The 262,624-nt window shown below is 46.3% G+C and overlaps 9 protein-coding genes, 1 long non-coding RNA gene and 2 other non-coding genes across 16 annotated transcripts; 4 read left to right on the top strand and 8 right to left on the bottom strand.

Annotated features, from left to right (window-relative positions):
- Positions 1 to 11,348: 11,348 nt before the first annotated feature.
- On the bottom strand, positions 11,349 to 12,723 carry IL31 (interleukin 31). The gene is made up of 2 exons (XM_075534637.1): positions 12,682 to 12,723; positions 11,349 to 11,681 (listed from the first exon to the last, which is right to left on the bottom strand). Exons 1-2 carry the CDS (start codon positions 12,721 to 12,723, stop codon positions 11,349 to 11,351), a joined length of 375 nt encoding a protein of 124 aa, XP_075390752.1.
- A 13,496-nt stretch (positions 12,724 to 26,219) lies between these two features.
- LRRC43 (leucine rich repeat containing 43) lies at positions 26,220 to 33,751 on the top strand. The gene is made up of 9 exons (XM_075533538.1): positions 26,220 to 26,326; positions 28,221 to 28,459; positions 29,558 to 29,751; positions 30,110 to 30,339; positions 30,630 to 30,771; positions 30,853 to 30,984; positions 31,079 to 31,258; positions 31,605 to 31,650; positions 33,515 to 33,751. The coding sequence occupies exons 1-9, from the start codon at positions 26,220 to 26,222 to the stop codon at positions 33,637 to 33,639; spliced, it is 1,395 nt and encodes a 464-aa protein (XP_075389653.1). The 3' UTR covers positions 33,640 to 33,751.
- Positions 33,752 to 33,900: 149 nt separating this feature from the next.
- Positions 33,901 to 46,460, top strand: B3GNT4 (UDP-GlcNAc:betaGal beta-1,3-N-acetylglucosaminyltransferase 4). 2 transcript variants are annotated; one of them, XM_075533540.1, is made up of 3 exons: positions 33,901 to 37,637; positions 42,177 to 42,281; positions 43,446 to 46,460. In XM_075533540.1, exon 1 carries the CDS (start codon positions 35,293 to 35,295, stop codon positions 36,361 to 36,363), a length of 1,071 nt encoding a protein of 356 aa, XP_075389655.1. In that variant the 5' UTR covers positions 33,901 to 35,292; the 3' UTR covers positions 36,364 to 37,637; positions 42,177 to 42,281; positions 43,446 to 46,460. The 2 variants fall into 2 exon arrangements, with proteins under 2 accessions (XP_075389655.1, XP_075389654.1); XM_075533539.1 differs by having other exon boundaries at positions 33,901 to 42,281.
- On the bottom strand, positions 36,592 to 53,245 carry DIABLO (diablo IAP-binding mitochondrial protein). The gene is made up of 6 exons (XM_075533541.1): positions 53,124 to 53,245; positions 52,433 to 52,559; positions 46,034 to 46,165; positions 45,368 to 45,478; positions 45,180 to 45,276; positions 36,592 to 37,194 (listed from the first exon to the last, which is right to left on the bottom strand). Exons 1-6 carry the CDS (start codon positions 53,171 to 53,173, stop codon positions 36,995 to 36,997), a joined length of 717 nt encoding a protein of 238 aa, XP_075389656.1. The 5' UTR covers positions 53,174 to 53,245; the 3' UTR covers positions 36,592 to 36,994.
- Positions 53,246 to 53,498: 253 nt separating this feature from the next.
- Positions 53,499 to 53,633, bottom strand: LOC142429567 (uncharacterized). Its single transcript, XM_075534616.1, has one exon. It carries the CDS (start codon positions 53,631 to 53,633, stop codon positions 53,499 to 53,501), a length of 135 nt encoding a protein of 44 aa, XP_075390731.1.
- A 5,739-nt stretch (positions 53,634 to 59,372) lies between these two features.
- On the bottom strand, positions 59,373 to 81,848 carry VPS33A (VPS33A core subunit of CORVET and HOPS complexes). Of its 2 annotated transcripts, none has more exons than XM_075534023.1 (13): positions 81,655 to 81,848; positions 78,130 to 78,195; positions 77,670 to 77,797; positions 75,386 to 75,572; positions 70,000 to 70,116; positions 69,554 to 69,728; positions 67,186 to 67,379; positions 65,819 to 65,984; positions 65,072 to 65,139; positions 64,141 to 64,278; positions 62,533 to 62,670; positions 60,524 to 60,692; positions 59,373 to 60,153 (listed from the first exon to the last, which is right to left on the bottom strand). In XM_075534023.1, the coding sequence occupies exons 1-13, from the start codon at positions 81,754 to 81,756 to the stop codon at positions 59,972 to 59,974; spliced, it is 1,830 nt and encodes a 609-aa protein (XP_075390138.1). In that variant the 5' UTR covers positions 81,757 to 81,848; the 3' UTR covers positions 59,373 to 59,971. The 2 variants fall into 2 exon arrangements, with proteins under 2 accessions (XP_075390138.1, XP_075390139.1); XM_075534024.1 differs by having other exon boundaries at positions 65,858 to 65,984.
- Positions 81,849 to 83,706: 1,858 nt separating this feature from the next.
- On the bottom strand, positions 83,707 to 211,832 carry CLIP1 (CAP-Gly domain containing linker protein 1). 3 transcript variants are annotated; one of them, XM_075533841.1, is made up of 26 exons: positions 211,678 to 211,832; positions 174,045 to 174,239; positions 166,675 to 167,246; positions 154,984 to 155,108; positions 152,785 to 153,007; positions 147,307 to 147,504; positions 146,612 to 146,715; positions 144,275 to 144,335; positions 142,553 to 142,585; positions 139,339 to 139,443; positions 133,681 to 134,625; positions 132,113 to 132,229; positions 130,035 to 130,092; positions 127,404 to 127,487; positions 125,034 to 125,190; positions 123,534 to 123,699; positions 123,233 to 123,448; positions 117,339 to 117,455; positions 115,364 to 115,470; positions 112,192 to 112,312; positions 95,962 to 96,014; positions 90,191 to 90,308; positions 89,948 to 90,098; positions 89,382 to 89,428; positions 86,165 to 86,289; positions 83,707 to 85,392 (listed from the first exon to the last, which is right to left on the bottom strand). In XM_075533841.1, exons 2-26 carry the CDS (start codon positions 174,127 to 174,129, stop codon positions 85,167 to 85,169), a joined length of 4,314 nt encoding a protein of 1,437 aa, XP_075389956.1. In that variant the 5' UTR covers positions 174,130 to 174,239; positions 211,678 to 211,832; the 3' UTR covers positions 83,707 to 85,166. The 3 variants fall into 3 exon arrangements, with proteins under 3 accessions (XP_075389956.1, XP_075389958.1, XP_075389957.1); XM_075533843.1 differs by lacking the exons at positions 139,339 to 139,443; positions 142,553 to 142,585 and adding an exon at positions 118,736 to 121,003; XM_075533842.1 differs by lacking the exons at positions 139,339 to 139,443; positions 142,553 to 142,585.
- LOC142429704 (dolichyl-diphosphooligosaccharide--protein glycosyltransferase subunit 4-like) lies at positions 153,879 to 154,015 on the bottom strand. Its single transcript, XM_075534756.1, has one exon. The coding sequence runs from the start codon at positions 154,013 to 154,015 to the stop codon at positions 153,905 to 153,907; it is 111 nt and encodes a 36-aa protein (XP_075390871.1). The 3' UTR covers positions 153,879 to 153,904.
- Positions 189,194 to 189,323, top strand: LOC142430130 (small nucleolar RNA SNORA76). The gene has a single exon (XR_012780600.1). It is a non-coding gene; the product is annotated as a small nucleolar RNA SNORA76 (small nucleolar RNA).
- An 83-nt stretch (positions 211,833 to 211,915) lies between the features above and the next one.
- Positions 211,916 to 220,146, top strand: LOC142428928 (uncharacterized). Its single transcript, XR_012780407.1, has 3 exons — positions 211,916 to 212,106; positions 214,195 to 214,355; positions 218,430 to 220,146. It is a non-coding gene; the product is annotated as an uncharacterized LOC142428928 (long non-coding RNA).
- Positions 220,147 to 235,527: 15,381 nt separating this feature from the next.
- On the bottom strand, positions 235,528 to 261,334 carry ZCCHC8 (zinc finger CCHC-type containing 8). Its single transcript, XM_075534991.1, has 14 exons — positions 260,986 to 261,334; positions 259,470 to 259,512; positions 256,755 to 256,829; positions 254,400 to 254,505; positions 253,311 to 253,388; positions 250,464 to 250,567; positions 250,280 to 250,345; positions 249,668 to 249,728; positions 249,105 to 249,247; positions 248,462 to 248,604; positions 247,137 to 247,258; positions 245,312 to 245,398; positions 245,010 to 245,127; positions 235,528 to 240,741 (listed from the first exon to the last, which is right to left on the bottom strand). The coding sequence occupies exons 1-14, from the start codon at positions 261,170 to 261,172 to the stop codon at positions 239,966 to 239,968; spliced, it is 2,109 nt and encodes a 702-aa protein (XP_075391106.1). The 5' UTR covers positions 261,173 to 261,334; the 3' UTR covers positions 235,528 to 239,965.
- On the bottom strand, positions 260,037 to 260,201 carry LOC142430168 (U1 spliceosomal RNA). Its single transcript, XR_012780626.1, has one exon. It is a non-coding gene; the product is annotated as a U1 spliceosomal RNA (small nuclear RNA).
- Positions 261,335 to 262,624: the final 1,290 nt, after the last annotated feature.

Here is a 262,624-nt window from a genome sequence, read left to right as displayed (position 1 = left end):
CTGTCCATTGGGGTTGTGATGGATCAGTGGCCATGATGAGGAAGGTGTTGTGCTCAAATGGGGGCAAACTGACATGAGAGGGCAAGAGCCAACTGTCCGATGTCTGATGCTTGTAGTTAATCACCCCGGGACCGACTGTGCGGTAGTTACTTAATCTGATGTCAATTTGGGACTTGAGAGGTTTAAGAGTAAAGGCGTGGAGTCTAGTCTGTCAATCAGGTCATAGCCAATGAGGCCTCTGTGTGAGCATTGCATTCCCCTGAGGATTCTGGGAACTATGGTATTCCCTCCTTGGAGGCAGGAGACACACTCTCTCGGCTCACTCTCTGGGAGACATTGCTGCTGACAAGACACATGGAACTATGCTAGTGCCCTGAGCTGGAGGAGCCACACGGACCTACCATGATGCAACCAAACCTCTGGAGCCTGGGGAGCCACATAGAGACACCTGCCAGTGCTGAGATGCTTACAACACCACTGGATCCACAAGACTTCCAACTCACTGGCCCGTGATCCTCCTGCATTCAGCATCATTGCATGTATTTCTTGAGTCTGAAGAGGACTTTATAGATTGGTTATTGGACATATGGGCTAATATTGAACTTATGGACTTGATCTGGATTGGCCTGGGATGTTTTCTCAATATTCAATTGCTCTTGTATATAAACCTTTTATTTTTTAAAATCATTTTATTGGAGGTTCATACAACTCTTTTTTTTTTAATTTTAACAATTTATTAGGGACTCATACAATTCTTATCACAGTTCATACATATACATACATCAATTGTATAAAGCACATCTGTACAGTCTTTGCCCTAATCATTTTTTTTCTCCTCTTTTCTTTTTTTACATTTTATTAGGGACTCATACAACTCTTATCACCATCCATACATATACATACATCAATTGTATAAAGCACATCCATACATTCCCTGCCCCAATCATTCTCAAGGCATTTGCTCTCCACTTAAGCCCCTTTGCATCAGGTCCTCTTTTTTTTTTCCCTCCCTCCCCTCTCCCCCCTCCCTCATGTGCCCTTGGTAATTTATACATTGTTATTTTGTCATATCTTGCCCTATCCGGAGTCTCCTTTCCCCCCTTCTCTGCTGTCCCTCTCCCAGGGAAGAGGTCACATGTGGATCCTTGTAATCAGTTCCCCCTTTCCAACCCACTCACCCTCCACTCTCCCAGCATCGTCCCTCACATCCTTGGTCCTGAAGGTATCATCCACCCTGGATTCCCTGTACCTCCAGCCCTCATATGTACCAGTGTACAACCTCTGTCCTATCCAGCCCTGCAAGGTAGAATTCGGATCAGGCTCATACAACTCTTATCACAATTCATACATACCTCCATGTGCAAAGAACATCTGTACATTTGTTGCCCTCATCATTCTCAAAACATTTGCTTTCTACTTGAGCCCTTGTTATCAGCTCATTTTCCCCTCCCTCCCCATTCCCCACTCCCTTGATAATTTATAAATTATTTTATATCTTACTGCCCAACATCTCCCTTCACGCACTTTTCTGTTGTCCATCCCCCAGGGAGGAGGTTATATGTAGATCCTTGTAATCGGCCCCCTTTCCTACCCCACCTTCTCTCCACCCTCCCAGTATTACCACTCTCACCACTGGTCCTGAAAGGATCATCTGTCCTGGATTTCCTGTGTTTCCAGTTCCTATCTGTACCAGTGTACATCCTCTGGTCTAGCCAGGTTTGTAAGGTAGAATTGGGATCATGATAGTGGGGGAGGAGGAAGCATTTAAGAACTAGAGGAAAGTTGTGTGTTTCATCAATGCTACACTGCACCTTGACTGGCTCGTCTCCTCCCTGCAACCCCTCTGCAAAGGAATGTCCAGTTGCCTACAGATGGGCTTTGGGTCCCCACTCTGCACTCCCACTCATTCACAATGATACGATTTTTTGTTCTTTGATGCCTGATTCCTGATCCCTTTGGCACCTCGTGTCCACACAGCCAAGTGTGCTTCTTCCATGTGGGATTTGCTGCTTCTCAGCTAGATGGCCCCTTGTTTACCTTCAAGCCTTTAAGACCCCAGATGCTATAGCTTTTGATAGCCAGACACCATCAGCTTTCTTTACCACATTTGCTGTTGCACCCACTTTGTATTCAGCAATCCATCATGTCAAGGAGGTGAGTATCATGGAATGCCAGTTTAATAAAGTGTTCTTGCATTGAGGGAGTACTTGAGTTGAGGCCCAATGTTTATCTGCTACCTTAGTAGTAAACCTGTAAACATGCACATAGATCTATTTTCCCATCGTCATATAAATATGTTTACATATGTACATCCCTGTATTTAGGCCTCTATAAATGCCCTTTGCTTCCTAGTACTTTCCTCTATTTCCTTTTACTTTCCTCTTGTCACACTATCATGCTCAGTCTTCATTTGGGTTTCAGTAATTCCTCTCAGTTACGTTGCCCATGATCAATCCCTATCAGGCCTCCCACATCCTCCTTGCCCCTGGTTTTGAATCACTTGTTGTTCCCTTGTCCCTGGGTTGGTTAACATCACTTCCCTTCCCTCACCTTCTCCTCTCCCATGGCCCGCAGGAACCATTGGTCCGTTGTTGTTTTCTTCTCCCCACTGTTTATCCAGCCTCTCCTATCTAGATAGACCTGCAGAGATAACAATGTGCACATAAAAACAAGACAACTCCAAACAAAGCGACACAGAAAAAAAAGAAAACACCGACAGCAACAAAAACCCAATGACAAACAAAATAAAAAACTACCAAAAAAAGAAATCTTGTAAATAGTTCAAGGTCTGTTTGCTGACTTTTAGCAGTGTTTTCTGGTCAAGTCTAATGGGGTGCCACGCCTAAGCCCCAAAGTCAATTTTTGGTATTCCTTGGGGACTTCCTTGCTCTGTTCCACTTGCTGTTCTGTTGCACACCCATAATATTTTGCCTTGGTGTGGTGGGGTCAGATGAGGCTCAATTTCGACACTGTCTCCAGTGTTGTCCCCCGTGTGGGTCAGTGAGGGATGCTGTGTCTTATAGTGGGGCCAGCCATATGGTTCTCTCTGTGCATTGGCTGCTCTGAGCGGAGCTATTGTCCTCTGAGGTTGGTAGGCCAGGTGTGCGCCACTCTCTTCCTCCCCCTTCATTTACTTCCACTTCCGTCTGGGTTTGGTAGGTTGGTTCCTTTCCCCCACCAGAACGTCTAGTGTCGTTCTCTGCGGCACACACTTACAGGGTGGGGGTCAGGCTAGTTCTGGTTGGGGCTGGCCCTCTAGTGCAGTCTTTTCATGGATTCCTCCAAGTGTTGCGTTGCCCTCCTGGTTTGGCGTGCCATGGTGGGGTCTGTGTGCATGTTCCAATTCTGTGGGGACACAACCAGTACCCTCCTCCTGGCTGGGTTAGTGCCCTGTTCCCCCCATGTCATCATCTCAGTTTCTCCCCACCCCATTTCCCTTCCTCCTTCCCCCTGTCCCCTTCTTTATGTTGGACTCGCATGTCCTCCCTGGGTTTGGTCTGATCTTCCCCTGCCCCCCTACTACCTATGCTTCCACCTGTGTATTGTGCTGATTGTATTTACCTCAGGGGACTCGTGTTATACCTGTCCTTTTGAGATTGGTTTACCTCGCTTGACATGATTCATTCCAACTCTTCCTATGAAACGACGTGTTTCATGTGATCGTCAGTGCTTTTCAGTGCTGCATAGTACTCCATTGTGTGTATGTGCCAGAGTTTACTAATCCACTCGTCTATCCATGGAAACTTAGGCTCTTTCCAAGTCTTTGCGATTGTGAATTGCGCCACAATAAACATTGGAGCACAGAAGCCTGGTCGTGTTTTATTTGTTCCCTCCTCTGAGTATGTGTCCAGTAGAGGGATGACTGGGTCATAAGGTAGATCAATTTCCATTTTCTTTAAGTGTTGCCAGATTGCTTTCCACAGTGGCTGTACAAATCTACATGACCACCAGCAGTGGAGGAGGGTTCCTAATTCACCACAGCCCCTCCAACACTTGTTGCTCTCTGATATTCTGATCTGGGATAGCCTCAGGGGTGTTAGGTGGTATCTCATGGTTGTTTTGATTTGCACTTCTCTTATGGCTAGTGACCTGGAACACTTTCTCATATGCTTATTGGCCATATGGGTCTCCTCCCTAGTGAAAGTTCTTTTCAGTCCTTTTGTCCACTTCCTTAGGGGGTTAACTGTTTTCCTCTTTTTTTGCAGGCCAGGAGGATGTTGTAGATTTTAGTAATAAGCCCTTTGTCCATTGTGTCATTACTAAAAATCTTCTCCCAGTCTGTGGGTTGTCTTCTCACCCTCTTGGTAAAGTCTTTCGAAGTGCACAGGTGTTTTATTCTTATTTGATCCCATTTGTCAATTTCCAGGTCACCTGTGTGTGTACCCTTCCCTGTTGCAGTGAGCCTCTGAGTTCCCTGGGCCAGTGCTCTGAGGTTAGTCCCAATCCCCTCCTCAATGGTCCTGATGGTTTGGGGTTTAACTTCTAGGTCTGTGATCCACCTTGAGTTTATTCTTGTACACGGGCTGAAGTAAACGCCCTGTTTCATCTTTCTGCATGTGAATATCCATGGTTTCCAGCACCACTTGTTACAAAGGGCATCTGCTTCCCAGTTGATGGTTTTGGGACCCTTGTTGAAGATCAGATGTCTATATGCTGATGGTTTTATTCCTGGGCTTTCTATTCTTTTCCACTCGTCTGAGTGTTTGTCGTTGTGCCAGTACCACGCTGTTTTGACCACTGTAGCTGTGTAATAGGCATTAAAATTGGGTAGGGCGAGTCCTCCAACTGTGTCCTTCTTCTTGAGGAGTTCTCTGGTAATTCTGGGTTTCTTCCTTCTCCATATGAAATTGGGCATCAGTTTTTCCAATTCTTTGAAGAAGGTTGTTGGTATTTGAATCGGCATAGCATTGAACTTGTACATTGCTTTGGGTAAGATTGTCATCTTTACTATGTTGCGCCTTCCAATACATGAGCATAGGATGTTCTTCCATTTGTGGAAGTCGCTTTTGGTTTCCTGTAGTGTGGGGTCTTGTAGTTTTCCTTGTATAGGTCTTTAGTTTTTTTAGTTAAATATATTCCTCGGCATTTCAGTTTGTTCTTGGCTACTGTGAAGGGTGCTGCCTTCTTTATCTCCTCCTCTATGGCTCTGTCTGACGTGTATAGCAAACCTACCGACTTGTGTTTGTTGATCTTGTATCCTGCCACTCTTCCGTATTCCTCTATCGCTGTAAGTACTCCCACTGTGGAGCTTTGGGGGCTTTCAATGTACAAGATCATGTCGTCTGCAAATAGCGATAGTTTCACCTCCTCCTCTCCCATTTGGATCCCTTTGAAGTCCTTCCGCTGCCTTATGTGGTTAGCTAGAACCTCCAGAACAGTGTTGAATAGAAGTGGGACAAGGGGCGTCCTTGTCTTGTACCCTTTTTCAGTGGGATTGTTTTTGTCTTTTCTCCATTGACTATGATGTTGGCTGTTGGCCTTTCATAGATAGCTTGTATCAGTTTGAGGAATGTACCTTCCATCAACCCTGCAGGGAGGTTAATTTGAGGACTAAAGTGAGCCTGCCCCAAGCCGTGGTATTTTCAATTGCTTCATCTGCATGTGCAAGTGGGGCACTGAATAAGGAAGATGGAAGAAAAAATGATGTGTATGAACTACCCTGTTTCTCTGAAAATAAGACAGTGTCTTATATTAATTTTTGCCCCTAAAGATGCACTAGGTCTTATTTTCCCATGAAGAAGAATATGGTACACATTTATTGTTTGTTGTTTTGTTAAAAGAGGCCTCACACTTCCTTTGTTTTAATAAAACTATTATTTTATTAAAAGAGCCCTCGTAGCTCCAGCTGTGCTGCGGCCAACAGTGAGCTGCGCAGGGGTGCCCACTGCTACGGTCCAGAGTCCAGAGTTACGGTAGCTTCAGGGGGGATGTCTTATATTTCAGTGAGAAACAAAATTGCGAGTAGGTCTTATTTTTGGGGGTGTCTTACTTTCGGGGAAAGTAAGTCTTATTTTCAGGGGTGTATTACTTTCGGGGAAACAGGCCACTCTCTGGAGAAAGGGCTTTCTAGTCCCTTAAATACCAACAGGGTTGTACTCCCATAAACAGTGACCACCTTGGAAACTCACAAGGACAGTCCTGCCCTGTCCTACAGGGTCACTAGCATCCTATAGCATCGACTCGATGGCAGTACGTTTGTTCTTTGGTTTGGTTGGTGAAGAATATTGAAAGTACCATGGACTGCCAGAACAAATGTGTCTTAGAAGACGTACAGGCAGAATACTCTTCAAAGCAAGAAGGGTAAGGCTTCGTTTACATACTGTGGACATGCTGTCAGAAGAGACCAGTTCCTGGTGAGAGACATGCTTAGGACGGGCGGGCCCAGTGGCAGCCAACAACGGCTCAAACATGAGGACAGTGTCGAGGACGGCCCAGGCCTGGGCGCTGTTTCCTTCTGCCTGCTCTGTGAGTGGGAACTCACTGGACAGTGTGAAACAGCGTCACGGTCTGAGTCACGCAGTCAGTCGTTCGTTCTCCCCCTCCTTTTCTGAGTTGTTCCTCCCCCGGTCCCAAAGATTCCAACGAACTTGGAGTTTCTGGTGTCCATGTGATCCCTGCACAGACAATCCTCAAATGGGCCTCCTGCTCGGGGAGACACTGTTGACTCATGTAGCTAGACTTTTATTGGTGAGACCTCAAGGTACCTTCTGGGTTGAAAGCCTAAGGATTAGCGGGGCGATCGTTTCAGGAGTTCATCCAGCCTTCTTGTCTCCGGGATGTCTGGAGTCCAGGATCATTTGAAATTGTTTCCTGCATTTCCTCCCTTTGGATTAGGACTTCTCTGTGCCTTCTTGGAGCAAAATGTTCTGTGAGGGTGGCCAGGCACCAGCCAGTTCCTCTGGCCTCGGGGCAAAGGAGGAGGCAGCTGCTCCTGGGACTTCTTCTGTTGCTCCAGGTGATGAGAGACCTGGTGTTGGACATTGAATGACCGCTTGGAAGTTGTCAAGCCCCCGGGCACTACCCCATGAACCACGAGGTAGAACAGAAGCACTAAACATATTGGTTCCCTGGGGTGGCCCCTGACTATAAGCCTCTACACGGAGAAACCCAACACCGAGAGCAGCCTCAGCAGCTAAACTATGTGTGTCTGCTGTTAATATACACTCTATCACACAACTTTTGCCACTTCAATGTCGTACAGGTCTACAACTTGACAATTAGCAGCAGCAGCAGTACATTCCTGTCCTTAATTAATGAGCTTTCCCCCTCACTGCTAACTCTCCCTCTCCTCCTCCTTCCCACCCCCTGGGAAGCACTTTGAGAGGGGTCTGGTCTCTCTCTGTTGGCTGCTGTCTTTTTATCTAAGTGAGCTCAGACCGTCTTGGTCCTTTGCTGACTAGCTCATCTCACTCAGCTCCATCCACGCTGTAGCACGTACCACGAGTCCATGGCTTCGACTAGCTGAGTTGGTCTCTGATTCCATTGTATGTATGGACCGGCCTTTGTCCTTTGTCTGTTGATGGGCACTGGGGTGGTGCCTGCCTGTTGGCTATCGTCAATAGTCCTGCGGTGAACGTTGCTGGCAAGCACCTGTTTGAGTCTCTGTGTTCAAGTCTTGTGGGTCCCTTCCAAGGAGGGGGATTGTGGAGTCCGGCGGTGGTTCGAGGAGGGCTGATAGGCAGCATTGGGTAAGCGTTGGACTACTAATGGCAAGGTCAAGGGTTGAAACCCATCAGCCTCTCCATTTGAGAAAGAGGAGGCTGTCTGCTCCCAGAAAGCATTCCAATCTTGGAAACCCCATTCAGGGCCATTAGGAGCCTAAAAGAACCGGATGGCAGTGGGCTTTGTGGCAGTTCTGTGCTTAAGTTTCCTGAAGACCCACACCGCGTGTGCTGCAAAGGCAGAACCAGTTTGCCATCCCACTAGCAACGGATAAAATCGCCCCGCGTTCCACTGCCGTTTGTAATTTTCCTTCCTCCTTCCTCTTCACCACTCCAGTGGGGAATGGAATGAACTGTGGTTCTGTTAGATCTCTCGGGCGAGAGATGGACCTCAGTCCTTCACGCTGAAATCTGGTTTGTGATCCAAGTGAGTTTTATGAGAGTTAGGAGAAGTTTCAGGTTCACGAAGGCACCCACAGGGCTCCTCACCCCGTGCAGCCTCCCTAGAAGCTGGTGGCAAAGTCACCGGGAGATGTGGTGGACGACCCTGGTCGACCCCATTGGCTGAATTGAAATTCCGCTGGCTTAGATGGGCCAATCCAGGTGTAATACCCACTAGGTGTTCCTCCCTTTCCTGGCCAGAGCTTGAACCTCTGAGCACGAGCAGCGAACCACTCCTCCTTGGCTGGTAGCTCAGACCTCTGAGCATGCGTACTGGACGCCCCAGTCCCTAGGCTAGCTACCTAACAGTTTGGATTTGCCTCTGTCTGATGGCGTTCTTTTTTCATGCATTTGGTGGTCACTTGCATGTCCTCTCTAGTGAAATGTCTACGCAAGCATTGTGTTCCTTCAGGAACAGAGTTGTCTTTTGGTTGCGGTCCTTTTGGTAGACAATGGTCTATCCAAGACAAGCCCCCAATAAAATGATTTTTTAAAAAGTTGCTTCTCCGTGGAGAGCTCTGCGGTGGTGGTTCCCAGAGGTCTGTGGGTCCCCAGCCAGCAGCTGGTTCATCCTCAGCCTCGCTCTGGTCGGCAGGAGATTCTGGCCCGTCCATTGGTCAGGGCAGTACTGACGGACAAACGGAGGCCTTGAGCTAATTTGAGCAAAAGAAGGGTACCACATGGCCCACAGGGCTGGGGACCCGTCTGGGAGGCTGGACAGCCAGTGGCCATTCTGCCTAGTGTTCCCAAGACTGGTTCTTGCTGGGCTTGTGAGAACAGACTCCACCATCCATCACTACTCCCCCTACTCAAAGTCCGATGATGGAGCCACAGTTCCAACCAGCAAAGGAAGCAGGAACCCTGGGGACCCAACCTGCCCATTGCAAACCCACCCAGCAGTCAGTCCCGAGAGAGAGAGAAGACCCTGGAATCCGGGCCCAGAAGAATCACAGGTGGAAACCCCCCGCCCCAGGCTGTTGGTTCTCTGTCACCTGAGTGGCTCAGAGTCCAAAGTGAGGCTTGACGGCCCCAAACAACAGCTGGCTTTGTGACACCGAAACGTGATTCTCCTGCAAACGCACTGTGGGCACCAGCCTGGGTCTGACTTGCCCCCTGAAAGAGGAAGTCAGCTCGACAACACACTGATTCAGAGGAGGATATGAGAACCTGCTATCTAGATTAACGGGCTCCTCTAGCCCTCGTCAGCCCAGGGAGTGGCTGCTAGAATAAAATTGTTTAGAGTCGGATGCTCCACTGGTCAGCCCTGCAGTCAGTCACACCGTTGTCTTTGGGAGTCCCTCTCTCACCGGTGGCAGGGCATTTCTCTAATCTAGAGAAATCATCGTAGAGGTGTTTGGCTACAGGAGAGCCAGCAAGAATGATGGAATGGGGCTGGGGGTTCATGTGTAATCCTACTGAGGGGATTGCAACCTGAGCCCCGAATCCCCAGGTGTGTACACTGTTGAAGGGGAATCCAGTGTGCTCTCCACTTTCACTGCAAACAGAGCACATCCAAACCCACAGCCATCATGCCTCAACCTTGATTGGGTTTCTGGGACTGTCAGTCTTTGCAGGAGCAGATAGCCTTGTCTTTCTCCCAAGGAGGCATGGGGAGGTTTGAACTTCTGGTCTTGTGGTGAGCAGTGCACACCCTCCCCCATATCTTTAACTATAGGTAAATAAATAATGATGGATCTGTCGTGCTGCGGTGTTTTTAGAAGGAAAGCATCCCCCCAGAACCTCCTTGGAGACATGGGTAGTTAGGGCTAAAGCATCAGGGGCAGGAGTAGGTGCAGCGGAAAGACCCAAGAGAGTAGGGAGGAGGTGAAACCCAAGGCTGAGCTGCACATCAGAGCCTACAAACTCGGCACCCACAGTATGCCAGCTCCTGCTGGGGTCCCCGGTTTCCCTGGGGAATAAGGGACTGACTGGTCAACTCTGCATGCCTTTGTGTGCCTCAGAACCTCCTGCAGGGCTTGTTGACCAATGATTGCTGGTGCCCCCACCAGGGTCTGACTGAGCAGGTCAGGGCTAGAGACCACAGCACTGGTCTTTCTAACAGGCTCCCAGGGGTGCCCATGCTCCTGGTCCAGGGACCACATCTGAGAACCAGCAGCCTGAGCCAGTGTTTCCCAGTGAGGTGCTGGTACAATTTAGGGGGGCTGCCAAAGCAGATACCTCCGCTTTATTCTCGATGTTGGGCTGTCTTACAAAAGCTTTTTAATCTGTGGGGGGAAGGGGTGCTGAGTTAAGGTGGGGTTTTTTTTCTGAAGGAGAGAGTGGTAGACCAAATAAGATTGGGAACGGATGGTCTAGGTGATGTCTTAGGACCCTTGGCTTTGACCTCAAGGGTCCGTTCAGTAATAACGTTTGACCCTGACGGTGTCTGACGGGCGATGGCATTGCAAGGGCAGACCCAGTAGTGGCATCTCGGTCCCCTGAGACCCAGAAGGAGGAGCCCTGATGACAGCGGTGATGTCCCCCCAGCAGCCTTTGTGGGAGGGGGGAAAGATGTGCGATAGAGATGACCGCCCAGGAAACCCTCTGAGGCCCCTGTCCTCCGCCCCGCACGGCCACTCTGGTGCAGAAGCACCGCCGGCAGTGAGGCCCAGTCCCTGCCCAGGCAGTGGGGGCGACAGGTGGGTCGAGTGGTTTAAAGGAAGCTTGAATCTGGTGCTTGGGCAAATGACTAAAACCTTTTTGCCTCAGTTGACTTACCCGTAAAAGGGGGGGAACCGTATTGAGGGTCACGCTCCGTCAATGGCTGTTGCTGGTAGTCTTATCACAGGCTATGGAGTGTGTGCTCTGTGTGTGTGTTGTCCGGGGTGGGGGTGGGGGGCAGGGTAGAGGTGGGGACAGAAACATTGCCTGTTTTCGTAGCCATACACCACCCAGCCCGCATTCCCGTCCACAAAATCCAAGGTGGTTCATGAGAGAAAGTGAATATAATTTATTAAATAAGAACATAAATAACTTTTAGAACAATAAATATCAATAAATTAACCAATAAATCAATAAATTAAATAGATGCCACCTCCAGTCCTGGCTCAGACACAGGGAGAATAAATATGATTGAAATCCGCAGCAGGAAAGCATCCTGGAAATAACTAAGAGCCTAACACAGACCTTAGTGGCCTCCCAGGACTGGCCTGCCTGGGGATTCACTGGCATAATCAGTAGAGCAGCGTTCGGTTCTCAGGCTGACCCATAGTTGGTTCCGAAAGGGACGGGTTCAGCCTGAGGGCCTTAGCTGGCCTTTTGTCCCAAGAGTTCATGAATTTTTTCCATGCATTTTGAAAACTGCTGGAAGACAGTCAGGACGAAGCATTTACGTTCAAAGGCATCTGCAGGCACGGAGACCTGTGTTTCTGAGGAGTTTCGTGGCTTGATCTTCTCCAGCTGCTGGATGACCTCTTTGATGTTGTCTGTGTGATGTGGTAGCGTCATTCCGGCCGTCTGGATCTCCCGGAAGTAGGGCAAGATGGCTGAGCTATTGATGTTGTTTGGGGGCTGGGGGTCAGAGGTCAGACAAGGCAGCGTGTAACGGGTGCTGGCTGGCAGGCCTTTCTCTTCCTTCTGCTGTGGGCCGAGGAAGGAGAGGAGGGAGGTCACATTCAAGTCACATTTGTAGTGTCCGCTGGAAGCCTCACAACGGGCACCTGAGTGCTCAGCCCGAGGCCAGCCTGAGTTGAGTTTGTCACCCCTGTTGTCCCCTCCTTGCTCAGCCACCCTGTGGGGCTGTGACCCGCTAGCTTTAGAGAGCTAACCCAACTCGCCAACTGCCCCTAGGGAGACAGGGAAAGCGGGCAGTCTGCTTTTCTGTCCAGGTTCACAGCCCCCGGCAGCCTACAGTGCCGTCCACTCGGTGCTGTGCTGCTGCTCAGAGTCCAGGGAGCTTGGTTTGGGGGGAGGTTGACAGGATCGCTCTGGGAGTGACACCAGGGAGCCCAGCTCGGCAAAGCTGAGACATGGTTGACAGCAGCGGTTCTCAACCTGGGGTCACGACCCCTTTGTGGGTCAAACAACTCTTTCACTGGGGTCGCCTAATTCTTAACAGGAGCAAAATGACAGTGATGAAGTAACCATGAAAATAATGTTATGGTTAGGGGTCCCCATCGCCTGAGGAGCTGTGTGAAAGGTCGCGGTGAGGAAGGTGGAGAAGGCTGTTTGGCAGCGTGCCCCAGTTTTCATCCCTCCCAGTCCCCTCTGCATCTCTGCTTCAGGCCGGAAAACCCACATCAGTATGACCAGGGATCCAATATTTGGGGAGCAAGTCTATTCAAGTTAGCCCTAAGCCCTCACTGACACCCCCTGCCAACATCCCCACTCCCCACTGCCATCAAGTTGATTCCAACTCGGAATCTGCTGGATCAGTCGTCTATGTGAAACAGCTTCCCAATGGCCGTCTGCCCGTGACCACCTACAGGCTCCCCACAAACTGTCTGCATGTCCATCTGCTGTGGCCCAGGTATGGCTCTAACTATAGATGTGGAGAGCCAGGCCTCCCTGGGGGCCATGGAGAGCATGCTCTGCTTCACATTTGTTCCTCAGGTTAGCTGAAGAAACCCCTGTCACTTACATAGTCCTGCCACAGATTATTCGCCGTGTCCTTCAACTCCATGATGATACTCTGCAGATCCCTTGAGCTTTTCCAATCGATGGGTGACATCCAGACTGACAGCCAGGTTCCCGCCCAGCAGAGCAGAAACAGAGCCAACCTCTTGGGTCCTGGATAAAGAGAAGGAGGAGGTGAGTCACCTGGATCAGACACCCCTTGGCCCTCCTCAGCCACTCGACACTGTGGACCACTGGGCCGAGTCCCTTTGGGGTCTTCGTCTCTGCCTGATGAGACGTGATGATGCCCGAGAAACAGTGGTACCTGTGTGGGAGACCATGGCAAGTAGGAACCAGGCTGCCTTGGCACCAGCTTCAACCAGATGAATGGGCCCTGTGGTCATCTGGCTCTATATAAAGGGCCACTTGTGGGGAGGTAGCGCCACCGGGGTTCCACCCAGGGCAAAATCATTGCTCAGCGTTTCCCCAGAAAACACTTGCCAAAGTGTGACACCCCAGGTTGGGTGAAATCAGTGCTAGGGGAAGGAAGTGCTGAGGTTACCCTCAAGGTAGGCAGATGCCTGACTCAGTGCAGATAGAGGAGGGCCCACACATCTTTGCCATGGCTTCTTGGAAAGAGCTGGTCGATCTGGCCAGAGAAATGCGAAGGCCCGGGGTTGAACGGCATGACCACAGGGCACCGCTGACTTCCAGGAGCGGAGGCCAGCGACGCACAGGGACTTTCTGGGGAGGGTCCCAGGGCATGTGCATAGGCGTGTGACGCCAGGTTGGCAAAACGGATTGTCATCTTGGGAAATGTCTGAGGTGCGGGAGGCTCGGCGATGGCTCCGACAACCCCTAGGAATGTGGGGAGGGGGGCCCAGGCTTTGTCTCCACTCTGCTTGACCATGACCACCGCTGGACACTTAACGGTGTCTTGGTAACCCCCAGGTCTAGGGGCCAGAGTGGTGCTAGAACTCTTTATTGCGATCGCCTCTTCATGTGTCAGGTCATGCTTTTGGTCTGACACCGGGGTAGGGGGTAAGCAGACCTGGACAGTCTAGTGGGCAAGAAAGCATCAGGCAGTGACACGAGCTGATCTTCTCAGAAGATAAAACGGGGTGAGGGGGTAGGAAGTGACCGGTGAGAGCCTTCAGGCCAGCCTCTCTGCGGTGACATCGAAGCGGAGAGCTGAAAGGTGGGAAGGAATGGGCCGGGAGGAGATCTGGGGAAAGAGAATTCCCAGGAGAAGGGCACTAGTCCACAAACCCTCGGAATCGCAGGGTCCCCGGGGCGGATTCAGCCTCTGGGGAATGGCCTCTGGCTGCAGGGGCCAGAGAGGGAAAAGGCCTGGTGAGAACACAGAGGACGTGGGCAGGGCAGCTCGCTGTCGATTTTAGATCAAAATAACCTCCCCTGACCCAGGGTAGGACTGCTCCAGCTTTCAGCAGCTTCTGCTTTGTTCTCGGTGGAGATTTTTCTTCGTTGTCTTCGTCATCGTTGTTGGGCCGTTTGTGTTCTGTCTTGATTTTGGATGATGTTCTCTCTATGAAACCCCATTAGCTAAAACCATAGCGACAACCACTAGACCAACAGATTCAAAGGGATGCACCCAGGGCAGCTGGGAAGGCAATGGGGAGCTCCCCACAGGGAGGACAGGGGAAAAGGCGTGTCCTGGAATTGATTGTGGCGATGGGCGCACAGCTGCTTTGATTGAGTGTGACCAGATTATTGACAGGAATGAGACGTGAACTGTTTATGTTGATGAAATTGTTAAAAATAAATAGGTAAACAAGCAACCATCTAGCTGAGAAACAACAAAGACCACATGGAAGAAGTGCAACAGCCTGTGTGATCACGAGGTGTCGAAGGGATTAGGTTTCGGGCATCAAAGAACAAAACATCATATCATTGTGAATAGGGGCAGTACAGCGGAGTGGGGATTCAAAGCCCATCTGTAGGCAACTAGATATCCCCTTACAGAAGGGTCACAGGAAGGAGACGAGCCAGTCAGGGTGCAATGTAGCAACAATGAAACATACAACTTTCCTCTAGTTCCTAAATGCTTCCAACACTCCCCACTATCATGATCCCAATTCTACCTTACAAATCTGGCTAGACCAGAGGATGTACACTGGTACAGATAGGAACTGGAAACACAGGGAATCCAGAGTGAATGATCCCTTCAGGACCAGTGGTGAGAGTGGTGATACTGGGAGGGGGGAGGGAAGGAGGGGTAGAAAGGGGGAACCGATTATAGGGATCTATATATAACCTCCCTGGGGGACGGACAACAGAAAAATGGGTGAAGGGAGATGTCGGACAGTGTAAGATATGACAAAATAATTTTAAAATTATCAAGGGTTCATGGGGGGTGGTCAGAAGGGAGGAGAAAAAATGAGCTGATGCCAGGGGCTTACGTGGAGAGCAAATATTTTTAGAATGAGGTTAATGAATGTACAACTGTGCTTCACACAATTGATGTATGTATGAATTGTGATAAGAGTTGTATGAGCCCCCAATGAAATTATTTTAAAAATAAATTAGTTTAAAATAACGAAAATCCTCAGGGGACTTGAGCTCGATGTGCCCAGGGAACAGGAAGAAGGTCAAGAGGCCGCCGGGAGAGAGGAGAAGTAGGCAGGGGCCAGATAGTGGGAGGTCCCGTAGATCTTGAGAGCCGGCTCAGGTTTTATTTCAGTGTGATGAGATACCGCAGGGGGACTTGAGGCAGAGAAGTCTAGGATCTGGTATACTTGAAAAAGCGGAGGGGGCGGGGGGGAGATGGGATGTTGATTGGAGAGTGGATTCTGGAAATACAAGCTGGAAGCAAGAGCCTCTGGAAACTGTCCTCATGGGAAATAGTGATGACAGCTTGGACCTAGGTGAAAGTGGATGGAGATGGGATGTACAGAGCTGGCTGATGCACTGGACATGGGATCAGTTCGATCAAGGGTGACTCCTGCCTCTTGATGAAGCCACATCATGAGTTGATGAGAGGGGAAAACAAGAGTTTTGCTTTGAATATGTTAAGTTTAAGATGATCATGGCCTCCTGGCAGATGTGAGGTCAACGGTCGAATAGGAGCCAAGAGCTCAGGAATGAACTCAAGATGTACAAGAGCAGACACGATGTCCTTCCAACCTTCGTCTCGAGCCTCTCCTGCTGCTGCTGGGTGTCTGTCCACATGCAGGCTGCCTGACAAAGCGGCTGCACTCACACGTCCCTCACTTTCACAGCCACCACCATACGGTGATTCACACCAAAACGGTGGGCTGAAGTGACCGACCCCATTCTAGCGTTCCATCTCTCAAATCTGAGAGTTGACTGGGCTCAGCTGGGCGGTTGTCTCCAGGTCTCGCCTGGCTGCTGTCACTGGTGACTGAGGCTAGAGTCATCTGACAGCTCCTCATCCCCATGTCTGGCTGCCAGGTTGGGAGGACTCAGATAGTCCAGGGAGGCCCACGTGGGGTTCCTCAGCCCTGTTCTTCAACTCTCCCCTTCCCGAGCTCGCTCGCTCTCTCCTGATCCTCTCTCGCAGTACAATCTAAACTTCTCACATGGAATATATGTCCCAAGAGAGCAATTTGATTGCTGTCCAAGTCTGGAACTGCAAATTCCCCAGGCTAGTCCTTGTTTTCTGGACTCACTGGGCAGCAGGTACCTTGAAGGTGGAGTCTCCGGTATTTTTTACTTCTCCGTTGGCACTGGACTCGCAGCGGATATTTATTGTCTTTAATGTTTGCCGCAGGAGCCCTGATGCCGTAGTAGGTGACGTGTGGGGCTGCTGATTTCAAGGTCAGCTGTTCAGAACCCCCAGTGACTCCAGGGGAGAAAGTAGAGGCTGTCCACTCTTAAAAGTGCTCAGGCTTGACAAGCCTCCAGAGTCACCATGAGTCGGAATCAACTGGGCAGCAGTGAGTGTGAGGGGGTTTTATTTGCTTGCTTGCTTGCTTTCTGGTTTAATATCTGCAGTGCTGTTTTAACCAAGCAACCTCAGTGCTGCCCCCAGATCTACTCTGTAGGTAGTCTGGGTAGAACTGGTACTGTAAACCACACCTGTAACAGCCCCGGGAACACTCTGACAGAGCCTCAGAATGATCATCTAATCTAGCATTTTCTCTATCTTTATGGGAGCAGAGTTGCACTTTTTTCCCCCGGTCAGAGCAACTAGTGGGTCTGGCAGCCGGTGCCTCGCCGCCCACGGAGCCTTTTACAACGTGGGTGGGCCTTGAAATTATACTGAGGGTACAACCATAACAAAAGCCAAACTCAACTACTATGGACCTTCAAGGAAAAGGCAGAACCGCCCCTGTGAGTTTCCCAGACTGTCACTCTGAGCAAGTACAAAGCCCAGACTTTCTCCTTCCAAGCCGGTGGTTGCTCTGAACTGCTGAACCACTACGCACCCGGGCCTCCTGGAAAGAGGAAGGAGTCCGTCACAAAACAATCTGACGGGCTTATCTGAGATGCCTGGGGTAGATTTGTTATGAGAAAGTAAATTAGTGCCCCCCCCCCCCGGGGGTGGGGGAAGACAGGAGAGGAAACGGAAACGAGGGTAACTGCGAATGGGTTTCTTTTGGGGAGGGATGAGAATGTTCCAGAATTTGTTGTGCGAGTTGCACTGTGACTATATTGGAAACCAAGGATTTGTAGACTTTGAAGGAGTGAATTTTACGAGTTAGGTAGATTTTATTGCATTAAGTAAGATGCTGCGTTTCCAATTTCGGGGACCCAGAGCCATCCGTGTAGCCCATGAATTTCGCAGACCAGTGCGCAGGAGTCGCTCCTTGCTGCGGTGGGTTTGAAGCGATGCTGGTGGGGGGTGGGGGGGCAGGTGGACAGGGAGAGAGATGGATGAGGCTGAAGGAGGAGGAGGAGGTGGCTACGGTGGCTGCGCACGCGCATTTGCGTGGTGGATCCGCCAGCGTCTCCCGCTGCCTAGCAACGGGCTCTGAAGCTACCTGGAGGACATGCAGGCAGCCCTGGGGACCGTGAGCGCTGCGGTTGGGGAGCACCTGCGGCAGCTGTGTCTGCGGGAGTTCCCGTGCGGCGCTGGCAGCTGGGTGTGGAAGGCGAGGGACGTGGACGTGGGGTGGGGGGGGGGGGCGCGCGCGCCGGTTCCGCGCTGGCCTGGGATCCGAGGGCGCGCTCTGATCCCGGAGAAGCAAGCGAGGAGGTTTGCATCTGGACGTTAGGGGCCGGCCTCAGAAGGGGCTGTTTTGGAGTCTGTGAGATTCTCAGGTGCCAGCAGGGCTGAGATGCAGGAATCTTTCCCGGAGTCTCACCTTTTTTTCCCTAGGGAGCGCCTCAGGGCTTGGAAGGCTGGCCCTTTGCTGGTCAGCAGCTGAGTGCTTACCAGGGCCCCTTCCTTTTTAGGGTGGTTCTGAATTTACCTTTTTAGCTTTGCTCCCTCTTCCTCAATAAACCGTCCTTCAGTCATCGTAGCCCACCTGTGGCCTTTTGCGCTACCTTTGCACCTCTTTACACGCTGCCCCAGGATCCCTGGGGGCGCTGTTGGATCAACGCTGGTCCGCTCGTGGCGAGGTCTGCGGTTCAAACCCAGCAGCCACTCTGTGGGAGAAAGATGAGGCTGTCTGCGCTGTCAAGATTGGCAGAAACCCGATGATGTCACGTTGCTGTGATTCAGAGCGGACTCGCTGGCATTGGGTTTGGATCAGCAGGTGCTGTTGAGTCGGTCTGCCCACGGCAGCCTCTCTGGATCAGGGTGGCACTGTGCTTCATGGGTTTCTCAGTGCTTGTTTTTGGATCTCCAGCCCCTTCTTCTGAGACACCTCTGTGTGGACAGGAAGCTCCAGCCACTTGGTTAGCAGCTGAGCTCGATTCCAACCCAGAAACCCTGTAGAACAGGGTAGAACAGGGTTTCGGAGACTAAGTTTTCCCTGAGTAGAAAGCCACCTCTCTCTGGCATGAGCAGCTGGCGGTTTCCAAGTGCTGCCCTCGCAGCTAGCTACCCAGCTCTTAGCCCACCAAGCCACCGCCTCCCTGTGCATGTTCCAGCGTCCCCAGTGCAGAGTCGGCTGCTCAAGGCAGGACCTGGACCTTTATCCCTCATCTGTGGTGGTTTTATCCATAGTTGATAATGGGTCAGAAGTGTCCATTTCCTATGGTCTAGCTTTTTTTTCTTTTAAATCATTTTATTGGGGGCTCATACAACTCTGATCACAATCCATACATCCTTCCATCGTGTCAAGCACATTGATACATTTGTTGCCATCATCATTCTCAAAACATTCTCTTTCTACTTGAGCCCTTGGTATCAGCTCCTCATTTCCCCCTTCCCTCCCCACCCCCTCCCTCACAAACCCTTGATACTTTATAAATTATTATTATTTTGTCATGTCTTACACTGTCTGACTTCTCCCTTCACCCATTTTTCTGTTATTCATCCCCCAGGGAGGAGGTTATATGTAGATCCCTGTAATCGGTTCCCCCTCTCTACCCCACCCTCCCGGTATCACCACTCTCACCAATGGCACTGAAGGGATCATCCGCCCTGGATTCCCTGTGTTTCCAGCTCTTATATATATCAGTGTACATCCTCTGGTCTAGCCGGATTTGTAAGGTAGAATTGGGATCATGATAGTGGGGGAGGAGGAAGCATTAAAGAACTAGAGGAAAGTTGTATGTTTCATCATTGCTATACTGTACCCTGACTGGTTTGTCTCCTCCCCACAACCCTTCTATAAGGGGATATCCAGTTGCCTACAGATGGGCTTTGGATCTCCACTCCGCTGTATTGCCTCTCATTCACAATGATATGATTTGTTTGTTCTTTGATACCTGATCCCATCGACACCTCGTGATCGATCACACAGGCTGGTGTGCTTCTTCCATGTGGGCTTTGTTGCTTCTCAGCTAGATGGCCGCTTATTTGTCTTCAAGACTTTAAGACCCCAGATGCTATATCTTTTGATAGCCGGGCACCATCAGCTTTTACCACCACACTTGCTTATGCATACATTTGTCTTCAGCGATCGTGTCAGAAGGTGAGCATCATGGAATGCCAGTTTAATAGAACAAAGGGTTCATGCATTGAGGGAGTATTTGAGTAGAGGCCCAATGTCCATCTGCTACCTTAATACTAAACCTATACATATATACACGTAGATTTATTTCTCCATCGTCATATATAAATATATTTACATATGTACATGCCTGTATATATGCCTCTATAAATGCCCTTTGCCTCCTAGTTCTTTCCTCTATTTCCTTTTACTTTCCTCTTGTCCTACTATCATGCTCAGCCTTCATTTGAGTTTCAGTAATTCCTCTCAGTTGCATTGCCCTTGATCAAGCCCTACCAGGCCTCCTCCACCACCGATTTTGGATAATTTGTTGTTCCCTTGTCCCTGGGTTTGTTAACACCCAGTTCCCTTACCCTGCCTCCCCTTCTCCCATGTCCTCCTGGAACTGTGGGTCCTGTTGTTTTCTCCTCCAGATTGTTTATCCAGCCTATCTTATTTAGATAGACCTGCAGAGATAATAATGTGCACACAGAAAACAAGACAGAGCAAAACAAAGCAACAAAAGAAAACAAAACAATGACAAAAAAAGAAAAGCCTGTAAATAGTACAAAGTCTGTTGACCTTTAGGAGTGTTTTCCCGTCAAATCTGATGGGGTGCCACGCTGGCCCCAAAGTCTATTTTTTGTGTTCCCTGGGGACTTGTTTGCTCTGTTCCCCTTGCTGTTCTGTTCCACGCCCTTAGTGTTTTTCCTCGGTGTGGTGGGGTCAGATCGGGCACAATTCCCACTGTGTCTCCAGTGTTGTCCCCTGTGGGGCTATGGGTCAGTGAGGGATGTCGTGTCTCATAGTGGGGCCAGCCATGTGGTCATCTCTGTGTATTAGCTGCTCTGAGCGGGAATCTCGTCCTCAAGGCTTGGTGGGCCAGAATGTGTTCCACTCTCTCTGCCTCCCCTTCATTTGCTCCCGTGTGCTCTGTTCAGACCTGTCTCTCTCACCGAGCTGTAGCTTCAGTGCTGTCCTCTGTGGGGTAGCATAGCTTTTTAACTCTCAGTGACCCTATAGGACAGAGTAGAACTGCCCCCATGGGTTTTTGAGACTGACTCGTTGTGGGAATGTGAGGTGGCTATGCCTTAGAATCGGCTCAATGGCAGTGTTTTTGTTTTGTTTTTGAGGTTAGTAACTCTCTCTCTCCAGAGGTCTTATTTGATCATCTGTTTCATGGGGAAGTTTCCAGAGAGCCACATTATTGGCAGGACCGCAAGAGCAGCACTGGATCAGGGTGGCCCCTGGCCACCCTCCAGCAGGCACCACGATTACCCCTCTGCAGGTCAGAATGCCAAGGGGATGTTTGGCTTCTCTGTGGGGTGTCTGTGGCCCTTATTTATGGGAGGCAATTATTATTATTTTTATTATTTAATCATTTTATTGGGGCTTCTTACAGATAACATTCCACCACTCATTCACACCCAGCAGTATTCTACAATTACTACCACAGTTTCAAAAACATTTTCTTTCTTCTTCAACTCCTTGATGACAGTTCCCCTTTATCCCCTCTATACCCCACCTTACTCCCCAGAAACCCTTATTTTTTCCCTTTAAGAGTTGTTCTGTTTTGCCATATCTTACACAATCCTATCTGTCCATTCACATACAGTTACGTTATACAGTCACCCGTGCTGTCAGCTCCCCATTCTCTACCTTCCCCTCTTCCCGTGCCCTCAGGGAACCATTACTCCTGTTACTGCTTCTGAAGGGTTAAGTGTCTTGGCTCTCATGTACCTAGCAATCTTAACTCTACAGATGAACATATGCAAATCTAACATGCTTAATGAGGTAAAAATAAGGAGGACAGTTACATGGTTCATCAGGGCCATACTGCACCCTGGATTTAGGGGCTGTCCACTTATCTGACAGGTGGGTTTGGTCTCCACTATATCCACGCCCTTTCACATCCATTTGGTTGCTTGGTTTTGAACTTCTGACACCTCTTCCGTGGACACCTCATGATCACACTGGCTGGTGTGCTTCTGATGAACCATTTTGAATCAGTGTGAAGCTCTGCTTAAAACAAGAGAAATTGATGTTCTCGGGATTCTAGAAGCCAGAAGTCTGGAATCGGAGTGTTTGAAGGGTCTAGGGCAGTGGTTCTCAACCTTCTTAATGCCGTGACCCTTTCATACAGTTCCTCATGTGGTGGTGACCCCCCAACCAGAAAATTATTTTTGTTGCTACTTCATCACTGTCATTTTTGCTACTGTTATGAATCAGGTGACCCCTGTGAAAGGGTCGTTGGACCCCCCCAAAGGTGTTGCGACCCACAGGTTGAGAACCACCGGTCTAGGGGGGGAATCTACTATTGCTGGCATGGTCTGCACTCTTTCGCATATGCTGACTTGGAGGTGTAGCCCTTCAATCTCTGCCTCCCTCACCGTTTTGTCTTTCCCCGTTTTCATAAGGACACTAGTCAAAGTGGGGAGTCGGGGTGGGGGTGGTTCAGTACCACTGAGTTGGACCTGACTCAGAGAGACCCCATGTGCCACAACAGAACCCTGTCTGGTCCTGCACCACCCTCATGGTCTCTGGGTGAGCCTAACATTGCAGCGTTTAGGTGACTCCACCTCTGCTTGCTGACCGTGCACTTGACCAAGCATGAGAGCCTTTCCCAGGGACTGGCCCTTCTTGGTAATGTGTGCAGAGTATGTGAGACCGAGCCTCGCCCTCCTCACTTCTTTGTAAGTTTATCATCTATTGGGAGTTCATACATAGATCATTTCATTGTTCAGTCGCGTCAAGCAGAATCATACCGTTGCTACCACAGTCAGTTTCTGAACATTCTTTTTCTTCCTGGACTCTCTGATATCATCTCGCTTTCACCCTACCATCACCACTGTACCCCGCACCACCCCTTCCTCACTTCTAAGCAGCATTCTGGCCTGTGTCAGTCTGGGTTGACTAGAGAAACAAATTCAGAGACACTCATGTGTATAAGAAATAGTTTTATATAAAAGAACAATTGTATATTGAGAAAACAGACCAACCCATTAGATCCAGCCCATTAGTCCTGTATTAGCCCACATGCCTGATACCAATCTATAAATTCTTCAGTCTCATACAACGCTTGCAATGATGCCGAAAGCAGGAAGATCACAGGCCAGTGGATGGACAGTCTTGTGGATCCAGTGGCAGTGGAAACATCTCAGCACTGGCAGGGGTCTCCACGTGGCTCCTCCAGTTACAGGGCGCTAGTGTAGCTCCATGTGTCTTGTCTGCAGGAAGATGAAGCAGAGACTCTGTGTGGGTCTGGCCCCCAGTGAACTATTGATCTCTGTGGTGCCTCCAAATGAGGTCATCAAGCTGCGACCTGATTGACAGGCTAGATTCCACCCCTCTGCAAGGCGACACCAGATTATGTGACTACCACATAGCCATACTTCCTCCACAACAGATTTGTTGTTGTTTCCTGGATTAGCTCACCCTCATGACCCCCTCTTACCTGTGGATGTCTGCAAGGAGCCTGTTTCCAAATAAGGTCACCCTCCAAGATGCAGGAGGGAGGACTCAGCACGTCTTTCGTTGGTGGGTGCTTTCAGGTCAGTTCTGACACATAGTGACTGCGCAGCAGGTGCACCCACAGCCTGGCCCCCAGCCACCCTTGGGTTGCCAAGGTTGAGCCCATGGCTGCAGCATATCATTTGTGGGGGCCGGAGGGGGGTAGATACAATTCAACCCATCCCCAAACCTCAGTGCCGTTGACTCTATCCTAACTCCTAGCTACACTCCGGGACAAGGTCACACTGTCGTCTCATAGGGTTTCTGCAGCAGTAAGTCTCTGTGGAAGCTGCCACCTATCTCTCCCTCAGAGGGGCTGGTGGGTTTGAACCACCAATCTTGCAGTGAGCAGCCCCATGCTTTCAACCACTGTACCATGCCACAGCCAAGGCCAGGTCTCACAGAGAAATGCTCCCCCACTCCCACTTCTGCAGAATAAGTCTCGCTTCCTTCCTCAACCCTGTCGGACATGGCGGGGGCTGGTCCCCAGAGAAGAGGAGACGCTGAGCACCGAGGAGGAGCCGGTGGAGGCCCTGCTGGGGCTCGTCCGCAGCCCCGAGTCGCCCTGGGCCACGCCGCCGTACGCCAGCGCGGAGGACAGCTTCCTGAGGGAGTTGGCGATTCAGAACCCACTGAAGCTCAAAGACTCTTTCTTCTACTCCTACTTCCGCTCCCTGCGCGTGGTGGATAAGGAGGTGAGAGTGGGGCTGGCCACCAGGGCATCGGGCCCCCACTCAGCTGCTGTGTTCCAGGACTGGGTTTTCAATGCTGTTGAACGTGACTTGTGATATGGCCTGGGCCTCCGTGGACGGTGTCGGTGGCCAGGTCTCCACAGGAGAACAGGCCCTGGCCACCACTGTTTCCCAGAATAATTACAGTGATTTCCTTCCGAAGAAGGTTGAGGGCAAAATGTGCACCAGGGGCAGCTCCCTCTCTGGACCCCTGGGCCCTCCTCGCCTTGGTTTATAGGATGGACTAAGGAGCCCTGGTGGCTCAGTGGTTAAGGCTGAGCTGCCAACCAAAACGGTTGGCCAGCCGGTGGAGCCCCCCAGCACCCTCCCCCACAGGAGAAGAACGTGGCAGCGGCTCTGTAAAGGGGACAGCCTCGGGGACCGGAACCCTGTGGGGCAGCCAGGCTCCGTCCTATGGAGTTGTTCCAATTTGGGACTTGACCCAAGGCAGTGGGTTAGGATGCAGCAAAGGGAGACAGCACTCAGTAGAAGACATGAGAAATTAATAATTTATAAATTATCAAGGGTTCATGGGGGGGGGGAGAAATGAGAAGCTGATATCAAGGGCTCAAGTAGAAAGAAAATATTTAGAGAATGATGATGGCAACAAGTGTACAAATGTGCTCAACCCAATGGATGAATGGATTGTGATGAGTTGTATGAGCCCCCAATAAAATGATTAAAAAATCATTTTATTGGGGGCTCATACAACTCTTATCATAATCCATCCATCCATTGGGTAGAGCACATTTGTACACTCATGGCCCTCATCATTCTCAAAACATTTGCTCTCCACTTAAGCCCCTACCAATAAACTGATTTTAAAAAGAAAAGGGCCTGTCCTTCAGCGGAGGTGCAGTGCCAATGTCCTGCGTGCTGCCCAGCCCGGCTGGTGCTGCAGTGTGGCTGTGGCCCTGGCTGGAAGGACCCTCCCAGGGACCCAGAGCTCTGGTGTCTGGGAGACACCGGGGCAGCCCAGATGGCACTGGGAGAAAGGTCCCAGACAGCCGCCACTGCCACCGCCCAGTGACTTCTACTCCCGGCAGCCGGCCTGCGTGGGCCAGGAGAGTGCTTCCTTCTCTGCAGAGGTAGTTTTGATTGTTGAGACATCCTGACATCTGTCCACGCTCAGCTCCGTGTCTCCGAGGACATTCTGTGGGGCGTACAGCCCTCCCCACCTGCCTTTGCCCTGTGTCCCGCCTTCCTCCCAGTGGCATGAGCCTGCTGTGCCCCCGTGGTGTGGTTCCTGCCCAGGCTTTCTCCTGTAGTGATGGATGGGAAGCGAGGGGGGAGGGTGTCTTGCCCGTCCCTCCCTGTCTCAGCAGCTTGTCTACCAAGCAGAAGCACAGCCACGTGACTCCTGGTTGGGCACCTGGTTGGCCTCCCGGCCACCATGTTGCTTCTGTCCATTGAAACCGTGGAGGCAGGGGGCTTGCTGCGGGGTGGGCAGTTAGCATATAGCACTGCTGGAATTTCTGAGACCACAGGGCCTTCTGCACTGGTACTGGGGGTGGGGGTGTTCTTGCCCACAGGAGTGCTTCCCTCTCCCCCCCCCCCCCCACCTTGCAGGTGAGCGAGGTGGACAAAGACATCCTGAAGTTCCAGAAGCTTGAAGAGCTGGTGCTGAGTGCCAACCGAATCCGGGTGATCAATGCCGTCAACCTGCCCCCGACTCTCAAGGTGAGGGCCCGCGCCCTTCACCAGTGCCTGCTGACAGCAGAGCAGGGCCCCTGGGGTTTCAGTGGGTTGCTGTTGTGGGGGACGACCGCCCAGCCTTCCTTCTGAAGGGCCGCTGGGGTGACTGGAAGCTTCCAGAGTTCCTCTTAAAAGTCCCGAGAGCCGAGACCTACGGCCATGCCACCATCTCTGGGCACTCAGACGCGTGGGACAGCGCACTGCTCTCTGAGGTCATGAATCTTGGCAGGAGCAGACAGCGTCCTAGCTCTCCCAAAGGGCGCGGCAGCAGGTGGGTCTCCACTGGGTCCCTCCTCCAGGAGAGGCCAGCTTTGTGGCAGCCGCGGCTCCCTTTGAATGTGCATTGACAAGAGGTGACTTGGGGGCACATGGGACACAAGGCTCGTCCCATCCTCACAAAAGGACCCAGAGCTCGGCCACCCTCGGCGTCTGCTCCTTGTTGCCTCAAGAGTACGTGGGTGGCCCCCAGTGTTGTGATTCCCGTCCCAGGTCTCCAGGACTCGGGGGAGGGCACCCCCAGTGTGGCCCCTGTGCCCACTCAGGTCACGGCCCCCTGTCACCCTCAGGTGCTGGAGCTCTACGGCAACGAGATTGCCAGCATGGACTGTCTGTGCGCCCACCCGCCCCCGGCCCTCCAGCACCTGGGCTTGGGCCACAACAAGCTCCTGGGCTCCTTAGAGAGTCTCTATGTCACGGCTCACCACTGGTATGTAACTCGGGGGGGTGGGGGGCACCAGGCGGGGCTGTGCGGGGCTTTAAAAGCTCTCTGCTAACAGCTCGTTGTTAGGAAGCTCGCAGAGCACGTGTGTCTCCCATTCAAGACCACACGCGTTGTGTTTCTTGACCCTGGCCGGGTCTCTTCCCCGTCCTGCCTGCTCGGGCAGGCCTGAGCTGCCCGCTCCTCTCTGCTCTGTACTCGCCACTGGCAGGTGGGCCGGTGCCCTTTGTATTGGGCACATGCAGCCCTCTGAGCATCCTGCGGCCCATTGGTCAGGAGCGTGGTCCCCAGAGGTGTTACGGTTCACTTTATTAGGCCCGTCTGTTGCCGGACTGAAAGGTAACTTCGGAGTGGTGGGCTCAGCTCCAGGTTTGAAGGGTGTCTAAGGACCGCAGCCTCTATGCATTGGCATTTTGTTATTAATTTTTCTCCCATTCTGCCCAAACTGGTCCCTGAGAACCCGGATCAGAGCAGCCAGTAAGGGCAGTGGGGCACCATCTAGCTCTTCTGGTCTTGGCTGGTGGAGGCTGTGATTCACGTGGCCCATTCGTCCTGTGGACGAAGTGCTCCTTTAGTCTCTGATTCTCTCTACTAGGGATGGCCAGAGACATGAACACAAGCTTACGAGTCAGACGTGGGGGGTAGAACATGGTCTCTGGGGGCTGTATGGTGCCAGGTGACCTCCATGTGCCGAGACTATAATGCTGGCAGCGTGAAGAACGCAGTTCTGCCCATCTCAGTCATAACCACGGACTGGTTGGAGCCCCGGTGGTGGTGGTGTTGGCATGGGACCTCCAAGGTCAACAGTTTGAGACCATCAGCCGCTCCTCGGGAGAGAGACGAGGCTTCCTTCTCCCACAGTCTTGGAAACTCGCCGGCACAGTTGCACCTGAGTCGGCATTGACTCAATGGCAGCGAGTTTGCTCGTTTGTTTGTTGCTCTCAGAACTTAGGCTTTATTTCTGGGGCGCACGCAGTATAGATATCCCACCGCCCCCCCAGGAAGGATGTCTGGTGGTGGGAGTGGTCAGACCCTGGCTCTGAGGGCCCTATTCGGCATGCTGTCTCCAGCCCTCGGCGCTATCACCATTTGGGGCCGTGTGGGTCTTTGTGGTGGGGGCTTGCCCTGTCCGTCAAAGGATGTCTCCACTCACTGGGGGCCCCAGCACCTCCCCCTCACCTGGGACGGCCCAGAATGTCTCAGACAGCTCCAAGTTGTAACTTCCCGAGACATCTCCCTGTTTTGCCTGCACATGTGGCGGCCCCTGAGACTCCAGCATCCTGTGGGGTGTTGACTTGGCCCCCTCGGCAGGCAGGGGTTGTGTTGGAGTGGACCCCATCCGCCGTGCACAGCAGGATGGAACACAGTTGCTGGTCAGAAACGCAAACCCTCTAAGTACTTTGAATATCTGCCAGCCAAGGGGGTTCGTGCCCCGGCACATGCAGCATTCTCTAAGGATCCAGGTTTTTCATTGGCTAGTTTTCTGGGGGAAGGAGATCGCCAGGCCTTTCTCCCTAGTCTGCCTTGGTCTAGAAGCTCTCCTGAAGCCTGTCCACCCTGTGGGTGTCTGACATGCGAATGGCATAGTGTCCGGCATCCCAGCAACACGCCAGCCTCCACAGGACAGCGAACTGACAGGTGGTGGCCATGCTGGGTTAACAGTGGCTCTGAGAGAGGTACAGCAGCATCCAGGACACCCAACCCCCCATCCCTGCTCCCCAGTGAAAATCTATCAAGGATGGCCTCTCAAAGCATGCTGGGTAAGATGAGCAAGGAGAACCTTTCACAGGCACCAAGATGTGTGAGGGTGGGGAGGATCTGGCCGATCTGGAGAAGCCAGGGCACTGAGCCATGGGGCACCTGCCCCGGCCGTACCCCACAGGCCCAACCTCGTCTCCCTGGACCTGAGCTTCAACAACCTGACAGACCTGCAGAGCCTGGTAGGCAGCCTGCGCTCCCTCCGGCAGCTGCGGCTCCTGGTGCTGCAGGGGAACCCGCTGGCCCTGGTGCCCTACTACCGTGGCCTCACCATTGACACGCTGTCTCGGCTCTGCGTTCTCGACGACACCACCGTGTCCCCCAACGAGAAGCATGTCTTCCGGGGACTCAACGTCAACGCAGGTGAGCATGCTGGGAAGGTGTGCTGTCCGTTCAAGGTCACCACCCTGCCCTTCCCCAGTCCCAGACCCCATGCAGGTGTAGCCTGTCGCCCCCATGTCTTACTTTTGATGCCTGTGGTGGGAGTTGGGCTAAGAAGCCCACCCCACCCCACCTCCACTCCCCACCTACTCAGAATGGGCCTTGGGGTCCATTCTGATTCCAGTGCCCCAATGGCTTGAGATCACCCCCTGGTGGACAGTGCCATGCACTGCGCAGGGCCTGGGGCTTGCCTGGAGATGATTGGCCCTCTCTGCACAGCCTGTGTCCAATGGCAGCTCTGATGATTCTGTTTCCATGGTTTCCTCTGCGCCTGTCCCCATCCTCCGGGCAGGGAGAGGGCTGCAGGGTATGTTAGCCACATGTGCTCACAGCGGAGGGGGGGGTGGCGCACAGACACATACCTCACGTGACCATGTGGGGTAGGTGCCCCACTCCCTTGGCCTGCACGACTCCCCAGGGCAGGAATTAACTGTCCAGGCCATCAGGTAGGGAGTGTGGTGTGGCCAGGGCCCCGACCCGGGAAGCATGCAGACAGGGTATGAGAACATCCTGAGGTCAGGGGTCACGGCCACGCGTGATCATGTTCAGAGCCTGTGCTAATGGCGAGCAGACCAGGCTGTCCATTCCATGGCTCTTGCGTGTTTTGCCATGTGATGCTGATGGCACGCGTGAGCGCAGCCTCCCTTGGCTTCCCTGCCTCCTCGCCACCCCCTTCCTGCTTCCGTGGCACCACCTGGGCCTCCTGGGGGTGCTTGCACGAGGGATTCAGACTCCCCTGGCAAGACTGTCCCCTCAGGCCGAAGGATGAGTCCAGGCTGAACCGAAGGGGGATAAGGGGCCCGGGTCTCACACATGCTAGGACCCTGAGCCCTGGCCCACACGTCGCCTGCACAGGCTGGAAAAATGGGGGTGAAGAGGGCTCACTCCGCTTGCCCTCGGCAGAGCTGGGCCTTAAAGCCCCGGAGTTGGGTGAGCTCGGCAGAGGGGGGACTATTAGAACACACTGCGCCCCCTCACTGTTGTCTGCATCTTGTCCCCACGGCCTCTGGCCCCTGACAGATCTGCTAGTGCACGAGGCTCAGCTGGTGGTGACCATTGGGAATGTCACAGGCGTGCTGGACTCTTCCGTCTTGGACCCGGAACCAGGACCGGAGGGGCCTTTCATCACTTACAGCTACTACGTGACCTACGACTTTGTGGAGGACGAGGAACTGCAGGAGGGGAGCAACTACGCGGCCGGGGTGCTGGCGGAGGTGCGTGTCCCACCGGCCTCTCCCAGAGCAGGCTCAGCTGCACCCTCCCCCCTCCCCCATTCCCTCAGGATCTGGTCTCTCACAGAAGCCACCCAGCCCCTCAGGGTCAGGCCACCGTGCCCTCCCCACCCTATCCTGCACCTCCATCCTCATGACTCAAGGGCACCCACCTCACCTCCAAGTTGGGGGCTCCATCTTGACGGGGGGCTCTCAGAAGCACTGCGAAGGGCCTGTGTGGGACCTTCCTGCCCAGGTCCACACGCTGGCCCTGGTGTCTATTCATCCGGCTGCCCTGCTGGCTGTCTCCAGCCACCAGGGTGGCCCCTCTGGGCGTGTGTGCCCCCCCTGCCCCCAACAGATTGTCAAGCCCATGTCCATCGCTGAGGTCATTCCTGAGGAGACCCCGGAGGATGTGAAGGAGGCCGACGGCTCCACAGAGTCGGGTGCCATGACCGAGTCGGGGGAGATGGATGGGGACTCCACCTCCGGGGCCGCCTCGGCCGCCCTGGCCCCGTCCAATGACTCCGCTACAGAGGAGCTGGCCAAACTGCGGCCTCATGTAGATCCCCGGCTCTGGCCTTCCCCAGGGTACGGGCTCCTGGGGCAGGGGGTGTTGTGGGAGAGGGGCAGGGGCCGGCAGGCATTTGGGTTCAGTGCTCCTCCTTCCTGCTGGGACACAGGTGAGACTGCCTCGCTCCCCACCAGGCTTCCTTGCCACCTCTGCACAGGATCAGGCCTGGGTAGTGGGCAGTAAGAGGTGAATTGTGGGAAGCGGGTGGTCTGCAGAGGTCACTCTATCTATGGACCAGTGTGGTAGGCTTCGGAGCTCTGGCCTGGGGTCGACACCCATCCCTGTTCGCCCCCTCCCTTCCCCCTAGGACGGTTCTCTTCAGCACAATGCGGAAACCATGGAGCAACGTGATCCCCTGCCACTACGAGATGCTGCACACACTGCGGGACCTGGTACCGCTCAAGGCCTTCCTGCTGGCAGGGACCACGGTGACCATCGTGGAGGAGAAGGTGGGCTGCGGCTAGCCCTGGGGCCCTCACTTCCTCCCGCTGGGGGTGGGCTGGGGCTGCTGACACTGCCACTCTGCCTAGATTCTGTCCTGGCCGCTGGTCCCACCCTCTGTGGAGACCCCCTTGACAGGCAAGAAAGGAAAGCAAGACAAGGACAAGAAGGGCCAGGACAACAAGGACAAGAAGGGCCAGGACAAGAAGGGGGCTAGCAAGGTACCTGCCTGGCCCCGTGTAGGAGGTGGTGAGGGACGGGCTCCCTGGCTTGGGTCCGCCTACCTGCCTGCTCACCGCCCTCCTTGACCCACAGGAACAGAAGGGGCCCAGGAAGCCCCCTAAGGAGCTTCGCCAAGACCCACCTATCTTGACAGTGCTAGGCAGCGGCATTGTGGTCCTGGAGCCCCTGCTGGCTGGGGAGCCTCTCGTGTCCACCGTGTGCAACTTTGGGGTGGTCCGCACCGTGGAGTCAGACAAGTTGACGTTTGCCAGGGTGTGCCCACTCCCCTCAGCCCTCACCCTCATCCTTACCCAACCCCAGAAGCCTTGGCTCAGCAGGGGAGGGCAGTGGGCTGGGCCACAGGAGAGACTGGACAGACACACCCACAGGTATGCAAATGCACAGGCTCCATGCCCTGCAGCTAAGCAGGGGGCCCCTGGCTTCAGACCCACATCTGTCCTCAGATGTGAGGTTTCAGGTGAAGTAGAGTCCAAGGTCAAGGGCAGCCTTATTGGCAAGGGGTAACCCTATCCCTGGCCCCCCTCCCTCCCTCAGCATCAGCTGCCCCCCCCTTCCCCAGCACCCCAGTGAGCAGGTCCCTCTGTGGTTCTTTCTCCAGGACATGAAAAGTAAAAAGAATAAGAAACTAGGGAAAAAAGGTAAGAGTCAATGATGGGTGTTGGGGGCGCCACTGAGGGTCCGTGCTGACTGGGGACAAGGGATAAAAGGAGGGACCAGGCCCAGCTAGAGGCCCCACCTTTACATCGGCTGGAGCCCCCAGTGGGCACAGCAACCTGCGTGGGTTTGACGAGACAGAAGGTGGTCCAGGTGTTGGATGCTCAGGGCTGAGGCAGGATAGGGTCTTCTGGACATTGCTTTCTGACCCAGGAGCTTTTCTCAGCCCTGGTGGTCGTGTGAAGAGTGGACGCCGGTCAGTGGGCAGGTGAGCCACCTCGGAAGCACCTGGAACAGGTGTGTTTCAGATTCTCGCTTTCGAGTGGGCTCTCTAGTTTGGGAGCAGAGGTGGGAGATGGGATATGAGTCCTAAGCTGAGGTCACATTAGCACCACTCACAGTGATCCAAAAGGGCTGGCCCCCAGATACCTGGTAGAGGATGTCACCCTGGTAACCAAGTGTGGTCTGCCCACCCAGTGGAATATTACTCTGCCCTGAAGAGAGACCACGTTCTGATACATGTGCCCACAGGAGGACTGGTAGAGTTCACATTCAAGTATACTGACCACCATGAAAAATTAACACAATGGACAAGAGACCATGAAGCTTCAAACTAGAGAAGGTATTTGCAGTACACTGTGATAAGTAGCAGTGACGGGCTCAGCTCTCACACGTGTAAAGAACCTCTGGAAACCACAAAGCACAAGCCCTTACAGAATCTGTTGAGTCGCTCCCCACCAAGGGATGCTTTTGTAGAGGATGATACACATAGGAAAATGTGTTGCACCTCATTCAAAATCGGGGAGTACAAGCTCCAGCCACAATGAGATGCCAGGGTAGGCCCACCCGTGCCCAGGCACATGGGGAGTGTGTCAGAACTGTGGTTCCTACGGGCCTGAGATGCTGGTTTTGCAATTGGGTCACCAGGCCTTCCTTGGCGCTTCTGGGTAGATGCCAACTGCCAGCCTCTCGGCAGAGTGTGTTAGCCATCTGCACCCCCCCAGAAGGGCTGTGATGAAACAGAATGCCAAACTTGGAGTAGCTGCCCTCTCCCAGCCTGCTCGTGGGAGTGGACGCTGGGTCAGTCGTTTGGACAGGTCGAGATCCCTGTAGGTGTTGCTCATAACCGAAGGCTGGATGGGCCTTTCTATGTCTGTAGAGTCGCAGCCTCAGAATCCCACGAGGGCAGTTCTCCCTTGACCCAGAGGACCACTGAGTCGGGGAGTTGTTTTAGTGGTGCACTGCATAAAACATTGGCCTGCTAACTGGAAGGTCGGCTGGAACCGGCCAGCCACTAGGCGGGCACAGATGAAGCAGTCTGCCTCTTGGTAAGATTAGTCTTTTCAAAAGCCCTGTGGATGCTCTCTGGACTGCAGGGTGCTGTGAGTCAGACTGGCTGGCAGTGGGTTTGAGTTTTATGAGTGCCTATCTGTGATGGGATGAATAAACAGCGTTCAAACATGGGATATTAATGAGCAATACGGATCGTCCAACTACAGCAAACTAAGTGCATGAAACTAAATGAGACGGCCCAGCCAGGCAAGGATTCCACTCGAGGGGCGAGCGTGGGGCTGCAGATACTGGGGTGCAGACAGCATGACAGCTCCTGACCTGGGGAGTGGTCAAGTGACTGACCACCAGGGGCCCTGCAGCTGTGCATTACTCGGCGGTGGCGGCGCCTTTGGACAGCTCCTTTTCTTGGCCTTGGAGAAACCCGTGGTTGGAAGTAGAGGATGTTTGTTGTGGCTTTTTAAATCAAGACCCAGCGACTTACAGGTGCACCCAAGTGCGCGGGACAGGTGGGGCGGAGCCGGGGTAGTGCGGGCTCAGGATCCGGCTCCATGTCTCCCGCAGAATCCAAGAAGGTCGACCCGGCCCTTGGCGACAACCACATCCCCGAGCCGCTCACAGTGGAGGTGCATGTGCAGCTGAACCAGTGCCGCACGGCCGACGAGGCGCTCAAGGGCTTCTCCATTTAGCTCCTTAAAGGCTGTTCCCAGAGCGGCTCTCGGCGTCTGTTTGGCGGCCGCGCGGGGCGCTCCCAGGGAGAAGCGGCTGCTGCGGGGTGGACTCGGGCTGACTGCAGTGGGGGAGCTGCCCCTCTGGAGCCCCGCCGATGGGGAGCCCCTCCCCTCTGGCCCCCAGGGGCCCGCTCCGGGGCGGGGCTTCTCGGGGGCGGGGCGGGGCCGGCCCTGCCCAGCTCCGCCTGGTGGAGGCTGCGCGCGGCCGCGGGGCCCTCTCCGCTGCACGACTCTGGCCTCGGCCGGTCTGGCGTTTCGGCTCAGGTAGGCCCAGGAGCACCGGTCTGGGGCTCGAGGGGGCTAGTGACTCTCTCTCACGTGAGGGCTTGCACAGGCAGGGGTCGCCTGCACCTTGCCGTGGCCCCCTGGGGTGCCGCGTACACCTGTGTGCACGGTCTCTGGCTTTGCTTGCCCCCCGTAGGCTGCGTGTTCCCTAGTCGCTGCGCTAGCTGCGCTGTGCGGGTCCTTAGGGCGTCCCCGCCGTGGCCCTCAGCCACCCACCTTGTGGACCGTCCAGAGAAGGGATGTCGCCGTCTCCACCCTCTTCTAGGGCATGGAGGACTCCCCTAGGAGGGGTGCTTGCGGGTGGACTCGGCTCACGGGGGAGGATGGTGGTGGTACCGAGGGATGGACCGGGCTCCGGAAGGCTGGGTTCCAAGCGCCTGTGGCAGGGACTTGCGGGGTCTGGGGACCGGACCATTTGCACCCGCATAGCTGTCCTTCTTGGCTCCACTCATCTGAACCACCAGCTGTCGGTGCGTGTTGGCAAATGGCACCTGCCCCTCCCTGCCCCCATCCAAGCCACAGGCCTCCCCTCAGCCTCCCACTTCAACCTCAGCAGTCAAACTCGTGCTTTCCTTGTTGAGCCCTCCAGTGAAACCAACATCCCCCCCACCCCACCCCACCAATGCCCTTCCTTCAGGCTCTTGCCCTGCTGGTGCCTCCACCTCACCTTCCTGTACCCTCTTCCACCTCGCCCACTGTGCTTGTCGCCTGTCCCATTGGACTGGGTCATGAGGCAACCAACCAGTCTGACAACTCGCAGTCTAAAGGACACCCTCAGTCCAACAGATGGATCCACTGCCCTTCTCACTCACTGGTTTCTCCCCAAGTGATTGTGTGGGTCACTCCCTCCCTCCAGCCCTGGCCCACAAGTCATCCAGGCCACCTTCCTTGCCCCCTCATGCTGCTGTAATATCTCGACTCCTTAGCTGGGCAGTTGCTTGAGGGTATTGTTTCTTTGGGGCTACCTCATCTCTGTGGGCAGGGGCCCTGTCAGTCTCATAAACCGCCCACTGGGTGTAAACTGGGTAGTCTGGCCTGCAAGGGGGTCCCAGGGTAGGAGCACAGAAATGACAAAATGGGGTCTTAAAGGTTGGCTTTGTTATGGTGGACCTTGGGCTGTTTACGCTGGCCATTGTGGCCTCGTATTGGTCTGAGTGTGACTTTAGACTTCAGAGCCAAGCAGACGGCAGGTTTCATGCTTAGAGGGAGGCCCAAAGCAGCTGGGGCACATGGCTGGCACAGCAGGTGTTCCAGGACCCCCACCCCGGAACAGCACTTTGGAAGGCAGGCTCGGGGCACTCACCACTCTTTCCCTGCAGGACAGCCATGCTGCGCTTGCTGGGCTGGCTGGCACTCTACAGCCTGGCTGTGCTGCTGCTTAGCCGCCTGCTCTTCCGCAAGGTGGCCATGCCAGTGGGGGGCCCTGTGGTTCACCAGCCTTTCTGGGCTTCACCTGGGCCCCGCCACAGCCAGTGTCTGCCCAATCACATGGTGGCCAACGCCTCCCTGACCCTACCCAGCCGCCACCGCCTCTTCTTGACCTATCGCCACTGCCGCAACTTCTCCATCCTGCTGGAGCCCCCAGGCTGTGCGGAGGACACGTTCCTGCTGCTCGCCATCAAATCACAGCCAGGCCACGTGGAGCGGCGAGCAGCCATCCGGGCCACATGGGGCCGGGTGCGAGGCCTACGGCTGAAGCTGGTGTTTCTCCTTGGGGTAGCGGGACCCCCACCCCCTGCCCAGCTGCTAGCCTACGAGAGCCGGGAGTTTGGTGACATCCTGCAGTGGGGCTTTGCGGAGGACTTCTTCAACCTGACGCTCAAGGAGCTGCACCTGCAGCGCTGGCTGGCCCAGGCCTGCCCCCAGGCCCAGTTTGTGCTCAAGGGAGATGACGATGTCTTTGTCCACGTCCCCAACGTGCTCGAGTTTCTGGAAGGCCAGGACCCAGGCCAGGACCTCCTGGTAGGAGATGTCATCTGCCAGGCCCTGCCCAATAGGAACACAAAGGTCAAATACTTCATCCCCCAGTCCATGTACAGGGCCCGCCACTACCCACCCTATGCCGGGGGTGGCGGCTACGTCATGTCCAGAGCCACAGCGCGTCGCCTGCACATGGCCGCTGAGGCGGCAGAGCTCTTCCCCATTGATGACGTCTTCGTGGGCATGTGCCTACAGCAGCTGGGCATCAGCCCCACACACCATGCAGGCTTCAAGACGTTCGGGATTCGGAGGCCCCTGGACCCCCTGGACCCCTGCCTGTACCGAGGGCTCCTGCTGGTGCACCGCCTCAGCCCCGTGGAGATGTGGTCCATGTGGGCACTGGTGACCGACGAGGGCCTCCAGTGTGCTGCTCCCCAGCCTCGAGGGACAGGCTTAGCAGCATCTGGTGGACACTGACGATGGACCACCACTATGGGAGGCAGGGCCCTTTGCTGGCCTGCAGGCACCAGCTCTGTTCTGTACACCCTCCAATTAAAATCCCTGGGTTGGCGGACTACACTGCCATGTGTTCGTGGGGCTCCCATGGCCAGGAACCTGGGGTTCTGCCATTCTGGGAGGTAGAGGAGAGAAACCCAGAGATACACGTACGTACGTACGTACACACACACACACACACACACACTGTCAAATGCAAAAAAATTCTTTCCCTTGGATACAACAGACTTGAAAGAAAAGGCATGTGGTGGCCTGGGTCCACAGTACAGGCCACTGTTGGCCTGAACTGTCCTTGGGGCAGTGGGGCCCAATCAGAGGTGGCCTTAGAAACACTTCACTTCCCCCATTCACAGCCCTTTGGAGGAGCAGCAACTAACTCATATTTGAAAACGCAAATAAGATTGAAAACTGAGGTTAAACGGCTACTAAACTGGTGGCCAGGTTGGCGAGATGCTATCGGGGCCAGGGCAGTTGAATGGGGCAAAATGTGAACCAGGGGCAGATGGGCTGGAGACCCCAGGGGAGGGGCTGGCACGGAGGCTTCGCCCTGTGCTCCAACAGCAGATGCGCTGCAGCGGTGTCGGGAGGGCCCTCAGTCCTCACGCAGGTAGGCCTCAGGCTCCGGCTCTGCCACCTCATCGCCCCCTGCCTCCTGGCCTTTTTGCCGGAGCTCCTCAGTCTGCGCCTCCGCCAGCTTGGTCTCTGCCTTCTGGGAGAGCTGGCGCACCTCCTGCACCTGCGACTTCACCAGCTGGATGTGGTTCCGGGCAGTGATGGAGGCCTGGTCAGCGCCTGCCAGAGAGGACGCCCCGAGAGCAGATCAGTTGAAGGGCCCAGGTGGCTCCGGCTCCTTCCCACTGAGCAGAGCAGCCAGGGCCCTGCTAAACTGCAGTCACCACCCCGTCTACCTGCCCCACAGCCTTCTCCCTGCACACGTGCCCTCCCACCTTCAGAGCCCGAGAATGGAGCTGGACTACTAAGGAAATACTTAGACATTCCCGTAATGGCACAAAAGTTCCTCACTGAACACACTCTGCTTTTACCTCCCCCCATTATTCAAAAATGTGCTACCTTACTTCATTCTCCGCTGCTCACCATGAGGAAGAGCCTGCCAGCACACCCATAGGTCCGGCCTGCTCTCCCTGCCCTCCGTCCTTCAGCAGTGCTGCCTCTAGTCGGGATACCCCCACCTCCCCAACTCCTGACCCAGAGGAAATGGTTCCTGTGGCTCATCAGTAAGTAGATTTTATCTCCATCCTGTCCAGAGAATCCCTCTTATTCAGTTGTACTTAGGTAATTGCTTTTCTGGTGGCTTTGGACTGCTGGGTTTGCCTCCTCCCACGGCCCCGGCAGCAGTGCGTAGTCTGAGTGCTCTCTCCCAATTTCCACCGTCCACTGCTGGCAGGTGACGCACACCTATGTGTATGGGGGCTGTGGGGCAAGCGACACCTGAAGCCCGGCTGCTGCTCAGGAGAAAGACCAGAAAGTGTTCACGGTCTCCTCCGTGGGGCAGTTCTACCCTGCTCTCAAGGGTCTCCCGGGTCAGAATTGACTGGCAGAGAGTCTGGTTTTGGTTTCTGTGTCATGCCAGGTCATTCGGGGATGTTATGTTGGTTTTCAAAAATGTTTAACAGTTGGGAAACATCATTTTCTACAAACCCCAGTATATATGTTCTGTAACATGGCAGTTGTGTTTCTGAAGATATACTAAGACTCCATCCCCCCACACCACCCTACCCAACACAGCCTGAGCCTGGTGTATTTTGGGGGCGCAAACTCTCAGAAATACCATTTCATTATCTGTATATACTTCCCACCTAGTATGGACCTATTTCAGGTTTAAAGGAAGTTCATAATATTCTCCTAGAATTAAAACACAGTTCTACATCTAAAACTCCTTTCTTGCTGTCACTTTCATGCTGTCTCACAAGTTGTAACCAGCTCAGGTCTTGGCCTCATCCATCCAGGTGTCAAACGTGTTCTGCTTTCTTGGACCGAGTTTGCTCTTGCTTCGTGTGAATGGTCTTCACCTGTCTGGTCGTCGCCACTGTTACTCTTGGTATTTACCTCACATCCTTTTTATGAACTTGTAAGGTGGAGGCTGTTACCCTCCCCACCATCTGTGTTCAAGGTAAAACAATTTCCCCTAACCTTCCAATCACTCGCCTGCCCCTGCCCCTCCTCCTTCCCCTTGTGTGCCCAGGCAACACCTGGCTCCCTCTGGCTTGCTGCTGCCCTCTCCCCACCCCCCAGTAACCATCAGAACCTGTTTCTTTTGGTGTGAACTTTTTTTCATTTCTGTGTATCACAAATTATTTGCCCTTTTGTGACTAATTTCACTCAGCATAACATTGTCCAAATCTATTCATGTCAATGAAGTGTTTCATCTCAATGTTTTCAAATGTATCAAGGCTTGCTGTGTAGCTTAACATACGGTGTATTTGCAGGATGTTTCAGGCGTGCTGGAAAGGAACGTATGTTGCGATACTGTTGGGTGAAGTGTTCTGCATGTCTAAGAGGTTCTTGGTTCTCCTGTGTCTTCCTTTTTGTCCAGTTGCCCTTCCTTGAGAGTGGTGGATTGAAGACTCCTTTTATTAGTGTCGTGTCCGCTCTCTCCAGCTTGCTATTGCTCCTCAGTCATTCTGTATGCCCAAGTGCTTCTCGAGGCTTGCTGTTGGCATATTTTCTCTGAGATAAATATTGCCACCCTTGCACCCGGCCTTCTTTTAGATTGCCCCTAGCTTGACGTATTTTATCCCAACCATTGATTTGTTGTCTAAGGTATATTTCTTATTCATTCTGCTTCTGTCTTTTGACTGGTATACTATCATTTAATCAATTGATACTCAGGTGTCGTTGCTGACAGTTACCCATTTTCTGCCACCATTTTGGGGTGTGTGATAGTGGTTTCTTTGCTCCTACCAGGCAGTTTGTCATCACAGTTGTACCATTTTTATTTTAGAATACCTGCAAATTTCTACTTGTTTGGTTTTTTTTAGCCTGTGGGTTTCTACCAACATGTCAGAAAATGATATCTAGGAAAGGCATTTCTTTGGTAGGGAGCCAGTGAAGGTAGTATGTCAGCATGTTCATGCAATTTGTTGAACATTCCCTTGTCATGTGGGATAAAATGAAGTTTTATGCAGTTTGATTTTGCAAAGCATGGATTTTCTTTGGGATAAGGGGGTTCCAGGGTTCATAAGAAAGGGGAGTGTTTCTGTGACTATTCTGAAGCCCCATCATATGCACAGCGTCACACACAGGCTGGATTTCGTATGTGTGTGTGTGTGTGTGTGTACACACCCAAGAAATAAGTACTTTCAAATACTTATAGAAATTAATGATTCTTTCCAAGTCCCTTAACAGCTGTCATTTTTTGGTCATCTTGACCTATGCGTTTCAAAGATGGATATAAAACTTGCTTTCTCCTTGCATTTTGGACTTGGTCGGCACACATTTTTACGATTGAGACCTCCTTGTTCTTGGACCCTTGTTAATGCCTTTCCCCTTGAGTTCTTTTTCTGATGAGCATATTATTCTGTCAACTTAAAAAAATGTTTTGGTAAAAGCACACGAGGAGCTTCAAAATGTTTGTGGAAGACTTCCATTATCTTTCCCCCCCCTTGTTACAGTGGTTTTTACACGTCCAATCCAGTGATATGGGTCACGATCTTTAGGATGTGCAACCATTATCACTATGCTTTTTCGACCAATCCACCACCATTAGCAAAACCTCCAAAGCACACTGCTGAGTGGATTCCAAATCATGGCAACCAAGTAAGCCTACAGGACTGAGGACTGGGCCCTTTAGGGTTTCTCAGACTGTGTTGCACCCGAAGATGACGACTTCCTCTCCCCCATGGAGCCACTGATGCACAAAGCTCCCACCTTTTAGTTGGCAGCTGAGCCAACCACCAGTATCATTCGGGCTCACTAACAAATATAGACAACCCTGAGCAGTGAGTTCCACTCGGCCCTCCCTTCACACCTACAGTATATTTCTTTGTCGGTATAATGCTAAAGCTCCCCCCACCGCCAACTTTTTACTGCGAATTGGGTAAAGGTTTACAGGGCAGATCAGTTTTACATTTAACAACTCACATTTTGTTTCATGTCACAGATTACAACGCCCACAATGTCACCCTACGTACCCCACACTTCCTCCTCCTTTCCCATTGCTGCCTTTTGCTCTCAAATGGGTCATGACTCTACGCAGTTCTCCACCTGTGGGTCGCGACCCCTTTGGGGGTCAAACAACCCTTTCACAGGGGTCGCCCTGTGATGAAGTAGCAATAATGTTATGGTGTGGGGGGAGTCACCATAACATGGGAACTGTCTGAAAGGGTGGGAGGCGGAGAACCGCAGCTCTACGATGTGCGTACCTGCCTGTGTGCCGGACGATGGAGCCATGGAGGTGAGTTCAGTCTGACTCAGATCTAAGATCTAAGGGTGGCTAAGGACTGTAGTCTTGGGGTTCCACCCGTCTGACCAGCATGCCTGGTGTCTCCTGATGCTGAATTTTGTTCCCCATCTTTCTCCCATTCTATCCAGGACCTTCTAATTCATCCTGATTGAGAGCAGTTGGTAGTGGAAGCCAGATAAACCAACTCGTTCTTCTGGTCTCCGGGTCATAAAGACTGAATTCAGAGTGGTCTAATCTGCTGGACTGATAGTTCCAGCTGCCTTCGATTTCCATCGTTCCTCCTACATTTGGATAGGGACAGACCAATTGTTGCACTGGAGAAAGCTGCTCACAGCGTTCAAACCCTAGTCTCCAAAGTAGGTTGGGGGCTTTGTGGACTAGATTATGCCAACTGACAATGGTGTCCTCCAAGACTATGGTCCTGGTCCCTCAAACTCATTCCCCAGGGTGCCTCATTATGTGCAGGAGGTGCTCTAACTTTGTCCCCTGGTTTCACCACAGCCATGGATATAGTTACAGCAAAGTTGTAAAATGTCCCTACAAATATCCTGCCCCCCCCCCCCACACACTCCCTCCCTACCTCCTCCCTCTATAGGTCTTTCTCCCTGGACAAGTGGTGCCCTTTTGATCTTGTAAGGTTGATTGTTCTGCGAAGTGTATGCCCCCTGGTGTGTGTGTTGATCTTAACAGGCCTGTCTATGGTTTTGTTCAAAGTTGGCCCAAGAGTTGAGTTCAGGTCCAGGCTTGAAAGGTGTCTAGGGGCTCTGCTGTCGGGCTTTCGCCAGTCCCTCTCAGACCAGCAAGGCTGTTCCAGTTTTCCCCACTCTATCGAGGACCTTCTAGGGTGAGCCCCGTCAGTCGTCAGCTGTGGGAACTAAGCACTATCTAAAGTCTTAGGGTCTCAGATTCATGTGATCCATCAGTGTTCTGAGCTAATGACTTCCTTATGTTAATATGGTAACTTTGTACCTATCTTTTGTTTACTGTGGTAAATACATGTAGAGTAGGAAAACTGACATTTTCACATTTTTCACTAGTCTTTTACAACTTAGTGATGTATTATGTTCAACCAGCACCATGATTCGTTCCTGACATGCTCACCTAAGTAACCAGACTCCCTTCCTACCTCTGGTAACACGACTCAACTTCGGTCTATCTCTTGCACACTCTACATATTTTATATTAAGTGGAATCCTACAGTCTTTGTCATTTTATGAGTATAGTGATCTGTTTGTGTTCTTGCTATCTCGTGTACACTTAGTGAAATTCCTGTTCATTCGGAAATTTTACAATTAACTTGTTGAGGAACCGTCTGTTTGCCAGTAGACTTATTATTTTACATTCTCACCAGCAAGGAAGAATGGACCCAATTTCTCCACATCTTTGTCAACATCTCTCGTTTCTTCACCAAAACCATCCTAGTGAGTGAAAATGGAGTGGAACCTCACAGAGTCAGGTAAGTATTGGGCTGCTAATTGTAAGGCCAGTAGTTCAAACCCACCAGCAGCACTGTGGGAGAACAAAGCAGCTGAGTCTGAAGATTTAAAGCCTCAGAAACCCTATACAGGAAGGTTCCCAATTGGAATCCTTTCAATGGCAGTAGTTTTATCTCCTTTGGAGTAGTCTATTCAGGCTCTTTGCCAATTTTAGAACTTGGTTGCCTCTCTGTTAAATTAAACTTTTTCCATAGCATATTGACCAAGTCTTTACATGTTTTTCAACCTTAATCTACTGACCAAAAAAAAAAAACTGACCAAAAAATGCCCCCCCCCTTTTTTTTGATACATTTGTTTACAGCTGTAAATTTCCCTCTGGGCACTCACTGCCTTTGTTGCATGCATCCCATAAGTTTTGGTATGTTGTGCTTTTGAGCTCTAGTTTAATTCCATTTAAGACTGGTGAAGATAACTTTTTCCTTTGAAATTTACTGCGACTTGTCTTATGGCCTAAATTTTGAGCCTCAAAAAATTTGTGGAGCAATATCAAGAGGGTAGAGGGGTGGGGGCGGGAAGGGAGACAATGAACAGTGTGAGACGTGAAAGAACAATAATAGTATATAATTGATCAAGGTTTCACAAGGGGGGAAGGGTGGGGGATATCAAGGACTGAAGTAGAAAGAAATGGTTTTGGAACTGTTGAGGGCAACATAGGTACGTACACATGTGCTTACCAATGAATGATGGATTGTTATACACTTGTAAGACCGCCCCCGCCCCCACCCTCAAAGTGTTGCGATGTCCATTATCTTTTCATTCCATTTCCCACAAACTTCCTGAAGCCGTTCCTTCACGTGGCCCATGCTGCAGAACCGCCCCTAAGTGGTGTTGGGTGTTCTCTAGGTGAGGCCTTAGCTCTAGGTGCTGCTGACACTGCTTGGAGTAGTTGGGGGGACGTGCAGCACCCTATGTCACTGTTTTATTCTAGCACCTCTTGTAGCTTTTATTAACGAAGGGCAGAAAAATATTCACTGAACCGATAATTACCAACCTTTGTCTTTTAACTAGAATTATTTAATCACAATTATAAAGTGCCAATTACTCATTGCCTATTCTTAGCTATTGTCATTACTTGCATGTTTCAACTTGTTCTTGGCTCTGACTTTGTATTTTGTAATTAACAGGCTGTTTGCTCTGGAGGAGCCCTGGTGGAACAGCAGGTTAAAGGCCCCTCGCCTTGGCAACCCCGGCGGGCAGGCCGACTCGGCCCGACAGAGTGGCTGACATCGGCAGAGGCTGGGCTTCCTCTCTGCTGTCTGTCTGTACTGCAGAGCTTAAAAAGGTCTTCGATTAGACCAGCCCAGCAGCAGCCTTCACTTTTCCCTACAACCAATTTAGTTTAAAACGTGTTTAACACAGTGACTTTCTCCATTGTTCTTGTGTCTCAATAGCTTCCTTCTAGAATAGGTTTTCCAGAAAGTGCACAGGGGTGATAGTTTGGGAGTCTAGTCACAAGTTGGTTAGTGATTCACTGTGGTGTACCAGGCTGGTTTCTCTGCATTCTCGGGGGCTTTAAAAAAGTTTACAGAAAAGGGAATGAGAAGACAATAGCATTTTCCCTCATAGTTTTTTTTATTCTGACTCTGCTTACTCTTTAAAAAATGGTGCTTAGAATCGGGCGGGGGGGGGGGGGGCTGCCTGAGGCCATGACACCGCTCAGGGCACCTGCGGGGACCTGCTCCCACCCACCTTGAAGGTGCTTCTACAGAGGTACCCAACTGTCCCTCTTAACGGCCTCATGGGGCCATCTCTTCCCATTCAGATGGAGAGCAACCTTATACAGGGCTTCCAAGATTTAAGAGTCAGAATTGATTCTGTCACTGACGGTCGTTTAAACCAGGGGCCCGCCGGGTGTTTTTGCCCCATTTGTTTAACTTCAAAATAAGGTATGTGCAGTGTGCATAGGAATTTGTTCATAGTTTGTTTTTTTTTTAAACTATAGTCCAGCCCTCCAACAGGTCTGAGGAACAGTTTGAGGTTTGAACCACTTGACTCGTTCCTAAAGCTGCGGAAAGTAGTCCTCAAAGCAGACTGTCACCTCTACTCTGCCCCCACCCATCTCTCTGATTTAATCTGTGCCTTCACGCCACCTTGGTGAGTACTATGCAGGCTATTAACCCAGGTCAGCAGGGAAAGTGAGGTGACGCTTCATTTCACATGCCAATCTCCTACTCAGTTGGCCCAACACCACAACTAGTGATTTTGGTAAAAATCTCTGCCTCTTACCTGACCTATGGATTTTGAATTTTCCAATCCCGTACAATCAAGTCAGTTCCTTAAATATCTACACATATGCACATAAGGGAAGGCTTGAACAAGTTCTGAAGCCCCTTTTATTTGTGGGCCAGTTATCTCTTCCTCTATCTCATCAATGCCTGTGGTGAAACCACCCAGCTGCTTACCAGACAGGTAGATGTTCAAAGCTACCTGCAGCCTCAGGGGAGAGACATTTACAGCCTTGGAAAGTGGGACAGTTCTTTCTATTCTGTCTTCTAGGATTGCCAGGAGTTGGAATGGGCAGTAATGGGTTTGACTTTTTTAATCCCCGTCTCATCGAGGCAGCCCCTGCCCCCAATCAATTTCCATCTATTTCCCCCTTTTTTTATCCCCTTTTTATTAAAAAAAAAAAAAAATCCCTCACAGCCACCTGACTCTAACCCTCCAGGACAGTGTAGAATGGCCCCAGGGGCTTCCAAGACTGTCACTCTTTATGGAAACGTGAGCCTCATCTTTTTCCTAACACTAGCTGCTGGGCTCAAACTGCTGACTTTGTGCTCGACAGCCCGGCATTTACCCTCCGACCCCACAGGGCTCCTCTTTGCACAGCTCGCACCTCCCCAGTGAACAACGCCACCTACCAGATTGGTACGCAGCTTCTGCTGCCATCTCTGAAAGCCCAACTGCAGACATCCAACTTGTTTCCAACTTTAGGTATTCTTGTTGTTTTGATGTCATCTGAAAATTAAGCAGGCATTTCACGATGTAGCTACTGCAGTGAGGGATACGGACGGACGGACACAGAGAAGGCTGAGAGCATCCTGCTTACCTCAACCCGGGCGCCTATGATCACCTGCCACACTTCATCTTCCTCCTGTGAATTCATTTTCCCAAGTAAATTTGTGTATTGTCGGTACAGTGAAATTAAGGTATAAACAGCCTATAAATGTAGAAAAAACAGACCTGAGTTAAAACAGGTAAGGCCCGGACCTTAAGGAGACGCATTCCCTTACGCTGACTGAAGCTGCACCGTTCCCCAGGCACCCTTCAGACAGGAGGACACGCAGCAGAGGGACGACAGCAGCCCGCCCGACAGCAGCCCACCCGACAGACAAGTGACTGACACTGACTCTTCCTGTTAGGTCTGAGCGGTTCTCCTCAGCTGACCTCAGGATGGCTGCTACTGGCCTCTGGGCCCCCCATTTACCATAAGCTGCCCCCCCCCCCGTTTTACACACGGGGCTGCTGCAGAGTAGCGTTTTCCCCAGGAACCTTGACTTTAGGGGCATCTAAACTATCGGTGCTTTAGATAGATCCAGGTACAGGGAACTTTTAAAAACATGCCAGAGCATAAATCTCTGGGGGCGCTACAGATTCTTGTCAGAATGCTTCAACTCTGCTACCGTCGCAAAGTCAAGGCCAAGCCTAGCTCTTTTCAGCTGGAACCGCAGGAGCAGGCAGCAGCTGGGAATTAGTCTGTGGACAGTGCACTTACCTTGGTGTACTCGGTGATCGCTTCAATCAGTGCATACGTGGTCTGCGAGAGAAAGGTCGAGGTGCTATCTGTTACCAAAGACACGGCCCTTCTCATTAAGGCCTCGTTACTGAGAGAATGTGGCTCCGATTTCTGAAAGACACAAACATTGCCAAAGACAGGCAAGTAAACAACTGTGGTATAAGCTCCAAATGGGCTATGCTTCCTTGGGGTAGCTTTTAAAAAAGGCCTTATTTTGGCTATTTTCATGATTACTTTGTACCAACGTTTGATAAAATTTAACTTTTCTACATGCTCTTTTGTTCTAAAAAGTGAAATTCTTTATATAACTCGTCATTGCTCATGTGGTTGTAGAATGGGATAACCACTGTGGAAAAGGGTTTGGAAATTCCATTCTCAGACATGCAATAAATAGAATACCAAGCGTACACACAACTCATACACCAATGTTCACTGCAGCATTATTCACAAGCCAAAAGGTGAGCACTAAATTTTTAACAAAATGCATCATGTCCACAAGGGAAAACCAGCTACCATGAAAAAAAAGTCCTGATTCACACTGCGACAGAGATGAATTCCCAAAAGCACGGTGCCACATGAAATGAGCCAGTCACAGACATCACCACTGTAACCCCACTATGTGAAATATCTAGAATAGACAAAGGTATAATAGCGACCAGAGATTTATTAATCACCAGGGGCAGGATGATGGGGAGAGACGGCGCCATTTCTTAGGGAGCACTGAGTCTCAGTAATGAGACCTCGCACCAGCAGTAACAGTAAACTGAAAAACAGAAAAACCACAGATGTCGGCAAGAGGGTGGAGAGACAAACTCTCACACCCTGCTGGTGGACTGTAAAATGGTACAGACAATGGCGTAGAGCTTCCTTAAAGCGCTGGAAATAGAATAATGGTAAACCCATGCAACACCTCGTAACATGACTGAACCCCGAGGCCAGGATGCTGAGCGGTCAGTTACCCCAGGAACTCTCCTGTTTAGGAGACCACAACTCTCAAGGAACAGGTTACACAGCAGGCAATCTTTGGTGGGTGGGTGGGAGGGGGAGTTACTAGAAAACAGAAATGTATTACCACGAAGAGGGATATGTGGGAAGTCTACACAAGAGCAAAACGCAATCATGATTACGACATAGACAATCCTGCAATAGCCCAGGAACAATAGTAGATCTACAGGCAGATAAACGAAGCGAGCCAGGGTAGGCAAATGGGACTACGCTCATGAGCTTAGACGTCTGCTGAGGGTATTTCTATCCTCTGTGAAGATTTGTATGTACTATCAATACATCCAGGCAGGTACATAGTAGAGGCAAACAGGAAAAAGTGATGCAGACATCTTAGACATAACCAAGCACCTCAAGAAAATGAGTCCCTGGGCTTGGGACCACAGCCTTGGGATTAGACCAGCGGTTCTCAACCTTCCCCATGCCGCGACCCTTTCCTACAGTTCCTCATGGTGTGGTGACCCCCAACCATCACATTATTTTCGTTGATACTTCATCGCTGTCATTTTGCTACTTTATGAGTCCAGTGACCCCTGTGAAAGGGGTTGCAACTCACAGGTTGAGAACCGCTGGTGTAGAGGAAAGCGGATGAGTCGAATGAATCACATGAAACCAGAACCACGTCTGTTCTGAAACGTGAATAACTAAAGGGCGCCTGATAAGTACTGCTTCTGACCACGCCGATCAGGACACCGGAAATCCTGGACAGAATGGGAGACGGACATAAAACAAAATTCAAAATTATAACAAGGCCAGACATATACTGAATGAGCTGAACCCCCGAGATTATGACCCTTAGACACCCTTCATATGTGGATGGAAAACCATCCCTGGTGACTACCGTTTAGCCAAAGAGCCTAGAAAGCAAGCAGGAACACTCATGAGGAACGTGCTCCTGCGACCAAAGAGCAGCCCTGCCTCACATCAAACCTCAAAGCGCGAACTGGACTGAAGGACTAATGGATCCAGGAGCCCAGGGAGGAGCTTGCGACATTGGAGGGACAACTGTAATAAAATGTGTGTACAGTATTAAAAACCAAATTTGCTCTGTAAACTTACTCCCAAACCACAGTAAAAGAACGCCAAAAAACCCAAAGCTTTTATAGCACTGAACAAAAAGCAACTTTGCTGCCAGAGTCGAATCTAACTTAGTGACCCTACAGGACAGAATGGGGTTCCCAGTGCTGTCACCTTCACGACAGCAGCCAGCCTCGTCCGTCTCCCACGTAGCAGCTGGTGGGTGTGCATGGCGGACTTTCGGGTTAGTGGCCAGGCACTTAACCATCACCCGCCAGGGCTCCTCTTCCTTAGCCAGCACCTCCCCCCACTGCCATGGGCTCGAGTCCCACTCTCGTCGACCTTTCGTCAAAGACCAGAGCTTTCTAACTCTTCAGAGGCAGCCAGCCTCAGGTTTCCCCCTTGGAGTGGCTGGTGGGTTTCAACCAGTGATCCTGAGGTGAGCACCTCCAACACCCCCCTTCATCAGCCATCATGAGGGATCACCTCACCATCACTAGAATAGCAGTGATTAACCACAGCCTCCACCCCAAAAAACAAACCTGGGAACAGGCTTTGTTGTGTTTTTAGTGAGACTGCAAATATGGGGCTCTTCAGCCCCAGCTGTGGAGGGCCGAGTACACAGCCCCTGGGTGGAACACAGGAAGGTCTTCAAAGAATTGAACATGGAACTATGAACCTTGTGGCCCCAACACTTCTCAACCCTCATTCACTCAGAAACACGTGCCCCCCAGCCTGACAGCACAACAGAAACCCTCAGCCCAATGCTCACAGCACCGCTGGTCACTGCCCAAGATGGACACCACCTACATGGGCACGCACGGAGGACTTGGGGATCCAGAGGGGCTGCAGGCCGGTGAAAATGGCAGGCAGGCTATGATCAGGGTGACCAGGCATCTTAAAGTCGGTATTTGCAACACCTGAGCTCACCACAACATAAGGGGGAAAAACTGCACAGAAACGGGCCCGCACAGTTCAAAAGCTGTGTTGTTTGAGGGCCGACTATTTTATCTAAAATGCAGGCCTGTGGCCATCCTGCCACGAGAGCTCTTTGGCGACTTTTCATTTCCTATCAGAGGTAACCAAGTGTCAGAATAGGAAGCAACCTCTCACTAAAACTAACTGTTGTCTTGTGTGTGGTACCGGCAGTCCCAGGGGTGGGAGAGATCGGTACCTGTGTCTGAGAATCTACAGGTGGGTACACCCGGGCACAGGCACAGGGGTGTGCTAGCTGTAACAATAGGTTTACAGGACTTGTCATTTTGATGCATTTTGTTTTTCTCAATTAAAATGACAGAAACCGCTTATATTTACCTCCTACCAATTATGCTTTTATCTATTTGAAGAAACGATATCCAAATTAGTTTTCTTCTTGACATTCTGTGTGGTGTACCTACTACCAATATGCGTTAATTTGACGTGAACATACTCTGAGTATTAATCACAGTAAATCAGTTTCATTCATGAAAGCATTACTTCAGTCAGTAATGAGTATAACAGGCACAAAGTTCTCAGAAAGTAAAGACGGACTGCAATAGAAATTGTCATACTGACCAATCCAAGAGACCCAATAGGTCAAATCCAATATCTCCATACTGTAGAACACTAAATTATTTTAAATTTTACACAAATACACAGTCTTACAATTTCATGTATAAGTGTATAATTAATGTTTTTAAATAAAACATGTTTTCTATAGAAAATGTGTGGTTTTGTTCACCTCAGTTTACTGCATGTCCATAGAGATGTATATAAGAAACGTCCGTAAGCCTAGTGGTAATGCCTAGGTCCCCAAACTTGGTTAATCCTGGAAATCACCAGATCCCTGGGCTCTATTTGCAACCTAATTAATGAGCCAGACCCTCTAAGGAGGAGCAGCCAGGGGTGTGACGGTAAAGACGTGGCTGAGAGAAGGGCTGGTCCAATGGCTTCACATGAAATATACCAAAGCCAGGAAACCAAGCTCGCTGCCACGCGTCAGTCAGTCCCAACTGCAGGCAACTCTACAGGCCAGGGAAGAACTGCCCCAGTGGGTGCCCACGATGACCGTTCATTGTGCACGGTTCCTCAGACCAGCTATTGTCACTCCCTCTTGTTTGTTTTTACTTTTTAAAAAAACAAATCATTTTAAAAGGGGCTCTTACAGCTATTATAACAATCCCTTACGTTCTGCTGACAAGAATGCCAGATTATCAGCTAACAAAAAATCCGAGGTCAAAAGGCTGGAGGAGGGGGGTTTTAAGAGAGGAGATTCCAAATTTGGCCCCGAGGACCACTAGGAAGGGGCTGGGTGGTCAGACCCCAGAGGGAGGAAAACAACGAAAGCACACACGTGTGCTCTGTCAGGGACTTCCGGGAGCGGAGCCTGGCTGGAGCAGAGGCACAAAGCAGGGAGACCAGCTAGCGCAATGGCGGGTGGAAGAATTAGCTGAGTTTCCACTCTGTAACAGTACCAGCTGGTGCAGGGTTTGTTTGAAGAACAGGGATGGGGCTACTTTTTACGGCAGGGAATGACTAGAGGCTCCTGTCATAAGGATGAAGAAGAGCTAATGGAATTAACAAAGGGCAAAACAATACTCCAAACTTGCCGCCCTTGAGTCTGCCGACTCAGAGACTATCGAACAGGGGAGATCTGCCCCGTAGGTTTCCGAGATTCTTTGGACAAGCGCAATTTGTTAATATGGAATATATTCTCACTTTCTTTCCCCTTAGGGGTATCTTGGTGATAATCTTTAGGGACGGAAATTGCTAGGTCTTCATTCCACCACACCTCTGGGTTGACTCAAACTGACAACTTTTGGCTACCACAGTCAGCATACATCTCTTCCACCACCCAGGGGAACATTCAGGGGCCTTAGGTTATTTTGAAAATTGTGAGATCTAGGTTATATATATACACGCCGTATCCATCCATTAGCAACTCCTGTCCCTTAGCTCGGGTCCACTTCTCCCCATACCTACTACCACCTTTTATAAAGGTGACTATGGCATAATACCCCTGTGGTAAAGTCCTCCGTGGCTTCCTTTTCAGAACAAAGTCAAGACTTAACAATGGGCCACAAGCTAACTCAATGGTCTCAACTCACACTCCCCACCTGCTCTTCCTTATTCTATTCCAGTCACCTGGACCTCCTGTATGCTCTTCAGACATCTCAAGCATGCTCCTGCACTGGGGCCTTCTGCCAGAAAAGCTCTTCCCCCAAGCATTATGATGGCCAGGTATTATCTCAGGTCATTCCCATTCTTACTTCATACTCCCTTTTCAGAGATGCCCACTCTGACCACCCTATCTTAAAGAAAACCACTCCCCCTCCTGGCACTCCCGATTTGTTTACCCTAGTCCTGTTTTTTGTCACCACCTGCTAATTTATTTTCCCCCCATCCTAGCAAAGTATAAATGATATGCGACCAGGAACTCTTTGCTCACTCTTCCATCCCCAGTGCATGGCAGACAATGACTGCTCAATGCATTTCAGTTGCACGAGGAGCTATTTTGTTGCTAAGCTCTTCTTATTCCTGCACTCTTCCCTTCTTTATACCACGTGATATGCTATTCCTATCAATGCAATCAAAATGGGCACCTATGATGAAACCACGCATGACAGGAAAAGATGCTGGTACAGTAAAAGGAATACACTATATTTGAAAGGGTGCAAAGAATTTGAGAAGCTGTGTTATATGAATCAGGAGGCATGGAAAATGGAGGAAGGCTCAGGAACAAGCTGTGATCCGCAGATGCCATAACTTTGCTGGCCAAAAGCCACGAATCCTCGAAGCACTTACTGATCAAGATCAAAGACTAGTCTAGATTACACGCAACGTAGAGAAAACAAACATCCTCACAACTGGACCAATAGACAACACCAGGAAGAGGTACAATGATTCAAGTGCTCAAAGATTTCTTTTTACTTAAACCCACAGCATACATGTTAGAGGCAGGCAAGAAATCACTATGAGGACAAAGGTACACCTGACCCAAGCCATGCCTGTTAGTTTCAACTGCCTCAGATGCACGTGGAAGCTGAATATGGGTGTCAGAACGAATGAATGCATTTAAATTACACCTGTGCCAAAGAACACTGTAAGTACATGGACTGCCAGAAGAACAAAGGTCTGGAAGGAAGTACAACCAGAATGCTCCTCATAAGCAAGAACGCAGAGACGTAGCCTCACGCACTTTGGGAATGTTATCAGGAGGGACCGGTCTCTATAAAAAGACATCACAGCTGAGTACTTCCAGGACACTGAGTTTGGAGACAATTGGACTGCAGCTAAGAACGCAACCTAATGTGGGGGAGGAAGTTGGGTGCCCACCGCACTCCGAGCCAAGAAACACTGGGTCACACGACAGTACCTTACCTGTGCAATAGGGACCGCACACAAGGTCACACCCAATCCAAATGCCACCGTTTTGTGCCAAGGTCGAATCAGCTCCGAGAAACAGCGCTTCTTCAAATTGGCCGCAACAGGCACGCGCTGTCTGTACCTGGAAACAAAAACCCAACTTAATTCAACAAAAATCCAACTTAACCCAACCCTCAGTCCCCGGGCAGCTCTCCTCCATTTGCTCCCGGGGCTTAAGAACGCCTCGTCAAGCCAAGGAGAAGGGAGGGGGAGGGGAGGGGAGGGGAGGGGTGGGGGTGTCGGCTTCGTAGCCGGGATGCTTCCTTCATCAGCTACCATCTGAGGAAGTTGACACCGGTCTCAAGGCCGCCCAACGAACGTTTCTGCAGGCACCAACGGCCCAAGGTTTCCGGAGTCAGTCGGGGGCACAGGAGTCCGACCCCAAGTTCCTGACCCACCTCGGCCTTCAGGGACTTGACTCTCCCCCCCGCCGCGTCCCCTCCCTTCCCTGGCTCTCCCCAGGAGCCTCAGAGCCCGAGCGTCGGGGACACGCTCTGAGGAGGCGGAACCCCTGAAAACTGTAGTGGGAAATGAACCCTTCGGCCCGACCAAGGGGCGGGAGCGGGGACGCCGGACTTCCCCGGGAGGCGGGACGCCGCGGTCCCGGTTCCGCTGCTTCCCGCGCCGCTTTCTTCTGTCCCCGTACCTGAGGAAGGAAGAGACGCTCCGGGACAGCCAACTCCTCAGAGCCGCCATCCCGACCCGGGAAAACGCCGGACGCCGGCGCCGGAAGTGACGTTACAGGCGAGGCGGGGGCGGGGCCCAGCTTCCTCCTGTGGAGGGGCTCTGGCCCGGTGACCACGTTCCCAAGGAAGCCATCGGGATTGGTCAGACGGGGCACGTGGGGGGCGGGGCCCAAAGTAACGGCTGTAACTGCCGCGCCGGCGCCCAACCGCCGGACCCCGAGCCCGGACAGACGCCGGGAGGGGTGGGGCGGGTCTGAGCCGGACAAGGGCGGGGCGAGTGGGGGCGGGGCAGTAGCGGGGGGCGGGGCGTGCTCGTGCGTGAGGCCGGGGCGCTGTCACTTCAGCACCAGGAAGTAGGTGGTCCAGCCGGCTAGCAGCAGCGCCCCGATGAGCACAGTGTAGCTGAGCAGCACGAAGGCCAGCAGCTCCCGCAGCAGCTGCAGCACGTGGACGGCGGGCGTGGCCGGCATGGCCTGAGGTGGGACGAAGACCTGCGGGCAGGGTGCCAAGAGGCCCTGAGCACGGGATGAGGGGGTGCCCTCCCACAAAGACTAGGTCCTGACCCTCCGAATGGAATCGTGGGCGAACCACGAAAGTGTAGGAAGCCCCAACCCAGAGACGGCTTTTCTCCCGAAGAGCAACTTTTGGATTTGCACCACAGAATTCTGACTCTCTAATAAAGTGCCCCTCGTGCTTCCGTGCCTTATCACCTCGGGGGCTGGGCAGGCCACACCACCCCAGCCCATGCATTAGTCCCTATCCCTCTCCCCACCACCACCTCCTGCATTTTTAATGCTGAGTGCTGCTAATGGGCCGGCTGGCTCCAGACTAGAGGGAAACATTTCCATCCTGCACGCTGTAGCCCCCACTGTCAGCAGGGCAGGGAGAATGAAGAGAGACCTACCTGGGCAGGGGGCAGCAGCAGCCCTCACTGCAGCCCCTCTGCGAGTCCCCCGGCACCACTTGTTAATGCAGTTTAAGGATCTGTGCGTGGTGGGCCTCACCTTGTGCTGTGGACCCCCTAGGACCGCTGGGCTGTCCAGCGGCGTACTTCCATTTGAAAGCCTCTCCCTACCATACTCCTCTGTGCTTGTTCCAGCCAGTCCCCAGGACAGGCTCATGATGATCAAAGCCGAGCTCTGACCACCACTGCTGCCCTGTCCCAGCAGCTCCCCTTGGTGGCCCCCATTGCTGCCCTGCCCCAGCAGCTCCCCTTGGTGGCCCCCCACTGCTGCCCTGTCCCAACAGGCCCCCTTGGTGACACCCCCCCCACTGCTCCCAGCAGCTCCCGTTGGTGACCGCCACTAGTTCACTCACTCAGCACAGCGGCCAGCCCTCCTCTGCTGCCGTAGCTCCTTGGCTCCGCTCTGCTGTCCGAAGGCAGGCTGTGCGCGCTCCGGAGCGCTGGGCAAGGCTATGAGGTCTTCAGGCAGCAGCCGCATTCGCCAACGAGGTGTGGTTCAGAGACCAATGACAACCTCCGTGTGCTCCCTGAGCACTTAGGAAGCTGTGAGCAGGCGGTCCCAGACCAGGCGGGGGCACTGGCAGTCCTGCCCGCCCTCGCCCGCCTCTCTACCACAGCCCACAGGCTTGGGGCACTGCCGGCAGAGCCCTGACTCAGGTGGGCTGAGGAAGCAGTACACCAGGGGGTATCTCAAGCCTCTTCTTGTCTTCCTTTTCTACACAGTGCAGATGGATGATCGCCAAACAGTTCCCTTCCTGACAAACTCACGCTGAGTGCGGCTGCCCCTCCCCTCCTTGGAGCCACCTGGGACTGGGAAAGCACACTCACTTAAGGCTGTCCAACAGCAGAAGCAGCGGTGGTCTTACACTCAAGTCCCGGAGTGCTGGCATCTAACCCACACAAAGAGCTTAGCTGCTCGGAGACTCTCGATACAGCCATCTTCCCGATGCACCTACATCTAACTTCAACGACCCTTAGAAGAGGCAGGTGGGACCTGCCCAGATGTAACCCGGGAGGAAAGCACAAACTTTACATGCTGCTTGTGGTTATTTTGATTTGGGGATGGCATCTGGAGATTATTTTTCTGATCGTTAAAAAAAAAAAAAAGGCAGCTTGGACATCAAGCCTTTTATCAACATCATCATCCAGAAACAAATGACTCCTTAATTCGATCAGGCTCCCTCATTATCAAATCATTGCCTCGGCCTCAGCCTGGCTGAAAACCACAGCGGAGCGTGACCCAGCTGCTCAGGAAGCCTGTTAGGGTAATTGCTTCCCCAGAGAGACAGCTATCTGAGGGGCTTCCGGGTCCTGCAGTCCCAGGGGTGAGACCATAAACAGGAGCTCTCTCCTCTTTATAGCTCATTCTGTACCAAAGCCAACACAAAATAAGAGGTCCAGTTCCCTGCCCTTGGAACCTGTGCCCTTTTAATGGCCATCCCAAGGCAGGTAGGGGTGCCAGCCTTTGAAGCCACCGGTCGGCCACCCAATTGGAGCTATTTTATTTGGAATAACTGAAACTAAGAAAAATGTAGCTGGAAGTTCAATGAATTCACTTTGAACTAAGAGGATCTGAGGAATAGTCCATTACTGCTTTTTCCAAGGCAGTTGGCTGACAAGGTAGCCTGTGTTTGGACAGTATGTTGCCTTTAGATTATGCTAGTGAGGGTCAACCGTGTCCCCTCGAATACATGTTGAAGACCTAACCCTCAGCACCTGCAAACGTGACTTTACTTGGAAATAGGGTCTTGGAAAATGTAAGTTGAGGCACAGGGTCTTGGCAGATAAATAACTAAGATAAGGGTTAAGTTTTAGGGAAGATACTGGGTTACAAAGGTCCCCCCCTCAACCACTGGTGTCCCTGTAAGAACCAGGGCGATCGCATAGACAAACTCAGGACATGGGATGGTGGTGGAGTGATTGAAGCAAGACATGTATAAACCAGGGGACTCCAGAGACTGCCAGCCACTAGGGGACAGGAGAGAAGTATGGGGCAGCCTAGTCCTCAAAGCCATCAATAGGAACGCACCCTTTCAACACCTTGGTTTCAGACTTCGGGCCTCCAAAGAGCTCTCGTGGGACAGCCGGATGCTCCATGAGAGGTCAGCGGTTTGAACCCAGCAGCTGCTCTGGGGGAGAAAAGCCCTAATAATCTTGCAAAGATGAGAGCCTGCGAAACTACGGGGCCTGCAGTTGCTGTGAGTCCGAACACACTCAGTGACACACCGCAGCAGCCGCCTTCAAAACCCTTGAGAATCAATCTTGTTCTGGGCCGAATTCCCGTCGGTGGTGATTTATTACGGCCACCCCAGGAAACGAAGTCCCTGGCTGAATTCTCCCCAGCGTCGCTCACGAGCTGAAGCCGTCAGTGAGCATGGCTCCCGTTTCTATGCCTTGCCATCGCTCTCACTGCCTCTCTGACATGGCCAAACCATCCATTGCGGTTTGGGTGAAAGTTGACCAAGCAGTCGCTTCTCATTTTGTTCCCCTTTGGTGCTTTTATTTAAAAGGCTTTTCTTCTTGAATTCAACTCTGGCAAATGCCCCCTGCTCACAGGATAATCTATGAAGCACCGTCAACCTGAAGATCAGCACCAGGGAGGGCAGGGAGAGGGTGGAAGTGCTGGCAAAGACACCGAGCTCTCCAGGAGCGAGATGTGCTTTTGGAAAACTCCACTGATGGTGTAGAGGTCACGCACGGGGCTGCTAAGCACAAAGCCAGCAGCTGGAAACCCCCAGCGGCTGTGGACGAAGGATGACGCTTCTGATACCCATTCGTCTCTATAACCCACAGGGGCATTTCTACCCTGGCCTATCGCGAGGGCTACAGGGTCCCCCTAGATTGAGATCAACTCAATGCCAGTGGGTTTGGGGTCTGTTTCCCCCTTTTACTCACTCTTGCTTTCACCCCACCAAACCTAGTCCAGATGCTAAGTTCTGTGGGCTAGCGGCCAAAACTGTACAGCACTGCACAAAGCGGGGTCTGGAGGGACTGTGGGCGCAGAACTCTCTACCCTGTTAGACAAAAGACCAGTCGCGACCACCAGCCAACGCCCATTGCCATACCCACCCTCTGAGATGGAGCGCGCCCCCGCTGTTCAGTGAGCCTACACAATGGGGTGTAGTGTATAATCACCCACCCCCACCCCCCTCTCTCTCTCTGCAGGCCCGGCGGCAGCGGCGGATGGCTTCAGGTCTACAGCTGAATGCGTCTTTTTAGGAGCTGACCTCACTGTGCTTGGAGCGAGGGAGTAGTCACGAGTGAATGCAGACACATGAGACTACAACTGGGTGTCTGTTCCCGGGACAAAAAAGCCCAGCCAAGGAGACCTGACCAGACTTGAATGGAATCCCAGGAGCCCCAGCCCGCGAGGGGCGAAGCGGGGCTCGTGCTGACAACAGCCAGGCCTGCGAGGCATAAGCCAATCTCCCTGGGACCAGGGAGGACTTTTAGATCGAGAGTGGCTTTTCTTTAAGACATTGGCACATATTGAAAGGCAACACTGAACTAATTCCATGGGAAACAAAGCTTTTAAGTATCATCTGTCCCCCTCTCAGCTTCATTCTCAGGCTCAACTGCGACACCAGCAAGCCAATGCCGACTGCTGGTGACCTCGTTGAATTACCAAGCAGGAAAGCCCCAAAGTGGCTTTTTCTCTGTTTTGGCTGTAATCTTTATGGACTGCCAGGCCTTGCTGCTGACTGCCACCATTTTCAAGCCAGTCCCCAAACCCTGGAGCCCTGGGGACATGGTAGTTACCTGGGGAGCTTCAATCTACAAGGTCATCGGTACAAAACCACCAGACCCTCCTCAGGAGGGAGGCTCTCTACTATGCTAAAGAGGTACAGTCTTGAAAACTTACAGGGTCACTAGGAGTCAGGATCAACTCTATTGGCAGTGAGTTCGGTTATTTGGTTTTGACCCAAACTCCAAACCCACTGCCACCTAGTCAGCTCTAGCACATAGCAATTCTACATAAGGCGTCCAAGACGAGAACACCTTTACAAGAGCAGTCTCTTCTTTCTGTCCAGTGGTAGCAGGTGGGTTTGAGCACACAACCTTATGGTTAGCAGCCCAATTCCTAACCCACAGTGCCACCAGGGCTCCCTCTGAACTCAGTAGTTGAGTGCAAATGGCTTGTGTTACCCAGGGACCTTCTCATTTAATAACAGGAGTTCTCTTTCATCCACATAATGCACCTATCAGAAATCCAGTGTGCACTTGGATGTCATCGCAAGATCAGAGGTTATTCTCCCTGAGGGTTATCAGCCATCTAGAGCAATCAGACTGTATAGTCTGTCCCGCCCTAAGTAGGGCCCACTCCATTCTGGTAAGGACAGTCGATTATCTCCCTGAAGGAGAGCCCAGGGAGGTCAAGCCCATCCCCTTCCTGCGACTCCTATGCCTATTGTACATCCCCTTCCTGAGATATGTGTGGTTTACCTGTAATCAAGCCCACTCTCTGCCTGGACCTGGATGCTGAGATCGTGGCTGTTCCGGAGGTGAGCATGCTACCATAAAATGTGTCTGACTCCTTCATTTCACTCTCTCTCCGACTCTCTGACTTTACTATGATCTTTATGTATTATAACTACAATTGCACCTACCGAACCTGTGATTATTTGTTAGGGGCTAGAACCCCTCCCAAACCCTCAGCGGAGGCATCGGCCATTAACACCAAGTGCACTGATCAGGGAGCCTGGTGGCTGACAGGTAAGCAGGTGGTTTGAACCTACGTGCTGCTCTGCAGGTAGACATAGGAGAGGCAGGCCCTCGACGAGCTGGTGGACACAGTGGCTGCAACAATGGGCGCAGGACCGGGCAGGGTTTTGTTCTGTTGTGCACAGGGCCCAGGGTCACTGTGGGTCAGAATGCACTCGATGGCAACTAACAACAAACTGCAGGGCAGACGTTTCCGTGAAGACTGCCAAATCCCACTGGCCTCGTCCAGGACTGACTCGCAGTGATGCTACAGGGCTGTCGACCTCTGGGGATTCACACCGCCTCGCCTTTCTCCCCCAGAGTGGCCGACAGGTACAGACAGCCTTCTGGTTAGAGTCATACGCTTTAACAGCTGCAGTCCTAGGGCTCCTTCTGCCTAGATTCCAGCCTTGGCCACCCTAGGGGGCAGTGCCGCTCTGTCCCACGGGGTCGCGAGCCACTGCAACGCACTCAGTGATGATGGGCTAGGCTTGCACCTTGGTTTCAGTATCACACACCCTTAGCAGTTATGAAGTCACACCGATTTACCTTACCAGGCAGATCATAACTTTGTTTTTATTAAAAGACTCTTCTGCCTCCCCACCCCTAACCTAACTCTTGCTTTCTAAAGAGCAAAAGGGACCAAGCTTGCCGTGCAGATCGGATGAAACTCAGACTGGAGATAGGAAGTGTAATGTTCCTGAATCTTCACCTGGGGGACACATGGGCTCCAGCCCCCGCCCCAACACTTGTTGCTGCTGTGAGCACCATGTCCCCTCTAGAAACAGAATGCCCCTTATTGGGGTCAGTCCTTGCTTCCTTAGTGTAAGAACCAGCCCAGATCGTGAGTCTGTCAGGGTCATCTAGCCGGCCCAGTGAAGGTATTTCCAGAGACTTCTAATAAACGTCTTGAGTCCCGAAGATTCACCCGAATCCAGTCTCTTCTCCCCGCCTTTCTCCAAGATCTTGGGAAGACAGAGGAGCAGCGGTCGGAGGGACCAGCAGCGGAATTCAAGCAGCTGACCCTGGCGTCCGCCCCATCTTTGCGCTTTTCTCCCGGGGGGCTTCACTGCCTTCCAGCCACTTCTTTCAAGGGGAGCTTAGCCGTCCAGCAGCGCACCGGCGAGGTCCACTGTGAACACGCTAGACCGGCTTTTCCATGAGAGACTCTATCCAGCTGGCTCCATTCATGAGCTTCGTGGTGGCGATGACGTACTCGGTACCGCCGTCTTCCAGCTGCGAGAGAAAGCGCAGAGCCGCAATTTCCGCGTAGGTCACGCCCCCCAGGAAAAAGATCAGCGTGACGCGGTTCTCCCCCGGCTGACCTGAAACGGAAACATTCGGAATCACCGCGCTTCACGCAAAACAACGCGTGTGCTACACCGGGGTTGGCGAACGGTGACACTCCCTCTTGGCGTGCTGTGCGCGCACGCGATGCGTGTGTTATCTGTGTGGGCGCGGTGCATGTGAAAAGCGTGATCAGCACCACTTGTTGTTTGCAAGAAAAGGAGGACAGAAGAAGGGTCTTTGCCCGCTGACTGTCTACCTGCGGCCCCCCGCCAGGGGATAATACCGCTTTCTCACTCATCACAGCCACAGGCAGCAGGGACAGAAGAGGTAGCAGTGACGCTGGGCTCTACAGACGCATTTCACAAAGCAGCTGCATGGGGCTCACAGACCCCTGCTGGGACTCACGTTTCTTCTGCAGGCCGGTGGGCAGGGGCTGCCGTTCCTCAAAGTGGGGTCCGGGGAGGATGCGCAGCACCTCCTCGATGCTCCGCCAGCCGGGTCGGGAGAGCAGCTGGGCCAGGCGCACGCTGAGCGGGGCGTACCCGCTGTACACGTAGGAAATGTCCGTGGGGTTCTGTGGGCACAACAGAAGGGAAGCTGGAGTTGCCCACAGGCTTTGGGGTATTCCAGGATGATCTGCTTTGACTTCAACAAGAACCCAAGCTAAGCCGCCCCTCCCCCCAACACCCTGCCCTCCAAGCTCCCCAGGCCAGGCTCGGTTCTGAGAAGCTGGGAGCAGCCACTCAGAGCCCCTCTGGATGCTGAAGGCAGCGAACTGTGACTCTGGCATCGACACCGGACAGGAAGTGAGAAACCAACGACAGGCGCTGCTGACAGAGACCCTGCTGTTGTCAGGGTGGAACTGTGCTGATGGTCTCAGAAACAGGTCGCCAGGCCCTTCTTCCCAGGTACCTCTCTCTAGGTGGCCGTGAGCTTCCATGTAGCCTTTCAGTTAATGGACTGCACCCCCAGGGTGTGTCAGAGAGTCGTGGGGACATAGCCAGGGGCAGCTTCGTGGGGGCTAAGCTGGCTGCGGAGGATGTATGAAACCTTGAAAACCAGAAATTCTACCCTCACACATTTATGCTAGAGGTGTTGGGGTGGGCTTGTAGGGGGGAACAGGCCAAAGCACAAATATGTTCGTTGCAACACTATGTAACAGCAAAAGCCGGGAAACCACTTGATTTTCCTTCAATAGAGAGCTGTTATATCAGCAGTTCTCAACCTGTGGGTCACGACCCCTGTGGGGGTCGAACAACCCTTTCACAGGGGTGGCCTAATTCATAACAGGAGCAAAATGACAGTGAAGAAGTAGCAACGAAATAATGTTATGGTTGGGGGCTCACCACATGAGGAACTGCATGAAAGGGTCGCGGCATTAGGACGGTTGAGAACCGCTGTGCTCTGTCATGAATTAACTACTCCCCAGAGGTCTGACCACCGTGAAACCATTCAACAGAATGTAGTTCGGAAGGCTCTCGAGGGTGCTAAGGACAGAAAGGTCGGCAGGCTGGGCGGTCATGAGGGCTGTACTGTTACGCAGACGTAATCATGTCATGTGACATGTCTGCATGGAGTCAGGCCCCCTGGTGGTACAGCGGGTTCCTGACTGGGCTGGAGTCCACCAGCTGATGGCAGGGGGAAAGATGGGGAAGTCTGCCCCCTCAGGCACAACGCTACTCTGCTTTACAGGATCACTGCGATGGAACTGGCTCCCAAGCCGGGGGGTGGGGAGGGGGGAACAGGTATATCTCTTATGTTCGTCATGGGTAATACTAGGGAGCTAAACGGGATAGTTAATATAATTAGGGAGTCAAGTTGAGAGACAGCTGAGGCTGTCTGCACCCATGAAGACATACACCCCCAGAAACCTAAAGGGGCAGTTCTGTTCCACCCACCACGTCACCCTGAGTCAGGACCGACTTGGTGGCAGTGAGTTTCACCATCTTCGTTAGACATACATGTCCTAGCACATGACACGACACAGAAACCAAGGGCTGGCTTCCTCTTGTGATGTTTCCCTCACCTGCACACAGCCTGGCACACAGCCCTCTCTCAGGCTCGGCGGCAGTTTCTACAACAGCTTTCTCCTTGCCCACTGTCACACTGGTCCTCAGACGTACCTCGGGTTTTAACTGCCACCCTTCTGGCCTGGAGCTGAGTGCTTAATTGTCTGTGTCACCAGACCCTCTGCTATTGCTGCTGCTGTGTGCCTCAGGCCGGTCCCCACTCCTGGGGACCCTGTGGGACGAAGTCAGCTTGCCCTAGAGGGGTTTCGTGGCTGCGTTATTTTCAGAACCGCCCTCCTTTGGCGGGCAGCCAACGCTTGACCACTGAGCCACCAGGGCTGCTTCCTGCTGCCCTACCAGATCGCCAACGAGGGTTACAGAGGCACGGGGCGGTGCGCGGCTTACTTGTTCATTGACGTCATCCATCCAGAGCCGCAAGGTCTTCCGGATGGTGGGGTAGCTGTTGCGGCCGCCCGTCTGTGCCCGCAGCAGCCCCGCCTTCTCCAGGCTGTGCAAGGTCAGGATGTGCTCGTAGCCGTAGGTCTGCAAGGCAATGGGGACGCTCGGGGCTGGTTCCCAAAGAAGGGCTGCTGCTACTTTCTGAAAGGCAGACGGGGCCCAGGGCCCGGGTCCAGGCACTGCCTGTGAAGCGCCCAGTGGACGGGGTGGTGGGTGAGACCAGGCCTGTTACAGTTAACCTTGCACCTGACTCGGAGAGAGACTGCAAAAGTCAACCATTACAGACTCACCAATGGGGTGTAAGTAGTCATGAAGAAAAGAACGAGGGAAATCTATGCATCCTGATAAGGGCAAAAGAAAGGTAACTACAGATGCCGTGGAGAGTCAAATTCCATTTGTTCCCAAACTTAAGACATGCTCATCATCACCGCAGCAGCCAGCACTTCGACAGCGAGGCCTGGGCTCCGGACCACTGCAGGAGGGCCTCTGAAGTAGAGTCAGAATGGCCACAGCGGACGCCACGTGCACACCGTGGCTGAAGAAAGTGTGAGAACGCAGATTCTGGGAAGCGCAATACAGCAGGGTCTGCCCGACTTCCTGGGTGCTGGAAGTGGTTCGAAGCGTTTCACGTGTGTAACTCGACCCTTGTCCCTAGTATCCGCATTTCACAGAGATGCCTAAACAGTGTGCCCAAGGCCACACACACGTCACTGACCAGTGGAGCTGGGACTTGGGCTGAAACGGAATGGGGAGAGAGCTGCTCGGGGGTAAAGAGGAGCGGGGCTCTGCCCTGCGATGCGACACCTGGACAACAGCATGCTGCTCCGGAGCAAGGAAGAGCCAGGAACATCCCAGAGGCCGGGAGAGCCTTTACCCCAAGGAACTGGATGGTGTCTACACTGAATGGGGTCCTGTCAGAAGGCGCTGAATAGGTTAAGAGGAAAAATGTGGACTAAAACTTAAAAATAATAAAAATAAATAAAACCCGAGCTCTCTGGTCAGGCAGAGGCTGGTAGAACCCTGAGATCATAGCCCGTCGTCACCCTTCAAGTCCAGAAAGGAATCACCCATGTGACGCACTTGTCGGCCGGACAACAGGCAGCCTATTAGGTGGACACTCACACTGGGAGGGAGGGGGAGAGGGACGCACTCCTTGGAGCAGTCCACTGCCCAGGCTGCCATCTGCCCAGCGAGAAGCCCCAGAAGGCAGCAGGCAGCAGGAAGGAAGCGCACGAGGAAGCAGGGACCCAGGGTGGGTGTGCGCACAGTGGGGCGACACTGCAGGATGGCAGTCCATGGCATGGACACTGTGTACGGGAATTGCTAACTGGAAGACCGATCGTCACGACTCAACGTCCACACAGAGTGGCACGGTGCGCAGACAAGAAGGGTGCCCCTGGCGTGGGGTGCCCACCCTGACCAGTGCATGCCGACCGGAGAGCAGCCGCCCTCCCTGCGGGGCTTGGGGGGGGGGGCGGCGTGAAGGGCACGGGGTAGGGGTGGGGAGAGGTCACTTTCTTCCTCTGCAAATGAGCACTCCGACAGCCGACTGACCTGAAGGATCTCTCTTCTGTAGTAGTCCAGAACTTTCTGTTTGAGGCCGCTGTTACACACGGACTGCAGGCACACGAGCCTCAGCACCTTGATCAGAGGGTGCTTCTGGGCAATGCAATCCTCGATGTAATTGTTGACCTAGACACGGAGAAAAGGAGCCCTGGTCACGCAGGGGGTTAAGCACCGGGGTGGGAACCCAAAGGCCGGAGGAGGAGTGGGGGAGGAGGAGCAGGCGGCCATAAGGACATACAGTGTCAAAAACAGTCGGGAGCTGCTCAGTTTGGTCACACGGGGTCACCTCAAGGGCAGGCACTCAACAATAATTTCCTCTCCCCCTCAAACACACCAGCAGCCGGCCCAGGGCACAGGGCCAGGAGGACACCGCTGGGGAAGCCACGTAACCACGCACCCGCCCCGACTTGTCAGGCTCTGTGGAAAGCCTCCCGAGTGGCTGCCAAGTGTTGGAACCCGACTGACCCAGCGGCTGTCAACAATGGCACCAATGTGACTCACAAGACATGATTTTCCCTTCTCAGGAGCTGGGGTTTTTCACGCACATTTCCATTTCCAACGTATAAACAGCACTTAAAGGGGGCATAAAGCCGGCTCAATACACAAGTATCCGGGTCTATTCCAGTCCTTCAGGGACCTTGACCTCTGGGCTGGCCCCCGCCCCTCCAGGAGCCGTGCGGAGAGCAGCGTTAAATGCTGGCTATTTGACTGAGTAAGCTCCACCGTTACCTGTTGCTCTGGAAACCGTCACGGCCGGCACAGGAACCAAAGCAACAAGAGCTCTGGACTCCATGGAAAGAACACAAACTCACTGCCATGGAGTCGATGACGACTCACGGGGACCCTACAGGGCAGAGAACTGCCTCGTCTTTGGCTAAGCTACCAATCACCTGTCGGAACTCATCCACGGTCCACGTACCTTATCAGTGTCAACTCCAGACATGAACTCTTGCTCCACAGTTAACTTATCAAAGAAGTCTTCGGACGCTAAAACGCAATAGGCAAAGTTGCAACTTAGCCGGGGAAAGCTCTGTGGGACTTCCCGGTAAGGTACGGTCACAGAGAGGTTTTCAAATGGAGGGCATGAGGTACACATGAAACATGCAACACAGCAGGCAAACAAAAGGTCAGACCCCAAAAATAAAATCAAAACCCTCCAGACCCTGAGCCCCTTAATGACCTTGACATACAGGCAGGGCCAGCACCCCTTTGTGCTACTAGGTAGCCAAACCCAGAGCTCAGCATTGGCAGAAAAAGCCTGGCACCCGTGCCAGTGCCCATTTCCCCAGGGCATTTCTCCATTGTCACCCAGTTCCATCTAATGTCCACAGGTTTCTCCTCAATCCACACCAGACTCGAGGCCTTACTTGCCAACACTGAGTTTCGTCGAAGCTCTAGAGTGTCCTAAGTCAAACGGGGCACAGAACCCCCTCCTACTCAGCCCTCACAATTGGTGCTTCCACGAATGGGCTGCCTTTCCGGTTTAACACACCCCTTTCCGAGCTCTTTCAAAATGCTGCCCCCCCCCCCCCCCCGCTAGACTTAACGATTCTGCAGGGAGATGCGAGGTGAGGGTGGGGGGGCTTGAAGGGTTGAATTGCTCCCTGGGGAGTGCAAACTACAAGCAGTTAACATGCCAGTTGCCCAGCTGGAGCTCCACACCCACCCAGAGGTGTGCTGCCGAGGACTGAGGTGAGAGACTCACTGGTGACATCTTTGATGAGCTCCGCGATGGAGGTGTGGTTGGCCAAGGAGCCTCTGGCGGCCTGCATGTGGGGCAGCTGGGACACGAACTGCTTGATCTCCCCGACCGTCTTGGCGTTGTGTCGCTCCTGCAACGGGCCAGGCACAGAGCCGTTGGGCAGGAAAGCGACTGCTCCCTGCACTGCTCAAGGGCATGTTCCTTCCAAGTGTTACTGAAGGAGCCCTGGTGGCATAGTGGGCTCAGCATGTGGCTGCTAGCCAGTGGGCCGGTGGTTCAAGCCCACCAGCTGCTCCAAGGAAGAAACACCAGGCAGGCTGCGTCCTTAAAAACTGACAGCCTCGGAAATCCTACAGGGCACCTCTATCCTGTCCTGTCCTCTAGGCTTGAGAGGAGTTGGCACCGACTCGATGGCAGTGGGTTTAACGTGAAAGGAAGGAAGGCTGGAAGAGAAATACGCCGGGCCAAACCCAGTCCTGACATCACACAGACGAGGGGGCTTCAAACAGTTGGTGGAAAGGGCCCCGTCCCTAGAGGAGGGCACCAGGCTTGGTAGAGCAGGAGGTCAGCAGAAACAAGGGCTCGCTACCAGGCAGACCGACAGAATGGCTGCAACAATGGGCTCACCCCAGCAATGACCGCAAGTGGGGCACAGGGCGGGAACTGTGAGAGTCAGGGCTGGACGGCCCCTAAAAACAATCATGTGAAAAATGTTTTTGGTGTTTCTTTTGGGGGGGTGGTGGTGAAGGGGGCAAAGCATTCGATGAATCCAGCCAAAAGTCACTCCATAGGCAACGACTCCTAACAAAGATGACTCTGTTTTCAAAACCTCCTCCTTGTGTTTCCAAGGAAGGAATCCCCTTAGCTTATCCCTGGAGAGAACACTCCTATTTGGGGGACAAGCTGACCGAGGGGCACACGGCAGGGCAGGCCGGTGAGAATGATGGCACCGGTGGGAAGCTGCCCTGCTGGGACTGCGGCGTCATCGCCACTGGCCGCTGTCCTGTGTTCCCCAGGCAGAGCTTCCCTCAGACCACCAGGCCTGTGTGAGAGGGCCCTGCATGTCTAGCCAGGAGCAGCTGCTGACTGCATGGTCGGCAGTTTGAAACCACCAGGCGCTCTGCAGGAGAGAGACGAGGTGCTCTCCTCCCGCCAAGGTTACAGGCTTGGAAAGTCCCAGGGGCAGCTCCACCCTGTCCGGGCAGGAGTGTCGTTTTGCAGTGGTGTTCGCGCCTTCCTCTTCTGGGAGCCGTGGATGGGGGGTGGGGGTGGGGGTGTGTGTGTGTAGGGATTGGGGGGAGCCCAGCTTGGGACAACCCCACAGGTCTCACCTCAAAGGCCGCTGAGATGACCTTGGCTTTCTTGCTCAGCACGGAGCCCACGGCGTTGAAGTTCTTATCCCGGATCTCGGCGTACAGCTCCTCGGCCGAGTTCAGCTGCAGCTTCTTGGCTTCTGTGGGCAGATCCTTCCCGCTCTCGCCCTGCTTCTTGGGTGCGAATTTCTCTGGTGGCAGCTTCACGTAACCTGCACGACAGTGGGTGGGACACAGTTCCTGTGGGGATTACTGAGGGAGCTCACACACAGAAGGGGTCTCCAGCTTGGGGGAGGGGGGGCCGTGTAGACAGGGGTTGGAAAAATAATGCCAAGAACAGTGCAGGACAGCACTGAGCTTTGGGTCGTCCCCGGGTCAAAGGACAGTAGGCGAAGTGCCCAGGCCACGTCACAATCAGCGCTCTCTCCTCCTTACAGAGGAAGAAGGCCCGGCGGGCTACTTCTGAAGAATCACTCAGTGAAACCTCACAGGTCACAGGGTCACATCAGCGACTGACAGTGGGGCACCGGGGACAGTGCCAGGCTAGGCAGCAGTTAATTCATACAACCCGACGGCGGCAACAACAATTTCCCAGATGGATCGGGACCCAACGCAAACTCAACACCACCTCCTCGATTCTGACTCAGAGCGACCCCGTAGAGGGCTTCTGAGACTGTCGATCTTCCCAAGAGCAGACAGCCTCACCTTTCTCCCTCAGCATGGCTGGTGGGTTTGAACCGCTAACCTGGCAGTATAGCAGCCCAATGCCACAGCGCCAACAGGACTCCAGCAGTATAGAGCTGCCTGATGTCAAGACTTATTCAAAGGACTCTGAGAATGCCACTGCCTTCTAGCATTTTGTAACTCTAGGCCATGTCCCATTAGTGTATCATGAAATAATCTGGGGGACTGCAATCGCATTCAAAATGAAAAGGAAAAATAAATCAATAAAAAGCAACACGGCAGCAGCAAAGAGAGGGAGGGAGGTGCTGAGCGCATCACATGAAGTCGGGTGAGTGCTGCTCCTTTAATGAAACTCTCACTAACCCACTGCCATCAAGTCAATGCTGACTCGTGCCGACACCCTGTGGATTTCAGAGACTGCAACGGTTTACGGTGTAGAAAGTCCAGTCTTTCTCCCTTGGAACTGCTAGTGGTTTTGAACTGCCGACCCTGTGGATCACAGCCCCATGTGCAACCACTACACCACCAAGGCTCCATCATAAAACTCTAGTTTCAACAAAAGAAGAAACAGAAATGAAAAGCGTGTGTGCTTCAAAAGACAGTATCGAGAGAGGGAAGCGGCAGCCACAGAATGCGAGGAAATGCTTGCAAATCACCAACCAGAAAAAGGTATTACAGCTCAACAGTAAAAAAGGCAACCCACTTTCATAATGGGCAAAGGACTTGCCCAGACATTTCTCCCAAGAAGCTATGCAAATGGTCAGTAAGCATCTGGAAAGCCACTCAGCATCGTTCGTTACTTGTTTTTATTGCTGCTAGGTGCCGTGTCAAGGCAGTTCTGGCCTCTCCGCGGCCCCAGGCAAGGAGAAGGAGAGACTGCCCGCTCCTGCACCGTGCTCACCATCGCTACCACTATCTGAGCCCCCTGTAGCAGCTGCGGTGCCAGTCCTTCCCACTGAGGGTCCTTCTTCTTCACCGACTCAGTCTAGCATGACGCCCTCCCTGCCCCAGGGCATGGTCCCTCCCGAGAACGTGTACCAAGCACATGAGCAGCGTCTTGCCGCCCTCACGTCTATGCATGGTGTCTCTGCCCTTGGTTACTAGGGAAATGTCAGCCAGAAACGGCAACTCGACGGGTATCCTAAGAAACGGAAAATAGCAAGTGCTGGCAAGGTCGTGGAGAGGCAGCGACTCTCTTGCTTGTCTGACAAGACCGGAAGATGGTGCAGCCACAGCATGAGCCACGTGCTCCCTTAAACAAGCAGCGAGGCGAGGCCAAACGGCCAGCAGGTACCCAGGAGCCCAGAGAAGAAGGCAAGGAGAGACAGGGAAGCCAGGTCAACAGAAACAGAAAAGCAACAACCAAAATGCCGGCACACTGTGAAAAATGGAAGCGAAATCGCAGAATAATTTATGCAGACTTTTTTCCATTACACACGAACCTAAAGTTCACTATTCCTCCCCCTGAAGGTCTGTGTCGCACACACACGTGTGGGTGGGTGAGGGGTGGTGTCATGGCTGGGCTATGTACTTCTTACTGCGGGTTAGTTCCCAGTGTTGGAAAGCCACTCAAGACCCAGGGCCAAAAACCAATGGCCCGAGGGTCGCATCCAGCCCAGCTCCTGCAGGTAAGGCCGGCAGCCTCCAAAGCCAAGGGCCCCTGAGTACACACCCCGAGCAGAGCGGGGGTCGCTCTACTTACTGTTCTGGATGCCGTAGATCTCGTCAATGAGCCCTTCGTACGTGAGCTGGGTGGCTAGCGGCGTCAGCAAGTCCACGTTGCGGTCGAGCAGCAGGAGGTTATCAAACACGGGGAATACTGAGTTCTGGCTTCCTGTGAACTCCCTCTTCATCCTCAGCATCATATTGGCCACTTGCTGGGAACAAAAACATTGGGTCAGGTGTGGGGAGCTCTCTGGGGAACGGCCACGTTTTACGATGTAGCTAAAGACAGAACAAAAGGAGAAACGCTGAGGGGCAGTGCGAAGAATATGGAAGCATCTGCACTGGTCACCCAGCCCAACACGGGCACTCTCAGCAACGGCAGCGGCCGTTTCCCAACAAGCCATTCAAATGGTTTCTCACTCCTGCCCCCTTCTGGGGGCACAAGGGGACCTTCCTTCAGACCCAGAGGCCGCCTGTTCTCACCCGTGCACACTCTCCTTTCCCGAAGATTTGGGGGATGGTCCCGTACAGCGCCTGCAGGGTCATCAGCCCCTTTGCCGCGTGGTACAGGCTTGTCTGGTCGCTCTCCAGGTAGCACTCCTGCAAGGAAGGAAGAGCGGTTACCAGCAGGCCAGCAGGCAGAGGCGCCCCAGGGTCCCTGCACGCGGCTGTCTTCTAGGCCACAGCTCTGCTGTCAGGGCCCACGGACTCTCCTAGGGCAAGCCTGGGGCTCTGGAGGAAGGCATTCATCCTTTAGGCCCGCTCAGTTCATCAGCTCTCAACTGCCTATGCTGAGTAGCAACTTTCATACTGGGAAGGGGGCCTCATTCCTGATGCCCAGTGTGAACCAGGGGAGGCTGATGCCAACGCCCACTACTGCAAGGCTGCACTTGGTTCTGTGAAGCCCCCTGCCCCCCACCCCAGATCACTCCACCACAGATCAGAAAGTTCATGGCCCCTGAATAACACGGGTTCCAGCAGCATGTACCCACCAACACAAGGGCTTCTCCCCTGCTGCTTTTGCAGTGACCAGTCCTCTGAAAATGCACTGAGGCACTAAGCATCTCTGTGTGACCAGTTGACCTCTCCCGGCACTGCAAGCCCTTCCATCCTCCCAAGCTCACGGGGACATGGCTAGCGTCTGGACCCACCACACTGGAGCTCGCCGCTGCAGCAACAGGAAAGCCATCCACCTGTGAGGGGCCCTGGCAGTCCAAACCCGTGCTGTCCTCGAGCCGCTATGAGTCACACAGAGATTTCCAATGGTACAGAAGTTGGCACCTCTAAGGCCCCAACCCACTCCATGAAGGTCAGCTGTACTTTGCAGTGGGTTTTGCCCAGGCTGTTTGTGGTAAACAAATGAGGCTGGCAAGACTCCACACTGCTGCCGGGCCTCCAGCGAAGCAGAGGGATTCTACACGACGCACAGGAGAGGGGTAGAGGGGGTCCCGTGCACACGCTGAAGGCACAGTGGGGCTAGAGGAGCTTCCTGATGCTGACCTCACCACTGAAAACCGTCCATCTACATGGTTACCTTGACGACATCTTCACACCTTGAATTTACCCCCGCAGCGAAGTCAGCTTTCAAGCATGTAACACTTCAGCCCAATTAGAAAAGACTACGTAAGCCCAGAGTGTTCTCTTAATGGACAATCACTGTGCAGGACACCAAGAGCCCTGCTCAGATGGACATTGGGCCTCTACTCAAGTCTTCCCTCAACGCAAGAACACTTTGTCTAATGCGCTGGCATTCTGTGATGCTCACCTTCCTGACACCATCACCGAAGACGAAATAGGTGCATAAGCAAATGTGGTGAAGAAAGCTGATGGTGCCTAGCTATCATAAGGTATAGCCTGGGGTCTTAAAGGCTTGATGTTAAACAAGCGGCCATCTAGCAGGGAAGCAACAAGGCCCACATGGAAGAAGCACATTAGCATGTGTGATCACAAGGTGTCGATGGGATCAGGTATCAGGCATCAGAATACCCCAAACAAACAAATATACTGATGTAAATGAAGGGGGTTGGAGACCCAAAGACCATTTGTAGACAATTTGACATCCCCTCACAGAAGGGTCACAAGGAAGGGACAGTCAGCCAGGGTGCAGTACAGCACCAACAAAACACACAACAATCCTCCAGTTCTTTAATGCTTCCTCCCCCCACACTAGCATGATCCCAGTTCTACCTTACAAATCAGACCAGACCGGGGCATGTTCATTGGTACAGATAAGAGCTTTCGATAAACCCCTCAAGAACAGTAATGGGAGTAGCGTTACCATGGGGGTAGGGGGAAAAGGTAGAGAAAGAGGGAACTGATTGAATGATTGATGTACAACTCCCACCCCCAAGGGGACGAATAACAGAAATGTGGGTGAAGGGAGACAGCAGACAGTGTAAAATATGGAAATAAAAATAATTTATAAATTACCAAGGGTTCATGAGGATGAGAGGGAAAAAAGAGGAGCTGATACCAATGCTCAAGCAGAAAGAAAATGTTTTGGAAATGAGGGGAACATATGCACAAATGTGCTCGATACAATGGATGTATGGATTGCTGTAAGAGCCCCCAATAAAATGATTTATTAAACAAACAAACAAGAACAAAGAGCGCTGCTGGGGGGTGGGGGTCGGGGGTGAGTTTGGTAACGTGGCGGTGAAATTGTTTGGAAAAGGCTGTCGAGAATGGTGGCTCACGAGAGAATGTGCTCACGGGAGAATGTGCTCACGGCACTGTGAACTGCACATGCAGAAAGTGAAGCGAGGCATGTGCTGCTGCTGCTGGCCGGTGCCACCCCACAATCGTGCTTATGTCCGAGGCCACTGATGCAGCCCCTACGTCTGTCCTCTTTCTCACTGGCCCTCCACCCTTCCTCCAGAATCAAGTTTTCAGCACACCTATCGATCTCGATCTCTCTCTCTCTCTCTCTCTCTCTCTCTCTCTCTCTCTCTCTCTCTCTCTCTCTCTCACACACACACACACACACACACACACACACACACACACACACACACACACAGCAGGAAAAGGACCACAGAGCCATTAGAATCCGTGGCTGCGATCAACACTACCCGCTGGAGCGCCTCCCTTCTTCCCCATTCGGGCACAATTCTTGATTGCTCAGGGTGACCTTAAGCAAGTGCGCAAAGCTGCAGACCCAGGGTCCCCAGCAGAAAAGGCTGTTTCTCTGCAAGGGATCTGTAAGGTGCCGGGGGACGTCCCTCTTCCCATGCCCTGACACGCTTTCCTCTGCCACCACCAATTCCCATTAACGACGAGGACGTGAGTTAATTATATAAAAGTGTACCATCACAGAAACAGAACCAAAGCCAACCGACTGCCAACCAGTTGATTACAACTCTGAGAGTTTCCGAAACCGGACATCTGCATAGGAGAAGACAGCCTGATCATTCTCCCAGGGAGCGACTGGTAAGTGTGAACTGCCGACCTTGCGGCTAGCAGTCCAGTGCTTAGCCACCAAGGCTCCACTGAGCAAGGGCAGCAAAATGTTAACGACGTGAAAATCTCAGTGTTGAAAGCTCACTGAGTAATTCTTTGAATCTCTGCATTAGAAATATTTATTCACACAAAATGTTGGGGTAGAACTCAGTGATTATGACCTATGGTATCAAGAAACCAGTTACAACATAAAAATTTCTTAAAAGAAAGGAGTCCCAAAGACAGACAATGACTAAGTGAGACCAAAGAAGAACTGACCCCTTGAATCACCAGAAGGACAATGGTTTGGGAAGCGGGACAGCCAGAATGCTCCTAAGAAATGAAGCTACCGAGCTTTCATCTGTTGAGGAGAGACCAGTCCCTGGAGGACATCACGTTTGGTAAAGTGGCACAGAGAAAGGCACTGGCGTCAAGTCCACTCGGATTCACAGTCACCCCACAGGGCAGAGTGGAACTGTCCCCTAGGAGCAGGCAGCCGCATCTTTCCCCGTAAACTGACTGGTGGTTTCAATCGGCAGACCTTGGGGTTAGCAGGCCAACACTTAACCCACTATTTTGGTCAAGTACAAGGTCAGGGAAAAAGGACGACCTTCGATGAGATTGAATGACACTGTGCCTGCAACGGTGGGCTCAGACATGTCCAGGAGCTTCCAAAAATCTGAGAAAAAGAAAATGGGAAGACAGGGAACTGTTTTCCCCATGAAGCTGCCAAGTAGCAAGAATTGCAAGGCTGGCACAGGGTTCCCAGCTGTTGTTTGCAGGGTCACTACAGAACCAACTCAAGGGCAGTGCACAACAGCACTGTGTCTTCAGAAGTATTTACTAAGCACAAACCGGAAGACAAGAAATCAATACATTCAGATACTTTTCTTTGGGGTACTCACACTTGTCAATTTCAATTCTTACTAAGGAGATAAAGTAATCAGTGACATGCTACAGGCATAAGAACAGATACACACCTATCAGTCTAACTGCTACACTGTAACAGAATTGAGAGTCTAAAAAGATATCCTTCCATATATGGCTACCTGATTTTTCCACAAGGATGCCTAGAAAATTCAATGAGGAAAAGACAGTCCTCCCTATGAATAGCGCTGGGACCCTAGATAGCCACGTGTAAAAGAATGAAGTTGGATCCCAACCTCGCTCCACACACAAAAGCTAACTCAAAAAGGATCACAGACCTGTTAAAGCCAAAACTGTAAAACTCTTAGAAGCAAGCATGAAAAAAAGAAGAAAGCAAGGGTAAACCTTTACAACCTTAGCTTGGGCACTGTTTTCTCAGCTGTCAAGCCCAAACACAAAAAACAGAAGGGGAGAAAAAAGGAATTTTACATACATTGGGCATCAACAAAATTTAAAGCCTTCATGACTCAAAGGGCAAGATCAAAAAAAATTAAGAGAAAACTCACACAAGGGGAGAAAATAGACTTTGCAAATCCTGTGTCTGTTTAAGGAACTTGTGTCTGAGTTGTTCCCATAAAGATCAGCCTGGAAAAGCCTGGGGGGCAGTCCTACTTTGACACATGGGGTTGCGATACATTGAAACCAACTCAACAGTCTCTAATACCACCATCAACACCAATATCCAGAACACGCAAAGAATTCTTCAGAGAAGAAAAACAATAGGCAAAGAAAATCAACAAGTAGTTTGCTGAACAGAACACTTTAAATATCAGTAAACATACGAAAACCAGCTCGGCTTCACTTGGAAGCATGGAAACGCCATTCAAATACCACAAAGGGACTTCAAGAAGCTGCTGAGGCCGTAAGAATGAGAGGGTGCCCAGCCACCACTACCAGCTGCTCCAGAAGGGACCTACATTAGAAGGTGCTGCAGACAATGTGGAGCAACATCAAAAACATGAGCGAGAGCAGACTTACTGGTCACCCACAGGTGGCGGAACCCCTGAGACTACACCTTAGTCAGCCACCCTCTAGGTCTAAAGCTGAACTGGTCGCCCAGGGTTCCCTTTCCAGCCAAACAATGGAAAGTCTCTAAAGGGACAATAACACGGGGGGCACAGAGGGGTGTGCGCTTTAAAACAACCAACTAGTCGAGATCATCAGAGCAGCACGGACTCAGGGACCAAGCTCAGAAAGGACAGGGGGGAGGAGAAACGGGAGCAGGAGACACAGGGATGAAGCGGGAAAAGTGATGCTACTTTGAGGGGATCGCAATGAATGAGATGAAATTAAATGGGTACGAATTGTTAATGCGAAACTGCTGATCGGCTCTGTAAACTTTCACCCAACTCACAAACAAGAGTTAAAAAGTCCTTGGGAAAATCCTATTATTTTTTAATTCACTTTTTCCACGTTTTGAAGGCCCCTTGTATGGCGACAGTATCTCACACTCACAGACGGGCCACACACTAGTCTGAAGTCGACCAGGGCACGCCAGGCTTACCTTGAACGCACCCTCCGATTCCATGGACAAGAGGTCGCCGTCAAAGGGGATGAGATCCAGGCTGTACTCCTCCCGATGGATAAAGGACCCCAAGACGCCGAGATCCTTCAGCCGCTGTTCACACAGTAAGCTGCGGCGCGGCACAAACAGGATGTGGAAGTCTCTCGATGGGCCACGTCGGTCTTCGCTGCAAAGAAAGGGATGTTCACTAGCTGGGGAGCTCCTTCAGAGTTGGAGAGGGCTGTGCGTATGTTATGTCCGGGTCAGCCCTCTTCCCAGCACATGGCAGGTGCTACGTAAATGCTGGTGAGGTGAACGTACCATTACTGACTATCAGCTCAACCCTTCCAACTGCTCCCATGGCTGGGGGGTTTTGGGGGAGCAGGAAAACAGCAATGATTCAAAGGACTCTCTCTGGCTTTCTCCTACATGACTGAGGATGCCCAAAGCACCAGCCAGCTCAGGCTCACGGTCACTGAGGCAGGACCGCTGTGTCGTGTTGAAAACAAACAGCTCTTTGTCGGAACCACGGCAGCAACTGGGAGCCTGGTGTTACAAGGAGAGATCACCCTGGACCCTGACTCTACTCCTCTTGACAATGGTCACCCCCAGACAGCCCATACATGCCCATACCGTTTTAGAGGCCAGAACTGTCTACTGTCCCACAGAACATAGACTGCACTGGGAGTCTCCTTCCCACTACAGCAGGGGTTCTCAACCTGTAGGTCGCAAACCTTCATCACAGTAGCAAAAGTGATGAAGCAGCAACAAAAATAATTTTATGGTGGGGGTGGTCACCACAACATGAGGAACTGTATTAAAGGGGTATGGCATTAGGAAGGTTGAGAACAACCGCTCTACAGACTTGGTGCTAATTTACATCTTAATCAATCCTTTCTAATGCTGCTTATGACATTTCAAGCACCATATATTCAACAAAGAAACCCTGGTGCTAACAACAAGGTTGACAGTTCAAACCCACCAGCCACTCCAAGGGAGCAAGATGAGGCTGACTGCTCCTGTAAATATTTACAGTCTGGGAAACCCTGGCTGTGAGTCAAAATTGACTCAAGGGCAGTGGGAATGGGCGTTCAACATCCTAAAAATAATAACCATGCCATAATCAATGCAAGACAGAAGAGACTGTTCTAAAATTGATTGTGGTGATGACTGTAAAACTTTTTAATATGACTAAACCATTTATTGAACTGTACATGAATTATCTGCCAATAAAACCACTAAGAAGAAAAGTAGACAAAATAAAATAAAAATAACCATCCTAAGTTTTCTGCTCGCTTGTTTTCTCAGTAGGGTGCACAAACAGTTGGGTGCTTGGTGACTGACCAGAAAGTTGGTGTTCTGTATACACAACTCTTTTAAAAGTGATTTAACCATGGAAGTTTATGAAGAATGAATACTGTATCAACTAAAAAAACAAACCAACCTAATTTGACCAATGGTTACCATGGGTGAAGAAGAATGCGCTACTGAGTTTATGTTAATTGTGGTGGAATAATTTGGAAAAGGATTTCAATAATGGTTATAAAACACAAAAAGCATGACAAATAATAATTTGTAAATTATCAAGGGCTCACGAGGGAGGAGGGAGCAGAGAGGGAAAAATGAGGAGCTAATGCCAGGGGCTTGGGTGGAGAGCAGATGTTTTGAGAATGATGAGGGCAATGAATATACAAATGTGCTTTACACAATTGATGTATGTATGGATTGTGGTAAGAGTTGTATGAGCCCCTAATAAAACAATTAAAAAAACCCCACAAAGAGTATAATCAATGGCACTGAATTACACATGCAGAAGCTGTGGGACTGGAGGGTGTCTTGTTGTGAATATTTTTGGCCACAATTAGAAAAAAAATAATTAGATGACTAACAATGATTACAAAGAAGAAGAAAATGTTCTCGAAGTGACTGTGGTGATAACTGAATGACTCTTCCTGAGATGACTCAATTATTGCATGGTATGACATGTGATGACGTGAGAATAAACCCCTTAAAGGGAAAACGAGTCGGTGGTCTGAGCCCCAGCTGCCCAACCCCAGTCCCATGCACACGGGGGTGCCCAAGCAAGGTGTTTCTACTGATGGGGGTCCACTTGTCGCCCTCCTGAAAGGATGGGTTGTATGATGACACCCCCACCCCCCAGCTCGACTTCTCAGATCTTCCCTTCTTGTCCCGGTTTCCCAGAAGGCCGCCTGCCCGTGCACTGGGAGTGGTGTGCAAAGGGCAGGCCAACATCACCAGGGCCCGACGGAAGCCGGGAAGATACCTGAGCACGTTTTCTGCAATTATGTCCATCAACTCCAGCCTGGGCCTGACGAAGAAGATGATGTTCTTGACATCGGCTGCCGGCAAACGGCTCCCCTTAAGGGTGAACATTTTCTCCACCTCGTGTTCCTGGGGGCGCACGGGCACGGCAGGTGAAGTTTACTTCCCTCCCAGGCCCAGACCGAGACCCTCCCCTGGGCCCTCACACCTTCTCATCACAGTAGAGCCCCCTCGCCGAGCGTCGGGAGAAAGCCACTGCTATCGCGTCCAAATGCAACGGCCTCGACTCTGCAGCACGGAGCAGTTACCGTGCAACGGAGTACTAGCAATTCCCCAAACTAGGCTCAGGACCGTCAGGTACCCACAAAGCGTTCACATCAATGGTTATGGAGCGCAACACAAACATGCGGATGATCGTCGAGAGTTTAGGGCCGTACTAGTGCCCCCGACAGCTCGCTTACCTTGAGCAGGGAGTACTGGGCAATCAGGCCGAAGGGTCCGGTTAGGTACTCATCCCACACAATTGCCTACAGGGGGAGAGAGACAGTCTCTTACTGCAGGGCGAGAGGCGTCGCGAGACGCCACCAGCAGACGAGGGGCGTCCCACACACAGCACAGATGCTTGGCTCCCACTCTGAATCACCCAATCACCCGGACTTCTAAGTAATGTTGGGCTGTCCGCTCCTATAAACACATACAGTCTTGTAAACCCAATAGAGGGGTGACTGGGAGTTGGAATCGACTCTCTGGTGGTGGGCTTGGTTTTTGAATCTAACAAGTTTCGTGACCACACTGAGCTTAAAAAACCAAAGAAAAATAGCATCAGCTGTATGGTGCTGTTGATTATGGGAAAGTTAAGAGTTAATTCCTGGGGCGGAGGGCGGAGGGCGGGGGGGGGGGGGGGGGGGGGAGAAGGAACTAGAAAACAAGAGCTGGTGGTTTATCTGTATCACGGGGATAAGCACTAAGACGAACAATAGGACGTCACCACGGCAATTTCCATGGCGTTTCGCTCCTAAGGGCCAACGTATGATTCACTTAGGTAAAAATTAAAGCCTCTGATCTAGGTCTCTGAAAAACCCAGTCGCCGTTGAGCGGATCTCGGCTCATGGGACGTGGGCGTGTCCGAGCTGGACTGTGCCCCGCAGAGTTTCAGCAGCTGATCTTGGGGAAGTAGACTGCGACAAGATGCCCCCCCCTCCCTGGTCACGCTGGATGGACTCGAACCACAAAGCTTTCAGTTAGCACAGGGAGGTGGTAAGAATGGCTCAGGTGCATTCACGGGCCCAAGGGCACACGGCGGGAGTGGCAGGCAGCCACAGGTCATTGTGCTGGGCCCTCCGCGGGCTCCCCATGTTGAACGACACTGTCCTTTCTTTCTCTTTCCGTAATGGAAATGTTTATGGCACTTAACTCAAACGGATACCCAAATGGCCAACAAGCCTCTGACAACTGCCCGGTCTGTAGGCGCAATTGTGCAGCTCTAACAGGTAGACCGTAGTAAAGTCATGGAAGCTAGGAGACAGGATAATATAAAGGAGGCAGACACATTCCCTGGTAGCGATGCTCACCTCAGCCCCTCTTGGTGGTCCAAGTGGATGTGGGAGAACTCGGGAGGAGGAGGAGAGGACACGTCTTTACTATCTTGGGATATTTGTAGGTAGCCACAACACGTGCATATTCAGTAGTTACACATGTCACAAGGTGGGTGGTAACCCCAGTAAAGTCCCTGGGCTCACAGGTGAGGAAACCTAATACCTGCACTGGGGGAAGGGATGAGGGGGATGGGTGCCGCAGCAGGAGGAGACAACAAGAATGTCTGCTTCCCCAGGGAGACAGAATCAACCATGTGCTCACTTCAAGGCAGCAGAGCTGTTAGGGGAGAATCAGAGGGAATGATATTTAAAACAGGACAACATCCCTGAACTTTATCTCTAACTTACCAAAGTGGTGGCTTTCCTACCGTGGAATACTAGAGGAAATATTCCCTCTGTTATAAGTTAGGGAAAACAGTCCTAGTCGTGTTTCCCTCAGTGTAAATTTCCCATAATTAGTCATTAAAAACAACAACAAAACTGTTGCTATCAAGTTGATTCCAACTCACAGTGACCCTACAGAGCAGAGCAGACCTGCTCCATCGGGGTTCCTAGGCATTAAACCTTGGTGGAAGCTGGCTGCCGCATCTCTCTTCCAGGGAGTGACTGGAGGGTTTGAAGCACGGACCCTTCAGTGACTAGCTCAGTGCTTTAAGCACAAAAAAAATAGCATGTGATATATCACTTCATACCCATGGTGCTGACCAAACACAGAAAACAAGACGTTTGGGAGAGGGGGCAAGAAACAAGAACCGTCGTCATCCACTGGCGGTGGGAATGTAAAGCGGTGTCGCCGCCACAGACGATAGGTAGTGACCCCTCCAACAGCTGAACAGAGAATTGCCACGACCCAGCGGATGCAGTGCGGCTACGCCCAGAAATACCAACAGAAACCCAGAGAGCTAAGTTCGTTCTAGCACTTATCCTATGGAAATGCCCGTCCACGCACACCATGGAGTACCATTCAACCGTAAACGGAAATGCAGCCCGGATGCCTGATACAACATGGATGGTGCTTGAAAACATTATGTTTCTAAATGAGCTCAGTTATAGGACACAAGCAGGTAACAACAGAAACCAGAGATTATCAGCGGTTGCCGGGAGTGTGTCAGGGTAGGGGGAGTTTTGTTTAGGAAGCACTGAGTTTCTGTTGAAGGTGCTGAGATGCCACCGAGTTGCCCGTAAAACAGCAAACTGGCGACTACTGTGTACATTCTCATCACAAGAAGAAAGGGGATAGAGCCCTGACACACTCTGCCCAGCTGACTTCACCGTAGTAGCACTTGGAAAAGCTATAGCACAGTATCACAACAACGAGAAGCTAAAACCCAAACTCACTGCCATCGAGGCAATTCTGACTCACAGTGACCTAGGACAGGGGAGAACCGCCCTGGGTTTCTGAGGCTAATTCTTTACAGGAGTAGAAAGCCTGGCCTTACTCCCTCGGAGTGTAACCCCTACACCTACAGGGCTCCTTAGAACAAGGGTACAGCTTTGTTAATACATTGATACGATCTGGGGATCTCATGACCAAGTCACTGTCATTTTTTGAGCCTAACCCAAGCTAAATATTCAGTGTCAATCTGCTGCAAACAACCTCGTTCAAGTGTTGAAAAGCAAAGATGTCACTCTTGAGGACCGGGCCATGGCAGCCAAATCTAAGCCACGGTATTTGCAAGCATTTTACATGCACTTGGGCTGCTGATTGCAAGGCCAGTAGTTTGAATGGCCCCAGCCATTCTGAGGAAGAAAGATGCAGCTTTCGGCACCTATAAAGATTTACAGGCTTGGAAACCCCAAAAGGCACCCTCCTCTGTTCTATATAGGGTTGCTATGAACCAGAACTGACATGTTAGCAGTGAGTCACATGCATGTGAACGGTGGGTAAAAAGGGAACGCTTTAGAATTGATACCTTTCCATCATGCTGGCATAGCACATTGAATACCATAAAGTGGCAAAAGAATAAACTAATGGGTCTCGGGAGACGTGCAACCAGAATGCTTAGAAGCAAGGACGGTGCGGCTTGCCTTCAGGGGCTTCGGCCTTGCTAGTGTGCGGAACCAGCCTCTGGAGAAGCTGGCCAAGCGTGGTCCAGTGCAGGGTCGGTGGATAAGAGGAAGGCACTCGACACCGCGGGCTGACCCACTGGCTGCAAGCTTGGGCTCAAACAGCAACCGAGGTTTCCCTCTCCCCCAGTGCTCAGATTTGGGGGAGAAGGTGCAACCAGGCTGAATCCCTCGGCAGCTGGCGCACTCCGGTCGCAAATTAGGCCACGCACAGCTGGGAGTGGTTTCTTCAGCAGGCCAAAACCCCAAGCCCAAACACAACCGCGAGGCCTACGCCGCCAGCAGGCTGCTCCCCGCCGGCCCCGGCGCGGCCCGGCCCCTCACCTTGCTCCCCGCGCACTTGTCCAGGAACTCGCGCAGCTCGCGGCGCACCGCCTCGCGCAGGACGTTCAGGTTCACTCGCCCGTAAGACAGGTGCGCGGCCATCCTGCCCGGCGCCGCTCTTCTCCCCGGAGTCCCACGGCATCCGCTTCCACCCGGCGCGAGGCCCGCGGCGACGGTCACGTGGCGCTCCCCCCACGTGACCGGAAGCCGGCGTGCGCTGCTCTCTGCTCGTTGGCGTCTTCCGGTTCTCTACTGCCCGCCTTCTCGGGGTGCAGCCCAGCGATGACGGCGCCGCGTCAGCCGCGGGCGCTGAGGCTTCGGTTTCAAGACGACAGTCTCCCGGAAAAACTGGGAACTTCCCTCTTGGCAGCAAGACTACTTTCTGTAAAATGGTAACCTGAGGCTAAGTGTTATTTTTATATTTTAGCAATCGATGAGGTCGCCACTTTGTCCCCCCCCACCCCCCCACAGTTTAAGAGTTCACAGAACTGTGAAGGGAATCTGGTTTTTGCTATTTAACTTTCACTGTCCGACATAGAATTGTAAACAGGGTTGTTATAAAGATCAAAGGGGATTTAAACTGTTCCAGGTAATTCTCGGAAAAGGCTTGGGAGCCTGGCACTTAAAAGATCAATGAAAGGTAACTGATCTTCAATCTGATAGCAGAGTGCATGGCTTCCTTCAATGCCTTTTATCTGTTTTAAATACTTGCTAAACAATTTTCATGGAGTAATGGGATGTAGGAAATGCAGAGAAATTAAAAATTAAAGAATTTATGGAGACGATTTTAAAAATGTACTTACATACGTTCTTCCACACTTACTCTTGGCCCTCCCTGTCAAAGGCATCCAGGCTTCCAAGTAATTATCACATGCATTTCAGTTCTACACCTTCTCAGCCAGGTGGTTGTTTTTTTGGGTTTTTTTTTTGCGAATTCTTTTAACTTCTTGCTTAGCTGAGAAATGTATTTTAGAATGTTCAGCTCAGCAGACCATGTCATGTCAAATGAGAATTTACCTTAAGATCTAATGGAAAGCACATGAAAATCTGTGCTTACTTAGCATTACTGAGGACCCCTAGTAGTGCTGTGGATTAGGGTTGCATTGTTAACCATGAGGTCAGTGGCTCAAGTCCACCAGCTGCTCCAAAGGAAAAAGATGAGGCTCTCTGTTGCCGTAAAGATTTATAGCCTCAGAAACATTTATAGGGGTCACTGTGATTCCTAATCCACTTGATAGCAGTGAGTTTGCATTACTGGGGAGACAAGAGTTGGGCAAAATCGCCCATTTTCTTTTCCTTTTACTCTGCTTAATGTATTAAGTAACAAAGAATGTAGCAAGAATATGATTACACTTAAGCAAGGAGAAAATATTCAGGAAGCATATGATGCTTTGCTTAAAGGATTGTTTTTGTTCTCAGAAGGAACGTGACAGAACCATGTTTTGCTTACAATTATTCTCAGCGCCTGTGAAACGATATTTTAACTGTGCTCAGTCCACCTCCCCCGGAAGATGCGTCCATTCCTGGAAGGTGTTCTTGGGATTACAGGCATACCATCTTGTTTTGGGACTCACTCTTTTTTTAAAACAAATTTCATATTTGTGGCAGTTGGGCATTGTGCAAGTCTACTGGCGCCATTTCTCCAACAGCATGTTTGTTGCCTGTGTGTCACATTTTGGTCATTCTTGACAGTATTTCCAACTTTTTCATTATACTGTGTTACATACTTAGGAGGTGACCAAAACAAAGAACCCACTGACAGAGACAATTCTGACTCCATGTCCATATGGGGTTCCTAAGACTAAATCTTTATAGGAGCAGCAGCCTCATCTTTCTCCATGGTTGTTGGATTTGACCCACTGACTTTGACCTTGCGTTTAGCAGCAGTCCAGTACTTAACCCACAGCACCAGCAAGGCTGTTTTAAATAGACAACCAAACCAAACTCCCTGCCATGGGAGTCAGTGCCCGATAGCATAGTTCAGTCTCTTGAGGAAAGCTTGTTTGAAGGAAAGCCATTATGACAAGTAATATCCATTTCGCACCACAGCCGAAAAAGAATACTGTTTATTAAAGTTGGTACAGGACACTTGTTTGCTGACATTTTAATACTGTTTTACATGTTTTCTTTTTGTGAAACAATTCCCCTATGTTGATAACCAAAAAACCAACTGCCAACTGCTTACAGATGTATTTAGTACTCACTTGTCAAAACACACAGGTGATCATTTTTGAAGGGGAAAATACAGCAAAGGAATATGTACAATTATTAGAAGTTCTTATTTTACATGTAAAATTTATTACTTTGTACAGATTCGAAGACATTCAAATGAAGAAATAAATATATTCTAATTGGTTGACAAACTGTCCTAGTGGTTGAGGTCCTTCATTTTATTTTTTGTGATAAGAAAATCCACAATTATCAACATTGAATTTCTCATCGTACATTCATCTGAAAGCACAGTGGATAAACACTTATCCAGGAAGACTGTACACTGGTTTATCTGGATGTTTTACAGTGGCTTAGTAGAGAATTTGTTGACACCTGGGGATCTCTGTTAAACAAAGAAGTTGTTCTTTGTGGAGAGCATCCTCCTGGCTATTGAATCTGACAGACAAATGGAAACAAACAAGAGTTGCCGAGCCACATGAAACTGTCTCGGCCTAGTCCCTTAGGTCTTGATGAACATTGTAAGTAAGTGTTTTGTTTTTGCTTTTTTCCCCCTCATTAAAGGTAAAAATCTGTAAAAGAAAGACACGTTGTGTATTTTTTCCCAAAATATAGATTTTTAAAAATATATACATATAATATATAGAAGGGAAATGATGCAAAACCAATAAACAAAAAACCACAGTAGAGTAAGTGGGTGCAGCATACAGATTATAAATTATGCCCACAGCAGTTTGGGGGCCCCCTCCTAGATCTGGCTCATGATTCTACCATCAGCCCTGAATATCATCAAGCCTGCAGTGAAGGCACTGCTGACAGCAGGGAGTGCAAAGAGCTCAGCTGTGCCTTGGATTCGGAAGAGAATCCTTTACCTAAGTACATGGAAATGCAAACTGGCACCTTTCCCCCAGCTCATTCCAGTGTCAACGCTTAACCCAAATAATAATAATAATCTAAATATACAAATGCAGCCTGGGAATATTTTAGTGCAAATCGGAAAAGTAACAGCATAATTTACAGTTGTTTAAAGAAGGTCTGGAGCAGGGCAGGGTCGTTCTGTGAGGAACAATACCTGTAATGGCATTTGGTGCAATGTCTTAGTCAAACTTCTAAAAACCGAGACGACAGTGTTAGAGGTGAAAACTCACCTGCTAAGCATTTATTTTATTCTAACCAATAATAAGGGGAAACTAAAAGGGGTATTTGTTGAAGACCAAAATATTTTTTTCTTAGATTTGCTGATGGGGACGGTAAAAAATAACGTGAGTTCTCCGGAAGTCTGCCAACACGTGCTGGCGTTAAGCTGTGGGACCGAGTGGTCTGGGGCAGCTCAGCGCCGGGCTTCAGAAGGTCTCGTCATCGTTGCAGTTGGTCGCCCAGTGCCCGAACACCTCACAGATATCGCAGTAGGGTCGCTGTTCGCTTCGGCTTCCGTGGTGTGTGGAGTGGGGAGGGTCCTCGGGCATCTGTGCCTGGGTAGGGCAGTCCTCCGTGTCGTGGAGATCAAAGCAGTCACAAATGTCACAGAAAAGGCGAGGCTTCTTCTTGGACTGCTTCTCCTGGTCATCACTGCAAATATGAACATGCTTAGTCAGAAGCATACCTCCAGTGAGAGAGAGTCAAGAGACCACGCCCCTTGGGAAGAATGAAAGAGTCAATAAACAACAAAGAACTAATTGTAAAGGGCGGCATTTGGAAGGGGCAGTATGGGAGGAGGAGTGGAACCTAGAAATGGAGGAGCGGGAAGAGTGCAGTTACATTGCGGGATTGCAGTCGGTGACTCAAAACAAAATGTGCACAAATTGTTGGATGGAAAACTAATTTGCTAGCAAAACTTGTATCTAAATCACAATAAAAAGTTAAGAAATGGGGCTCAAGTAGAAAGAAAATGTTTTGAAAATGATGGTGGCAACATGTACAAGTGTGCTTGATACAATTGATGTATGGATTATCATTTGTAAGAGCCCCCAATAAAATTGTTTTAAACAATTAAGAAACAAGATAAAAGCAATTATGGCCAAGTATGTAAGATTCTGAGCAACCATTTGTAGTCTCTTACTCTCTCGCAAGATTTATGGGAACCTAGTTCCGGCACCTCAGCTGTAGACACTACCCATGTGCCAGTGGGAGGCCGGTGTGTTTTGCTCTGGTGCTGCACAGGCACTTCCACACTAAAGGGAGTTCCCAAATCCACCTCTGAAAGCCCGTGGATCACAACAATCCAATCTGCAGCTGCTCCTGCGGGTGGCGCAGCACTGGCAGCGTGTCTGTTGTGCACGAGTGCCATGTTGACGGCAGCTAACTGGAAGCAAGGCCATGAGAATGGCAGAGTGGGAGGTACCTGTCGTAGGAAGTCAGGTCTTCCCCGTTGCCGTTGAGGGCTGCCTCTGACATCATGTCAACCTTCAGCTTGAGGTCTTGATTCTTCTTTTGGAGGTCCACTATGACCGAGTTCAGGAAATCAATCTATGGAATAGGGGGAAGGAAAGGGCAGCAGCGATGAGATGCGTGAAATGTTTCAAACACACACAAGCTGGGATACCAAGCCGTCCCAGAGGCCTGCTCTTGCCTGTGGCCCCAGGGGCAGTGGGCCAGTGGCTATTACTGAGTAAACTTGTCTATGCTCCATGATGACTGGGAAAGCTGAGGTGGCTTGACTAGAGGTAGAGCCATATCTAGGTGATGGGTCTATCCTAGCCTATCCTTCCATATTCTTTAAATTTTCTTGACACACGAGTTAGCATTTTTATATTAAAGTACATTCCATTTGGATGCTTTTTAACAATTAAATGATAAAGCTTCACGAGACAAGTTGAAACCGTGGGCTGGTGGAGCGCTACTGACTCATGGGAAAACAAAAAAAATGTAACACTAAATTATTCAAGGAGAAGTGTGGAATTGGAGACTGTTTTGTTATGTATATTTTTGCCAGGATTAGAAAAAATAATTACATGAACAACAATGAGTCCAGGAAGAATAGTATGTTCTAGAATTGAACGTGCTGAAAATTGTACAGCTCACCTTGACATGATTGAATTGTATGATGGGGAATGAAGTGCTGAGATAAAGGTGTTAAAATATGTAAAAGCAGTACACATTTGATTTCTCTAAGTCATAACTTAAGATTTCTGGATACATGGCATGCTATAAGCTTCCATTTCCTCCCCTTTCTCACATAAAATATGCACACTTGTGCCAGGAAAGAAAAAAGCTTAACCACTTGGCAGTTCTGTGAAACTTGAGAGCTCGTGCAGAACGTTTCTATTCTGAGGAGAAGGAAGAGTGGCGTGGGACTTCCTGTCAGAGCCACTGGTCATCCAGTGCGAGTGAATCAGCAGGAGAGAGCAGCTGCCTGGGGGAAGGGAAGTTCAGCAGAGCTCCTTCTCACCCGAGGAGCACTGGCCGTGCTCGGCATCCACACAGAAGGAGTGAGTCCCCTAGAGTGCAAGAGTCCCTGGGCATAGGGACATTGACAGGACCATCAGAGAAATGGCTCCTGATCGCAAGTCAAAAAGCCCCACACCCAACCCACTCTATATAAGGTTTCTTAGACTGTACATTTTTATGACAGCAGACAGCCTTGTCTTTCTCCCTCGGAGTGACTGGTGGACTTGAACCAAGTGAACTGAGGTTAGGTGCTCAGTGTCTAATCCACAGGGCCATCAAGGGCCCTTTAAAACTCAGTTGTCTTTCCCCTCCTACAAAATACTACAATGGGTCTCAATTCTTTCAGTGTCTACTGAGATGACCGTTTTCTAATTGTAAAGCCACACACTCATTCACTTTCTAAAGAAATATGTACTTGGCTTTTTCTTTCTTCTGCTGGGGCAAAATATGAGGCAAGGCTCGTGTGCACTGCAGCCTTGCCCTGCTCTGTCCCTTCCACTTTTGTATGAGGACAGTTTTGAAGGGAAAGCCACAGAATTTATTTTTGCTTCTCCAATTGCATTTTAAATATTTAGAAATCAATATCCTGTGAAGAGTTCCATTACAGGAAGAAGAAAAAGCCCCAATTGGACATGAGTATAGTGAGAAACCATACACACACACACACACACACACACACACACACACACACAAGAAAACATAAAACAAACCATTTGCTGATGGTAGAAAAGTGTTGTCAGCAGCAGAAACAAACGGAAGCGGAGGTGAGAGGGGAAAAGAGGAGAAACACTGTTAATGAACTATATTGTGCCTACAGACATACAAACTGCGCAAGCAGGGCTAAATCCCTGGGTCAGTGTATTTATTGGATCCTCTCAAAAATGTCATTAGAACTTAAAATGACTCTCCAATTCATTAAGGTTCTCCTTTCTTTTTGAAAATGAAACATGGCTTTTTGTACCTTTGAGTTTTGGATCCAAACCAAACCCACTGCCACCAAGTTGAGTCCAACTCATAGCAAGCTTATACCATTTTTGAGGATGTAGATCTTTACAGGAGTAAAGAGCCTCTTCTTTCCCCTGTGAGCAGCTAGTGGGTTTGAACTACTGGTCTCGTGTTTAGCCACCCAGTGCTTAACCTGTAGTGCCACCAGGGCTCCTGAATTTCAGACAGTGAGAATAAATCTAAGGTACAGTATTACAAGTTGCATTTGATAAAAAAAATAACTTGCCTTCATGTGATCCCATTTTTAACACATTAAAGACCGGATTTTTTTTTTACCAACTTACCCAAGTGGCCGGGTAGTTTTTTCGGCTGTTAGTTGTTGTTGTTTTTTTTGCTTTAAACCATAAATGGGTTTACATCTCATCAACTTTTTATCACATTTATTTATAACTTTCAGTTTTGTAATATAAAATGTGGTCTCACATTATGAAACAATATTTTGCAATGTATGCAGGACATTACTTTTATGAACTATAATCTTCATGAAATTATAAACTTCTTGTTAAAATAATCAACATAATCCATATTACTTTGAAAAACAGTACAAGTAAATACAGTAATATCAAACAAAAAGTACATTCTTTGTTCCCCAGTGTTCATTTGTTATGTTCCTTTGTTATACAATGTGCTACTGTTACTATACTCTACAACTATCCTACACAACTACATTGAGAAACAAAGACAGTGTGCAGATATTATCCCTGAAACACTGTGCACAAAGTATTTCCTAGCCCGTTGGTTTGATTAGTTGTGGAGACCTTATCCTAAACAGTTACAATTCTTTCATATACTGTAGTTAGCGTGTCAGATGAACTAATCATAGGCTTGCTAAATAAATTATATCATGGAATACGGTGCAGCTGTACAAAAGAATAAAGGCAAACTGGTCTATGCAGTGTGCCTGTGTGAAAGGAGAGGGAGGGAAGGCGCTATCAGGACTGGCTTACATATCTGAGTACAGTTTTTTAGCCTTCGGAAAAATAATAAAGGCAATGGTACATGTTTAGGGGGTGAACTGGGCAGAGAAACAGCTTGGGGGAAGATTCCACCAGTATGTATGTTTTTTGGTACTGCTGAACATTTAAGACCTAAGAATATCTTACCATTTTCAAAGGTTAAATGTTTTATTTTTTAATTGCAAAAAAGCAAAACAATAAGCATATTACCTGACTCTCCTGGGCTCGCTCTTCTTCTGCCTGAGTGTCAGTATTACCTTGTAGTAATTAAACACACAAACACAGAATTGGAGGGGGATTAGAAAACGCCTCACAATCCGCCTTCCCAGCTCTTGCAGCAATGGGCTGCTATCAGAAATGGGTTTTCAGACAGGACTTCCCAGGAGCATCTTAGAGGACACGCTTTGGAACTCCCACTCCCCCACTGGAGCCCCTTAGGTGTTCCCTCTGCAAGCTGGATAGGGCTGGGCTGGGGGTGGGGGTGGGGGGGCGCCACACCCTGGGATGAATGTAAAACAACACAGGCTCTGTGTCTCTGCTTCTCTCACTTGGTGATCTAATGGCATCATGGTCACTGTTGTGATAGCAGCTGTCACCTGCCACCATAGGCTGTTACAACCCTCCACAAACCACAGGATGCCCAGAAGTGGGACACCAGGCTCCCCCTGTGAGCTGGGCCTGGGCGGTGACTAGCCCTCAGTGGACTGATGGCCCAGGTCAGAGTGGCCCATCAGCTGTCCCTCATGCCCTCCCTGGAACTGCTCCTGCCCTTTTACCTGAGGAGCTGCTGAGCTGCCTCTTGTTTTCTTTGAGTTGAAGCTCCAGGTTCTTGACCTTTAGCTCAAGCTTCACCTTATCGGACTCCAGAGACTGAACCACCGAGTGCAAGGACTTGGCAGAGGCGTTCTCTCCCCTCAGCACTATGACCTGGAACACAGGTGGCAGGGCTCAGGCACTGAGCCTCCCCAGGGGGCGAGGGACGGAGGGTGAGGGTGGCCCTCCCACAACTAGCCCTCTACCTCACTCCTCAGCTTCTCCAGTTCCGCATCCTTCTCCGTGAGTAAGGCACTGGTGATACTGATGGATTTCTGCAAGGAGGCTTTCTCTTCATCCGTGTCTTTTATGTACATGGATTCTCTAAAAGACCAAAGAGTTAAAGGGTTCCAGAAATCAACCACGAGAGTGATCAGTGTACAATGGTGCTTTTGAAAGAAAGGAGAGGGGAAAAATCCATACAATTAACTTTAGTAAATGTAAAACGAAACAGAACGGAAGCAGGGAAGTTGTGTCGGGGTTAAGGCTGTTATGCTTGCAAAATGTTACTGGAGGTTTTACTTACTGTGCGGGGAGGAAAGGGTGCCTATGCACAGACATGCCACATCTGCACATCATCGCATCCATTCAAGTTTAAAGAAACAAGTTATTCATTTGGAAGATGTAGGGTTTTTAAACAGAAGAAAAATAAAAGTTACAACCCGAGTTGAATCCTGTCCCTTCTTGAATAAATGCTTACCAAGCAATTACAACAGTTAAATAAAACACACACATGCAAAGCGACTGTATGACGTCATGCAGAGCAGATTTATGCTGGAGGTATCCATTGGTTCTCACTAAGTTCAGTAACTGACAGCAAGTTCCAAGAAGGTGGGCTCTCGGATATTGGGGGTCCAAACAGGTGAGGATTGTCCCCTGTACTCCCTCCCACTGAAGGGTGACACAGAAACGGGCAGCGGTTCTAGAAGTGCTGAGAGCAGGCAGTCGGGGTTCTCAGATTGGACCGCAGTGTGGGAGTCTGGAAGGAGGCCTGGGGGCATGGGTTCATGTTCTTCCAACCCAGCTGAGTGGGCCCAAGCTCTGGGGCACCCCTTCAGCATTGGCTACCAATGTGATGGGGGCGGGGTGGGGCGGGGGAAGACAAGGCCTTCAGTGAGAGAGGGGAAGACAGGCAGGAGGAAGAAGCGAATGACGGGGCGGGCAAGAAACAGTAAAAACCCAAATGGGCAGCTAGTGCGTGCCCGTCTATGGCTCCATTTTGGTTGTAAAAGGACATGAACACAGAAGTGCCTGGGTCAGGATTGGCACGGGAGACAAGGGGGGGAGGATCTTATGGCACTGAGACAGAGAGGGGACTGAGGAGTCCAAGTTGGCTGTCTGGCCTGGCTCCGAGCAGAGGGAAAAGAATGGGAAATGGGCATGGGGAATCCACATACAGCATTTGACCATGGTGTGGACGTAGTCGTCCACATTTGGGAGGGCCAGGGGATAGCTGAGAGGATTCTGTGCTGCTTTTCAACTTTTCTGTAAATTGAGTGTAAGTAAAGAGAAAAAAGTGTTTCAGAAAAACCCCACATGGTCTGAAGAGAGACTATGTGGTGGGGTGGGGTGAGGTGGGGTGGGGTGGGTAGTGGCGGTCTTTGGTAGCTCTGTGGTCATCATCCCTTTGCAGTCGCACAGGCAGGGCATGGGCACAGCCAGCTCAAGAAGCTAAACTGCTCTAGGTTTTACAGGGAGTACCTGGGCAGGGGCAGGGCTTGTGATGACTCCACCCATCTTAGAGCCATCTGGCAGGAGAGGAACTGGCCCGGTTAGAAAGGGCAGGATGCATGTTTGATTAGTGAGACCCAAGATATCCGGCACACGAATTACAGAATTCTCATGACTCATGGTAAGTGGGAATTCTACACAAAGATGAAAATGTACGTGTTGTATTTATCTCATCGTGTGGCTTACACTGAACACTCCAGCATGGTAAGTAGTAAGAAAAGAATCTGAGACTTATGGAATTTCTTGAATGCAACACCCCAGTTTTCTAAGGGCCCTGGGAAGGGGCTGCCATTGGTGCTGTGGAACTACTGAGCCAGTTACACACACTTGCTAGGAAGTAAGATCGTGTTTTCAGTGAAAACACAGAATAAAAATTTAAGTGGCAGGAATGTTAAAGGTACTTTTTGCCACCTGGAAAGGAAATGGCTGGTGGTAGCCACAGATTCAATAGATCTTGGGAATCTTAAGCTTGTGTTAAACCTGAAAGTTTCTTGTGGGGGGAAAAAAATCTTCGTAACAAACATGGAAAATATAATTTGACATGGCTATTTTTCTGACAAGTATCAGGATCAATGGTTTGCTTGGTGTGTTTTGATTCTCCTAGCGTCAAGAAGGTGAGCAAGCCACGATCGCACCTGTTCTTTCTGTTTGGGTGGCGTGAACACACCACCAGCGGGCAACAGGAAGAGCCTGCAGTCATTCTCTGGTACCAGCAGCTGTGCCTCTGCTCAGAATCACACGTACGACGCTGAGCGAGGCTGCTATCTTGGGAAGATGGCAAGCAAGCAGGCTCCTTCCACGAGTTCCCCACAGCTGCAGGGCTTGGAGGAAGACCTGCCTTGTGGCTTCTACAACAAGGACATCGCAAACAGAGCCTACAACTCGTGATTCTGCTGCCTCCGTAGGCCACTTCTGAACCTAGTCCAAGAGGGGCAACATTAAATCAATTCTACCAAGATGTCTGCCATCCGAGCCATAGATCAGACGAACTCCGTGGCGTCCAGTTGGTAGTGCGGCGTTTTGTGCCATGCCAAGGGAAGAGAGGCTTGATACAAGGGCGATGGGGGCCAGAAGTCCTCCTCTCGCCCTCAACCCCACGGGAACATATTACCCAGATTCTTTCCTTACTCCTTCAGGAAGAAATAAAATTCCAGTAATGAAGCAAATACCTTAAAGTGTTACTGGGCAAGCTTTAAAAATGCAAGATAACAAGAACCAAATATTAGAAACATAGAGAAAAATGCAAATACAGTACGGAGAAGTAAATTTGCACTTAAGTTCTTGGCTGTGTGTACATAGGAATGTGCATGTGCGTGTATGTGTGTCTGTGTGTGTAACTGCTGAGAATAGTTTACAAAACAAAAGCAAGACACAGAGGGACAAAGGCAGCCAAAAATATGTACAACAATTTGGTTTTACTAAAAATATATGAAGTTTATTTATTATAACGTGGATAGACTTTCTTGAGTCTTACCATTAAAGACACACAGATATAGCAAAGGAAGCAAGAGTGGGAAAGGGAAAAGAGAGGAGTGAAATGAGCATTGGTAAGTAGCGCGAGCTCGGAGACAGTCAGACAGTTAGCAACCCACAGTGCGCTGCGTGAGCCGGGCTCGCGCCTGGCCTCTCTGCAGTGGGGACGGCAGCACCTCCCCGTGTCCGTCTGGGCAGAACTCTGGCATCACCACTTACAGGGTGAATCCTGACTCCCCAGACTCCCTGTCAAAGAGTTTGACTTTTGAGTCTCTTCTGTGGCTTCAAAAAAGTCCAGAGGAGGGGAGGGAAGCCAGGCAGGTTCCCAACTCTGCTTTAGGCTGGAGTGGAATGAAGGAGGACGAGACCTTTCTGTGTCTATCCATTCCAGCAATTCTAGGGTGACACTGCTTCAGCTAGCAGACCTCTCAGAACCTGCTGGGAAGGCAGGGGCTGCCCAACTCAGGAGACCAACTTCCCCAAGAAATGACTAAGGCTAGTAAAGCTGAACGAGAACTTATTTTCACCCTACAGACAGTAAGAGCGGCAGGGAAGGTAGCCCAGGAAGCTCTAGGTGTGGTAGGGACGTGGCTGCAGGGTTCTGTGGTCACGAGTAAGTGACAGACACTGCTACCTGTGTCGACAGGCTCAGTTCTTGTGTGACCAACAACCTTTCAAATGCCTTCGTGATCTGTTTTCCAAACTTAAAAACAACTAAGATATTATTAATTTACTTAATCATTGCACACATGGACTTCTAGAGAAATTCATTACCAAACTGAATTTCAGAAAGCATTTCAGGGCCCAAATTATGCGCCAAAACACATTTACATTCAGACTTCTAAACCAGAAATATTTTTTCTCCATGGGAGTTAATTAACACACAAATAAAATAGCTAAAGACCAGCTGTAAATATGAGAAGGGGAAAGGTTTAGATTTTTTTTTCACTCTGAGAAAAACATACCAAAGAAAACCATCTTTTTCTGCTTTTACTGACCAAAATCACCACCACCACATGGAGGACTTAAAACGAGAGCCCGAGATGGCTACAACAAGAGAAAAAATCTCAGGGGTGCCAAGTGGCTCCATCTTTCTAAGCTATGCGGAAAAAAGCCCCATGCCTAATCACATTTAAAAGTTCGTTCAGATCACACAGCAAGCACTGTTCTTTAAGGCGTTTAGTGTAAGCGAAGGAAGTCTGCAAAGGTCAGTGAGCGGAGGCCCGGTCACTCCACTTTTGAGGCTTCAGCTCCCTATTACTATAGGCAAGGCCACTGGCTAATTCCCGGGTGAACGTGTGAGTCACTCGGTGGTCCATTGGGGGAAGGGGCTGTGCCAGCACACACCAGCCCTTTTGTATATGCGTTCTTGCTGGGACGCCAGAGGAGCAAGCCCTATTTCTTTGTTCACTTGACCTTGGTAACTAGTTACACAAAGCAAGGCCTCACGAATGTAGAACGAAATGCTTTGGGCCTGGTGGGGATAAAGCTGCATTCTAGAACGTGACCACCAGCCTGGTGGGGCCTTCATGGTGAAAGAATTGAAATATTTCTTAATCAAGAAAGGCCACCCCTCACTGCACCTAGTGCACTTTGGAATGCAACTTATGGAACTCAAGTATCTCCGTGGGCAAATAAAGGCCAATGTTTTTATAGGCCACGGCTTGGAAAGGATACCTCCTAGAAAAGGTAGGACAACTGCCTATGCAGGACAGGCTGTCCGTGGGGAATGTTTGTGTGTCCCAGCAAGAGGAGAGAGACTGCAAGAGCATGGAGCGTGCCAATGTTTGGATATGCAACATTCACTGGAAAACCACTGTCAAGGCTGTGGCTCCTCCGTCGTGGTACACACCATACTGCTTGGCATGCCGTGGTGTGAGCCACACACACTGCTTGAGATATGGCTGAATGATGTAGAGGACCAGACAGAGGGGTCCTCGAGTCAATAAAAGGAACTCATAAAGGAGCCATGGTAGTGCTGTGGGATGGGCAAGGGGCGGCTGCTAATCAGAAAGTCAGCAGTTCAAACCCACCAGCTGCTCCTCAAGAGAAAGAGGAGGCTCTCTGGTCCCCTCAAGATGTACAGTTTTGGAAACACTCCAGAACAGTTGTCCTCTTATCCTAAAAGGGGTTCTGTGAGTCCAAATCAACTCAATGGCAGTGGCTTTGGTTTATACATAAGTTAAATGACCTGCTATCAGACAGTGGCTATCAGGGTAAATAAGAATCACAGAGGGTCTTTTTTGTGGGTCATTGTTCTTACTCAAAAGTACTAAAAAAAAAAAAACCTGGGCTTGCATTAGAATATTCTTATTACCATGGAAGAATACTTAAGACCCAAGGTTCTTCTAAAGAAAATAAATAGAAACCTATTAAATGGTGTTGCAACCCGTTACTACAGAGAAACTGAATTTTCTGTCGCACTGTGTTGACCGATGGCTGAGATGTGTGAGTGATGGTTTCTGAGTGCCTGCCCTGTGATAGGAGAGTGGTTTCAGAACACTCCCTAACTAAGGCGACTAGGCATGGCTTAAAACTAAACTATTCTTGAAGTAACTCATAGTAAACACTTCACAAGTGGACTTTGCATGATGGGTCAATCATGAGTACATTAGCCATCGCAGTGTGATTTTCAGCACATGTAGTCTCTGTTAGTAACTCTCCACATGTCATGCGTTGAGATTTTTCTTCACACCACACACACACACACACACACACACACACACACACACACACACACACACACACACACAGCAGGAAAAAGCCAGCTTACCTCTTTTTCATTTCTAACAACTGATTGTTAAGCACAGATCTCTCTTCTTCCAGCTGGAAAACAAACAGAGGAAAGTTCACTTGACAACAAGCTCACGGACAGGTCCCACTCCTGGGATTGAGGGCAGCAAAGCAGTTCCCTTTCCTCACAGGCCACGTACCTGCTGGATCTCAGGATGTGCTGTGTTGGGATTACAAATAACTCCTGGCCCGAATGATACAGGCCTGGAATTAACAACATCAACCCCTTAATACACACATGGCACATCTTAGGCAACAAAAAATGTCTGGTGAGTGAGTGAATGGTTTCCCATTAACATTCAGGTTTCAGAAGTGTCACCAACTCAGAGGGCTGATAGCAGGTCATTTAACTTAAAAAACCGAAGCCACTGCCAATGAGTTGATTTGGATGCATAGCAACCCTTTTTAGACAAGAAGACAACTGCCTCTGGAATGTTTCCAAAACTGTACATCTTGAGGGGACCAGAGAGCCTCCTCTTTCTCTTGAGGAGCAGCTAGTGGGTTTGAACTGCTGACTTTCTGGTTAGCAGCCCTATGCCCATCCCACAGCACTACCATGGCTCCTTTATGAGTTTCCTTTATTCACTCGAGGCGCCCTCTGGCGTAATTTGTTCCACGCTAACCACAAGGTCTGCAGTTTGAAACTACCAGGCGCTCCAACAAAGAAAGATGAGGCTCCCTACTCCCGTGTAGTTATAGTCCATCAATTGAAAGGAGAGTGTCCATGGGGGTGTGACCTGTCTCCAGGTTACAAATGCATGCTCTGGCAAAGCTCACTCTCTTTTTGACGGTGAACTCTTCTCAGTGCCTGACTTCCACTTCTTGGGACGTAAGCCTGCAACAGCTCTGCCCTCTGTCTAACTTGCAGATTTTGGACACACAAATCCTGGCGATGCCTTGAGCCAGCCAAGGCCTCCAGTCTGTCTTCAGCCTCTTGCCTGACTCATGAATCTGGAACGTGGCAGCGTGTACTTATGTGAGCCATTTACTTGAAGTAAATCTCTTGCTACACACACACACACACACACACACACACACACACACACACACACACAACACGTACACGTTTTGTTCCTCTAGAGAGCCCTGGTTAAGACAAATGGCCACTATATTCCAGACATTTAGTTTAAATATGAGGTTGCAGAGCAATTTCCCATGGTCCTATAGTTCAGAATTCTATTATTCCATGAGGGATGAAAAAAAAATAAGGGTTAGCTGAGCTTGTGAGAAAAGGATCATCTCTATTCCCAACATACAGAGTTTAGCCAAATACCAGATCGTCTTGTTGAAGTGTTTGTAAGTAGAGAGATAACATCAAAGATTAAGCAAAGGTTTCCAATCCCCGGAATTGAAGTTTCTTCTTCTGTGCCACTGTCGTCTCGTTGCTAATTTTGCAACCTGTGTTGCTACAAGGGCTTCTTGTTTTAAAAGCCCTTATTAGATGTACATGGCCATGTATGTTCTCAACAGGAATATATGTCATCATGAAATCTCTGGAGGGAAACATAGTCTTCCCTGTCGACTCTCTTCTGCCAGTCTAATAGATACATGATCTTGCTGCATGAGTAATTCACAGAAATATTTAGAAATCCCTAAGGAATGAAACGAAGCAAAAAGAGTGGGAGGCAAAACATGAAACAAGAGAGAACATCTGGAGAGGGGTGCAGTGATGAGAGGGGCTTCCATGTTTTTATTTTATGCCCTCTTCTATGGGTTATGCTATTAAAAAAAAGTAACCAATTTTATTTTTATAATTTAAAAATCAACAAAGACTGAGAAGTGCCTACAAGAGCTATATGAATGGAGACAGGATGCTGGCAGATCATTCAAAACAGAGAAAAGAGGGATTATTCATAAATATTGAAAAATCCTTTAATCTCTGCAAAATCAGTAGGTGGAGACTCCACCCCCTCATGGTGTCAGAACATCACAGAAAGGAGGTCTGGAATACCCGGTGTGTCCTGAGTGAGGCCTTAGAGAAAATGATGTTTGCTTCCTCGGGGCCAGGATCCGACAGCTACTGCATGCATCTCAGTAGCTCTTGACCCTTGTCTCTGGTGTTCCTGACATTGTTGAAGCAGGTCCAGGCAATTCACTCTGTAGACTGTCTGCCGATCTGGACTTGTCTGATGCTTGAAACCAAGTGGTCAGGGTCACCACCATGTCCTTCTCAGTGGAGGCACACCCTGTTGCCTTGTTTCATTCTTGGTACTATGAATGGTGATGAGCTAGTCAAGGAAGTATCTCCCCTGGTTTTCCACTGCAGAGGTATCTTTTTTTTCCTCTTTACAATTAATAGGAATTTTGTGGGGAGATACTTTGAAACTATGTAAACATCCTGTTTGTCAATGCGCTGACCCACAGGTCTCAGCATCAGCTACCTACTTACTGGTTGGCATTTTACGTTATAGGTCATGTAATCCGTTACTGTCATTCTTTCTTTCCATGTTCAGATTGTCCCCAGTCTGACTAGTGAGCCCCTTCAGGATGGTTAGATGTCTTTTCGACAAACCCTTGCTACTTTTCTTTAAACACTCTCTTTCTTTGTGGTATAAGATACTCCAAATGCACCTTGTACTCGTTCCCTCCTGCTCCTGGAATCAACCATTCCTTCAAAGAGCCGGGGTCTAGTTTAGTTGACAAGTGTACTTAGAAACCAAGCTCTGGGTGCTAGATGTGCTCACTGTTGATAAGGTGTCAATACCTCTAAGCCCTTTCCGTGTGAACCATCCACATTTAAAACTTAGGTTCTTTGAAAACATTAAGAAATGAAAAGTCGGCGAAGAAAGCTGATGGTGCCCGGCTATCAAAAGAGATAGTATAGTGTCTGGGGTCTTAAAGGCTTGAAGGTAAACAAGCGGCCATCTAGCTCAGAAGCAACAAAGCCCACATGGAAGAAGCACACCAGCCTGTGCGATCACGAGATGTCAAAGGTATAAGGTATCATCAGGAAAAAAAATCTTAATAGTGAATGAAGGGGGAAGTACGGAATAGAGACCCAAAGCCCATTTGTCGGCCACTGGAGATCCCCTTGCAGAGGGGTCTAGGGGAGGAGATGAGTTAGCCAGGATGCGATGTAGCTCCGATGAAGAATACAGCTTTCCTCCAGTTCCTAAAGGCTTCCTCCACCCCATACCCCACCCCACTATCATGATCAGAATTCTACCTTCAAGTCTGGATAGAGCAGAGGATGTACACTGATGCAGACAGGAGCTGGAGGTACAGGGAATCCAAGGTGTACAATACCTTCAGGACCAGGGATGTGAGGGGTGATACTGGGAGTGTAGAAGGTGAGTGGGTTAGAAAGAGGGAACCGATTACAAGGATCTACATGTGACCTCCTCCCTGGGGGGCGGACAACCGAAAAGGGGGTGAAGGGAGATGTTGGACAGGACAAGATATGACAAAACAATAATTTATAAATTATCAAGGGCTCATGGGGGAGGGGGAAGCGGGGAGGGAGCGGGGGAAAAAGAGGACCTGATGCCAAGGGCTTAAGTGGAGAGCAAATGCTTTGAAAATGATGAGGGCAATGAATGTACAGATGTGCTTTACACAATTGATGATGGATTGTGATGAGTTGTATGAGTCCCTAATAAAATGTGAAAAGAAAAAAGAAATGAAAAGTCAAGCCACACAACTGGTAAAACACATGCAAAAAAAAGAGCCCATAATCAGAACATATCAAGAACTTTCCCAACTCAGTAAGACCAACAACAAAACAAACAGGTAATCAGCACTGAGATGATGCTCAACATCATTAGCCATCATGGAAATGCAAACTAGAACCATGATATCGGCAGTGCAAAGGCAGCTGGAGGCAGCCAAGGATTCACCCTAATGACCCCATAGTCAACACATGAATAAAATGCTTAAGATTAAAAAAAATGACAATACTCAAGTGCTGGCAGGTGTAGAGAGTGGCTAGAAAACTCATCGCTGGAGGGAAAATGAAATGGTGGTCATTTGAAAAACCACTGAGCTTCAGGTTCAGAGATGCCACTCCAAGGTGTTCACCCAACATAACTGAAAACACAGGCCCAGGGCCATGACTGAATGGCCAACAGCTGGGACAACCCCCATTTCCACGTGGATATGGAACCTGTAACAGAGCCACAAATGTCCCATCACACCAAGTGCTCTCAAGCTGACTCACACTCAGGGTGACCCCAGAGAACTGTGCTTCACGGGGTTTCAATGAAGGCTTCTCAGAAGTACATCTCCACGCCATTTCCCAGAGGTGCGACTGCGTGGGCTTGAACCTCTGACCCTGCAGCTTTCAGCTGAGCAGCGTTTACCATTTGTACCACTCATGGATTCCCTGACTTCTGTGGGGTCATTAAATCCACCTCGATAACAGTCCCCAGAAAGGGTCTGCAATTTTCCTGTTTTGGCAGGTCACAGGGGGCTCTCAATACCCAGGTGCTGGTGGAATGGGAAGAAGTAGAGGCCCTGAGAAGCCAGAGAGCCTCACAGAATGACGATCCATGTGTGCTGCACCTGTCTGGTCAACGTGCTGCAAAGCCCATTCTGGTCTCATCCATTTCCCCACGAGGTGGTTCACATTTAGGTGATTTCCATCTCTTGTCTGAGAAACTCTCTGAAGTCCAAAATAGCAGTCTACCTTGGCAGCAGAGACCACACCCCAGTGTCTGAGGCTTTCTAGCCTCACCTCCCACACACAGACAGACGGCTCTTGGAAAAGGCAAGGATACGAGGGGAAGAGGAGGGAGAGGAGGATCCCATCATCTTTGTGGCAAAGACCTTTCAGAGAAGTCAAGAAACGAGGAGTGGGCACAGGAATGGGTTGCCCACACTCCCCCCTCCCGGGGGGGTCATACTGTCCAGCAGCTGCAAACTCCCCTCAGAGAGCAATGATGGACCGACCGATGGGCAAGTATAAAACATCAGCCATCTCAGTTCAGATGAAGGCAGATCTGAGGCACCGCTTGAGCTCTCAGCTCCTGGTGGGTTCCAAAAAGGCTGGTCTCCCTCTGTCCAATCCTACTTCCCTCTCAGCTTCTCCACACTCCCAGCTGCTTCCCAGAGAGCTCACTTGCAACGGGACACAACCATCTGTGACATTCTTAAAAGGTACAGGAAGAGAGCATGCCTCGTAGACTGGCTTAAGTTCACGCAAGTATGTATATGAAAGATATGAAGTATATACTCGAGTAGAAGCCGGCCCGAATATCAGCTAAGGCACCTAATTTTACCACAAACACGGCATTTAAAACGTGCTGGAAACTCAGCTTATACGCGAGTATATATGGTGCATGTACACAGGAGTGTGAAGATACATGCGCGAGTATATATCTCCATAGGTGCATTTACATCTCACACACATGCACACACTGACCTTTGTCAAAGGATGGGGCTGATGGTGTGGCCAAGGGTCAGAATCTAGGGACTGAGTGAAACAAATACCTCTGCGTGGCTCTCTGTACAGTGCTGTGTCGCCTGTTCTTTAAAGCGGCGCTCTGGGTGCTCAAAGACAGCAGCTACTCTTCACACCTTACAAACAAGGGCGGCAAGACTGGTTCAAATCTTTTGGGTACGTGATCGGGAGGGACCGTTCCTTGGAAGACATCTTGGTAAAGTGGAGGGTCAGCGATAAAGATGAGACAGACTGACATGGTGGCTACAACAATAGGATCAAACATAGCAAGACGGTGGGGATGACCAAGGATTGAGCAAGATTTTGTCCCACTGTGCACAAGGCTGCTATGAGTCAGAAATGACTCTCTGGCACCCAACAACAACTGCTGGTGACCAGGCTGACTTCAAAAAATGACTGCTCCCTGATTGCCTGCCTCCGGTAAAATTATGTGTAGGTAGAAAGGGCTTCTAGTCCCAAAGCTTCCCGCTGGACTTTCTCTCTAGGTTGCCTACTCATTTCTTGAATCAAATGTTCTCCAAATGGGACTGAGCAAAAAGCTGGGGACAGTCTCCAGATTTTGCTATTTGCCTCTCACCTACCACTGGGAACACACTGCCCCATAGAGACAAGTCAGGATGTGGAGCCTCTCCTTGGCTGTCAATTCTAAAGATGAGAAGGTGGTAGCTGATCCTGGTGGCATTTTCTAATAGTTAAAAGACAGCGTTCATTTCCTTAGATACTGTAGGGTTAATGAGATATTGTGGCCTAGCTTTCACAGTCCCAATGCCCCAGACTGAAATCATGATGCCTGATGGTCACCATGTCACCCAAAGAAAATATGACAGGATAGAAATAGCTTTCCCTTTCTAAATGTTCACGACTGGGAATTTGGGCTTATTTAAAGGGCAAGCAATTTCTCACACATCAATTTAGATGCTAACCCGTTTTCTGTATATGGCATGACTCCAACTTCCATCAGGAAAAAAGCTATTGATGAAATACAGTTATTGAGTCATCTAATCCCTGTCCAGTTCCCACACACAAATTTTAAATTCGTTTTGCCAAGAGCCAGAGGGGAAATCGGCATTGTTCCCATAGTGACAACTCAGTGTAATTTGCAATCCTTACAAGGTAGAAAATGTGAGATTTGGGAATGACATCAGACATTTATAAAATAACTACCAAACACAATAGTTTCTCTAGAAGAACTCTATAATAATTATTTCTAGCACCCTCCGTGAGGAAAATAATGCTATGCATGACTTTCATTCACCTTGACCTGTAACCCTGCATATACTTTTTGCTTCTACCATCCATATACTGCAAATGTCCCGTTTTCTTAATTACTTCCTGCTGTTGTAACAGAGATACCAAAGTGAATGGAGTTTGCTAATGGACGTTTATCTTTCTTGGCTTGTGGCTGTTAGATGCCATCCAGTCATTTCTAACTCACAGTGATCGCACATCCGAGCACCGCGTCTCCGGGTCCTGCGCCATCCGTGCCACCATTGCTACGCTCACACTCACTGCTGCAGCCGTGGCAGCGACAGTTACACTGAGTGTCTTCATCTCTTTCACCGGCTCTCCACTTTATCAAGCACGACGCCCTTTTCCAAGGACTAGTCCCTCCTGATGACACGTCTTAAAAGTGACATCGTTGTCAACACTTTAAAAGGTCTTTTGATTTCTTCACTGCTGCTCCCATGGTCATTGAAGTAAAATAAAATCCTTGACAACTTCAATCTTTTCTCTGTTTATCAAGATGTTGCTTATTGGTATAGTCGTAAGGGTTTTTGGTTTTTCTTTTTTCAAATTTATTTTATTTTGGGGGTGTTTTTAGTGATCCTGATTCAAGTAAGATCTAGAATCTCAGCTTCTGGAAGAACCACTTGTTTTTGCCTGTCTTGTACTGCTCCTCACATTTGACCTTGTGTTTAAGAGCAGGGTCTCTGCAGACATCCTTGTTGACAATAGTTTTGTCCAAGGAGATGTCCACAGATTACATTGTGGGCGTGAGGTGATTATACTTAGACACCTTTTACAAAAGACTTGATCTTTGACCTCTTGACAATTTTCTTCTTGCTCATGGCATCTGTCTCTTTGCGGGGATAGCAATTGATTTCAGCCACCAAAGCATGGCTGGGAGGTGGGGGGAACGGGGGGAGTGGGGGGCAGTCTAAGACACCATCAATATTCTTCATGACGACAGCTTTGTGCCCCAAACAGCATGCTGCCAGGACCAGCACCATTTTCCCGGGTTTCATGAACTTGCTTTGTTTACAGCAAGCAAAGTTGTGTACCTGTATATCATACGTTGTGTTTGAGTCTTCCTCTCCAATCCTGATGCAGCTGTTTGTGGAAATACCGTAACTGGTATCTGTGATTCCTGAACCCTGTTTTTCCGTGTAGCTTGGACCTCTCCTTCAGCCATCAGTTGCTGCTCACATGCTACCTTCTATGATTGTGGCACGTTGACCACTTCTTTTTGGTACAATGACTGTGGATTCCTTCTATCGTCTTTAGATGCTTCCTGTGTCGTTCAGTATTTTGTCTCTTCTGCAGAAAGGCAGTTGGGATTCTGTCCACAGAAACCTTCAATGTTACAACTCAAGACTTGAATTTTTTCTTTAGTTCTTTCACCTTGAGAAATGCTGAATATGCTCTTCTCTTTTTGTTTTTAATAAAACCAAACAATAGCTTAATTGGTAAAAAAAAAAAAAGTCTGCCTTGAGCATGATACGTTCTTAAGATCTCTCTGGGATTTTGTGGGGAGGAATAACTCAGAGAAGGAGGGTGAGAATGGTCACACCACTTAAAGAACATCATCAGTGTCACTGAAGGAACAAGTGGACACTGTTTTATTGCTGCATGTTGTGCTGAAAATATTCCAAACAACAACAAAATAAATTTGAAAAGAAAAGGTAAATAAATCATGTCTACTATAAAGTTGAACCACGAATCAATCTAATACACCCTCCTCCTTTCATATTTATTACCCCGGTTGATAAGGAGCCCTGGTGGCATAGTGATTATGCGATCTGAAAGGTCTGCAGTTCAAAACCACCAGCCACTCCTCAGAAGAAAGATGGGGCTTTCTATTCCTGTAGAGAGTTGCAGGCTCAGAAGCTCACAGGCAGTTCTACCCTCTCCGATAGGGTCACTATGAGTTAGCATCGTCCGAAGGAAATTAGTTGGGGGGGTGTGGGGGTGGGAAGAAGGTTTGGAGTCCCAGTTGGTGCCTGATCAATCACATCCTTGTGCCTCTCACAACCCTCACTGACCTGGTTGTCCACCCAGTCTGATACTTGGGGGAGGAGAAATGAAGAAAGCATTTTAGCTGGAAGATGAGAGTATCTGGTGGGGACAGCAGAAGAGAGAACTCAGACACGTAGGTGCCAGCTCCTTCCTACAGGGCTGCAAGCAGAGAGAGGAATGCTCTCCATCTGTGCAGTCCTGCCTCACAGGGTCTTGCTGTCCATTGAAGTTCTGATGAAGAATAGCACTAATACCAGTCTCCACCTTTGATCAGACAAATCTTGTTCACTATCTTCCTCACTGTCAGTCCTATATCCCCTTTGGATAAAGGCTAAAAGGGACAATGGCCACAGGAAAGAAGAAGTCATTTACTTCAACAAATAACCTCACTTTTCAAGCTTCAGAGCTCAATTGAAAAATCCCAACTGGGGATTATTTAAGTAGGGCAAGAATGGCCAACAGGAACTGAAGCAACGCTCGTCCTTATACCCCTAAAATACAAATCTTAAGCCTCACCTAATTTTTTTTTTTTGCCTCACCTAATTCTTAATTAAAAGATTTTTGGTTGTTTTTTTTTAATCTTAGCCATAATCCCAGAGAGAGTCTTAAGATGCAGAACAGAGAACAGGATGCCTTTGATTTTCAAAGGAAAAAAATATACTTGAGGAAGGGGAAAAAAAGTTACAAGTGAAAGAGTTCCTTGAATCCACACCCCTTTCTTACAGCACAGATATTTTTTATCTTAAGAATTAATACACTGACTTCTCACTTCCCCATTTCAAAACCTACTACAGATCCTTAGTAGTCCAAGCCTGCTGGTATCAGTACTATACACAGACCAAGGGGATGGAATTGAGAACCCAGGAACAAATCCATCCACCTACAGACAACTGATTTTTGCAAAGGACTGAAACACATTAAATTGGGAAGAGACAGTCTCTTCAACAACAGGTGCTGGCAAAATTGGATTCCATTTGCAGAAGAATGAATCAGGACTCACACTTCACTCCAAATACAAAAGCAAACTCCAGATGGAATAAAGATCGAAATGTAAACCCTAGAACTATAAAAATATGCATGAAATATACAGAAAACCATAGGGGCCCTAATGCATGGTTGTGTTAGTCTGGGTACATTAGAGTAACAAATCCACAGAAACTCATCAAGAAAACATTCCAACCCAGTACTGCCCAAGCCCACAAGTCCAACATTAACCCAGATGTCCAACACCAATCCACAAAGTCCTCCTCCACCTCACAAAACACACACTATGACACCAACTGCAGGAGGAAAGCCGAGTCAGTGAGTGTGTAAGCATCTCAGTGCTGGCAGGGATCTCCACACGGCTGCTCCAGCACCCAGGGCTGCATCAGGGTAGGTCCATGTGGCTTCTCCTCGGGGATGTCTCACAGTAAGTAAGCCTTGCCAGCTGAAACAGGGAACTGGCTAAGGCAGCTGCGCCCTGGTCCGACCATCACAAAGCAAGAGACCCGAGAACTAGAAAGGTGAGGCTCACTGAGCCATTTCTCTCTCCGCCCTTTAAGTAACCCCACATGTGTTTATCGGCCAGGTTGGCACAATAAACTAACTAACTCAAAGCACACACAGCAAAAGATAAAATAGATGACTGAACTCTCATAAAAATAAGACACCTATGTGCACAAAAGATTTAACCAAGGGAGGGGGGGAAATGAGCATCAGATATTAAGGGCTCAAGTAGGAGACAAATGTTTTGAGAACGATGATGGCAATAAATGTACATATGTTCTTGACACAATGGATGTAATGTATGGATTGTGATAAGAATTATACAAGCCCACAATAAAATGATAAAAAAAGTTTTTTCTTAAAGATAGAACCAAAAGAGTAAGAAGAGAACCCAGAGACTGGGAGGTAATTTTTGACAATGACCTATTGGACAAGGGACTAATCTTGAAAATCTATACAAAATGTCAACACCTTAAAAAGAAAAAGACAAACAAGCCAATTTAAAAATGGCAGAGGACATGGACAGTTCTTCGAAAGATATTCGGGTAGCCAACAAGCATGAAGAATTGACAGCTATCACTGACCATCTGAGAAATGCAGATCAACGCAATGATGAGAAGACATTCGGCTGGCCGATAGGGGTCAAAGGCCTTCTACCCTGGGATCATGGTCCAATGGCAGAGATGCTCCAGCAATGCTGCTGTGACTTATTTGTAAGTCTCGACTGGGCCACATTTTGGCACTATGCCAAAGTGAAGTTGGTTTTTCCAATCCCTGCTAACATCCCTACAGCTATCATAGGTAAGCGTTACATGATTGATTACGATGCTTGAAGACCAATATTTAACATCTCATTATATTTGGTTTACTATTTGAGTTTTCTTATGCCATGTGTGATTAGACTGCTATCTGAATAAATAATAGGTAAAATCTTAAAAAAACAAAAAAATACCAATGACTTGATATCTTCTTGCCCCAAATTGACAGCAAAGTTCAAAAACACAGAAAACAACAAATGTTGGCGAGGATGTAGAGACTGGATTCCTCAAACATTGCTGGTGGGACTGAAAGTGGTAGGGTGCAACCTCTCAAGTAACTGGGCATAGAAATACCATAGAGCCCAGCAATAGCACAGCGTGGTGTATACCTTACAGAAATAAAGAACACAGACAGACAGATACATGCAGACATCGCAGTACTATCCATAAGAACAGAAGATGGGAAGAGCCTAAGTCCACCAGGAGAGCAATGGATAAACAAAGTTTGGCTCCTCCGCATAATGGAATCCTAAGCACCGTTAAAAACTCATGATGAAACTGCATGGATTTGGATGACATTCTGCAGAGTCAAGTTAGTCAAGCACAAAATGACAACTATCGTATGAAAGCAATGTTATTTTTAAAAACCCCACTAAGAAAAGGTTTTCATACTAAAAGAAACATATTTTGGTGGTTATAGTAGAGGTCAGGAGGTGAGAGGCTAAAGAGGTGTTAACTTTGGTGAAGGAGAAGTTGGGGGGAAGGTGGGGGTAAAGACAGGTCAGCCAGTGTGAGAGCTGATCAGCTGTTTAATCTGTTGAATATAGAACTGATGACCTTTTAAATAAACCCTCAGCTAATTCACAAAATGTTTCTTGGAGAACAAAAGAATAGTACAGAGTAAGAAAGAAGTTGCCCTCTCAGTATAGGAGAGAAATAAGGAAAACAGGTTTAGATATTTGCACGTTTAAATCTCAGTTCTTCTGCTGACTAGCTGTGTGTCTTGGGCAAATTATTTTAATTTTGTACCTCAGTGTCCTCATCTATAAAAAAACAATCTCACTATTTCAGGAGTATGTGGTAGTGATTCATTAAAACAGTGGTACAGTAAATCCAAGAAATGATGGTGCTCCAACAGCAAGGGACCAGAGAGCACTCAAGACTTAGGCCAGCACAAACCAAGTCCATGTCAATCTAGTCTTCGTTTTAAAACTAAACATCACATGTTTACTACAGTGATACAAATGAAATGATTTCTTTTTGAAAAAATAGAGTTTCTCTGGGCACAGGTAGAAGGGGAGAAGTTAACTCACATTCTTTAAAAAGTGCAGACTTACTGGACCAGGTAATACTGGAGGACTGCCCTGAGATACTCTTTCAACCCCGACCCTACTCTATCCCCTGAGGTCACCTTTAGCAAAATAAGAGTGGCATGCAAAACAAAGGAAATTGCCTGTAAGTGCAATGCTCCACTAACAACCATCCACCAAGGCTAAAAGGTCAGCATTTACTTAAAGCAAAAATGGGACAATAGGTAAACTCACTGCCATCAAGATGATTCTGACTCCATGAGAGTGTAGAACTTCCCTGCCTGAGGCTGCAAGCCTAGAAAGCCTTATCTTTCTCCTGCAGAGCAGCCTGTAGTCTGGAGTGTCTGGCCTTGTGGTGAGCCGTCCTAATAGCAAACTACATGCCACCAGGGCTCCTTATACTAGAAACAGAACCACCAGAACTCAGTTAAAGAGAATGCTGGTAGACTGTGAAAAATATAACTAATGTTAAAAAAAATAAAACTAATTCATAAATTAGCAATTAATGAGAGGAAGCAGGGGATGAGCTGATACCAAGGGGTCAAGTAGAAAAAAATGTTTTGAAAATGCTGCTGCCAACATATGCATGAATGAGCTTGACACAAAGGATGGATGCATGGATTGTGATAAGAGCTGAGGAAGCCCCCAATAAAATGATAAAAAACAAAATGCTGACCTAAATAGTTTTAAACAGCTGTAAGAGCCCCAATAAAATGATTTTAAAAATAGAAAAGAAAAATGTCACTAATGTCACCAAACAAGCTGTATCGAAAATGTAAAATTGGATCATAGTTTACTGTGTAATCATTCACCAAAAACACAGCAAAACATTGTTTTTTAAAGGTAGGGTGGGTTTGTCTGACGAGGGGAATGGATAAACTCTGGGACAATGGACTGTTATGCATTCTTAAAATACAATGAGCAGTCTGTCAAACCCCTTAAGACGTGGACAAAATCAGAGAACGTTATGCTCAGTAGATAAATATTTTTACACCATTATTCTAAAAGAAAATGGTCTTCACACCACTGTGAAGTGGTTCACACCAGAGCAGTGGTTCTCAACCTCCATAATGCCACGACCCTTTCATACAGTTCCTCATGGGGTGGTGACCCCCCAACCATAAACTATTTTTGTTGCTACTTCATCACTGTCATTGTTACTGTTATGAATCGATGACCCCTGTGAAAGGGTCATTCGATCCCCAAAGGGGACTCAACACACAAGTTGAGAAGCGCTGGTTTAGAGACAACGACCAGGGTGGGAAGAGGGAGGAGAAATCGAGGGAGGGAGGAGAGTGGGAGAGGAAGGACGAGGCATGGGGGCCAGAGGGATTAATGGGATACTATCACTGACTTGGGCTGTGCAGCTAAATAGAATGTTTTCCTGTATGTATTATATTTCACAAACAAAAGGGAGAAAATCAAAATAAAGTTAAATAAAGTTAAAGTTAAAATAGAGAGAGAGAGAGAAGGGTCACAGTCTTAAAAACCCTCTAGAGCCCTAACCCACCAGATCTCGACATTGGTCTGAGTGGCTATAAAATGAGGAAAAGTAAAACTGCAACCCACCTGCATTATTTTGTGAGAAACCAGTTGGTTTCAAACAAAGTAGGGTTTCTAAGCTTAGAGGCAGTGAGTATATATGAATGGGGGAGGAGCCATTCAGAAAAAGAGGAGGAGCATAGTTGCACCATTAGGAGAACACAGACTTGTACATGGAGACATTGTTGGGCTTATTTTATGTTATGCTGTCTATATTTTCAATAAGAAATAAGTGAACCCATTTTAAAAAATAAGAGTTTATGCTAATCAACAGTTTGGCTCAAGTATCAAAAGTAACAGTTACTCTTCTGAAATGTTACAGAGTAACCCGTCTGCTAGACTCGGGATTACGGAGCAGTAACAAAGGCCCAGGAACCCTGGTGGCGCAGAGGTCAAGTGCTAACCTAAAGGTGAGTAGCTGGAACCCACCAGCTGCACCCAGGGAGAAAGAGGTGGCAGCTGGCTTCGGGAAAGATTAGTCTAAATTCCTTTAAGTGCAACTATTTCGGAATCTGCAAAGGAAGAATACCCATAATCTCTGTTCGTACCAAGTGCCTCTGTCACTCTCTCTCCTGGTGTGGTAGCTGCTGCTCCCTCGTTTCTCTCTGGGGAGCACGAACACAGAACTACAAAGGGCACAACAGCTACCCCTCTGTGGGACATCACCTCCTCAGCTGGATGCTATGTAACACCCTTAAAAGCTATATGCACATCTTGGGCCACCAAATCCTTTCAACAGGAAGTGAATTAAAGTCCCACTCTTCAGAGAGCAGAGCTGCTGGGCCAGAGAGGCCCTGGAGACCTGTGTCCAAGGAAACAAGACACTGCCTCTCAAAGCTCCTCAGTGCTAAATGGCGGGATAAAAAGCCTGCTCACCAGCTCAGCACAGGACCCAGCTTCACATGAGCAGATGATGCGCCCCTCGAGCTTCTGGAATCCCGTCTGGGTGCGATGGTTCCCTCTCTCTCTACCTCGGCCAGTGAAATGAGTGTGAGGGGAACCGAATCAGCACTGAGCCAAGATCCGTCTCTTGGGAGTCCTCACACACACAATGTCAGAGCTACAGGATGTTTTACATGCTATGTGTGCCAGGAAAAACAAAAAGGAATCTAGTTTGGTCAAAGAGTTGACATTTTCCATGAACTCCAGTTTCCGACATCCTGGTGAAAAGAGAGTACAGTCACCAGGTTTGCTTCTTTCCCTGACCAGGTCAGAAGATGACAGGTATCTCTAGATGCCAGCTAACTGAATGGTGCTGAGCAAATTACAAATGTTCTCGCGCTTCTGGCTCCTACTTTGCAGATGGGCATGATCACAAGAGGGCTGGAAGACTTCAGGCAGACAGTAGGTAGCATTTACCTATGCCCATCACCTAGCAAGGGTCAATCACCCCGCCCCCGCCAGTTCTGCTCTATCCACTATGGGTTGCTATGAGCCAGGACTGACTCAATGGCAGAGAGTTTGAGTTTTTCCATTATCATCCTGGAAGTATGGAGAAAATGTAGCATTACTTCTCAGAAATTAAAAAAATCCGCAAAAGCAACCGGGAAGACTTTAAACTTTGATACCAATGCTCCAAAAAAGTGTTTTCACCATAAATTGCACCACGTCAATAGATGCAACTACCTCACTGTGCACCAGCCAAGTGAGTGAAGCCAGGTTTGCAAAGTGTTTCAGGAGGAACAATTTCTTTCCATTGAAGGCAAAGCAAGAATGAATAGGCACACAGCAAAGTCCTGTTTAAAAACGTCATTTTGAGCTGCTGCTCCAAGGTCAGATGTAACAGACACTCATGATTCAACAGCTGGAGGAGAGCAAAGAGCAGGAGGCAGCTTTTGCTAAAATCCGCGGTGTTTCCGTGTTTGGGAAACAGTTGGACGGCTCTACGGGAGACAGAAACAAGTGGGCTGTGCTTTGCTCACTAGGTTCCTGGTGCGCCCCACGGTCTGCCAGGCGCACACACGTGCGTGTTCTCAGACAGGGCTCCAGGAAAACTGCTCCCAAAAGCTCTTTTCTCCATCTCAAAGGAAAGCAGCGCCAGCCCTCACACCAAATCTATACTCTTCAGAGCTGTTACCTTAAACCAATTTTGACAAAAGAGGGAAAGAAGACAAAAAAATCCTGGAGAACAAATGATTTTGGAGTTCAAGCAGTAGTGGGGAGAAGATTCTGTCTCTTCATTTAAATGTCTTGCTCCAACATCATCTAATAAAGAGTTAATGTTCTACTTTCTTGCAAGTTCCCAGTGCTCGTGTATGTGTGCATTTGCGCACTCACATCCGTGTAAGTGACCTGTCAATTCACACCTGCCCAAAGTCCCATGTCAGCACATTTGCAAACAAGAAAAACAAAACACAGGTAACTTGACATGCTCCCCAGGAAGGACTTGATCACCCCGCCCGCATCTCTGAGCAGCCTCCCAGTACTCAGACAACAGCAGGCAGGGACAGCATTGGCCCTGCTGGAGGCCCACTGACCTTTTGATGACTTGTGACTTCGTCCCTGCTCCTCCCCAGCTCCTCTGCAAGTTTGACGTTCTCTTCCTGCAGTGCAGAGAGCTGCTGGGACTTCTGCACAGCGGCCTGCTTTAGGGTTTCTCTGCAAAGACAGTGAGTGCAGGGTTACCATAGAAACAAGACAGGCAAGGAAACTGGGGGAGACAAGCAGCTTCACAGCACCGTGGAAAATATATCTGGATCACGTGCCTGATAGGATCTTTAACAACAGGAGCGGGAGGTGGCACTGCGAGCCCCGGTGGCACACTGGTTAAAGCTCTGGCCTGCGAGCCACGAGGTTGGAAGAACAGACCCAGCCACCCCTCCTCTGGAGAAAGCTGTGGCCTGTCAGCTCCCTGGGAAACCCTGTGGGGCAGGTGTGCTCTTGGCCTGTGAGTAAGCATCAGCTGGATGGCTGTGGGTTTGGTTTGGGAGGATGATGGACAAGCAGGCGGGACAAAGTGACTACAACCTCTCAGGGGGAAGGCTGCCCCCACCTCATCACATTTTCTCTATGCCCTCCTTCCACCACACACACTGACTGCACTCACTCCCTGAAAGGAAGGAGTGTCACCACAGAAAACAAGACAAATGAATGGTTGGCACAGCCCACAGGCCTCCCCCGAAGCCCTCCCTCCACCTGCACACTCCCATTGGACAGTGACACCAACATTAACAAAGAGATTTAATTGATTGTCAGACTCTCTGTTCTAGCGGATGGATCTGTCATCCTTTTTTTTTTAATGACGAAAAATAAAAATCCAATGATCCTGTTTGCCAGTGTCTGTCAGAGTCAAGTGGTGGTGACGTGAATCTGAGTATATTTTTAGGGTAACTACAGGTGAAATGCCCACAGGAAACGCAATTTTCTAATTATATAACAGGTGCTTCATTTTTACATTCTCCTCCAAAACTCAAAAGTAAAAGAAGCAAATAAGACTACAATATAACCTAACAGAATTAAGACATATCAGTCTATAAAACAGACCCGGGAGATATGTTTATTAATTGTCTGCCCAGTATTAAAAGTAGTCCCACATATCCATCCTAATTGTATTACCTGCTGGCTATTCAAAGTGTTCTCTCTGGTAACTGGGGTGCTTTAAGCCCTGGATGGTTTTGATGCACTTCTGCCTTCCTAGGGAGCTGCGGTGCATGGCTCTGACAGTCCTGAATCAAGCCATCAGGGAGTGACCATCTGCTAAGGCATGAATTCAGCTATTCTTAACTCAGATGGCCTGCGGGGTGTCTGGTGGCACTTGGCTCGCTTGTGTTGTTTTGATTTCCTAACTTGTCCATCCACCAATTTTGTTCTGTTGATAACGGAACTTGTCCACCCACCTACGGTTTGCACGCTGGAGTGACCTCGTGAAGATAGAGGGGAACAGAGATCCTAAATTTAAATTCTTCTCACACACTGAATCACACTTTTCACAGAGATGTTGATATAGCCAGAGAAGAAGAAGGAAAAAGGAAAAAAAACCCAAGGGAAACTTAGCATCAGGAAATTTGTCACAGCTGAAGTTCATCTTCTGGCCAAAGGTCACTGTTGCTTGGGGCCAATCAGAGGTGTTAGTTAAGATGGGGCCTCTGCTTTCAAACCTATGTTTGATTTCCCAGAGGATCACTGCTGTTCACCAGGGGCTGTTTGTTCTCAGACTGTGTGACCAGACAGAGGAGCAAGTCGTTTTTTGATTTGTATTAAAAGTCCACAGGAAAGAAAATGGAGCGAAAGAAACAACTGTGGTGAAAAGTATAAAAATATCTTCTCCTGCCACTCAGAACCCCTCACTCCAGCTGCCAGGATGACAGAAATCAACTGTAGTCGGCTTAGTACTCCTGAAATGTTCCAGGTTTCCATGAGAGAAAAGTCCTAACCTGTAAGTGCGCCCACCCTCTCGGGATGTAACTCAGTGCATACTCAACTGGGAAAACCCAAATTGCTGGGAAATGATTCAGTCTTATCTACAGCTGGAGCTGTCGAGCTGATTCTGAAGAACTACACTTAGGGCGTCCACACCGCGGTCTTCCAGAAGCGGACTGCTCCGTCATTCTCCTCGGAGCTTGTCTTGTGGTGAGCAGCTAATAAGCACTGTGTCACCAGGGCTCCTTACGCCGCATGTAACGAAAACATCAAACTAAGGGGCCAGTCATCAGTATCATGAGTTGGGAGCTCCTCAGGGGGAGAGCTCAGCTATCACAGTTCCTAGCAGGGTCTTAGGCAACCCTGAAGAAAGAAAAAGAACAAGCCCTCAGAAAACAAGACAAGCACTCGTTAAAGCCCAGTGAGCAACAGTATTGAGAATGGTTGCTGCGTGACAGATGGGAAGTTGTCCTTTGGTTTTGCTTGAATCTCTTTTGTTTCATTAGAATTGACAAATACAGACTTTGGGGAATGCAGGGACCATACGTAATTCATCTCTGTGTGCTTCTGAGCTTAACTGTGCCTGGTGCAAAGGACCTACTCAAATGCTCCCCAGATTCCATGGCTTTGATTTCTTAATATCACCTGACTGATCGTGCAGCTAAGAGAAGACAAATCAAGGTGAGATTTATGTGGTCACCATCGTTTAACATGCCAGATAAATGCCAATCTCCAGTGATCAAATGGGAATGGCAAGGAACCATGCAGCCCTCTTTCCTTCGGGAGCTGGACCTTTCTTCCTTTGGAAATCTGGTAGCAGACTGATGTAAACCTTAATTGTACAATCTTTCAAAACTCTGGCCACTTAATATTCATGCCAGAATGCTGGAGTACTATTAACAATCAAGATTATTAATAACTCTGAAAGTGATTTGCTGTCTTTTTTTAAGAGTTTTGAGAGATTTATTAATAAAGGATCTGATGGCTCCAAATGCAAAGAATGATTATCTTGTAAACAAACCATTTTAAAACTGATTCTACCTGTAATTTCATAAAATTTTACAAGACCACCTGAACCCCATTTCATTCTGATCCTTTACCGAAGTGGTAGCTTGACTTAATGGTGATTGTAATGGCTGCTTCTTGGTGTGCAATGGAGGGTCCAGGGAAGGAGGGTCACGAATTACTCTTTATATTCTTTCCTGAGATTCTTTTAAATAACTGGTGGTGTTTACACTTTTCCAACTCAAAGGAGCAAGTGCCACAATTGCGCTCTCGGGCGACACTTACATTTCTTTCCTGAATTCCTCCATTTTTTGATTCTCCACAGTCAGCAGTTCTTTAGATTTGTTCAGCTCTTCCACATTTCTCAAGTTGTTTTCTTTAAGTGTGTCCAACTTAGAGACCGAGAGAAAAAATAATGAAATCATTTCATCTCCCAATGGCACATCTGATAGACATAAATTATTCACGCAAACACATATTTAAAAGATGTGAGATTAGGGACTTGCAAAAGCAAACAAGAGTCTACTGGGTAAAAAGATGGCAGATGAGAAAAGTCTTTTATAAGCCGCAAATCTCTCCCTTAGATTTAGACCTTGCCAACAAATCAAATTCAATGGCTACCCACATTTAATGAAAAGTGCTATTTCACCTGATATACATACAGGTCTCCTTTTTTTTGGCCTGTCCTTGAACTTGCTATTCAAGTACAATTCATCTTTCAAGAGGGGGAGTGAGCAAGAAATGAAGGGTTATTCTTTATTTTTAAAATTCCTTTCTTTCCCTACTGATCAGTCACATTTAGGATAGCTTTCAATACTAGTACCAAACTGACATTATCTTCATTGAAGAAATTAGTACTTTAGCTCAAAATATTTTCAAATGGGAAAAAAGTATTTGCAAATGGGAAAAAAATTTTGCAAATGCTTAAAGATGGAGGAATTGGTGGAAAGGTCAAAGACCATGAAGTGAGAACAGGCACTCACACAGTCTCAGGCCTACCCATGCCCTGCCCATGGGGGTGCAAAAGGGTTACGGTCTGACTCCTGGGACTGGAGGTGTGGGCAGATAGTCATCGTCCAGGTGTGTGTGTGGGGGTCCCCACCAGGATGAGGAGCTCAATTACAGACTGTGGCTCAGGGCCCGCTGCTGCATCCTAGGCCACCTCAGCCTAGAGGAGTGTGGACCGTTTGACTACCACCCACTTCGTTGAAGGCCTTTCAATAGCCCACAGTCAAAGAACAAGACAAATGCAATAGCCTAAGGGGCCAAAAAAGGGCTCACCCAAGCCTTGTATTCTGGGTGTACAAGGACACTAGTCTCGGGTTCCACCCCCTCAAGTCAGGGACTTGACCGCAGGTTTGCCCATTTACTTTAGCTTCTAATTTTTATGACCATCAATGCTAGATTCAGCATTTTTATATTTTTAGCCTAAGTCTTAGAGATGTCAGTTCTATCAATGTACTCCTTTCTGTATGAAATTGGTTAGTCACCCTATAATCACCTCAAAATGTCAAACTCTTCACAGAGGACAAACTCTGGCCTTCCTTCATGAGAAGGCCTAGTCTTCCCCTGTTTGGCTACCCTCTCTCTCCGTTAACTCCTGAATGTCTCTCCTGTCAGTTTACAAAGAAACTCGATGAAGTTCAACAGAACTTCACAGCAGCATTTCCAAGCTTAGGATTTAGATACCAACTTTGCCAAGAAAGGAAAGATGTGTAGGTGTTGAGAGGGCACTGGGGATGAGTGGAGAGTGAGAAAGACTACGGGCGGATGAAAACAAAATACCCGGATGCTACAAATGTGTTCCAAGCCGGGACGGTGGCACTGAGGGGTCCATGCTAGATGAGGCCAACAAGGGGCCCCCATCAGACTCCGAGCCAAGACACAAGAGCAAGTGGCTCGAAGCAGGAGAGATGTTGAGGGAAAATATCTGTGTGGTTCAAGAGAACAAATACAACAACTAGAAACTCCCACGAGGCGTTTTTCCCTCACTTCTATCACTGAGCTCTTATCTTAGAAAGCCATGCTACTGGGCTCTTCCCTCTATGTTTGCAGACTGATCCTACTGAAGTAAACATGGAAGCAATGAGCTTTCTTAGATCTTCCCATGGTTCCAGTGTACGGTCAACTCACTCTACTAACATATGTCAAACCTATGTGAGGGCACCCTTCAAAAACCAGACAGCTTAGTGATCAAATACTTTCATGGAGTCGATAGATAGGTTGTTCTTTGTACAAAATGCCATTGAAACCCGATTACTTCGTTCTGGAGTTTTTCATTTGTTTGCTTGGTATCTTCCAAGGAGGCCAGGGTCTCGGTCTTCTCTTTGGTCATCTGCTCCATGATCTGCTTGGTGTCTTCTGCGCTTTGGGCAGCCTGGACACAAGAAAGGGTTATCAGAAACATGAACGCCCCTCGCCAGCACCGCTGGGGGGTGGACAGGCTATGATGTCGTGCAGCCTGTTCCTCACTCAGTGTCTGTGTGGGTAAGGGAGTCACCAGGCGTGTGAGGGAGGCCCCAATCTCAGGCTAGTCCAGACACATGGAAGTGCTTCACGTTGAATCAAAGGGAAGGTCCCGGCCCTGTCCATACCAGGCTCCCACTTGTCAGTTGCCACCGAGAATGTCTGTGTTATCAGAACTCCCTTAAACCTATTAGATCCAAATTACTCTGACCTCTTTAGCTCATGTCTTGAGAAAAATGTTCAGTGATAGGAGGGTGAGATTCCATTGGCTTTTCATTCCATTTTCCCACAAACCCTCATATGGCTGAACTTTCCCCTACTCTACTTCTAATGACATCTATTATTTTCAATCACTATACTTGTTATTCTCGATGAGGGTTTTTAAACATCTCAGAATTTAGGTTGTGAGTTTTCCAAATAAGTATTATCTAGGCAAGTGTAACAAAGATTATCTAGGCCCGGGTGTTTAGGAATTCTATCAGAGAGGCTGTGGGTGATGGGCAGCAACAGGACTGTGAATAAAAAGGGTAACCGGACATGGAGGCAAAGCATGAGCTGCTAGACCTAAGACAATTTTTAGGCACTTGCTTACAATTTCATGGGGCCTAATAAAGCTTTGATGTCAAAAAGTTAAAGGGGAAGGGCTCAATTAGAAGGCAAATGTTTTGAGAATGATGATGGCAACAAATGTACAAATGTGCTTGACACAATGAGTAGAGGTATGGATTGTGATAAGAATTGTATGAGGCCCCAATAAAATGATCTGAAAAAATGTTTATGGGAATTTTACATTTTAAACCTGTTATCAGCCATAGCTATTTCACTGGAGCCTTCCCACTCCGAATGGATATAAAATCCATATATAAAATACCATTACACCACGTGCCCATTATACAGTGGTTCGTAAGTCTTTAAGAACTGCTGTTACCTCTCCTCAAAAGTTCTCCTCAGATGAAAATACATATCCTTTTTATTCACAGTTTAAAATGTTTTCAAATAGGTAGAGGCTACTGCCATTAGACATTGAGTAAAGAACTGTCCTTACACAGCGTGACACAAACAGACTGAGACAGAGAAGCATCTGACTCGATGGGGTGGAATAACATACGTAGAAATGAAGAAAAACCCTCTAAGCCACTAAAGATAGGGCCCAGGGTTAGTGGTACCCGGAACTCGGACCTCTCACTTTACCGTAAATGTCTGAAGAGTCTCGAGCTCTCTAATTCTAAGAGTAAGCTTGCTCTTGTCTTTCTTCAGCGTATGGTTCTCGTTTTGCAACTCTAGGAGGTTAGTTGAGATGTGGCTGTTGGTTTTGGCCAGTTGGCCAATCTCTTTCTGGAGGGTGAAGTAGCTCTCGGCCAGCTTCTCCTTCTCCTGCAGGAGCTCATCCTTATCCAGCATCATTTCTCGCTTCTCGGCCAGTAGGTTACTGTTGTCCTGCACCACCTTGGCGCGCTCGGCCAGCGCCACCTCGTGGTTCAGGCGGAGGTCCTCCAGGATCTTGGTAAGGCAGCTGTGCAGGTCCTGAAGCTCCACCTTGGATTTGGACAAGGTGGAAAAGTCACTTTTCAGAGTCTCGATGTTGGCAGCGAGCTGAGCGGTTTCCGCACTCAAGAGTTCCTTTTCCTTAATGATCTCTGCAACCTTTTGCTCTGCGTTGGTCCTCTCCTGGATCAGCACGCACTTCTCAGACTGCAGCTCCTTGGTGCGCGCTGTTAGCTCTTGCACATCCTGCTCCAGGAGCACAACTCTCCCGTGGAGCTTATTGCTTTCATACAGGGAGGACTCCTTTTCCTTCTCTCGGGCTTCTTGCTCCAAGAGCAAAGACTGCTGCACCGCACAAAGGTCCTCGTTTAATTTCTGACACTCATTTTGCAGGTTCAGCCCATCCCTTAGCAGTATGTTCTTTTCAGAACAACAAGTCTGAAGTTCAACGTCCAGACTCTCCTTGGCTTGCAAGATGCTGGCGTGTTCTTTTTCTAAGTTCTTTGTGGCACTCTGAGCCTCTTGCAGCAGCACAGAGAGATCACACTTGCTGGCTGAGAGTTCCTGGTTTTCCTTTTTTTTTTCTTGCAGCTCTTTCTTCAGGGCGTCCAGACTGCCCAGTAGCTTCATCTTCTCATGCACGATGATTCTCTTGTTTGCGGACTCCTGGTCATATTTCCTTTTAAGGTCTCCGAGGGCTTTCATGGCATTTTCTCGCTCTGCCAGTAGATCTCCATTCTGCATTTCCAGGGTGGATTTTTCTCTCAGGAGACTCTCACACTGCTTTTTGAGCTTAGCCATTTTCTGACAGGCCACGTCCTTCTCTGAAGTCAGGTAGGCAATCTTCTCACTCAGGTTCATCTCGAGATGGACAATCTCTTTGGAGCATTTGTTCAGTTTTTCGGTGAGGATCAAATTTTCATTTAAAAACTCTTCTTTTTCAGCCAAGAGCCTTCTCTCGGATGAGGCCAGGGTTTCCTTCTCGTGCAGAAGCTGGATGCACTCAGAGTCGGTGATCTCACGGCTGGTCTTAATTTCCTCCAGGAGCTTCGTGAGGCTGGTGTTGGTGGCCTGGAGTTGCAGGACCTCCAGCTCGCCCTTTCGCAGAGCTTTGCTAACATCGTCCAGCTGTGTGCGCAGCTCACTGGCTTCTGTACTCAGCAACTGTTTGGCCTTGAGGGTGGCCTCTAGGTTGGCGTTCAGCGTCTCCTGACCTTGCAGCAACATGTCCTTCTCAGACTGCAGATCTTTGTTGTTCAGAAGGAGACTATCTCTCTCTAGCTTTAAGGTCACACATGTGGTGTCAAGACTGGCCTGCTTCTCTAAAGCTGACTTTTTCTCAGCTGTGAGATCTTCCATCTCTTGTACCAAGGCCTTCTGATCTCTGACTAGCTCTTCATAAGCGCTCTGAAGCTTTTGAATAATTTCGTCTTTATCTTTAGCCAAGAGAAGGTTCTCAGTGGCAAGTCTCTTGTTCTGATCCTCCAGGTGGGCTTTCTCTTCCTGGTTCTTCTCAGAAGCAGCAATCAGTGTTTCCTGGCTGAACTGAAGCTCTGCTGTGAGCGCCTGCAAGGCCAACTTGGACGCTTGTAGAGAGTCGTTTTCCATATTTATCTTCAAGAGCTTTTCTTGTGCAAGACTTATTTCTTTAAGCAAATTCTCTCTCTCAACAGCCAGCGCTTCGTTATTGAGAAGTTCCTGCTGATACTGCTTCTCGGCCTCTAGCTTTTCTTCTACAGCTGTCTCCTTTTCTAAGTTAAGAGATTCATTCACTGACCACAGCTTCTGCTGGTCTTCCTGAAGGAGAGTAATTCTGGCCTCCACCTCGATCAGCTTTGATAAAAGAGAGCCTTTCTCTAATTTTAAAGCATTTCCTTCCTGAGCAAGGAGCTGCTTCTCTGATTTCAGACCCCTCAGCTCTTCTGACATTAGTTCAATCTCTTTTTTGGTTGATGTTAACAAATAGCTTAGCGACTACAGAAACAAAAGGTGGAAAAAAAATGGGGGAAAAAAACATGAAATAAAGCAGACAAAAAAGCAAGCCCAAATTACTTAATGCAACCTAAACCATAAATGATTACTTTTTAAAAAATAAAAAAAAGCAACATGGAGAAATGATTTGGGTAAGTAGGGGAAGAAGAGAGCCCATAAAAGGACAATGATTTGTACAGTTATCTTTGCAAAGGGCTTTTCTACTTGTTTACTTGTCTTTAAGACAACCTGAGAAATTATTCCTGATACCTAGTTGTAGAAAAACAACTGACTTAAGATTTTGACTTAAGAGTCTTTGCTGCCACTCTCATTATTTCTACCACAGAAATGAATCCTAGAATAATTATTTTCCAAACACAATTCAAAGAACTACTAAAAAAAAAAAGGTAAGTGCTCTTTACACCAAAAATAGGGGTAAAGGAAGGGGGTAAACGCTTTTCCAATTAACTGCAGCGTCTTATTGAATGATAACCACTGGTCTGAGACCAATTTAGACTTGATAGCACATATAACTTATTAAAAACGCAATCTAGGCATGGGTGGCCAAAATGAATGGATTTTTACAAATGTCCTGATTTCTAAGATGATTTGACCAATATGTCTAATCTCTGATTATGTGCTGTATCTTCACTGCCTAGTATGGTAGCCACCAGCTACACACAACTTGAGTACCAGGGAAATGCGTTTGCAATTTTATTACCTGTTAAACGAACTTCTGTGTAACAAATCTAAATGGGCATGATCACACCTGGTGAGTGGCTCCCACAGTGGCCAGTGCAGCTCTGCTACAGACCTTTGGGAACACAGGCTTTGTGGGGTGCAAGAACCCCTGAAACTCGGGACCGTGGAGTGCACAGGTAACCTTCCTGAGGAAGACAGCTATAGGGTTCCACCAGTCTCCACAAAGAGAGCAATCTGAGGCAGTGTTGCTGATAAACTGCAACCCCCTGGATGCCAGACATCTCTGGAGGAGGGCATAATCTTGGTCACTTTCGCCAATGACTCTTACGAAATAGAACCCACAAACAAAGTGAAAGCAAACCTCCTGGACGCTGTGTGGGGTTGGGCTGACACATCTTACAGGAAACACTGAAAATGGGCATCTGTTCAGACAAAGGACCAAGTTTACCTGGAACTGATCCTCTCATGAAAATAGAAGGTGGAGGGGTAGGGGGCTGTCAATGGAGGAGAGTGTTTTGATGGCCAGCACGTGGATGAGGGAAGATGTGGGCATCTTTTACGTATAAGATGAAAAAATATTTTTACCAATTATAACATTCTCAAACTGGCTCATGTTATCAAACGGTGTGAGGTCTCTGGGGGCTGTGGGGGGTGGGGAGCGGGGAGGAGGGATTAACTAAAGCTGAGGCTTCCGGGTCCTGGGCTAAAAGAGCAATAAAAACAATAAAGGAATTCTTAAATTTGGTCAGATCTATTTTAAGGAGGCCTGGTGGTAATCTGGCTTGGGTTCAAACCCCCCAGTGGCTTCTTCAGAACAGAGCTGGTCATCTGCCCCTGTAAAGTTTACAGTCAGAAAATCATGAAGGGCAGTTCTACTCTGACATACAGGGTTGCGCTGGGTCGGCACTGATTTCAGGGCACACAACAACAAGATCACTTTTAAATATATATATTGCTATGAAAGCAAGGGAGGAAATATGGCAGGTGGGCTAAACATCAGGCAATGTGTTAAAACGCATCCTGGGCCACCACAAAATGAAATTCAATTAACCAAGGTCTACTTTATTGGCGCGTATAAGGTTTCTTCACTGTCCTTGAAACCAGCTTCCTAGTCATAAGTTTGGAGTCCCTCCCTGGGGACATCAAGAAGCCCTTGTCTAGAGGATGCTAGTCAATTCCTCCTACCAGGGCTCTGTTCCTCCTCCTAGGCATCCTCTCCAGTTCTGTTTCCCTGCTCACTGGCTTCCTTGGGCCTCTCCGGTAGCTGGTTAACCAAGAACCACCAGCAGGATCAGAGGCCCATGCTTATCCATACTATAGTGTCCAGGACGAGCAGACAGACAGAGCTCAGCAAGGGCAGCTGGAAAACAAGCAGCAGAGTGGTAATGGCAGAGGGGAAGGCCCACAGCCACCACTGCTGCTGGGAAGGACCGGCAGATTGGACAAAGCACTTGAAGCTCCATGCTGGCACTCACAGGGTTAGCATTAGTGAGCTGGAATTCAAGGGGACCATGACCCCCGCCAACCTACTTTGGCTTTGTCAGCTTGTGTTTTCAGCTCCTCCATCTCCTGCAACAGGTCACTGTTGTCCTCCTGCACTGCCTTCAGCCTCCTCTCCATCTCCTGCAGTGCCTTCTGCAAGTCCTTCAGAGCCTCGTCATGCTTGGTTTTCGTCTCAGAACTAGCTTTTTCGTACCTGGTCTTCAGATCCTGACACTGGTTGTGGCTCACTTCCATCCTCTTTTCCTACAGAAAGGAAAGAAGTCATCCAGATGGCTGTCCTGCCCCGTTGGCTCCTGCCAACAAACACTCTCACTCATTTTCTCCTTACCAGGTCTGACAATTTCTTCTGCAATTCTTTCTTTTCTTCTTCGTGCTTTTTGGTTGCTTCCTGCTGGCTCTGTTCAGCCCTGAGGGTCACCTCCCCAATGCTCTTTTGTAGGGTATTTGCATTATCGTTGGCCTTGGTGAGTCTTTGCTGCAATTCTTCTACATATCTAGAATAAATTTCAACACAAAGTGTCACCTTCTTTATAAGTTCCAAAATTCAACTTTTAAAAGATGCTGCCAACAGTAATTATGGGAATGATTATAAACATTATGAGTAATTAAAAACATGTGAAATAGACCAAAAAAAGAACATGTTAACTATTTTGAGTTATACACACAATTTAGAGTAACAACCATGTAGCTTTGAAGATTTATTTTAATTTTACATCAACAGGTCAATACAGAAAACTGAGTGGAAAGGTTAGCAAATGAAAGGAGACAAGTAATTAGAAAGTTTTAAGAGACAGCAGACCAGATTATTGCAAGCCATTCTTGTGCCTTCTGAGAACCAAAGATATAAAAATGACAATGAATACCCTGGTGTTCTAGTTAAGACGCCCAAAAAGGCTAACAGAGACTATGGAATGATCCCTTGAGAATGGGTGTTAAATCAAATAGGGGACACAGGAAGGAAACTTGGGTGTAGGGTTTTATAGCTACAGACCACCTGCCCATGTAGAACTCCTCAAAGGCTCTCTCCTCTAGTCAGTAGTGCAGGCGTACCTGCCCCACAGCTAGTGTGATCACAGTGCGCCAACCAGGGTCCAGTTGCATTACACATTACCCACCGGCTCTGCATTGCGTGTGGCTACTATTATCGCTTTAAGAGTCAAAATTCCAATGGTCTCAGATGTCCTCTGAGAGGTTTTGCCTTACACAATGAATCTTTGATTTTTTTTAAATGAACAACTATTACAGGAAAACAATCAAAACAAAAGGAACCGCAGGGCAAAGACTAGAACAGGTATGGGCAGACCTCAGAGATCCTGCAGTTCAGTTCCAGGCAAACACAATAAAGTGAGTGTCGCAATAAAGCAAGTTTCACCATTTTGGAGCCTTCCCAGACATGTGAAATTGATGCTGACATGAGACTGTCATCTATGAAGTGTGAAACAGTACTGTAAAAGTACTTGAAATGTGAGAAGGAACAAAACATGACATGGAGTCTTAAAGTGAGTATATATTATTGAAAAATATGTCTGGTATGAGCTTATCACATTTTAAGTCTATGTAAAAATGGTATTGGTGAGGATAACTACTAACTTCTATTTACAAACCACCAAAAAGCTTCAAAATCAAAGACTTATCCTTCTTGACTAGTGGGATAGGGAAAACACACTTTAGAAGGTTAACTGGTTTCTTCAGGGCCACATACGAAGAATAAGAGAAAGAAAAGGAAACAGGAAATTTTAAAATCCAAGCTGTCCTGAAGATCCCATCTAGACTTTGCTCCAGGGTCTTGCCTAATGCAGGCATTACTCAGGAACACATTCATACGTACTTTTCTTTCTGACGTAATTCATCATTCATTTTTGTCAGCTGAGAAGAATTATCTCCGGACATCTTCATTATTTCTGCAATGTCACCTTCCAGTTTTTCCTTTGCCTTTACTAAATGCATTTCCCTTTCATCTCTCTCTCTAAATTTTGCCTCCATATCTGAATATATGTAGGGGAAAAATGACATCGTTATATTATAATAAACAATTTTTAAAAAAAAAACATTGTGGTGAAAGTAGACAACTAGTCTTCTAGTCAACAATTTCAATGCACAGTGGCTGCATTCTTCAGATGTGTCAGCCTTCTCATTTACTCTGTTCTAGAGGTTCAACTCCGCAACTTCATTTCACTGATCTCAACCTTCTCATCACGCTTTGTAGTAACTGCTGACCATCTGCTCACTGTAGATACTTTAATAAAAGAACACAGTGCTCACTCAGGGTATCATTCTTATTGAGCTAACCTGCTATTTGGTTACAAGGTGACTTCAGGGGATCTACAGAAATTTGCTCAAGTGCCTCCTACATGACAACCTTATTCTACAGGATCTCTGTACCCAACAATCTCTGCCCTAATAACGTTTTTACTGTAGCAAAGAAAAACAAATAAATTGATGTATGTATATGTATGGATTGTGATAAGAGTTGTATGAGTCCCTAATAAAATGTAATAAAAGAAAAGAGGAGAAAAAAAATGATTAGGGCAAAGAATGTACAGATGTGCTTTATACAACTGATGTATGTATATGTATGGACTGTGATAAGAGTTGTATGAGCCCCTAATAAATTGTTTAAAAAAAGAAAAGAAAAACAAATAATATGCAATGTGAAAATCTCAAAGTATTCAGATAATAATACAAAAGGAAAGATAAATACATGTTATGGGTTGACTTGTTTAGGACCTGAAGGCAGAGAGTGAGTCAGTGGTGGACATACAGCAAAGAGACCAGCAGGCAGAGGGAAACGCAAGAGCAAAGGTGGCCAGGCAGGTGTGAACCAGACATGTTCAGGTTCTGCAGAGGGGTCACATGGTTAGAATATAACAAAGAGGTGAAGTCTGAAACGATGAAACATACAACTTTCCTCTAGTTCTTAATGCTTCCTCCCCCGCCCTAGTAACATGATCCAAATTGTACATTACAAATCCAGCTAGACCAGAGGATGTACACTGGTACAGATAGGAACTAGAAACACAGGGAATCTAGGACAGATGAACTCCTCAGGACCAGTGGTGATACCGGGAGTGTGGAGGGAAGGTGTGGCAGAAAGGGGAATCGATTACAAGGATCTACATATAAGCTCCTCTCTGGAGGTCAGACAACAGAAAAGTGTGTGAAGGGAGACGTCAGAGAGTGTAAGGTAAGACAAAATACTAATAACTTATAAATTATCAAGTGTTCATGAGGCAGGGAGGACCAGGGAGGGAGGGAAAAAATGAGGAACTGATGCAAAAGGCTCAAGTAGCAAGCAAATGTATTGAGAATGATGATGGTAACAAATGTACAAATGTGCTTGACACAATAGATGGATGTATGGATTGTGATTGGTGTTGTACGAGCCCCCAATAAAATGACTTAAAAAAAAGAGGTAAAGTCTGAGAATGTAAGAGGGGAAACCAATCCAAAATCAAACCCAGGGCCTTCAAGTCAATTCCAGCTCATACTGATCCTTCAGGACAGAGTCAAACTGCCTCAGAGTTTCCCTGGCTGTTGTCTTTATGAAAACAGAAGGTCACTCATCACCCTTCCCTCCTGGAGTGAGAGGAGAATTTGAACTGCTGATCTTCAGATTAACAGCCGAGCAATTCGCCACAGCACCAGCAGGGCTTCTAGCAGGGAAGGAGCATGATTATTCCTCTGAGCGAGAAGGGTGGCCACGAGGATGGCTCTGACTACTGTTGGAGAGCCAGCCTTCTGGAGACAAGAGCCAAAGCACTTCTTTTAAGACAAATGTATTTGTTCTTTGGAGGCCTCATGGCACAGTGGTTATGTGTTGGACTGTAAACCTCAGGTCAGCAATGCAAAACCACCAGCCACTCCCATGGAGACAGACTAAGGCTTTTACTCCTTTCCAGTGTTACAGTCGCAGACACTCACAGAAGCAGTTCTACCCTGTCCTACAGGGTCATTACATATCAAAATCGACTCGATGGCACTGAGTTTGGCAGCCCATAAGGACTTTCAACGTTCTTTGCCAATATCATTGTTGACACGCATCGATTCTTCTCTGGTCTTCCTTGGTCATATTACACTCCAATGAAAACTGAAGAGAATAAGACTGAATAGCCATATGCTGTTGTAACATCCCACTATTATCTCAAATCCTAAGACATTTACTGTATTGAATACGTAGTCATCAGTAACATTGTCTTACCTGCTAAGTTTTCTCTCAACTTCTCCAGTTCAGAGGACAGCGCATTAAACTGTTCTTCTTTTTGGTGTAATTTTTTTATAGTTTCTATTAAGGATAAAATAAAAGTTTTATGCATTACATATTTAATAAGCCATCTAAAGCCTGGCTATAAGACAGTCAAATCGAATCATGTGCTTATGAGTGATGAGATGCCAGGATACTAAAAAGTCCCATTATAAATCAAGCCAAGGCCTGGTGAACCTCTAACAAGGATCATGAAGAAGAAATCCATTATCAAAATAAACCAAAGACACCCCAATAAAATGATTTTTAAAAAATCCATTATCTGCCTTAACATCAGGGAGGCACCAGCTCCCTTACCCCCCACCCCTGCCAATCAGTTATCTTTCCTTCCTCTAACTAAAACTCAATACAGCTGCCAAAGACAAGGGACCAGCCCCAATCCCAACTACGTGGACAGTCCCATCCCACCCCCCCAGAAGAATTCACTTCAGAGAACAGCACTGAAGCTACAGCTCAGAGAGAGGGATATATCAGATCAGAGCACAAAAGCAAACGAAGGGGGAGGGAGAGCGAGCGGAGCACATCTTGGCCCACCAAGTCCTGAGGATGATATTTCTGCTCAGAGCAACCAATGCAGAGAGGACCATAGGGCCGGCCCCACCAGAAAACACGACATCCCTCACTGACCCATCGCGCTGTGGGGGACAACACTGGAAACATGGTGCAGGAATTGTGCCCAATCTGACCCACCACACTGAGGCAAAACACAAAGGGTGTGTAACAGAACAGTAAGGGGAGCAGACCAATGAAGTCCCTGGGGAATACCAAAAATAGACTTTGGGGCCAGAGGGTGGCACCCCATCAGACTCGACCAGAAAACACTTGTAAAGGTCAACAAACACCTTGAACTATTTATAGACTTTTTTTGTCGTTGGTTTTTTGGTTGTTGCTGTTTCTTTCTTTGCTTTGTTTTGCTGTCTTGTTTTTCTGCATATTATTATCTCTGCAGGTCTATCTAGATAAGATAGGTGGGATAAACAATCTGGAGGAGGAAACAATGGGACCCATGGTTTCGGGGGGACATGGGAGAGGGAGAGACAGGGGAAAGGAAGCGGGTGCTAACAAACCCAGGGACAAGGGAACAACAAGTGATCTAAAATTGGTGGTGAGGAGGGTGTAGGAGGCCTGGTAGGGTTTGATGAAGGGCAATGTAACTGAGAGAAACTACTGAAACCCAAATGAAGGTTGAACATGATAGTGGGACAAGAGGAAAATAAAAGGAAATAGAGGAAAGAACTAGAGCCAAAGAGCATTTATAGAGGTCTAAATACAGGCATGTTATATATAAATACATTTATATATGATGATGGGGAAATAGATCTATGTACATATATTTATAGGTTTAGTATTAAGGTAGCAGATGGACATTGGGCCTCTATTCAAATACTCCCTCAATGCAAGAACACTTTGTTCTATTAACCTGGCATTCCATGATGTTCACCTTCCAAACAATATCGCAGAAGACAAAGCGAGTACATATGCAAATGTGAAGAAAGCTGATGGTGCCTGGCTATCAAAAGATATAGCATCTGGGGTCTTAAAGGCTTGAAGTTAAACAAGTGGCCATCTAGCTTAGAAGCAACGAAGCCCACATGGAAGAAGCACACCAGCCTGTGTGATCATGAGATGTCGATGGGATCAGGTGTCAGGCATCAAAGACCCAGAACAAAAAAAATCACATCATTGTGAATGAGGGGGAGTACAGATATCTTCTTATGGAAGGGTTGTGGGGAGGAGACAAGTCAGTCAGGGTGCAGTATAGCACCAATGAAATATACAACCTTCCTCTAGTTTTTAATCCTTTCTACCCCCAACACACCCCCACTATCTTGACCCCAATTCTACGTTACAAATCTGGCTAGACCAGAGCATGGACATGGGTATAGATAAGAACTGGAAACACAGGGAATCCAGGACAGATAAACCCCTCAGGACCAATAATGAGAGTGGCCAGATACCAGGAGCATAAGGGGAAGGTGAGGAGAGAAGGGAAACGGATCACAGTGATCCACCCCCTCCCAGGGGAGTGGGCAACAGAAAAGTGGGTGAAGGGAGACATCGGTCAGTGTAAGACATGAAATAAAATAATAATTTATAAATTATCAAGGGTTCATGAGGGAGGGAGGAAGGGTGGGGGGAAGGAAGGAAGGAGAAAAAATGAGAAGCTGATACTAAGGGCTCAAGCAGAAAATGTTTTGAAAATGATGGCAATAAATATACAAATGTATTTGACACGATGGATGGATGGATGGATGGATGGATATAAGATTGTACGAGCCCCCAATAAAATGATTTTTTAAATAAAAAATTTTTTTTAACTGTCAAAGACTTCAGTATTCACGGGAATACTTTACCCAACTATACTTACATTTTAATATGGAACAAGCCTTAAGTTAAAAGAATTAGTGGGGAGTTTGAGACTTCAGGGAGCCAATGAGGTCCAGCATTCCTTTATGCTGTGGGAACTTCCAGGATGGTGAAATTAGACTAAAAGTAGCATCTGTCTTTGCAGTTGAGAACAGGACAGTCTCTAAAACCCTTTGCTCACCTTGAGAAACTAAGACGTACCTTGCATGCTTCTCTCAGTAGAGACCGCCTCCTCTGAAGCTGCAGCAAACTTCTCTTTCTAAAGATAAAGAACGGGCTGATCAGAACAGAAAGATCTCAAGACTTCACTACCAGTTATCCTTCCGGAAACACTGTTTTTGGTTGCGGGTTCTGCTTTATTCGTACAAAAGTACGCTTAACAATTACTATCATCTGTGCACACATGCATGTGTGGATGCCTATGCATGTTTGTGTGCAGGCATGTATACACGTTTAAATGTGTAAATACAAGCATGTGCATGCCTACATTCATGTTCTTTTTCCACACGTTCCAAAATCCATTTGAGAAAGTAAGTAGAGGTCTAGATTTTTCTCTACCTGAGAGTAACCTGAGCTTAATGTCTTGAATCGAAGTCTGTGTCAGGTACTTTATAAATTGATATGCTCCGACTTGTGTGTACCAACCGTCATCAAGGTCTCCTCACAAACCCCACCCCTGCCTGGGTCATTTTTTTTTTCTTTCAACACAACAGAGGCCAAGAGTCACAAGCCCTCTCCCCTGGGTGGCCTGAGATGAACTTTGGGTTAGATAAGCCACAACCATGGCTAAATGGCTACTTCTAGCTAGCTCTGTACAAGATGGGCATGTACATCAGAAGTCCCCAGAACCCATCCATAGAGCCAGACCTAGGGTGGCTTGTTTTCTCTCCAGAACACTTAGAGGCATTCCAAAGTGTAGGGAAGAGGGCAGAAAAATTAAGCAAAACTCAAAAAATATCTTCTTAGAGAAAGCCATACTTCAAAAATAGTGACTGCCAGGCCAACTTTTACTCTAAAAAGAGCTGAAATACTATACAGGGAGGCTTCCAAAAAGCTCATTAAAAATTCCACATCTTTGAGTTCCATTGTTCCGTGAACTTCTTGGTACCCCCTTATATACCAGGGTTGTCCAACAGAATTTTCTAGAGCGATGCACATGTTCAGTACAAGACTGTCCAATATGAAAGTCACAAATGCGGCTACTGAGCACGTAAGATGTTGCTAACGTAAAGGAGGAGCTACATGCTATGCGGTTTTATTAATTTAAATGCATACAGGCACGTGTGGATGGGGACTAACACAGTGGACAGTAAACTATATACTTACAATTAGAAAAGTTAGAATACTTCCAATTAAACAAGAAAAAACCCTTTATATCACCACTGGTGTTAGCACCCAAATGGCTAATGGGGCTGGAGGGAGGAGCTGAGACCACTGATCTCTTGAAGGTACCAGTTATCCTATTTGGTTCCTCCAGAGACCCATGGTTTTCCTTCTCCATAAAGTGTGGGTGTCACTGACACTGCTCGAGCCGCCTTATCAGCCTGGATGCAGCTTGTGTTTGAGGTGCAGGATGCACAGCAGAAAGATAAGAAAGATATTGCTTACCACTGGAGTGAGGAAAGAGGACGTGTATGAAAGGAAAAGTGATTTCCTGAGGTAGAATCAACTTCTAAGAAGGAATTTTTTGAATTCTCTTATCTAGACAGCAGCCTGCCTCGCTAGGGGAGGTACTAGTGACCCAGGACAGCTTGCTGGCTTGAGGACAGTCCTGAAGTGAGTGGGCAGATGGCAGAGTCATGTCTTCCTAGATGAGGTCTTGGATCCACGGTCCTGTGATTGCTCCTTGACTGACTAACTGGTCTGAAAGGAGCGCTGGTGGCAGAGTGGGTCAGTAAGTGTTGGGCTGTTAATGAAACTGGCTGGAACCCACCAGTGCTCAGGAGAAAGATGAGCCTTTGGAAACCCTGTGGGGCAAAGGCCCCCTGTCCTAGAGGCTCACTCTGAGTTGGAATCAACTCAATAGCAATGGATCGTCAATAAGAAAAGCAGTGTCTTTCCAGAGGCAGAGGGCTAAAAATAAGACAAAAAGTAATACCCACCTTTATTGCTAGTTTGGGTTTGTCAGCTAGAACACTGCTAACACTACTTTCCAGCGCATTAGCTGGAGAAAGCAAACAGCCTCCACATTTCATTTTTTTCCTCTGTGGAGGCGCTGGCTTTTACAGCAGGAACAACTCGCCACAAGCCTGAGATCTGGATCCCCAAAAGGTACTTACCAAGGTCTGAAGCTCCTTCTCCAAGGTCTCTTTCACTTGACTGACTTCACACAAATTTTCCTGAAGGTTAGTAAGCATAAGTTCTTTCCCCTGGAGCTCTCGGGAAATGCTACTAGCCTAACGCACAGCGTTACGTGACACAATGAAAAAGGGAAACAAAATGAATGAGGGAAAACGTAAAACAAATGCAAAAACATGAGAAACAAACATAACCAAACAAAGCTGGGAAGAAGAGAGGCACGGGTAAATGGTGTTTGTTTTCAAATGGTTGCTATTCGACGGTAACTTTTCAAATGGCCGGTTCTAATATGGGCATCTAATGGCTAGTTTTAAAACAGCCAAAAGAGCCTGAAATTGAAGGTACTGGGAGGATCCAAAGTAGGAAGTGCCGAAGTCTATCTTTTTCAATGAACTACTAGAGCACTATCATTTTCTGGATTTGAATTTTTTTTTAAAGAACTGGATGGCAGATACTTGCTGCCTGTGTTACCACCATTTTCTGTTCTCTGGGGTAGGCTTTCTGGTATTTCAATACATTTTAGAAATCCACTAGATAATAGTTGCCTGAACCTAGCTTCCCTCAAGTCTTGATGTTAATGATGTTAATGTTTTGTGTTTTGATTGGTATTTGGGAACCAAGTGAGATCAGAGACAAACTTCCTGTAACCAGCCTGTCATCTTGGATGACAGTAACTCAGCAAGGTCTGCTTGTTTGTCAGTCCTCATATCTCAACCCAGCTTAATCATCAGGACCCCTGCTACTTGGATAACAGAGCAGCTTCTCTCGAAAAACTTTCTGAACACTCCGCACCAAGGTCAGCTCCTAACTAGAGGCAGGGCAACTGGGGAAATGAAGAGGACATTAAAAAGACTAGTAAATCATGTACATGGTAAAGATTTTAAGTCATTTTATGCCTTGATCAAAGCACACTTATTCAGTCTTTTCTTTAAAAAGGCGGGAATCGATGGGTTTCTCAGCATGGGACAGGAAAAACTCCTAGGAAATAGAAACAGCGAGTCAAAAGAACTCCAAGCTCTTACCCTGAATTTACTGTGAGTATTCACTGTCGTAGGTGTTAAGTAGCACTCAAGAGTTCCCCATTTACTTTTATGTATAACCAGAGGCAGGGCAACTATGCAGGTGGGGAAGAAGCAGATGATCCTGTAAGTTTCTATCACTTGTTTTCATTCATTCATTTACCTTGAACTCACTATCATCAATGTAAAGAGTGCTCCATCTTAAAAACAGATTATAGCCTGGAAGCAAGCTTAGACAGGAAATCAGAGTATATAACCCAGGGATACAGGAATCGATAATGTGACCAATAGAAAAACAATATCCAAAATTGATTCTCAGGTGAAATATTTTCTCTAAACTCATCGGATGAGACCATATTCCATATATTCAGAAGATACTATACTCAACTGGGAAATTTGTTAAAAACAAACCATTTGTTTTAATTCAATCAGGAACTTGGAAGATGAATTCCTTCAACTCAAAAATAATATAGAATGCAAAAGGAGAACAGTAAATGGAAAACAAAAAGATGGAAGACGTCTATACAAACCTTGCCACTCTCAGCGTTCCTCTCCAGCTCTAAATTTTTAATTTGATTCGTGGCTGCCTCGAGCTGCTGTCTAAGTGTCTCGAGTTCCGATTTACCTTCAGAACTGGCTTTCTGAAGCGCATCAAAATCCGAGAGCTTCTCTTCGGTAGCCTTGAGCTGTGATGTAAAATTATCAATAACCTTGGTTTGTTCACTGCATCTGGCTTGCAGTACCTCTAGCTCCTTTACCTTTATTTCTGCTTCCTGCAATTTGTTTAACGTGTCTTCCATTTCAACTAGATGCTGGTCTTCGGCTCTGTCCAGCTTCGATTTCATGGCTTCCAGGCTGTTGTCCTTTTCTTTAATGACTTTCATCAGATGAGCCCGTAAGGCTTCTATCTCTTTCACATGCGCCGACCGTTCAGAATCTTGCTGGTTCTGCAAATTTTCGATCTCATGTTGGTAATCTAGTCTCAGTTTATCTATCTGTGTTTTTAACTCTGCCAGCTCTGCCGTCTCCGCGCCGACCCCCTTGCTAAAGGACACCTTCAGCTCCTCCATGGCTTGCTGGTGGGAGGCGATGGCGGTCTCCAGCTTGGACTTCCACAGAGCTATCACATCGGAGTTCTCCTTGTTGGCGTGACCGAGCTTGCTTTTCAGCGACTCGTTCTCTTTGGAAAGCTTCTCTGCTGCGGTGCGTAGGGCCTTGACCTCCTTCTGGTGTGTTTCTTCGCGGACTCCCAAGTGCTCCTTGAGAGCAGCTATTTCTTTCTGGTGGTCAGTGTGGAGGACGTCCAACTTTTCTTGCAAAGAGCTTATCTCTTGCAGAAGGGAAAGTGACATATCCACATCACCCGCGGGTTTACTGGACTCGAGCCTTCTCCGGAGCTCGGCCACCTCCTGTGCTCTCAGCGCCAGGTCTTTTTCTAGCTCCATGATGCGAGACTTCTCAGACACGGTCGCCACCTATGAACAACAGTCCAAACAAGAAGCGAGCTACTGAACGAGAACTTGATTCATAATGATTTTCTTTAACCGCAAAGAGCCTTTTCTTTAACCCCGAAGAGCCTTTTATTTTACCTTATTTATTTTAACCCCAAAGATCTTAATATGGACCCCCTTATCTCGCACACCAAACTAGTCAGAACATGATAATGGATCTGTAACTGCAAATAATGTTGTAAGGCCAATTCTGGCAACTCTACTCAAAATCACCACCTTTGGAAAAGTCCCACCATTCTAAGATGCTCAAGGAATGTAGACGAATACAGTTTTATTTTTCCTCTAAAGACATTTAAATCACTCCTGTGCCCATGAGCTGGTTATACATTCACAGAAACAGTGAAGTTCAAGTTCTCAGGGGTAGCTGTCTCTCGGCAGGCAGAGTACTCCCTACAGTGCTGGCCCACCTGCACCAGGAAGTGTCCACGCTGCTCTGTCTGGTGGAGGTGACCTTACAGAGTCATGCCAGCTAGTACTGAGGCAGGAGCCACAGCTGGCTGCGAAGCACATGAAGCACAATTTACCTTACAGGAGGCACACTCCAAGAGTAAAAAAGCATTTTCCCCTCTTTTTTCAGTTCCAATTTTTAAAAGGCATGAAGTCATTTTAACCAACAAGACATAGCATATTTTCAAGATGTAGGAAAGTCAGAATGTGAAGTGTCTTGTTAGTAATTTTTATATCGATTATGTATTTAAAAGACTATTTTATATATACGGTGTTAAGCTGAACATATTAATAAAACTAACTTCAACTGTTCCTTTTTAAACTATCAAGAGTTACCATGGATACCAGAATATTTTAAATTATAAATGCTGATTCGATCAAGCTACTATGAAAGACCTTAAATGACCTACCAGATAGATATTCCAGTAAGTTAACTATCATCTATAGATGATGGAAAAATAATTTATTAACTTAAAAAAAGATAAAGATGGTTACTTACCTGTAGTTATACATAAGTCTCTCACCCAGATTCTCCCTCCTCTAATTCTCTCAGCATTCTGATGCACACATCTTGGACCCCGAACCCAGTAGTTCTCAGACTTCAGTGTGTGCACACTAGTCACATGGGAGGTATGTTCAAAATGCAGATTCCCAGGTACTCCCAGGTCTTTTGATCCTATGTGAGCTCTGGAGTAAGGCCTAGCAAGCTACTGCTGTTCTTTTAAACACATGTCTCAGGGCTAGAAGAAATACTTTCCTGACCTGGGTCCAATCCTTCTAAGAAAAGTATTTCCCTCTCCTAAAGCAGAGATGGTCAAAGCAAAAGAGGGAGACCCTTGACGAGATGGATTGACACAGTGGCTGCAACAATGGGCTCAAACACAACATTTGTGAGGATGGCGCAGGACCCGGCAGCATTTCATTCCGTTGTGCATAAGGTAGCTCGCTGTGAATCGGAACCAACTCAAGAGCACCTAACACCCCTATCAGCTAAGCAATCAGTGTAGTACACAGAATACCTGAACAATGGTCGCTCCCAGCATGAAAATTAATCATGTGACTAACCTGAGAACAGAAGGAAACAGGAGTAAACACAAGAAAACAGTGAGTCCCGGATTTCAAGGGACTCACCCATACTGCCTTTTACCAGGACAGAACATACATACAGCTCCTAAATCCTCTGCCTGCTTACAGGCTAGGACACTGATGGCGACCAAAAAGACCGCAAGCAAAGAGAAGCAAGCACTTAAATTTCCAAACCTACAGAGCCAAGCCACTCAGAATTCCGAGCTGACAGAACTCATGGTGCAAGAGGCTTAAAGACGATGACTCGTTCGTTCTATTTGTCTCTGGGGAGGGGAGTCTAAGTCTCTCATGATGTCATAGGTACAGAATGCTACTGCTGCAAGGTCTATAATATAGAAAGATGATTCATTTGTTCTATTTGTCTCTGGGGAGGGGAGTCTACGTCTCCCATGATGTAATAAGGTACAGAATGCTACTGCTGCAAGGTCTATAATACAGAGGGGAAATCTCCAACCCAGTAGGACAGTATTTCTTAATCACACAGCAGTCAAACTGAGAAAATGGGAAATATAATAAATAATGGTATGACTCTCCTTTGTATAGTATTTCCCAGAACTATTGCTTCCTGATTCCTGAGCCTATGCCCTATGAGGCAGGCTCCAATTCTTGTTCTTGCTAATATCGTTAGGGTCCCAAGTCCTGTCCACAAATGGAATGGCTTGCCCTATAAGAATTCTGTAGAAAAAGGGAGAAAAACAAAAGAAATTCACGACTGTGGAACGGACTCTGACTCATAGCGACCCTAAGGACAGAATAGAACGGCCACCTGGGGCTTCCAGGGCTGTGAATTCTTACAGACAACAGACTAGTACATCTTTCTCCCAGGGGAGCAACTGGTGGGTGTCTTCCCCACCCCACCCCACCCCTCCGGAGGTTTTGGTTAGCAGTCTAGCTCTTAATCACTGTGCTACCAGGGCTCCTCAAAGGAATTCTAAAGTGCTTCCAAAAAGGGATGCACCACTTGGGAGAGGAAGAGGGCGGGTCTAGAGCAGGCACTGCTTATTACAGAAAGACAGCAGTTTGAATCTCAGCGACTTGGATAAGCCCTGCTGTGAACAGGTGCCTTCTTATCCGCAAAAGAAAACAAAAATCAAAGGTACTCACTCACAACGCTATGATACAGAAGAGTTCATTTTTAAAAAAAGAAAGAAAAGAGAGTCCTCTTTCGATGGTCACCCCAAAGGAATGCAATCACATCGGTTCTTTTTACTTCCTAGATCAAGTCTTTGCCTTCCAGGTCACACAGACAGCACTGACAACCACACTTCCCCTTCACTGGGTGCCAAATACAACAGGGGGCTCTTTAGTTTCCAAGCTGCGGACATTTTTCTTCTTCTTAAAAATAAACACTTAGAATGAAGAGAAATCTTACTGAAATGCTTTAGATTGGTCAGTGATTTCGCAACAATGGAAGTATCTAAAATTACTGATAATTCCAAGGGGAAAAAAAACTGGATCCCAAATCTGGTCTATGGCAGAGTGATTTTTCAAACTTTGAAGCTAAGATCTGGGCAGTGCAGCGGAGGGCAGTCACAGTCATGATTTAATGCATACACCTATACCTGTGTGCATAACTACATCCACAATGGACACATTTCTGCTGTGGGGAAAGGCAGTCTCTGGAGCCATGAGCCCTGGATGGAAATCGGGCTTCTCTGTGGTTACCTTGGGCAAAGTACCATATATACTTGTGTATGAGCCGAGTTTTTTCAGCACATTTTTAATGCCATTTTGGCGGTACAATTAGGTGCCTGGGCTAATAGTTGGTTGGCTTATACTCACTGAATGAGTTCTGGTGGCGGAGTGGCTATGCACTGGGCTCCTACCACAAGGTCAGTAGTTCCAAAGCACTAGCCAGTTCCAGAGGACAAAGACCAGGCTTTCTGCTCCCATAAAGAGCAATCGTCCCGGGAAATCACGGGGGCAGTTCTACTCTGCCCTATAGGGCCACTAGGAGTCAGAACTGACCTGCTGGCAGTCAGGTGTTTTGTTTCGGTGCCTCAGTGAAAGGGCCTGATGGCTTAGTGGTTACCCGTTGGGCTGCTACCCTAAAGGTCAGCAGTTCAAACCCAGTAGCCACTCTATGGGATCAAAATAAGACTGTCTGCTCCCATAAAGATTTAGTCTCCCACACCCAAAGGAACAGTTTTATTCTGGCCTATAGGGTTGCTGAGTTCTGAATGTCTCAATGGTGGTAGGCAGCAGCACCTCAGTGGGAGCCCTGATGGCCCTGGGATTATGCGCTCAGCTGCTACGTAAAACGCTGCCCATTTAAACACACCAGTTGCTCCACAGAAGAAAGCTATTGCAATCTGTGTCTATAATGATGGCATCTTTGGGATGCTACAGGGTCCTACTCTACCTTATGAGGGCGCTAGGAACTGGAACTGACTCAACTCTTGTAAAGCGCTTAGAACAATGCCTTGCATGAAGCAAGCACTCCATCACAGTGCTTTTAATATGTAAGTCCACTGAGACAGCTCTACCACACTGGCTCCTGGGGCCACTCAGTGAGTTCTCAGCGGGAAGAAGCCATTCTGCTCCCTATACACCCTTCCTTCCTGACCACCGAGACTGCAACTTCTGGGGGAACAGAAGGAGGGAGATGCAACGAGGGACTGGGAACAAGGGGAAGAAATACCTGGAAAGAAGGTCCTTAAGTCTCATTTTAAAAAGCCAGTGCCTCAGTCCTCTTCTCCCAAGAGGCCAGGGAAGAGGGCAGGGAAGGAGAGCTACCATCACACAAGGCGAACACAGGACAATTTCGAAAAAGCAGCAGCCAGGGTGGGGAGAGCAAAGGGGCAACTGAGTGCCAGTGGCAGACTGCAGAAATGCACTTTCAGGTATTCACACAGAGCACCTCAACGGCGGTCCTGGAGGTCCGTGCCACCGACGAAGCCGGCCTGTTTCTACTCTCAGCTTCAGTTAACCAAGGGCAGGCATCTTTACAGCTGATGCACAATTTGATATAAAAGATTATCTACCCAGCAGCCTAAGCTCACAAACATCAGGACAACTCCAAGACCAAACTCAGGTGGAACCCGAGGTCAGGTTCAAGGTCGGGCCACCCGATAGGGCACATCACCCACGGTGTCCACCATTCACACACATGGGTCTGTGTCATTAAATAGTGAAAACCATTACCCTAGTGTCTTCTAACTCCCTCTGAAGTTTGTCAGCTTTGGTCTTTTCAAAGAGCAGGCTCTGTTCAAGCTCCTTAATGCGGGCATGCTCCAGTTTGGTCTGCGTCTGTTAGTAAAAAGGAAGAGGAAGAGAACACAACAGTGCCACCATCACACGCCAGCACGAGAGGAGAGCGCGCAGCATGCAGGCTGAGCCACCGGTACCTTCCGCCAGAGGATGACCAAAGGGGACAATGGAGAGAGGAGGAGGATGGCGATGGGATGAAGAGGCTAGGGTGAGGACAAACGCTGTAGACACAAGGATAATGGTGGGCAGGGAGAAGGGCTAGTCTACTGAAAGAGCAGATGGAGAACACAGGCGGCAGATGAAAGGTGGCAGATGCATGCAGCCAAATGTCAGTGATATCTATGAGTGAGGTTGACCAGCACAAATTAGAATCGTTAATACTCCTCTACACTGTCATTTCCCCACCTCCCACAACAACCATGAAACGTGAATGCATAAGCCACGGCTCAGTGACTTCACGGAGACTGTCCCCCTGGATGATCATTGCTAGCAACTCGAAATCTGAACAGTGTGAGAGACACCCTTTGAGCTTGGCAGACGATTCAATATGAACACAGGTCAGGTACTTAAGCCTGCAGGAGGAGCCTAACAAGTGGAGCTGAGGAAACTCACCCCCATGGTCTTGGCTGACCCTCAGTGAGAAAGGCCCAGGAGTCTAGGCAAAGGACTCATCTGCGGCAGGTCAGTCGTCAAGAGGCCGTTATTTGTCATAGGGTGGTGGGGGACACAAATCAGATTTACTGAGAAAAGAATTTGAAAACTACCCTCCACAGCCTCCATCTCTGAAGCCAGCCAGTCAGAGTTGAGCAGAGAAAAACTGAGCTAGAGATGGCAGGGGGCTTACTATTTTCACCCAGAGATGAAGGAAGTCTTGCCAGCTCCTTCAAAGGTGTGAGTTGGCCTGACAGCCCGAAGGGCTGGTGAGAGCCAAGGGTGGGCCAACACAGATCTTGGCTAGCGCCCAACATCATGGCCTCATCCGCAACCAGAGGGAAAACCCCAGAGGTGCTCTCTAACAGGTCTGAGTGCAGCAGGAGCGCCAGTTTGGAGTAATCCATCTAGACAGTAGTCCTCATCCACCTCTCTGACCCAAGAGGGTCTGGTCAGCATAGTCAGCTGACAGACCATATTAACCTGTTGCCCTTAGCAGCGGCCAGTGACTTGCATTGGTATCATCACTGTACAACCTTCCCGAGTTTGATCACCCAGTTGCCATAATTAGGGGCCATGAGATTATAACTGCGGACTCTGAACAATGCAGGCTGGGCCAGTGCGAGCCTGTGAAGAAGCGGCCATGTAATGAGCACCTGCACTCATTCTGCTACTCAGGGGTGGCTTCATTGTCTCCAGGCTCTCACGTTGCTTATGAGCCAAGTAAAACCCATCGGGGGCATGTGATAAAGGAAACCAAAAATAGAGGAAAATTGTCACCTTCTTAGTTCTTTATAGTCAACAAAAATAACGGAGTGAAAATCCCAGACCTGATTGTTTGGGTCGTCCCCGAGGTCCTATGTTCAATAGATAAACGACATGAATGAATGAATCTTCTCTGACAAGAGAAGAATCCAATCCAGATCTACAGAACAGGGGTCTCAGCCTCAGGACCCAAATCCCAAACAAACAGCGAGCAGCCAAAGCCAATGGAACCTTTCTTCTCCTCTTCTCCTTGGGGTGAAAGGCCAGCAGGAGGTGGCTTCAGAAAGTTATGGAAAAACAGAATTTACATGTAATGGTATCTCCCCACCAACTTCCCTCGTATTTCCAGAGAACAAGTTGTTGCCCAAGCAACCGGACCTTCTCCTCCTTCAGAGAGCTTGCTCACTGAGAGGTGTCCCCACAGTGCTGTGTGAATGGTCATCCAGAAGGGGGCTTGGGACCCCATAGCAGACCATACCAGGGACTACGAATTCATGAAGGGCATGGCCCTCCTCTCGCCCCCGGAGGAGTGGAGAAGGAAGCTGAGGCTCTGCAGGGGCCAAGAGGCAGAAGAAAGAGCCCATGCAGACCAACACGGGGCAGGGAAGCCTGTGCAGGGGAGGAGAGTCACAAAAAGGGAGCCCTTGAATTCAGACTTGTCTGGTTTTAAAGTTCAGTCTGAGTTTTCAGTCAGCTGCCAAGAAAGGTGGGAAAAGACGTCGTGCTTGATGTTCATTTTGTTCCCTGGTGATGGCTCAATGCAAGCAAGCACATTTTAGAACCTTTTCACTGTGCCGCTACTGGGGACATCTGGGGCAGTGCGTTCAGGCCACTCTGGTGAGGAAGGGCTGCGGTGGTTGTTGGCATTGAGCAGAGGGAGGGAGGGAGGCAAAGAAAAACCGGATAGGCCTAGAAGCACCGGAAAGTCTCACTTCAACAGTAATACATTTAAAGAGACAGTGTAGCGTCTTCACTAGACAATGCCAGCTTCTTGTTTCACGTTGTAGGGAATGGATCCTGATGGGCAATGGTTAAGAGGCAGGCTGCTAACTGCAAGGTCAGGAGTTTGGACCTCCTTAGGGGTCTGAGGAGAAATGGTCTGGTAGCCTGCTCCTGTCAGGATAGCCTGCGAAGAGCCATTCTACTTAGTCACACAGGGCCTCTATGGGTTAGGATGGACTCGACATCACAACTGTAGGCACGAATCAAGTTGGAATTTCTCATCAGGTGCATGGGTCAAACTGGCCAGCAGGGGGAGCTTGCAGAAAAGGCAATGGGTGCTGGGAATTTCAATACCCTCTTGGCAGCAAGGGAAATACAAGAAGAGAACTTGGGAATCCTCGCTCAAAAATTCTCTAACTCCTTCAGCTAGTACATTTTATGCTTCTGTGAGTTAGCATTTCTTTACGACAAATTATAAAATTAAAATACACAGTGAATTAACTAAAGGAGGCTAGACCCCTAAATAGTTTTGTTTTTTCCTTTTCGATAAAAGTCTTTTATAAATTTTTCCTACTTGTTAAACACATGAATTTATGGAGCTTAGTCATTAGGTACAATTTCTCCAGGATACAAAGGTAACTGCTTTGAAAGCCACATGCACAGAAATATTAAGGCCAACATCCCAACGTCAACGTACATAGTTAGTATTTGAGTGTATCAATAAGCATTTTAATCTGTCATCGGTCTCTGTTAACAAGGGAGGCAACCACATGGGAAAGCACCCTCTTACATTCTCAGGATCTTCAGAAATCAGGCTCTTTTGCTATCAGTGAAAAAATAAAAAAATTAAAAACAAAAAGGAGATTCCACTAAGCTTCCAATATCCGTTAGTATTTCAAGATTACTTTGTTTGATTAATTGCAAGTAAGTTTATCAGACAGACTATACTAGCTTGGTGCTGATGTAACTCTTTTTACTTCATGTCCCTTGCCCCCAACACCCAAGACCATATCTCATATGAATTAGACGATGACAGGAAACTTCTAATGAGTCTTTGGGGGGTGGGGGATGGGGTTTAAATGGATGAGAACAACACAGAAACCAACTAAAAGAATATGACTGTATATGAAATGAGCAAAGATGGTATTAAATCATTAATCATCTATTGAATCCTGGGTCCTCTACAGATCAGAAATGTTCCCTTTACTCTATTAACCATAAAAAAAATTAAAGCTCCTGTTTTAGAATGGTCCCCAAAATTTAAGCACTGTGTGAACAGTCAATATCCCCTGAAACTCTAATAGTATCAAAAATGGATATTCTTAGAACTGTACAAGAGGGTCCGTTTTTACGCACATATTAAAGAACCAAAAGTCTGCATAATTTGGAAAATTAAACAGTTCATATGGTCATACACCTAACAGTGCTTCAAAAGCATGGAAATCACTTTAATTGTAGATTCCAATTAAAAATTTAACATGAATAGTAGTCGAGAAATCGTACGCTAAAAGGAAATCTCGATGAATTCAGATATGCCTCACAACTAAAATAAATTGAAATAAAAATTGCTTTTTGCTCTTATAATTGCTTAAAAAAATCAACTACTAGTACATAGACAGGGCTTCAAAAAGTTCCCGGAAAAATTAAATGAAAAGATAATGGATTTCTTTTCCCACGTGCTTTTTGAAGCCCCCTTGTACTGATCTCTTTTACACAGAGAGAGGAGACATCTCCTGCTCACATGAAAAGCAAAGCTGAGATAAAGTCAGGGGTTTTGTTAAGGATTATGGGAAATAAGTTGTGAGATCGGTTTGTGATCCTCGAACAGGAACTGCATTCTCAGGCAGGCTGTTCTGCATTCTCAGGAGATGCACTGTCAGGTGTATGACTGAGTTCAACCCATTCATGGTTCTCCATTTTGAAGCAGAAAAAGAAAGTCGTGGCGATTTCCCTCTGCAGAAGAACACAATAGGGCCAGGCTCCCATGTTGGCACCATGCCCTTGGCCCAGCAGTGCCCACACCCCAGAGGGCCAGAGGGGCTGGGGATGCCCCACTCCTGCCCTCTGATCTGGCCACACATCCCGGGTGGCACAGCTACAGGCAGTCCCCAGGTTATGAGAGAGTTCCTCTCTTAGGCTGTCTCTAAGTAAAATTTGTAGGGAACGGTTAAGTAGGTTCTCTAGCATCAGTTACTCAAATGTCTGTCTTGGCATCTGAGAGGGCTTCCAGGGGGCTCATGGGAAAAGGCCATTATCTTTTTATCCCCCATAAACTTGTTAGTAAGAACATTTCAGGAACACTTCCAGATACAGAAAACCATCTTTCACTTAATAACAGTAATAATAATTCTTTGACATGTGTCACAAAGTTGAAGGGTTATGTGTTGGTTACGGGCTTTCTGGAGGTTGGTTCCTAACTCCTGTTGGTAACTGGGACTGCCTGTACTTTCCTGCCCAGCCCCCATGTCTCAACAGCGGCACCAGGAAAGCTTTAGAGCCGGAGGGGTTTTACCTCAAGATCGCCTTTGGTAATGGATTCTTCCTCAACACGGAACTGAAGATCCTCAACTTTCCTGTGGATTCAAAGCCAAACCAAGCATTTAGCAAGTAATTAAATAACATGTCTTCTTATTTAAAAAAAAAGAATAAGCAATACCCTAGTGAAACTCAGCTGAAGATCAGGAGCAAGAGAAGTGGAGAGAAACACTGTATAGACCAAGAAAACAGTCCTCTAGGAGCTCCACCCTAATTACTGAGGAGACGCCAGTTTCAGCCAGCTACTGCTAAGGGTTCAGAAGAATCAGCGGGCCCACAATCACAAGCATGAGAAGAGACCTCAAACAAGGTCAGCCTGAGGGGAAAAGGTTCGAGGGTTCAAGTTCATAGGTGTTCTTCTCTTTAATTGGAGACAGGGAATGGGGTGGTACAGAAAACGTCTCTCTACATCACCCTATGCCAGATATCTTAGGGTAAGAAAGGACACATACAAGGCAGCTTCCAAAAGTTCATGGAAAAATTCCATTCTTTCTCAATTCTATTTGTCCAGGAACTTTTTAAAGCCCTAGGTACCAGGTTAGACCCAAGCTGGCAGGCTGCCTCTCCACCAACAGTACCTGCTTGCTCCCAGACTGGGAGAATGGGTTGGCACTGATTTTTTGGAGGGTGGGGTGAGAGTGAGGGGGAATATAGTAGGAGACAGAATCAAGACTCTTTCCTTAATTCTAAAATGCGCATTGTTTTCAAATTTAAAATCTCTGGTGTTAGCAAGACAAGACCAGACTGGGGGGGGGGGGGAGAGGGCACCTGCAGAGAGGTAAAGCTGAGGTAAAGCAGAGGTGGAGGGCGGAAACGGAAACGACAAAGGCAGGGAAGGAATGGGAAGAGAGCTGTGACACTCAGTGGAATGCAGTCACTGTCACGAAAGAATCAGTGTACGAACTCTGGAGCGGGGAAACCAACCTGCTCTGAGCTTTTACCCAAATCACAACAAAAAATAAACAAACAAGATCTGACCCTAGAGTTCGTGTTTCAGGAATGCTGAAATGAAGTCAGCCAAAGCCACTTTCAGCCTACGAGGAGTTTCCTGTGGAAAGCTTTCTCCCTCAAACATAAAGTAACCTCCCTGGAAAAACTCACAGTACACCTTCACGGCACCCCTTGCTACTCACCTGTGGTTGGTATGACCGTCCCGAGCATCCATGAACACTAGATTAATTATTGCAGTGTGTCACTGCTCTCAGAAGGGGCAGAAGATGGCAATCAATGAACTGGAAGACAAGTCTCCCAGACTCCAGGCTTGTTGAGACGGTTTCTTAGCAGGCATTTTGTTCATTGCTCCAATAAACCCCACTTTTTGCTAGCTCACATAATTCAGCACTTGGTTTTGTTCTGTCTGGACAAACTCTCAAATCATTGATCATAGGAGAGTTTTGCTTTCCTAATGTACAGAATTTCTCAAGAGCGGGAACTTTGTATCACCCACTTGGCAGTACAAGTCCCTGAGATACATGGCAGATGCTTGGTAAATGCTAGTGGGCTCAGACCTGTAATATCCTCTCACCACACACAGCTCTAGGTAAAGCTGGGTTTGCGATACCAAGGCCATGCTCAAGAGGATGCCTGATACACAGAAGCTAAAGAATAGACATGTGCCCCCCAACTATCATGATCCCAATTCTACCTTGTGGACCTGGTTAGACCAGAGGATGCACAGTGGTACAGTTGGGATCTGGAAACACAAGGAATCTAGGACAGATGAACCCCTCAGGACCAACGGTGAGAGTGGCAATACCGGGAGGGAAGGGGGGATAGAAAGGGGTAATCAATCTCGGGGATCTACATATAACCTCCCCTCTGGGGATGGACAACAGGAAAGTGGGTGAAGGAAGAGGCTGGGCAGTGTAAGATAAGATAAAATAATAATTTATAAATTATTAAGGGTTCATGAGGGAGAGGGGAGCGGAGAGGGAGGGGGAGGGAAAACAGAAAAATGAGCTGATTCCAGGAACCCAAGCGGAAGGCAAATTTTGAGAATGAGGGCAGTGAATGTATAAAGGTGCTTTACTCAATTGATGTATGTAAGGATTGTGATAAAGAGTTGTATGAGCCCCAATAAAATTATTTTTTTTTAAAAAGAATAGACATGTGTTCAGGTTTGGAAGAGTCTGTCTCTTAAAGGGAAAAAAAAAAAAAGCGAAAGCAGAGCAAATCCTCCCAATTTCTGCTACCCACAGAGATCAAGTCATCCCCCCTGGCTCTGTGGGTTGATATCACAAGGGTGTTAACAAGAAATGTTTCCTAAGAAAAGAAAAAGTCCACACATGCACCAAGGAAGTTAGCACGGGGTCACCTTTTCTCCTCTTCGAGCTGATTGAGAAGCTCCACCTTCTCCCTGTCAGCCGCCTCCACCATTGTTCGCAGCTGGTCCATCTTGGCCTCCAATTCCAGGACGTGCTGGGGAAAACATGGACGGCAATGAGGGGCACGTTCGGGCCCACACACAGGCCCAGGGATACCTCCAAAAGGCTACAGCTAAGTGGTACCATGATGGGTTGGCATTACTCTAAAACCTTTCCACATTCAAATGCTCTATGTGACCATTAATGGGCTTCCCTCAGCAGCTTTCCTGGAAGCGAGACGATGAAAAACCACACAGTGAGAGCAACAGTGTAAAGCAATGTAAAAACAACTTTTTGTGGTTGTTGTTTTTGAGACTGAAACACATATAAAGGGTAATCTACAAAACGGGATTTGTGTCACAGCTAAGATCTAGTAAACAAGTTGGCCTAACACAAACAGGCTCTGGACATACACACCAAAGGACTACAGTCAAATCAAGAAGAACAAAACTTCTTTAGGAGGATGGAAACGTGGTACCATGGGACAGAACTTTCAGACCATCCCAGCAGGGAAATGCACACCTATTTTCTAGTACTCTCAAGACTGGCTGCCCAGCTCCAAGCACCAGGCTTGCCTTTCGACCTCCTTGCTCAACTTAAAAACCATCACCATCACCATCACCACAAGACCAGTGCCAGACTTCACCTGATCGTGTCCATCCCGAGCCAGAGCTAGCTCCTGCTCTATCTCCCCCACGTGGCTCGTGGCCTTGGCCACCTCCGCCCTCTCTAGATCCCGTTCAGCCAGCAGCTGCTCAATGTGCTGCTGCTTCTCCTTCAGGGCCTCTTGGAGGGCAGTGGTGCCGGAGATCTTCCTGGCGTACCGGGAGGAGGTTTCAGTCAACTGCAAAGGAAAGTTAAAGACGTGAAGGGCAATGATGCTATCAGGGAAAGCAGGGAGGGAGCGAAGCATGCATGGCAGGCGGCTCCTCAGCAAAGCACAAGGCGGCCCCAGCTCATAGGCTTGCCCATTACTAGAAAAAGCTTGTCACCAAGACACAAGGAAGCATTTGGTCACTGTAAGTAAATTTCACACAGAACCAAAGTAAAGAGGTGACGGAACGATCACACATGTAAAGAGGTCATGAAACAAGCAAACAATGTGAAGAGGTCAGGGAACAGCCAGGAAGGTGTTTGGAAGGAGAATGCAGGCATCATATCAAAGTCACCCTCTGTTCAGGTGGCATGACCTTCCTGAAGTCTAGGAAAACCCCCCCATGGAGACCACTTAGCAAGGGTCTCAAAACTGCATTTCTGCCTGAGCTTCATGAATACATAGCTTCTTGCTATGACATTCTGGCCAATCTTTTGAGCCTTCAACTTTTCCCCACCTTCTTAAGCTTCTTGATACTTTCGTATATAAGGGTGTCCCTTAGCATCACAAGCCTTCCTTTGCTTGATTAAATAGCTGGATCTTTGTCGGGATTTCCTTCATCTTTCTTTCAACACAAAAGGCACGGGTGAGGTCACCAGGAATCCCAATCACCAGAGAGGTTTACATAGCAGAGATCAAGAATGTGGCTGAACGCCAGAGGTTCAGAAAGAGTATCTTTGGGGCTGTCTACACATAATAAAAAGGAAGATTTGGAGAGAAGGGGGTGGGGGGACGACACTAGGATGAGAGAAACAGAGAAGACAGATGAAGGAAGAGAAATAATGGAGAGAGACTTGGGAAAACAAGATGGCGGGGTAGAAAGAGACAGGCAGGAAAGAGGGACAGAGAGAGAAGCTTCCGTGCGGCCATCTGTTGGTCTTCAGGGCCTCACATGCTTCATCCCTCCAGCTTGCAATGGAGTGTCATGGAAAGTAATTGTCAACCTAACACCCTCAACACCCTGAGAAACGTTCACCGGACATTCAGCAGGTTGAATAATCTCTCTTCCACAGGGGGCTCCAGAGGCCGGAGGGAGGCTTCGGAAGAGGCTTCATTCATTAGCATCATTGTCCCCAGCCTTTTACTCCGTGGCCTGATGTCAGTTCAGCTTCATCATAGGCAGCAATCACAGCCCCATTTGCCGCCTGAATGCTCTTCTCCTAATCAGTCTACCTTACACTACTCCCTTTCATCAATTAGTCATTAGGCAGTCTGATAACTGCATGAGTAAAGGAGCCCAATGGAATCAGCACTGTCCTTGGCGGTCGCTATTTAGTGAGACTTCTTCACTTACTTACACAGACTGGTGTGCGGGGTGGGGGATGGGGTGGGGGCACTGCTGTCTTTTCACCATCTGGTCTTCCACTTCCAATTTCATTATATGGCTAAATTAGACTTTGTCTTACTAACTTACTCCTGAAAATACTAAATTTAAGGTTCCCAAACAAGGTACAGGGACTCCCCAAAGCACTGTAGTAGACAAGGGCGCTGAGCCAAATGTAAATTTTCAGGGGACATGCAGGGCAAGTCCGCGTCCGTGTCCAGTAGTACAGCATTGCTTGTGTCAACATCACATCTTGGCCAGGTGAGTTGGAGGGTGCTGTGCAAATACCAAGGAGGCACAGGAAACCAGGGTAACACTTCTCATTCTTTAAAGTCCCAGTGACCTTTCACAGTTAGGTCTTTTCTCTTTTGCAAAAGACTATTTTGCTATGTTCTCTGTGAAAGTTGACACCGCTGTTTAGGTTCCCCCAGATAATTTCTGTGCAAGTGACTCACGGGCATTGATTGCATAGGCCACAATAAGTGAACGCTCTCACTTTTCCTGATCGAGATGTTCTGCTTCCATTCACTAGTCTCCCCGCTCCCTTACCTTCGCATCTTTTCCTTCACATTTCACTTATCCTGTTGTTGCTGAGAACATATATGTAGCGAGACACACCAATTCAACAGTTTCCACATGTAGGACTTAGGGGGATTGGTGACATTCTTCTAGTTTTACAGCCATTTTCACCCTCCTTCTGAGTTGTCTTCTCCCCTGCGCCCCCATTCGAATTCCTGGGTCCCTATGGTTCTTACCAAGTTTTTCAAGTTGCTATTGTCAGTTTGAGCCCACATAGTTCTTACAAGAGCATGATGCCCAAAACAGGCCTTCTTTTCTAGTTAAGCTGAACTATAGTTTGGTTTTACAAGGACTATAGGGGATATTTTTTATTTACAGTTTAAAGACTAACTCAGGGCAGTAGTCTCAAGGGTTCATCCAGACCCTGTGAATCCAGAAAGTCCAGAGTCCATGAGAATTTGTAGTTTCCACTTTTCAATCGGGATTCTCCCAGCCTCTTTGATTCAAATGTTCAGTCACAGTAGCCAGGTACCATCTAGTTCTTCTGGTCCCATGATAGAGAAGGCAACTGTTCATGGAGTTCATCTTTGAAAGAAATTGCTGATCATTTGGAGCCATAGAGGTGATTTTTTAAAGGTGCATAATCCACACAGATACACAGTTTTGTGAGCAGGTCTGCTGGGTGAGCTACCAGGTGACCTCAGTCAGGGGTCTGTTTCAATGCAAGATTTGGACTGTATGTCAGAGCAATCATTCTGGGGAGTAGTCTAGTCTGCCTTTTGTTCTGGCTTTGAGGTACTGTTCCACATTCTACTACCACCCATTCTATTAGGGCTCATTTGTTAGGTCCCTAATTATACAGTGGTCAGTAGTGGTATTTGGGAAGCATTAGCTCTTCTGGGCTCATAAGGTGAGCCCATGGTTCCTTTCACTTGATCTATGTAATTTATTTCAATTGTTGTTGGGTGTGGTCAAGTTCACTATCACTTCCCAGTGCCTCCCCAGAGTAGAACAGACCCCAAGGGCTTTTTTTCTACTCTCTAACCTTTCTGGAGCAGATCACAGGTCTCCCTCCCATGGAGCCAGTTTTAACTGCCAAGTACTTAACTGCTGTTTAGAAACATAAATAATAACTTATTTCTTTTAATCACTTAATAAAAAGAACTTAGCTATTTCTTTTGACCTGGGGGTGCTTTGAAAAATATCTGGGACACTGAGCTTGAGAACCTCTGTGCTCACTACCTAGAATACCGCTGTGCATTACAGAATCCGTAGACTACACGAGCCCAGAGCAGGCCTGGTAGCACTCTGTTGCTCCCTTTTTGTGTTTGATTCTATTGTATTGATTTAATGCTTATAATCAATCTACGTATTTTTATAGTAAACTATGAAGAATCATATTTTAACATTCAAGGCTAAATTCAAGAGTTTGCTATTAACAAAAGGTCAGTGGTTCCAACCCACCAGTGGCTCCACAGGAGAGCAGACCAGTGAGCTTCCTCCATAAAGAGTACAGCCCAGGAAGCCTCACCAAGCTCTACTTTGCCACAAGGGGGAGCAATGAGGCGGAATCAACTCAGCCACACAAGAGCAACCAGTGACATACTGCTCAGAGATGTAGTTCTGGGAAGCACAATGTCAACTCTCGGTCATATTCTAGCTCCTTGTTTAGAAAACCGCAGGACCCTATACCAAGGCATAGACAGATAAATCAAACTTAAAGGCAGGGTGCAGGATCGGGCAGTGTTGTGCTCTGCTGTCCGCTGGGTCACTGAGTCTAAAGCCGACTAGACAACCCCTAACAACACAAAGGGAGGGAGGCTCATCTCTCCTTTGTCAATATCCTTCACGAAATGAGGGGAGCTAAGAACTAGTCTTGTCTAGAAACAAAGAGATTGTTGGAGACAGGGAGAACTTTGTATTTTCCAAAGAACATTTTTAACATCTTAATAAATTATTATTAGGAAATGAAAATTACTCAAGTAACTAGATAGTCCCAAGCAGACAGTCCCACGGAACTGTCCCAGATTAGCCTAGTAGACCGGAGTAGTTGGGTAACTCGATTTGAACAAGGCCCTTTCCAAACAAAGGCTTTCTCTTCACCTCATTGTTCCTGTCACAATTTTCTCATGCCAGTCTTTTTAATTTTTCTATGGGAAAGGTCTGCACAGGTCTTTATTTGGCATAAACGTTAAGAAGGAGAAAACCCAGTACGCTGGTAAAGGAGCACAACCCTACACGGAAGAAAGACCCGCTGCCTCTCCTCTCCCCACCAGCCACGAGAAAAGTAAAGATGAAGGAAAGGCAACCGAGGGGCCAGCACCCTGACTCTGCCGGTCACACACTCCACAGGTGAACGCCCGTCTGTCACTGACCACCATACAGCACAAAGCCTACAGCCAGCAGGCGAGAGGGTTTTATGCCACCTTTTCAAATATAAGACAGCATTGCCTCATGGCCAGTAACAGACTTAAGGGACAGACATGAGGCCAAAAAGCTATTGCTTTCATCCCTATTTTAAAAAAAAAACCCCACATTAACCAACAGAATGAGGAGCTGCCTATTTTTAATTCCAGTGTTTTTATTTTTTCTTTCCTAAATGGGATAGCAAAGAATGGAGGAGGAGAAGGAAAGAGAGGAAGAGAGAACATAACAGAGGAGACAAAACAGAACATGATCTTTATGAGTTCCATTCAGGAGCCTTGGTGGCATATGGATTAAACATTGGGTTATGAGCCAAAAAGTCATTGGTTCAAACCCACCAGCCAATCCTTGAAAGAATGGTAAGGCTACATTCTTCTGTAAAGATTTATAGCCTTGAAAACCCTCAGAAGCAGTTCTATTCTGCCAAGAGTCAAAATCAACTTGGTGGCGGTGGGTGGAGGAGGGTGGCTTTCAAGTTGCCAGAGTTTCCCTCTGCATCCTCAGGCCCAAGCCAGGAACACTCCACACACGGATTCTTCCCACAGCATTCATTTGAGAGTAAGAACACACCTTTCTCCAAACACTGGGTTCCTAAAGTGGTTAAAATCAAAGAGAAAAAGTCCTACGTGTTCGAGGAACAGGAACCCTCCAATTTTCCTGTCTCTCTGGTTGTCCCCAAAATAACTTCAGCCAGTGAAGACCTCCCATGCGCTAGCCTATGCAGCAGCCACTACAGATCCACCAGGAGGCAGTTCAATTTTAAGCCTTCAGAATTTGAAAGAGAGTGCTTAAAACCTTTTGTTTCAAAATTCAAATTCTGGCTGAAATCCCTTTTTTGAGACTGGTGAGTAGGGAATGTCACAGCAAGCTACAGCTAGCATTCAGCACAAGAATGAGGCTGGGGGAGGCAGCCAAGCAGGTGCATGAGCAGTGGGCATTTGTGCCTGGGCAGGAGCAGCATGGGGCAAGGAAGGGAGACTTACTAATCCCGTCCGGCTGGGCTTGCTGCTCACGGAGGAGGCCACTGAGCTCACGGAGCTGAGCGAGGAGGCAGATGGGCTGCGCTTCAGGCTGGCAGGTGTGGTGGCCATCACTCGCCTCACAGCAGCCGCCTTGGCTTTGGCTGGTGTCGTGGAAGGGAAACCAATCTTGGTGACTTTGTGAACGGGCGCAAATAAGCCATATTTCGGTTGACACTGAAAATACCTTTAGAGAATAAAAACAGTGAACACAAATGCCACACGTATTTAAAAGAAATAACAACTGTCCCCAAAGAAGCTCCCCGAACTCTCAACTCCTGACTGGTCAGATGTGAACCCTTCCAATGAGCTGGGGCTATGCTGCCCACAGCACAGCATTCACATGTATGTGGGCTGATAAAGGACACTGAGGGATGTGTTAGAAAGCATACGAATTCCTAGCCATGGAAACAGAGACAGGGCTACTCATCTGTCACTAAGCCTCTCTGCAAAAGGAGTATTTCTATCACTGATCAATATAAAGGCAGAGGAAGTCAACAAGATAGCATCTTTGCTTAACATAAAGGGGCTTCAAAAAGGTCGTGGGAAAATGGCTTTGAAAGAAAATGAAACAGACACCTAACTGCAGGACCCGTTAAAGTCCACATGGACAATAATAACCAGCAACATTGTTAACAGCAGCCTTCAACCTCATTAACTAGAGACTTCACGACTCTAGAGAATTAAAGTGCTGAATGGCAGCAGCACCAAGAGATTTCTATCTCTGAGGCCTAGTACTATATTGGGAGTGAAACCCCATATTTTCATAATTTCATTGCCATCGGTATGGAGTTTATAAGTAAAATATGAACTCTAACTTTTTTATATCTATATTTTTATATTGGGGGGGGGGGTACAAAAGCCAGCAGCCCCTATAGTGGGCCCTATTCGGTGGCAGCTTCTTGTTCCACAGGGTTACGGAAGACTTTGAGGAAATGAAAGTTGTTTGGAAAGCTCCAGGCATAGTTGCTGTGTATGTTGTGACAGGCATAAGGGATGGAGGGAAGAGCGAGGGCGGGCCCTCATACCCTCCATCTTGCCTCAGACTAGGCCCTGGAACCCTGGGGCTGAGAAAGCGCCACTCTCAGTCCTGCTTCTTGGGATTGTTGACGGCCACGTAGTGATAGAGAACAAGTAAGAAGAGCGACACGCCCAGCATGTTGGCGAAGACGGCGAGCTGCACGTCCGTGATCATCCTGCCCAGCCCGGCTTGGCTCCGACACTCTCAGCGCACAACTTGGCGGTCCGCGACGTGGGCCCGAACTCTAACTTTTTAATCTTCTAAGCTACCCATTTAATGCATCATCCATCATGCCTGCCCCTTGGTGCCTTAGAAACCTTTTGAAAAGGAGTGTGGGAAATTCCTCTGACATTCATTTGTATTCTTCAACAGCCACCCAGTCTAGGAGGAGAGGGGGTACAACTTGGAAACAAGGTGTGCAGGGAAGCCATGAGGAGAGTGCTAACACACTGCAGGGGCTGTATCCAACGTCACGGGGCTGTGAACATGGAAAACTAGCTTGCTCTGTTCATTTCCACCTAAAGCACATTCAGTGTTTGAGAAATAAAGTAAATTGAGCTGATACCAAGGGCTCAATAGAAAGTATATGTCTAACAAATAATGCTGGCAATATATGCACAAATATACTTAATACAATTGATGCATGTATTTATATAAGAGCTATAAGAGCCCCAATTAAATTATCTTCCAATTTAAAAATAAATGAATAAATGGGAAGAAAAGGTATACCTGCCATCTGCTCCCTTGCAGGGGATGGAATTCTAATCACCAGTCACAACGTGACAGATTTTACATTGTTTTCCTAGCAACATTAGCTTCCTGCACCCTGACCCTGACTCATTAGGAGGTTGCCTCTTACCAGAAGAGAAGCCAAAGGATGACAATATTTCTTTTCTATGTGAAAAAATAAAGTGAATGCTTATTCCAAATCCACTCAGATGTAATATGCTCATTACTAAATAAAGAGTTAAAAGAGCAACTTCAATTCTAGTGGGAGAGATGCAATAACTGGGCCTTGGACTCTATGGCTTTGTTGGGGGGGCGGTGCTGCAATCAGGGGTGTGAGTGTGTGTGTGTGCACGTGCATGCGTGCGTGTGTGTGTGTCGGGGGTGGGTGGGGGGCATGAGCAGACAATACAAACCTTGTTCCAGCAACAGCCCCATCGTTCTTCCCAAGAGGTTCGTCTAGCTCCACGCCACACCACTCCCCTTTGGCAAAATCCGTCTCCCCAAGAAACCGGACCACACCGGCCTTAGTACCACCAACCTGTAGAAAGTATATGTGAAATGAATGGAAATGGACATAAATCAAAAGCTTCATCTTCGTGACTCTAACCAGTGGTTAAACAGGGTGTCCCATCATTCCCATCAGAGGCTGGTGCTGTCTTAAATTTCTTTCCAATTTGCTGAGCCTTCTCTTTAAGACAAGCTGGCAGCTTCCTAACTGGAAGATTTACAATATCAGAGTGACTCAATGCCTGATATACCCTAACAATGTCTAAGTCACATGTAGTAATTAAGACCATCAGCCAAATTAACTAGGCCCCTCCTTAGGATCCTAATGGCTCAGTGGTTCAGTACTAGACTGCTGACCAAAAGCTTGGAGCAGTGCTATTCTACACACGTGGCGTCACCAGGTGTCAGAATTGACTTGATGGCAATTAACTAGGGAGGAAGGGGTTACAAAGGCCCATGTAGAAACAACCCAGTGACATGAAGCGTGCCACTGGGGAAGGACTGAGTTAGTGTCTAGGGGACACCATGAGCAGGTCTTTATCTCAGCCATTGAGGTGCTCAGTGGTGCACACAGGCACTACACAAAAGTTGGCTGAGTAAATGAAAGACAACCACCTCAGGTGGGGCCTACAAAGAAAACAACACTTTTCCACGATTAAACCAATTAATCCAAAAGGTTGAACCCATTTCTCTGGAGCAAATAGAGGAAGATCTGCTAACACGGGGCATGGGCTAAAAGGCTGAACACAAAGTGACCTGTCAGCTCTCCTGACTGGTCAAATGGTTCAATCTCTCCAGCTCAGTTTCATGAGTAACATGGACACAATCAAAGGACTCTCTGAGACAGCCCATATAAAATTGCCTAGCACAGGCAACTGCCTGACAAGAGTCAACCTATGCTGCCAGTTAGCTTGTGCATGCTAACTAGAGTACTAGTTCTAGGTCTGGCCCACTGGACTTTTGTATTCTTGTTAGTACTCATGGAATCTACAAACAGTGACCTACATATCATAGGCTTTGGTTACCTCCTTCCTCCCACCCTCTACTTTCCTCTACATTCCTGAGAGATTATGCCATCTCCTTTGTTGATCTTTGGGATTCTTTAGGGGTGAGTCTAAGTTACTGTCATGAACACTCTTTTTCCGAGAGGCGTCTAAAAGACTGTGGTCAGTAATTCTCTAAGCAAACCACAGGCTTGATTCAAAGCCAAAGCTTTATAAAAACAAATAAATAAATAACCACAAATAGCAGCCGTGTAGGTCATACCATCTACATTCAGCCTAAAAACAATCTGTAGGGGAAAAAAAAAAAATCTGTAGGGTTGTTGAGTCAGACCTGACTTGATGGCAATGAGTTTGGTTTGTTGGATTGTTGTTTGTGGGGGTGGCACCCCCCCAAAAAAAATCAATCTATGAGTTTGAAGTCCTAGACTGGGCAATTTTCTTATACTTTTTCTCCCATCAAACTTGGAATTCTTGACTCACCCTAATAGCTGGCAGACAGCCCCTTGCCCAATAAAATATCATCAGTAATTACCCAGAACAGCCTCCATGGAGACAGAAAGTCACATGATATTCTGAAGCACTGTCTCACGGAATCACTTCACAGTCAAATGTTTCTCTAAGCGTTTAAATGTGGTTTTAGTTAGATTTTGCTGCTCATTGTTCCAGAGGATCTAGAGTATATTCTCTTACACACATGTTCAAAGTAAAAAATATTTTGAAGTCACAGCTAAGAAGTCCATGGTCTAGAGACAGATACCAATATTATTAAAGAAAAAAGAAGTCACTGTATTGTACATGTACAAGTTGTTCAACTGGAGTATGCTCTACTGTGTATATTTTCAACAATAAAGGAAAATATCTTTAAAAGAAAAGGAACATTGAGTAAATTTAGATTCTCAAGGCAAACACAAATTATTCATTTTCTTTACTTCAAGAAAAACAGAATCATGGATTCTAGTTCTGTGTTGTTTCATGAAATTTGACCATCAAGCTCAATAATCAAAAATGCAAAATTCTGAAAATGATGAAGAATATGAGATGATCTCTTTTTAAGAGAAAACATCATCAGAACATTATGAAACAGCCTTCATTCAGTACTGATGAAAACACAACAGCATCTGAGATTGGGCCTTTTGGAAAAGTTCCTACCTTAGGGTAAGTAGGCACATTAAAAAAGAAAACTGGAGCTTGAAGATGATTTTATAAAGGAAGGTTCCAATTATGGGAAAGATATTTCATGCAAAAAAAAAAAACACACACACAACCAAAAACCTTGATGCTTAAATTGTCCCAAAGGACAAAGGTTTTGGAAATAATGGCATTTCAAAGAAGAGGAAATAAAGTTGATGATGTTCCAACAAATGTGTCTTCCTCTGGAGGCGGCATTCAACAAAAGAGAAAAACAGAACTTGAAAATATTTCTGAAAAACAAAAAAGCCTGGAAGAAGGGTACTGAACGTCAAGAAGCTTGTTTGGAGAAGTGTAGCCAAAGCAATATTTTTTACCTCAGAAATGAATAACTGAATGAAAAGTATTCTCATTGGAGAATTTTTAGAAAGGGTGAGACAGAAAAAGACATGTGATATCACCATTTTGGACCTGTGATATGGTGAAGGTGGGGATTTGCTCACATGGAAAACGAACAAACAGGCTAGTTTGTGCTGGTAAGACAAAGGAATGGTGTGACAATGTATGATTGTGTTCAGCCAAGTAAAAGACTCTATTCCTACTGTGACTTTGTATAATATCATTAGGCTGTGCACAAGGAGTGTTTTTGAAAATGAGACCTCAGACATTAAAGGTATATCTTTAATAAGGGTCAGGAGCCTGGGGTAACCCATCCTTTCTCAAGGGTGAAATTATCAGACCTGGAAATGCCTCCACTGGCCAAAGACTGGACAACTGGAAAATCCAAAGGAATAATGAGTGCTACGCAGTGAAACACCATGGAATAAAGCTTCGCTGATCATTGTCGCGGAATCTGGGAGACATTCCGTAGTCAGAAATTCACAAATTAAGGAAGTGGCATCAAGCTGCTATTATGAATAGTGTATCAAGCAAGCAAATATTTGATAAGGAAAACTTCATCATTGTTGGAAAGATAAAGCTAATAAAAGAGGATTAATATTAAATCATTGTCTTCTAACGCTTTGAAATAATAGGTCTAGGCAGCAGTCATAAAAAGACGCTAAAAATGAAAAAAAAGTGCTAAAATGAAAGATAGTAGCTTGATAACTCAAAGAATTATCAGTCTTCCCACTGTAAGCAGGACAACATGGCATTGTGTTCTTTCTGATATTACTGGCAATAAGGAAGTACCCTCCAACACCTATGAGGGAGTGTCTAACTAAGCAGTTCTCAAAAACCTTTATTTGGTTTTAAGATCCTGCACACTCTTAAAACTTATCAAAGACCCCAAAGAGCTTTCCAGTACAAAGGTTGTTATCTGTTGGTATTTACTGTAATGGACATTTTAAAAAATATTTCAACTCATTAAAAAATAAAACTAAAAAAAAATTATCCACTACCATAAAATTGGTTTCAATTCATAATACCGCACAGGACAGAGAAGAACTTGTTCCCAGAGGTGTCCATGGCTGACATCTTTATGGGGAAGTGCCCTGGTCATGCCGTCAGGTACCCAAGTCGCTGGACTAACTGCAAGGCTGGCTGTTCAAACACACCAACTGTGGTAGAAAGATGAGGCTCTCTCCTCCCTGCTCCCATACAACCTCAGAAACCCAACACAGGGTCATTGGAAGTAGAATCAACTGGATAGCAGCGAGTTTGGTTTTGGGTTAATCTTTATGGGAGTAGACTGCCACATCTTTCTCCCATGGTATGGCTAGTGGGTTTGAACCACAACTTTTTGCTAGCATGTGAGCACTTAACCTACTGTATCATCAGGCTCTTTTTACTCTAGGGACACAAGCATGGCTCCTAACACGGTGGTCAACAGAGCCAAAGTTAAAAATCATTCCCAGAGTCAAATTCAATTTAAACTGGAAACACAACCAAAGGAAAGCCCGGACACTAGTTTCGTTGCTTAGGAAGTCTCTGCTTTGGAACCCCTTTCTTCCTTCCAATATCTATTTCTTGAATGCTTAGGCCCTTGGCTTCACAAACTTCAGTTAGTCCCTTGAGAGAGACCAATTCAGAAAAATAGTAACAGTAAACGGAGTTCTGAAAGAGAAATGTACCTTCCGTATGTTCTTTTTAAAATAACGACACTAGTAAATTCTGCAAAGCTAATGAACGGATCCCCAAACAGAAAACAGCTAATCCCGTCTGGGCGCCCTCCTCTACTCATCACAGCACAGACCTAAGCCGGCCATTTCATCTCACTCTGCCTTGGTTCACAGGAATTTGTGAGCAGCAAGTAGCTTCTCAGTTACCATCTTCTAAGTTAAGCAGCTTATTAAAACTGATGAATATGGCTAATTGGTGTTTAGCAAATACAAACAGCCCTGGAGGAAAACTTCACTCACCTATGCCACAGTGAAGGCTCCCAGCATTGATCCTTCACTAGAGAGCAAGGCCAGCTGAGCAGCTCTCCCAGGCAACTCTTGTAGAGAAAGGTACCTACTCATGCCCCAGGTTTTACAGATTGGTCCTACTTTTACCTCCCATTATTCTTTACACTTTCATTCCTCCTCCTCACTCAAGGGAATACAATGGGGTAAACCAAAACTAAACACACTGCCACAGAGGTGACCTTGGAGGAGAGGGTAGAAGTGCCCCGATGGGTTCTCTCACAGAATGGGTAGCTCTATTCAAAACCTTCTGATTCTCTCATGAGTACCAACTCCATGTCCGAACGTCCTGGTGTAATAAGGCAGTGAACTAATTCACAAGGTCAGCAATTTGAACCCACCAGTTGCTCTGAGGGAGAAAGAGGAAGCTTTGTGCTCCTGTAAAGATTTACAGTCTTGGAAACCCTAGCGTGACGTGAAGTTTTACTTACTCTCTGCCTTATTGGATCAATATGAATCATAATCGATGCAATAGCAGTGAGACTCTGTGCCAGGCACTTGCTCTAAGAGCTAGGGATACAGTAGTCAATGAGAGAGACGAAGCTTCTGTGCTTTCGAAAGCTTAAATGCTGGCCAGGGAGAAATGGACATTAAGCAAGCCAATCAATAGAGCATTTCAAACAGTGACGCGTGATACAAGGGTGTGTGATAGGGCTGCAGAAGGTGTCTGTAGCTGGGAAGTCAGGGAAAGGATGCCTGTGGAGGTGTCATCTGAGCCAATCCTCAACGACTACACAGCAAAGGCATGAGAACACCCCTGCGAAGCCACCCCAGCAGAAGGAAGGATAGATCTTACAGTGGGAGGGCAGTAGAGAGGAGAGAGAAGTGCCAGAAGGAGGTAGAACGGAGTGAGAAGATCACGTGCAGCCAGCAGGCCCGAGGAACACATCTAGATTTCATGTAAAGCGATGGGAAGCCCTGTTAGACAAGCTCTCAACACCTACAACAATGCCTGGCACACTGCACATGCTCCGAATATTTCCTGGATGAATTGGACAGTGTGAAACAGCTGTGATGCTGTCATGGTTCTTCTGGGTTAAATAAACAGTCCTCATTTCTTTAGTCCCTTTTTGGCACTGAATCTCCAAATCTATATAGCATGTGATGTGAGGGGGCCTCCCTTAAAACATTTGTATAGCAATGTTCCTTTAAAATGCTTCTGACATATTCTCTTCTACTTCCCCAAGAACAAACCAGTAAACAAAAATGACACACTTCTGAATAAACCTTTAACTAAAAGATAAAAAAGTTAAGCTTGACCTGCACCACACCCCTGGACTTGTTTAATCTTCTTCTATAAAGCACAGTAACTCCTACCTCTGAGACCATCGCCCGTAAATATTTTGTAAGCCTGGAATCAACCGTACTCCCGTGGCTCAACTTTCAGGCAGCCAGACAGGAACACAAAGCGAACAGTAATACCAGGGAGCAACAGACCCCTTGGAACAATCAGCCACAGAAGTCTAAAGGGAAGCTTTGTCCAGAAACAAAGCTCTGAAGGCAGGAAGAGACAGGAATGAAAGGCGAATAGCTGTGAGAAACCCATGGAGAAGGAGCAGTCACACTGAGGGGATTTAGGGGACAGTGAATTACTGTATATACTCATGTACAAGTCGAGTTTTTCAGCACATTTTTGGTGCCGTTTTTGTGGTAAATTTAGGTGTCTCAGCTGATCTTCGGGTCAGCTTACACTCAAGTATATACGGTACTTGACATGGCTCTTCTAGCTCTAGTCTCTGTAATTCCCACCGAATGACAGAGTGGGGAGCAGGCAGTATGGGCCTCTAATGAGGGGATTAGTCACTTTACAATGAAAAGTTTGGAAAGTCCAATTCCTCCTGTATGGTCAGAGTGGGTGGCACACAAAGTTCCGACAAGGGCACCAGAGCACAATCAACCAAGCTGAAACAGAACAGCTGACTTGTCTAGCTTCTGGAGGGATCCCATGTCTCCAGGATGAGATCATAGGATCCAGGAAAGCAGAACGACCATCTCAGAAACATCCCAAGTCATTCATTCCCTTGAGGGTCCCAGTCTGGAAACAGATCCCTCTCTGAGTCAAACCAGTCAGCCTCATTTTCTCCCTCAGAGCAGCTGGAAGATTTGAAATACCCAACTTTTAACTCTATATACTAACCAAAAGCAGTAAATAATTTTGGTGAGCTTCAAAGCAGTTCATCCCATAGGCAAACTAAAGCAATCTTTAACTAGTAAGATCCAAGTGATATGGACAAGAACAAATAGAAAAATGAAGAGGCCATAGAAGAACATAAATGAGTCTGCTAGAGGCAATGATTCTGCCCCTCTTTGGGCCTCTAGATATTACCCAAAACAGGCACACTTTCAGGGGTCTTGTCTAACCCAGAACATTCTGTCAAGAAAACATCATGCCGTGCTTTCCCCCTAAAGACCATGAGCATAAGATTGGGGGGCGGGGGGGTGTAGAGACGCCAAGGGGTGGTAGACAGGAAGGAGTTCCTCCACATGCCCTGACTGCTGTCTCAGGACCTTGACTTCGGAGCTGCTCTTTGGAACTGAGAGAGATCTGCTGACTAAACATCACTCTCCACACAGAAAACTCTTTCCCACCCTTCTGTAAGCAGGACAGAGTTGCAGAGGACCACAGTATACAAGGTTGAGCCCCTGCCTATTAAGCACCTGCCAGCAGCAGCAACCAGAAAGCACCTTGGGGTGGGGCTGGAAAAACCACCCCAATTCTCACACGGCTTAATTCTGGAAGCATTTTTATCATCAATGGGCTTTTTTTTTTAATTGGGAAAAGTACCAAATCAGTTATTTTAGATTTCTAATTTTTTTTATTTCTAATTTAAGCAATTGTGAATGAAATCAAAAGGTTTGCTATTTCTAAATCAAAGACTTTACTCAATAGGGTAGCAAATCGAATGGAAACCCACCCACCCACCCCCTAGTGCTTGGAATGAAAATATCAGTGCAATGGGGCCCATGGCTGGCCACTGCTCTTCTCCAGCCTGCAGGACACTCTCAACATCTGAAGCATTTGGCACCTCAAGACACCCTTTCCTTTCCAAATCTAAAATACTGTAAATTCTAAGAAACTCCTATAATTTTTCTTAGAAATAGTAGCCAACCCAGCATAACAAACTCACTGTTGACATGTCATTTTCAACACATAGTTCCCCTGTATGAGTGTTCATTAGAGTTTGTGAAGCTGTAAATCTTCCCAGAAGTAGTCAGCCTCATCGTTCTCCCTTAAAGTGGCTGCATATCTGACTTGCAGTTAGCAGTCCAATGCTTAACTCACGAGAGCCCTTGGGCTCCTTATACTGACTAAAAGAAGGAAGTCATTTCATTGCCTTCATAAAGCAGTACTGATTCTTTCCATATGCAAATTAACTTATATTCTATTTCAAATATGCTCATTTTAAACATGTGATTCAAAACTTCCTACAAATAAGCAGTTCTACTCTCCATAAATCACCCTGCATTGCAGATTCGCCTTCTAAAAAGAACAGTTGCACGGAGTGGACCCTCACTCGTGACAGTGTCGGAGTAGAGCTGCCCCCGCTAGCATTCCCTGGGCTGATTTTTTCATTAGTAGAAAACCAAGTTTTTCTACAGAGCTACCTGACGGTAGCCTCAAACCTCCAGCCTTTCTGTTAGAAGGCCAGTGTATTAACAATTTGCATCGGCCCCACTATGAGACACAACGTCCCTCACTGACCCATAGCCCTACAGGGGACAACACTGGAGACAGAGTGTGGAAATTGCACCCGATCTGATCCTGCCACACCGACCGAGGTAAAACACTAAGGGGGTGCAACAGAACAACAAGGGAACGGGGCAGCAAGGTTGCCAGGGAATGCTGAAGGTGGACTTTGAGGCCTGGGCATGGTGCCCCAACAGACTGGACTGGAAAACACTCCTAAAGACCAACAAACAATCCATGAACTAACTATAAGCTTTTCTTTCTTGTTGAGTTTTGTTTTGGGTATTTTGTCATTGTTGTTGTTTTGTTTTGTTATATATTGTTGCTTGGTTTTGTTCTGTCTTGTTTTTGTGCATGTTATTATCTCCGCAAGTCTGTCTAAATAAGATAGGCTTTCAAACAATCTGGAGGAGAAAACAATGGGACCGACAGTTCTAGGGGGACATGGGAGAGGGGGAGGTGGAAGGAAAGGTAGTGGTATTAACAAACCCAGGGACAAGGGAAGAACAAGTGATCCAAATCCGTAGTGAGGAGGGTGTAGAAAGCCTGGTAGGGTAATGTAACCAAGAGGAATTACTGAAACCCAAATGAAGACTGAGCAGGATAGTGGGACAAGAGTAAAGTAAAAGGAAATAGAGGAAAGAGCTAGGAGGCAAAGGGCATTTATAGCGGTCTAAAGAAAGGCATGTACATATGTAAATATATTTATATATGAGGCTGGGGAAATAGATCCATGGGCATATATTTATAGGTTTAGTATTAAGGTAGCAGATGGACTCAGCCTCCACTCAAGTACTCCCTCATTGCAAGAATACAATTGAAAAGAATACAATACTATTAAATTGGCATTCTATGATGCTCACCTTCCCGACACAATCACTGAAGACAAAGCGGGCGCATAAACAAAAGTGGTGAAAAAAGTTGATGGTGTCCAGCTATCAAAAGATATAGCGTCTAGGGTCTTAAAGGCTTGAAAATAAACAAGCAGCCATCTAGCTCAGAAGCAACAAAGCCTACATGGAAGAAGCACATCAGCCTGCATGATCACGAGGTGCCGAAGGGATCAGTTATCAGGCATCATCAGAACAAAAAATCCTATCATTGTGTGCTCACCTCCCGGATACGATCGCTGAAGACAAATGGGTGCATAACCAAATGTGGCGAAGAAAGCTGATGGTGCCCAGCTATCAAAAGATATAGCGTCTGGGGTCTTAAAGGCTTGAAGGTAAACAAGCGGCCATCTAGCTCAGAATCAACAAAGCCCACATGGAAGAAGCACACCAGCCTCTGTGATCACAAGTTGTCAAAAGGATCAGGTATCAGGTATCATCAGAACAAAAAATCATATGATTGTGAGTTAGTGAGGGGGGGTGCGGAGTGAAGACCCAATGAGGAGCTGATCACAGGGGCTTAAGTGGAGAGTATATGTTTTGAGAATGATAAGGGCAATGAATGTACCGATGTGCTTTACACAAATGATGTGTGTATGGATTGTGATAAGGGTTGTATAAGCCCCTAATAAAATGATTATAAATAGAGCCCCCAATAAAATAAAAACTAAAAAAAAAAAAATCTGTCTTGGAAGAAGTTCAGCCAAAAGGCTCCTTAGAATTGAGGATGGCAAGACCTTGTCTCATATACTTTGATATGTTATCAAGAGAGACTAGTTGCTGGAGAAGAATATCAAGCTTGGTAAGAGTCAGCAAGAAAAAAAAAAAGGAGGGTCCTCAGCAAGATGGACTGACAGTGGCTGCAACAATGGGCTCACACATATGAACAATTATGCAGATGGCTGAGGACTGGGCAGTGGTCAATTCTATTGTCCACGGGTCACTGCGCCAGAACTGACTCAAGGGAAGCTGACAACAGGTGTGTGAGCCCTCCTGGATTGGGGACTACAGGACCGGGTGACGGAAACCTGAGTGCTTGCTCTAAACTCCCTCGTGATCTCATCACAGGACTGTCAGTAGTCACCACATTTCTCTGGGCATACGTTTCTTTCTTTGTAAGCTAACAAAATTAAAAATAATAATTCCAATTTCAAAACTGTCCTCCACCAGCAACTCTGTGTGGCAGGTTCTGGAATAAAATACTTAAGTTTCAGCTGCAGATACACCTCTCTGGCTGGAGACCTGGGGCAATGCCTTCACTTCTTAGAGCCTGTTTCCTTGTCGATGAAATTACAGCCACTCATCACGACGTTACAGCGCCAGGGGTCTCAAATGGACGACATGGAAACTTTAAATCTTGCTTCCAGGGCTCATTAGTGAAACAGAAACGTCGCTTGCCTCAGCCCTCTTTCCAGATCTAGGTCTGACCAACACTGCCCCAGAGAGATGAGGTCTGAGGTCCCCCAGGGCACTCCAGGAGGCACAATGTTACACAGACACTATGCCTAAAGCAACAATTTAAAGTAAGGGAAGAAAATATTGATCAATGATTCTAATAGAAGAATTCTGAACAAAAGGAGGAAAGTGCAGAACAGAATTTAAAATTCTCAAGAAATTCAGTCTCTAGTGCCACAGAGGCTGGATAAACACCTGAAACAATTGTCCAAAGATAATCTTTAACTTTGCAACAACAATATCCCCTGAAGTTTTCTGAAGAGAACTACAGTGTAGCCTAACTAGTGCAGAATGTCTGTCTTCCCCACTGTGCTCTTTTGAGGTCTGTCTAAAGCAGGGGTGTCCAACTGGTGGCCCGGGGCCGCATGCGGCCCACGAGGTAATTTTTTGTGGCCTACAATGCTCTGAAATAAAATGAAAATAGGAAAAAATGTTATGAAGAAAATAGCACTTAGGGGAGATCGAGGCAATACCGTACACAGAATTCCCTCGTTACATTTTATTTCAGAGCACCGTGGTCTAAAGGAATCAAGCTCACACCAGCAACCAGAAAGATTAGAGAAGAGCCTATGGGGCAGTATGCTAGTGTTAATGTTACTGAGGAGAGCAATGTAGGAAAGGAGGATTAGACTGGTTGCATAACTCCAAGAATGCAAACCCTCTCTCCCTGTATGTTACATGTAGAAACTTTGGAATTACTACATGTTTTGTTATATATTCTCAATAGCAAACTATTAAAAGTATGTTCTGTGAAGTATGGTTGTCCTAACATGCCAAGTTTAACATACAACCTGGCTAAGACAGAACATGAGTGTGTCATCACAAATCTATGCTCGTATTATGTACAAATTGTATCGCTGGTTTGCAGTTTGTTGCAGATTTGTGCATACACTGACCAGCCTGAAAAGCTGACTTAACATTCTACCATCATGTGGCCACCGCCAAGGAGCAGCCTCCATGTGCTTTTCCCTGGCTCCCGAGAGTCTTGCTCAGAGTGGCCAATGCCCTGTAAAGTCTCGGTACTCACCAGTACTCGGTCTCCGATTTTGAGTTCTCTCTCCCCTTTCTTAACGGAACCTGCTTCTGAAAGGTTGGAAATAGATTCACTGGCAGTTTTTGTGAGATTGCTGATCTGAGGCGCTGCGGGGGGTTCCTTTGCTGTAGGCTGGGGTGATTTATGGGGAAGGCTTGAGGAGGTTGCTGGGGTGGATGATACCATGCTGGCTGCAGAAGTGGACAGAGGTGAAGCTGCTCTGGAAGCATGAGTTGTCTGCAGGCCGTTAGCTTCATCTTCTGCTTGTATCTTCCTTGACAACTTTGAAGGTCGGGTAAATATGCCTTTTAAAGGTTCACACTGGAAATACCGAACTCCTGCCACTGAGCCATCATTTTTGCCAATGGGTTCATCTAAAACAATCCCGGCCCACTGGCCTGGTGCAAACTGGGTTTCTCCAAGAAATTGGATAAATCCAGGCTTGTTCCCATTCACCCATACTCGTTCCCCAACTCGAAAGTCATCCACAAATTCCTCTTGTCTCTCAGAGGAGGGGGTGCTTGATGCTTTTTCGCTGGGTGCTGTTTTGTCTACTGGAGCTATAACTGAAAAAAAGAAAAAAAAGGATCAAAGAAGATTCCTGTGCACACTCAAGCCAACAATCCGTAACTCAGAGGAACACAAAGCAGGGAAGGCCAGTAGCCCTGGCATGGCCCTAACTCATCTACAGATGCTTTCCCTTGGAGACTTTCTTTTTAAGCAAGGAGGAAAGAGTACACTCAATGATGCCCCCTAACTCTCTAAGGTCTAGTCCACACTTGCAAGTAAGACAGAAGAAGTCAGAGCCAACACAAAATCAGTCCTTCCCCCAGATTTCTTAATACAGGTCTGATGTCATTCTTCATGCCACCCACCTGGAACCTCTTTAGCAAATGACTGTCCATGTCCACTGAGATGGACTCTTGTTCTAGGTGTGAGCCACCAACTAGAGCTGACAGTCAAGGATCATGTAACCAGAGATCCACAACCAGGCTTGATGAAGGAGGGAACCAGGCTGCAGTCCCTGTTCTGAGGGTGTCAGAGACACCCTGCTCCATGGCTAGCAAAGATGGAAGTCACAGCACACGAGGGAGGGGAAGAAAGGTGGCACCTGGCCCAACTCCCATATAAGGCAACATAACTTTGAGAAAACTCTACCCTACGCACAAGCACAAGTTTTCTTTTGCCAGGAATGTGCTATCTACTGAGGAATTCATTCGTGCATTTGTGTAACATGTATTAAACATTAAGTACAGATTTGCGAAGTCCACATTAATCACTCTGCCATTCATTAGGCACATGGTGATCGTAGAATGTTGTATGGCCTCTCTGTGTTTCATTTCTTCGTCTGTAAGGGAATAAAAATATCCTGAGGGTTCTTAAAATGAGGATTACGGAAATACTATCTGCATTCACTCTGTCCATGGTTCTGGGATGAGTCTCAGACGCTGCTCGGGCCAGGGAACAAAGCAAGACAGTAAAGTCTGCTCTTCAGATTCTGCAGTCAACAAACAGGAGCCACAGAACAGCACTGCAACATAGGAAGAAAGACCCTGGAGTTTCCATCTGTGAAGGATTTTTTTTAAAAAAGAATAGACATTCTCAGAACAGATGATAATCTGCCAAAGCCAGAGGCCCGCCCTGGTAGTTTCAAAGTCTGTTCTGGCTTCATTATCTATACTTTATTTTCACAGGCTGCTTGCAGGCCCAGATCTCTAAAAACCAACCCAGATAAACTAAAAGTTCCAGGGGCCCTTGGCAGTGAGTTCCTCCTAAACATGTAACTTTGAATACACAAAATAGTGTGTGTGTATGTGTGTGTGTGTGTATATAATATATATATATACACTAAGCATATTTATATGCTAAGCATTGTTGGGGACACTGAGATGAATTAGTCATAATCTCTGGCCCCAAGGACTTTTTATGCTAAGCCAAAACCCATTGCTATCCATGCAATGACAACTCACATTTAGCCTAGATAGGAGGTTTCCAAGATTGTAAATATTTATAGGAGGACAGTTTCATCTCACTATTGCAGAATGGCTGGTGGGTTTGGAGTGCTGAACTTGCCATAGGCAGCCCAACACCTAATTTAGAGGACCACCAGGACTCCTTTGATCTGCTACACTTTTACAATGCTAAAAGTGCAAGGGGACAGACCAAAATGGGGGTGGTGTGTGCCAGTAGGAGTCTTCAAGGATTGAAAGGAATCTAGAAAGGGAATGGCATCCCTATCAGAACAATGGACAATACTGATTGGAAAGTCAAATGAGGAGGGGGGCAAGGGAGCAGACACATCTGGGGGAACCCAAGTGAATGACTGTTGTAGAATAAGGGGTAGGTTCGACCTTCAAAGGGAACAGGAAATGACTAAAAAATACTTTTAGGGACCTTAAGGTGTGTGTGGGGGTGGTGGGGGGGAGTATCCCTGGTAATGTGCACTGAATAAGCCACATTGGCACAAGTTTCTAGGCAAAACCTGGGGACCCAGGCCAAGTATCATAGAACACTGAGCCATTGACTCCTGGATCGTCAAGGCACACAACACACTCCACAGGCGGTCCCAGAGAGATCCTATGCAGAAGCTCCACTAGATGAACTGGACTCTACCTTAAACACACTTGTAACTTGAGGACTTAGGACTGAAAAATTCATGGTGTTTGAAGAAGCAGAACTGATTACAGGGATCTACATAGAACCTCCTCCCTGGGAGACAGACAACAGAAAAGTGGGTGAAGGGAGATGTCGGACAGTATAAAATATGACAAAATAATTTATTAATTATCAAGGGTTCATGAGGAAAGAGGGAGGGGGAAAATGAGGAGCTGATGCCAGGGGCTTACGTGAAGAGTAAATGTTTTGAGAATGATGAGGGTAACGAATGTACAAATGTGCTTTATACAATTGATATATGTATGGATTGTGTTAAGAGTTATATAAGCCCCCAATAAAATGATTTTTAAAAGATAGCTATATCAAGCTTATTCAATTGTTGGTAGGCGGGCAATCATTAATTTACTGTATCAATGTCCTATATCTGTATTAAGATATATATTATTCTGGCAAACCTGTGACTGATATTCTCAGTGAATATTATTGTACATTTTCCCTGACAATCAACTCCCACTGTTTGTGTAAATCAGTGGTTCTCAACCTTCCTAATGCTGCAACCCTTTAATATAGTTCCTCATAGTTGTGGTGACCCCCCCCAACCATAAATTTATTTTCGTTGCTACTTCACAAATATAATTTTGCTACTGTTATGAATCGAGTGACTGGTTGCCACCCACAGGTTAAGAGCCGCTGGTGTAAATAGTCCAGCCACAAAAGGATTTATTCTGTATATATGAGTAATTCAGATCTTGCAATATAGAGTTAGCCTACACTGGCTCAACATCCCTCTCGCCACAGTGTTGTTAAGTAATTAGTGCCAGGGCTAATCAATGGCAATATTTTTAACAGAAGGCCCGTATGGCCCTGTGAGTTGATCTATTAACAAGGAAGTCTCTATAGGGAGCCAAAGACACATAAAAAACATAGATTCAGGAATGGGCTTTGAGCTCGCACTGAATCCTAGCTCCAACTTAAGAACAACTAGTTCTTACATCATGTTCCTGTTGGATACTCGCCTCGGGAAGGGAACACAGAAGTCTTGGGCGCTACAGCAAAGTGTGGTAAAGAAACTAAATGGTGCCTGGCTATCAAATAAAATAGCACTGGGATCCTTAAAGGCTTGTTTCCAACCAAGCAGTTATCTAAAGTGAACTGTCAATTAAGTCCACGTGGAGGAAACACACCAACATCAGTGGTTGAAGGATTGTAAATCATACCTTCTGAAGCCAAAGGAAGGACTAGTACCAGAGCCTACACTGGGAGATTCTGGTTTGCAGAAGGCTATGAATTACAGGAGGAGCCCAAGATCCATTCGTGTGATCTATACAGGAAATAAGCCTCCGGTGAGTGCCCTCTATCTTAAAACCTTCTCAGTTAACCCTTCTGATGCACTTTGGGCCTGACCTGGTTGTCAACATTTTCTGTGTTTTTCATATGGGGGTTTATTTCAGATGTATTTTGTCATTGGGGGTAACCCTCCTGAATGTTTGTTATATGTTTTCCTGTTCTACAGTATATGAAATCCAGGAGGAATGAACCTATTGAGACACCAAGTAGAATAAGGGTTCCTGAGGGGTACTGTGGGAGGCAGAGGGATAAAGGGGAACTCATGTCAAGGAGTCCAAGAAGGAAGAAAATGTTTTGAAACTGATTTGTGGTAGCAAATGTACAATAATGCTTGATGTGACTGAACTATGGAACGATATATCTGTATTACTCCCAATAAAGTATTACTCCCAATAAAGTGATTTTGGAGAAAAGAAAAAAAATTATAAGCCTGAAAAAAAAAAGTTAAAACCTTGTCACAAAGCAAATGTGGTAAATAAAGCTGAAAGTGTCCAGCTATCAAAATATATAGCATCTAGGGTCCTGAAGACCTGAAGATAAACAAGCGACCATCTAGCTGAGAAACAACAAAACCCACATGGAAGAAGCACACCATTCTGTCCCGACACAATCGCTGAAGGCAAAGTGGGTGCATAAAAGCAAATGTGGTGAAGAAAGCTAATGGTGTCCGACTATCAAAAGATATAGAGTCTGGGGTCCTATAGGCTTAAAGATAAACAAGAGGCTATCTAACTGAGAAATAACAAAGCCCAAATGGAAGAAGCACACCAGCCTGTGAGATCACAAGGCATCGAAGGGATCAGGTATCAGGCATCAAAAAACAAAAAAAATCATAGCATTGTGAATGAGGGGGAGTCCAGGGCCCATCTGTGGAAAATTGGACATCCTTTTGCAGAAGGACTGTGGGTAGGCGACGAGCCAGTCAGGGTGCAGTGTAGCAATGATGAAACATACAACTTTCCTCTAGTTCTTTAATGCTTCCTCCCCCACTATCATGACCTCAATTCTACCTTACAAATCGATTAGACCAGAACATGCACACTGCTACAGATAAGAGCTTGAAACACAGGGAATCCAGGATAGATAAAACCCCTCAGGGCCAACAATGAGTATAGAAATACCAGAAAGATAAGGAGAAGGTGGGCGGAGAGGGGGAATAGATCACAAAGACCAACATAAAACGCCCTCCCAGGGGGACAAACAAAAGAAAAGTGGGTGAAGGGTGACAGAGGACAATATAAGATATGAATATAACAATCTATAACTTATCACAGGTTCATGAGGGAGGGCGGGGGAGAGAGGGAAAGAATGAGGAGCTGATATCAGGGCTCAATTAGAAAGAAAATGCTTTGAAAATGATGGCAGCATATGTACAAATGTGCTTGACATAATGGATGAGTGTATAGATTGTGATAAGAGATGTAAGAGTCCCAATAAAGTATTTAATTAAAAAAAAAACAACCTTGTCTCACTCACACACAGACACACACACAAAAAAACCCTTGTCACTTGATCCCCTCTGATATACTTTAGACTTGATGTGGTTGTCAATATTCGTGGGAAACTGAGGAACAGGAAGAGAGAGTATGCAGATGAGTTCATTCTCCTATTTGAAGAAGCCTGGCAGGCCAGGACTCTGGGGTGGAGGGAGGCCTTCACACTTGTTGAGTTAGTGGTAAGTCACAATCACATTCTCATACTTAATATTGCTCCCCACTATATCCTCCCATAATAGTGCTACCTTAAAGTTAGCTCTCAGAAGTACCTAACTGCTATCTGGCTGGCAGCTTTAGCTATAAGAACAGACCCAGACTATTGTCTTCATGGCTCAGGAGACTGTCACTCCCCCTTACCTGGCCCCAGTACTAGTGTTAGGCTACTCCTCCAATCAACTCAAGGACCTTTAAAGTTAGAGTACAGCCCACTTTGTTATGTATGTCATTACCTGTAATTAGGAGGGCTTGCATGCCCTAAGTATATAAAATGATGATGAGATTCAAATCTCTCTCTCAGCATGGATCTGGCTCCCAAAGTCATGGCAGAGGTGAGCACCCAAATGTCTTAATTTCTTCCCTTTAATTACACAACTCACCCTTAGGACCCTTCCGGATGTGAAGGTGGACTTCACAAATATTTGCTGTACTTTTTTTCCATGTTGGAGTTTATCTCTTAAGTATTATGTCATTGCGGGTAACCCTTTTCGATTTTTTAATATATATTTTTCAGTATAAGAACCCAAGGACTGATGAGCCTACAGACCTACCCGTGGGCTAGTAAAGGTGGAACTAATATCAAGGAGTTCAAGAAGGAAGACAATGTTTTGAAAATGATTATGGTAGCAATTGACCATACTGCTTGATGTGACTAAACTATGGAATGGTATAATTGTATTAGCTCCCAATAAAATGGATTTGAAAAAAAAAGAGGAAGAGGCTTTAAGGGGAAGTAGAGTAGGGGAGACCAGTTTTTCCCTGATTTCCCCAAGGCTAAGTAGCCCTGGCATGCATATATTTCTTGAATGACAGGCTTTTGTTTTATCAGTAAATTTTTCCCCTCATCTAATATTTCTTACAGCTTCTATAATAAAAAGGAGATATATTCTAATACATAAAACATATATAACTTGGGACTTCCACCCATTCCACAGTTACTGAGCTCTTGGTGTATGCCGAGTAATGTCCTACGTAAATGGGATAAAGCAGCAGTAGGAAAAAGTAGATCCCTGCCTTCACAGAGGCACCACAAGTGTCTTCCAAGAACCTGAAGAAGCAATGTGGGTTTTAGATCCTGTGGTGGGGACTTGAGTGTCTGGTACGACTAACAACTTGAGATAACGGAACACAGGTAAGTCACCAAAAGGGCCCATGAAAGCAACCATCAGATGCACTCCCTCCCCATCCCTGTGATGGGACATAAATGGAAATGAAGGATGAGGAGACGGAGGGCAGACAAGGAGTGGATGGCTGGTGAGGACTGAGGGTGAGTTCCCCTGTAAATGTTTGGGAAAGATTCCCTTCCTTGAGTGAGACTTGTGGCACTGCTGCCGGCTGCCTGGATGCCAGGGCCACCTTCAGATCACTTAGTCATAAAATCGTTCAAGCCTTTGTTTTCTCCATTTATCTCTAGACCTGAAGAAGAGAGCTCCTGATGAGGTCAGGGACAGAGATGGCTGTGGAGGAAGGGGCCATAACATTTTAAAAGTTATGTTAAAAAAATTTTTAAATCTACAGGAAGGTCAACCCTCCACTATCTAAGACCATAAGACCAGGATATACAAACTCTGTGTCGTTTAAGTGAAACTTTCTTCAGCTATTTTCAAGAATATGACATTTTCAAAGGGAAGTCTCCATGTGTGATAGGAGTTCATTTGCTATTGCAATGGGACTGGTGTGGAGTCTTACCAGCAACGGGAGTCTTCAAGGCCGTGCTTCCAGGCTTGAGGATCTTGGTGGGGGCCTTGAGCCCACTTGGTTTGAGCATACTCATGGTCCTTGGGAGGTCAGAGCTGGTCTGCCGTAACCTGGTGTCACTATCTTGTCCCAACCATTGATTTGACTGCAGGGGTTTCTACCCTGAAGTCAGTCTCTGGGTTAAACCTGCAGAGAAAGACATGGAGATTTTAGAGGATTTTGGAATCTAGAACAGGAGAAAACAGAAAGAAGTTATTCTTGGAGTCACTTCCACAGTCTAAGCATTCCCTCTAAAGAGATGACAAGACTGAACCTTGAAACTGGAAAAAGATCTGGACAGTAAGCACTGGAAGATGCTGCGGATGCAGATCCAAAAGCACTTTATAACCCTAAAGACAAGGGATTCAGGACAGCCATCTCTCAGAAAGCCATTTTGCTTTCTGGTATGTGACACTGCCACCTCGGGGGATGCCTAAAGGTACACAGAGTGGGTTTAGAAAGAGCTACCCCACACTTAATGGGAGAGGGAGAGGAAACTTTCTATACACTTACATTATTCACTTTTATATGGATGAATTTTTATTACCACAAACCTCTATTGATTGTGTTTTTAAACACAGAATTTTGAAAATCTAAAGAATTAGGTGATTCATTGTATAAAACCATAGATACCTTAAACAAGTTGTTCGATACCATCAAGTTGGTTTTTGACTCACAGTGGCCCGCTGAGACACAGCAGAACTGCCCCTGTAGGGTTTTCTAAGTCATAGGTGCCAAACATCTTTGACCAAACACTCCCCTTTTTTTTTGGGGGGGGGGGAGCCTCACTGGTAATTAAAAGCGTTTGTACTGTAGCCCATAATCCAGGATAAAGTGTAGGTCTCTGCTTTTGCTGCCCCCCTAAGGAGGTGGTAGCCCCATTTGGGGAAACATTATATCTAGGTGATAATCTTTACAGGAGCAGATTGCCAGACTTGGCTTTTACACAAGAGGAGTGCTCAAGCTCCCTAAGAAAGTCCTTTTTGGGAAATAATGAAGATTCTTTTTGTTCTATGTGGAAAAACACAATATGCTTCAGGTGCACTCATCGGGTATGACACAACTTCCAGAAGAAAGCACAATAGTACCTTGTTAGACTCTCTTACCTCCACAGCAAAGGAGTAGAGGGAGGCCTTGGGAGTCTAGAATATGGGGGGAATTTCCCAGACCAAACACCTAAAAATCATCCCTCAAAGAGAAAAATGGCACTTATAGACTCTGAAATGCCAGTGCTTTCCATTTTTCTCTGCCAGGAGATCCGGGAAGATCAAGACTTCACTCTCTCATTCCCGCTCTTACAACCCAAAACAAGCAAATAATCTGGCCACAGAAGTGTTCCTGTTCAAAGATATTCAGACTGAAGAAGAAGCAAACCAAGCCAGTTGCCTCACTCTATTGATTTCCTTTGTTCTTGAAGAAAACCAAAATGGTATGAAAGGTCTTTAGAAAAAATGTGAGAGGTGCACTGTGTGACTTGGGGAATATTCTAATCAGTAGAGAAAGGGTCGCTGGATGCTTGAAGACAATGGCTGACAAACATGACTATTAATATACACCTCCTAGATCCTTACTACCTCCACCCTCAGTCTCTGTCATGAAAGATGAACTTGGCTAGGACAGGCTCCGTGTACCAGGTCAGGGGACACTAAACTCTGGTCTAGTGGAATCCCTGCTGGACTGCCAGCCCCTAATCAGGCTAAGTTGCCTGCTCCTGACCCTGCTGCACACAGATGGACTGCATGATCTCTACATTTAGCCAGCAAGGCAATGGTGGGGAGAGACAGTGCAGAAATGACCTTGGAGTCTGTGTCTTTCTTTGTCTTCATCTTATCAAACATCAAGTAAGTGTCAAGGGCCAAGGAGGTAAGAACAGAAGAGTCAGAAGGAGGTATAATGGTCCTAGAAAAGTTATTATGACAGCAAGAAGAAATGATAAAGTACTCATATATTTAAAAAACCCTCACTGCCATCAAGTTGCTCTGACTCATAGCAACCCTACAGGGCAGAGTAGAGCCACTCCTGTGGATTTCCAAGACTGTAACTCCTACAGAGCAAGGTAGGTTTGAACTGCTGACCTTGAGCTCAGCAGCCCAACTCATAACTTACTATGCCATCAGAGTTCCTTGCAGTATTCTTTAAAGAAATCATTTGGGCAAAATCTGAGTTCTCAGGCTCAGGCCAAGTGCTCCCTAAAGGAAATCCTAAACGCCACCAAACGAGGCAACGAGAGGGCATTTCTGGGGCAACCTAACATCATAAATGCACAAACCCTGACCATTCAAAAGCCTCAGATGCTGAAAGCACATGGTTATTGGGCTAAGATCAATCACTAGATTCTTATTCTACAACTTCGGTTCTTTAATTTTCATTCTTCTGGCTCCTGTTCCATCTGAGTTACACGATTCCCAAAGTAGGGAAGTGTGACCAAGACTTAATGAAGGAGGAAACTGTGCTCCTTTTCAATAAAATCATTAAGAGCAACAACACCAAGTTGGGTTTTTTTTAATATCCCAATTTAATTTTCTTCATGCATTATTCATAAATGGTGTGTCATGGTTGTATTAAAAAGTAAATCAATCACTGAGAAAGAAAAAGATCAAAGTCTTGGTACCCAAAGAATGTAATGACCAAGAAGCAACATCTAGACTTAATGTTTCAAGCACAGTTAATGTCACACATTGGAACTAATCAATTCCAAAAGAGATGTGATCATCCCCCCCCACCCGCCCCCAAAAGAAAACGGCTTCACTGATAAATAGCGTATCTGAATTTTTAATGCTCACTGAATTGAAAGCTTTGGGCCCAAAGGAAGATACACCACCCTTCTCTCCCACCCTCTCAATATGCATAGACCATAATACACAGACCTTATCGCCTAGGAATCACATTCTTTATACACATTATCCCGTCGGGGAGTTCTTATCATTAGTGTAGTTGTTATTATCACCCCTTCCTAACAGATTTCCCTCCTCCTCTGTAAATGGCCTGCTGCCTTCAGCCAGTGGCTGAAAAGCTGCTGTTGGATAGAGAGATGTGATCATTAATGCAAGCCCTCTCTGTAAGTCCACTATGCACAGTGAGGTGAGGAGGTAAACACATTTCTACTGGGAGCCCTGCTGGTGCGCAGCACTCAAGGACTCAGCTGTACACTGAGAGCTCCATAGGAGAACAGACCTGGAGATCTGCTGCGGGAAAGATTAGTCTTAAAAACCCCGTGTCCTAAAGGGTTGATATGAATTGGACTCAATCCTCAGCCACAGTCTTGGTTTTCGCGTTCTGTCACTAACGTGACCTACAGACACAGTGTCAAACAGTTCGCAAAAGGCACACATTAGTGTACCTCACCTGTGTCTCACGGGGTCTGTGCAGACAGGTGAGCAGTCATCCCACTCAGAAACAACGGAAATGGCTCCCCACTCCCCCATGTCACTCGGCTCAATTTTCTCATCAGCTGGTGAGGTGAGCAGGAGGGGCACAGCCTGTGGTGGCTTAAAGAAGGCGCTCAACACATATTATCTGTCTTGGAGCAGACAACGGGGAGCTTCCCAGGGACCCTCTGGAGCCCTGCCAAGTAGCCACTGCTGGAGGTTCATGCTCCTGAGTTTAAAGTTTAAACCTCCTCACCCCTTGACTCTTTCTAATGACAAACACCTGAACCTGCTAAGCACAGTCCACATAAAGATGGTGGAGTGTAATGAAAACATGGCCGGTAATCTTTAAAGGGAAGGAGGAGTAAGGAAGTTGATGATGATTAGATTATAGCAGGATGGGATCTAGCTGGACAAAGGAAGAGATGAAGACAGGATGAGGCTGACCGTGGAGAAGGGGTGAGGCCAGCAGACTGGAGGTCTCAACAAAGATGAAGGACCATTAACTGCATGCTCACTTGCATAAAGATGTCCTGGGACCTTGTTCACTCACTTGGGTCCTGGAGTCCACTTTTTTAATGTAGTGATGGAAAGAATAGAGCCCTGGGTGATGCAAACAGCTAATACATTCAGCTGCTAGTAAAAAGGGCTGAAGGTTCAAGTCCACCCAATGTGGTGAATATCAACAGATACAACTTACATAAATAAAAACTGTTTGGACCTCAGTTTTTAAAAGGGTGATGGGGTTTTTTTTGGTGCCAACATGGCACCTGTAAAAAGCTGTAGTAAAAACCTGTCAATCCAGGTCGTAGCTTGATGACCTCCTTTGGAGGTGCAACCGAGATAAATGCCTCTCTGGAGGTCAGATTCATACTTTCTCTCTCTCTCTCTCCCTTTATTTTCCCGATGTTTGGTCTTGATAGTGGCCAGAGCCCTGGAGATGTGTCCAACTCCATTAGATCCACAAGACTTTGCCCCACCACTGGCCTGAGCATTGCACCATTGCTGTGGCTGCATGAGCTTGAAAAGGGACTTACGGACTAGTATCGGAATTATGGACTTGAGTTGGACTGGGCTGAGATATTTTTCTGATATATAAAGCTTCTTGATATAAAGCTCGTTCTTGCACATATGAGTGTCACTGGATTTGTTTCTCTAGTCAACCTGGCCCTACACAAAGAGTGTAACTGAATGGGAGGGGGTGAGGTTTAAAGACTGGGCCTATTTCATCCTTGCTTTCTATTTTGGGGCACAAGGTTTAAAATTCCTATTTCAAAAAGGCTTCCAAAATCTTGTGTTTCCAGTCAGTTATTTGCAAACTTGGGCGCCAAGATGGGAAGTCATTACTAGGACATTACCTACAGCACTGTGTCTTATGTCAGCATTGAGTGATATAAGAAAGCTGATGCTGGCCCACCAGGCTTGAGGATGATGTTCCCACTCAGAAGAGCCAGTCCACAGAGAGGACCACATGGTCGGCCCCTCTATGACACACGACATCCCTCACTGACCCATGGCCCTACAGGGGACAACACTGGAGACACAGTATAGGAATTGCGCCCCATCTGATCCTGCCACATCGAGGCAAAACACTAAGAGGGTGCAACAGAACAGCAAGAGAATGGAGGAGTGAATGCCGAAGTTGGACTTTGGGGCCAGGGCTTGGTGCCCTAACAGACTGGACCAGAAAACACTCCTAAAGGTCAACAAACAGTCGTTGAACTACAAGCTTTTCTTTCTTGATGGTGTGTTTTGTTTGGGTTGTTTGTCATTGGTTTGTTGTTGTTTTCTTGTATATTGTTGCTTGGTTTTACTATCGTGTTTTTGTGCATGTTATTATCTCCGCAGGCCTGTCTAAATAAAATAGGCTGGATGAACAATCTAGAGGAGGAAACAACGGGACCCATGGTTTAGGGGCACATGGGAGAGGAGGAAGTGAGGGGAAAGGTAGTGGTGTTAACAAACCAAGGGACAAGGGAACAACAAGTGATCCAAATCGGTGGTGAGGAGAGTGTAGGAGGCCTGGCAGGGCGTGATCAAGGGTAATGTAACCATGAGGAATTTCTTAAACCCAAATGAACACTGAGTATGATAGTGGGACAAGAGGAAAGTCAAAGGAAATAGAGGAAAGAGCTAGGAGGCAAAGTAATTTATAGAAGTCTAAATAAAGGCATGTACATATATCGGTAATACATGTAAATATATTTATATATGAGGATGGGGAAATAGATCTATGCACATATATTTATAGGTTTAGTATTAAAGTAGCAGATGGACATTGAACCTCCACTCAAGTTCTCCCCTCAATGCAAGAATACTTTGTTCTATTAAACAGGTATTCTATGATGTTTACCTTTCCGACACAACCGCTGAAGACTACGCAGGTGAATAAGCAAATATGGTGAAGAAAGCTGATGGTGCCCGGCTATCAAAAGATATGCTGTCTGGGGTCCTTAAAGGCTTGAAGGTAAACAAGCGGCCATCTAGCTCAGAAGCAACAAAGCCCACATGGAAGCACACCAGCCTGTGCAATCACAAGGTGTCGAAGGGATCAGGTATCAGGCATCATCAGAACAAAAAATCATATCGTTGTTAATCGGGGAGGGGGGGATGGAGTGGACCCCAAAGCCCATTTGTAGGCTACTGGACATTCCCTTACAGAAGGGTATCTGGGAGGAGACAAGCCAGTCAGAGAGCGATATAGCAATGATGAAACATACAACTTTCCTCTAGTTCCTAAATGCTTCCTCTCCCCCACTATCATGTTCCCAAGTCTACCTTACAAATATGGCTAGACCAGAGGATATACACTGGTACTGATAGGAACTGGAAACACAGGGAACCCAGAGCGGATGATCCCTTCAAGACCCCTGGTGTGAGTGGCAACACTGGGAGGGTGGGGGGAGGGTGGGTTGGAAAGGGGGAAACCAATTACAAGGATCTACATATAGCCTCCTCCCTGGGGGACAGACAACAAAAAAGTGGGTGAAGGGAGATGTTGGACAGTGCGATATGACAAAATAATAATTTATAAATTATCGAGGGTCTATGAGGGAGGGGGAGCGGGGAGGGATGGGAAAAACGAGGAGCAGGTGCCAGAGGCTTAGGTGGAGAGCAAATGTTTTGAGGATGAGGGCAATGAATGTACAGATGTGATTTACACAATTGATGTATATATGGATTGTGATAGGAGTTGTATGAGCCCCTAATAAAACGTTTTAAAAAAAGAGTTGTATGAGCCCCTAATATAATAAAATGATGGGGGAAAAAACTTAAGTATTCTTGAAAAAAAAAAAGAAAAGAAAGTTGATGCTTTAACAGCATCTGGGAACTTGTTAAAAATGCAAACCTAAGAAAACAAAAATTCTGGGAGTGAGCTCAGCAAAGTGTATTTTAACAAGTCCTCCAGGTGGATCTAACACTAAAGTGAGAAATAAGCAAATTTGCTTATTTTCTAGACCTCTTGGACTAGAAAAGTGATCTGAGGGTCACAATTAGAGGATATGGATCATGCTGCAAAGGGAGCATTCCTTTCAGCCTTGGACTTTAGGATGTCCACTCAGTCTTGAAGGCCTTTTGCAAGCCCAGTTCTCTTCATCTGCTGAAACCTTATTCAAGGGCAAACTCAGCTATTTACTTCCTGTCAAAACCTTCTCTTACCCTGGTTAGCTAATGGCATTAATTTGTTCATCCTTCTATTTCCCATGGCACTGCAGCAATTGAATGTGGCAAAAGTATAACCAAGGTTTATAAGGAAATTTCACGAGTTCTAAAAATTACTAATGGCTGTAACATTATCATGAAAATGTATATGTGAATGTGTAAGCTCTGCTTTATTCATTCCATTTGTTTTGTGATGTCAGCCACAATGCCTTAAAATCTTGCTTTCCCAACTATAATACTATAATATTCAGCAAATATCTATACAACAGACTTAGAGTACATTTTAGAGTGTATTTTTCAAGCATCTATCTACCATAAAAATTCATTTGCAAAATGTTTCTAAAATTTGACACTTCAATCTGAAGCATCAAAAAGAGCTACTCTTGTGTTAAGGGTGATAGGAAAATTCAGGATTGGTTCTTAAAGTTACTATTTTGTTTGCACTTCTGTCTTACTCTTATAAATGGGAGAATCAATGGGGGAGATCAATTTCCAAGTACCAACTTTAATAAGAGGACGAGTTAGCATGGCAGGGTAAAGGGTTCCCAGGCACAGATCGTGCACAATCTCTCCTTACTCTCTTTCATTAAAAAACTTACATTTCCACCCAAAACCAACAGACAGAGGAAGAACCACTTTTAGGTGTATGACCTACAGGTCTATTTTAAGAGACAAAGAAGCCAGGTCTGAAATAGACAAGAGTTTAGAACCCAATAGTCTGACCTTGTTATTTAACTCTGAGATCTGATCTAAACAGTAAAGATGAAGGTGCAAGATATTTCCAGAGAAGCAGATGCCCCAGGGGGAAGACCTATTCTCTTCAGTAGCTGCAGAAAAGGAGCATGCCTTTCATTTTGTAAGGATGTCAGCTTTACTCAGTTATGAAATCCAGAACAGAGGACTATTCCCCTTCAAATAAAAAATTAAAGTGAAGCCTTGGTACAGTTGTCTGCGGTGTAAGCTACTGCAGTCTTATGGCCTGGAAGTGCCAGCAGCTGGGGTACATTTTAAATGCTTAGAACGATTCCACCACCTAGCGAGCACCACAAATGTCAGTCATTGTTACTTCTAAAGACCAAGCTCCTCATTCACTCTCAGCTATAAGTTCTCTCACTTCACATTATTTCAACAGAAAATTACAAATAAAACTGCCTCCATTCTAAACCAACAAAATTTCAGAGGCTGGACCGATAGTCCAAGACTTCAGCTTTCTCAAAACAGAGCGCCTACTGTCTTACTCTTTAATAGACAATGCTTACTGTCTTACTCTTTTTAATAGACAATCACTATAAAATCGCCTCACAAAGGTAAGAATATTCAAAAGATCCAAGGAAAGAAAAATGTGTGTGACCAGTAGAAGAATGAATTACGTAACAAGACCCTGAAGTGGGGAAAAAGACAAAAACAAACACGACCTGAGTGATGAATACCAAAGTCTGGAGGTGAAGCTACCTAGTGTCCCCACACGGAAATCACACCATGCACTAAAGTGCCACGACTGGTCCAGCTGCCCAGGAACTTTCAGCATACTCTGTCAAAGTGCATGTGGGATCAGTCCCCGCCAACACCCACTGCCACTGAGATGCCACCTCAACTAACCTCGCTTCTGTGAACGAGGTCTGCCTAGCAAAGGGAACCAGAATGCAAAAGTGAGAGATTTCAGCTCTAGTCCATCTACAGATGAACATACAGGGGTGTTCCAAAAGCTCACGGGAAAGTTCCATTATCTTTTTATTCCATTTTCCACAAACTCTTTGAGGCCCCCTTGTATGTGTTTATATTTACACACATATGTGCCTACGTGTGTATGCTAAAAGCACAGAAATATTTCTAAATAACAGAAGTTGGTCTGGAGTGCCTAAACATGTTCCCCAGCACTAAAATTCACTTTGAACTAGCAATTTTCAAGTTTGCCAGCCTGTACAGAATGCCTTTGTAAAAAGTCACCTTAAAGGTAAAGTCACTCCAAGGTAAAGACACGTTCAAAAAGAAAACATAATTATGGTCACCATGCGCTTTCTGCTTTTTAGTGTCCTGTCAGAGAACAGTCTTCAGTCAAATAGAGTGGGCCTGATATCAATTTCAAGGAGTCCTGGTGGCACAGAGGGTTAAGCAACGGGCTGCTGACCTGTGGTTAGAATGCACCAGCAGCTGACCAGGGAAAGAGTGAGGCAGTCTGCTTCTGTGAAGAAGTACAGCCTTAGAAACCCTAGGGAGCATTTCTACTACGTCCTACAGCGGGCTGAGTCAACACCAAATAGACAGCAGTGGGTGTCATCTTTTTAATGTCAATTTCTCTACTTAAATGTATAGAGAGTTAGAGAAATGTTAAGCAAAACCTGGCACAAGGAAAACTGGTACCTCATGATGTCTGTGGGATCAGGCCAAGCTTCAGAAGCCCATGTTCTGCCAGAAGCTTAGGCAAATGCTTTCAGTAATCTTGGCTGTGATGTCATGCTGACGACATCACAAATGAGGATTCTGATGCTGACTCGCTCCTCACTGCCTCTGCAAAAATCCGAGGGCTCTGCCTCCCCAAATCTGAGTGCTTAACCACAGCACCACCAGCCTCCTACAGAAACAAAATGTTCCTCAAAACAAGCAGTTCCCCAAAGCAAGTCTGCGGCAAATTATGTTCCAATATGAAAGAATAGCACTTCAAAGACTTCACTAAACACTTCAAAGACTTCTTAAGGCTTTGCTTGCTCTTCTTAAAATATTATCGTAGCTTAAAAAAAAAAAAGAGGGCTAGACTGTGAATATACACCTGCATTGTGTCCCCTCCGGATGACCGGAACTCACTCACTTTCCAGACCTCAGTAACCTCCATGAATAACAGCTGAGGATGCTGGTGAAGACTCAGCTAATGGAGTTAGTTTCTAGCTCCATCGTCTGTGAGTCTATTACCTGTTTTGAATTTCAAATCCAAACTCTAGACACAAAAGCCCAAGGATTCAAAAGTGGACCCAACGTGATTGTGGATCTAACCTTGCCAAAGGAAGAGTTCCGTGCTATCAGTGAAGATGGGAGCCCAGATCAGATCGGCTTCAAACAAACAAGCAGTGTCTCCTGGCACCCGTCCAGGAGACATGGTATTGCCAGCTGCAAATCACCTATCTACTCTTCACCTGGTACCTTTTCAGTGCATTGTGTCCCAGCAGCAAAAAGAACCAGCTCCTTTATTTACATCTGAAAGTTCCCATAAGAGGCAGAGGAAAGCTAAAGAATAGAGGTGAACTTAGCCTGCCAGAAGGGAGGTGAATGTCCAGCCCCCCAGAAATGGACTGGGTGGATGTCTGGAAACCTACTTGGCCCTACTACACCCCAGACAGACTAGGGGCTTACCTGCAGAGAGCTGCTGCACTTTGGGATTTCTGGGCCCCTTCAGAATTCTCGATGCTGTCTGTCTATGCACTTAACAGAAGGCAAAGGGGCAGATGCACTTAGAGTGACGGAAAGTCTGGTTTTAGAGAAAGCTGTTCCCAGAGCTGATTGGCTTGACAGAAAAAAAATCACAGGCTGTGTCTTGTGAGAGCTTCATTCACAGCTAAATCCTGTCCCCTGAAGTCATGGTTATATAAGGGTCAGTTGTATGCTGTGTCACTTCTACTCCCCACCCCCTAACACAGGAGGCACAACGTAACCTGAATCCCCGTGGGCTCCAGCCATTGAAAACACCCTGGTAGTTTTCCAAACGGGCTTATGTTTCCACTAAAATAAGGTAAATTGTTTGAGTTCTTTCGCTCGCCCCCTCTTTCAATTCCATTCATATTAATATTTCTGTCTATACAAGAAAAACTAGAAAAGGTTAGCCCAAGAAAAATAGAATATTTACATATATTCTTCACTCTTGACTGAAACAGACTCTCAAAATCATTAGTAAGTCAAGAGGCCTGCATGAGGCCAATTTAAAAGCATCTTGAACACCAGCTGAAATGAGCATGAGGACCCCAGATGAGAGTTGAACCCCCAGCCATGCCTCAAGGGTCCCAGGGCTATGCTGTTTATACACTCAAGCCCCATGCTCTAAAGCTATGTGACCATGCCCCTCAAAGGCACAGGAAAGGCCTCTGAATATATAAGCAACTGTATCACCTGCTGGAGGGGTCTCTCCCCCCAACTGGGCATTTTCCCTTTCCCCTTCCTGGGACCACTGCCATCCTGTGACCTTCTATTGCTGAGTGATGACTCATGCTTATCCTGTCTCGCCTGCAAATCTCACTGTGACTAAGTTACTCCAGGCCAGGGATAAAATTTGTTTTTGCATCCAAATGCCACTTGACCCAGCAATTCCATTCCTGAGTAGATGCCCAAAAGACTTAAAAGGAGATTTTTTTTTTCCTTTTAAAGAAGACATATACACCAATGGTCACTGCTGCATTATTCAAGTAGCCAAAAGATAGAATCACCCTAAAATGCCAGATAGTAGATAAACAAACTGTGGCCCATATGAACAAATTATGTCCTGACACACGCTACAGTATGATTGGAGGTTGATGATATTACACTGAGCTTTGAAAAAAGTCAAATCACAAAAGGATCAATATCAGATGACATTACTTTTTAAAAAAATATTTTTTATTGTGTTTTGGTGAGAGTTTACATAGCAAAATTAATATCCCATTAAACAATTTCTACACATATTGTTCAAAGACATTGGCTACATTTTTCACATTATAGCAACACTTTTTTAAGTGGTTTTCTTGATATAGTATTCAGAAGCCTTATCCTTCCATGATTAAGTTGCTTTTTAAATGATTTGTATATACATAATCACAATCAGTTCCAGTGCTCTCTCCCCTCTCTTGCTCCCCAAATCCCCTCACCCTGCCTATCTCCCACTTTCTCCCCATCCCCGATAAACCATTCCATCAATTATTATCTCTATGCATCTACTCTCTCATGAAGGCAAGCATCGAGCAGGGCCATGTTATTGGAACTAACTGTCCTTGGATTGGGGCTAGAGTTAACCGGAAGCCCAGAATCCATTTGTTTGTCCACTGGTTATGCAGGACTCTGGTTTACTTTAACCAACAACAGCAACAAACCAGCAAACAAACAGAGGTGAAAACAAAAAATAAAACCAAGACCAGAAACAAAACAAAAGGCAGAAGAACAAAACCCAAAGATACAAAAAAGAAAAACACTGCCAATCATCCACCTGGGGTATGAGGCAATTGCATGGCTATGATACCATCAGCAATTTTTCCACTGACACAGAACTCAAGACACCCCACTGTCAACATGAGTAGTCTATGTGAGTACAGCTCCACCACGAGGTGCACCCCATGAGTTGTAGCCCTGCACAGTTCAGTCTCCCAAGGAATTGAGTTCTGGTTACAGTGAGCATGGGAACTGGTACCAGAGGAAAGCTTCCAGTAACAATTCTTTCAAGTGCAGATCTCTGCCCAACAGATCAAAACCTATTATATCAATGCAAGGGGGCATCAAGGTACTAAATATATGGTGGTTCCGGGTCCCTTTCCATTGGACACCCACCCAGCCAGGGGTTCCATCCAATGTCCAGAGACCACCACTTCCACAGCCCTGGGACAGCCCCTCTTTGCTTCCTCTCCCATCAGAGTATCCCCGTCTCAGTCTAAGAGTACAGGCAGCTTGGAAGCAGGGCTCAGTTCACTCAGTTGGGCCTCTATGTTGAGTCTCTCTGGTGCGGCCTCTGGGTGATACCACGCTGCCTACAAGGCTAGCATTCAAGGTAGATGACCTTACTTTTTTACATATAAAAAGACAAGAAAAGGAAAATGTATAGAGACCAAAGTGTATTAGTGGTTACCAGGGGAAAGAAAGGGAGGGGAAGATGCTTAACAGTAATGGAAATTTTGCATTGATTAAAGGTAGGGCTGCACAACCAAATATTTTAATGGCTCTCAATAAGCTATATACCTATAAAAAGATGAACTGGCAAAGGTGTGAAAGATAGGGGGGTTGTTTGCTTGCTTGTTTTTAAGAGTAGCTGTTTTTGTACAACCAAAACTCCTCTCAGGGTTTGGTTCTTTGGTTTGGATGTCTAAGGTCATGACTGCACAGACCATCATGAAGTGGCCTGACTAGATGCTTAGTGCTTCAATTCTACCTCCTAGTTGATTGCTACTAGAGTCTTAGTCAGCTGAGCCACAATAACTGGTCTCTTATTCACCTCCAGCAGCAGAGGGCGGAGAGTCAGGAAGAGGAGACAGTATGGAATGTGTGCCTCCTTGAACAACTGCTTCCTCTGTGAGGAGACCAGAACTGGAGGGTGCTCAGCTACCATTACTGAATGTTTTGAACAAGCACTCCATTGAAGAATTTTGATCAAAGGGGATAAATGCAGAAGAGCATTTCAAATGTCAATCATCAACTCTTGACTTTCTAGAGTCGTGGAAATTGGATAAACCCCTAAAATGATTGCTCTGAAATAATCTTTAAACCAGCGGTTCTCAACCTGTGGGTTGGGACCCTATGGGGGGGGGGAGGTCAAACAACCCTTTCACAGGGGTTGCCTAAGACCATCAGAAAACACGTATTTCCAATGGTCTTAGGAACGAGACACCACTCCTCTATCCGCCTCCAGGCAGGTTTGTGCACACGCAGTTACGCTCACATACGAGAACCCGGCGTGGAGACTGTTACCCATGCTACACGACAAAATTTTGTAATTAATCATTATGTTCAACTTGTAACAATGAAAATGCATCCCGCATATCAAATATTTGCATGATAATTCATAACAGTAGCAAAATTACAGTTAAGAAATAGCAACGAAAATAATTTTAAGGTTGGGTGTCACTACCAAATGAGGAACTGTTTTAAAGGGTCGAAGCATTAGGATGGTTGAGAACCACTGCTTTAAACCTTAAACCAAAATATCCCGAGGTCATCTTAAAACCAAACTTACTTTTAACTAATAAACAACATCAGCCTTAAGCATTATGCGTTTTGTTTTGTTTTTCCCCTATTGCTTGCACTTTGAAGTTTTTTTTTTACATTTTATTAGAGACTCATACAACTCTTATCACAATCCATACATACATACATCAATTGTGTAAAGCACATCTGTACATTCTTTGGCATGATGCATTTTAAAGAACTACCTGTATGGGATCAAACTGACCAGGCAGCTCCAGAAATTACATACCTTGGGGAGCAGGACAGATGCCAGTGATTTTATGAGGGAGGGACAACTCACACAAGGAGGGTGAGAATGGCCGCTAGCCGAGTGTGTAGACCCCTATTTGGCGGGAGAGCATGGTTGCACCACTTGAATGTAATCACTGTGCCTAAACTATAAGTAGAGACTGTAGACTTGGTGTATGTCTTGCTGTGTATATTCTCAAACAGCAGCAAAATAAGTAAAGAAGCAAAAAATGTATTTGGTTCACAGTGAAGGCACAAAGAAAAAGTTTGCGGAAGTGACTCAACATCAAAAAGGAGCAATGATGCAATATTGTGGTTTTCAACTAACTGTTCAGACACTCAGGGAAGGTGACAGTAATAGAGGGTTTTCAAGGCCTGGATTCTCTTAAAAGTATTAGACCACCCCCATACCAGCTATGTGGACAACTGCCCCTCACTCCAGAAGAATTTACTTGAGAGGAGGGCACTGAAGCTGCAGCTAGGGGCATGTTCGATTAGAGCAAATGGGAGCAAAGAAGGGGGAGAAAGAGAGAGTGGAGCACATCCTGGCCCATCAGGCCTGGAGGACAATACCCCCGCTCTGAACAGCCAATGGACAGAGTGTACAATATGGCTGATCCCACTATAAAACACACCGTCCATTGATGGCCCAGGGCCCTAAGGGGGACAACACTGGAGACTCAGGGCCGGGACTGACCCTACACTGACCCTGTGACACTGAGGCAAAACACTAAAAGCGTGCAGCAGAGCAACCGTGGGAGCAGAGCAGGGAGCCCCCTAGGGAGTACAAAAGACAGACTCAGGGGCCAAACCATGGTACCCAATTGGACCTGACTGAAGGACACGCCTAGAGATAAAAAAATCAGACTTTGATCTATTTACAGGTTTTGCTTTCTTTTAAAAACTTTTTTCTTTTAATTAATTTATTCTTCTTGGGCGCTGCCTTTGAACCCGCCGTGCCTGCCCGTGGCGCAGGGGGTTAAGCTGCAGCGCCAGAGCAAGTGCTGGCGCATAACTGGGGCCGCCAAGCCCCTGCGGGCGGCCCTTTTAACCACGAGCAACATGGAAAAAAAATGTTTTTAATAAATAAATGAATAAATGATTTTTTTAAAGAATTAGACCAATGAAATTATGGGCAAACTGTTCCACTACTAGCACCAATGAGTGGTGATAGTAAGAACTTAAATATTAATTTAGGTAATTAGATTTATAGACACTATTATATTTACAGACCAGCACTGTCCAAAAGATACAATGTGAGACAAATGTAATTTTGAATCTTCTAGTTATCACATTTTAAAAATAAGATGGATTTTATGTAAATCATACATTTCACTTAATTCAATATAGCCAAATATGATTTCAAAATATAATCAGTATGTTGAAACCATTACAATGTCTCATGTAGTTTTCCTAGCTGTTTGAAATGCATTGTGTATTTTACATATTAGCTAAATTTCAAGTGCTCAATAGCCACACATGTCTAGTGGCTCTGTCTAGACCTTACCTTTCAAGCTGAATATAAAGCAGCTGTCCTCTTGGCACTGATAACAGAGCTGACAACCAGATAGTCCAAATCCCCTTAGGTATGCAGCACTCATCTTTCCTATGCTATTATAACACAACTGTAACGAAACAAGTACAGAAATCTAAACGTTTTCTTTTTGAAATCTAAACTCTTGAATAAAAAATTAACTTAGTGAAATGTTCTTAGGATAAGAGAAGGCAATCATGGTAACCTTAGAAGGCAGAGGTGCATAATGTATAAAGTTTTATAAACTGCCCTGATTGTGGCACAAGGTATTGATCCTCAAACGACAGCTCAGTGGTAGAAAGCTAGTTATGGACAGATATAAGGCCAGTACAGTGGGAGGCAGCATTTCAAGCACAAAGCCAGTGGTGACCAGAGCATCATCATTCTGCAGAGGGGCATCTTGCTTAGCCGTTTCTTATTGCAGGAAACCTCTGCAGACTCCACTTGATGGCAGTGAGTTTGGTATTTTTGAGTTTGGAAACTAATAAAAAGAGCCCTCTGGAGAGCAAATGTTTTGAGAATGATGAGGGCAAAAAATGTACAAATGTGGTTTACACAATTGATGTAATAAGATTGTGATAAGAGTTATAAGCACCCCCAATAAAATTATTTTTTTTAATTTTAAAGCTCTCCTGGAGGCTCAGTGGTTAAGTGCCCTGCTAACCAGAGGGTGGGTGGTTTGAACCCACCAGCTTCTCCATGAAAGAAGGAGGTGGCACTCTGCTTTACAGACTTGGGAACCCTATGGGCACTTCTACTCTGGCCTACAGTTTCTCACTGAGTCAAAATCATCTCCTCAGCTCCCTAAAACAACTACAACTCTTATACATTGTCTGCTACTAAAAAAAAAAAATTGCTACTTGAGCCCCCATTAAAATAAGAAAAAAATAAAAATTGAAAAGAATTTTAAAGTAAATATTTAGAAACTAATGATGGAAACGTATGTACAAATATGCTTGATACAACTGATGTATGGATTGTTATAAGAGCTGTAGAAGCCACCAATAAAATTATCTTTAAATACAATAAATAAATAAAAATTGTCTGTTACTTAGAAATAGTTTTTGCTTGTTAGTTGGTTTCTAATAAGTAACTTTATTCAGTCATTAATTACCTGATACTAAGGTCCCTAAACTAGTAAACTGTCTGATTCAGAGACCACTACTGTTGTGGTTAGGTGTCATTTAGTAGAGTTAGTTATTACTTTCTTACTTATCTGATACTATGTCCCTTAACTCTAGCAAATTGCCTCTGACTTATAGTCTATTGTTAGTTGCTATCTACAAGAAAGAGTCCGTTCTTCATTGTCCCACATCTTAACATCTAGGAAACCTGCAATATGCACATGACACAACCTTGCCTGCTGAAACTGAAGTGGACTTGAGTGACTTACTGATGAAAATCACGATGACAGCAACAAATGTACAAATGTGCTTAACACAATGGATGGATGGATGTATTTTGAAAAGAGCTGTAAAAGCCCCCCAATAGACCACATGGCCAGCCTGACTATTAGACATGGCATCCCTCACTGACCCATGGCTCTGCGGGGAAAAGCACCAGAGACACAGTGTGGGAATTGCGCCTGACCTGATCCCACCACACCGAGGCAAAGCACTGGGGGAGTGCAGCAGAACAGCAAGGGAATAGAGCGGCAAGGTCCCCAGGGAATGCTGAAGGTGGACTTTGGGGCCAGGGCGTGGTGCCCCAACAGACTGGACTGGAAAACACTCCTAAAGGCCAACCAACGATCCTTGAACTAACTACAAGCTTTTCTTTCCTGTTGTGTTTTGTTTTGCTCTTTGTCAGTGGTTTGTTGTTGTTTTGTTGTATATTGTTGCTTGGTTTTGCTCTGTCTTGTTTTCGTGCATGTTATTATCTGCGCAAATCTGTCTAAAAAAGATAGGCTGAATGAACAATCTGGAGGAAAAACAACCGACAGACAGTTCAGGGGGTAAATGGGATAGGGGGAGGTGGTGGGTAAGGAAGTGGTGTTAACAAACCCAGGGACAAGGGAACAAGAAGTGATCCAAATTGGTGATGAGGTGGGTGTGGCAGGCCTGGTAGGACATGATCAAGGGTAATGTAAGGAAGAGGTATTGCAGGAACCCAGGGGGGGAAGGAGCATGATAGTGGGACAGGAGGAAAGTCAAGGGAAATAGAGGAAAGAGCTAGGAGGCAAAGGGCATTTATAGAGGTCTAGACAAAGACATGTACATAAGCAAATATATATGTGAGGATGGGGAAATAGATCTACGTGCCTATTATTTATAGGTTTAGAATTAAGGTGGCGGAAGGACATTGGGCCTCCACTCAAGCACTCCCTCAATACAAAAATACTTTCTTCTACTAAATTGGCATTCTATGATGCTCACCCTCCCAACACAACTGCTGAAGACAAAGTGGGTGAATAAGCAAATGTGGTGAAGAAAGCTGACAGTGCCTGGTTATCAAAAGATATAGTGTCTGGGGTCTTAAAGGCTTGAAGATAAACAAGTGGCCATCTAGCTCAGAAGCAACAAAGCCCACATGGAAGAACACACCAGCCTGTGTGATCACGAGGTTCCGAAGGGATCAGTTATCAGGCATCAAAGAACAAAAAATCCCATCATTGGGTTGCACACCTCCATGATATGATCACTGAGGACAAACGGGTGCATAAGCAAATGTGGCGAAGAAAGCTGATGGTGCCTGGCTATCAAAAGGAATAGCATCTGGGGTCTTAAAGGCTTGAAGGTAAATAAGCGGCCATCTAGCTCAGAAGCAACAAAGCCCACATGGAAGAAGCACACCAGCCTGTGTGATCACGAGGTGTCAAAGGGATCAGGTATAAGGCATCATCAGAATAAAAAAATTTTACCACAGTAAATGAAGGGGAAGCAGAGTGGAGACCCAAAGCCCATTTGTCGGCCGCTGGAGATTCCCTTGCAGAGGGGTCTAGGGGAGGAGATGAGTCAGTCAGGGTGCGATGTAGCACCGATGAAAAATACAGCTTTCCTCTAGGTCCTGAATGCTTCCTCCCGCCCCCCTCCACTATAATCCAAATTCTACATTGCAAGTCTGGATAGAGCAGAGGATGTACACTGGTGCAGATGGGAGCTGGAGGCACAGGGAATCCAGGGCGGATGATACCTTCAGGACCAGGGGTGTGAGTGGAGATACTGGGAGCATAGAGGGAGAATGGGTTGGAGGGAGGGAGCCGATTACAAGGATCTACGTGTGACCTCTTCCCTGGGGGACGGACAGCGGAAAAAGGGGTGAAGGGAGACATCGGATAGGGCAAAATATGACAAAATAATAATTTATAAATTATCGAGGGCTCATGAGGAAGAGGGGAGCGGGGAGGGAGGGGAAAAAACGAGGACCTAATGCCAAGGGCTTAAGTGGAGAGCAAATGCTTTGAAAATGATGAGGGCGAGGACCTGATGCAAGGGGCTTAAGTGGAGAGCAAATGCCTTGAGAATGATTGGGGCAGGGAATGTATGGATGTGCTTTATACAATTGATGTATGTATATGTATGGATGGTGATAAGAGTTGTATGAGTCCCTAATAAAATGTAAAAAAAGAAAAGAGGAGAAAAAAATGATTGGGGCAAAGACTGTACAGATGTGCTTTATACAATTGATGTATGTATATGTATGAACTGTGATAAGAATTGTATGAGCCCCTAATAAATTGTTAAAATTTAAAAAAAAAAAAGAAAGAAAATGATGAGGGCAATGAATGTACAGATGTGCTTTACACAATTGATGTATGTATGGATTGTGATAAGAGTTGGATGAGCCCCTAATAAAATGTTAAAAAACAAATAAAATGATTAATTTTTTAATGATTAATTTAAAAAAAAAGAAAATCAAATAGTACAGTCATCAGTATTACACCTCAAAATCAAGAATACAAAAACTTTTAAAAAAGAACGAAAGAAACTCCACAACTGGATCAATAAGGAACACCAGGATAAATGAAGAAAAGACTGAAACTGTCAAGGATTTCATTTTATTTGAATCTACAATCAATGCCCTTGGAAGCAGCAGTCATGAAAGCAAACAATATACTGCACTGAGTAAATCTACCACAAAAGTCCTCTTTAAAATGCTTTTTAAAAGCTAAAGTCATTTTGAGGACTAAGGTATACCTGACCTAAACCACAATTATTTTCAAACACCTTATCTGCAGGCGAAAGCTGGACAATGAGTAAGGAAGATCTGAGAAGAATTGTTGCCTTTGAATTATGGTGCTGAAAAGAATATTGAATATACTCTGGGATGCCCGAAAAATAAACAAACCTGAATTGGAGTAAGTATGTCATTAAAAGCAAGGTTGATGAGACTTTACCTGACTACTTTGGACATGTTATGAGGAAGAACCTGTCTCTGGAGAAGAGCCCCATGCTTGCTCAAGTGGAAGATGAGGGGAAAAGAGGGAGGTTCTCGATAAGATGAAATGACCCAGTGACTGCAACAATGGTTCAAGCATTGCAACGTATGCGAGGAAGACACTGAACTGGGCAGCATTCATTCTGCTGGGTGGGCCATCATGGATCAGAACTGACGCAATGGCATCTAACATAACAACAACAGAATACAATCTTAGCCTTCAAATAGTGAGTTTACAAAAGGGGATGCCTGTTACAATAAGAGGGGGAAAATGGCATTCCAAGATTGAGAAATAATGCAGAGTGTGTGGAAGAAAACTGTTTTCCCAGTCCAAAATGGAAAGAAAAAAGAAACAGAATCTACCTTCCAGAAGCTGGCTCAGCCCTTACCAGCAGTATGTATGCCTAAAAGGATGGAGCAGAGGTCCTTCAATTTATCCAAGATTCCAGAGCATCTGGAAATAGTGACTTCCTTAGCGGAATATCATAAACAAATGAGATACAATACTCAGTCTAAAATCTCTAACTGTACAGAAACAGGAACTTAAGTTTTCAAATACATTAGAAAAAGCAGCATTTTAGATTCCAAAAAGAAAAAAACTAATTGCCCACTGAGGAGGTGGGCAAAGAACCAGAAGTTTCACAAGGCAGAAATCGGAATAGCCAATAAACATATGAGAAAATGTTCCCGATCATTAGCCATAAGAGAAATGCAATTAAAACACCCTCAAAGATAGCACAATTTAAAAAATGAGAATGCAACAAGTGTTGGAGGGGCTGTGGGGAGACAGGAATTCTCATCCACTGCTGGTGGACCTGTAAGTATGTACAGCCACTATGGAAATCGATCTGGTGATATCTAAAACAGATGGAAATTGAGCTACTAAAACGGACGGAAATTGAGCTACCACACAACCCAGCAATCCCCCTCCTGGGCAAGAGGGGGAAGAGGCAAGAAACAAACACAGCCAGACATCTGTGCTCCAATGTTCATTGCGGCACAGTTCACAATTGCAAGGAGTTGGAAACAACCCAACTTTCCATCAACTGGCAAATGGATTAAAAAACTGTGGTACATACATACAATGGAGTACTACGCATCACTAAAAAGCAGTGACGAAAGTACATCGCCGCATGGGAAGAACTGGAGGAAATTATGCTAAATGAGGAAAGTCAAGCACAAAAGGGCAAGTACAACATGAGTCTGCTGAGGTAAGCTTGAAAAAAAATGCAAAAGGGGCGTAGGGAAAATGATCCTATACACAACATTCCTGGGGTGAGGTACAGGTAGTGTGGCAGGGGCCAAACCAAATCCAGCGATGTTAGCCAACTAAGAAGGGGGGAGAGGGGAAAGAGAGGAAAAAATAAAGAAATGGGTAACGGAGGAACAGGGCACTAACACCCAAGGGGAGGGTATGTTTATATCTCCAGAAGGAAAAAGGACCAGACTTCAACCCAGTACTCCAAGATGTGAATGCAACATACCAGCATGGAGTAGGGAACCAGTGGAGAGGTCTGAGGGGCTGGCCCCAATCCTAACTACATGGACACCTGCCCCTCGCCACAGAAGAATTTATTTCAGAGGACAGCACTGATGCTGCAGCTCAGGGAGAGGGACATGTCTGATCAGACCACACGGGAGTATATGAGAAGGGAAGAAGAAATAGTGGAGTACATCCTAGCCCACCAAGCCTCGAGGACGATATCATGCTCAGAGCAGCCAATCCTCAGAGAAGACCATATGGCTGGCCCCACTATGAGACGACACAACATCCCTCACTGACCCATAGCCCTACAGGGGACAACACTGGAGACACAGTATAGGAATTGCGGCCCATCTGACCCCACCACACAGAGGCAAAACACTAAGGGCGTGCAACAGAACAGCAAGGGTAACAGAGCAAGGAAGTGCCCGGGGAACACAAAAAAAATAGACTTTGGGGCCAGGGCATGGCACCCCATCAGACTCCGGAAAACACTCCTAAAGGCCAACAAACAGTCCTTGAACTACCTACAGGCTTTTCTCTTTTTTTTGTCATTGGTTTTGTGTTGTTTTGTTTTCTTTCGTTGCTTTGTTTTTCTCTGTCTTGTTTTTTTTGTGCATATTATTATCTCTTCAGGTCTATCTAGATAAGATAGGCAGGATGAACAATCTGGAGGAGAAAACAATGGGAACCAATGGTTCAGGGGGACATGGGAGAGGAGGAGGTGGGGGGAAAGGAAGTGGGTGTTAACAAACCAGGGACAAGGGAACAACAAGGGATCCAAAACTGGTGGTCGAGGAGGTTGTAGGAGGCCTGGTAGGGATTGATCAAGAACAATGCAAATGAGAGGAATTACTGAAACCCAAATTAAGGCTGAGCATGATAGTGGGACAAGAGTAAAGTAAAAGAAAATAGAGGAAAGAACTAGGAGGCAAAGGGCATTTATAGAGGTCTAAATACAGGCATGTACATATGTAAATACATTTACATATAAGGATGGGGAAATAGAATCTATGTGTATATATTTATAGGTTTAGTACTAAGGTAGCAGATGGACATTTGGACTCCACTCAAGTACTCCCTCAATGCAAGAATATTTTGTTCTATTAAACTAGCATTCCATCATGCCAGTTTAATAAAACTAATCGGGTGCATAAGCAAATATGGTGAAGAAAGCTGATGGAGCCTGGTTATCAAAGATATAGTGTCTAGGGTCTTAAAGACTTGCAAGCAGCCATCTAACTCAGAAACAACAAAGCCCACATGAAAGAAGCACACCAGCCTGTGTGATCACAAGGTGTCGAAGGGATTGGGTATAAGGCATCAAAGAAACAAAAAAAATCAGAGTGGAGACCCAAAGCCCATTTGTCGGCCACTGGAGACCCCCTCACAGAGGGGTCTAGGGGAGGAGATGAGTCAGTCAGGGTGCAATGTAGCACCAATGAAGAACACAGCTTTCCCCCACATCTTGGATGCTTCCTCCCCGCAACTACCATGATCCAAATTCTACCTTGCAAGGCTGGATAGAGCAGAGGTTGTACACTGGTGCATATAGGAGCTGGAGGCACAGGAATCCAGGGTGGATGATACCTTCAGGACCAGGGTGTGAGGGGCAATACTGGGAGAGTAGAGGGTGAGTGGTTTGGAAAGGGGGAACCGATTACAAGGATCGACATGTGACCTCCTCCCTGGGAGACAGACAACAGAGAAGGGGGTGAAGGGAGACCCGGATAGGGCAAGATATGACGGAATAATAATCTATAAATTATCAAGGGCTCACGAGGGAAGGAGGTGCGGGGAGGGAGGGGGGAAAAAAGAGGACCTGATGCAAAGAGCTTAAGTGGAGAGCAAATGCTTTGAAAATGATTAGGGCAAAGAATGTACTGATGTGCTTTATACAATTGATGTATGTATATGTATGGATTGTGATAAGAGTTGTATGAGCCCCTAATAAAATGTTTTTAAAAAAAAGAAAGAAAAATCAAATCATTGTGAATGAGGGGGAGTGAGGAGTAGAGACCCAAAACCCATCTGTAGGCAATGGGACACCCCCTCACGAAGGGTCACAGGGAGTTGACGAGCCAGTCAGGGTGCAGTGTAGCAATGATGAAACATACAACTTTCCTCTAGTTCCTAAATGCTTCCCCCCTCTCACTTCCCCCCCCCCCCCAACTATCATGATCCCAATTCTATCTTACAAATCTGGCTAGACCAGAGGATGTACACTGGTACAGACAGGAACTGGAAACACAGAGAATCCAGGACAGGTGATCCCTTCAGGACCAGTGATGAGAGTGGCGATACTGGGAAGGTGGAGCGAAGGTGGGGTAGAAAGGGGGAACCGATTAGAAGGATCTACATATAACCTCCTATGGACAACAGAAAAGTGGGTGAAAGAAGACATTGGACAGTGTAAGATATGACAAAATAATAATAATTTATAAATTATCAAGGGCTCATGAGAGAGGAGGGAGCAGGGAGGAAGGGGGGGAGGGAAATGAGGAGCTGATACCAAGGGCTCAAGAAGAAAGAAACTGTTTTGAGAATGATGATGGCAACAAATGTACAAATGTGCTTGACAGAGTGGATGAATGTATGGATTGTGATGAGTTGTACAAGCCCCCAATAAAATGATTAAAAATAAAATAAAATAAACATGATCCTTAGAATTACCAACAGTCTTATGGAGATAATTTATATTATCTCTCAAGAAACTGATAAGGCGGGGTGGGGGGGTCTTCTTTCTTTTGGTAACATGTTAGAAGTTAATGTTGCAAAGAGTAGTTTACATCTTCACTTTCCCAAGACACTTGAATTTAGGGCCTGTGACAAGCATGTCAGGCGTGGCAGGCCGCCAGGACTTAGCCACTTCACATCCACCAGGAGTCCTCCCTTGGGGGATCCAAGACCTGAAGCAGCCAAGCCCTGACCCATGGCCCTGTACTCATCCCAAACCCTTCCAAAGTTGGTCCACGCCAACACGCCCTGTGATCACCAGACACCCCCAGCTACCCCCTCACCTCTACCTCTAACTTTTATGAATGAAAGAAAATAAGTGGCTAAGAAGACCCTGAAAAATGACTTGGGGGTGAATTGCAGGGCAAAGCTTGCCAAAATCCTGGTTAGCAATGTGGCTCTATCCTGAAGGGGACCCCAGAGTCTCCTGTGTGCAAGGTCTGGCTCAGCCCCAGCCCCGCACTCTCCTTGAGCTGTGTAGGCAGAGGACAGAAGAACGGATAGCCCATTCTCACTGCAGAGGCAGGCAAACTGCTCATCTGGCTTCACAGAGCAGGTCCCACCTCCCGCTCACAGAACGTTCTCTTTACCATGCGCTGGGAGATCACATTGAAAAGAACAAAAGTACAGAAAAAGAAATGTGCAAAATACTTGGATAAGCTTGTATTATAACATTAATTTGAGAGTATCTGCATTCATTATTCTAGTCCTGCTTTAGTCCTTTGTAATTTGTGGCATAAATTATGCTTTTTTAATACAAAAATCATATAAAAATAAAAACTTGAAAAGGGAAAAAAAACTGATAAGGCTGCCTCTAAAGTGGACCATGGATAGATACAAAGCTTAGACATATGAAAAGAAAAAACATGGTCTTTACTGTCTCCATTTGGAAAAAGGAAAGGTTTCCTTGTAATTTCCACAGGTATGTCTTTGATATGGGAAACCAAAATTCGAGCACACTGCCACTCAAGTCAATTCTGTAAATCTTTACAGGTGCAGAGAGCTTCATCTTTCTCCTGAGAAGTGGCTGGTGGTTTCAAACTGCTGGCCTTGCAGTTAGCAGCACAATGTGTAAACAGATAAGAGTCCTGGAAACCCACAGGGGCAGTTCTACGCTGTCCTATAAGGTCACTATGAGTCAGAATTGACTCACTGGCAATAAGAGTTTTTATTTTTTGAGAGGCTGCAAATCTTTGAGAGCAGCTGATGGATATGGACTGTTGACCTTTTGGTTACTAGTCTAACACTCTACAGTGCCACCAAGGCTCCCTCATATGGTAGGCTATTTAAATGTTCCGGTTAAAGCCAAACCAGTTGCCATAGGGTCAACCACAACTCTAGCAACCCTAGAGGGCAGAGTAAAACGGCCCCATGAGTTTCCAATGCTATGGTCTTTAGGAAAGCAAACTGCCCCATGTTTCTCCCACAAAGCAGCTAGTTTGCTCGAATTGCTAACCTTTCAGCAGCTGAGTGCTTAACCTCTGCACCACCAGGGCTCCTTCTTAAATGTCTACTAAATATTAAAGTCACACAGCCTCCTTCTGAGCATACCACTGTGAACAGCAGTTATAAGCATCAACGTTTCTTCTAAGACTTCCAACTCCTGGAAAGCCCCACTAAGTATTCTAGCCCCCCTCTAGGATTCTGTTGCTGTCATCACCCTGGTCTCCAAAGGGAAACGCTGAAGTGCTGCCACAGTGGCTTCCTTCTCTAGTGCTGCCATAATGGAAATACCACAAGTGGGGGCAGTTTAGCAAGTAAATTTATTTTCTTCCAGTTGAGGAAGCTAAAAGTCTAAATTCAGGAATGGCTTTCTTTCACCCCACCCCCCACCCCCCTACCCTGCTCTGGGCAAAGGCTTGCTCCTTTGCGTCGGCTTATACTCGAGTATATATGGTAAATTGTGTGGTCATTGTGAGCTTAGAAGGATCAATGTGAGAGCCCATTTAGCCACCAAAAGACTGACATCAGAGCCAGAAGTAGAACTCTAGGTGATAAAAAGATTGTTTAAGGTGTTTGCTGAATGAAGTCAGAATAGGACATCAGGAGATAGTCATACCTTTTGAAAACGTATTTTGTGTTTGGCAAATTACACAGTTCTTTTTTTTTTTACACAGTTCTTTTTTTAATGGCAAGCGTGTATGAATAGTACAGGATACAAGTTATACTCAGCATTTCAAAGTCTATGGCAGCTAAAATAAAAAAAGTTGCAACTTGATGCCATGATGCAATTGGTTCCAATAATGAATGTGTGCAGCTCAGTTTGAGGGAAGATTTATTTTATGCTCCAACAACTTGGATAAGCAGAAAATATGCAGCCTTTCCCAAAGTTCTTACAGCTGCAAAACAATTTTAAGAACAAATGAGAATATGAAAGCTGAATAATTTAGGGCCATTTTGCTCACTTATGCAAAACTTCTACAAACTCCCTGTGACTCTGTGCCTCTAATGTGCGCCACTCTAAGAGAAGGATCTTAAACGAGACTGAAAGTAAGAGGCCTGGCTAATATCTCCCAGAAGAACTTACTTATTAGGTCGATGACAGTCAATTATTCTAAGTAAAGAGGAGCAAATGTGCTTAAATATAGCATCGTAAAATTTTAGATCAGAAGCAATCTTAGCAATCGAGTTCAACTTCCTCATCTTACCACTGGGAAAACCAATTCTGTAAAGTGAAATTACTTAGTCAAGGTCGAAGTTATTTACCCATCTAGGACTTAACCTAGATTGTGAGCTTAGAAGGATCAACGTGAAAACCCGTTTAGCCACCAAAAGACTGACATTAGCCATGAAGGGTCAGAAAATTGCCTCCTTAATTGAAAGGGTGCTACAAGGGAGTTTTACTTCCAATTTCTAACCAGTACAATCCATAGAGGGCAATGCATAAAATCAGTCTTTCAAAGTTAAGTATTAGTTTGAGCGTATCATACAAGAAAACACAGAAAGTAAATCGAAAGTTTGATAATACTTTCTATCAGCATCAGAGGTAAGCTGATGTACAAGAGTTCCTGACCTGTTAAAAGCAGCACTGAGATAGATGAATTCTCATTTCCATCAAGCCGATTTCAATTGGGAGCAACCCTATAGTCAGAGTAGAACCGCGCCTCTGGGGGGTTTGGGGACTGTAAATCTTTACAGGAGTTGAAAGTCTCATCTTTCTCCTAAGGAGTGCCTGATGGAATTGAACTACTGACCTTGAGGTTAGCAGCCCAAGGCATAATCCATTATACCCACCAGCGCTCAAAAGCATGAATAGGCGACTTAAAATTGGCTTTTTTATCAATCTTCACAAAGAAGTCAAAGTGGGCATATTGTTGATTGCCCTTAGTGAAACAGTCAGACCCTGCCCACACTGAAAGCAAACTCAGACTGTTTTTCGGCACAAGAAAAAGGCACAGGACTTCCTCATTGCTTTTTTTCCCTCCTTATGAAAGCTTTCTCGTTTTTGCTTGGCAAATGAACAGACTGAGTGGTTGTCACAGCTCTTCATTTACATTGGGAAAAAAATAACCAGGTTTCTATTTTCACAAAACTGCAGAGCCCCTGGCTGTTTCAAAGAGAAGGTATTGCGCCACTAAATTTACTCACCAATCCACAGTTGTGTGTGTACGCGTGTGTTCATACACGCAGGTCCCCTCCCAGCCCACCCCACCCCAGCACTGTCAAAGAACTGGCTTCATTTGGATCTTAAAGGCCAAATGCATACATAGCATTCTATGCAGACCTAGAATCAAGTTCTACCAGACCTTAGATTGAAATAGTCCACCTTTAATTAAAATGACACACACACAAAAGGGCCTGAAACTTGACAAGACACAAGTTCTGACAGGAAGAGTAAGAGTTGCTTTTCTATGCAGAATATTTAACTACTCATAAATTACAAGTTCTTCGATGACAACTGTTCATTAAAAATGTGCCCTTCAATAATGGCAAGACACTCCTACTCAAAGCAACGTTCTCAAACACAGCAAAAAAGCAGATTTTCATTTCCCACCTTAGTAAAAGGGGGTGTTTTTTTCCTTTTCCAGAAAACAGGCACTAAAATCTAGCTTCCTTTAGTAATAGTCACAGGAATTATGGGGAAAGGGGCAAGAAGAGAATTCACATTAATTTAATGAGTTTTATATTAACTCATCTAAACTTTATAACCACTATATAAAGCATGTACAGATGAGAAGACTAAGTTCCAAAAGACTTTTCAATCTGCACAAAGTCTTCTGTAAAGTAACAGCACTGGGATTTGCTGTCAAGCGAAGGATTGAAATCTCACTCGTTTCCTTGTCTTACATTCAATGTTACAGGTAACTGAAAAGGCTGGGTAGCTGCCTCTTTTATTCAGCTTTGCTTCCCCAATATCTAGCCTAATGCTTCCCCATAAAAAAGTGCTCAGTAAGCATCTGATGATTGAATGAATTAAAAGATAACTGGCACATTTCTCCAAAGAAGCTATACAAGTAGTCAGTAAGCACAAGATATTCAGCATCAGTAGCCATCATGGAAATGGAAATCAAAACCATATTGAACTTACACATCAGGCCCAGTAGGGCAGCTGTTTTTAAAAAGACAAGCAAGAACAAATGTTGGCAAGGATGTGGAGAAGCCAGAATTCTTATCCTTGGAAAATTGTATAACCACTTTGGAAAACAGTTTGGCAGTCAGGTCCTCAAAAGGTTAAGCACAGAGTCATTATATACTCCATCAAGTCCACTCCTTGGTATGTATCCAAGAGAACCCAAAACACTTGTCCACCCAAACACTGTACATCAGAGTTCATACAAATACTATTCATAAGAGCCCAAAGGAGTGAACCCAAAGGTCTAGCAACTGAATAATAAAAGTCATAACATATTATCTAACTATAAAAAGGAACGAGGTACTGATGCGCTACAACATAGATAAACCTTGAAAATATTATGCCAAATTTAAGAAACAAGGCCACATACTGAAAGAGAAACGTCCAGAACAAGCAAACCCACGGACACATAAAGTCAATCAGTGGTTGCCTAGGGCTCAGCAGGGCAAAGATGAGGCTTTCTACTCCCATCAAGAGTTAGTCTCGGAACCCACCACAGGCAGCTCTATAGGGTCGCTATGGGTAGGCATCAATTCCATCACAGAGTTTAAGGGGTTCTTTAGTCTGGAGGCGCAAGGACTAGGGGCAGAAATGAGGGGTGACTGGTTATGGGTATGGATTTCTTTACAACATAAACATGTTCTAAAAACGAGTGGTTACACAACTATGGGGATAGTATTAAAAATCACTGAGGTATACACTTCAAGGGGTTAAGTTGCAAGGTATGTGAAATTATGTCAACATTATGAGGGGGTCTGAAAAAGTTCATGGAAAAATGCAATTAAAAGTGCATGGGGTGCAGAGGCTGTACACTGGTACATATGAGGGCTGGAGGTACAGGGAATCCAGGGTGGATGATACCTTTAGGACCAAGGGTGTGAGGGACGATGCTGGGAGAGTGGAGGGTGAGTGGGTTGGAAAGGGGGAACTGATTACAAGGATCCACATGTGACCTCTTCCCTGGGAGAGGGACAACAGAGAAGGGGGGGAAGGGAGACTCCGGATAGGGCAAGATATGACAAAATAACGAGGTATAAATTACCAAGGGCACATGAGGGAGGGGGGAAAGGGGAGGGAGGGGAAAAAAAAAGAGGACCTGATGCAAGGGGCTTAAGTGGAGAGCAAATGCCTTGAGAATGATTGGGGCAGGGAATGTATGGATGTGCTTTATACAATTGATGTATGTATATGTATGGATTGTGATAAGAGTTGTATGAGTCCCTAATAAAATGTAAAAAAAGAAGAGGAGAAAAAAAATGATTAGGGCAAAGACTGTACAGATGTGCTTTATACAATTGATGTATGTATATGTATGAACTGTGATAAGAGTTGTATGAGCCCCTAATAAATTGTTTTTTAAAATTTTTTTAATTAAAAAGAAAAGAAAAAATTTTTTTAAAGTGCATGGGGTTTTTACATGAACCTTTCAAAGACCCTCACATTTTAAATAAAGTATGCTAGACCACTGATTGGGGTTTGCAAGTTTTTCCTTGCTAAAACCCCAAATATAATTTCCTAGTTTACTCCCATATCATCTGCTCTCAAACTAAGGAGCAATAAACTCTGTTGTTAGTTCCATGTGATCTTTTTACTCCCCATTTGCTCATCCAGCCTAGAATGTCTCACCCAACCTGTTGCTGACTCAAATGCTGACTTAAGAGTGCGCAAAGGCAGTCACACCTAGCTAGGAAACGTACATACCTTTATTAAAAGCGCTACATCTGCTTCACAGACAAGTGCTAGTTCCCATGATTCTCCTCCAAACACACACACCCAAACAAAATGACCACAGCCCCATCACCTCCCTAATTTGTCTCATTGGGAGAAATAGAGAGTTCTCTACACAAGATCTTCACAGACCCAACAAATGCAGAATGAATGGCATTTCTGGAGTTTTCTCAGGGCACTTCACATTGGTCACTCATCTGAAAGCTTTACTATACATTTAACCACACAATACCAAACTCATTGAAATGGGCACTTTAAGTGGGTGAATTGTATAGTAGGTGAATTAAATCTTAATGTTGTTGCTGCCAGGTGCCATCAACTGGACAAGTGTGACCTCCTCTCTACAGAGCAAGGAGACTGAGAGAGGGCAAAGGGCATGCATGCATGCACAAGGTCATAGCACTCACACAGGTGGAGCTACAACAAGTCCAGACGCTTGGATTTATTTCTTGTGATTCTCTACTACTGGTTTACTGAAAATACTTCCAGAGCTAATGTTCACTTATAATTACTTAAAAACTCAGACTTAAATATAAGAAAAACACGAAAGAAAAAAACTGGAAGGACACATTGTAAAATATTAAAATTATTTCCTCTGGGCAGTAGAATTACAGGTAATTTGCCTTTTTCGTGTTTTTGTATAGGTATGTTTTATAGGAAAGAGCTTCAAAAAGTTCCTGGGAAACAGAATTAAAATAAAAATTTTCCAGGAACTTTTACTGTACTATAAGAAGATAACGGATATGTTATGAAAATAATAAAACTGGTATATAAAGGCAAAATAAACATGAGACCATCAAAAAGTAATTTCACTGGAAAGCATTTTCTAAAATCTAAACTTGACTCTGATACTATATTCATTCATAATGTAACAACCTAAGTAATAGAAATAGTATATAGTAATACAGTTTCATGTGATAGAGAGAACATTTTTCTAGTCACTCACACCTGAAAGAAACAATGCTAAAGGTTTACTTTCACTTAGGTGGTAAAAAAAACAAAACTTACCCAGCTGTAAAGTGTATAGGCCACAGTCTAAAAAGAAAACATCTAAACAGGTTCCCTGCTGCTTTAAGACAGAATATAAGGTCTCCAAAAAGATTTGATGATGTGATTGGGGGGGTGGGGAGATTAGGAGATAAGATTGGAGGAATTTCGGGCAACCCTCCACCCTATCTGCTGCCTGAGGAAAGGAGAGGAACCATGTCTGAAGCAGATGACTTGATTATAACAAGGGATGAGTCAAATGGGGGAGTGGGTCAGATCCCATTAGAGCTGCCTTCTCTTTTTGGGGGCCCATCCTGAATATCAGATCTTCAAGCCTTAACTTCTGAGACTAAATCGTGAAAATCATGAGCTGGGCAATTTTAAGTGTGAAAATGGGCAGTTACATTGGAATGAAATACAAACCACACTCAAAGACATTAACAAGCAACAAGGAATACCGACAGCAAATTACTTAATTCCAGTCAGAAATGCATTCAGTCTTACACTTACATAAATCAGTATGGCAGCAAAATAGCTATCTGTCTTCTCACTAGGTCCCAAGAAGAGGTAAACGAGAATGCATTTCCCCAGGAGAGAAGTACTGGAAGGTTCCCAACAGAGAATCTGTAATATGACTATTTCCTCTGTGCATTTCAAGGTCAGGAGACAGTTTTTCAAAGAATACCTTTTCAGATTTTGTTGCTGGACCACAGTAAGATAAACAACAAAGAAAAACAGACACACCCATTAGTTAGTGCTAGTGGAATCTGTCCTTCTAGAAGTGCCAGATGGAAATTTTAAAAACAATTTTTTTTACTAATTGTGGCCAAGATTCCTTGGAACTTAGTGCCAGGGCCAGGATATTAACCCATATGTCCTAGCTAAATTCAAGGTTGACTAATTACAGCCTGCCAATATACTCCTCCCCGATTCCCCAAAAATGGTTCCTTCTGTTAGGCTCATTGAAATCTGAGGAGGTTGCTCTTCCTTGACATTCTTGTATAGTACCATCTTAACGTAGGCATTGGTTGCCTCTACGAGTGCACTGAAACTCAAATGCTGATTTGGAGCACGCAAAGGAAACATAGGAAATACCTACATAGGACACATATACAACCTGTATTAAAAACATGTAAGACACTATAATAGTTTAAAGCCTCCCTACACAGCTATCTAAAAAATTCATATCCGAGTAGAACTGACACTGCCTATCAACTAAGACACAGGAGGCTTACCTACAGGTTTTTACCAGAGATACGGAACCATGGAACTTCTGAGGTCAATCCCAGGATAAAGCTCTACATGCACCTGTCAGTGACAAGAACTCCTGAGACTTAGCAAAAACGCTGCAGAGGCGCATACATTCTGCAGGCCACTTCCTGTAGGTGACTCTGACAGCTTATTCCATGCACTGCACAAAGTACTGTATGTAAGCCAGGCTCTGGTTCTAGCTCTGCACTTGCTACTAGCTGGTGGCCTTTAGGACAAGTTATTGAAATTCTTTGGGCTTCAGTTCCCCCATCACTATTGCTGCTGTTAGGTGCCACTGAGCAGGCTCTAGCTCATAGGAACCATCTACAACAGAACAAAACACTGCCTGCTCCAGCACCATCCTCACAACTATTTTATGCAGTCACCGAGCCAATTCATCCAATCAAGGGTCTTCCTCTTTTTCACTGACCATCTACTTTACCCAACATGATGTCCTTCCCCAGGAACTGTCCCTCCTAATCACATGTCCAAAATGCGATAGAGGAAGTCTTACCATCCTCCCTTCTAAGGACCATTCTGACTACACTTCCTCCAAAATAGATCTGTTCCTTCATCTGGCAGTTCACAGTTCACGGTACTTTCAATATCCTCCCTGCATTATTAGCAGAAAGTAGGACTAGCACAGTGAAACCTGTGAAAGCCAGTACTCCTATCAGAGAAGGAAAAATTTTCCCCTAAACCAGTGGCTCTTAATCTTCCTAATGCCTCGACCCTTTAATATTGTTCCTCAGGTTGTAGTGACCCCCCAACCATAAAATTATTTTCTTTTTTAAAATCATTTTATTGGGGGCTCGTACACATAAAATTATTTTCGTTGCTACTTCACAACTGTAATTTTGCTACTGTTATGAATCAGACGACCCCTGTGAAAGGGTTGTTTGACCCCCAAAGGGGTCGCAACCCACAGATTGAGAACTGCTGCCCTAAACTGAGCCATAGAAAAAACACTGACTCTGTCAGAATCCAAGTAAGTCAAGGCAAAGCCTTAGCATTACAGCTCTCACAGATTTCACAGTAGACTACCTTATGGTGGTTCAAACCTACCCAGTGGGGTTCTGTGTGAGAAATATCCAGCAATCTGCTCCCCTAGAAATTACAGCCAAGAAAATCCTATGGGGCAGCTGACAGGGTCTTTGAGTCCAAGTCAACTTGCCAGCATTATTGTCAGGCCAGAACTAGGTCATCAGTATTTTTGCCATCAAAATTATTAGTAGCATGATATAAAATTCTTATCTTTTACTATTTTAAAGTAATTTACTGTGTGCACACCTATAAGGCCTTACATTATCTGTTCCACCCCCACCCCAGCCACCCACCATGGGGAGGACTTGTTGCTGTCTCTTCCTCGAATCTGTTCTTCCTTCAAGGATCCAGATTTCCTCACCTCCTGCAGATTTCTACTCCGACTTCTACATTCTCTTACCACTCCACTAAAAATTCCCACTGCTCCTACACTATTTCAAAAACTTTATAGTCCCCCTTGCCTGATTCTCTTTTCCTCGCCATTGATGATTTTCTAACATACTAGCCATTCAGCCACTCCTGGGAGAAGTATCTGCTTCCATAAAGATGACCACCTAGGAAATCCCAGGAGGCACTTCCACGACTGTTGCACAGGCTCACTAAGAGCCAAATGGACTCCACAGCACCTAACACAAAGCAACAGCAGTGGACAAAACCCTGTAACACTGTACTTCTTATTAACTTAATTTGTTTATTGTCTGCCTTGAAGCAAAGTTTCAAGAAAGCAGGGGGGTTTGTCTGTTTTAGTCACTGCTGTGCTTTCATTTAAGTGTTGAGCTGCTAAATGCGAGGTCGGTGGTTCAAATCCACGAGCTGCTCTGTAAGAGAAAGCTGAGACCACTTGCCCCTCATGTTTAGATATTTACGGCCTTGGAAACCAGATAGAGGGTCACTATAAGGCAAAATTGACTCCATGGCAGTGGATTTGGTTTGTCTGGGTTTTGTATCCCCAGCACCTAAAACTGCTTCTGGCACACAGCCTGTGCTCAATAAACATTTGCTGACTGAATAGGAAATAAGACTGAATTACAGCCCATAGACAGGTACACTGCAGCTCCCAATATCACAACTCTTCAACAATACTGTAAAGGAGAATCATCGGCTTGCCAAGAATCATCAGCTTGCCATGACCAGAGAACATCATTGTCCTCTCTTTACATCAGAGAAAAACACACTCAATCCCCCACCTCATTTGTACAAGGAGGAGAGGGGGCAAAGGCTGAAAACGAAGATAGCAGGGAAAGCTAAAAGGAAGTGGAAAGCTAAGACTCGCTTTTGTTAACACTTTGTGTAGACAAAATTTTCTTTTAATGTTAGCAAATACTAAGCTGCTTTATCCATTTATTTATTTTTTAGCTTTTATTTCCATAATGCTGGTCTTGAAAGGTATGGACCTTATCTTTTCAATGATCTTAAGAAATCCTTACTGACCACAAGAGACTGCAGGGTCTTGTTATAGAGTGGAAGACAAGATCCCTACCCCTTTCTGAAAGACTGGAACATATAATAGTGAACAGCGCCAGACAGCTCGTGTGTGACAAATACAAAGGTCCTTACCCTTCTAGGGAGCTGAAGAGGACCAATCCATCCATTACACATCATTCACCGAGGTTAGCATTGCAAAAGAGGTAGCACTTAAAAAGCTATAGTCAATCATTACTAAGTTCATACTCACTGTGGATCACCACCACCCCCAAAAAAGATCGAGAAATAAATCAGAAGGACACTGAATACTAAAGTCCTAAAATAAGCAGACTGGCTTATGCTATGCTTTGGCATAAGTAGGAGCTCAGGCAATTGTTGGAAGAGAAGGAAGGGCAAGAGCTTTATCTTCTGTAAAAATACGTATGCCAGGTCCCAGTCAGTTTCAGTTTTTACAGCTTTGGGCCTTATTTCTCCACAAACAACAAGCAACCTTTGTTTACCAGTCTCTCCTCCTTGATGAGGTTCATAAGCTAAAAAACTATGCTAATTTCATAGCAACTTGTAAAAAAAATGCTGGCATACCTGCACTTGACAAAAATCCCTGGTGGTGGGCAGTTGTGGTCAAACACAAGGCTAGCACTAATTGAGTTAAAAAACAAAACAAACAAAAAACCCAGCAAGGTCAGAGGAAACTCCAAAGGACTTACTAAGGTTTCTCTGAACCTCCCAACACAAGCACTTAGACAAGCCACCATCCAGTTTCTTTGCTTGAATGAAGGCCAACTTTACGCTGCCAAACGCTCAAGATACTAATTTTGCAACTAGGCAACTAGAATCAGAAGGCGTGTGTTCAAATCCAGACACTATCACTTACTAGCCACATGACCCTGGGTCAGGGTACTTGACCTCTCTGTGCCACCTCTGTAAAATCGAGCTCACCACTTAACTGGGGTAGGGAGATAAAATGAGATAAAACACCAACCTGCCCAGAGCCTGGCCCTAGAAAGCCCTCAATAAATGCTAATTGCTATTATTTCTAGAGAAAGATTCCCCAAGGCTGAGGAACAACATGTCCGGAGAAGCCTGCCACAAGGTTATCATTACCAGCAAAACTCAAATGCTTTCGGGTTCCTGACTTGGGGTTCCTCCAGGTAATCTAACAGGCACAAAAAACATGTAACACAACCAAGATCAGCACCTGAGCAACAGCAGTCACAACATGAACACCTCCTGGGCTTTTACTAAGCGAAAAGCAGACGGAAAAAGACAGGAGACTGTAGGATTTAAATTGTTTTTAAAAATCTTCCCCACCCTTTTTAAATACAATAATTGGCACCCAAGTTTTGCTGAAAACAGGTATCTAAAGGGATTATAAAGCTTAATGTATAATTTCTTCCTACCCAAGAGGCGGGGCAGCGAGGGGTGGGGTGAACCTCCCTTTCTGCCAGATGGAAGGAAAAGCCACCGCAAGTGGCCATTCCGAGCGTTCCGGATCGACCCCCAAATCAAAAACAGACCGGGGGCGGGAGGACGAGGGGTTGGCTCTGAGGTCGCCAAACGAGGGGCGGGCATCAGAAGGTTGGGCTTTGAAAAGGACCTTTGGCCAAGTGTCACCGTCGTCAGCAGATCCAATGCCCTGCCCAGGCAGGCGGTTCGGGTGACAGGCCGGCGTCAGAATTTCAGAAATCTGGGAGCCAGGTGCCCCCCTCCCCCTCCCCGGCCAGCCACCTCCTCCAAGCATCGAAGCCCCCACTCGAGAGGAAGACAAAAGCCACGGCGGCCAGGCCCGAGGCCACCGGGCCGGGCGGCCACGCCAGGGCAGCCCCGGAGCCTGCGTGCCGCCGATGGGCCCCGGGGCTCGCGCTCTTGGGGTGCCCAGTGCCGGGGCGCTGCCGGGGCAACAGGTCCAGGGACCTCGGGCTCCCGGCCGCCGACGCGCTGCGCCCGGCCGGGGCTGAGGAGCCGGACGCCGGGCGGCGCGGGGGCAAGGAGCCCAAGCTCCATCTTGAGGCGGGCGCAGGAAGGGAAGGCCCGGCTCCGCGCTGACAGGGCCGGCCACTTTTCCGGCTCCGCGCGCAGGATCCCAGGCCCCTCCGCTCTTCTCGGGCCGCGCCCCGGGGGCGCTCCCCTCAGGGCGGCCGGGCACGAGGGACGCGGCCCCTCACGGACGCCGGGCCCCGAGCCCCGGACCCCGAGCCGGCGGGCGGAGCGGCCCCGGGAGGCGGGAAGCGAGGGGACTGGGGAGCAGGACGGAGAGAGGGGTCCGCGCCGTGGCTGCTCACCGAGGCTGGCCGGCCGCCGCCTCCGGACGCCGTTGGTCGCCGCCGGTCGCCGCCACCTGCCCCACTGCAGCAGCAGCAGCGCCGCCGAGGCCGCCGCCTCCCGCCTCCCCGCTCGCCGGCTGGGGGCGGGGGAGAGCGTGACGCGCCGCCGCCGCCGGGAGAAGACGCTGCCGCCGCCGCCGCCGCCGCCGCCGTCGTCGCACGCGCGCCGGCCCCTCCCCGCGCTCCCGGCCCGGGCCGCGCCCCCGACGCCCCGGGAGGCGCGGCCCCGACGCTGCAGGCACGCGGCCGCCGCTCGGCGCTCGGGTTCCCGGAGCTCCCCGAGGCCCGGTCCCCGCTTTCTGGAAGGGTCCCCGGGCTTAGCCAGTCACACCCCGGGGCTCCCCCGCGACCGCCGCCTGTGCGTTGGAGTCCGTCCCCTTTTGCAGGGTGAGAAATGCTTCAGGGTGGGCTGGCGGAGGGCTCCCTCCGGGACTGGCCCGCAGTGGGAGAAAAAAGCCTCTTTGATTCGGTGCAGCCGCTTGGACGGGCGCCCTGGTTCGGGCAGCGTCCTCCTTCCGCCCCCACCCCACCCCCTCTCCAGGGAGCTCCTTTAAGAGCTTTTGAAAGGGACCTGAGAGGTGGCCGCCCACAGCCTGCTGGGCTGCTGCTGCGCAGAGCCGCCAGCATGGCATCCGCGTGTCTCCCGGCGCAGCAGCAGCTGGCCGCTCTCTCCGCCTTGCAATCTGCAGCTGGCGGGGAGGCCTGGGCTTCGCGGGGTCCTCGACCCCAGGCCAGGAGAGAAGAATCAGGAGGGTGGCCTCCTTCCAGACAGACGCTCTTTTTCAAAGCTCCCCGCTGCGCGGCCCACCAGCCCTGCACCGGACCACGGGAGGTGGGGGCGGTTACGCCAAAGTTCTGAGTCCTGTATGTCCATCTGACGACCCCTCGCCACCAAGCATGGTTCCCAGGTCGGCCTCGATCTCATTTCCAAGATCAGGTGCTGGTGTGCCCCTGAAATCCAGCATCCATATTCCTAATCTGAGACGCACCCCTCCCTTGCTCATTCCATGCCCTTTGCAGCGCTGGTCTGCAACCTGTGGCATAGATGCCACAGAGCGGGACCCACTGGAAAAGACAAACCTGCTGCCCGGTCCATTCCAACTCCTAACAACTCTAGCAGATGAACTGGGACTCCCTGGAGGGTTTCCAATCATTAAGGAAGAAGGCTGTCACATCTTTCTCCCTCAGTCCCCACATGGGGTGGAAGTGAATACCTTTGGGCTAGTCAAATGTGCCACCTGGAATGAGACAGAGCCGACTTAGAGTGTGAGTGTGAGACATAGGTGCTAGTATCTGTAGCTTCCCATCTTACTCAGGGACCTTGTTGTGTTCCTCTGGGTATTTTAGAGAAACAAATCCACAGAAACTCGTGTATAAGAGAGTTTTATATAAAGGGTAAGTGCACATCAAGAAAATATCCCAACCCAGTGCTGCCCAGTACCACAAGTCCAACATTAACCCAGATGTCCAGCACCAATCCACAAAGTCCTCCTCCATCTCACAAAACACATGCAATGATGCCCACTGCAGGAGGCAGTGAGTGTGTAAGCATCTCAGCACTGGCAGGGGTCTCCACACCGCTGCTCCAGCACCCAGAGCTGCATCAGGGTAGGTCCATGGGGCTTCTCCTTGGGGATGTCTTGCAGGAAGTCAACCTTGTCAATTGAAGCAGGGAACTGGCTAAGGCAGCTAGCTGCACCCTGCTCTGACCGTCAGGAAGCAAGAGACCTGAGAACTAGAAAGCGAGGCTCACGGAGCCATTTACCTCTCCGCCCTTCAAGTAACCCCACATGTGTTTATTGTCCTAGTTGGCACAATAAACTACCTCACTTGTCTTTATTTACAATGCTGATAATTTGTCCAAGGTGGATTATTTGGCATTAATCTTGGTGCTTTTAGATATTTCTCAGGATAAGAGTGTTTCACATCCCCCTTAAATCTTGTTTCCCCAGGCCTGGTCTCAGACCTGCTACCAAAGCACCTCATGAACTTGGTTAGAACCTGGGAGTTGTTCCGTCCCACTTCAACAGAAACATTCACATTCTAGTTTTAGATGTCTTTATTTTTGTTGTGCTCTTGAGCATCTACACAACACCACAAGCAGCAATTCAACACCTTCTCCATGTACAATTTAGGAGCAGGGATTACACTCTTGAAGCTGTGCATCCATTCTCTTTCCTGAATTGTTCCTCTCTCATTAGCATAAACTCACTGCCCCCTAAATTACTTATCTAAAATTTTCTATATGCTGTTGTCAATTTGGTCCCATTGTAGATAAACGTCTTAAAAGGGCATAATGGTCTAGGCAGACCATTTCTACTAGGTAAGCTAAACAACAGTTTCAAGACTTTGGGTGATGTTTTTGGCTTTAAAGAGTCTCTCAGGACATTCATTTCAGGGGTTCAGCCAGGCTCCATGGCCCCAGGGTCCATAAGCATTTTCAGTTCTGTTCTGCATTCTCCCCCTTTTGATAAGGATACTTCTATGGAATCTTGGATCAAAATGTTCAGTCATGGGCACCAGACACCGTCCACTCTGGCCTCATGGCAAAGGAAGCAGTTGTTCATGGAAGCAATTAGCCACAGAGTCCCCGCATCCTCCTCTTAATCCTGACTCTCCCTCCTCAACTGTTCCAGGTGAGTGGAGATTAACTGCTGTGCCTTGGATGGCTGCTGCAAACTTTGAAGACCCCCCGGCGGTGCACAGCAAACTAAGCAGTAGAACAGAAGCATTAAACACGTTTTATTAGGTCAATTAACTGGAATGTTCCATGGAACCATGGTCCTGAACCAAGGAACCAAATCCATGAGATGTTTGGTTACATATAAACAGCTTTTGAAACTGTATCACTCAACTTTTTACAGGTGTGCAAATTACTGATGGCAATTATCATTTGCTATACAACCCCTTTCTTAATATGATTATTTCCATCACCACTAACCTCCCTTTTTCTCCTCTCTCTCACTCTTGGTCACCATATTGTTCCTTTGTTGTTGTTTTTTTTTTTTTTTTGGTCTTTTTAGCTGTGAGGTCATATAATATTTTGTCCTTTTGTGACTCACTTCACTCAGCATACTGCCTTCCAGCTCCATCTATACTATATAGCATGTATCAAGATTTCAATTTTAATTGTTAGTAGATTCCACTGATTTATTCTGTCTTCTGTCACTTGTGCTTTTGTTGTTATAATAGCGAGGCCTGGAACTTTTTCTTCTAAAAGTTATGTGGTTTGGATTCACACATGTAGGCCCTTTTGAATTCATGTTCGGGGACGGAGTGAGGCATGGAGCTGGTTTCATCTTTCTGCATGTGGACACCCAACAGAAGGCAATGTTAGGTCTGGGCCAGGGGACTGGAGATGGAAGAAGGGGCGCACCAATCAGTGCTGTCTTTCCGGGCCAGCGAAGTGATATGGAAAAAGGAAGAAGGGAAACTGAGGTGAGAGAGACAAGTGTGTGAGCCAAGATCTAGGACCTTTGCCCTATCCCACGTTTGAGATGGGACGAAGTCCACCTCTCTGCAGCGTGGTGGCCCCCTGCCAACATGGTTACAATCCTACTGTGCTCCTTGGGCTCTCTTAGGCAGTGGGGGTCATGGATGTCCGGGTCAGAGCTCTGTGCACCCGCTCTGGCACCAGCTAGCACAGGCAAGGCTGAGTCAGCAGGGCGGGGGCCACTGAGCCCTGACCGAGCCAAGAAAGAACATATGTTAGGCACAGAGTCCAGCCGAACACCCAGGTCCAGGACAACCGTTCCTCAAAGGGCTCAGCTGTGACTGACATTGCTAATTACCCTCCTGATAGCCATATCCCTCGTTTACTAAACAAATTTTGATGATATTTGGCAAGGCAACTTGCCCAATAATTTATGCTCACTTTCCTAGAGAAAGTCTCCTAGAGATGCATCTAGAAGAGCGAAAAGCATTTGTTCCCTGACAAAATGGAGATGGTCACAAATGTGCTCTCTAGAGCTGTGGCAGCAATTTTGTTACCCTGAGGTCATGAGCAGTAAGGCCCAGATGGCAGAGCGAGGAGATGGAAAGCAGAGTTAACTCTCCTAAAAAGAGACCTTGTCCCTCAGTGTCATGCTATGGTGGCTTGTGTGTGCTATGAGGGTGGAAGCTATGTCACTGGTATTTGAAATACCAGCAGAGTCACCCCAAATGAACAGAGTTCAGAGCGTCCAGACTAAGAACAGACTATGAAGAAGGAATAAGCTGAACGCTTCGGAGGAGTAAGCCACGGAAAGGCTCTAGATAGCAGGGAGACATTGTCAGATACTGGAAAAACTCATGAATGGAAGCAGCACAATGTCAGAGAGAGTGCCAGGAAATAAAGCCCTAATTTGGGAAGCATACAACCTATGACCGAGAAAAACTGCCTTCTCAAAGTAGAGTCACCCACAATGGCATCGCAAAGTTGTCAGGGCCTTCATTTGCTGATGGAAACAACTCAAAGTGACCACTGCCAGTCAGTAGTACTTACATTGTTATCCTTCAGAAAGAGCCAAAAATAAGCAAATGTGGTGAAGAAAGCTGATGGTGCCCGGCTATCAAAAGATATAGCATCTTCTGGGGCCTTAAAGGCCTGAAGATAAACAAGCGGCCATCTAGCTGAGAAACAACAAAGCCCACATGGAAGAAGCATACCAGCTAGTCCCGACATGATCGCTGAAGACAAAGCAGGTGGTTAAGCAAATGTGGTAAAGAAAGCTGATGGTTCCCGGCTATCAAAAGATATAGAGTCTGGGGTCTTATAAGCTTGAAGATAAACAAGCAGTCATATAACTGAGAAGCAGCAAAGCCCACATGGAAAAACCACACCAGCTTGTGAGATCACGAGGTGTCGAAGTGATCAGGTATCAGGCCAGACATCAAAGACCAAAAAAATCAAATTATTGTGAATGAGGGGTAGTACAGAGTGGGGACCCAGGGCTCATTTGTGGGCAATTAGACATCCCCTTGCAGAAGGGTCGCGGGGAGGAGGCGAGCCAGTCAGGGTGCAGTGTACCAATGATGAAACATACAATTTTCCTCTAGTTCTTGAATGCTTCCTCCTCCCCACTATCAGGATCCCAATTTTACCTTACAAATCCGGCTAGCCCAGAGGATGTACACTGGTATAGATATGAACTGGAAACACAGGGAATCCAAGACAGATGAACCCCTCAGGACCAGTGGTGAGAGTGGTGATACTGGGAGGGTGGAGGGAAAGTGAGGGAGAAAGGGGGAACAGATTACAAGGATCTACATATAACCTCCTCCCTGGGCGACGGACAGCAGAGAAGTGGATGAAGGGAGACATCGGATGGTGTAAGATATGACAAAACAATAATAATTTATAAATTATGAAGGATTTATGGGGGAGGGGAGAGCAGTGAGGGGGAAATGAGCTGATACCAAGGACTCAAATAGAAGGCAAATATTTTGAGAATGATGAAACAAATGTACAAATGTGCTTGACACAATGGATGTAGGTGTAGACTGTGATAAGAGTTGTATAAGCCCCCAATAAAATCATTTAATTATTACAAAAAAAGAGAGAAAGGACCCAGGATTGGAAGAGTTTAATGACAATTTTTCTTTGCACTTATAAAAAGAGAAAGAAAATGTATTATTCTATCCAAGCACTGAGTTTCTGTTTATGATAGAAAATATGGCAAAAGAATACAGGTGATGGTGTGTGTTAGACCGGGTAGACTAGAGAAACAAATTCATGGACACTCATATATGTGCAAGAAAGAATTTTATATCAACCAGTAATTATGCATCAACAAAACACCCCAGCCCAATCCAGATCAAGTCCATAAGTTCGATACTAGTCCATATGTCCAATATTAGCCCATGAATTCCTCTTCAGACTCACACAGCACACGCAAGGATGCAGAATGCAGGAAGATGACAGACCAAGCCCTGTGGATCCAACGACAGTGGATGCATCCCCAGGGCTCTGGCTGCCATCAGTGTGGCTCCATGTGGCTTGTCAACAAGAATGTGAAATAGTGTGTCCTGTCTCCAGGGAGGAAGAGAGGGAGTTCCCAGAATCCTCATGATTAAGACACACCCACAAGGAGACATCTTCAGTTGTGACCTGACTGACATGCTAGACTCCACCCCTTCACTCTTTTATCAAGTTGACATGAAATTGTGTAACTACCACACGGCGGTACAACATGATTAATGTAGCCATCTCTAACTCGCACACATGAGAAGCTTTACATTGGCAGATGTGTTCTGTTCAAGAAGGCTCCTAAAAGTTCATGGAAAAGTGGAAGGACTTTTTGAAGGCCCCATGTACACTTTTGCCACTTAAAAAATCATCATTATTCTATCAAAAACTCTATCAGACCCTCCGAATCTCGGCATTTACATAGTTTCCTAATACATTGCACCACAATGCATTTTCTCTCTGTAGCTATGGGGAAAACAGGAGTGAAAAGCAAAAATCAGTGCTGGAAATGCGTTCTACTTTCGTATGCTTCCTTAAGGAGCCCTGGCAGTATCATGGGTTAAGTGTGGAGCTGCTAATCATAAGGTCACCAGTTTAAATTCACTAGAGAGAACGCTGAGGTTGTCTGCTTCTGTACCGATGTGCAGCCTGGGAAGCCTCATTCTACTGGGAAAGTCATTCTACTCTGTCCTAGAGTTAGGATTGACTCGGTGGCAGTGTTTGATTTTTATTGTGTTTTTTTTAATTATGATTATTTTTTAAGGGCCCCTGGTACTGCAATGGTTAAGCGTTTGTCTGCTCACCGAAAGGCTGGTCGTTTGGACCCATCTCCGGCCTCCAAGGGAGAAGGCCTTGAGTCTTGCGCCAGTGGGAACTGTAGCCTGGAAAACCCCGTGGAGCAGGTCTGTTCTGTCATCACATGACGCCACATGACGGCACCTAGCAACAACAACATGCCCATGAGAAAGCAAGACTTGAAGTTGCAAAAATAAACTTCTCTTACTCTGTTTATTTCAATGAACTTAAGTGTGAAATCATAGTTTATATATTTTTTCCTATTATAGCATCTTTATACATGGCTTCTAGTTTGGCAGTGGAAGTACAAACAAACAAATATACCAGGGGGCTTCAACAAGCGCATGGAAAAATGCAATGAAAAGACAATGGAATTTTACCATGAACTTTTTGAGCCCCCTCTCCTACGTAATCTTTAAAGCTAAATGCACAGGTGTACAACACGTTTCTTCCCAGTGAGTTTATTTGGGGATGACCTCTCCTTTCGTAAACACAGTAAATGAACATGGTCAGCATGGCATTGCTCGAGAGCTAAAAATATATACAATGTTTTATGCGGGGCAGGGGGGAAGGCTTCTAACTACAGACTCATCTACCTCCAAACAAACCAACGAAAAACCAACTCTGGAAAAAAAAATCTTACTCTGATCATTGACCAGAGATGTGAACAGCCTTACTATCGGAGTGCATGGAAAAGTGGCTAGATGCCGATGGAGTTGGCTCGACCACAGCTTGTACACTGGTACAGATAAGCACTCGCAACACCGGAATCCAGAACAGTTAAACCCCTCAGGACCAATGAGGGAAGCAGCGATACTAGGAGGGTAAAAGGGACGGAGTACGGGGGAACAGATCACAATGATTGAGTATGGCCCCTGCTCCCAGGGAGATGGACAGCAGAAAAGGGAGACGGTGTTCAGTGTAAGACATGGGGGGAAAAAAGAATCATTTATAAATTATCAAGGGGGAAAAAAAGTTATCAAGGGGACATGGAGGAGGGAGGGTCAGGTGAAGAAATGAGCTGTTGCCACAGGCTCAAGTAGAAAGAAATGTTTTGAAAAAAATGATGACAACATATGTACAGATGTGTCTGATACAATGGATATATGTATGGATTGTGATAAGAGCTGTAAGAGCCCCCAATAAAAGTTAAAAAAATAAAAAAAAACAATAAGAGATTCACAAACTAAAAAAGAAAAAAAATGCAGATGTTGTTAGGTTAAAATTGAACACCTTGTCATGTGTTGACCCATTTTAAATTTGTTCTAGTTTTTTATTGCTTTCTGTTGTCTTTTCTATTGAGACTTTTCTCTCTTTAATTCTGTAATTGTTGGGGTTTTGTTTTTGGGTTTTGCTTTCTGTTTTTGTATGTTTTTGTTAGGCGAAACCCAGGATGGATAGATTTATAGAGACGGTAACTAGATTAATAGTTTTTGGAATTTATGGCAAGTGAGGTTGGGGGGAAATGGGGCGTTAATAAGAAAAAGTACAAGAAAGATGAAAATGTTCTAGAATTGAGTGTGGTGCTGATTGCACAACTCTTCTTTAAATATGCTTAAACCATTTAATTATATATGTGTGAATTATATGTCAATAAAACTGTTACTATGTTTAAGTGGAGAGCAAATGCTTTGAAAATGATGAGGGCAATGAATGTACAAGGGTGCTTTACACAATTGATGTATGTATGGATTGTGATAAGAGTTGTATGAGCCCCTAATAAAACGTTTAAAAAAACTGTTTATATATATATATATATTTTAATATTACCTGCCATGGAAAGCCAGCCACAGATACTTTCCATATCTTCAAGTGAAAAACAACTTCCATGGTAAGAACAAGCAATAATGCGTGGTGTGGTATGAGGGTGCCAGACCCCCCGACTAATCACGGGTTCAGTAAGCACAATCATACGGCTGAGATATATAAATATTATATTAAAGTCATCGAGAGCATGAGAGATAGAAGAGAGAGTCAAATAATGGAATCAGACACAACTCATGGTAGCATGCTCACCTCCTGGATGGCCATGAGCTTACCAGTCAGGTCCGCACACAGTGTGGGCCGAGGGCAGGTTGGGTAGAGACCCAGCAGGAGGCCCCAGGGCCGGGCAGGAGGCTGGAGCCCCGAACGCAAGGCTGGAGGACCCCCGCTTACTACTAACCAAGCATGATATCTCTTAGGGGGGGATGTAATTACAGGTCACCACATGTCACAGGAAGGGGCAGTACAATAGGCACACACATCATAGGACGGGGATGTATGACAGGGATAAGCGTGACAAGAAGGGGATGAGCTAGGAGTGTGCCCATAGGAATGGGAAGGTCTAGGGGTATACATGTGACAAGATGGGCGGACCCTAGATTCATGATGGCAGTCTAACCTTGGTCATCCTTGGGCGGGTTTGACCTCTCTGGTGTCTCCTACAAGGAACAGACAACTACTATCCTTATCAGAAGGGAGTGGGCCCTATTTGTTGTGGGATAAACAGTGGTGTCTGCCTGGTCTAGATGGCTGATAACCCTTAGGGAGAATAACCCTGACCTACTTCTGATGATCTTCACGTGTACAGTCATTCTTCATTCGCAAGCAACTAAGTTTGGCATATATTTCGGGGAGACAGCTTGGGAGAAATCCTTCTGTATCCCACAGTGTTGCTTCAGATTTCTGCATCTGAAGACTAAACAAAAGCTAATGTCTTGTCGCATTACTAGATTATCCCCATTTCACAGATAGAGACTGGATATCGGGCAAAATAAATACTGGAGGCTAGATGGGGTCCGCCTCAATGTTCACCAGTCTCCTACAAAACTGACCGGGTGTGCCTGTCAGTCTGCAGACTCCTGGCAATGGTTACTTTGAACCACATGCAAATGCTGGCATGTGGTGTTTTTCTACCCAAAATGGCAACTTCATATGACTCGACCTAATAATTTACTTATGTTGGTGGCAGCACAGAGGCTTAGTAAATCCCAAAGAATGTGTTTCCTCTCTTTGTAGTGCCATCGGAGACAAACAGTCTGAAGATCCTGTTTACATGTTCCATAAGTTGAGCCCGTGTGCACGATATGCTGCATTATCTACTGCTGGGAAACAAATTGCCCCCACATTTAATGACTTACAGCAATAAACATTGTCTAAAGGATTTGAAGCCATCTCCCCGGCTTTTTAGTTAGTATCTTCCAGATTACTAATAAGCTCAAGCATCTTTTCATTTGGTTGTGCAATACATCCTCTTATGTGAATTGCCTATTTGTTGTTCAGCCATTCCTCTGTTGGGTTGTCTTTTAAAAAATAATTTAGAGGTTCTTAATAAACTCAGAAACTCACACTGGAGACAGAATAGAACTGCCCCTGTGGGCTTCCGAATCTGCAGCCGCTCTGGGAGCTCCTGTCAACGGCTACCCGAATGGGTGGCAGCCTAATGTGTAACCACTATGCCACCAGTGCTGCTTCCTTCATAACGGGGGCATCAAAAAGTATGTGGAAAACTGGAATTAAGTGATAATGGAATTTTTCCATGAACTGTTGGGAATACAAATACTAAATATACCCTACTCTGAAGCCTACTCTTTTTTGTTTGTTTGTTTTTTAATGGTGCTTTTTCAATGAACTTTTTTACAACTCAAGATGAAAAAAAGTAATTGATGTATGTATGGATTGTGATAAGAGTTGTATGAGTCCCTAATAAAACGTAAAAAAAATCGAAAAAGTATTCCCTATATCTCAAAATCTAGTCTTCTAGAATGAATTTTTGTACATGACATGAAATGGAGAATCAAATGTTTTACCTAAATGATGGATGTGTGCGTACGTGTGTGTGTATACACCCAAACCAGCCCCAACTCATTGCCACCGAGTCAATTCTGACTCATAGAGCCCTGTGGTAAGGTTTTCAAGACTCAATCTTAACAAGAGCAGACAGCGTCAACTTGCCTCCAAGGAGGAGCTGGGAGTTTGACCCACCAACCTTGTGGTTAGCAGCACAATGTCTAACCTACAGTGCCACCAGGGCTCTGTGTGTATACACATAGACACAGCCTGGTGGCACAGTCGTTAAAGTGCTGGGCTGATGCATGAGAAAGAGGTAGCAGTCAGTTTCTGTGAAGATTTATAGCCTTGGAACTCCTACTTTGCCTTATAGTGTTGCTGGGTCGTAATTGACTTAGTAGCAGTGGGTTTGATTGTGTGGCTATATATATTGCACATGTGTATGTATTACATATGTTTAAAATTCTGTTTCCTTAACAATATGACATTTAATATACACCATTTTATTTAAGTTAAAATATGTATGTACATTAATGTAGTAGGATATCTGTTATCCTATTTGTTAACACAGATAAGAGGTAAGAGGTAACACAGGTAAGAGTAGGCATCAAAAATTAGTGGAAAAATGGAAAGAAAAGATCATGGAATTTTTCCACGAACTTTTTTGAAATCCCCTTGTATAGTCAAGGGAATAAGTAGATCAATCCTTACTCTGTAATAATATGTAAATCACTATGTTGTTTGTCCCAACCCCCCCCCCCCGAGTTATCACGTGAAAGGATTATGTATGTGCTGACTTAACTGGGCTCTTACTGAGAGACATTTAGACTATTTTCAGAATTTGCTATTGCATGCACTGTTTCAATGAGTAGCTTTCTACGCGTGTATATATATTGCATTCTTTAATGGCATGTGTGTAGAACTACAACCCTTAGATTACAATCACTGAAAACAAAAGCTCACACCTTTGAATTTTTTTTAATTTCCTTCGTAAAAAGAACAAAAATGTGAACCAATTTACAACCCCAAATGCAAAACCAGTATTAGCCCATCCAAGACAGGTCAACAGAGGCTACCTGGAAATAACCAAGCATATGTTGTTGCGGTTTGTTTAAGTCTCAAGGGAAATTCCGAGAGCTGGAAGGAGATAAGGGTTGCCTACATCTGCTGGACCAGTCGGATGTTGAGGTCCACTAGCAGAAAACCACTTACATCTTAAGAGCGTTCATGGCCTTAGGATCGTTTTAGCAGGTTGTCTGAGCTCAGACTGATTCACACAAAGATGAAAGATATTTTTTCAAATAAATAAATAGGTAGATAGATAAACAGATAAATAAATAAATAAAATAAAAGAAAGATGTTTTTTCACACGAGTTTTTCACCCCACTGGGGATGTCACTGACCTTGAGATGAGGGGCTCTCCTTGAGAACTGACTTTAGGAGTCGATATTGTCGCGACAGGACTGCAGGCAAACAACTGTGGATGCTAGAACGGCACAGAGGCCCTTGGGTATAAGGGAGCTCATCAAGATGACCAGGGACAAGATGATGTGACTTGGCTTTGGGCACGCTCCAAGAAATGGAAAAAACACCTTTGTCGAGAACTTGTGGGCCCCTCAGAACTCTGTTGTTTTAGTTTGAGAACCATCACTGTGGTGCAGGCCACGGGGCTAGTTCCGGCCTGGTCATGGCCAGAACTGGGAAGGTGGGGGAGCTGTCAGGATGCTGGCTGTGGAATACTGGTTGCCCCGGACAGTCTGGGACACTCATAGATGGCAGAGACCCACAGAAGATGAAAAGAGTCCAGATTTACTCCATCTACAAGAAGCTAAACATGTCATCAAATGAATGTTTATTTGTTATCATCAATCCTCATTAGCAGCTGGTTAGCCCTGGTGATACAATGGGTAAGCTACTGCTCAGGGTAAGCTGCTGGTTGGTGGCTTCAACCTGCCAGTGGTTGTGTGGGAGAAAAGACCTGGAAATTTGCTCCAATAAAAATTACAGCAAAAAAAAATACAACTTAGGAAATTCTATGGGTCAGCTCTGTGAGAGGACTTCTCTGTGTGTGGGAAAATGGAATACAAATTCATGGAATTTTCCCATGAACTTCTTTTTTGTTAATCATTTTACGGGGGGCTCGTACAACTCTTATCACAATCCATACATCCATCCATTTGGGTCACTGTGAGTGGAACAGACTTGAGGGTACCTAACACCATAACACTTTGAGTAGGCCAATCACTTCCTTCTCTTGGTAATGCCAGACTCTTCAGTGGCCCCAACTTTGTGTATCCCCCTTCCAGGAGATTGCCCAGAAACACGACTCAGCACTCAATACCTCTAACCTATTTCCAAGGATCAATCCCATTGGTGAAGGTCACCCGGCTCTACATCTTTTCCTGTATGATGACTTCAAGAAGCTTAATCTGAAGTGATTATTGTGTTCTTCGCCTCTGCTTGACTAGCATCAAATACACCCTCAACAATAGCAGAACTTCCAGTAGTAAATTGTAGTCGGTTTATGATGCGTTTCTCTCTCCTACCAGGACCAGAGGATTCACTCTCTGGATAAGCCAAGGGGCCCCTGGAAAAAAGGTTTTTCTTATGATAGGAGCTGCATAAATGTTTATGTCATCTACTCCTCTCAGCTGGACCAATGCACAACACCGTCAGTGGAGAAAAGACTGAAGTTGCCGAGGAGTTCATTTTACTTGGATGCACAATTAAGACCCGTGAAAGAATCAGTCAAGAAATCAAACAACATATTGCCTTGGGCAAATCTGCTCCACAAGACATCTTTAAAGTGTTGAAGAGCCAAGATGTTCCTGTGAGACCTCGGATGCAGCACTTGGCTATAAATATCAAGATGGTAATTTCAATTTTTCCCTGTGCAGGTAAAACCTGGACAATAAATCATAAAGATGGGGAGATAATTGACGTATGTTAATGATGGCATTGGCAAAGAATATTAAAAGTACCATGCACTTTTAGAAAAATGATCAAGTTGGTGTGAGAAGAAGTACAGGTTTTCTTCCTCTTCTGGGGATGTGGTATAGAGGCATTCAGAATGGTTCAGCATCTGACCTACCAGCGTAGGCTGCGCTACCATGCAGCCTCTAACAACACTAGGCTGTCCCAAACCGCTGGTGATAAAACCATTCGCCTTTAAACAAAGCTCGGTAAAGCGCCAACATCTGCATGTGGCGTATGCCCAGGTCAACATCAAGGGGTCCGTTCTGTGAGACCTAATGTTCTCACGAAGTTGTCCAAAACGCAAAGACACGTCAACAGGGACGGTGGGGGTTCCATGTGTGCTACATGTGTTCCAAGTCATGACCAAGCATGCTTTCCTTAACGAGGAGCAGAAAACCGTTGCGAAAGTGTTGAAGGTACAAGCGCAGGGTCAGAAAGCTAAATAAATGCATATGAAGCTTTTTTGAATAATAAATAAAATAATGATTAAAAAAAAAAGAAGCAGACCCAAAATGCCCCATGGAAGCTAGGATGACTGGATTTCATCTCGGTACTTCCTACATGATATCAGGAGGAAGTAGTCCCTGGGAAAGGGCGTCGTGCTTCCTAAAATAGGTCAGTGAGCAAAGGCAGGCATGCTCGCACACAGGAACGCCGGTGACTGTGAGGCTGGCGCAGGACTGGGCAATGCTTCATTCCGTTGTACACGGGATCGCCGGGGGTTGGAACCGGTTTGACTGCACTTAACAACAATGATCTCATTCACAGGCGAAGGATTCCATTTTGAGGTAACTTTCAGTGTTGCCACATTAATGCCAGTCGTTATGATCTCTCCATGTGGGGAGCTGCCAATGAGCCAAGTCACAGCCCAAGGACACTCCAAACACAATGGACCAAAATGCCATCTTCAGAATTCATTTTGAACGGAACCATTGTGATCCCTAGAGTTTTAATTGGCTGATTTTAAAAAATCATTTTATTGGGGGCTCGTGCAACTCTTATCACTATCCGTACATCACTTGAATCAGGCATGTGTGTACATATGTTGCCTTCATTCTCTTCTAGACATTTACTTTCTATTGAGCCCTCGGTACCAGCTCTTTTTTTTCCTCCCCACCCCCACCCTTGGCTGACTTTCAGAAGTAGATTGCCAGGCCTTTCTTCTGAGGTCATCTATGTCTAGACGCTCTGCTGAAACCTGCTCAGCATCATGGCAATATGCAAGGTCGCCACTGGTGGACAGGTGGTACCTATGGAGGTCCATTGGCCACAATCAAACCCAGGGTCCCTCACAGAAGGTGAGGATTCCAGCTACCACTGACCCTTTACCCATCTTTAAGGAGTGCTGGTGGCATAGAGGTTCTGCGTTGGGCTGCCAGCTGCAAAGTTAGCCCTTTGAAACCACCAGTTGCTCCTCCGGAGAAAGATGAGACTTTCTACACCTATAAAATTTACTGGCTCGGAAGCACTCAGGAGAAGTTCTACCCTGTGATTCGATTCAAGAACGTTCAACTTTAAACTTTAGCATGACAAGGGGGCAAACTAGGAGCAGAGACCCAAAACCCACCAGTAGACAATAGGACATTCCCTCACAGCACAGTCACGAGGAAGGGATGAGTCAGCCAGGGCGCAGTATAGCACCAATGGAACACACAATATTCCTCTGGTTCTTTGAGGCTTCATCACCCCCCCCCCCTGCTATCATGATTCCAGTCCTGCCTTTCAGTTCTGACTTAGATAGGAACATGTACACCAGTACATATAAGAGCTCACGACACACAGAATTCAGGTCAGATAAACCCCTCAGGAACAGAAATGGGAGAAAGTGGGGTCAGGAGGGAGGAAGGGGAAACAGATTGCAATGATCAATGCATAATCCCCCCATCCTCAGGGGGATAAATAACAGAAACATGGGTGAAGGCAGACAGCAGTAGGTGTAAGATATGAAAACAATAATTTATAATTGATCAAAGGGTCACGGGGGAGAGAGGGAAAAAGGAAGAGCTGATACCAAGGGCTCAAATAGAAAGTAAGTGTTTTGGAAATGATAAAGGCAATTTATACACTTTATACACTTGATACGATTGATACGATTGATCTATGGATTGTTACAAGAGCTGTAAGAACCCCCAATAAAATGATCTTTTTAAAAAGCTGTTAGCATGGTACTTTGGGTCAGTAATAAGACAAACAATAAGAGCAATCTGTTCTCCTAGGCCAAAAGGATAAGATTAGAGTATTTTATTTTAGTGCACTAAAATTAGATTGGTTTGTTAATAATATTATTGGACATTCTTACAAAGTTCTTGATTTTAAGAACCACCTTATACCATTTCCCCCCTCCTGTTCTGGGATTACTTATTTTTTATCTAATATATTTTTTAAATTGGTGAGTTTCAGGAGAGATTTAAAAGTATCTTAGTATTCATATTTGCTAGATGTTTCTGTGGAATAGTTTAGCTTTCAGATGGACTTCCTCTTGCCTAAGCCAGGTTTGGGGCTTGGTATTCCTCCATCTATTCATATAGGAAAGAAGACTTGGTGGCATGGTGGTTACACGTTTGGCTGCAATCTGCAAGGTCCGCAGTTTGAAATCACCAGCTGCCCCTGGAGAGCTTTAAAGATCTTGGGGCTTTCTACTTCTGTTTAGGGTCTCGAACATCCCCCTGGACAGCTCTACTCTGTCCTACAGGCTCACTATGAGTCAGCATCGACTCCATGGCAGTGAGCGTGTTTGTTTATTCAGTTACTTAAAGGCAAAGATCAAGACTAGCAGAGCAGGCATGTCGTGGAAACAGAGGGAAACTTGTTTAGAAGCCCATGAGAAACGTGCCCTGGGCCTAATCCCACAACCTGTCCTAATCCAGTTTCATTTGTCACTCTCACCTGTGACTAATGAGCCCGTCTCCGGGCTGGAAACACGGTGAAGGACTCAGTCTGGGATGATGTCACCCACTGCAAAGACACAGCTCCACTGGCAGGAACAGGGGAGAGCTGAATAAGCAGTTACACCCCTTGGGTTTTCAATAATTCCTAGTACTAAAACTAGAGCCAGCGAGATAACAGGTTTCATTTAAAAACTCTATTACTGATACCTAGGGTGTTTTTTTCATGTGCAGAATTTTCTATTACCATATAATAAAATCCCCATAAGATTTCTAAAGCTGAAATCTTTATAGAAGCAGACTTGCCACGTATTTCTCCCATACAGTCAATGGTGGGTTCGAACCACCGACTTCTCAGTGAACAGTCAAGTACTTAATCATCGTACACTAGAGCTGCCTCTGAAATGCTTATTGAGTAACAGTCTATTGTTTGTATCATGTCGTTATACATATACATATGTACATATAACTCTGAATATATGCACATATATATGCATATACTTGGGGGCTTAAAGAAGCTTGTGGGGAAATTCTATGATCTTTTAATTCTATTTTTTTCCATGGGCTTTTTGAAGCCCTCTCATATATGCATGTATATGTTCTATATATGTGTACATATATATATATTTAGGCTGTAAAATATTTTTGTCATTCTGCGCTTGTCATTCTCAGTGGTTCTCAACCTTCCTAATGCTGCAACTCTTTCATACAGTTCCTCATGTTGTGGTGACCCTCCAAACCATAAAATCATTTTCGTTGCTACTTCATCACTGTCATATTGCTAGTGTTATGAATTGGGTAACCCCTGAGAAGGGGTCGTTTGAAGGTCAAACCCCCTTTGGGGGTCAAACGACCCACAGTTGAGAACTGCTGTTCTAGATACTCTTTAATTTGATCTATATGTAGAAAAAAAATCTCAGTAAAAGGAAAGGAAATGACATCGTCATTCTAGTTTATCTGCAAAGAAAGCTGAAATACATAAATACAGTACACCAGTTGCTGTCGGCATGTCACGAGGATCCCATGTATGCAGAACCGTGCACCAGGGGGTTTTCAAGGGCTGATTTTTCTGAAGAATATTGTCAGTCTTTTCTTCTCAGGCATCTCTGGTTGGACTTGAACTGCCAACCTTTCTGGTAGCAGCTGAGTGTATTCACTGCACCAACCACATCTGGGCAGCAGCTGGTAAAATCACCTGCATGGGAATAAACTACCTTGTTGATATCAGACGGTAGACTTTCCAAGCCTTCTTGAAAAAATACATCACACAAAGGTTGGAAATTCCTAAAGAAAAAAGAGTCAAAGATTTGACTTGCAAGAACTTGAAACTTTAAAAAAAAGAACTTGAAACTTAAGTCCAAAATCCATTTTCAGTGTCCCCACCTGGATTAAGCCTCTGGTGAATTCCCTCTGACCACTGACTAAGCATGTGAACAGCCCTCCTCTCTGAGCGCCTTGGAGATGATGTATGCAGAAGTAGTCAGGTGGAAACTGAACACCTGACCATTTGTTCTCCCTTTTGACTCGTTTTAAATTTGCTTTAGGTTTTATTATTTTCTACTTTCTTTTGGATTGAGGGTTTTCTATGTTTTTGTTGTCACTGTTGTTAGGGATTTTTTTTATCATTTCATGATATGAGATGCAGGATAGGTAAATCTAGAGAGACAGTAGCTGGATTAATAGTTTCTTCAAAACTCTTATGGCTGGAGTGGTTGAGGGGAAGAGGGGAGCCAAAGAGTAGAAGAAATAAAAATGTTTGTGGTGGAGACTACACATTGAATCAGATAGTATGTGATAAAACTGTTAGGTTGAAGAAAAAACAAAAGTAGAAACTTGTCCTCCGGCAAGTCACACACTGTCTATGTTATTTATATATATTCATACATGTTAAGTGCCGTGGAGTTGGTTTCTACATATCGTGACTTGTGTGCGACATAATGGAACACAATTTTGTCACCCTCACAATTGTTGCTATGTGTGAGCCCATTGTTTGAGCGTGGAGCATAAGCAAGTTAAAATACACAAGATAAATTGAAAGAATAATTTTGCATTACCCCCAACAAAAGATATAGCACTTTTATAATGAGTTGTTGTATATTTCTTCCAAGTAACCAGTAGAACAATGAGCAAAGTACATAAAAATGCACAGAAGAAATACAAATAGCCAAAAAAACTCAATCTGATTTATAATCAAGGGATGCATTCCATGTACAGATTTCCACATGTATGAAAAGAGTTATCCTTAAGAATATTCACCGCAAAAAATTTTAAATAAAAAAATTTCACTGCGAGATTGGTAACAAAATATCATAAAGTATAATAAGTAAGATATGGCACGTGACTATTAAAAATAGTTCATTTTCACAAGCTGACCTATGCATACTAAACACATATACTTATTAGAGACCTTTACAGTATTCTGCTTTGGAAAAGTTTTATACAATAAACATACTATGTTTGCAATCCCAAGCAAAATCAAGAATTTCCATTTTGGGGTAATGGGCAGGGGTTTAGACCAATGCCTAGTGTTAATATAGACTAATGTATTATATGTAGGAAAACGGCATGGATGGGTTGCTTCTATGGGTTATTTTCCTTCAAATATATGGCTTAATCATTCCTTAGTTTTCAGTTTCAAGGCAACATTTTAATGGTTTATTGACATATCATTCATGTACCATACAATTCAATAGTTTAAATATGTTAAAAAGAGTTGTTGTGCACACCAGGGCGAAACACTAGGGGCGTGCAACAGAGCAACAAGGGGAACAAAGCAATGAAGTCCCTGGGGAATACCAAAAATAGACTTGGGGGCCAGGGCATGGCACCCCATCAGACTCTACTGACAGGAAAACATTCCTAAAGGTCAACAAACAGACCTGAAACTATTTATAGGTTTTTCTTTTTTTTTAAATCATTTTATTGGGGGCTCATACAACTCTTATCACAATCCATACATATATCAATTGTGTAAAGCACATTTGTACATTCATTGCCTTCATAGTTCTCAAGACATTTGCTCTCCACCTAAACCCTTGGCATCAGTTTGTTTTCCCCTCCCTCATGAACCCTTGATAATTTATAAATTATTATTTTGTCATGTCTTACACTGTCTGACGTCTCCGTTTACTCACTTTTCTGCTGTCCATCCCCCAGGGAGGAGGTTATACGTAGATCCTTGTAATCGATTCTCCCTTTCCAACCCACCCTCCCAGTATCACCACTCACACCATTGGTCCTGAAGGGATCATCTGTCCTGGATTCCTGTGTTTCCAGTTTCTATCTGTACCAGTGTACATCCTCTGGTCTAGCCGGATTTGTCAGGTAGAATTGGGATCATGATAGTGGGGTCAGAGGAAGCATTTAGGAAGGCTTTTCTTGTTTTGGTCATTTGTTAATTTGGTTGTTGGTTTATTTTTTGTTTGTTTGTTTTCTTTTGTTTCTTTTTCTCTGTCTTGTTTCTGTGCTTATTATTGTCTCTGCATGTCTATCTAGATAAAGTGAGTGGGATAAACAATCCAGAGGAGAAAACAACGGGACAACAGTTCTGGGGGACACAGGAGATGGGGAGGCAGGGGAAAGGAAAGGGAATGTCGACCAACCCAGGGACAAGGGAACAACAAGTGATCTAAAATCGATGGTTAGGAGAGTGTAGGAGGCCTGGTGGAGCTTCATCAAGGGCAATGTAGCTGAGAGGAATTACTGAAACCCACATGGAGGCCGAACATGATAGTGGGACAAGAGGAAAGTAAAAGGCAATAGAGGAAAGAACTAGGAGGCAAAGGACATTTACAGAGGTCTATATACAGGCATGTACATAGGGAAAATATATGTACATATTTATATTTTAAGTATTAGGGTAGCAGATGGACATTGGGCCTCTACTCAAGTACTCCCTCAATTCAAGAACACTTTGTTCTATTAAACTAGCATTCTGTGATGCTCACTTTCCCACCATGATCGCTGAAGACAAAATGGGTGCATAAGCAAATGTGGTGAAGAAAGCTGATGGTGCCCGGCTATCAAAAGATATAGCGTCTGGGGTCTTAAAGGTTTGAAGATAAACAAGCAGCCATCTAGCTGAGAAGCGACAGAGTCTACATGGAAGAAGCATACCAGCCTCTGTGATGGTGAGGTGTTGATGGGATCAGGTATCAAGGCATCAATGACCCAGAACAAAAAATCATGTCAATGTGAATGACGGGGATGTGGGAGTGCAGAGGGAGACTAAACTCCCATCTATAGATAATTGGACATCCCCTTACAGAATAGTCACAAAGAAGAGATGAGCCAGTCAGGGTTCAGTATAGCCCTGATGAAACATACAACTTTCCTCGAGTTCTTTAATGCTTCCTTCCTCTCCTCCACCATCATGATCCCAATTCTATCTTACAAATTCGGCTAGCCCAGAACATGTACACTGGTACGTATAAGAGCTTGAAACACTGGGAGTCCAGGACAGAGAAACTCCTTAAGACCAATAATGAGAGGAGCCAAACCAGGAAGGTAAGGGGAAGGTGGGGGAGAAGGGGGGAACTGATCACAATGATCTATATATAACCCCTTCCCAGGGGGATGGACAACAGAAAAGTGGGTGAAGGGAGACAGTGGTCAGTGTAAGACATGAAAAAAAAACAACTTATAAATTATCAAGGGTTTATGAGAGAGGGAGGGAGAGTGGGAGAGGGAGGGGGAAAATGAGGAGCTGATACCAAGGGCGCAAATGGAAGGAAAATGTTTTGAAAATGATTAAGGCTACATATGTAGAAATGTGCTAGACGCAATGGACGAATGTATGGATTGTGATAAGAGCCGTATGAACCCCCAACAAAATGATTAAAAAAAGATTTGTGCAATAAAAGCAAACATTTTAAACAGAAAAATCAAGAATCACATTTCACTATAATAAAAATTTTACAAACACCATTTAGTTGCCATCAATAAGAAATTTACTGCTTAAAAAATTCCAATTCTGCCATTGTCCAGAAAATTTTAACAAGTTTATTTATAATTGTTATAAAGTTGAACTGCTGAGACGTGTTCACTGAAACATTTGGATTTGCATCGATGCTTTATATCCCCACATTATAGTAAAGCATTACTATAATGTAAATAAATATATAATGTATAATGTAAATAAACATAAATAAAAGTGGGGAGACTGCCAAGACCTGATTTCTGTCTCCTATTTTTCCATTCACAATCATACTTATATTCTTAGGTACCTTCTGACTCCATGAAAAGAAACAAAAACAAAATAAGGTTCAGAACTACCAATTACAGGAGGAAGATAATCCTTTCTTTGTAAGAATTAAATGTTTCCCATGACAGTGGATTCTGAAGCATGTTCTCCACATATTCGGCATGCTAGCTGGATGTCTTTTGACATAGTTGTTACATGTATGGCGTAGATAGCCCACAGGTTGGTGTCTTCAAAAAGGCCAACTGGATAGGCCTCCCTGGCCTCCTGCAAAGTACCAATAACTGCATTCTGTAAGCGCAGGTCTGTTTTAAAGTCCCGAGCAATGTCTCGTACCAGATGGTGCAAGGCAAGTTTGAGAATCAGAAGTTCAGTGGACTTCTTATGACGTGTAATCTCACAAAGTGCCACAGTACCATCCTGTGACGATGAGGTTTCTTCACCCTTCCAACCAATGGCGCGGTCTTGCGAGAGCGGCTTTTGTAGCCAGCTGCTTCCTGGGTGATAGTTATGCATTTTCATGTAAATATCTGATAGACAGGATGTATTTTCATTGTTACAAAGTGAACATTATGAAAGCACAGGGATGCATCCCCAAAACAATATGTAATTCGATAGTGTGAACTATTTATTTCTAATGATAATAAATGAAATTTTGTCTTGAAGCATGGTGCAGCATGGGAAACAGTTTTAATATTGCTACATTTTGGGACAGTATGTGTAAAAAGCCAATGTCGGTGCGAAGGTTGAAATAGCTTCTTTCTCACCAGATCAGCCTATCTGCATGTGGGCAGACCCGCCTGGGGAAGGATAGAGGAGCCGTGTCTCGTTCCTAAGATCATCAGAAATAAGTGTTTTCCTGTGGTCTTAGGAGACTCCTGTGAAAGGGTCGTTTGACCCCCAAAAGGGTCCGGACCCACAGGTTGAACCGCTGATTTGGAGCCTTGGAAACTGTACCTGGCGTCATTGTGCATCAAAATAGACTTGATGGCAGTGGATTACCCTGGTGACTAGTGGTTACGAGTTGGACTGCACTCTGCATGGTCAGCAGTTTGAAACCACCAGCCAGCTGCTCTTTGGGAGAAATAAGGGGCATTTTACTCCTGTAAAGAGTTAACAGGCTGACGTCCGATGTCTCCCTTCACCCTCTTTTTGGACAGTATAAGACATGACAAAATAATAACTATTTTAAATTATCAAGGGTTCACGTGGGGGGCGGCAGGGAGGGAGGGGAAAATGAGGAGCTGATACCAAGGACTCAAGTAGAAAGCAAATGTTTTGAGAATGATGATGGCAACCAATGTACAAATGTGCTCGACACAATGGATGTATGTATGGATTGTGTTAAGAGTTGCACAAGCCCCCAATAAAATTATTTTTTTTAAAAGAAGAAAGATACAAAAAGAGATCTTTCCCTGCAATCTTCAGAGAAATAGCAGCCCTGCTGACATCTTGGATTGGGCTGCTAGCCGTTGGTATTGTGAGGAATAAATCTCGGTTCTTTCCTGTGAGCTAAAAAAAAGAGAGTGAACAGTTTTGGGAACCCAGTTCAAATCACCTGCCTTCAGCATTTCACAGAGCTTACCTCTGAGGACAGAACAGAACCTGCCTCTCCCTAGCATTGTTTCCTAGGAACAACATGATTTACTAACAAAACGTCACCTGGCCTGAAGCTTGCAACCGCAGCACAAAGAACCTCCCTTCCCCTTACCAGCTCACATGCCTTTAAGCTCATACCCTATATAAGTCCCACTGCCTCCCTGCCAGGTGCGACTTCCCTGACCTAACTCGTTGGGTCACAGAACCCTTCTGGGGGGCTCGATTACCCCATCCCTTGCCATTCTCTCCCGGCAGTACTTTCCCTGACTCAATAAAATCTTTCTCAACTTCACATTCCTGGCTAACTTCTCTCTTCTGCACCTCAGTCTCCATCCTTTCAATTTTAAAGTGAATTTATACCATTCATTAAAAGAAAAATCGGGGACTTCAAAACGTTTGTGGGAAAATTCCATTCTCCCCTCACCCCCATTATCTTTTAATTCCATTTTTTCCCTGGAATTTTTCAAAGAAAAAGAATTTCACAAAATTCTGAAAGAAAAACATCTCTGTGGTTATTGAGACACACTGGGTACTTGGGAACCTTATATTAGATACTCAGATTGTTATGACATGATGTTTTTTTTAAGATTCATATTTTATTTATTTCAAAAACAATTTTATTGGGAGTTAATAGATATATCATTCCATAGTTCAATCACAAATACATGACATTCTTGCTGATTTTACCTGCTAATGAAACCAAATATAAAAGATACAGTACACTGATTCTACTAGAGAATTTGAGGAATGAATTCATTTAGGATTTGAGGAAGCCTCTTGCTGATAGCAAGTAGATTGTTATTTGTTTACTTATTACCACTTAAGAAAATGAAATTGTTTAAAACAAGTTTTGCTTCTTTAAACAATTAGATCATTTGCTATTTCAGTAAGGGCAGTACCTTTCCACTCAGATGACAAAAGCTGCCTTTGTTTTGGCAACCTGTGTTACAATCCACACCCCTTTAAACTGGTCCCCACCCCTGCTCCACCTTGAAGTATAGGTGTTTGGTTGTGATCTCACCTACGCACTGCCTGGAGGTTTGCTGCAGCACAGGCAAGTCCAAACAATGACTGGTTCCTCCACTGATTGCTGTCTTTTTTTTTTTTTTAAATAAATCATTTTATTGGGGTGATCATTGTCTTCTTAATACTGAATACTACATGGAATAAAATTTTTAAATGGAGCATGTCTTTTAAGACAACTACTACCCTTTTTTTTTTTCTGGGCTCCCTTCTGTAACTGTCTCTGCTTCCATTCATCCTGAATTGTTTTAGCAGTCATCTTCTTAAAATACCAGTAAGATCAGGGCACTGCCCTACTTAGCCATAGTTAACCATATTTTGCCCTAATAAAATTCAAGCCACAAAGCAAAGCAATCATGGGATGCTATTCATGAATAAACATTTTTTAAATTAAGAAATCATTTTACTGGAAGTTCTTACAGCTCTCATAACAATCCATAGATTAATTGCATCAAGCACATGTTGCCATCATCATTTCTAAAACATTTTCTTTCTACTTGAGCCCTTGGTATCAGCTCCCCCCCTCCCATGAACCCTTGATAATTTATAAATTATTTTTTCATGTCTTACCCAATGTCTCATTGCCTGTGGAAATTCTAACTCACCTTTAATTAGTGTGAAGCTAGTATTCTATTGGGTTTTCGGTGAACGTTTACACAGATCAGTTCCAACATTTTTCTACATAACTGATTCAGACATTGCTACATTCTTCAGGATGTAGGAAATATTTTCATTCTATTTCTAGTAAGTAGCCTTCCTTCCCCCCTTACATTTGTAAAAATTGCCGAATTTTGCTTTGTGTATAATTTTTTAAAGAAACCACTTTGATATAATTTACATATCATACAATTCAATGGTTTCAATATATATAAACTATTTTTCAAAGTAGAACACTCATGGGTGACACTCAATCTGCAAACCAATCTATTATATAACTAAAAAGTGCTCTGGGATAGTTTGAGGGATGATTTAAAGTATATTACATTAGTCTCTAATTCCTTCAGTCTCAACCTAGGCCCAGTCAGTAATTCTGGATTTGTACAAGAATGTGAGGTGTGTTCCACATTCCCCTACTGTTCGATCAGGATCTATCTGTTGTGGCCCTAATTAGAATAGGCAGTAGTGTTAAGTGGGCACTATCTAGTTCTGGTCACCGAGTGCATGGGGCTGGGGCTCATGGAGTGAGTCCTGCAGTTTCTTCTATGTGTCTTGGTGTTTCTCTTACCTAGTCTTCGAGGACTGACTCAAGCCCAACCTCTCTCTAGATGTCTTCAAATACCTTCCAAACAAATATTTAAACCAGTGCTCCTTTTGTTTGAAGCCACATTCTCCTGCCCAATGGCCCAAGTTCTTTACTGGACCTCATTGTAATTAAGAAGCTATACCTTCGTTTCTACTGGTGTGTAAACAGCAAAGGCAGGATTTTGCTAACTTCTTTTAGTGCCCCGAAGCATGTTCAACAAGACTTATTATCTTATAATAAGTATACCTTCAGGAACTGGCTGAAGACATTGTATTATATATATTTTAAAATCAGTGCTCTTATAGTGCTTTTAAAGGGAAGTGCTGAGTTGGCAGTTTGAACCCATCAGTGGTTCTGTGGGAGGAAGATAGGGCAGTCCATTTCTGTAAAGATCAGCCTTGGAAACCCATGGGGGCAATTCTAGTAGATCCTGGCTTATCGGGCTGATTTGAGTCAGAATCAACACAAGAGCAGTGCTTTTTTAATTTGAAGGTTAACTTGAGTCCTGGGTACACCCAGCCTTGAAAACCCAGACAGTTCTACACTGTCCTACAGGGTCACTGTGGGCTGGCACGGACTCAATGGCACCCAGTTGGGTGATATATTTACTTAGGCACTTGACTACTAGCTAGGTTAGAAGTTAAAACACGTCTTGGAAGGCAAACCGGTGATCTGCTTCTCAAGGGTCACAAGGTGTAAAGTTCTACTCTGACACACATGGTGCCATGAGTTAGACAATTCGTTCCATAGTAACTAATTTACCAGTTGCCTCAGGCAGTTCCTTTAAAAAAAATGAAGTTAGTATTTTATATGAGATGTAGATTATGAAAATGGAGTTTTCTATTAATTACTATAGCATGTCTGGCATATGCTGAGGAGAAAGCTGTTAAGATTCTGTCTATGATGTTGAAAGACTCATTAATTACTTAACATGAAAATCAAGCCCCTTGTGTGGCCATTGGTGCTGACTCCGTGACACTAAAACCAAAAACCCCAAGTTCACTGTCACTTAAGACCGTAACTCTATGCATGTGAAGAAAGCCCGTCGCAGGTGGATTTTTAACTGTGGGACTTGTGATTAGCAGCCCAGGGTGTAACCACGGCACCTACTGACACAGTGAGCCAAACTACCCTACAAAGGACCAAGGCTGGACTCTCACGGCATCCGACTGCCACCACTTTCTCCTGTTGTGATGAATTCCAATGGCAGCGGGGCTCTAACCACTTAACCATTGAGCCACCAGGCCTCTGCACTACTCAGATGGCGACTCCTTGACTTGTCTAGTTGAAGATCATGACCTCTCTCCATAACCACTTCTTGAGGGTTGACAAGTCCTTTAGCCTTTCTATGCTTCTGTTTCTTTAGGTTGTTTCCACAATGTGGAGATATTTATCTGACAGAAAATATTGGGTAGGATAATGCACCTAAGACCATTAATTAAACTCAGAGAAAAATGCCAAGCGCATTTAACTTTGTTTCTGCTAGGTTCAGTGAGTTTTCAAATGACTTGCTCCATCTGTATTCTTTTCCTGGAAGCGTAGTGGGTTTTGAATCAGGCTGCTTGCTTACCCACAGGGCAGTGGTTCCACTGACCAGGCACTCGAGCAAAAACGACCTTTGTCAAGGCTGACAGCCATTCTACTTTGTCCTACAGGGCTGCTACGGACCAGAGTTGGTGTGACGACAGTTGGTTTATTTTAATACTTTTCTTCAAGTAAAATCTAAATCTAAAATGGTGGTTATTCTGCTCCCCCTGCTGGTCCAAGAACTGTAACACTACTGACTGGACATCAAGTAATTTAAGATTGTTTACATGTTTATTTTCATATATCTGACCAAGTATAAAGGTGCAATGACACTCCAAATAATGACAACAACCAAAGTTCTGGTTCTTTTTTGACAATTGGGACATCGATGTCTATTTTTAGTTGTAAGTTAACTTAGGACTCAAATCTAGAAAATGCTTTTATACCAACGTTAGCTGCTTCTATTTTTTTTTCTTTCCCTCAAAGTTATTCCTTGAAAAAAACCAAAAAGGTTCCTTGGAAAGATTCTATTTTCTAGATGTAGGGTAAAAACCTACGGAAAACACCTAAACTTTCAATTTCGTAGAACTGTATTTGCTTTTGCTACTATTCATTTTTGTACCACCTAAGTACCTTCCAAACTTCTGGTTGTGTACACAAATTTAACCGTGAATTACTTTTGATTGTACTTAAAGTCTCAGATTATGAAAACTAATTTATTAAACCTCTGTCCACAAAGATAAACATACCCGCAGCAAGCGCATGAGATAACATTACAAAAAATTAAAGTGTTATTAAAATTGATGCCTGTAAATCACTTACAAAAATATCCCAAATGGGATAAAGCTGCTCCTCCCTGATTGTTTTATTTGGTTGCTGGAGTTGCACTATGACTTTAAAATGGTTAGTTTTTTTTCCTTTTAAAAAGTGATATATTAAACTTATGTACAGGATAGTTAGCAAAAGGTATAAAGGGAAATCAACATACAAAAGACTGATAAAAACCATTACTCTGACAGAAACTCACAATCCAAAAATAGTATTAACCTTAACAAACAATCTCTAAATCTGCTCCTAACCCAAGTTTTTGTTGGAGAGAATAAAATATAAAGGGCCTAGCTTTTCCATTCCTTAAAAAAATTGGCTTGGGCTGTCGATCACAATTAAACTTGGGATAGATTTTTAAACATGAAGGTAACAATTTTATCTGTCCGCTTATTAGTTTACAAACAAAAAGGCAAAAAGGATCGAATAGTTAGTTCTTGGTGCTGTGGTAAGCCTTATTCAGAAGTCTTTTTGCTTTTTTGCTGGTTCCGGGGTGAGTTCTTCAGCAAGTTCCTTATTCTGAGATACATTCCAGTTGACTCTGCCATGTTCTCAAATTCAAACGGAGTTATTCCCATTGCAAACTTGCTCATGTCAGGTATGGGGCTGTGCGTTTTAGCAGCTGTGGAAGGACTGGTGCCTGGAGGGAGATTCTCGCTGCCCCCGTTGCTGACGCCACAGTTTGACACAACATTGCCGTTATCGAGGGCAGCGCCTTCACAGCTGACAGGGGCCGACTCCTGCTTCTCTCTCTCACAGAGCACCGAGGCGTCTGCAGCTGGGCTCGCTGAGGAATGCTGGACTTCAGATTTCTCTGTACAAGTGTCGGGTGCCTCAACTTCAAGGGGCTCCTCGATGACTTCAGCTGGCACCTGCTCTTCCGATGGTTTTCCCTCGGGAACAGGGAGGTCTAGTTCATTGGGACAAGGTGAAGAAGCAACAGAGTTTCCAGTTAAAGGCGTGTCCACAGGAATATCGGAATCGCTGTTGACACTCTCGGCCTGCTGGAGCGCTGCCCATATCCGCCTCTGTCGCTCCTCAAGTTCCTCCAGAGTCAGGGCGTCCTCATCCAGGGCTGCAGGGGTGCTTCGGGTTTGGGGTGAGTCACTGGGTGTCACCGGTGGGGTGCCCTTGGGGAGAGGTGGCGTGAAGACGGGAGGCGTGCCAGGTGGCAGTGGAGGTTGAAACTGAAAAGCATCTCTACCCTGAGAGCTGTGTGGCACCTCCCCATCTGAAAACAAGGGCGTTAGGAGACAGGTTAGAAGGTGTGATGCTACTTGTTTAGGTTTTTTCTTATCTGAACTAAACAAAGGGAGCCCACAGACTCTACGGCTCCAGCGGGGAACACTACGGAGATTCAGCCACCATGTGCAGCCCTTTATCTCCTCACATGCCCTCACGGGCACATCTCGTCAGATGAGCATCTTCTGGTACTAGGGACATCGGACAAACACTGGGAAAGTCATTTCTGTGCTGCGTCTGACATGAACAGGGAGGGGGAGGGGAGTGGGGCAGGGGAGGAGGAGGTATTATGAGTGCAGAGTCAGTTTGTGGGCAACTAGAGTGGGAACTGTGCCTGGAAACTCAGGCTGACTCCAATGACGGAGGACAGGGAGGGCGACGGGAATGAGGGTGAAGAGACAAGAATGGAATATTCCCGCCTAGTGAACCCCCAGTCTAAATGCCTCTCCTGAGCTGTGGGGTCAGACCCAGACACACTGCCATCACCACCACCACACAACACATCAACCCATCTAAAACAAAGCTTCTTTTCCTGAAACCTGGTTTTCACGCCCGCTGCTCTTCCCATGTGCAGCACTGTCGATTGTCAGAGGCCGGAATCTTTAACACAGTGAAATCAACCACCCCTGCTCCCTACCGCTCTACACCTGACCAGGCACATGACCACAATCACAACGCTGTTCCTGCCTCCTAATCGACTTTCCTTGTGCAGTGAAGTGGGTGAGCACCAGAACTGGCGGGGACTGCCCTCTATTTTCCTGGTCTCACAACATTTCTGCCTTTGATAGTCTTGACCATTCCCCCAAGGTCATTTAACTCTAAAATGTTTGGGTTTTCCTTCAGACAGATTTCATTCAGCAACACCCCAGCTCTAGCTTTCGCAGATGCTACGGTCTCTGCCCTCTGACTACTGCCAGATCAGTCTTTGTGAGGTGCAAGCCTCATCCTAGGAAGCTTCTCACCTATCAGCACTTTCTGGTGGCACAAGAGTTAACTTCACCTTGGTTAACAGCTAACTTCACACCCACCAGCTGCCCCGTGGGCAAAGGGTGTGGCAGTTCTATTGGCCTGAAGGGTTCTTCCCAGGAGTCTCCCTGGAGTCCACTCAACAGCAATGGAGGGTGTTGGTGTTTTCATTCTGCAACACTGTGGCTCAGGTTATTGGTGACAGGGATGTCCCCTCCTCACTGGCACTTAGGTCAAACATGGCATTAGGGTAAACAGAAGCACTTTCTCTCTTCCAGGACCAAGAACTCCATCTTTCATTTACATAGTCCTGGTGGAGCAATGGTTGACACTGAGCTAGCGGAAAGGTTGGGGACGGAAACTCACCAGCTGCTTGGCAGGATGAAGAGACTGTAGCCTGCTCCTGTAAAGGTTTACAGCCTTGGAAACTCTATAGGGACAGGCCTTCTCTGTGCTAGAGTTGTATGCTCTGAACCACCATCGACAGCAGTGGGTGTGGTCTAGTCTCTATGCCATCTTACTGTGTAAAGTAACTCCAGTGTGTGCCTGATGTGAGCTTTCATGCTGCTGGATCTGCATCTCCCCTCTCATCCGTCCCAAGCTTACTCATCTACCCGGCAGATCCCTGGGTCCACCCTTGGCCCCCATGTTCACCTGGCAGTAAAGGCACTATTCCCTGTGTGCAACCCTTACGTTCGGCAATCATCTCAAGGCTGCTCATTGTATATTTACACCATGGCAGCCATCACACAGCATTCAAGTGAAGCTCATGCCTCTGTCATGCTACAGCAAGACAACAATTCGCCAAGGGTACGAGCTGTGTCTGGTTCACCTCAGGACCTCGCATCCGGAGATCGGAAACATAGCCCAGGTTTTGAAATGTAGGAAATGGAACTAGGTAACAGAACCCCACAGCTATGCAGACCCCGTCTGTAACCAAGAGTGTGTGAGGAGAGTATTACACTGTCAGATTTTGGGGAGTCCCTCTGAAAAGCAAAGAATAAATGAAGAGAAAGGATGGACACAAAAGGACCCCAAACCAAAACTAGCTATAAATTTCACAGGAGCTACCAGGCAAGAGTGGCATTTACTGAAATGGTTAGGATTTGGTGGGAAGAGATATAAAGGTGGATAGACTTGAAGATGACTGAAAGGTTTACAGTGAGGTACTAAGAACATTAGATTAATGACCACACAAAAAAGTGCCAGCTGGCAGGATGGCAGAGGATGTAGACCTGATGTTTTTTGTTTTTTTTTTAAAGCAGATGCATATTACCTTTTTAGTAAATGATAACAGAAGAAGGTTAAAAGAAAATAAACACTCGGGTAGCTACAGTACACATTTCAAAACTAAAACACTACACCCACAAGTTTGTCACAAGGAATTCATTTTGAATAACAGGTTAATTATTCACTACCAATAAAATTTCCCATAGAAAAGTAAACTTTATAGTGACTCCAAGTTTCACTGACTCCTCTTCCTTCTTTCATTGGGGTGGGAGAGACCCCTCCCCTCTGGGGTCTTTTAGTGTGTTGATTAGCTAGACTAGTTCCTTAGGCCCCAACTGACCCTTCTCAGTAGTCAGACCTAGAACTTGGCCTTGGTAAATCAATAGGTTACATAGGTGGGGAACCAGGTGCTACTAACTCCTTCTGAGACCCTGCCTGCTATGTGGTGTGGTGGCTGGGATCATTGAAAGTAAAACAGAAAGACATTTTGGTAGCTGGGAGATTCACACGCAGTGGGGGCAAGACAAGTGAAACCAAGAGGAAAATAGAAGGCACGTGGCTCGCTGGTCTAAAAGACCAGAAGAACTACAGGGTGTCTGGCTACCACAGCTCTGAAAGGGATCCCAACAGAGTCCTGGGTAGAACGGGAGAAGAATGTGGAACAAAACTCAAACACCACAAAAAACACCAATCTTACTGGACTGCTAGCAAGCAAGGGAACTACTGAGACCAGGGCCCCGCAGTCACCCTTTCAAGCCTGGAACCAAACTCCTCTCTGGGCTCTACTCTCAGTCAAACGACAGACAGGCCTAGGAGATGAACGACAACCCCGGGGAGCGCTACACTCTTTAGAACAAGCAAACCCATGGGACCACAAGAGAGCATGTCTTTACGGAGAAAGCTCTGAAAGCAGGCGAGGTAAGGAGAGCAGTCACGGTGTGAACCTTAATGCCTCTGGATTTAAACCTCGAGAGATTCGATTACTTCCTGGGAATTTGAAAACAGAGGGCACAGGAAATCTTCAAATTTGGGGCAGCTTGTATGACCTGAATTTTATTTATTAGCGGGTCTTTGTGCCATTCATCTTGATGCTGAAATTAAATCTCACTTCAGAGCCTCTGACCTTTGAATCAGGGCCAAGAAGATGAGCATGATTCAGGGATGGGGAATAGAGTAAGGAGTGAATTTTCAGCTTTGAAATTTACACAATTCACACAAAATTCTGACTCACTTTACAGCCTCTTTCGGGGCAAAATCCCAACCTCCCACTACTGGTCTCAAGGAAACCCAAAGCAGCAGTGGCTGATATTGGGGAACTTCAAAAAGGCGGGAAAAGGACTGCACTGACTGGCTAAAAAGCAGCACCCCAACTCGGGTTGACTACAAGTCCCTGATAAGCCCGAGTGAAGAGAAGAGCCGAGGAAGTCTCATGAGGGTGACTCTTTCTGCCCCGCACTGGGTTCAGAAGACGGGTTTCCGCCCGGCCTCCCTTCCATGGGGAGGAGGCAACATTTGTTGAATTAATAAAATAAGAAAAAGTGGGAGAGACTGCAGCGACTCTGCTTGCCGTCTCACAGCAGTGCCCCATCGGAGGTGCCCGTCTAGACTGGGCTTTGCCAGGGATACCCCTTTGTATTCTCAAACCAGGCTGTGTATCTGGGTGCAGTGTGAGTCTGAGCAATCACTAATCTAATCATCAAAAAGAAATCAAAGCTCAGTATTTCAAAAGTATTTACTTATGAAAAGGAAAAACTTCTTTTTCATAAACTTCTTATGGAACGAACAACAAACAAACAAGCAAACATAAAACCACAATTCTGACTCACTGCAACCTCACAAGACAGTCTGAGGCTGGCAATCCCGACGGTCATCAACTGCCTCCTCTTTCTCCCCCTGGAGCAGCTGGGGGGTCGGTGGTGCTTTCACTTGCTGACATTTCCGTTAGCAGCCCCATGCATCACCTATTATGCCACCCCAGGGTTGTTTGCTGGAAAGAGGGAGCCTGTAAATCCGTCCCGCCTTCTCAATGACTACAAAAGACTAGGGTGGAGAGGAGCCTACCAGAGTCGAGCTCCATGCTGGTGGGAGATGCTTCAGAGCCGCTGTTCTTCTTCTGCTTCTTTGGGCTACACGGGCTTGACCGAGACGAGGACCTCTTACTGCTTGACCGCACAATGGGCTAAATGGAGGGACCACACCAAAGGCGAATTAGATGGGGAGAGACAATAATGAGACTCCATCCCACGAGCTTAAATACGCTACAGATAAACACCAAAGTCTGTGTATATACAACATGGGTGAAATTTTCCCCAAAAGATGAAGCAGCAGTCTTGTTCTAAACCACACTCTGAAAACTGATTTACCGCTTGGAAGTTAGAAGTCAGGTAGTTGGCAAACACTTCCTTCTGCTGAGATGCCTGCATGGGTATGGAGCCAAACATCCTCCACTCCTGATGGTGACACAAAGACACAGGTTGGCATCTTAAGATGTAAGGCTTTGAGATTCAGCTCAAAATATGGGGCTCCTTCTTTTTAAGGAGTTAAGCAAAGAAGTGGTGCTATGAAGGGAAGGAATCCTGGCTGACCTGGTTATGAAGACTACCTACAGTCACTTGGACCAGGAAGCTTTTCTCTGCTACATACAAGTTCATGGCAGTTAAGAGCAAAGGGTCTTGGGGGGCACTCCCTGGCTCCAGTCTCATTCCCATCATCCATTTGTGCTGCTGACAGCTCACTGCTACTTTCTGCTTACCCATTTACTGAGCCAGAACATCCTCTCTCTGCTCTCTTTTCAGATTGAGTACTAACCTTTAATATCCATAATATTAATTTATCTTTCAGTTCCAACAACACATTTAACAATGGTTCTCGTTACAGATTTGGGGCTCTGGGTCAGTTACGTCTATGGGTGGGGCTCAAGAACGTGTATTTCAGGTGAGTATCCTGAGGTCTGGATGCTCCTGGGACCCACTTGTAGAAGCAGAGACAAGGTTAGCCTTTAATCAATGTCTTGTATTCTTGTATGAGTTACCGTACTTCACTGTATGCTAAATTCAGATTTTGGGCTTCTTTTCTAAGCTGTCTTCCTAAAAACACAGACCGCAGAATAACTCTCCATCCCCTGAGAGTTTTTCTGTAGAGAATGGAACAGTGTACTTTGAGGAGGAAAAAATTAGGGAATGAACGCTGGTATATTATAGGTTTATTAAAGATTTTACTTCCTATGTATTTGTGACAGTTACATAACCGGTGTCAATTTGGGACGTCAGAAGATTAAGAGTGAAGGGGTGGAGTCTAGCCTGTCAATCAAATTATAGCAAAAAATGCGTGTGGGCATGACTTTCTCCTCAGGATTCTGAGAAATCTGGTTTTTCCTCCTTGGAGGCATAAGACTTCTCTCTCTCTGCTTACTTCCTGCGAGACATCCCTGAGAGGAAGCCACTTGGACCTACCCTGAGGCAGCCCTGGGAACTGGAGGGGACACATGGAGACCCCTGCTAGCACTGAGGTGCTTCTACTGCTACTGATTTTGCACCCACTGGCCTGTGATCTTCCTGCATTCAGTGTCATTGTATGTGTTTCGTGAGTTTGAAGAGGACTTTATAGAATTGGTATCGGACATATGGGCTAATATCAGACTTATGGATTTGTACTGAACTGGGTTGGAATGCTTTCTTAATGTACAATTACCCTTTATATAAAACTCTCTCTTATACACAAGTTTCTACGGATTTGTTTCTCTAGTCTACCCGGACTAACACAGTAATTCTTAAATATGTATAACTCTGCCTCAGAACCACCCCAGACTTTAAAATACCGCACTTTTTACTGTACAATCGCATTTATATTTACTGGAAAGTTGCAGAAACAGTACAAGAGTTCCTGAAAACCCACATAACATTTCTCCCATTGGTTATCATTTTATATTAACCCCACATTGTAAAACATTAGCTCCTCCTGCCTTATTTTTAAAATTATAAACCTCTGAAAATACATCAAGAACAAAATTAAGAAGATAAATCTCACCATTTGAGCATATGGGTTTCCCACCTACTTTTGTAGCTACTTCTTTTTTTTTTGGTAGCTACTTCTTTATGTCACAGTAACTGCTGCATAAGCTATCATTCTGAAAATCTTTAACAAAAGAACACATCCCAGAAAACACAAACCCACCCACATAGTACTTACATCAGGAATTCCTCTGGGAGTAGATATATTAAAACCTGGGTAGTTTACCAATTTGGAGAGATCATAAGTGACACTTCTATTCTGTTGCAGTTCGCCAGCTTCTGCTTCTCCGTCACGCTCATCTATTTGAGATCATCCAAAGGGTGACAACCGTTAGGTAGCAGTCGGGGACACTCTGAATGCTAGACAACTTCTGGATGCATTTAGAGGACGTTGCCAAGCATCTCTGGTGCTATTTGTAGGAGAGGGTGGGGTGGGACTGGGAAAACAGTTTATTTTGACATTTTAAAAATTCTGATGATCAAAACGATCCACACACATTCTCATTTTAAAAACATTGACAGCATTAGAGCTAAAACTAAAGTTCTTCACCACATCCTCATTCCCTTTCTTAATGGCAACCATTGTTGGGCCTACATATACTGTTTCCATATGAAAGTCCTCAGAGAGAATGTATGAGGGAAAGATGGCTTCAAAAAAGTTCATGGACATAATCTATGAGCATTACATTCTGCTTTTCCATGAATGTGTATGGAATCACACATAGAAACTTGCCCTTTCTCATTCAGTATTCCAGACATTTTGCCATGTCTTCTCATAGAATTTCTCTTACTCTCTTTGGAATTGCTATAAGGGGTCTGCAGCCCACACTTGTCACAGTTTAAATAGGCATTTCCCATCAGGGGTTTTTCAGTTCCTTCTACTTTTTTTCTCCCATAGTGCATGAGCACACAGATCTAGGGTAGATAGGAAAAGCAAGAGGTCTAGAACTGAGTTTATGTAGTCTTGGGGCACTGAGACAGACAGGCAGATCTAGGAGAGATGGGGTTCCAGATCATCACAACAAAGTGAGTCATGTGAGTTTTTTATGTTCCAGGGCTTAGAAGTTATGCTTGCATCGCATCATGTAAAAGCTGGAGCTAATGGGAGAATGACCAAAATGTGACAATAGACATGAAGTAAGCACAGGCCCAAGGTTGGAAAACGGCATCGATGAACTTGGATGATGATGATGCCCCCCACATTTTCAATTAGTAAAAAAGGCAGTGTCTGTGAAGTGTGCTAAGACAAGGTATGCCCGCTGCCGGTACTGAGAAAGGTAGGAGCCCTGTCTGAGGACAAGCTGGAGACTGATGTAGCTTCAGAGCCCGAGCAAGTCCAGATGACCACTGGTTGCACTCCTGTTTATTACTGACTTTTGCGGCATTTAAGTTAACTCAGCATATATTAAGCAAGCTAGACACCCCCATTTTACCTGACTGCTTCTCTGAATTAACAAAAAGAAATAAAAAGAGGGGGACAGGGTAGAGAAGGCAATACTCAACCTTTTCCATCATAGAGTGCGAGCCCAGAATTTTCCAATTCGGCCTCTTTGAGCCAACCTGGTGGGTAGCCCAGCTGACGCATTCGATATATAAAAGGTGGAAGACTTTTGTCCGTCACACCTAGCGCATCTTGAAGTTCCTCACTAGGTAAAAAGAAAAGAGGAAGTAAAATACTCTATTTTCATTTGAAAACAAACAACAAACTAGTTACTTTAAAGGATTCCTAGGTCTTACATTACATAAGACAAAGCGGCTTCCTTCCAAAAGTTCATGGGAACATTTAACTTTAATTGCAACCATCCATAAACTTTGTGAAGCACCTTTCTCTATGGCGTAAAGACACACAGTTAAACAAACATACAAAAACTAAATTCAGTGCCACTGAGTTGCTGCCGACTCATAGGGACCCTGTAGGGGCAGGGGAGAACCGTCACCATGAGTTTTTGAGAGGAGATAGAAAGCCCGATCTTTTGTGGAGCGGCTGCTGGTTTGGAACGGCTGTCCTTGCAGTTAGCAGTCCAACATGTAAACCCCTGTAGGCTCACAAAGGCAGTTCTACTCTGTCCTACAGGATTGCTATGAGTCGGAAGGGAGTCGAAGGTAGTGAATTTGGTGTGGTTTTTGGTATGGTAAAGAAACATACCTAATAACTCCTGGCTTGAATCTCCCGAATCTTTCTTCGACTTCTTCTGCATGGTAGCGCTGCTGGAAGCTCTGACTGTTGGCCTCGCCAAAGGCATCCATATACTCTTTTCTCTTTTCACTTATGCGAGCAGCATTCCGAGGCTAAATCGTAAGGTGGAAAAGAATGTTATGATACATTTAAAACTACTCTAGAATTTAAGTCAAGCAAATAATGACTTCAGTCTTAATATCTAAGAATGTGGAAAAGAGAGGATATTTTAGAAAAACGAGAAAAGAAAAGCAGTTGGTTCGGTTCCTCAATCTTATTGTAAAATCAACACAAGATTTTATACTATTTGTCTAAAAAATTAAGTTTTTTGAATAAACTTTTTAAAAACAAGGCAAATGCTATTCAGTTTGTACACAGAGCACTATGATAAATAACTTAAAAAAGAAACTATTGTCTTTAAATCTAAGAGGAATTAGAAATGACTGCATATCACATCACACAATTCTGTACATGTGTAGAAAGCAATACAAAGCACTAGTTCAAAGGCACTTTTCAATGGGAAGGAAATTTACCATTGGGCATTCTTTCATTTGATGCTCTTCTGAACCACAATTGAAACAGTGAGGCTTTGGCCTATTTGGTCAAAACACAAAGATTTTCCAAAAGTGAATCAATAAAATTCTGGAAAACAGTAACTTTTATCAGAGAGACAGGAAAGCAAGTACATCACAGATTACTAAGCTCTGTAAATAATAATAATGTGTACTTTAAAAAAATACACCTCATGTCCTTCATAGTACATATAGAGTTTTAAACCAAGAACCATAATGTTTCTGATGGAATCTGTTACCTCGTTGGTTTTTACAATGATTAATAAGAATCGAGGCAAACGGTCAGAGTTCTTTCAGGTAACATAGAAAGAGGGCAGATGTTTGTAAGACAGCAATGAAACTGACAACAATTATACCTTTCCGCCCACCCAGGCTCATTAAACTCAAATAAATGAATTCCAATAAACTCATGATTGATCTTTACATATACAACAAATTCTACCTTAGTCTGCAATTTACTTGTCAGAAAGCCAGGCATAAATAATATTTACTTTTCAAGTTTAAAGGCTTAGTGGTTTTGGCTCAAAAAAATAAAACAAAGAAAAAAACCAAAAAAGAACTCCCCACACAAACCTTTTTGCCTTTACTTGTATCTCTTGCCCTTCTAGAGAAACAATTTGGCTGAAGACTTGCTGGTACCTTTAGTGAATTTTATTAAGGAATAGTTATCAAAGCCTGTAAAATTTGGTAAAAACGTTTTTTAAAGGTGAACTGAACGGAGAGGTGCACTGAGGTCTTCATTCACTGGGTAGGATACTTGGGGGTCTCCCATCCTTCCGTGAGCTGAGGGTTCTCATTGAGTAGCGGCTGCCCCAATTTATCAAGGCAAAAATTAGAAAAATACAGCACACTTCCTACAACCTGCAGGAAACAAGTCAGAAGACACTGCTAGTTAAGCAAGAAAACAGACAACGGATCATGTAAGAGTATGATTAATTTCCTTTAACAATTAATTTCTGGATGATGTTATTAGAAATAATAACCAACTCCCAAATTACGTGAGCCAGTTTTTATTTCCTTATGTGCATCTCCTAAGTTCCCTCCTTCCTAGATCCATGTGCGTTCCCTTGCTGCGGAGCACTAGTTACTAGTCAGGCTATACATACTCTCTTCAGACTTAAAGAACAAACCAAATGAAAACCTTGGCATTCCCCTGCAATTTCCATGTATCCCTTTTGCAGCAAGACCTGTAGCAACACTGTCTGTATTTGGCCTTTCCACCTCCTTTCCTCCCATTTCTCTTTCTCTTTTGCTCCTCACCACTCCTCACACTTTTTGGTGGGAACGTCAAACAGCAAACTTGAAAGAACAGTGTAATGAGCATCGATAATGAACATCCTATACCCTCCACCCAGGTGCAACCATGGCTAACTGACATCATTACACTTTACCCTTCAATACTCTATCTCCTAAGAATGTTCTTTATAAACCACAATTGAGTATGATCACACAAAGAAAATGAAAGTTCTCCAAGGCCAGTTGTCTCCTAAATGCCATTTATAGCTTTTCTTCCTCAAACCAGGATTTGGTGAAGGTTCACACATCACCATTAGTTGTTACATTTTTTTTGGTCTTTCTTGCACTAGAATACTTTTCCTGATTTTTACAAAATGACACTGCCGCTCACTGTTGAACATCTCTAGGAAAGCTTTTGTTCTAGTGTATGTAAGACCTCATTCCCTGGGTTCTCTTCCTGCCTGGCTGACTACTTTCTCCGTATTCTTTCCTAGAAATTTCTAAATACTGGCCTACCCTAGTTCTCTCTCCCTAGGTGCCTTACGGAAACCCACAAAATGAAACGGATGCATGTACCAATAATCCCTTACTGTCCAATCCTGACCCAGCCCTAGCTCCAATCATGTGACCGATTGGACAGCTCTCCTTGGATGTCTTACAAATGTTCAAACTCACAGATTAACAACCCACTGGCTGCCCATCTCCAAAGCTGCTCCTCCTCCAGCCTTCCACTCTTCTGGGTGTTCACACCAACACGTGAGCCCTTCTAGCCACGCTCTTCCTCTCAGATAGTCTACATTCAACTCTTTACAAATTTTATGAACTGTACTTTCAAACAACTTCTTTTTTTTTAAATAAATTTTATTGGGATCAAACAACTTCTAATTGCTTCTTACCATTCTATCCAAAGTCAACATTTTATCTTCCTCACCTGGTTTCCACTTTCCACACTTAACTACCTATGGACGACTTTCCACCCAGAAGCTAATTCATTTTTTTTTAAAGTTCAAATTGTATCAAGATAATGCGTCCATTTACAGCTCTCTAATGTCCTCCTATCTCATTCAGAATTCCAAAATCCTCACTATAACCTGTGAGGCAATCTAAGGATTTAGAACATATACTGTATTCTATGGAGTCACATGGCCTGAATACCAAACCCTTGGTCACTTTGTTTTCTATGTCTGCTTCTTCATCTGTAAAATGAGAATAATACTTTCATGAACTGTACAGAGTTAGAATAGTACCTGGTACATAGTAATCAGGAGGGAGGCACAGACTTCTGCCTTAAGACTTTCTCATTACTTTTAAAAGTGATAGTAAGTAGTGGGACCCCAGCAGCTGGTCCACTTTTTCAGTTCACTCTGGCTTGGCCCAGCCAGGCTGTTGTTAACCACTGTGCAGAATAGACGCTTGCCCCTCTGTTACTCCTTAACTCTGTACCTCTTTTATTTTGTTTTAGAGCACTGCGTCTCCTATTATAATTCAAAAAGAATAGAGGGGGTGTTATCTAGTTTTCTCCTACTGCTGTGTCCTTGGATCTTAGAACAGGCCCTGGTATAGAGCAACATTCAATGCATATTTATTGGTATTGGCTACATAGCTAATCAATAAATGTAATTCTTGATTTCCAGGCGGTGACACTGTAAATTACAGATTCTCAGAGTCCAGAAGGAATGAAAAGTCACCTATTTCAATCTCAGACATTACTCTGATGGCATCTTTGACTCTGCAATAACCACCTAATGTTTTTTAAAGTCATGATCTAGCCTTGGAATATAATAACCCCAATATCACATTATCTTTTTAAGAAATGGTACATTGCAAACCCACACGACTTGCTTAGACTGACATCCCCGAGTTTTGCATGCACTTGCTACAAGTGGGAATCGGCTTGATGGCAGTGACAACTTGAAAGGATGCTAGTCCAACTGTCGATTCATCCCTGCTCAGCTTTTTTTAGTTTTCCCACTCTTCTCATCTGTTCGAATATTTGCCTTCCAAATCTGCCATCTGTTCTAAGAGCTGGCTATCCCTCAACTTCATGCCACTGGTACATTCAGCAAGCCTGCCTTCTCTATCTTCATCATGCCCTTGAGAGTAAGTGCAACAAGGTTAAGAAAAAAACAAAGTCTACTAAGTATGTCTACTGAGACCCCCCACCCCCCAGTACAGACTACAATAGTAAGTAAAAAGATGTCTGTAAGATGAAGAGGCTGAAGGCCAGGCTGCTGTTACAATAAGGTTAATCAAAGAACATGACTGAACTGCGTAAGACACCTGGACTATTCCACTTTATTATTTAAATACCCTGAGAGGGAAAACAGAGATCTGGAAAGCCCAAACCCAAATGCCCGCCCGCGCTTACACTAAAAGGCTCCTTGCTGTTTCCAACGACGCGGGCTTCCTCTACTTTACAGTCCTCTTCCAGCACGACACTGGACGGCTGACAGAAAGAAACGGGCCACACATCACATCAAGGGTGAATGGAATCTGAACACACTTGTTTTTATTTTCTAACATATTTTTGGATTCACTGCTGTCATAATCAGTCAGTTGGTTAAGCTATAAATGTCTACAAGAAATCTCATACAAGTGTGGCATCTTCTGAAATATTGGCACAGACCAGGGTCTGTTGTCCATGAACATTCATCATGGAAGCCCCAGCACCTCAACTGGCCAGAGACTTATCTTGAAATCATAGAATCAGAATGATTAAAAAAATAGTAATTTCATATTACTGCTCACTCGGGTCAGCTTTAGCTCAGCGATTACTTCGTGATTTGATCTAATAATTTCCATATTACGGTTTAAAACTGATGTTCAAAACAACCCTTAAAGTTCCATATTCTGAAGTGTTCTTTGAATAAAAAATTAATATTCACTATGGTTACATTGTTAAATATATTTTGTTCTTTCATTCTCTAAAACCTGTATTTGATTGATTAAAAATTAAAAGTGATGAGAAGAAAATTATATCAGAACGCTTCATTTTCTAGCCCTGAGGACCCAGAGCTTTACCTTCTTTCTTTTAGGCTATTTCAGACTACTTACCATCAGACTACTTATTTATAATGTTAAAAAGAACATACCCAGTTTATTACTGAAAGTTTATCAGCTTTACATAAAAGAATCAGACATTTTTATAAATATTTACAAACTTCAGAAATACATTTTTTTGTTTTCCTGTTTTGAAATTAATTTTATGCCTCAAAACTATGTGCTCAAGCTTTCATTTTGAGTTTACTGAATCTGCATAAAACTCCTCTGGCCACAGGACCCATAGTTCAAACAAAGTCAGAGAGCTGTATTAGCCAGACTGAGACAGTGAATAAGGAAGCCACTTCAAGGTCGGGAGGTGGTCAATCTTAACATTCTGGTTTGATGCCTGTGGCCTCATTCCTGCCAGTGAACAGAATAACCTACTGATCTTAAAGGCTCTTAAGTTATTAAATACCTGGGGCAAAAGATTAAAGGAAGTCTTTTCCACATCTTTTTTCTGCTGTTCCTCAAATCTTTTTACTAAATTTGATACAAATTCCTCTATTTCTTGATGATATTGCCTGTGTAAGAGGACAAAATGGTCAGAACCCAAACAAAGGAAAAACATTTAATAGACTGAAGTCTTATGCATATCATCAGAGGTCACGTGTAAATTTCACTGTCAGAGGTTTATCAAATCATGGACACTATGCAATGCTCAGGAACCTACTTCTCAGGAAAAGAGTATTATCCAGTGAAAGAATTGATTATGACAACCTAGCAAAGCGTCATACATAAGAGTTTTTGCCAAATATTTGTTCAAAGACTAGAATGATAGAGAATACATGTCAATAACTGAAAACACAAAAAATTCTTTCCTTCCTACTTTCCCCTAGTCACCTATCTCCATGATATAACCTAGCAGCCAGTCCATATCTACCTCCCTCCCGAAAACTTTATGTATTGAAATACAAGGAAACATCATACAAAAATTCAGACCAAAAAGAAAGCCAGAAAAAACACAGCAGTCTACTCTCTCTAGCCTGCCTTCGAAAGCCAGGATCATGAAATATTCTTGTTCAATTAATCTAGCACCAAAGGAGCTAACTGGTCACAATTCCTCGGAATCAGCTTCCCTTTTATAGGCTACGGGAGCTTTCTGGGCTCTTCCAGACCAGACAGCCTGCAATTTCTGCAGGTGAGGTACCAGGTGAATGGTATCCAAATGGGTGTGCTGCATGCCTCAGTGGGGTACAGATGTCAGCATGGAGAAAGCAGTACAACGTCCCCGCTGTGCCCATCGTTTGCTGCTGCACTCACCACCATCCAGTGTCCTCATCTCTCACTCAGGTTCTACTTCTGCTGAGAAACAGCAAGTAATGGGCTAACCCACAAGTAATACTATGTGAACTCACTGCCATCAAGTCGAATCAGACCCACAGCAACTCTATAGGACAAAGTAGAAGTGCCCTTGTGGGTTTCCCAGACCGTAATCTTGACGCAAGTAGAAAGCCTCAACCTCACCATTCTGTTCCAATAAAGGAGTCTTGGAGGCATAGTGGATTACTTGTGGGCAAGCTCAGTAGTTCAAAAACACCAGGCACTCCGCCCAAGGAGAAAGATGAGGTTTTCTATTCCCATAAAGAGTCAGAATCCATAGGGGTAGTTCTACTCTATCTTACAGGACCACTGAGTTAGAACTGAGTTGATGGCAATGAGTCTACTACTATATGAAGGGGTTTCAAAAGGTTCCTTGGAAAATTCCACGATCTTTTAATTTGCCACACACTTTCTGAAGGCCCCTTGTATATATTCTCAGTTCCTTGCCCAGCACTTAAAATGAACATCTGATTAGGCAGTTCAGACGGCTGAAAAGTAGTTGTCGGAAATGTCTTCGGCCAGGCTATGAGGAAAGGACAGGGCAAGGCCCCACACCATCTCAGAATACTGGCAAGGAATGCAAGGAGTCACTCCATACCCAAGCATGCTGGAAGGCTTGCAAAAGTCTACTTCTGATATTAAGCAATCATATTGTGGGCAAATGTTAAAGTTTGTCCATAAAGTTAACCTGCTTTCTGAGCACGATAGCTAACAATATAATTATGGATGACCGTGCAGTGTGTATCTAATTAGGGGTTATTTATCGAGAAACCACCCAGGGAGGTAGCTGTTCATTTCATGGCTGCTAACCAAAAGGCCCGTGGTTCAAGCCCACCAGCCGCTTGGTTCCATGGGAGACAAATGAGGCAGTCTGTTTCTGAAGAAACCACAGCCTTGGGAACCCTAAGGGCAGTCCTATGCTGTCCTGTAAGGGGCACTACGCTGGGGAATGGCTTCCTGGCACCAGTCTTCATCTCTTTAGCAGCCATCAGGTTGACTCGGACTCATGGTGACCCCATGTGTGGGGAACAGATTTGGCTCCAAAAGATTTTAAGGCTGTGATCTGTTGGATTCCCATGCTTGTCTTCTGAAGTGTCTCTTGATTGAATTGAACTTCCACACATTCGGCATTTAAGATTTGTGTCACCCAGGAACACCTACAGGTGCTTTTTAAGATTCATACGGTTTTCAGTACGGAAGCCGATATACGGAGATATGGTGACTTGTATAGGTTCCCCTATGTAGAAGCAAGAGTCTAAAGCCAAGTTCAGGTCTATATTGATGTCAATTTCCATGCTTTCAATTATAATAAAATAAATTTTAACTTCAGGCATTTTAGTGAAAAAAACTTAGGATACTTTTAAGTGGGAACAAAACCAGCAATTTTAGAGAAGACATTCTATATAAATACATTAATTAATCATATTTAGGAAAAGAAAAAATTACTTACTTTGAAATAGCATTGTTCATAAATAGAATCTGTAACAAAGGTCCATCTAACTTAGTATCCTTCACCAGTATTCCACTAAAATAGAAGTTAAAATAATTTCTTAGAAGATAAAGCAAGTCACATATAAACACATCACTTACATATCAAACAACATATATATTTTTTACAAATAAGGTTAAGGGCCAGTTTTTCCAAAAAAAGGAAAACAGATTTAGCAATTCTACCTAAACTAAACTGTTTAAACCATGGTATCATTTAACTACTTAAAAATTTTTTTGTTTTGGTAATTTGTGTTTATTTTATTGACAAGGAAATTATTTATAAATACAGAGTTTTGGAATTTATAAAAAGCATCCCCAACTGGTTCCCTGCAATGATCATACTCATAATACTTTTTTTTTTACTTAAAATTTTTTTCACAAAAAGAAAACCTACATTTAATTTTTTAATTATCACCCCCAAATCTATCTAATGGCTAACTGCTAGACAGAGGGGGGGGCGTTTCAGGTGATCAGCAGGTTATGAACTCAAGTTTTTTCTGAAAGAATCTGAGTGAATTTCCAGTAGGAAGGATAGGAAAATGAAACACTGTAAATGGGAAAACTTTCGAAGGACAACATACGGCAGGAGATAGCTCACATCCCAGATTCTAGAAGAGAGATTGTAAAACTTATACTTTTTCTGGATTAGATTGTCAAAACCCACAAAAATAAGTAAAACTACAAGCAAGCATAGACCTTGAAACCTAGCCTTTCAAACCCTGGGACAAGCTAATGTCCCAATTCCTTCTCTTTTCTCCTGCTTCATATTCTCATTAGTCTAGTAAGTGAAAGAAAACAATCTGTATTTGGAATCATCCATAGCAAGGAAAGCAGTGATTTTAAAACAAACAAATTCAGTCTTGTTTCAATGTGAGCAAGCTGCATTAAAAATAAATATGGCTTGTGTATTAAATACTTTCAATTATTACAGTTCAAAATAAAAAGATTAAATCAGGATTATTTTAAGTTTTACTTCTCATTCCTTCTGGGTTTTCGGTAGACTAAAAGTTAGCAATTTTAGATAATTTCTCCTTTTTTATGATGCTCATAGTTACTTTTAAAAACCGCCAAATCTTATGATCACTTAAACTCAGGTGACCCGCATCCTTTTCTAGGACATATTTCATGTCTGAACAATTAATTCCATTAGAATTTTTGTGCTTATCCAAACAAATCTGTCTTGGAAGACACACTGCCAGAATGCTCCACAGAAGCAAGAAAGAATGGGGAGACTGTCTCTGCACTGTGGTCATGTCATGAGGAGAGACTAACCCCTGGCGAAGGACATGATGCTTAGTGAAGCAGAGAAAGCAAGGCCTCCAGCAGGAGATGGATTGACACAGGGACGACAGTGGGCTTAAACATAAAAAATTGATGGCACAGGATGTGGCAGTGTTTCGTTCTGTTGTACAGAGGGTTGCTATTAGTCAGAATCTACATGATGGCACCTAACAGCAACTATACAAAATCTCCTTAAATCTACAAAGGGAGCCCTGGTGGTATAGTAACTGGTTATGAGCTGCTCAAATCCACCAGGAGCTCCGAAAGAAAGATGGGTTTTTCTATTCCAGGTAAGTCTTGGAAACTCATTGAAGCAGTTCTACCCTGTCTTGTGGTATTGCTCTGAGTCAGTCGTAACTCAATGGCAGTGAGCTTGTTTTGAAATCTACAGAAATGATGACCTTTACAAGGAATCCTAGGTATATTTAATATACTTAATACCAACCCAAACCAATCCTGATTCAAAGCAACCTAATCTGTATGGACACAGCCTCATTTTCTTCTTCTCCAACTAGGTTTGGATAGAACAAAAAGTCACGAACACCATGTTGAATCCAACTCACAGCAACCATACAGAGCACAGAAAAACTGCTGCTGTGGGTTTCCAATGCGATGAATCAGGAGTAGCGAGTCTCATCTTTCTCCCCCTGAGAGCCTGGTGGGCTTGCAGTGCTGACTTTGTGGTAAACAGTGCAACTTGAAGCCAGCTACATTACCAGGATTCCTAGGTTTGAAGCAGCGACCTTAGATAATTATTTTAAATTAAAAATATCCTTAATGTCTAGTAAGAAGCTTTTTTCAAGCCTCAAAATGTGCTCATTTAGAAGAAGGAGGGTGAGGGCATGGAGATGTTAGATATACTTCTAAATTATTAAATGTTTAAATCAATGGTTCTCAAGCTCCCTAATGCTGCAACCCTTTCATACAGTTCCTCATGTTGTGGTGACCCCCCCCACCAACCATAAAATTATTTTCATTGTTACCTCATCACTGTCATTTTGCTACTGTTATGAATTGGGAGATCCCTGTGAAAGGGTCGTTTGACCCACAAAGGGGATGCAACCCACAGATTGAGAACCGCTGTTTTAAATAGTCATCAGTATAGCTAACCAGTTATCACAGAAGGTACTAAGGACAAAAAAAAAAGTTCTATGAAACATGGCAGCCTCAGAATCTGTCCGCTTGAGAATACTGTTCTGCATAATACATTTGTTCTTTTTAGATTCAGTGACCTTTTAAGTGAACTTAAATTGCCCTGGTGGTGCTATGGTTAAGTCCTCAGCTGGTTAGGATGCTTAGGAAAAGGTGTTTGACCCCATCACCTTCAGATGGATGAAGCAGTTGTCAGGAGAAATAAGGCACAATTATTATGGTGAAATTTAAGACCTCATACCTTGGTCGAGTCAGAAGGTTCAGTTTTCTTTTAAGTTCTTGATGTTATTACTTGTTAAGGAATATAACAACGAGAAGAATCATGAAGATCACAAAATTCCAATTACTAAATGCTCATTTTTGATGTCAGAATAGCACCAGTGAACAGTAAAATACTCAACATGTAACTTCAGAAAAAGACATTTTGTGAACTCCTTTTATTAGTAGGCACCTGTACCTAACTATTTTCACTAAGTTAAAATAAAGTTTTACTTTAACCCTCTGAACATATATTCTAAGACTTGGACAGATGACTAACGGAATGAACCCAACACAGTACACAAATAACGGTGTTCTGGCCCCAACAACTATTTATTTACTTAACTTTGCTATTAACCATGTTTATACTAGTATTAGTTTATGCAGCTTGGAAACCTGAAAGCAATATAGGTCTTTCTATGAGGTGGTCAGCAAACGGTTAAAAAACGATTCCCAAATTCAAAGCATCCCGATACAAGCAAAAACGTTAACCGAACAGCCTAGTGATGGGCCCCTGTATGGTTTTTTAAAATCAATTTATTTTATTTTCCAGGGGAGAGCGCGATCGCAGTGCCCCACCACCACAAATTATACATTTGGGGATTTTCGCATTTGGGGCGATCGCAGGGGTCAGCACAGCTGCAGTGCAATGGGGGCGCCTCGCCCTGGGCAAACCACCTTGCGGATCATGGTGTCTCCCCTGCCAGGTAAGTACGACAGGTCTTTCAACTTCCCTAGATTTTGAAAACTTTGAGAAATGGAATGTTGGGAAAGAAGGCACCATGACCACTTTTTAATTATTTTTCAAAGCGACTGGAAAACAACAAGAAAGACGAATCCTAGGAGTCTCCCTGCATGGATTTCAGTTGTAAAACTTTGAAAAGAAAACCACCCTGAGCCAACACCATCGGCCGAGAGAGACATCGCAGGAGAAAACCAAACCCCAAGCCCTTCAGAACGTACATAAACATACTCTCTCCTCCGGTTCGAGAGCTGCAATCAAGTGAAGTGAAGGAAAACTAACTTTGGCGCCTTCTCCCAATCTAGATTGACTTCAGCTCTCTCACAACGAAACCCAAAGCTGCAAACCCACTTGGCCTGGGCGCCCGCACAACTCTGAAGTCAGTCCCCCAACTTTCCACTTAGGGAGCCTGACGGTCACACAACTTTAGGTTGGGGAGCAAGACCCACAACAGACCCCCCACATGCCCGTGGGTAACGACTTCACAGGGCCGGGGCGCCGGGGCAGAGGGGACCACGGCAGAGGGGACCACTGAGCAGCCCAACAGTCGGGATTAAACCCCCAAACTCAACCACGGGGCGTGAGGCACCAGGCGCGAGGCGAGCCCGGGGACCGCCCGCGAGCGAGCAGCGCCCAGGCCCGAGGCCACCCGGCCGCCCCGCCGCCGCGGGCGGGAGGAGCCGCTTGGAACTCTGGCCTCGCTGGAACTTCCGCCGCCCGTTCTCCGGGAGGCCGGCCCGGCGAGCGGGAAGGATATTCTCGGCGCGGAGCCGCTTCACCGTGTCCTCCCACCGCCGCTCCGCGTCCGCCTCGCCGTCGCCATTCTCCGCCGCTTCCTCGCCGTCGTCCTTGAAGCGAGTGTGAACTGGCGTCGGGGCCGCATCGTCCGGGTGCTCGAACGCCTCAAACAGCTCCAGGTCGCCGAAGTCCACCTCGGCCGCCATTTTGGGCCGGGGAGAAGGCCAGAGAGGCGGCGCCGGCCCCCGCGCCCGGGCGAAGGCTGCAGGGCGGGACCCGCGCGAGGCTCCGGCCGGGCGAGACCACTCGGGAGGGCTGCTCCCGGCGCGGGCCTCCCAGGGTGCACTGGGGCGGGCCGGCCGCGAGACTAGCACTGTCCCGGAGCCGCGGCGAGAGGGCGTGCGCGCGCGGCATGCCGGGAGCCGTGGTTTCCACGGGCTCGTTAACGCAGTGAACATTGCAGACGGGGATTGGTCCTTTTGAAAGGTGGAGACTGCCGCCCTAGGGTCACACTATTGCAATACTTGGTTGCCGCTCTTGTGCAGCTCCAGCTCAAAGTACAGAGCTCAACGAATGGCTTATCACAAATTCTGGTGCACGTGCCAACGAGCCGCAAATGTACAGCTGTACTTGACACAACGGATATATGTATGGATTGGGTTGTACGAGCCCCCAATAAAATGATTTTTTTTTAAAAAGGGCATTAAGAAAAAAAAGGATTTCGCCACACACTCAGATTTATCACCTTTCATTTGTTGCACTACTTTGATGTAAAGCTATTTAATATCTGCATTGCATTGTGGTTTCTCTCATTCTACATCCAACCAGTATTTATTCACCATCTCCACTAGGCCAGCTCTGGTGGTCAGCTAACCTAAGGTCAGAACTTCAAACGGACAAGCAGCCACTCCAGAGCTGAGACTACCTTGTCAGCTCCCTAAGGTGGTGCTCCTCTGTCCTACATGGTCACCTTGAGTAAGGCATGGGCTCCATGGCAATGCATGGTCAATATAACAGGCATTGTTTTAAGGGCCAGAGGATAACAGGAAAAAATGCTTTCAAGAAACCCAGTTTTGTGAAACAGTGAAATAACTATTGTCAATCTTGCCACTCTTGGGATGTTGATAGGTACTCAGTATAGGTGTAATGGACATGTAACAGAGAAACCTGGCAGTTAGTGGTAGTCAGCGAAGTGAGGAAATGAAGTTTGAACTGAAACATGGAAGAGTATTCCAGGCTCAAAGTAGAAGAGGAATAGAGAGGAATAAAATCAGGCTATCTGCACACCCCACCACCATAAAACGAAACCATTTAAACAGGAAGTGTGACTGTGATTAACATGTTTGCATCTTGAAAGGTTGGTTCCCGTTTACAGGGAGATCAAGCACGTAGGAGCAACAACAAAAAAATTGTGACACTAATAAAGTGATAGAATTTAGTTGTTTCATCAATAAATGCTAGCTTGTAAAAAGAACATAAGAAAATAGAAATGACCCATTGTCACACAGTGGATTCTCCATGCTGGATAACCCCGTAACAGTACAACTGCTCTTTAAGGTTTTATCTGGCTGTAATCTTAAAGGAAAAATCACCTGGCCTTTTATATATAGCTCCACAAGCTGGGCTCAGGTATCACCAACATGTAGGTCCGCTCAACA

This window comes from Tenrec ecaudatus, chromosome 16 (assembly GCF_050624435.1).
Source record: "Tenrec ecaudatus isolate mTenEca1 chromosome 16, mTenEca1.hap1, whole genome shotgun sequence".
Lineage (NCBI taxonomy): Eukaryota > Metazoa > Chordata > Mammalia > Afrosoricida > Tenrecidae > Tenrec > Tenrec ecaudatus.
This window is presented reverse-complemented; position numbering and strand designations above follow the sequence as displayed.

Bases quoted from the DNA above. Each gene is read 5' to 3' on its own strand.
- LRRC43 (XM_075533538.1), top strand. From the start codon at position 26,220: ATGGACTGTCTGTGCGCCCACCCGCCCCCGGCCCTCCAGCACCTGGGC. The intron at 30,340-30,629 runs GTACGGGCTCCT...CCTTCCCCCTAG, and splicing joins CGGCTCTGGCCTTCCCCAGG to GACGGTTCTCTTCAGCACAA. The intron at 30,772-30,852 runs GTGGGCTGCGGC...CACTCTGCCTAG, and splicing joins TGACCATCGTGGAGGAGAAG to ATTCTGTCCTGGCCGCTGGT.
- LOC142429704 (XM_075534756.1), bottom strand. From the start codon at position 154,015: ATGATCACGGACGTGCAGCTCGCCGTCTTCGCCAACATGCTGGGCGTG.
- ZCCHC8 (XM_075534991.1), bottom strand. From the start codon at position 261,172: ATGGCGGCCGAGGTGGACTTCGGCGACCTGGAGCTGTTTGAGGCGTTC. The intron at 253,389-254,399 runs GTATTTAATAAC...TCTTTCTGTCAG, and splicing joins CCTTTAATCTTTTGCCCCAG to CCGTCCAGTGTCGTGCTGGA. The intron at 247,259-248,461 runs GTTGAGTATTGC...GATCTCAAATAG, and splicing joins CGCACTCTATGATGGAAAAG to ATGAGCGTGACGGAGAAGCA.
- LOC142429567 (XM_075534616.1), bottom strand. From the start codon at position 53,633: ATGCCGGCCACGCCCGCCGTCCACGTGCTGCAGCTGCTGCGGGAGCTG.
- IL31 (XM_075534637.1), bottom strand. From the start codon at position 12,723: ATGGAGTTGAAGGACACGGCGAATAATCTGTGGCAGGACTAT. The intron at 11,682-12,681 runs GTAAGTGACAGG...CTCGGCCCACAG, and splicing joins ATAATCTGTGGCAGGACTAT to CAGAAGGAAGAGAAAGGCCT.
- B3GNT4 (XM_075533540.1), top strand. From the start codon at position 35,293: ATGCTGCGCTTGCTGGGCTGGCTGGCACTCTACAGCCTGGCTGTGCTG.
- VPS33A (XM_075534023.1), bottom strand. From the start codon at position 81,756: ATGGCCGCGCACCTGTCTTACGGGCGAGTGAACCTGAACGTCCTGCGC. The intron at 75,573-77,669 runs GTATCTTCCCGG...CTTTCTTTGCAG, and splicing joins ATTGCAGAAAACGTGCTCAG to CGAAGACCGACGTGGCCCAT. The intron at 67,380-69,553 runs GTAAGTAGAGCG...ACTGTCGTGCAG, and splicing joins GATCTACGGCATCCAGAACA to GTTACGTGAAGCTGCCACCA.
- CLIP1 (XM_075533843.1), bottom strand. From the start codon at position 174,129: ATGAGTATGCTCAAACCAAGTGGGCTCAAGGCCCCCACCAAGATCCTC. The intron at 147,505-152,784 runs GTAAGTCTCCCT...TTTCCTTTGCAG, and splicing joins AGCCCAGCCGGACGGGATTA to TTGACTGAAACCTCCTCCCG. The intron at 115,471-117,338 runs GTAATCGGGTTT...TCGGTCTCTAAG, and splicing joins ATGAAAAACTCCAGAACGAA to TTGGACACACTTAAAGAAAA.
- DIABLO (XM_075533541.1), bottom strand. From the start codon at position 53,173: ATGGCGGCTCTGAGGAGTTGGCTGTCCCGGAGCGTCTCTTCCTTCCTC. The intron at 52,560-53,123 runs GTACGGGGACAG...TTTTGTTTCCAG, and splicing joins AGCGTCTCTTCCTTCCTCAG to GTACAGACAGCGCGTGCCTG. The intron at 46,166-52,432 runs GTAAGGTACTGT...TGTGTCTTTCAG, and splicing joins GTGCGGTCCCTATTGCACAG to AAATCGGAGCCACATTCTCT.